This window comes from Phalacrocorax carbo, chromosome 7 (genome assembly GCF_963921805.1).
Source record: "Phalacrocorax carbo chromosome 7, bPhaCar2.1, whole genome shotgun sequence".
Taxonomy (NCBI): Eukaryota; Metazoa; Chordata; class Aves; order Suliformes; family Phalacrocoracidae; genus Phalacrocorax; species Phalacrocorax carbo.
In genome coordinates, this window is record NC_087519.1 from 24,770,259 (window position 1) to 25,045,821 (window position 275,563).

General features: G+C 50.4%; 15 protein-coding genes across 62 annotated transcripts in view; 9 read left to right on the forward strand and 6 right to left on the reverse strand.

The window, feature by feature from the left end:
• Positions 1-6,507: 6,507 nt before the first annotated feature.
• On the forward strand, positions 6,508-13,165 carry ESPNL (espin like). The gene is made up of 6 exons (XM_064455834.1): positions 6,508-6,737; positions 7,864-7,934; positions 8,411-8,438; positions 10,735-10,816; positions 11,369-11,569; positions 11,640-13,165. The coding sequence occupies exons 1-6, from the start codon at positions 6,508-6,510 to the stop codon at positions 12,861-12,863; spliced, it is 1,836 nt and encodes a 611-aa protein (XP_064311904.1). The 3' UTR covers positions 12,864-13,165.
• A 64-nt stretch (positions 13,166-13,229) lies between these two features.
• KLHL30 (kelch like family member 30) lies at positions 13,230-17,461 on the forward strand. 3 transcript variants are annotated; one of them, XM_064456979.1, is made up of 8 exons: positions 13,230-13,474; positions 13,737-14,577; positions 14,669-14,837; positions 15,047-15,133; positions 15,362-15,517; positions 15,612-15,800; positions 16,352-16,497; positions 17,020-17,461. In XM_064456979.1, exons 2-8 carry the CDS (start codon positions 13,804-13,806, stop codon positions 17,269-17,271), a joined length of 1,773 nt encoding a protein of 590 aa, XP_064313049.1. In that variant the 5' UTR covers positions 13,230-13,474; positions 13,737-13,803; the 3' UTR covers positions 17,272-17,461. The 3 variants fall into 3 exon arrangements, with proteins under 3 accessions (XP_064313049.1, XP_064313051.1, XP_064313050.1); XM_064456981.1 differs by lacking the exon at positions 15,612-15,800; XM_064456980.1 differs by lacking the exon at positions 15,047-15,133.
• An 877-nt stretch (positions 17,462-18,338) lies between these two features.
• Positions 18,339-20,302, forward strand: ERFE (erythroferrone). 2 transcript variants are annotated; one of them, XM_064455851.1, is made up of 6 exons: positions 18,339-18,710; positions 18,907-19,094; positions 19,206-19,314; positions 19,386-19,476; positions 19,598-19,676; positions 19,995-20,302. In XM_064455851.1, the coding sequence occupies exons 1-6, from the start codon at positions 18,350-18,352 to the stop codon at positions 20,091-20,093; spliced, it is 927 nt and encodes a 308-aa protein (XP_064311921.1). In that variant the 5' UTR covers positions 18,339-18,349; the 3' UTR covers positions 20,094-20,302. The 2 variants fall into 2 exon arrangements, with proteins under 2 accessions (XP_064311921.1, XP_064311920.1); XM_064455850.1 differs by having other exon boundaries at positions 19,598-20,302.
• A 1,339-nt stretch (positions 20,303-21,641) lies between these two features.
• Positions 21,642-36,041, reverse strand: ILKAP (ILK associated serine/threonine phosphatase). 3 transcript variants are annotated; one of them, XM_064456983.1, is made up of 13 exons: positions 35,919-36,041; positions 35,110-35,175; positions 34,662-34,718; positions 33,468-33,590; positions 32,456-32,582; positions 31,334-31,440; positions 30,759-30,852; positions 28,885-28,972; positions 27,450-27,571; positions 25,558-25,677; positions 24,111-24,192; positions 23,744-23,892; positions 21,642-21,824 (listed from the first exon to the last, which is right to left on the reverse strand). In XM_064456983.1, the coding sequence occupies exons 1-12, from the start codon at positions 35,962-35,964 to the stop codon at positions 23,752-23,754; spliced, it is 1,173 nt and encodes a 390-aa protein (XP_064313053.1). In that variant the 5' UTR covers positions 35,965-36,041; the 3' UTR covers positions 21,642-21,824; positions 23,744-23,751. The 3 variants fall into 3 exon arrangements, with proteins under 3 accessions (XP_064313053.1, XP_064313054.1, XP_064313052.1); XM_064456984.1 differs by lacking the exon at positions 21,642-21,824 and having other exon boundaries at positions 23,608-23,892; positions 33,474-33,590; XM_064456982.1 differs by lacking the exon at positions 21,642-21,824 and having other exon boundaries at positions 23,608-23,892.
• A 698-nt stretch (positions 36,042-36,739) lies between these two features.
• On the reverse strand, positions 36,740-79,113 carry KIF1A (kinesin family member 1A). Of its 20 annotated transcripts, none has more exons than XM_064456987.1 (50): positions 78,933-79,113; positions 73,205-73,356; positions 68,401-68,477; positions 68,117-68,296; positions 67,543-67,608; positions 67,180-67,358; positions 66,710-66,821; positions 66,250-66,327; positions 65,868-65,933; positions 65,595-65,612; positions 65,143-65,218; positions 64,950-65,028; positions 64,527-64,669; positions 64,076-64,102; positions 62,619-62,827; positions 62,052-62,131; positions 61,630-61,705; positions 59,305-59,384; positions 58,909-59,015; positions 58,201-58,284; positions 57,896-58,076; positions 57,741-57,813; positions 57,395-57,488; positions 57,111-57,259; positions 56,773-56,951; positions 56,546-56,683; positions 55,364-55,630; positions 51,776-51,894; positions 51,610-51,695; positions 51,155-51,293; positions 50,821-50,989; positions 50,384-50,474; positions 49,890-50,008; positions 49,649-49,704; positions 48,831-48,939; positions 48,643-48,709; positions 48,467-48,551; positions 47,992-48,097; positions 46,039-46,065; positions 43,011-43,125; positions 42,631-42,764; positions 42,422-42,483; positions 42,165-42,310; positions 41,685-41,897; positions 41,449-41,526; positions 41,028-41,152; positions 40,741-40,887; positions 40,433-40,625; positions 40,239-40,357; positions 36,740-39,682 (listed from the first exon to the last, which is right to left on the reverse strand). In XM_064456987.1, exons 2-50 carry the CDS (start codon positions 73,308-73,310, stop codon positions 39,640-39,642), a joined length of 5,472 nt encoding a protein of 1,823 aa, XP_064313057.1. In that variant the 5' UTR covers positions 73,311-73,356; positions 78,933-79,113; the 3' UTR covers positions 36,740-39,639. The 20 variants fall into 20 exon arrangements, with proteins under 20 accessions (XP_064313057.1, XP_064313058.1, XP_064313059.1 ...); XM_064456988.1 differs by lacking the exon at positions 78,933-79,113 and adding an exon at positions 75,903-76,038; XM_064456989.1 differs by lacking the exons at positions 46,039-46,065; positions 78,933-79,113 and adding exons at positions 44,534-44,557; positions 75,898-76,038.
• A 2,536-nt stretch (positions 79,114-81,649) lies between these two features.
• AGXT (alanine--glyoxylate aminotransferase) lies at positions 81,650-85,887 on the forward strand. 2 transcript variants are annotated; one of them, XM_064457008.1, is made up of 11 exons: positions 81,650-81,948; positions 82,075-82,267; positions 82,600-82,664; positions 82,743-82,843; positions 83,089-83,159; positions 83,488-83,572; positions 83,849-83,944; positions 84,177-84,246; positions 84,344-84,439; positions 84,637-84,765; positions 85,205-85,887. In XM_064457008.1, exons 1-11 carry the CDS (start codon positions 81,694-81,696, stop codon positions 85,310-85,312), a joined length of 1,269 nt encoding a protein of 422 aa, XP_064313078.1. In that variant the 5' UTR covers positions 81,650-81,693; the 3' UTR covers positions 85,313-85,887. The 2 variants fall into 2 exon arrangements, with proteins under 2 accessions (XP_064313078.1, XP_064313079.1); XM_064457009.1 differs by having other exon boundaries at positions 84,640-84,765.
• Positions 85,888-85,967: 80 nt separating this feature from the next.
• On the reverse strand, positions 85,968-90,538 carry MAB21L4 (mab-21 like 4). Its single transcript, XM_064457010.1, is given in 7 exon segments — positions 85,968-86,009; positions 86,011-86,061; positions 86,303-86,513; positions 86,515-86,657; positions 87,780-87,933; positions 88,768-88,990; positions 90,096-90,538. Coding segments are annotated over 7 exon segments (1,257 nt in total). The 5' UTR covers positions 90,529-90,538.
• Positions 90,539-99,874: 9,336 nt separating this feature from the next.
• On the forward strand, positions 99,875-121,665 carry SNED1 (sushi, nidogen and EGF like domains 1). 11 transcript variants are annotated; one of them, XM_064457011.1, is made up of 33 exons: positions 99,875-100,286; positions 103,291-103,578; positions 104,193-104,333; positions 105,057-105,219; positions 106,094-106,219; positions 106,361-106,474; positions 107,243-107,356; positions 107,606-107,719; positions 107,844-107,960; positions 108,272-108,397; positions 108,679-108,783; positions 109,233-109,346; positions 109,501-109,617; positions 110,062-110,178; positions 110,264-110,380; positions 110,618-110,731; positions 110,817-110,990; positions 111,183-111,296; positions 112,257-112,370; positions 112,795-112,908; positions 112,999-113,112; positions 113,744-114,040; positions 115,225-115,408; positions 115,498-115,610; positions 116,141-116,419; positions 116,838-116,982; positions 117,311-117,393; positions 118,167-118,253; positions 118,501-118,617; positions 119,094-119,184; positions 119,825-119,908; positions 120,139-120,176; positions 120,590-121,665. In XM_064457011.1, the coding sequence occupies exons 1-32, from the start codon at positions 100,038-100,040 to the stop codon at positions 120,173-120,175; spliced, it is 4,383 nt and encodes a 1,460-aa protein (XP_064313081.1). In that variant the 5' UTR covers positions 99,875-100,037; the 3' UTR covers position 120,176; positions 120,590-121,665. The 11 variants fall into 11 exon arrangements, with proteins under 11 accessions (XP_064313081.1, XP_064313083.1, XP_064313092.1 ...); XM_064457013.1 differs by having other exon boundaries at positions 119,097-119,184; XM_064457022.1 differs by having other exon boundaries at positions 113,978-114,040.
• On the reverse strand, positions 121,659-123,808 carry MTERF4 (mitochondrial transcription termination factor 4). Of its 2 annotated transcripts, XM_064457029.1 has the most exons (4): positions 123,420-123,808; positions 123,162-123,346; positions 122,712-123,090; positions 121,659-121,986 (listed from the first exon to the last, which is right to left on the reverse strand). In XM_064457029.1, exons 1-3 carry the CDS (start codon positions 123,766-123,768, stop codon positions 122,716-122,718), a joined length of 909 nt encoding a protein of 302 aa, XP_064313099.1. In that variant the 5' UTR covers positions 123,769-123,808; the 3' UTR covers positions 121,659-121,986; positions 122,712-122,715. The 2 variants fall into 2 exon arrangements, with proteins under 2 accessions (XP_064313099.1, XP_064313098.1); XM_064457028.1 differs by lacking the exon at positions 121,659-121,986 and having other exon boundaries at positions 122,462-123,090.
• A 983-nt stretch (positions 123,809-124,791) lies between these two features.
• On the reverse strand, positions 124,792-145,599 carry PASK (PAS domain containing serine/threonine kinase). Of its 4 annotated transcripts, none has more exons than XM_064457024.1 (17): positions 145,421-145,598; positions 144,520-144,733; positions 143,187-143,422; positions 142,008-142,178; positions 140,550-140,690; positions 139,846-139,980; positions 138,845-139,138; positions 138,335-138,497; positions 136,658-136,832; positions 134,153-135,036; positions 133,303-133,484; positions 131,267-131,434; positions 130,369-130,494; positions 129,595-129,729; positions 127,908-128,107; positions 126,288-126,421; positions 124,792-125,299 (listed from the first exon to the last, which is right to left on the reverse strand). In XM_064457024.1, exons 2-17 carry the CDS (start codon positions 144,689-144,691, stop codon positions 125,151-125,153), a joined length of 3,465 nt encoding a protein of 1,154 aa, XP_064313094.1. In that variant the 5' UTR covers positions 144,692-144,733; positions 145,421-145,598; the 3' UTR covers positions 124,792-125,150. The 4 variants fall into 4 exon arrangements, with proteins under 4 accessions (XP_064313094.1, XP_064313095.1, XP_064313093.1 ...); XM_064457025.1 differs by having other exon boundaries at positions 145,131-145,598; XM_064457023.1 differs by having other exon boundaries at positions 145,115-145,598.
• Positions 145,518-163,318, forward strand: PPP1R7 (protein phosphatase 1 regulatory subunit 7). Of its 5 annotated transcripts, none has more exons than XM_064457031.1 (11): positions 145,518-145,638; positions 146,548-146,625; positions 146,780-146,902; positions 151,246-151,301; positions 152,264-152,329; positions 152,991-153,121; positions 154,020-154,182; positions 157,599-157,715; positions 158,697-158,801; positions 160,321-160,407; positions 162,934-163,318. In XM_064457031.1, the coding sequence occupies exons 2-11, from the start codon at positions 146,583-146,585 to the stop codon at positions 163,108-163,110; spliced, it is 1,068 nt and encodes a 355-aa protein (XP_064313101.1). In that variant the 5' UTR covers positions 145,518-145,638; positions 146,548-146,582; the 3' UTR covers positions 163,111-163,318. The 5 variants fall into 5 exon arrangements, with proteins under 5 accessions (XP_064313101.1, XP_064313100.1, XP_064313103.1 ...); XM_064457030.1 differs by lacking the exon at positions 145,518-145,638 and adding an exon at positions 145,698-145,855; XM_064457033.1 differs by lacking the exon at positions 145,518-145,638 and adding an exon at positions 145,698-145,855 and having other exon boundaries at positions 146,780-146,887.
• A 5,398-nt stretch (positions 163,319-168,716) lies between these two features.
• Positions 168,717-176,981, forward strand: ANO7 (anoctamin 7). The gene is made up of 23 exons (XM_064455835.1): positions 168,717-168,806; positions 168,890-168,956; positions 169,437-169,594; positions 169,886-169,993; positions 170,353-170,489; positions 170,615-170,672; positions 170,984-171,094; positions 171,185-171,350; positions 171,670-171,760; positions 171,985-172,081; positions 172,384-172,527; positions 172,615-172,752; positions 173,029-173,127; positions 173,219-173,321; positions 173,886-173,997; positions 174,401-174,455; positions 174,592-174,689; positions 174,828-174,979; positions 175,228-175,433; positions 175,841-175,983; positions 176,456-176,546; positions 176,650-176,769; positions 176,886-176,981. Exons 1-23 carry the CDS (start codon positions 168,717-168,719, stop codon positions 176,979-176,981), a joined length of 2,640 nt encoding a protein of 879 aa, XP_064311905.1.
• Positions 176,982-177,951: 970 nt separating this feature from the next.
• Positions 177,952-217,564, reverse strand: HDLBP (high density lipoprotein binding protein). Of its 2 annotated transcripts, none has more exons than XM_064457035.1 (28): positions 217,424-217,564; positions 200,478-200,545; positions 199,828-199,940; positions 198,758-198,912; positions 198,010-198,225; positions 196,160-196,366; positions 195,478-195,693; positions 194,435-194,641; positions 194,116-194,223; positions 193,469-193,573; positions 192,946-193,024; positions 192,373-192,512; positions 191,973-192,077; positions 191,599-191,712; positions 191,185-191,271; positions 190,892-191,023; positions 190,359-190,577; positions 189,287-189,508; positions 188,838-189,056; positions 187,977-188,115; positions 187,056-187,210; positions 186,311-186,415; positions 185,448-185,582; positions 184,755-184,898; positions 184,382-184,567; positions 181,753-181,869; positions 181,154-181,282; positions 177,952-180,416 (listed from the first exon to the last, which is right to left on the reverse strand). In XM_064457035.1, exons 3-28 carry the CDS (start codon positions 199,901-199,903, stop codon positions 180,330-180,332), a joined length of 3,804 nt encoding a protein of 1,267 aa, XP_064313105.1. In that variant the 5' UTR covers positions 199,904-199,940; positions 200,478-200,545; positions 217,424-217,564; the 3' UTR covers positions 177,952-180,329. The 2 variants fall into 2 exon arrangements, with proteins under 2 accessions (XP_064313105.1, XP_064313106.1); XM_064457036.1 differs by lacking the exon at positions 217,424-217,564 and adding an exon at positions 203,957-204,080.
• Positions 217,565-217,627: 63 nt separating this feature from the next.
• On the forward strand, positions 217,628-239,322 carry SEPTIN2 (septin 2). 2 transcript variants are annotated; one of them, XM_064457038.1, is made up of 13 exons: positions 217,628-217,741; positions 220,303-220,335; positions 221,458-221,578; positions 224,807-224,893; positions 225,748-225,871; positions 228,580-228,714; positions 228,988-229,105; positions 230,256-230,357; positions 230,667-230,812; positions 231,461-231,544; positions 233,934-233,991; positions 235,860-235,972; positions 236,329-239,322. In XM_064457038.1, exons 2-12 carry the CDS (start codon positions 220,327-220,329, stop codon positions 235,962-235,964), a joined length of 1,089 nt encoding a protein of 362 aa, XP_064313108.1. In that variant the 5' UTR covers positions 217,628-217,741; positions 220,303-220,326; the 3' UTR covers positions 235,965-235,972; positions 236,329-239,322. The 2 variants fall into 2 exon arrangements, with proteins under 2 accessions (XP_064313108.1, XP_064313109.1); XM_064457039.1 differs by lacking the exon at positions 217,628-217,741 and adding an exon at positions 218,250-218,402.
• An 11,844-nt stretch (positions 239,323-251,166) lies between these two features.
• FARP2 (FERM, ARH/RhoGEF and pleckstrin domain protein 2) overlaps positions 251,167-275,563 on the forward strand; it is an 84,929-nt gene continuing 60,532 nt past the window's right edge. For 2 of the 3 annotated variants that reach the window (XM_064457040.1, XM_064457042.1), the window contains exons 1-4: positions 251,167-251,293; positions 255,611-255,834; positions 273,006-273,110; positions 274,484-274,526. In XM_064457040.1, coding sequence (XP_064313110.1) covers positions 255,631-255,834; positions 273,006-273,110; positions 274,484-274,526 — 352 coding nt within the window. In that variant the 5' untranslated portion in view covers positions 251,167-251,293; positions 255,611-255,630. Of the gene's footprint in view, positions 251,294-253,972; positions 254,018-255,610; positions 255,835-273,005; positions 273,111-274,483; positions 274,527-275,563 lie in introns of those variants that run through there. The other variant, XM_064457041.1, reaches the window with a different exon arrangement.

Consider the following 275,563-nt stretch of genomic DNA (forward strand, 5'->3'; position numbering starts at 1 on the left):
AGTTTGAATGAGGGTTTTCAACAGCAGAAGAAGCTGAAATAATTAAGTATAATCTTTGTGTAGTGTCGTAGCTCCCTCATATTTCATGTTCTATACACAACTGTGCCTGTTTAACATTTTAGGAGAAAACTGTGGATGTTAGAGGGTGATTCTGTCATGGCAAGTCAGTGACAACATTAGTGCCAAAACTTTTTTTAGGAAACGAGTGTGGTGAGTGCAGGAATTGAAACAAAATAATAGGGTCCAGAAAATGGTGCCTGTTGCTCTCAGACAGAGGAAGGACTGCTGTCCTGGTTTCGGTGGGGATAGAGTTAATTTTCTTCCTAGTAGCTGATACAGTGCTGTGTTTTAGATTTGGGTTGGGAGACTTGCTCCCTCCCTTCTCTCAAGAAGTGATACCTTCGGGAAACTACTCCCTTCCTTACTGAGACAGGGGTAAATGCAGAAATGCAAAGCAGGATTACAAACCCTGGCTGTATAGAAGAACAGTAAGGAAGAGATGAAGAAAGGTATGGGACAGGTCTGAAGGAAAACTCTTCCACCTTCCTGGTTCCACCACAAGTGTTCTCGTCTCTCTCCAGCCAGCATTCAGTGTCTCTCATGTTTGCGAAGCCTTTATAAATGAGATGGTTATTTTGCTTTGCTGTCACAAGGTTTCCAGCATCCCTTGCCCCACAGCAGATACAGTACCTCCATCAGAAGAGTTTTCCTGACCTGCTGTGAAATTTTGCTCTATTCTGGTGAATGGAACAGGACACTTCTCTGAGTATTTTAAGTTCCATTTATAAACAGAGAAGTCAAATCAATACTCAGCTAGGCAAACATGCTGTGGAGGCTGTCTTTCCTAATGCCAGATATTAAAATAGTGACAGCTTGTGGTGCTACAACCTTTCTGATCACACTATATTAACACCATTGAATCTTACATTTCATGATTGCCAGGTTGTCACAGCACCCCCATCCTGTGAGGTTGTTTTACTATATACTGACAGCATCTTACCCACCTCAATAACTGTGATAAAATTTCTTCTTGAACTCTTTTTGAAGTAAGCTACTCTTATTTTACCAATAGGAAAACTAAGGAAAGAGGTTAAATTACTTGCTCAAGGCAAAAAAATGTAACTGAGTTGCTGAATTCTAATGCCTTTGCTGTTGATTCTGTACTCAGAATTAAAAGTAAGCTCCTTTTTTTTTTTTAGTTATATTAAATTATTGGTTGTTTCAAGGCCAGTGGGAATATTTTCTGGATATGTGCTTTTCTATAAGTATGTTGATCTGAAGAAAAGCACTTAAAAATCTTTGTTGATATTATGTTTTTAATGGTACTTGCATCTTTAGGAATATGTCCAAAGCCGAAACAGTAACATTCACAGAACCGATATATTTGATTTATATTTAAGATTCATGAGGTATTAAAATAGCCAAATTCTGTACAGCTTTCCTAACAATCCAAACAAAGCTAGAGTCTGTCTGGCATCCCAGAATTGAACATTTACATTGGACATTTAAAATTAGGTGATATCTTTTTACCTTAATCTGGACATTTCTCAGATCCTTTCCATAGGTAATATCCCCTGTCATCTTAGCTGTGTGTGTGAAGCTGTATTTTGTTCATGTAGAAAAATGCTTCACAACCTGAAAATAAGGAATGACAGTGAATTTGGAAAAGACATTTTTATTTTTCTGCTCAAAATGGGAGTAACGTTCAGCAACTAAGGTCTTTCACCGTACATTGAACAATAAAGATTAAAACTATTAGAGAGGTACTTCTTCCATAGGCATTGTCCATTCTGTCTACTAGACAGAATGGGTCCCTATGGTAAAAAGTACACATGCAATAATGTAATTCAAGTTTGTATCCTTCATAGCAAAAAGGGCCCAATTTAGATGACACAAGCAAACTTTATTTTGGGTATTTTCTAAGTTTCAAATGTTTGATTTTGTAAACATTGGGTTCTTTTTTTCCCTAAATGAAGTTTTTAATGGGAAAATTCCTGGATTTATGAAACAGCAAAGTGCCTCTTTGCCCTCTTCCTTCTCAGATCCCATCATCTGAGTATTGCTGTCATCAACAAGCACCATCAGTTTATCAATTGAGCTAGTCCTTTATGGCAGCTGTAGAATAGCATTCCCAAGGTAGCCAGACAGTAAAGGAGGGAAAGAGTCTTTGTCTTACCTTCAGTAATTTTTGCTTTCAAAAAAGAAATTACTTTATGGACCAATGGGGAGGGGGATTTGTGATGCTTGAGAATGTCTTGTCTTTCCCTAACTCCTTTCCTCAAGCTCAAATATTATGGGAGCAAGCCCAGCTTTGGCTAGTCAGAGGACAGTGTGGATCACTTAAAAGCTCAGCTGAAAGGGAGGTATCTGTCTCACTTGAGGAAGAGATACCATGTGCCTATGATGTCAGAAGGGTAAGGGCTGCAAGACGTGCTCTGAGGCACCTTTGGTTTTCTCTGCCTCAAATGGTATTTAGCTACAGGGGGAAATGGATAGATGTTTTTCCCTTCCCATGGCCTGCTTTAAGAAGGAAGCCAAGTTCCAAAGTAGCCCTTACACATCACTGAAAATAACTAACTTCTGGGGTGGGGGAGGAAGGGTTGTTCTGCCTGGGGTTTTTTTAACCTGTTTTTCTTCTCCCCTTAAGAAAGTTACCGAATATTGATATAGAAGGGCATGCTGGTAGTGGTTGGGAAGGCAAAGGAACCAGGCCAGGTAACCAAAAATGTCCAGAATTTCTGGGCAGCAGAAGGCCTGGAAACAGGCGATGATCAAGGTCATTTCTTTTTCACATAGGACACACTGCTGCTTTGTCAAAAGGTCTTTCCTTAAAGTGAAATGAGCCTCCTGGAATCCCTCCGTAAACTCTTGGTTGCACTGGCTGGGAGGCTGTGTGTTTCTCAAGTCCCACCTTATCTTAGGGACTGATTTACTGAGTTCTTGCAGGGTTTGGTGGTGTGTTACCATCTCAGGATGGCTTGGTTTAGGGCTGACTTCAGACCTGCACTCGTGCCAAAAGCTTCTTGATTTTAGCAATCCGGTTTCATTCTAGTATCTCAACACATTTGACATTGTTCCAATGAGCTTGGTGGACCCCACAGAGCTGGTGCAACAGCCACAGGATGTCACTGAAAATCCATACCAAAAATTGGAGAAGGCGGCTCAGGAAACCAAAGCACCCCTGTGTGCAGAGGTACCACTGCCTTCTGCCCTATGTGCGCACTCTGGTTTCACTCTCTGTGTTCAGGGAGCTTATAGTGGTGTTTCGCTCTAACCTTGGACTATTTCTCTCCAAACCACTTCAGTGGTCTCTGCAAATGATTTGCATCAATCAAACTGTGCTATTCAAGTGCTACTTTATTTGATGTTGCATCAAATGATGTTGCATTTCCACTGTATCCCTTAATGCTGATGAAAGAGGCACTGTTTTTTCTTTAATGACTTTGATTACAATCTTAATTTGCTTCGAGTGCTGTGTCCAGTGCTAGGATCACCATGACAAGGGAGACAGGATCAGACTGGACAGGGTCTGGTGAAGGGCCACCAAGATGAAGAAGGGACTGCAACATCTCTCCCGTGAGGAGGGGCTGAGAGAGCTGGGACTGTTCAGCCTGGAGCACAGAAGGCTCGGGGCATCTTCTCCACAGACATGAAGAGCTGAAAGGGGGCTGCAAAGAAGATGGAGCCTGGCTCTTCTCAGTGGTGTCCAGGGTCCATCCAGCTCAGGATAGCCTTCCTTCAGCAGGGGCTTGGACCAGATGACCTCTGGAGGGGTCTGCCAAGCCCAACCGCCCACTCTGGGAGCGTGCAATGCTGGCACAACAACCAACAACAACAGGGACTGCCTGAAAGGGCCCGAGCAAACACGGAGGTGCGAAGCATGCTGCCACTTTGCATCACAGGGTCTGTCTCGGAGGCTGCGGGAGCTCCCGGGTGTGCCCCTGCCTGCGCCCCCCTGGTCCCCCCGACAGCTCTGTGATGTCACCAGAGGGTCACAGTCACTCCATGACGTCCCTTGCGATGGGCAGCTATAAATGCCAGCGTCACGTACTGCCAGCGGCACATGAGACGTCGAGTCCTTTGGGCAGCACCCGAGCCATTGAGTCCTGCCAACAGCACACCAGACGTTGTGACCCTCCAGCAGCCGAGGAGCCACTGAGTCCCCCCAGAGGAACGGAGCCTTCGAGGCCCACCAGTGACACCCATCAGAAGTCCTGCCAGCAGCAGGCGAAACAGCAAGTCCCGCCAGCAGCTGACAGGACACCGAGTGCCAGCAGCAGCCCTGGAGGCGTCCAGGCAAGACCCAGCGGTGCCGGCAGTGCCGGCAGCCGCCAGGAGGCCCCAGCGGGGGGACACCTGCCCCATCTGTTTGGGTCCCCTTGAAGGCCCTGCTGGCGTGGACCCGTGCTGGCATGCATTCTGCCATGCCTGCATCCAGCGCTGGGCTGCCACCGCCGTCGCTGCCACCTGCCCGCTCTGCCGGCGGCCCATCGAGGGCATCCACCTCCTGCAGGTGGAGGATGACCAAGCTGGGGTGGCCCGCCATCGCCACGGACGCTTCCATCCCTACGCGGGGCCGGGGCGGCAGGGGCAGCAGCGGCAGCAGTGGGGCCGCAGAGGTCGCCGGCACCGGAGATTCTCCGCTGAGCCTGGGGAGCGCAGACCCTCTGTTCCCCACCAGCGTGTCCGGAGACTGTCCTGGCAGTGGGACAGCGACGGGCACAGGCGGCTCCGCTCCCCTTCGCCGGAGATCAGCGAAGATCCATCGTGGCTGCGGAGGATCCAGGAGGAAGAGCCAGGCTCTGGGGACCACGCGCGTCGCCTCCCTTGGCTGCGCTTCTGAGAGGGTGGCTGGGCTCCCCCGGGGGACCCTGTGAAATAAAAACACTGGGAGTGCTAGGAGGGGCCATGCCTGGTTTCTTCCACACCAGTTTGCTGATTGCTGCAGAACTGGGGGACAGGAGGTGATATGGCTGTGGGAACTTGGGGAGGGGGTGGGGTATGGATCAAGAACTGGTAGAGAGGGAGGGAGGAATGTCATTGTTGGAACTGGAGGACAGGGGCCATTACTGGTTTCTTCCCATGCTGCTTTGTTCATCCCTTTAAGGATGCACCCCCAGAAGGGGAATAGAAAGGGGGAGGAGAAAGGGAAATGGAAAGGGGGAGGAGAAAGGGAAAGGGGGATGGGAGGAGAAAGGGGAAGGGGAAGGGGAAGGGGAAGGGGAAGGGAAAGGGAAAGGGAAAGGGAAAGGGAAAGGGAAAGGGAAAGGGAAAGGGAAAGGGAAAGGAAAGGGAAAGGGAAAGGGAAAGGGAAAGGGAAAGGGAAAGGGAAAGGGAAAGGGAAAGGGAAAGGGAAAGGGAAAGGGAAAGGGAAAGGGAAAGGGAAAGGGAAAGGGAAAGGGAAAGGGAAAGGGAAAGGGAAAGGGAAAGGGAAAGGGAAAGGGAGAACCCCCTGGGACTCTTCCAAGTAGATCCCCGAAGCACCAGTGTCTGTTCTCCTGAAGGCCAGGGCAAGGAAAGAGGCTGAGATGGAGGTTTGAGGAGACCCTCCTCTCCTCTCCTGGTCCCGCATGGCCCCGTGCTGCAGAGGGCTGTGACCCTGCAGGGAGGAGAAGTGGCCTCAGCTGGGATGTGCATCATATTTAGGCATTCTCTTCTTCAGAGAAACCCAGAGGCCTTCTCCACTAGTCTCCATCTGGGGAGCACTCCAGGGCGTCCCCAAGAGCTGTGTGGTAGCAGCATTCCCCAAAGGGTGCACGGCCCTCGCTGCTGCCCTGCTCCATCCCCTACCATGGAGCAGGTAGCTGGGAAGGTCCCAGCATTGGGGCTGAGCTGCTGCCCACACTTGCCTGCTGCCTTGGTAGACCTTTCTTCCCAGTGAGGGGACCCAAACATTGGTGTTGAGAGGTTTGGGGGCCATAACTGCCCCAGCAAGGGCAACTGAGCATGGGGTGAGGCTGCTCAGGACAACCATGGCCTCTCAGTGCCTTCTGGGCCCTGGAGACGGATGCAAAGATGAAAATTTAGATTGGAAAATACTGGCAAGCAGGTGGTGGCTCTTTGGTACTTCCCAAAGGCTCCTCCTGAGCAGCACCCTCTTGTCAGAGGTCCCAGGCCATGTGGGCATCAAGGTGGCTCCCCTCTACCTCCAGGGGAGAAGGAGGCAGGGCATTTGTGAGCAGCTTTGTGGTACCTAGAGGAAGATCCAACCCTTGCAGGGCTTTCAGCAAAATCCCCTCAGGCTCAATAGCTAGCAAAGCTCTGGCCCTCCCCTGCCATGCCACGAGACAGAAGTGGGCTAGCTCAAGAGCTAGCAGGGTTGATTGACAGAGCTCTAAACTAGATTGGAAGGGGGAAAGGGGCAATACCAGGCTAGTCAGCAACAGGCAATGGGAAGACACACCAAAGGTCAAGGCGCTGCATGCTAGTGAGACTCTTCAGACTCCTACACGTGGAGATGGGCACAATGAGCCTCACTTGAAGTGTTTTTCCACAAACGCATGCAGCATGATGAACAAGCAAGAGAAGCTGGAAGCCTTGGCCCAGTCCCAGAGATATGACATCATTGCTATAAGTGAAACCTGGTGGGGTGAGTCCTGCGACTGGTGTGTCATGATGGATGGTTACAGGCTCTTCAGGAGTGATAAGCAGGGCAAGCGAGGCAGGGAGGAGGCATTGTATGTAGTGGAGGAGCTGGAGTGCATGGAGCTTGTGATGGTACAGTTGAGAGCCTCTGGGTAAGGATTAAGGGACAGACAGCGTGGATGCTGTTGCTGTCGTGGGTGTCTACTACATGCCACCCAGACAGGATGATGACACCGATGAGTTATTCTTTACGGAACTAAGGAATGACTCTAAGTCATCTGCCCTTGTCCTTATGGGGGACTTCAACTTGCCAGATGTCAACTGAGAATACCACATAGCTGGTACAAACAGATCCAGAAGGTTCCTACACCATTTGGACAATAACTTCTTGGTACAGGTACCAAGGGAACCAACCAAGAAAGGTGCCTTCCTCTAGTTGATGCTTATTAAACAGAGAGGGTCTCGTGGGTGAAGTGGCGATTAGTGGCTGCCTTTGCCACAGTGACCACAAAGCAGTCAAGTTTAAAATTTACAGTAACAGGTGGAAAACTGCCAGCGAGATCTCAACTCTGGATATAAGGAGAGCAGAATTCAGGTTGCTCAGGGAACTACATAGCAAGGTCCCCTGGGGAAAAGCTTTTGAAGGTGCTGGGGTCCATCAGTGCTGGTCACTTTTTAAGTAGCACCTTGTAAGAGCACAGGAGCAGGCAGTTCCAAAATGTAGGAAGTCAAGGAGGCAAGGCAGAAGGCTGGCTTGGCTGAGCAGGGATCTTCTTCTAGAAACAGGGTGAAAAAAGAAAGCATATGGCCAGTGGAAGCAAGATCAGGTGATATGGGAGGGCTACAGAGATGCTGTTTGCCACTGTAGGGAAGAAATTCACATGGCCAAAGCTCAATTAGAGTTGAAGCTGAGCATTACTGTGAGGGACAATCAAATTTTTTAAAATATGTTAATGGCAAAAGGCAGGCCATAAATGACATTGGCCCATTACTTGATGAGCATGGTCACCTCACAGTCAGGGACATAGACAAAGCAGAGATGTTTTGCTTTCTTCACCTCGGTCTTCAACACCACGCCCAGAGCCCTGGGCTAGAGAACCATGACTGTGGGAATGATAAACTCCCAATCAACACCGAACTCATGCAGGACTTGCTGCTCCAGCTAGATCCCTATAAGTCAACGGGGCCTGATGAGATTTATCCGACAGTACTTAAAGAGCTGGCTGATGTCATAGTGAGGCCTCTCTCAATTATTTTTCAATCCTCTTGGGAACCTAGAGGGTTCCCAATTGACTGGAAGCTGGCAAACATTGTCCCAATCTTCAAGAAGGCCAAGAGGGATGACCCCGGTAACTACAGCCCTGTCAGTCTCATTTCTGTCCCTGGTCAAATTATGGAGAAGATTATTCTGGGAGTTCTTAAAAAACACCTGAAAGACAATGCAGTCATTGGTCCCAGCCAGCATGGGTTCACAAGGGGAAAGTCCTGCTTAACAGACTTAATTTCCTTCTATGACAAGGTGTTGTGATTTAGCCCCAATCAACAACCAAGCACCACACAGCCACTCGCTCACTCCCCCCCTGGTGGGATGGGGGAGAGAATCGGAAGAGTGAGACAACTCATGGTTTGAGATAAAGACAGTTTAATAGGTAAAGCAAAAGCTGCGCACGGAAGCAAAGCAAAACAAGGCATTCATTCACCACTTCCCATGGGCAGGCAAGTGCTCAGCCTTCTCCAGGAAAGCAGGGCTCCATCACACGTAGCAGTTACTTGGGAAGACAACTGCCATCACTCCCGATGTCCCCCCTTCCTTCTTCTTCCCCAGCTTTAGATACTGAGCATGACGTCATATGGTATGGAATATCCCTTTGGTCAGTTCGGGTCAGCTGTCCCGCTGTGTCCCCTCCCAGCTTCTTGTGCGCCCGGCAGAGCATGGGGACCTGAAAAAGTCCTTGACCAGTGTAAGTGCTACTTAGCAACAACTAAAACAAAAACATCTCCACATTATCACTGCTGTTTCCAGCAAAAATCCAAAACATAGTCCCATACTGGCTACTACGAAGAAATTTAACTCTATCCCAGCTGAAACCATGACACAAGGTTAGCCCCCTAGTTGACCAAGGGAAGCCAGTTGATGTAATCTTTTTGGATTTCAGTAAAGCTTTCGATGCTGTCTCTCACAGTATCCTCCTGGACAAAATTTCCAGCGTACAGCTGCATAAACACGTAATGCAATGGGTGAGCAACTGGCTGACGGGTCGGGCTCAAAGAGTCATAGTAAATGGGGTTACATCAGTCTGGCGGCCAGTCACTAAGGGGGGTTCCACAGGATCCATCTTAGGGCCGGTACTCTTTAATGTCTTCATAAATTACTTGGATGCAGGACTGGAAGGAATACTAATTAAGTTTGCTGGTGACACAAAATTGGGAGGAGCTGCTGACACTCTCAAGGGCAGAGAGGCCCTGCAGAGATCTAGACAAATTAGAGAGCTGGGCAATCACCAGCCGTGTGAAGTGGTACAAGGGCAAGTGCCAGATTTTGCACCTGGGGCATGGCAACCCTGGATATACATACACACTGGGGAACAAGAGGTTGGAGAGCAGCTCCGCAGAGAGGATCTGGGAGTGCTGGTCGGCGGCAAGTAGCACATGAGCCAGCAGTGTGCCTTGGCAGCCAAGAGGGCCAACCGTGTCCTGGGGTGCATCAAGCACTGCATTGCAGCTGGTCAAGGAAGGTGATTGGCCTGCTCTGCACTGGTGTGCCCTCACCTTGAGTACTGTGTGCAGTTTTGGACACCACAGTACATTAAGGATATAAAGCTACTAGAAAGTGTCCAGAAGAGGGCCACGAAGTTGGTGAAGGTTTTAGAGGGGAAGCCACAGAAGGAGTGGCTAAAGTCACTTGGTTTGTTCAGCCTGAAGGAGACTGAGAGGAGACCTCATTGTGGTCCACAGCTTCCTCACAAAGGGAGGAGGAGAGGCAGGCACTGATCTCTTCTCTCTGGTGACCAATTATAGGACCCAAGGGAATGGCAGGAAGATGTGCCATGGGAGGTTTAGGTTGGATATTAGGGAAAGGTTCTTCACCCAGAGGGTGGTGGAGCACTGGAACAGGCTCCCCAGGGAGGCAGTCACGGCGCCAAGCCTGGCAATATTCAAGAATCGCTTGGACAAGTCCCTCAGAGATATTGTGTGAATTTTGGGTTGTCCTGTGCAGGGACAGGGGTTGAACTTGATGATTCTTGTGGGTCCTTTCCAGCTCAGGAAGTTTTATGATTGTATGATTCCGTGATTGTTGTGGCTGGTGTTATGGCTTGCACCATCTGTCTGCTTAACCAGAGACATGTGACACCTCTAGCACCAAGCCATGTTCCGTGTTTCATACTACAACCCCATCAATATTACATTGTGCTGTGCTGCTGCCAGCACAGCGTAACCCACTCTGGCACTGCAATTGTATTGCAGGGTGGTGTTGGCTCATCCCCTCACAACAGCTACTGTCTGCCAGGCTTCAGCCCGCACCAGGACCAGGGAGGGGTTAAGAGGTTGCATCTGTAATGGCTCCTCACCAGGCTTTGATCTGCTGCTTCTTGATTGTATTCCAGCCCCTCGATGGAATTTCTCACATGAAACTGAGCTCCACTAATGCATCCTGGCCATATATAATGAATGGTGATGGAGTGAAGGAACGTGGCTGCATAGTGGTAACAGAAGTCCAGGCAGTGGTGTGGCAGGTCCCTCTGCCAAAGATCCCCTGCTGACAGTGCCTGCCCTCTCTGCCATCTAGTGCAAAACCCTTCCTCTGTCCCCAAAACCTGGCCTGGCCATGTGCGGGGCCAGGCACTGTGACGAGTTTCAGCCATTCTCCACTGGCCCAAGGAGCGGGACGAGGCTTGGCGCCAAGTCACAGAGCCACTATTTCCAGAACTGGCACCGGTGCCACCCACTGAGCCCCAGCACTGCCACTCGATGCCTCCATCAAATATTAATGTGATGCTCACTGCGCTCTCTGCCCTGCCCCATCACTGCAGCAGTGGACCCTGCCTGCTCCAGGGCTGCCCACCCCCTCCTCTTCCCCTCCCACATTGCTCCCTGCACGGCGACTTTGTGGGGTGCGGCTGCACCCACCTTTGGGTGCTGCCTGGGCAGGGCAGGACCTGACCACCTGCACTTGGCGGGGGCCTCCCGGGTGCCTCCTGTCCCCGGCGGCTGGCTCAGCCCCTTGCGGCAGGTAAGGTCCTGCTGGGGCTATGAGTGCCCCCATCTTCTGAGAAAGCCAGGCCGGCGCCCCCCGGGGGATGGGGGGGATGGTGGCAACCTCGGTTCTCGGCTGCGGGCCCATCGCGGTGTCCCTCGGCAGGGGGAGAGGGGCCAGTAGTGATTCTGGAGCCCCGTCCAGTCTTCTGAAGGGAAAGCCGGCCCGTGGGGCAGGCTGGCTCCCTGCAAAGACAAGGGGTGATGTGCCGGGCACCCTCACGGGGTACCCATCGCCCGGTCGCGTGTGGGAGGCCCTAGGGGTGTTGGGGACCCGTCTTCCCTTCGCCTGCCCTCCTCCAGAAGGAGGCCTGCCCCTCTCCCCCACCGCAGCCCCCCGGCCCGGCGGGGGATGGAGCCCGGCAGGTCGGTGCCGGCAGAGCCGAAGGTCCACAAGCCCTCGCAGAGGGCCAGGATCCCGGCGCCCCTACTCGCCCACCCGGTAGGTCGCTGGTTCCACTCGCGGCCCCCGGCTCGTCCCCTCGGTTCGGGTACCCCCCCCGGGCCCCCCGTGACTCTGCCCGCGCAGAGTGGGGCGGCCGAGCCGGCTGACCCCCCCAGGACGGACCCTGCGGAGGCAGATGTGGACTCCCTGGTGCCCACGCACGACGAGCGGGGCCGCCCCATCCCCGAGTGGAAGCGGCAGGTGATGGTGCGGCGGCTGCGGGCCCGGCTGGCGGACGAGGAGGCGGCGGGCGGCCAGGTACGGGCCGGGCCGCCCCGGGGATGGGTGCGGGGGGGGGACGACGTTGCCGGCCCGGGGAAGGGGACACACACACGCTGACGGCCCCTCTCCGCAGGACGGGGCGTCCTGGCGCTTCTCGCCCTCCCGCCAGGCAGTGCTGGGCCCCTTCGGGGAGCTGCTGACCGAGGCAGACCTGCAGCAGCTGGAGCGGGCGGTGGAGAGCTTGCGGCTGCGGCGGCGGGGCGAGGCGTACCAGGGCGAGCTGCGGCGCCTGGCGCGGGAGCTGCGCGCCCTCCTGCCCGCCCCGCTGCTCAGCATCACCGTCCGCAGCCCTCCGCCCGCCCCCGGGCAGCCCCTCCCCCTCTGGTGTGGCCGCTTGGCCGGCGCTGTCAGCAGCCTGGCCGCGCTGCTGGCCCACGCCGAGGGGGCGCGGGTCGCCTCCGCCGCCGCCGGCCCCGCCGACGCCGGCGGGCAGCTCCGGGAGACGGCGGGCAGTCTGGCGCAGCGGGAGATCCGGCAGTGCGGGGTCTGCGTCCGCAGCCTCCGCGGCGCCTTCGAGCCCACCTTGGGGGTGGCGGGGGGCAAGGCGGCCGCGGGGAGCGGTGCTGAGGCCGCCAGCGACTCGGGCATCAGCTGCGAGGAGGCGTTTTCCGAGGGCGGTGGCTCGCCGGGGCCGGGGCCGGAGCGGGGCAGCCTGAGGAAGGAGCGGATCGTGATGCTTTTCCTGAGACACTGGAGACGGTCCGCCTACGGCGCCCCCCGGCCGGCAGCCGGAGACCACCGGGAGGCGGCGGGGACCGGGGAGGGGGGGGCGGCCCGCCTGGCGCGGCAGAGAGCCGCCATCCAGCGGCTTCTGGGCGGCTGGCGGGACTCTGCCTCCCGCCGCCCCCCGGCACAGCCGCCTCCCGCAGCCGGCCGCGCCCCGCTCTCCCCGGAGCAATTCGTGGCGACGGCCGGGGGGGAACCGGCCGACTACGAGAGCCTGTCGCTGGAGCTCTTCATGCTGGGTTATTTCCGCATCCTGGAGCAGGAGCTGCCCCCCGAGGAGCGCCGCGGCCGCCACCTCCTCTGCTTCGAGGTGTTCGAGCAGCTGGGCCGGCACGGCTGGCGGGCCGTGCGCGCCTTCCACCGCGCCGTCACCGACGAGATCGCCGCCGGCCGGCGGGGCTGGCGGGACGGCTTCGACGACATCAAGGCCAGGTATTTCGGATCCCCCCAGAGCTCGATACGGCGGCCGGGGGAGGCCGGGGAAGACGAAGAGGAGATCTGCCGCTACATGGACCGCAGCTTCGCCTTCTGGAAGGAGAAGGAAGCCGAGATGTTCAGTCCGGAGGAGTGATGCCCGCCGGCAGGGTGGGCGGGTCCTGCCTGAAGTCGCGGCCTGCAATAAACACTTTTTCGATTCTGTCGGAGCTGAGCGAGGCTTCCCGGGGCGATGGAGAAAGCTTTTGGGTGGCGGGGGACGGCCCCGGCACCCCGACCCCACCACCACCACCCCCGGGATGGTGTCTTGGCCCCCGGCCCCCCGCGGCGAGGCGGCTGCCGCCGTTTATTTGTGGCCGCCGAGTAGCTGAGATAACATCCTATATTTAACACTCGGCATTGGCAGCCGCAGCCGGGGGTAGGAGGGACATCGCGGGGATCCCGGCGACCGATGGGGGGCGGGGGGCGGGGGGGAGAGAATGCTGGTGGGAGCCTTTTCCCCCCGGCTTGCGGGGCCCGGAGGCATGCTTTCCAAAAAGCCTCAAAGCCGCGGGACGATGGAGGTGGGCAGATCTCCCCGTGCGGTGCCTTTAAGAGCAGGGAGCGGTGCCCCGGCACCGCCTAAAAATAGTGTGTGTGTGTCCCCCGTCCCGCTGGATCCGTCGTCGCGCTGGGGTGTCCCTCCCCAGCGCCGGGACCGCGGCCGCTTCCCTCCCGGCGAGCCGGCCGAGGAGCTGCAAAGCCCAGGTGAGAGCGGGAGGGAGGGAGCCGCAGCGGGGCTCAGCCCAGCCCCAAAAGCACTCTCCCCCAGCCCCGAAAAATCGGTGGCAGCCCCGACAGGGCAGCTCGGAGCTCGGGGAGGAGAAATCACGGCCGCCCGTGGAAGGGCCGGGGGGGGGGGGGGGGGGCGGTTCCAGGGAGTGCTTCTGCCCCTGTACATCAGGCACTGGGAAGGCACGGTTGTGCCGAGGTGGGGAAAGAGGGGGATATCATCGCCTTTTCCTGGCAGGGACGTCTTCCCCACGCTCCGCTCAGCCTCTGTCTGCCAGCAAGGCCCCACTGCCATACCCAGCACCATGGTGAGGAACGTGGACGACTTTGACTTCTGCCTACCGTCACACGCCCAGGCCGTGCTGGAGGGGCTGCAGCGACTGCGCGCCAACCCCAAACTGGCAGATGTGACACTGGTGGCCGGTGGGCAGGAGTTCCCCTGCCACCGTGGTGTCCTGGCCCTCTGCAGCCACTACTTCCATGCCATGTTCTCTGGCGACTTCGCCGAGAGCATCGCAGCACGGGTGGAGCTGAAGGAGGTGGATCCCGGCATGCTGGAGTTGCTGCTTGACTTCGCCTACACAGGGAAGGTCACCATCAATCAGGCAAATGTGGAGGGGCTGATGCGGACCTCCAGCCAGCTCCACTTCCCCACTATCCAGAAGGTCTGCAGCCGCTACCTCCGGCAGCAGATGGACGTCACCAACTGCCTAGGTATCTGCGAGTTCGGCGAGAGCTACGGATGCCCTGAGGTCTCCTCAAAGGCCTGGTCTTTCTTGCAGGAGAACTTTGAAGCTGTCTCTCAGCAGGAGGAGTTCCTCCAGCTCTCCAAGGAGAGGTTGGCTGTCTACCTCTCCAATGACCAGCTGCAGGTGCAGGAGGAGCAGAGCCTGGCTGAGGCCGTGCTGCGCTGGGTACGGCACGACCCAGGCCCCCGAGCCCAGTTCCTGCCTGAGCTGCTGGAGCTGGCTCACCTCGTCTTGCTGCCTGACCAGTACCTGCAGAACCTTCTTGCCACCGAGCCCCTTGTCCGTGACTCGGATGCCAGCAAGGCCCTCGTCACCCAATCCCGTGCCATGGTGGGTACACCCTGCCCCAAATCCCACTCCCTGAGCCAGAGGAGAGGCTCAGCTCAGAGCCTGATGGTCCTGCCCTTGGCCTCTCTGTCAGGGCCAGGGCAATGCCGATACCCAGAAGAACACCCTAACCCCACCACAGAAGCTGGAGGAAGTGCTGGTGGTGGTTGGTGGCCGCATGCTAGAGGACAGCGAGGATGAGGATGGGGGGCTGGAAATGCCAGCTGCCCCCAGGAACTTCGCCTTCTACAACCCCAAAAGCAGTAAGTGCCCATGGCAGTGATGGGGCAAGCGCTCCACCCTCCACATGTTAATTAATCCTTCATCTACCCCAAAGCCACCTCTTGCCAAATGGTCTGGTGTCAGGAGAGGCACTGGCAGGGGGGGAGGGGTGGGAAGAGTGAAACAGGGCTAGCTTAAAACCATCATTGCTGGCTCAGGTGGGTCATTGCTTGGCTCCACTGGGTTTCAGGGCGATGGATGGCTCTGCCTGATTTCCCCGATTACAACAAATGGGGCTTTTCCCTGGTGACTCTGAACAACGATGTGTATGTCACAGGTAGGTACCAGGGCTGTCAGTGCAGGGTGGGGGTAACCAGGGAGTGGGGATGGAGGATGGGGGACAAAGATGTGAACACAGGGTGCTGGCGTGGGGCCAGGAGCTACCTTCCTCTCCAAGGAAAGTCCTCTCCTTGCTCCCCGCATGGGTGGATCCAGCTGCTGGAGAGGGTTGCCCAGGGATGGCTGCTCTCAGAGGAGGTGGCACGCCTGACCTATCTCTCCACAGGCGGCTCTCGGGGGTCCCAGAACGACACATGGTCAACAACCCAGGTGTGGCGCTTCTGCCCCAGAGACGGCACCTGGAAGCCCATCACTTCCATGTTGAGAGCCCGGACAAACCACACCAGCGCCGTCCTCAATGGCGAGATCTATGTCATTGGGGGTAAGGCCGCAAAGACCCTGTGGGTGTTGCTGGGGTGGGGGTCCATGGGTGCCCTGGAGCAGCAGGGTGGCTGCAGCATCCCACTGCCCTGCAGGGACAACGGTGGACATGGTAGAGGTGGAGCGCTACGACCCCTACAACAAGAGCTGGTGTGCCATCAGCCCAGCCCTCAAGTATGTGAGCAATTTCGCAGCTGCCAGCTGCTTGGGCAAGCTCTACCTGGTGGGCTCCTGCGCTGTCAAGTACAACGCACTCACCTTGCAGTGCTACAACCCTGTCCAAGGTGAGAGCTGGCCCCACTGTCGCGCCCCATCAATGTCTCTCCAGGGAGCAGGGCTGAGGGGGAACCCCAGGCAGGCAATATCCTGTGCCGCCAGGGACAGTCCTGCAGGATGCAGCTAGGTGCTAATGGGGTCTGGCAACAGCTGAGGCATGGGGCCAGCCAGCAGCATGAGTTGCAGACCTCCAGCACATCCTGGACCCGAGCTTCAGTGGAGTGGGATCCCAGAAGCAGAGGGATGGGGGCGGCTGCCCACCTTAGGGAGAAAATAAACCCCTGTGACAACACCACCTCCTCGGGCAGCCTCTGCGCAGCCCACAGTGGTCTCCCCATCCCACACCACCGCTGCAAACAATATCCCACCCCACTTCTTTTTTTATGTGAACGCCTTGCCTGGGGTGGGGACTGCAGGTGTCACCCTGCCTGGCATCTCTCTTCTGCCCCTTTCAAACTCTACCTTAAATAGCCACAGGCTCGGCAATGCTTTTTTCGGTCACTGGCAGCTGCACCAAGAGCCAAGGGTGGGACATGCTGCTGATGGCTACTCCTTGCAGATTTGTGGAGTGTGATCACATCCCCCTTCATCCCCAAATACCTCTCAGCCCCGCGCTGTGCCACACTGCACGGGCTCATCTATCTCATTGGGGACAACACCAAGAAGGTCCACGTGTACAACCCGGAGGCCAACATCTGGCAGAAGGTAACGGGATGCAGGGTCAGGTGCAATCAACCTCCTGGGGAGGTGGGGCAGCAGTTCCCACCAGCACCCCACAACCATACCCTCACACCCCCTCTCCCTCCTCCCTGCTCATCCCTTGGCTCTATTAACCTCTGCAGAGCTGAAGATGCCCCAATCCTTCCTCCCCTAGTGCATCACACCTGCACGAGGAGCATGGCTTTTGCACTGAGTTATTGATTCTAAACAGCATTCACACAGCAGAAGCCCACATGTCCCCCCTTATCCAGCACCACCCTGCTGCAGGATGTGCAGGACTCATCCTGCCTGTCCCCTCCACCCTCCACCCCCCACATCACCCCAGCCTTGCTCCTGTACAAGCACAACATGGGGATGCTGCTAAAGGCAAGGCATGGTCCCAGGAGCCACCAAACCTCACAGAGAGGACAGGGCGAGAGGATGTGCCGGGTGGGTTGACATCCCCTGTGGTGGGAGTGAAAGGTCCCCAGGGGGGTCCCCACACCTCTTGCCCTACCCCTCACACAGGTGCAGCTCCTGCACACGCTCCATGAGAATGGTGGGATGGTGCCGCTGGGCGACCGGCTCTTTGTCACTGGTGGCCACTGGAAGGGCATGGATGGGGACTACCGGGTGGAGATGGAGGTGTATGACTGTGTCAAGGACCTCTGGACACGGGAGGGCTCCCTGCCCTGCCTCTGGCTCTTCCACAGTTCCTCCTCCATCTTCATGGACACTTCCAAGTGGACAGAGGCTTTCCAGGGTGACCACAGGCGGTAGGAGAGCCCACAGCATTGCCTGTCACCCCGCACAGCCGCTCCCCTACTCTCGCCTCTCTCCCTGCTGCTGGTTCAGCTCTGCACAGGGTGGAGGTGCAAACCCCTCTGTAAGGCTGGCTGGGGCATTGGGAGCATGTTCCCGCCCCGCCACCACAGGGAAAAGGCTTATAAACACGCTTTGGCTAACACGCTCTTTTAGTTTGGGTTTTGTTTGTTTGGTTGGGTTTTTTTTAAGATCTGCCTTTTTCCCCCTCCAAAACCCCAAAGCTTTTAGGGTATTTTGAGGCCTCCCAAAACGTGGCCCATCCTATCAGAGACTGGCATTGTTGCCTGGTGGCCATGGCCCCTTTTCCCCCAGTCATGTTGACGTCGAGCAAGGGGAAACATGAGGGGGACCAGGGGAATCTCTCTTTCCTGACACCCAAAGCTTTCCAGCACCTTGCTGGCTCACACTGACGTGTAAGACCCATTCCAGCACCCGCGGAGCAGCATGACAGGAGATAAAACAGCTTTGGGCTGCTTTGTGTCCTCTGGCGGTACAGCAGCCTGCAGCAGGGCGTTTAATCATGGTTTCTGCCCTGGGAAGTGACCAGAGGGTCATGATGAAGCAGTTGGCACTTGGGTGGCTCCTGGTGCCAGGACTGAGCTGGGTGGTGCCTCCTGCCCTATCCCTATCTCTGCTAGTACCTCTGCTGGTGGAGAGGGTCCCGAGGCTTCCCTGATGGCCAGACCCACCACGGCACTGGGATGTCGTAGCTCTGCCAGCATTGTTTGATGGTTTCTCTGTTCTGTGTTAGGTTTTTTATTATTTTTGAAGCATTGACCATGCACACCGAGGAGTTCTGCGGCTGGTGGGGGGAGCCTCCCGGGTTTTGAGGGGAGCGTCCCCCGCCACGGGCGCTCCGCGGGGTTTTACACGCAGGGTTTCCCGCGTCCCGCAGCGGGGAGCGGGGGCTCCCCCGCGGCAGCAGCGCCGGCCCCGGCGGAGCCGCCCGAGCCTCGGCAGCGGGGCGGGCCCTGCGGCGCCCTCGCAAGCCCCGAGGCGGGGCCGGGGCCTCCCTCCCGGTAACGGCGGCGGCATGCGGCTGCCGGGGCTGTGCCTGGCGCTCCTCTGCGCCGCCGGGGCCGGCTCCCCGCGGGCGGAGCGGGAGCAGCCGCCGGGGCCGGGAGCGCCCGCGGGACGCGTGGATCCCCGCCAGGCGTGGATGCTGCTGGCCGGGAGCCCCGGGCGGGCGAGCGGCAGCCGGGCGCGGGGAAGGACGGGCGCGGTACGGGATGGGACGAGGGCTGGCACGGCACCGGTACCGACCCGTGGCGAATCTCCAGGATCATCGCCCCAGGCTGCCATGCAAGTCGGTGTGCCAGGCGCTATCCCTGCTCTGCCCGGGGCCCCCGCCGTGCTGGAAGAGCTGCTGAGGGAGCTGCAGCTCCTGCTGAAAGGTACCGCCGGCCCCGGGCAGTGCTGCGGGAAGGGGAGGGCGGGGGGGGCCGAGAGGGACCCCGGGGTAGGAACAGGGGACAGCAGGGACAAGACACAGCAGGGCTGGGCAGCAGAGCCGGGCACTGTCTCATCTTGGGGCCAGGAAAAGCCGAGGCTCCTTCCTAAAGCCAAGACCTGGACGGGTTTTTGGGTCAGGTATGGTGAAGGATCAGGCGAAGACACATGGAAAGGCCTGGGAAGGGCGTGAGGACGAGGAGGAAAACAGCAAAGGCAACTCACAGGCTGGCTCCCATCATCGCGTGGAAGCAGCGTTCCGCTGCTGGACACGTGAAAATATCTCAGTCGAGCAGAGAGTGCAGCAGGAGCTGCGGCTCTACTACATCGTGAGTGCCCGGCCTGCTCCCCCTACCTGCCTGCAGCATCTTCCTGTCCGCAGGGCCCCTTGCCCAAATGCAGGGGCTCATTCTCTAACGCAAGCCTTTCTACATGCCCAGCCGGAGAAGGAGGGGATGTTTCACCGTGGCACAGGGCTGAACCTGACCAGCGGGCAGTACACGGCCCCAGTTGCAGGGTACTACACCTTCACCGCCACACTGCACATCGGTGAGCCCTCAGTAACCCCCCAGCCCTGCCGGGAAGGCCCGGGACAGCTCTCACCCTTCCCTCTGTCCCAGTGCGCAGAGAGCAGCGGAGGAAGGGGCAGTCGTGCAGGGGAAATCGGCTGCGGGTGCTGATCTGTGTGCAGTCCTGCTGTCAGCACAACAGGTAGGGGAGGACAACACCAGGAGGGGAGAGGGACCCTGGGCCAGGGCAGGAGGAAGGAGGCCAGTGTCCCTAGGAGAAGGAAAGACACACTCTCCCCAGCACCATCCTCTCTCTTCTGCAGCAATTTGGAGACCATGTCCCGGCTGGAGGGTGGTGGTGACCTTTTCACCATCTCTGTCACTGGAGTCCTTTACCTGCAGGTTAGTGGCACCAGCTCTGCTCAGGACTGTGCTGGGCAGGAAGATGCCTTCCACGGCCCCAGCTCCAGGGGAGAGCATCAAGTCTCTCAGCCCAGCCCTAAGCGCAAAGCACTGAGGTCTCTGGGACACCATAGCACAAACTATGCTGCCCTATCAGCCTCTGTGTCACCATTCTGCAAGAAGGAAGTGGCAGGGGGAAGCAGCCCCTCCAGCCCTCGGCTGCTGCACGCAAGGGAGAGCTGTCTCCTTTGCTCTGCCAGGCTGTGCCTAGCACCTGGAAGAGGCATCCCAGCCCTGTTAAGCCCTCTCTCCCTCCAGGCTGGACAGTATGCCTCTGTTTTCGTGGACAACACTGCAGGCTCTCCCCTCACTGTTCAAAGTGGCTCCGATTTCAGCGCCATTCTGCTGGGGGTGTGAAAAGGCACTGGGCACCACACGGGGAGCTGAACCTGTGCCAGGAACAGCCAGACCCTTCCTTCTGCCAGCCGCCATCACACCTTTGCTGCTCTGCACCAAGCCCAGGGAAGAGCTTTTGCTGGTGCAGCAGCTGCAGGCTGGTCCGATACTCCTCGTGCTGCAGAGCCATCTGAAGCTGGACAAAAGACTGGGGAGGAAAGGATGATGATAAATAAATAAATAAAAAGAAGCCTGACAAGGGGCTAAAGGAGTTCACTCTTCTCTAAAAGCTAGGGCTGGAAGTTTAGCTTGGAAAACGCTGCTGACAACAGTGGCAGCCAGCTGCTTCCTCTGTGGGGCTCAGCTCCCACTGTGCTGAGCTCTGGTGCCTGGGATGAAGACCCACACCCGTGTTTTTGCTCTCAGCAGATTTCTCTGCCCAGCTTCTCAGGAGCCCAAAAAAGATTATTTGTATCATTTTAGCTTCCCTGCAATGTGTTGGCAGTCAATGTTTGCTGGCAGAAGCCAACAGACCTTTGCAACTAATCTTCAAAGCAATGTCTGATAATGCCGCACACTGGAGTAAAGCAAATTCTTGTCCTGTGGCTTTCCCCACCAGGCGTTTCCTGCCCGTGGCACAGGGCCCAGGCTGTGGGCAGCACAGATACGCTCTTTGCTTCAGCTCTGATAGCCATGTGAGGTGAGGATGGGCGCACAGCTACGTGCCTGAGCAAGGGCTGCAGGAGAGGTACCCAGGCAGGCTGGGCGTGGAACAAGGGAGCTGCACATTTTATTTCTTAGTAGCACGTAGCACCAGGCAAGCTGTGCCAGTAACACAGTGAGATAGCCCAAACTGTACCTAGCCCCACCTTCGCCAAGGGATCCACATATGTAGGCCAGGGGAGGCAGCCTCCTTGCACTGGACCTCACTCATGAGGGGTTTCCTGGTCCTGCTTGGCCGCCTCCACAGGCTGCATTTCATCAAAGAGCCTGGTGAAGTAGCTGTTGCTGCAGCAATTCATGAGTGGGGGTGTTTGGATCTGGGGGGGCGGGGCTCTGGCCATTCAGGTTAATGTTGACTTCTTCCCCAACCTAAAGCAAACTTGTTACCAAAAGGAATGACCTGCTCTTCCCCCTGCTGAACGGCTGGGCAGCATCATCCTGGCAGAGACGAGGCCTCTGCAGCTCCTGCCCAGCTGAGGAGCTCAGCCCAGACAGCACCTCCTGGTTACCCTGCATGACCACGAGCCAAGGCCATCTCACTTAGATCAGCCACCTTCCCCTCCTACCAAATGCACCTGTGAAAATACAAAAGGATTTACTGGTGGAGAGCGAGGCTTGCTGAGCTGGTAAGCTGTCCTGGGTGAGCAAGATAAAAAGAGCCTAGTGCACCTGAACACAAAATTGAAAAAGTTGCTTAAGTGGGAGATGCTGAGGGGCTGATTGAGGCGTTGGGGAGGGGGCGAGAAGCTCAGTCAGCCCCAAGGGAGGGGAGCTGCATGTACAGCACTTCTACGTGAGCCACCCCAGGGTGGTGGTCCCAGAGCTCCCCACAGTAACAGATACTGCTGAGCAATGAGGCAGGTAGAGTTTATTTTCAGGAAACCTCTTGCAGACCCCACCCTACCAGGAAATACAAGCAAACATTTTTTTGACTTCCACTAGAGCTGGGGTTGAACTTCCTTTCTAACTGCGTGGCTATTCACAAGCATGGTGAAACCTGCTCCACAGTGCTTCCTTTTCTCCTTTGCCCTGAAAAATGGACAATATGATCCATTTTATGGAACTTGTAAATAACTGTATCATAGCAATGTATTATGTTTGTAAATGGAGTTGTACTCTCAGTACTCTTTAGAAAGAAAGGGAAGGAAAGAACTGCAAGAGGAGGGTGAGGGAGAGAAGACAGTCAAAGGAGGACAAGCTGATACTTCTCTCACCAGCTCTTGTGCTGGAATTAAGAGTGGCCTCCTGGAGGGAACACCAGAGAGACAGGTGCTGGGCTCAGCTCTTGCAGCACAGCATGCAACTCTCCCCCCTGCCCAGCACCAGAGCTGTGGAAAGCAGGGAGGCAAGACAGGAGGGCAAGCTGCCCTGAGATCTGCTGTCAGGGTTTCTTTTGCCACAGACTGAATAAACTCCGTGCTACTCTGTCTTGGCTCGCCAAACTTGGCTTTCAACAGCAGAAGCAGCAGAGCGTGTCACTAACATGCACAATTTTGTCTCAGCTCATCCTGCAGTGCAACGTTACATCAGAGTATGCAGGAATGGCTGGGAACAGAACAAGCTGGCAGAGGCAACCGCTACCCAATGTGCTGGAGGCCCGCTTCCTTCCTCAGTGCTCTGCAGGACATGCAGAGAGTTAGCATGAGCTAGGCCAAGTTAGCCTGTTAGCATAAGCCCATGAACTTTGACTTCTGCTGTAGCAGAAACAGATGAAAGATGGTCAAGCCACCTGTCCCAAACAACAGGATAGCTCTGGGTGCTCAAGAAAACAGCCCAGGATCCAGGACCCTCTCCCAAAGCTGCAGGGAACACAGGAAGCAGAAAAGAGCCTGGGAAGCCTCACAACCCTGCGCAGGACTATGCACAAAACAGTAGGCACTATCAGACCAACCTGCCCAACCTCTCTCTGGGACTGCACCGTTTCTCATGCAGAGCAAGGAGGCTGCGCCAGAAACCACTGCACAGACCCACTGGCTCATCTCCCTCACTGCACTGTTTCACCTACAGGACAGGAACGTTGTGTAATCTGAAATGAAGGTGCATTGGTAGACCAGTCCATTTAGCTTTCACACTGTCATCTGGTCTTAAGCCAGATTTTCTCTGGAAAAACAGCAGACTGATTCTCTGCAGCAACAGCTGGTAGAGGAATGGGGACAGGATGAGATACCAGACACTTAATAGCAACAAGTACCTAGAACTTGAGATGCCTGCTCCTCAGATAGCACAGAGACAAGCACAGAGCCTACCCATATATTGCTGCCTGGCCAGTGCAAATGACAAAAACACTTTCCCAATAAGCATCAGGAGCAAAATGCAGCCACTTTTGCTGTATCGACAACTAGGAAAAAAAACCCAATATTTTCTGCAAGCAAAGGAAAGGTACACTGCTGCTCTGCAAGCAGTGTTTGTATCACTCAGCTGCACGCAACCTCACAACCCAGTTTCAGAACCAAAATATTTCCTTCCCAGCACTAAAGAGGACAGCCCACACCGCATTCCAAGCCGGTGGCCTGGGGTACTGCACAGTCCATCCAATACAGCCTAACCAGGAGCCCCCACCAAGTCCTACAAGCTGAGGACTCTCTCAGGCCTCACACAAAGCTCAAAGAAACCACTAGCAGAACTGCACTGTTTGGAACAGCTGGCAGAGTTCATGCCCACAGATGCCTGCTCTTGCTAGCACCTCTGTCAAACTGATTTATTTGGTTTGCCAAGACGTTGATGGGAGGTTGACAGGGCAAGGAGATTTCCGCATAGGCTGATCCACTATGGCAGCCACTTAGAAAACACTGCTAGCCAAGTGAGCTAAAACTATTAGAAAAAAAACAAACAATTTTATTTACACTGAAGAGCATCCAGCAGGACCATCCCTCCCCTGTCCACATGTGCACGCACAGGCTTCTCCCTTCCCTTATATCCACCACAAGCTGAAGATCCTGCTGCCGCACCTCATCTCTCAGTGCTCTATCCGGACCACCATGACCGTGACGTTGTCCGCCGACCCTCGCTGTACTGCCTTGTTGGCCAGTCTGTTACATGCAGCTTCATATCTAGCATCTCCTTCTAGCTTCCCTTCTCTCATCTGGATGTTCTTATCCTGTTGGGACAAGGAAAGACAACGCTGATTGCTCACAGTAAAGTGCATAGGTGCAAGCACATGGTATCTTCCAAGAACGGGTAATCAAAACGTTAGTAAGGACAACCTCAGGTATAAGGGAGGATACCCTGGCAGAAGTACATTTCTGCAAGTCAAAGTCATTCCATTTCGTGCCTCCTGCACTGAGAAACCCAGACCTCACACTGCCTTCTCCTCACCTCCAGGCAGGACACAATGAAGTTCACAGCTTCTTCTGGTGTAAAGACTTTAAAGAGGCCATCACATGCTATCAGAATGAACCTAGAAATCAAGCAGAGACAGGTTCCAAGGCTGAATCTTTGGCTCCCAGCTACAGGAAAATCCCTCCAAGCTATTATATGAGTAGCCATGCTCCAATCCAAAGGGAAGGTGCCATAAAGCTCATCTGAAAATCCCTCAGAAGCACCAGAAGTCCCCTGGTGCTCTAGAACCTACCATCCACAGAGCTGAGGCAATTCAAAGTACAGGCCAAAGAGCCAGGCAACAATATAAGACCCAGAGCAGTACATCCTGGCAGTCCTACTAACACTGCACTGGCAGGCAAGACCATATACTATGGCCTGCTGGAAAGCTCCATTATTTTTCTAGGAACTGCTTCTTTCCTTTGAGTCCTTTTCATTCACATATTTTCCCTGTGAAGTAGCTAATACAAGGAAACAGAAACACAGCCAGCTTAATATCTTACGTGCATCCCTTTAAATCCTTTACAATCCCATGCTCCTGAGGTATGCAATAACTTAATTTGAATAGAAATATTCGAAAGAAAAGCAGCAGCTTAACCCAGAAACAGAGGCACAACTGTGATCAGAAAACTGCCACAAGGTATTACTACAGGCTGCAGAAGGTTGAGGGGAGCTTAAAGTAAGGAAAGCTGCATCCTAGTGCCCCACCAGAGGATGGGGGAGACAGCCCGCTGTGCACTTCCTGCCTACACAGGGGATTGTGTTAATGAGAAGCCGTAACTGGACTCTCCAGACAAGGATACAACCATCCTGCAGAGATGGCCAGCCTGCCAGAGCAGCACATGTCTCTGAAGACATCATTTCAGAGCCTGATACTCAGAATATCCTTAGAAATATTTTAGTGGATCACTTGATATGGAACTCTAATTCCAGAAAAAGCAGCGTACTGGGTTACATTCTCACCTCAGATGGCCTGCAGGGCCATACTGACATGAAAGCTCACAGCAATTTGTCATTGCCAATCATATGTGAGAAAGTATCTCAAATCTTCAAATATCAGAGCCAAATCCAATGGTATTTGTGGGCACCACAGCTGCTAGAAACAACCCTTGGACAAGATAAGGATCCAAGAATTCAAGCCTTAACCAACTGCTTGAACACTGGTGTGTGGGCTTATTCAGAGCACGAAGGGAGTCTAAGGCTCATGTATGTTATCACTGCTGTGAGGCTGGTTTCTCCAACCATGTCATGGCAGTGAGGCAGCAGCATTATCCCACTATACTGATAAGGAACAGGAGTGGACACACATCAGTAGTAAGAGCATCCTCTAGTTCTGGGTGATCAGTCTGAAGTGCCTCAGCCCTAAGAGCAGAGCATACGGGGTAGTACAGTTTGTGCTACTTCTGCTGAGCAACAACCCCCCTTGTGCATGGGCATGCTTTACCTGTCGTTGTGTGTCAGTTGGCAGCGTTTGATATCTGGCACAGAGATAACACCACAGCGTTTGTACTGGCCATCCCCAATGGAGCGAGAAACCTCTAGCACTCCTAGGACTCTTCCGTCCCTGCAAAAGGAAAGAAAACATCAAGAGCCCTCCCCACACATGCACATTTCACTGCACTGCCTCATGGGAACACTCTTCGTAGTAAGTTCAGCTGCCTCGTACAAATCCTGACCCACTTCCCCAGCAAGTTCAAACCTCCCCTTCAAAGTCTCCTTCCCTTTCTGCATGTTTGTGTGAAGCTTTGGGAAACAAGTGGAGAGGGGGCAGAAGAAATGAAGTCAGGAGAATTCAAGGCTGTTTTCCATCTCCCTGCCCTAACTCAAGTCCTATTTAGCCTAGCAAGCCAGGGAAGTAAGAGATATATGCTGAGCTGAACTCCTGGTGGTAGAGGTTTGAATTCACAGATTATTTTTTAGCAAGGTATCTAGGAAACTGCATTTCAATAGAAGCAGAGTGGCAGCAGGCAAGACCAGGTCTGAGCCAGCAGCCCCTCCTGTGCTCTGCCTATCAGAACACCAACCCCTATAGACTGGCTCAAATGGGGGCAGTTCCAAGGAGTGAGAACCACTGCACTTTCTCCTGAGCACTTGGTCTTTACTAACCACTGACTGCAGCAACCAGTTCTGTGAAACCCAAGTTACAATCCTCCTTAGGAAGCAGTTTTTGTTTGCTAAACTTTTCTAATTAACTGAGTGCTGCCCCAAGAGAAGCAGCTTCCCACACTCCACCCTTCCAACAACGGAGCATCTTCTCTCTCAGAAGGCTCTTCTGCACTCTGGGAAGATACAAGCTCATTCATCTCATAGTCCAACCAGTCCTATTTGAGATAAAAGCAAGAAGTGGGGCATGTCACAGAGAAGAGATCTGATGCTCAAACACTTTGCGACTTACTTCTGGCATCCAAAATACTGAAATACAAGCATTGGGAGAGGCTCCCAGGCAGTCTGGGAGATGTTCCCCCAGTTCTGAAAAGAGCTAACAGACACTGGCCCATCTCCTTCCTGTGCACAAGGATAGATCAGTGCTAAGCATAAGCAGCAGTACGTGCTCTCCAGAGATAAGGGGAACAAGGCCCTCCACACATGGCAGCGTGACAGAACTGAGCTCACTCCTCCCCACCACAGGGGGTATTCTGCCTCCACAGGCACTAAAATACTTCACCTGCACTGAGTCCTCTCTTGTGAGCATGCCATTAAATCAAGAAACAGCTTTCAAAGAAGGGAGACAACCTAGCTACAGAAATCAGATACAGCTGCCCAAACAGCTATGCACACTTACATGCACAGGAATATGATAATCCCATTCTGGCTCCATAAACCTCCCTCCTACTGCAGACCACCTCAGTGCATCAGCTAACCCCCAGGGGAGCAACACTGACTGACATCGAGGGCTTCTCATGCCCGCTCAAACCATCCCTCCCTCTTACAGGACAAGGAGGGAGAATGGATGCTGCAAGCAAGAAGTGAGTTCTGTCCAATGCCACAATGCGCAGCAAGCGATAACTTCTTAAAGAGCCAAGTCCAGTTATGTAGGTCCAACTCTATAGGTAAAGCTTAAGGACATCCATACTTGCATCAGGCTGCCAGGCGTTCACATGGGTTCCTGCCCTTGCAGCACAGCACCCTGATGCCATTGTAAGCCCCTGGGAAACCAGCCCCCATCAACCAATTCAGTGGCTTTACTGAATCCTTAGACAACTCAGGCACCAACAGATTCTCTCCAGACTCTCACTAGCACGAGCGCTGGGCTCAGGAAAATCCAGAAACTCAGTGCTCAGGCCCAAAGTTGGTCCAGAGTTTAGATTTATTCACTTACACCGTTTAGGCACCTACCTGACATTTCCCCCAGCTTTCTGTATCCGCATGCGCTCCTCATACTGGGTGGGGTTGTGCTCCTTACTGAGGCTTAAGGCTGCATGTTTCTGACTCTCTTCATTATAACGACACAGAATCGCCTGTGCTGACAAGAGACCCTCATGAGTAAACAACAAAACTGCAGCAACAAGAACTTCTTGAGAGCACCACAAGCTGTAGTGAATGGGGCTACATCTGTCTGGTGATAGGTCTCCAGCGGTGTTCTTCAGGGCTCAGTCCTAGGGCCAGTGCTATTCAATATTTTTATCAGTGATCAGGGTGCAGGAGTTGAATGCACCATTAGCAAGTTTGCTCCCATACCAAACTGGGAGGTGCTGTTCACTCTCCAGAGGGACAAGAGGCCTTGCAGAATGATCTAGATAGATTGGAGCATCGGGCAATCATCAATGGCATGAAATTTAACAAGTCCAAGTGCTGGATTTTGGACCTGGGACAGAGTAATGCCAGGCACAAGTATAAATCGGGAGAGGAGTGGCTGGAGAGCAGCCCTGCAGAAAGGGATCCACAGGTGCTGGTCAGCAGCAGGCTCAGCAGGAGCCAGCAGTGTGTCCTGGCAGCCAAGAGGGCAAACTGCATCCCGGGGTGCATCAGACACAGCAGAACCAGCCATCCACGAGTGGGGATTGTCCCACTGTATTCAGCGTTGGTGTGTCCTCACCTGGAGTATTGTGTGCAGCTTTGGGCCCCACCATTTAAGAAGAATGTTAGGGTACTCAAATGCATCCAGAGGAGGACAACCAAGCTGGTGATGGGGCTGGAAGGCATGTCCTGTGAGGAGCAGCTGAGGAGTCTGAGTTTGTCTAGTTTGGAGAAAAGGAGGCTGAGGGGCAACCTCACTGCTCTGTGCAGCTTCCTGAGGGGATGTGGAGAGGGAGGTGCTGATCTCTTCTCCCTGGTATCCAGTGATAAGACGTCTGGGAATGGTTCAAAGCTGCACCAGGGGAGGTTTGGACTGGACATGAGGAAGCATTTCTTGGTCAAACACTACAACAGGCTCCCAGGAGAGGTGATTGATGCCCCAAGCCTGTCAATGTTTAAGAGGCATGTGGGCAATATCCTTAATAACAGGCTTTAACTTTTGGTCAGCCCCAAATTGGTCAGGCAGTTGGGCTAGATGATGACTGTAGGTCCCTTCCAACTGAATTATTCTCTTCTATTCTAGATACTGTGAGATATTTAGCACCACCAAGAGCAAGCTACCACACACAGTTATTTTACACTATGGGAGACAACACAAAAGTACCCTGCAGCTACCCAAAACAAGATGCTTTGTAGGAACAGTTGGGGAGCTCACAGCAACTGGGACATCCCACACAAACACCCTGCCCTTCAGGGCAAATGAAGCTCTGGGAGGAACTCAGACACCAGCAGTGGGCTTTTCCATCCTGCTTACCCGGCTGTCCCCAAGATTGGCTATGTAGAGGATATTGTCAACAGCTAGAACACAAGTAGCTGTGGAGCCATCCTTCCATGCTGGCTTCCTGAAGGGAACAAAAATGAGATTACTAAGGGGGGAAAACAATGTTTAAAAAGTTAGTCAGAGTGCTCCTGGGGACTCAAGGAAGTGTCATGTGCCAACACACAGCAGCCACCTGGAAGCAGCTAGGGAAACTGTTGGTGGTAAATAGTGAGCTGGACAAGGATAGAGGAGCTGCACAGAGTACCACCTCCTAAAGCACAGCCAATGCCCAGCTGGTTGAAATACTGCCAGCCATGCCCCCCACACCAACCCCTCCTCACACTCAGCTCCCAGAAAAGCTCATCTGTGGCTGGAACAGGCTCAGCCCTGACAACTGCCCAGAAGCTATAGCATCATGAGCAAACAAGGACCCCATACTCTTCCTCAGGAGGATCCTCCTTTGCAGCAAAGGGAAGGCACAGCCAGGACTGCAGCAGAGCTGCCTTCCTTTTTGCTTTAATTTCCCTTCCTTTTTTCACAGTACCCTTGCCTGACTTAATCCTCACCACCCCATCTCCACAGCAACACTACTTCTTCAGTCACTCTCCTGATATTTCACTTGCTGTAGTTAATCTTGTGTCTCTAGAGCTCTAGGTAAAATGAGAAGTGTTTCTTAAATTACACATGCCAGACTAGACCTCCCTATAGTGAAGCCCAGCTATGATGCCACTCTTCACTAAAACTAGCTTTGAGAGACTGATTTCTAGACACACCTCATCCAGTTTTTTCCTAACTTTGAAGATGTGGCTGAATAAAGATCATTCATTTCATCATCAATACACCTATCGCTACCAATCCTTTGTAGCACCTAGTCATATTTCTAACCAAATGGAGACGAGTTTGGGAATGACACCGTTGTGACAGACTCAAGGAAGCTTCTTCCTTTGCCTGGCCAAACTTGTTGATCTGATTAGGCTTAAGAGACTAAGCCAGCTCACAATTCACTTAAAAGTGGGGTGGAACAAAAAAATCACCCAACCCCAAATATGTAGAGGACTGGTAACAAAGTGACTGCATTTTAAATGCAATCTATGTCTTCCCTAGTCTACACAGTTGGGGTGTTAGTTCAGTAGAGACTGAGAGAAGGTAAGGGTGCTTGCGCTCAAAACCCAGCTGGGAGGCAGGCTGGCATTTATCCCACAGAATGTAGCTGCTGTGCTTTTCAGCTTTGTTTTGAAAGAATCTATTACAAACAAGCTTATGAAGAATGTCTCTCATCTTCAACATCTCTGTTTTCAAAAAGAGGTGAAGAAAGCAAGATTTAAACTTACATTGTGAGAGTTAAGTCTTTCATTAAAAACCACTTCAGAGATGTGGTCCAACCTCCAGCCTGGCAAGCACATACTAACAGGAATGCAGCTCTAAAGAAAGCTGCTCAAAGTACCTTGCAAAGTGCTGCTCTACAGATACCGTCCTGCCACACTTCGATGCTGTCAACAGAGATCCCATCTCAGGCAATATGGGATAAGTCACTTCAGCAACATGGCAAGTCTTTAAAAAGAAGACCAACAAGATGCCCTGCTAAATACAGAGGTGCGTTCCTGGTCACGTTTTGGTTCCTTCCTTTACCATAAATGTGTATTTAAGTTGAAGGGCTCCTACAGAGTGCTTACCACAGAGTAAGATCAGAATATGCCATAATCTAGCTCTAGCAGGCACTCAGCAGAGTTAAAGCCTGGCACAGCGAAGCTGTACGGGGTTTCAACGAAGCATATGTGCAACTCAAGGTTTTCTCTGCGCTGCTCAGAATGAAGGCCTGTGAGGTGCAAGCTGAGAAATACAAATGCATGGGAAGCATTTACACTTACTGGCTAGAAGCCTGCTTTAGAAACTCTTCATCTGTGTGTTTGAAGGTGTCCAAAAGGCATCTCTTCACAGTTTTCTCCACGCTGACTACCTCACCTGTGAGACAGGGAAAACAGTAACTAAGCTCCAACTAAAACATATTTGACCTATCCCAGTCCCTCCCTTCACTCATCCAACATGCCATCAGGCAGTTCATCTCTCAGACTCCGTGCAGGGCAGCTAGGGCACATCCTGGGCTCACACTACCAAAAGTCTGCGTGGTAGCCTGTACGGAGAATTTATAACATACCTCTCTTCCCCAGGGACATATTTTAACACTTGAAGTGGCACTGCCAAAACTGGCAACAGCATGAATCACTGAGCAAGTGTGAGATTCAACTGGCTACTTGTACCCTTCTGCCAAAAAGGCTTTTAGCCCTCTTCTGCCAGGGGAAAGCACAGTCTCACAAGCCTACTGGTAATAAGGGATGGGAACTGTAGAACTGTGCCCAGACAAATCCATCTCCCTAATCACTACCACGATGTCAAGGCAGAATAGGCGATGGTTGTCCTACAGTCCTTATTTCACTCCTCTCACCTTTAGGAAATTTCTTAATCAGGTTTTGATGCAGATTCTGTGCTGCAAATTTTGAGGCTCGAACTCCCCCGTGGCCATCAAAAACAGCGAAGTACGAGACACGCGTGCTGTGAGGGAACAAAAAGTAGCAGAAAAGGGCTAAGAAAGGCCGTTAGCCAGAGGGTGGGATCGAGTACATTCATCTCCATAACTGTGTCAGCCAGACTGAATAAATACTGCACTCCAAGGCACAAAGGTAGCAAGTCCCTAAGCTCACACATTCAAGTATTTACAAAGTTTATGTGTGCAAACACTGAGCTGAGAACTTTCTTGTAATTTTCCACCCCTCAAGAAAATGAAGGGTGGAAGAGAGTTTATGGACCACAACTTGGCATAAAAGCAGCTAAACATTTCACCTCAAGGGCACTGCAACTCCCCAGCACTACACAGACATCAGTCTAACCAATCCCACAATTCTTTACATGCCTAAACTTGTTGAAAATATGCTACAGACAAGAAACTCAGATCCCTCGGCATACAAAGCTCTCAGGACAATATTAGTTCAGAAGTTAAATCCAGTATCAATGTGATGCTTGAGAGCGTATCTTTAAATATACACACTCCCCCTACATACACTTACATGTCTTAATTTGCTAAGAGATTTCAACTCTTCAAATGAAAAAGTTACGACATCTGTTTTCTCTTCTTCGAGCATTCTCCATTGCCACAGTTAGGGTTTTACACACTAAAATCCCCCAAGGCAAGGCCTGATTACTTATAATTAAACTGAGGGTCCCTAAATAGCCACACTTACATTTGGGTAACAGAGGCTCAATATCCAGAATTATCGGGCCCTCACAATCCTTGTGAAGTCAGCGACCAAATCCACTGGGCACCACTCAAAGGAAAGTATTTGTATATTAAATAGTCCTGTGATTTGCCCAGGAACACAGCTAATGATTCAACCTAAGCCTTCCAATAACAAACCCAAATCACACACCACAATGCAGATGTAGTCAAGACCACCAGCTGCTCAAGCCAAAAAGGATCATATCACAGGCGTAGCTGAAGCAAGCTGGCTCTCCTTCACCCCTGAGATGGCTGACATCCACAGCTTTATTCTGGCAGTTGGGGCCCACTTACATTTGGGAGGGCAGAGGCTGGCATTCCTCGGTAATATCGTTTAAGATGACATGTGCATCCTGCATGTCTTCTCTTTCACCTTTCCTCTCTGCCACATAACCCTTCAATCCAAGAATGCCCACTGACCCTAAAGGGGAACAGAAGAGACACACGCACGAAAATCAAACTTCTCCATCTCCTCAGCTCAGGCTAAAAACCAGTAAGTCAGCAACCACTTTTCAGCTTTCAGAACCCTATCCTGGCATGGCATCAAAGTATGGCCCTCATCCTGCAACAAAACATCTGGCACCTTCTGCTGAACAGGATATATTTGGTTCGTAATATGGGGTTTTTAAGTGCCCCCAAGGTCAGCAGCTATAAAAGCTGCTTGTCCCCATTTTGGCAGGCAGCTGTAGCCAAGCAGGAGTGCTGGGTATTGGACAGGGCTCTTACCAAAAAGGGGTGGGGGAGCATGTGACACTGAACCTCCAGATTAAACAAAGCACAGCTTCAAAGAGGGTGCTAAGGCAGGAAATCAGGGCCTGCCGTTTCCAGCGCACATCCTTTGTACCCCTGAACACATCTTATTCCCAAAGCTGCAACATAACACATGGGCATCTGCACTGAAGTCAAATGCCCTATATGTAACAGCAAGACTCTCTCTCTCTCTCTCTGGCTTTCTTAGCACCACCTAGTGTGGATGTGGCGAAAGAAACTGGTGTGGCTCTAGCCTTCCAGAGGTTTCACAACCAATCCCCCTCTTGGCAGCACAGGAATCTATCCTGCAAACGCCGAGGGGCTTGCTGCTCAGCTTCTGGCACTTCAGCAGGGCCGGTAAGAAGGCCCACATGATAGAGGCAGAGCTGCCAGGGAGCTCGGGGGGCTTCCACAATGTGCTGCAGCAGTCTGTTCCCTACAAGAGGCTGAAAATGCAAGCAGACTGAAGAACCAAAGCTTAGCTTTGATCTGGACTTACTCAGCCCAACGTCAAAAGTACAAATCGAGTACATTTGTTTTCAAATTGTCTGAAAACCTTTACAAACTTTCTTTTCCACAAGTTCTTCCCTGCCATTCTTCTCTTCCTCCTCCAAGGACTTTCTCTTCTCCCCTTTCCCATGGCTCCCTGCTGATGAGACTGGCTCAGTAGCACTGGAGGCTGAAATAAAGCAAAAATGCAGGCAGCTGAAGTCTTCCAGCTCTGTTTTACTTGCATAAACCCAGCAGCAGGTCCTTTTATACCAAAGCACTCTCAGGAGCACAGGCTTGCACACTCACACAGTATTAAGTGACCACAGCTATTACTGAACAAGACATACTAACTGACCAAACACATGCACACACAACTTCATTCAGCATGTATGACCCATGGAACATGTCGCTGTCCAACCCAGCAAGTGCCGATTTGATCACTTTAAGTTGTGAGACCATACCTCAGGCACGGTACAGTTGTGCATGACTGGCAGGCTGTTGATTCTCCCCACCAACCCATAGTTTGTTTCTTAGCTACCAGCCTTTTTTGCAGTTAATTGCTCAGGAAGTTAACATTTCAAGGTTAGAACGCTTCTAATTTTTTTTATTGTTATTATTATTTGTGCCTACAAATTGTGCCCACAATGATGCAAAGAACTGTACTTTATTACTCTGAATGCACATATTTGTTAGGGGTTTCAGAAGACAGGTTACAAATTAAAGCTAGCAAGAAAAATTATACCCATGACATCAGAACCCTAGCCTTTTCCTTCTGGAGATTTATTCTCATACGGTATACTGAACTATCTCACCTCCTCCCAGGTGCTAGCAAACACTTGGCTGCATGCAGAAAGTTTTGCCAGACCAGCAGTCTGGTTTTGAAGACGTTTACACCTAGGAACAAGAAGGCAGTCTGTACCCACAGCAGAAAAGCAACAGAAGCCAGGTCAGCACTGCCTTCACTATTCACAAGCACAGGCATACTTTCACTCTCGAAACAGGGAGCTTTCAGACACAGACAATGGGGCTCCCCAAAAGACATCTGAGGGATGTACTTCTGGGAACAGACCTAGGTTTACTTTTAAAGCGCGAGAATTGCAATTTAAACAATCAGGGTGCAAACAGATTGCCATGACCAGTGTTGGCCAACCCGGACACCAGGTTAACTTGCTGTACATCCAAAGCAACAGGCTACATCAATGGGTTTTCCTAGAAGGGCAGGTCAGCAGAGGCTTGGCAAGCTAACACAGCTCCTTACCTGTGTCACCGCTGCTGGCTGGCGGAAGATCATCAAAGAGTAAAGAGCCTCCTTTCCCTGGAGCACAAGAAAAAGACAAGAAGTAAATACCTTTGTCTCTTTGAGGGAATAATGCTCTGGGTATGCCCCTCCTGAGGTGCAGAAATTATAAAATGCCAGTTTACCAAAGCAAGCCAAATTTCAACCTCTGTTACAGTATGGTGGGGGCAAACTCAGGCCTTACATTTGTTTCAGGAAATATTTATATGGAACACCTATAACATTCTAGTTATTAAAAAAAAAAACCACACGAGAAGAGGAAAGCAGCTGCTCTGCATATCAGTGCTGATAATCCAACTGTCTTTATCCTGCCTAACAAAGAAATGGGCTTACACAAGTTTCACCTCAAGATATGCTGATGCAGAAAACAGATGAAGCCAAACTAATGGCAGGAACAGAGCACCCATACCTGAGTCAGCACTGGTGGCTGGTGGGAGATCATCGAAGAGCAGAGGCCCTTCCTGAGCTTCCTTCCCTGTAACACACCAGGGCAAAGTCAGGACCTGTTACAGGCACTCAGGGGTTGGTTTCTGGAAGGGCTGTCCCCAACGTGAACACAGGTCAGGTAACAGAGGAGACCCTTGGCTACCTTTCTTCCATCTCTAATTTAGGCACCTCCTACATGAGCAAAACAACCACCTGCCTGGGGATGATGTCAACTTTTATCTTGATGGTGAACTTGTATCTTGAAAACAGCATATTTTTTTTCTCTAGGAATCCACTCAAGTTGCGTTAACATCTCTCAGCAGCCCGATCAAGAGGTTACAGGATAGGACGGGCCCAGAAAGCACCGAATTATTTCAGGTAACACTGTTACAGCTCTCCACAACCCACCACCCGCAGCAGCACAGACAGAAGAAAGGCTCCGGCACGGCCTAAACCGCACGGACAACGCTCTGCATCTGAACGGCTCCCAGGAAAAAAGAAAACCACAAAATAACCCCAAACCGTGCTGTTTCCCCGGGGATTATTCAGCAGCCGCCTCTCGCGGCCGCACCCCCTCCCTTCCCCGCCCCGCTCCCCAGGCGCTAGGAGCCCGCAGCCGCCGCCGCCGCCGCCGCCCCGGGCCTGTCAGAGCGCTGAGGCGGGCCCAGCGCCCCGTGCCACCGGCCCTGCGGCCTGCCGGGCCCCGCAGGTGAGGGCCCCTGCCTCACGGGGTGAGGCACGGCAGGGCGGGGCGGAGGAGCGGCAGCCCCGGGGCGGGGCGGTGCCCCTCACCCGCCGCCGAGGAGCCGGGCTCCGGGAGGTCCCCGAACAGATCCATCCCGCGGCAGCGCCGCCGCCGCCGCCGCCGCCGCCGCCGCCGCCTCCTCCTCCTCCTGCCCAGCGCCGCGCCGCGCCGCGCCGCCCCGCCCCCTGGCCTGCCAATCTTACCGCCAGGCCAATCAGCGGCCACGGACGGACCGGAAGTAGGCACGCGGCCCGGAAGGAGCGGAAGGCAGCCGCTAGCCACGCCCACATGAAGCCTGTCAATCCCCCCGGCGGGTAGGCGGGGCGGCCCAGCAAATACCCTCCGCCAATCAGAAAGCGGGGTCTCGCTGCCAATCAGAACCGTTGCCTCGCTTCTTGCTCGGCCAGACTGACCAATCCGACGGCTGGGAGGGATTGTACCTAACCAATCGCTGGCGGAGCGGGAAGGGCGCTATGCGCCCCCTGGCGGCGCCCGGAAGGTGGTGCTGCTGCTCGCTGTTTGGTGGCCGCCGCTCGGTGCGGACCGCACGCTGTCCGCTCCCCGGGGGTGGGTTCCCGCTGCCTGTTGCTCCGCGCCCAGGGCCTGCTGCCCACTGCACGCTGCCTGCTACCCGCTGCAGCCTGGTGGCCTGCTGCAGCGCAGCCCATCTGTGCATCCCGTGGCTGGGCCACAGTGCCTGTACTCTGTGCTGGTACCCGGTGCAACCCACCCAGCGGGCCCCACAGCAGCACAACCCTCTCGAAAGCAGCCCCGGAACACTGTGGGCCTCCCTGCTGCCGACGTTGCCAGCCTGGAGGTAACTTCCCTGCCCACATGCCCCAGGAAGGAGAGCTCAGCAGCGCAGGGGTGATTGCGTTAAATGCCACATTTATTTCAGAACTGAACAAGCCTCACGTTCGCATGGATGGCAGGAACCCAAGGTGCCAACCTCCAGGCACAGGGCAGGGAGGGCCCAGGGGCGCTGTCATTGCTGGCAGGAACCAGAAGGCATGAAGGGCAGCCTCCTTCTGTAGGCCCTTGGCCCAACCGCTGGTGCTCGCCTGCCCTCCACGCCACCATGCCCGTGTGAAATTTCTCTTCTGATGGGGCTCACAGTCATGCCTAAACCTTGGGTTTGCACTCCTCATCCCAGGGGGCTGTGGTGGTAGAGGGGATGGGTGGACAGGGGCCTGACCAGGGGAGCACATGCTGCTGGTGAGAGTGGAGCCGGTTAAACGGCAAGAGTAGCCTGCGAGCTGGGGATGTCCCACAGGGATGCTGCAGGCATCTGGTGGGCAGCTGTGTCTCCCTTGGCCCTGAGCATGGTGGCCTCCAGCCGAGCTGTCTGGTCTGCAGGTTTGCTGGCCTCAGGCAGCTTCAGCTCCAGCTGGAAGACGCCTATCCTACGGCCACCCCTCACCTGCAGCATGGGCAGCACTGCCCAGCCATGGCTGGTGAACCCGTGTCTGGTCCCTGGCAGATGCGGGTTCCATCTCCACCAGAAGCTGCCTCTGCCCTGGAGGAGCCTCCCCTCTTCCCTGGGGTACTCAGTGTTTCCACCCCTCGCCCCTTATGTTGAAATTTGGGATGGTACTAACTTGTCCTTGCACAGGGCATGGGAGCTGGGATGTCACAGCCTGGGCCCGGCGTTGCCCCACCTGCAGCTCTGCCTCCATGCCTCCAGGCACGTACCCCTCCCTCCATGAAGGGCACAAGTTGGCCTCCAGGTCTTGAAAATGGATCACAGCGGGGAAAAAAACCAGTTTGATGAGGAGCTTGTTCTGGGCAGGCAAGCTGCCACCTACTCAGGGCATGGTGCTGGGAGGAACAGCCCTACCAGGGCTTCAGGCCAGAGTGATGGGGTGAAACACCCAAGGAGCTGCGTTGAGGCTGGGCAGCCCTTTCTGTATCCCGAAACCCAAGCTGAACAGCAGCTGATGTGCATCGAGGGAGTCCCTCCAAGCCTCTGCCCACCTGCCATGTCCCTACCCATTTGTGTCCCCCACAACACGAGCATAACAAGAAGACAGCACCACATCTGACACACACACACCCACACACACGTGCGCGCACACGCGCACCCACCACAGACAGCGCGGGGGGTGCGGCAGAGCCAAGGCGCAGCCGTGCTGTGCAAGGGAAGGTCAGTCGCGAAGGCATGACAGCGAAGCTGGGGGGGTGCCCGGTAGATGTGCAGAGGAAGATGCTTGCCTTCCCGCCTGAAGCTGTGCCAGATGCCACTGGCTTCTCAGGAAGCCCCAAAAGAAAGCATCCCCCCACGGGTGAGAGGGGAGGAGAACGAGAGCTGCTGCTGCTGGGGGAGGTGGGTAGCAGTGATGGTTGGAGGAGGTTTTTTCAGTGAAGCCACCTCTGCCACGGGAAGCCCCCTAGATTAACGTGCCAATGGAGGCAGGGTGGGAAGGAGGTGGGTGCTCACTTCTGCAGTGGGGGAAGAGGAATGAGAAAATGCCAGCTACAACAGTAAAAAGAATCCCTGCCCACACCCCACACCAGCCTCTCCCCTGCCCCTGACCTGCTTCAAGCCTGTCGTCCTGCTGGGAGGAGAAGGGATGTGACAGCCCTTTTGGGAAAGGGTAACAAGGATACTGTGGATTGGGATAGTTGTTCCTAGTCCCAGCTCCTAGAGAACTTTCCCATCTGGCTTTAGAAGGGGCCACCTGAACCTCCACAATCCCAGCAGGGATGGGACCCTCAGCATGCTGCCCTAAGAAGGAGGGAACCCCATTGGACAAGCACCCCAGGGCTCCCAGGCTGGCATAGCGGAGGTGGCCTGCATGCTTTCGGTTAGGAAAGACAGCCCCACACGAGGTGACAGGCAGAGCTGCCCCCAGAGCCCTCCTTTTCCCTCCAGCAGGACCAAGCTCTGAAGCGAGGTGACCCATCCATGTAGACACGGGTGCCCCAGCCAGCCGAGACAGCAGGCTCCCCCCTTCCAGAGGTAGATGGGGCAGGTAGGAATTGCCTCCTTTGGGAAGACATGGTGGGCTGTCCAGCCACTGCTCAGGGGAGAAGTAATTTAAGCTGCAAGTGGGGCAAAGCAGAGGGTTGGGGAAGGGCGAGAAGTGAGAGCAAGAGCTCCACTGTTGCTGGGCACATGTCAAGGATGTCCCGGGGAAGGCATCTCCAGAACCCCGGCCCACCACCAAGGCTCTCCCTTGCCCTGGGGAGGCGTTGTCTGGGGGCCAGGACCCAGCTTATGGGATTTTTGTGACATAAATAGAAATAAACACTTTATAAATATCATCTTACACTACTGACATCTGATCTTACCCTGCCATCTCTTGCAGAAACATCAATTAACTAGGAAATCCCCATACCTAAACTACCACTTTCCCTTCGCATGGAAGCAATTCCTCCTGCTTTCCCACCTCCGAGCTTTACTGCACTCCCACCTCTGTAGATCAAAGACCAGCTTTTAGACAAAACCAACCTCCTCGCTCCCTCCCCTCTGACAGGGACCTTTCTGGAGTGTTACAGATGGTGTGACATTAAGGTCACCCATGGGGGGATGGGCAGAAGATGGCACGTGCATGAGAAATCCTGCCCAGGCGGGTCCAGGCTTTTGCAGCTATGAACAGAAGTGAGTTTCCCCTGTGAAGGTGTGAATCGAGACAGATCCTTCCATGGAGCAGACAGCTGGGGCAGCAGATGGTGTGAGAGATCAGAAGTTAACACGGGGAGTCTTGAGATAGAATCAGCTATCTTGATCCTGTTGGCAGACGGATGAGGTGGAGGGTGTTTTTCAGGTTAGATTCTCATCTGGGCTGTTCTCCTTCTGGACAGCTTGGATCTGATTTGGAAAACGAGGCAAAAGGTGTCAGAGATGTGGGCAAGGAGAGGGTTGGTCCCCCAGGTTCGGTGTCCTGCCTCCAGGCTGGTGCTTGAATCCAGCCAGAGCTGGAGGTACATGGGATTAATGGCCCTCTAGCCAGAGCACACAAATTTCTGTGCATTTACTCCTATTCCCCTGTTACTCCTATTCGCCACTTCAGATGGTCTCAAGAACTTTGTGAGATACTCTCAAGAACAGTGAAGGGCCAGCGTCCCTACTGCCTGGCATGGATGTTGCTTTGAACTCAGCACAACGCCTCTGTACCAGCTCGGATCTGGCCCTAGACTGAAGCATTTAAGTGGGGAGGAGCTGAAATCAAGATTAATACAGTCCAAGTTTTGCTGGCTGAGGGCCAGCCCAGACACAGGTCTGCACAGGAGGTGCTCCCCACACCTGCCTGGGGAGGCTTCAGTAGGGAGAGCACTGGGAGTAGGGCAGGGAGCATGCCTGGCTGCCTGCGGACCCCCCACTGACAGCTTCCCTGCACCCTCCTTCCCCCAGCTGCCCCCAGTACCTTATGGACCCAGCCAGGAGGGGGTTGAAGGCATAGAGCCAGTCGTGCATGTCCTTGTCACTGCTCGCCTGCAGCAGGATGCCCCGGTGCTCCGTGCACACCGCAAACGTGTTTGGGGTCTGCCAAGGGAGAGCCGGGGTTGAGTCCCTTGCCCAAGGGGGTGCATGGAGTTGGGCTGGTTCCTGGTGCCCTACCTTGAGCATGGCCTGCTGGTCCTCACTGTACTCCACCTGGGCCTTGGAGAGGTTGAGTATGGCCCTCTCGACTGAGTCCTTGTCTGAGTTGTAAATGTAGACATATGGGCGCCGGACCACCACGAAGCGCTTCACCCATCCATTGGTGTGGGGCTCCATGAACTGCAAGTAGCCCTTTTTGGAGACGATGGGGCTGCAGAAGGGACGAAAGTCAGGATGGGACACAGGACACAAAGAGGTGGCAATGGTAGGGCACAGTCCCCCAGCCCCAAGGCACTCCCCTTGCTGGCTGCCCGAGCTGCTCCTACCTGACCCTAATCTCCTGGATGTCAGGCACCAGCAAACGCTGGGGTTCCTTCTCTTCCTCAGGCCGGCTGGATGGGGACTTCTTCTGCTCTCCTTCTACTGCAGGCTCCAGGTCAGGGCTTTCCGCCCTGGAGGAGACCTGGGGGGGTCTGGGTAAGGAAGAGAGGCCAGAGTGTAAGAAGAGTGACAGCTGGGGAAGTCGCATTGACCAGGACCACATCCCAGTTGTATAGCTGCCCTGCCCAGGGGATGCCAAGGCATCACCCAAACCTCCCAGCCACCTTCTTACCTGACCTCTGTGGTGTTGTAGCGTCCTTCCACCAGTGATGGGCAGGTCGAAGAGGGGGTGAGAGTGGTAACCCCAAGAGCTGGCATGGATGGGTCTCTCATCAGGGTCATGGACATTTCAGACAGCTGTGGAGGAGGAGAGGTGTGGACTCGAGATTCTGCCTGAAGCCAGGCCCAGGCAAAGGACCGGCCACCTGCTCATACAGGGAGAGGCAAGATCTCCGGCTGGCAGGGTCCTGTCCAGGCACAGTCCTGAGAGCCACCAGCTCCAGGAACATCAGGGCAAGGGGAGGGAGCAGGGACCCCGGAGCAGGGACTGCTCACACCATGCTGCCCATCTGGCCCCGACCCAGCCAGTCCCCCCAGCCACGCGTCCCTCCTGGCCCCCGCTAGCTCAGCAAAGCCCGGGGCAGCAGCAGTACCTTGCTCTCGCTGGCGCTAATGCAGACGTGGCTGTGGCTGTACTCCCTATTGAAGGTGTGCGTGAGCAGGCGCAAGCACTGCAGAGAGAGAAGGAGGACAGTGGGGCAGGACGCACCTTCCTTCACCCTCCTCCTCCCGCTCCTCTTGGGCTTTCTCCTGCCACAGCCCACTGCCACCCTGTGGGAGCCCCTTTCCGCCTTAATCCCTGTGAGATGGGGATGCTGCAGGATGGTACCTTCACGGCCAGCTCCTTCTGCCTCTCACTGGGGGTCTCAGCAGGAGAGGTGCGGCCCTCAGGGGCCCCATCGACAGAAAGCGGGGAGGAGACGCAGGAGGTGCTTCGGGACTCAGAGTCCTCACTGGAGCAGGAGGACAGTGTCTCCAGGCCCAGGCGCTGGGTCATCTCCAGCTTCTCACGCAGGAGTAGGTAGTGTCTTGTCTTCTCCACCTGGGTATGGGCAGCCAGGGTCAGGGGTGGCCCCTTCCCCTCGCAGGCATCCTTTCGGGGATCACTGCTCATTAGGTTTGGATCTGCTGGGACCTGGCTACCAGCAATGCACATGAGAGCACTAGTGGCACAGCCCCAATCCTGCCTCCTCCCACAACTGGGAGGGCTGAGACACCCGGGGGGTGGGGAATCCCACCAGCACCAGCTGGGCCAGGGACTGAGCTGTGAATTGCACCATCTCAGCCCATTTCTAGCCCAAACTCTTACTTCTTGCAGGAGGCTGAGTTTCTCCAGCTCCCACTGATGGTCCAGGATGAGGCTGTCGCTGCGGGGTCGCCAGCCAGCCAGGTTCTCCTCTCCCCGCACATAGGCTACGGAGGTGTCCAGCACGCGCCGTCGCCGTCTCTGCATGCCTGCAGGGACAGATGCACAGCTTGGGGAACAGATGCACAGCCCCAACCTCAACTGCCATGCTGTTCCTCCCAGCCTCCTGCTGAACAACCGGGAAAAGATGCAGCACCCACCTGGGCTGCCGGCATCAGCCATGCGGCAGAGGCTGAGCTCGTAGACTCCCGTTACACGGTTGCTGTGAGCAAAGGGAGACGAGGCGTTACTGGTTCTGCCCCATCACCCTGCCCTGGTTATTTTGCCCAGGCTGCTAGGGTGCCCCAGAAGGTTTCCAGTCCCCAAGTGATGGCTTTCCTCCCCCAGAAAGGCAGGGGCATCCCGGTACCTCTCAGAAGCCCGCAGGCTGCCACTGCCAAAAAGGTTGCGGATGGAGCGGGAGGCAGGAAGCTTGGCATCCCGGGAGTAGAAAACCATGCAGAAGTCTTTGGTGATGACAGCAGGCTGAGTGCAGTTCTCCATCTGCAGCAGGGCAGGGGGGGAGGCATCAGGGGGGCTGCAGCTTGGCAGCCCAGCAGGTCTCTTACACCCCTGGTGCCCAGTGGTTTCTACTCCCAGGGTCCCACAGGGCGCCCAAGCACCAGCTTGAATCCTGCACCCCATTAGCATCGGTGCTGGCTAAGGAGGGGTTCACACTGGCTGCACCCCAATGGTGGGGAAAATACCAGACTTTGTTTGCATTATAATGGTCCCAACTAAGGTCCTTGCCTCGATGTAGGCGGAAAGGGTGATATAGATTTTCTCCCGGTACGGGGTGACACGGTTGAGGAGTAGCGAGTTGTGCATGGAGCTATCCCACGCCGTCTCAAATTGGTAGAAAGTCCTGCCGAAAAAAATAGCAGAGCCGGTAAAACAACCTCCCCAGAACTCCAGGTGAGTGAGCAAGGAGATGCCATCGTCCCCACCCTACAGCGCTGTGGCAGGCCTACAAGGAGACACGGACATGCAAACGCAGCGGGGACAGATGGGGACAGCCACTCCAGAGGACACAGGCTCAAGGCAAAGGGAGATAAGGTGTGGCGGGAGGGGGATGCAGCACCCTCAAAACAAGCTGACGGACAGGGTTTTGGGGAGGAGGGACTGCGGGAGGAGTGGGGCGTCAGCTGGGGTGCAGGCAAGGCAGGGCAGGCTGGGAAGGCAAAGGAGGGTGCATGCCCCATGCCCGTGCTTGGAATTGGGGGCTGCCTCCCCCAGCGTGCCCAGGCCAGGTCCCCAACATCCAGTCCAGGGCACACAGCACCTCCCGGCCCCTGCCAGGAGCGGCTGTTGCCGTTTGGGTGACAATGGCCAGAAGGGAAAGGAGGGAGGATGCTCAGAACTGGGGGGTTGCTGCCAGCCCACCCCTGGGAGAGCAGTCCCCCTGCCAGCCAGGTCCCCTTCCCCAGGGCTGCCCCTGTCTGCCAGTCCTGAGCCCCAGCAGGACCCAGGGACCACTACTCGGTGGCTGGCCCCTGTTGGGCTGTCTCTCCTGGATCTTGCTCTGCACTGATAGCCAGCCCCATCCATCCTCATTCCCACCAGGCTGCATCACTCCCCTTGCTGTGTTTTCCATGTCTCCCAGGCTGGAAGAAGGAGCAGGGGACATCTGGCCCCACTCACCCAGTGCCTATGGGGTCCCATAAAGGACAGCACAGCCACCCAGAGCAAGAGCAGCAACCACCCTCTTTGGGTCAAGCAATCGAGGGTGGGGGAAGCAGGAGCCGGTTCTGCTTAGAGAGCATGGGGGATCCCCCTTTCACCCACTGCCCTGCTTCTGGGCTCCCTCCTGGGCCAGCCTTGGAGTTACAGGACACCTACTCCGAAAAGCCATCAAGAGCTGCCGCAGTCCTGTCTCCCGCCTGAGCAGCCTCAGAAAGCCGTGACTCAGCGATATCTTACTGAGGATGCTTCAGCACCTCCCTGAAGCAGCATCCAGGTGCTGAGGGACTCTTTCAATGAGAGCTGGAGCAGCCAGGAGCAGGGAGAGGCTCTCAGCTGTGATTGCCCCCACATTGGAAGAAGAGGGAGAGCGACGCTTTCGGAAGGTGTATAAAATACAAAACCCCCGTGTGAGACAGAGCTAAGGCACCTTTACAGACACAGGTTGCTTGAGAAAAGATTAGCTCCCCAGGGAGGAGGAGGAGAAGAGAAGCCTCAGGGGAGGGGGGAAAGAGCAAAAAGCAAAGGGAGGAGGCAAAGGAGAAAGAGAGAAAAGCAGGAGGGACCAGACCGAGCGGGTGCGCGTGAAATACCTAGTGTCATTTCCAAACGAAATGCTATAAGTGGAAGGTGACCCAAGGACAAACACACACACGTACACACACAGAAAAACGAAAGATCAGAAAGCATTGTCCATATGGGGCTGGCATGGGAGCAGGGCCATGAGGACGGCAAGCCCCTCGCAGGGGCCTAGCTGGACCACAAATCAGAGCCTAGAAGGAGCTCGGCAATGGCAGACAGAGGCTTACCCGCTTGGGTGAAAACCCACTGCCTTCCACCTTCCTTGCAGTCCGACCGCTGGGAAGCGAACACATGCGTGCTCCCCTTCCCCTTAATTCTGCCCTCACTGCCATCCTAGGGCAAGGAGCTCCTGCCAAGCGCAGCCCCCTAGGAAGGTGCCCATCGGGGGGGACCAGCCATCCCACTGCCACCCACACGATGGGAGATAAATTTCTTGGCCCATCCCTTGCTCCACAAAGAGGGCATCACTGTGCTGAGAGCCCATGGGCAATGCCAGCGTGAGCCCATGTGCTCCTGCAGCGAGGTGCTGGATCCATGCTAGATCCATCCCCCAGCACCCCAGGGGGGACAGGGTGATGCTGGAAGGACAGCTTTGCCCTCAGGCATCTCTGAACAGGACCAGCTTCTAGCTGGTAGGGAGGACAACCTCCTGGGCACAAAGCTACAGAGCCTACTAGGACTCAAGAGACCCCATCCCCTGTTGCCCAGATGCAACCCCCTCTTCTTCCGCCCTGGGGCATGGTAGCAGGATACCCCCTCCTCTGGGGCCTCGGCAATGATGCCATCCAGAGGCTGGTAACAGCATCCAGGTCAGGTGACTCTCACCCATGTGCCACGTATCAGGCTCACCCTGCAGTCCCTGCTGAACAGCACCCATCCCCAAGCAGCTGCTCCCCGTTACACAGGGGTATAATAGTCTGTGTCACGTATGGGTGTGTGCACCCACCATCGTGCCTGTGTAGACGCACACTGCCCGTATACCGCACCTACGCCTGCAGGACTGTGCACAGGGTGGGCAGCTGCTGCATGTGCAGCCGCACCAGCTGGCGGTGCTGCCATTGTCACTGGGTGCCCAGGCAAGGACTGGAGGCACCCCAAAGTCCCCGCTGTGGTCCACACCAGCCCTATGGCTATTCCATGTGGTGCTGGGGGCCAAGCTGGGGCCGGGGTGGGAAGTGACAGGGAGGGGTGGCACGCTTGGCGCCGGATGCCAGAGAGATGGGAGAGCAGTGAAATCAAAAAGCACGAAGAAAACCCAAATCAGGCAATGGGAACGCAGGCGTGCGAGGGGGAGTGGCAGCCAGCAAGAGCTCAGCCCAAACGAACAGCAAAAGTGGCTGAGTGAGCGAGAGGTGCCAGGGCAGGAAGGAGGAGGGATGGGGTGTGTGGAGAGATGGGGGGCTGGATGTCCAAGTGCTGCCTCCGGCGGGAGTGAACACATGGAGGCAAGGGGGAGAAAGAAAGAAGGGAGAGAGGAAGGGGGGTGGAAAAAAAAACCAATGGAAACAAATAATACCTAGGCATATCCGAATCAAGAAACTGCCTGCGAAAACACAAAACAATCACATGGTTAGTGTGGGCTCAGATGGGCAGCAGCAGCAGAGAGAAGCGAAGGGGGATCCTGGCCACTGCCCCCGCACCTCCTCCCTGGGCACTCAATGCAGGGATGGATGGGTGGCAGGGAGGGAGCCATACCACTCCCCCGGACTCCTCCCGAGTGGCTCCGGGGGACTGGGGAGGCTGGAGAGGGGCTGCTCTGGGCAATGGAGGCTGCGTAGCATAAGGCAGTGAAGCAGGGAGCACAAGCAGCCAGGGAGGAGAGTGAAACAGGCAAAGTGGGACCTGGTCCTGCCCGCTGCCATCCCTCTGCCCATCCTTGCAGGCTGCTGGGCCTGAAGCATTCATGCCTGCACATGGGATGGAAGCAGAGTGGGAGGTGCAGCAAGCACCCCTCAGCATCCTGCGGGAAGCCAGCCACCTCCTCCTCTCCTTGCCCAGCCCTGGGCAGGCTCAACAGGATGGATACAGGACAGATACAGCCAGCCTGCGGCCCCAGTTTGGGGTGGACCCTGAGGCACAGACCCTCTGAGCGTGCAAGTGAGGTGGGCTCTTGCACAACCTGAGCCTCCTGCTGCCCCACTTCTCTCCGCACCCTGAGCATCCCAGCCCTGCAGGACCTGTGAGGGTAAGGCAGGAGCAGGAGGTATGTCCCCTCTGACAAGCTATGCTACAGATGCTGATGATCCTACCTGGCTGCACCCAGGACCAACCGGCCAGATCAGGAGCTGACATAAACCAGCACAGCCCCAGGAGCCCATGGATGCCACAACCACCCAGCTCCCAGCAGCCCATCAAAAACCACTGCAGCTCTGCCAGGCTGAACCCTCCTTGCCCAGCTATCCCCACCTGGCTTTGCTCTGTTGTCCCCATGGCTGTGCCGAAGTCTCCTCGTCCAATGCTCGCACACATACCCAACCCCATGATTTGGCTCTGCTGCCCAGGTACCACTTGGCTGCCACTCCACCGTGCCCAGGAGCTGCCCTGGGAGCTCTGCAGGGCAGCACCTCCCATCCAGACCCCCATCATCTCCCCGGAAAACACCCTGTCTTGGGACAGACCACCTTGGGCAGCAGTCACCCCAAAGAAAACAAGGTGAAAAGTGGTCCCCTCTCCCTGCCGGGATGCCTCTACCCTGGCAACAGCCATGCACACAGCCCAGGACCAGTCCCGCTGCTCCCAGTGCTGCCAATAACCATCCCAGTCTTGTCACGGCTGCTCACACACACACATTCTGGCCAGGGACTCCCGGCCAGTCCCCTGAGTTTCACCAGCAGCACTGGTGCAGAGGCAAGCTCTGCCCTCTGCACCCACTGATCCCCCCTGCCACCACAGGACCCAGCCAGATCTTGGAGATAAAATACTTGCAGCCCCGCTACTCTCACACCCCTCCTAAACCCATGGGGAGGACACAGCCCCCTGGGACAGGCGTGAAGGGGCAGGCATCCTCAAAGTCACCTGACAGCAATGGAGGCTGGCTTTCCTGCATCACCCCCACGGACAGGGACCAGCCAAGTGCATCAAGTGACCTTTCCAGTGAGTTTGCTAGGACACTGGACAAAAAGTCCTTTGCGGCAGGTCCCCTGCAGCCATGGGGACCGTACATCCAACCAGCACCAACACTGATGGCTCTCTGCGCCACGCGGTCACCAGAGAGCGATACCCCCACCCAAATTCTCTGTAGTGCCAAAGCCCAGCACAGAAAGGCCTCGGGGAGGAGGGGGAAGGGGGCTGGCAGCCTTGAACCCTGAGACCCTCTGCAGCTCCAGAAAAGCCCCACCCTGAGGCAGCAACGGGTTGGCAGGATGCTCTGGAGGGACTGACAGCCCTGCCAGGGAAAAGAGGGGTCTGCCATGTCCCCAGCCAGCCCTTACCACAGCGGGGGAAGAGCAAGAGAAGAAGTGGCACGCACCGGTCATCCTGGGAAGGCTTGATGTACCCGGAGGAGAGGATGTTCAGGGACAGAATGTTGGGGTCGATGAGAGACTCATCTGCTTCTGGGGTGTTCCGGATCCGACCTGCAAGCGCAGCACGGGGATGCTGCTCAGGTGGCAGGTGGTGGCCCTGTGAAGGTCCCCGTGAGGGGCAGCCCGCCTGCCTGCATCCCCCAGCAGTGCCCCCATCACAGGCAGCAGCCACCTAGTGCTTGGCCACTCAGCACTGGAGGTCCTGGTCCAGCTCCTGGGTTCAGTGGCTGGGACCAAGGCGTCCTGCCCACATGGCATCCTGGTGTCACCTGCCAGGCAGCCATAGCTTTGCAGGGTGGGAGGGGAGGTGAGGCATAAAGCCCTGCATAGGAACGTGGCCAAGAAACAGCCCGAGAGGATGCTTGAGAGTTCAGTGTGCTGGGGGGTCACTTACAACCTACCCAGCCTGGCTCAGCTTACCCACAACCAGCTCCCGCACTTCCTTCCAGCGGATGAGGCTGCCTGTTTCATGCACCAAGGTGACAGTGATTCTCCTCTGGATGCCCTGAGACCCACAAGGCCAGAGAGAGGGGACAGTGGTTAACACAGCTTCTGACAGGAGCCAGAACTGGGATGGCATCTCAGGGAGGGAATACCTGGTGGAGGAGGAAGGTCCCATGGCATGGCATGCCTCCACGGTGGTCCACAACAGCAGGGATATAGCTGGAAGAGAGAACTGCGTCACGACACAGAGCCCTGTCAGACTGCCTGGAGATGCCAAGCACCAGGCAAATCACCACACTGCCTCCCTCTCCTTCCCCCTCTCCTTTCTGGCAGGACTTACTCGCCATTGGCCTCCAGCTCACAGATCTCGAAGAAGACCATCAGGTCGTACTTGCACTGGCATGGGCCAGCACTGGGACGAGTCATGGTGTTCAGCTTTGTTGCAGGCACTGCAGTGGGTCAGAAAGACAAAGGGTGAGCCTGCCGCTGACATTTGGAGTGAGGCATGTGACAGCAGGCAGAGTAAGAGCAGAGCACGCAGGGGCCGTGGGGAGACACATAGAGATGGCAGCAAGGCAGGAGAGCATGGATAGATGGGGACAGCCCCATCCTGGGGACCTCACTGACCACCACTGTGCCTTCTCCTATGCCCAAGGAGGAGCAGCGAGAGTGTTAGGATGCAGTCAGCCTCACCCGTCTCCAAGATGCAGACCCTGAGCCAGCAGCCCCAGCATGGACACATTCCAAAGCATGTAGCTCCACTCCAGGGACCACATGTGGACAGCCCAAAGGAGGCTCCCCTGATGCGGGTGTGGGGACCACCCAGCAAATCACAGTGCTCAGCCAAACCCCAGCAACTCGGGTCTCGGCAGCTAGAACACAGGAGGGACTCTGCAGCCCCTGCAGGATGGCAGGGCTAGGTAGCCATCTGAGCCATCCAGGGCAGGTAGCCTCCTCCCTGCCACTCCACAGTGGGTGAGAAGGGGGCTTTGTATCAGCTGAGATCTGCGGGAATGTGCCAAGGGCTTTCGGGTGCCCTGGCCTGCAGTACATTTTGTGGTGCTCCTGGGGTCCTAACAGGTCTCCCTGGGGAAGGGGACCCCACACCTAGCATGGGGACCATGGGTGGGCAGAAGAGCAGGAGGCCAGATCCCCTACCTGGTTTGGAGAGCGGCATCACACGGGGGAAGTGGCGCCGGGATGGCCTCAGCGGGCTGCAGAGAGGATTGGCTTGGTTAAAGCATCCACAGGGATCCCTGAACCCAGCCAGCCCCACCTATGCCCCAGGGCCACCCCTTCCCACCTCCTGCTCCTCGCTTTCTCTGGATCCCCAGAAAGCTGGCTGCACCAGATGACCCCATGGCACCCAGGGGCTGGAGGTGGCCCAGGGTGCACCCACCTGAGGACGTCCTTGCAGAGGGGAGGGAAAGGGTGCTGCTGGTAGTGCCCAAACACTTCAAATACAATTGGCTGGCTCTTGATGTATTCAATGAAGGACTTGGTCACCTCCACGGCAATCTGAAAGAAAAAGAGCCATTGATGGCACAGTTTAGCTCGGAAAAGGATGCAGTTGGCAACAGCACTGGGGAGGTGAGAGGGTGCAAACCTGTCTGATACCCTGCATTGCTCACCCATCCCCTTCCCTGTGGCCCAGGGATGCTCTCCCCACCAAGACCACTGCTACGAAATCCCAGACTTTTTGGGTGGAGCACAGTGGCTTTGGTCTTTCCTCACACATCCACCTTGTCTAAGATTGACTTAGCTGGGCAGCTGTGACGGGCTGGGAAACCCAAGAGGAAGATGCTCCCCTGGGGAGAAGATCCAGCCAATGGCCCCACAGAGACCCCAGCAGTTGAGGAGGTGAGGAGTTGTGGGCAGGGGAGAGGTACGCACATTTTGGACATGATAGAAGCCCAGTGGTGGTCCCCGTCCCGTGTTCTTCAAGGGCTCTGTCGAAAAGGCCTCATCGTGGCGATGGATGAAGCTGTGGAGGGAAGGAAGGTGGCTCAGGGGCTGTGGGACAAGGACGTGCTGGAGCAGGGAGGGGAGAGAGGGCAGGGACCACGAGAAGAGCTCACTCCCACCAGGGCTGCTGCCCACACCCTGGGCTGGCACAGGACCTCCCTGAAGCCTCTCCCTGCCTTTTGCCAGCAACCAAACAAGGTACCAGACAAGTGCATGGGCTCATCCTGCAGCCCTTGGTTTTGCTTCCCCATCCATGAAGAGCTCAGAGGTGAGGGGGCTGGGGCTCCCTGACATTCACCGCCAGCCCCGAGGCGATAGCCAGAGCATGGTAGGAGACACGGGGCCAGGGGACACTGGGTGCTCACTTGAACTGGCAGAAGATGTCTGCATATTCCGCAGAGATGCTGGAGGCTTGCAAGACTGTCACGCGGAAAGTGAAGATGCTGCCCAGCTTCAGGTGGTCCAGAGCCGCCTCCAGTGGCCCATCTGGTGCAGGCTTCTCTGGGCTGTCCAGGAGAAGGTCCTCTGGGGTCACTGTGGGGAGAGGAAGGTCCTCAGCAATGCGGTGGGGTGACCCCCCTCGGTGTCTGCCAGCAGCCCCACAATGGGGCAGCAGGCTTTTGATGCTTGGGTGGGCCCAAGGAGGCTGGGTGCTGGGGCAGGGGGCCACTCCCCAACCATTTGTTAGCACCCACTCACCTGCACAAGTGTTGTTGTTGACTTCATCAGCGGAGGGACCCACGTCGCTGACCTGCCCCTGGCCTTCGACAATGCGCAGCTCCTCCTGGGAGGTCCCCGAGCGAGACATCCCCATGGCCGGGCACGACTCCGACTGGAACTGCACCAAGAGTGGGGCTCAGGGATGCTGGTGGTCCCTGAGGCAGTCCTGCTTGCACCGCTGCCACTGCCTGAAGCACTGGGGCACCTCCACATCTCCCTTCCCACCCCACAGCAGCCCCCACTAGAACATGGGCGAAAGCAGGGTACACCGGTGGGTGTCGCAGGGCTGGGGACTGCCGAGTGGACTGGGAGCATAGTCCCTTCAGCGTGATGCCTGCACCTCTGGGAGCCCAGTGGTCCCCATGGGGACCATCACCATGGCAGACAGGGGCTGCGGTCCCTGGGCACCCACCATGAGTTGGCTGCCACCATACCTTCTCAAAGTGCTGGTCATCAAAGGATATCTTGGCTGTCCCTGACTGCCGCACGCCAGAGCCGTAGTCGGGGGCTTCCTCATCCGCTGGAGGAGGGATGGGGGTGAGCCAGTATGGCGGGCAGAGGGGATGTGAGGGGCACATTTTGGGGGGGTCCCCCTCCTACCTGAGATGGCCTGGACGGCCACACGCAGGAAGCCCTTCACCTCGCCCTTCTCGCTGACAATGGCCACACGGTGGACCAGGGGCACAGGGTAGAGGAGGTTGCTCAGGTAGACGAAGGCCCTGCCGGAGAGGGGGGGGACACACAACACGGGGGGGAGCGGTCACTGCTCCCACCCGCATGTCCCCAGGCACGGGTGGCGTGGCCGGCGGCGGCCAGGATCCCAGGTCGCCGCTCACGGCGCGACCGCAGCGCTGCAAAGCAAAACTAAAGAGAAGGCAGCCAGGGCCAGCCGAGAGGGGTGGGGAGCGGGCAGCGGGTGGGCAGCGTGCTGCAGGCAGGCGGGCGGGCAGCGCACCGCAGACAGCACCATGAAGCAGACAGGGCTCGCGTACCTCTCCGGCTGTCACCTCCGTGGCGGGCGGGGAGGGGGGCTGCGCTGGTGCCACCCTGAAGCTGGGAGGGAAGAGGACCTTCTCTGCAGTGGAGAGCCGGAGGACTAGGGCAGGAGGTGCTGCAACAGGACTCGGGGTGGCTGCGGAGTCACCGTGGGGGGGACAGGGGCAAGACAGGGGGGGAAGGGAGGATGACAAGGGAGGTAGAGGCCAGCAGGAGCAAAGGAGGGGAGAGGAGGAGGTCCTGGCCAGAAGCCTCCAGAGATGAACCTGCCAGGTGGGGGGTCCTGGCCCCAGCTCTGCCCACAGTGCCGTAGGACCACTGGTGGCTGCAGGCGGCCTTTGCCCAGCTGGGGGGGAGGCTGCATAGTGTGGCTGATGTCATCAATGGCATTTGTCCCCCTGCCCCATCCCTTTGCACGCGTGCCTTTGAGGTCCCAGGGTGCCCGCCAGCCTGTCACGGGGATGGCACCGCTGGCTTCTCCCTGTGGGTGAGGAAGGAGCTGCCCAATCCCCGTGAGGCAGGTTTGAGCCTCCCTGCCGTCCTCCATGGTGTCCAGGTCACTGACACTACCACAGCAAGGTGCCATGCCAGGGTTCAATGTGATGGCTGCACCACGTCTCTGCCAGCACCTCCTGCCAGGCCACAGCTCCCTGTTTCTCAAGAGCTTTGCTTCCTCTTGCCACCTTCCTCAAACTTGCTGCCAGCCAGCTCGCCGTTTGGTGGTCCTCCTGGTGCTCTGACAATGGCAGCACGTCGTGCTCTCAGCAGTGACAAGCCACCTCCACAGCCTTTGGTGCTGAGTTCCCTGCCAAGCGGTGCAAACCACCCTTGCCAGTGGGACGGCACCGCTCCCAGCAAGAGGGGCTGTGGGTTGCGTGGCACCCCTCCCCATGGTGCCCACCAATGTCTTGAAACACAGCGTATTTGGGTGTCATGAGGCAGGATGGTGCTGAGGCCAGCAAGGACACTTCTGCTTTGAGAGGGTCCCAGGAGTGTTGCATCTCCAGGTAGATGGCAGTGCTGCTCGTGACATCCCAACCTCACAGGTGTCTTTGCAGAAATCCAACAGCACCTGGAAGTGCCATGGGGGCTCTTGCAGGAGGCCCTAGCCCCGCACTTGCAGCTCAGGCTCCCAAGTCTGGAGGTTCCCCTGCTCTGGTGACTCCCATTAACCTCCAACCACTGCTTGAAGCTTTTTCCACCCAAAGCATCTCCAAGGACTTAAGTTGTGGAAGCAAAGATGATGCCCCACCACGACCCTGCTGCCGGGGCCGTCTCACCCCATCTCTTCTCGGAGGCCACCAAGGACAAGTGGCTAGACCATGCCAGGTCTTCCCAGAAGGACCACATGGCCAGGGCAGAGCCCTGTGACCACAGGGAGGTCTCAAAAGCACAGGGATCTGGGTGTGCCCAGCCGCCTGAAATCACAGGGCAGCTGGTGATGAAGCCAGGTGGGTGGAGAGGGGAGGAAAGAGGGGGAAGGGGTGGGCGGGGGTGGGCGGGGAGGAGAGGGACAAGTGTGTCACTAGAGGAAGGAGGGCAGGGACGCTAACCACAAGATTGGTGAGGTGCAAAGATGGCATGCTTAGACCAAAGAAAAGCCTTTCCAAAGGAAGACGAAAGTGAAATAACCCCAATTTTCGCTAAAGCTTTGGAGATATAGAGCCAGCAGCTAAAAAACCGGCCCCCCCCCAAAAAAAGAAAAAACCTAAAAGGAAAAAAAAAGAAAGAAAATAAAAAAATCAAAGACAAGGATCCAATCATAAACCAATCCAAGCACACTTCACAAGAAATGTGGCCGGCAGAGCTGCTGCGCGGGGAGCCAAACCCAGGGCAGACTCAAAAGAAGTCAGAAGGTGCCGAGCTCTGGGGAACATGCCCCCAGCACAGAGCGGGGCTGCTGCCGCAGGGCCTTGTTTGGTTTTTTGAGGTACCCCCGAGAGTTTTGGGGAGGGTTTGATGTTTGGTCTTTTTTTTTAAATAAGAAAAAAAAAAGAAAAAAGGAAAAAAAAAGGGGGAAGAACCCAGCTCTTTCGGTCTGAGGCTGCAGGACTCTTACCCCACCTCCACCCTCTCTGCCTGTACTGGTCCCCCTCCTCCCCACCTCACTTCCCGCATCTGCCTGGCAGCAATAAGCCTGGCTTTAGCACAAAGAGGAAGAGGAGCTCCAGCTCCACCCATCGGGGCAGCCCCAGCAGAGAGAGCTTCACCATCATGAGCCACTCTGGCTCCTGCCTGGGACAGACCTCCAAGACCAGCTCTGGGTGTACATCCCCTTGGGAAAACCCCGGAGCAGAGCTGGCAGCACTGCTTCCCATTTTGGGGATGGCCAGATTATAACCGGGTTTGGCAGCACAGACAGTTTTGCGGCAGCTGGTGGGTTTCTCCAGGCCAAGATCAATGGAGCCCAGGGGGGGTCTCCTGGCCAACAGGTATGAGAAATCAAAGCTCTTGTCCTTGGCCAGAGTCAAGGAGGAGTTGGAGCCTGCACCTGGGTCCCCGTGACCTCCCTAAACACCTCCTGGGCCAAGCCAGCAGGGAAGGCCCCAAGCCAAGCACCAGGCACGGGCAGCAAGAGAATATGCCACTTTTTGCAGCGCCCTCTTCTGTCTCCTGCACCAGGCTCTCCCCTCACTCCCTTCAGATTCATCCCCCTTACTGCCTGGGGACATCCAAGCTTCCACGTCCAGGGGGGCTCACGCTGACCAATGCAGCCAGGACAGCCGAGCCAGTGGCAGAGGCACATGTGGCTGCAAAATGGCTACAGTGTTCCCAGACAGTGGCACTGTGGGGTCATCCCGAGCCAGGTGGGAGGTGGCCCTCCCTGGGACAGAAATGGCCAGGACTGAGGCCTCTGTGTGGCTCCCCCACCTCCTTCAGTGCCAGAGACACAGCAGATCTCCCCTTCTCAGGGGGCTGCCCCAAAGAGGGACCTGCCTAAAGGGTCTCCAGTAGAGCTGGCACCATCCACCTTCCCTTGCTATCCCCTACCACCGCTGTGCTCGCCACAGCCCTACCTCGGTGGACACCTCATCACCCTGCCGGGCACCCTGGGTTCAGTGGCAATCCCGGCTGGCCGGCCACTCCCTGTGCCTCCGGGATGCCCTGGAGGTGGGAGTCATGTCCGAAAGCAGTTCCCTCATGCGAAAGAGCTAGTTCCTTCCCGGCATGCTCTCCTAAAACCTCACCAACCTTCCTACTAAACTGAACAGGGGGGAGCGGTCGTAAAACGGATCCCGGCCATCACACAGCGGGCACTCCGGAAAGATGTCTTCCTCCAGGTCCTCCGCCTCCTCCTCCTCCTCCTCCTCCTCCTCCTGCCCCTGGTGCTGCTCGTCAGCAGGCTCGGTGATGTCGGAGTCGGGGTTCGAGAAGGTAGGGGAGGGGGTGAGATCAGCCATGCGCTCGCTCATGCATGTGTTGAAAAGAGGAGAGCTGTTGCAGCCAGAGATATCTGAACTAAGGTTAGTACAACAAGATAGAAGACAGGTTAACACCAGCTGTTCCAAACAGAGAGAGAAAGAATAGGAATTTTGATTTTTTTGGGGTTGGTTTTCTTTCTTGGGTGGGTTTTGTTCTGCTTATACCAAGGTATGTTGGGAAATAAAGACCTGCCCATCCAGTGCGTCTCTAAAGGAAGCCACCAATGGCCGTTGGCTATAAAGGGCAGAGAAAAGAGTGACCCAAAGAACTGGTACAAACGGTGGGGATTCCCTTTGCTGCCTTTGCGGGCAACGCGAGGATGGAGCAGGTGGCACGACATTCACCGCCAGCCCTGCTGCCAAAGGGAATCTCTCCACGTGCCATGGCACAGGGGGGATGCCTCCGCAGCAGGTGTGGTTGGTTGGGCCATGTGGCTCAGCCCCCTGCTCCCCCTGCCCACCAGGGTAGACTCCTTCTCCGAGGTGGCCCATCCTCATCGCTGGCACTACACCCTTCCAACCGGCGCGCAGGAAGTGCACGGAGACACACAGCACATACCATACAGATGGATGCTCAGACACCAACGCGTGCACAGGGACGCGTGCCCACCAGGGCGGAGGTCATGATGGCACAGGCTCTTGGCCGGCTGGACAGCCATGGCCCCCTGCCTCCCACCAGCGGCAAGCCAAGAGCCTGCACCTCACAACACTGTTACAGCAGGCAGCAGGAGCGTTGCCAGTGGCTTATGGGTCCCTCGGGGTCCCGGCAGCCAATGTGGAGGAGAGCCATCACAGGCAAGATGGGCCCTGACCAGCACCGTGGAGGCAACACATCCTTCCATGATGCAGCCCCAGGGAAACGATGCCCTGTGCATGGCAGAGCTGGCGGCGCTTCCTCCCGCAGGGCTGCCTGCAGGTCCCAGATGTGCTTAGAAGGAGCCGAAGCACTCACCTGCCAACCAGCCTGAACCAGGGAAAGCGGTCGTAGAAAGGATCTCCACCAGTCACCACATTGTCGCAGTCCTCGATGACACTAGAAGGCACTTCTGCTGCACGGTCATACATTTCACGCATCAGGTCCAGGCGTTGCCTGCAGGCAGAGGTGAACGCGGTGAGCAGCAGTGAGAAACCAGGCTGAGTCCGGCCGAGCTCTTTTCAACAGGAGCATCGTTTGCCCACCTCAGCTTCTCCAGGGTCCAGTAATGTGTTGCCCCATTCTTCTGGTCCTGCACCTCTACAGCCACAATGGTCCGGGGGAATGGTCGCTTCTCACGGTCCTTGGCAGCATCGGGAGGCAGCAGGTCAGGAGGGAGAGGTGAGTACAGCGTGTCTGTGAGAAGCACAAACTGGAACTGGACCTGGAGAGGGGCAGAGGGGGATGGTGAGCCACCTGGGAGGACAGTGGGTTCCGCACAGTGCCTTTGGCAACCCCCTCCTCAGCATATCCCCAGCTGCCCATGCTTGTGGCCTCTGCCATGGGTGCCACAGCAAGCTAGAGAGGACCCCTGGGCACTCACCTTCTTCTTCAGCTCCACGCTGATGGCATTGGCCTCCTTGAGGAAGATGGCATTGCCCCAGAGCAGGTCACGGAGGGAGGTGAACTGGTACCACTTCCACTTCCTAAAGGCCCAGAGGGCCAGCTCGAACTCCCGTTCTGTCCACTGCACTGTGAGGACACAGAGGGACAATCACTCCACCGCCGGGAGGGACAACATCGGCACAGAGGTGCCCAGGAGACCCACAGTCCTCTTCTTGCTCCCACAGAGGGCATCAAAACCCTGTGGTGGCACCTAGCCCTCACCTTCATCCTCAGGTTCTTCCTCTTCCTCGTTTGCCTCAGGGTAATACCTAGAGTCCATCTGCTTCTGCAAAGCCTCCAATTTGCTCTCATAGTCCTGGGGGAAGGAGGGAGAGGAATGATGCAAACCACAAGGTGTGACCTTTCTCCATGTTGCCACACAGCACTTCTCCCTTACCACAGGAACCCGGCCTCCTCCCTCCTCCAGATCCGTGTTTATGGAGACAACCCCAGGAACAACGGGTTTGCCCTTGTTTTTAGGACACAACAGAGCCACCCCATGCAAACATCTGCCAGGACTCGGTCATGCCTGGGCAGCCTGAGAAGAAGCCAAGTCCTGGCCACCTACCAGCCTCTGCTGCTCAAGAAGGTAATTTGCCTCCTCCCGCTCCTTCCGGTACTGGTCCTCCAGTTCCTGGAGCCTGAGAGGAATGGGGAAGGAGACAATGACCAGCCTGGAGGTGGATGCCCAACTCCCCATCATGCCAGCCCCCATGCCCTTACCGCTGCTCCATCTCCTGCTTCATGTCAATGCCCTGCTTCTCCAGCAGCTCTCTTTGGGCGAAAGCCCAGTCCACAGGCTCAGCGGGGGTCTCAGCGCATGGGGTCCGCTCCCGCTCCTGCCGAGCCTGCTCAGGGTGGTTGAAGCGGAATACATGGCTCTTCCCCATGATGATGCGGTTTCCTGCAGGGATGCATGTAGGGCAGGGGGAAAGGGCATGGGTTTAATGTGGGACAACCTGCAGGGCCCCATGGGATGGAGGGAGGCAGGTTAGAGCTGCACTGGTGTGCCGGCTCCAGTGACCCACCTGAACGCAGGATGCTGGGCTCCGTCACCTTTTTACCGTTCACATAGGTGTCAGCACCTTCACAGGGCTCCAGGGTCACTATTACTGCAGAGACAGCAGGAGGGAGAGAGAGGGAGCAAAGGTAAGATGGAAGCAGAGGGATAAATCCTGCATCTCCCGTTCTGCTGCTTCTGCAGATCTGCCCCAGCTGGCACCCCAGGCACAGAGTTGGGCAACACTGGGGTACCCACTGGCAGCACCCACACCCTGCGCAACCAACAGGGCTTGGCCAACCTTATGTTAATCAGAGCAGTGGCAAGGACTAAAAGCAGCTGGAGGCTGGCCGTGAGAGGATATCAGAGCCTCCAGCACCCATCTCCAGCCTCCACAGGCTCGTCTCCCAAAGCCCTTTCCCCCCCAGGATCCCACTGATTTGCGGGATGGGCTCTGCTCCTCATCTTGGGCAGGGGAATCATCTACTGTCTGCTCTTCCCTCACCCTGATTTCCCTGGCCTGCCTCACCGTGGCAGCCTCTACATGCCTTGCACGACCTTCCCTCTCAGCTAGGTGAGGGCCATAGCTCACTCTGGAAGCATGGAGAGGCCACAGCCATGCAGGAGAGCCCTACTAGTCTGAGGAGGGCAGGGCACCAGGCTGGGTGCAGGTGCTGGGGCCACACAGAAGAACTGGGGTTCCCAGGAAGGTGGAGCCCCTCCAGACAAGGAATACCTTCACCACCGGTTTTGGTGTCGCTGCGGAAAAGGCAGTGCTCTTCCTTAATGAAGTGCCCGCTGAGAACGATGTCCTGCCTCTTCTCTGCATCTTCCCGGCCAACCCTGCCGGGGGGAAACCCAGCTCAATCCTTCCTCAAAGCATCCCCTCCCTGGGCCTCCCCCAAAACCATCCTTGGGACTGACAGGAGCAGCCCTTCATGCACAGCAGGATCAATGACCCTAACGAGATTGCCAGGCAAATACATTTCTCCCACGTGGCTATTACACTCTGGGGACTCCCCCAGGAATGGTGCCCAACCTGGGGACAGTTGTCACCCCACTGCCCACTCAGGCAAGTCAGGCACTGAGATACAGGCTAGGCTCCCACCGCTCTGCGAGACCTGGCCCTCACCTTGTTATCCCATCCTTGATGTAGTAGAGAAGACACTCAGACATGAGCGGGTCCTCATTCAGGTTGACCAAGTGGGGTGTCTGGGAGAGACAAACAAGGAGTCACCCTGGTGCACCCCATCTACCCAGGTGCTAAGGGATGCTCCCGAGGGTGGTGGGAACTCAGCAGCGCCTCAGGCTGCCCCCTGCACTGACTTTCCTGCCCTCCATAGCTCCAGGACAACAAGCCCAGGCAGGTACTTTTCAAGGGGAGAACCAAGCAGCCAGGATGAGGATGACCTGCCTCCACATGCCTCCTTGCTTTCCTCCTCAAAGGGCTGAGCCCTGTGCACCCTTCCCCTGCCTGCCTTTGAAAATTCCTGTTGCAAACAGGCCCAACACAGCCGAATGCTTCCCATGGCGAGTCAACAATATGGCTTAGTGTCTCCTGGTGTGGGACCTCTGCTCACCTGTGCCACGCGTCCACGGGTCCTTGCCTCACTGTAGCCCCTAGCTCCACTGCGGGCAGTGTAGCTGAGGCAGAGGCATGTCCCATGCAGTGGCTGGTTTAGGATAAAAGGAACTAAAAGTGCACATTTTCCTCCACTGACAGCACAAAGACAGATTAAGCACCTAAAAGAGCAGGTCCCAGACCAGAGGTTCAACCAAAACTAGTGAAGCTGTATCCTCAGGCTGAATTTCACTCCTAGTCTCCTTCCTAACAGTTCCCTCCCATCACTTTCTTCCCCTGGGTCACAAACCACTTTGTTCTTGACAAGAGGCAAGTTTCTCCCACCGACCACAGACTTCCCTGACTGCAGCTAGCTTATCTCACCCCATCACAAGCTGCTATGATTGCACCTTCAGGCAACAGGCAATGTCCCAGGAGTATCAGTAGGTGAAGTTCTGAGTTTCCCAAAAATAAGACTAGACTGTTAGAAACATCTTATCAGCCTGCTGACACCTGGCATGCAGAGGTTTCTCCGTCACGACAGTGCTATGAGCCCTGGCTGAAGGAGAGACTTACTGCAAATAGGGCAGGAGAGCTGGAGGTCAAGGAAAATGCAGGCTCTTCTCCATGGTGGCTGGCAGGAATAAGCAGGCTGTAACATTTAACCTCAGGCCCCTCTAGCCAAACACATAGCTCAGGGGTCCTAGACTCCTTCAGCTTGCAGCTCTTCTCCAGATTTGCAAAGCTGACTAGTAGAACACAAATACTCTACCTTCCACTGAGCTCCTTGGAGATGTTACTACCCCAGTGATGGCATACACCAGCACAACAAAGTCCTGGCTGCTTTGCGCTTAACAAAATGGGGTTCTGCATGCTACTGATGCTAACTTTCCTCATCAGCCACTAAGTCAGAGGAGTTTCCACCTGCCAGACAGCCAAAGAGCAAGAGGGCACCAAGACCACCACAGCAATGCCCCACCTCCAAGACCAATGTGCTTCAGGGAATAAACCCCGCCTCACTTTCTACACAAAGGTCTGGGGTCCTAACAGGCAGCATGTGAGACAAGAGTGAGGAACAAAGGTGGTGGTATAGAACGTGTAGAAGGACAAATTTCTATTTGTCCTAAGAGCCATGCCAAGGCATGCAAGGGGAAGGTCCTGAAGCCTTCATTACCAAATGTCACCACCTCAGCTGAGGACACACACATCTACTAAGATGTTTGGCCAAGCCAACCAGCATCAGCTGCCAGGGCAGCCCTCAGCGTCCTTTGGTGCAGCGGGAGAGCTGAGCAAGCCTGCCTCAGTCCTACCTGCACGTGCCTGCACCTCATCAGCCCATGCTGCTCTGCAGGCTTCACAGGGTTGGGGCTGTAAACTGGATATCTCTACTATGATGGTTATACAGACAAGCAAGGGGCAATGATGCACTGTAACTGGTGCTTGGCAGGGTTTGCTGGCACACAAACTCTTCAGGGCACAGCCAGTATTTTCTTAGAAAATACTTTCCAGGATGCTACAAGCAATAAAGAGTATAGAATGTTTCTGCACTCGCATTCCTCAGCCAGGACCTGCCAGTTTCAGGGGCAGCAATTTCAAATACCCAAATATGGATTTTTATAAGCTGACACTGAAGTTCAACACGGTGATCATCAGCAAAGCCCCACATGAATGGGGACAACACCCAGGCAATGGGGGCTGGACGTTTAGCCATGTGTTTCTACTGATGTTTGTACCCAGCAGGGTCAACACTGGGATTTCCCACATAGGTTTCAGAGCCAAGGAAAGACTAGTGAAATATTTGGGGCTGGCCAGCAGCAACAGGGCAGGTCTGAAGGGAGCTGCAGAGGTAGAAACCAGCCCTTGTTTGCCAGGAAGAAGACAATAAGATGATCCTACCTTTTTAGGAGAGAAAACGCCCAAGGTGCCTCCATCCTCCCTCATGGCCACCCCCATTTCAGCTAGCAATGCTTCCCTGAAGGAGCAAAGGAAAGAAGAAACTGTCAAAGCCCCACAAGCCCCTGGAGCCAGCACTAGACAAGCCCAGGATGGGACCCGAGCCCATGGGTTTGCCCCACAAATCACAGCTGTAGGGCTTCCTTCAGCCCTCTCTGTGCTCTGAGGGTTTCTCAGGGCAGACCACATCTGTGCAGACTAATGTGGTGGGCACTGGGGTACCTGCAGGGCAGCCAGGGTATGACTGGACGGTCACATGGCCCAGCTGCCCCAAGGAACTGAACCGCTGTAGGCAAAGTACAGAGGAGGGGAGATGCCTGGGGAACCCCACCCCGTCCCATCTCATCCCACCCCAACCCACCCACCTCTCCATCCGGATTGCTTCTGTCCTCCGCAGCTTCTCCTCCCACGTCTCGTTCAGCTCTGCAATGATCTTCTCTGTTTCCTAACGAGCATAGGATTAGCAGGGTGTTAGCATGTCCTACAAGCAGCAGACCTGCCCGCTCTGCCAGGCTCTGCCCAGCATGCTGCAGTAGAACGGGCTGTGGCAGGATTTCCCCCACGTCTTTCCATTGTCCCCATCTTTAAAGAGTGAGGCACGAAGACCAGCCTCTTCATCCCCTTGCTGCCAGCCTGCTCCTGTGCCATGATGAGCTGAGAGTGCCCATCCCCAGCCAGGAGCACCCGTCCCGCAAGGCAAAGGCAGCAGTCACCCCACGGGGAGGACGGCAGCACTGGGTAGACCCTACCACACTGAACCCTCTCCCGTCTGGCAGCTGTGGATCGGTCCACTCCGCAAGAGTGTGCCCAAGCGTCGCTTCCCATTAGCATCACCCATAATGAGTTTCCAGAAAATACCGAGCCCCCCCTGCAAGGCTCAGTGCAAGGGTGTTGAGCTGAGCCCTCTGTCCTACCATGCGCCAGCCTCTTACCTTGAGCCTTTCGATCGCCTCTTCACTGCCCGGAGCAAACATGATGCGTTCGTGGAGGCTGGCAACGGAGGCGGCACGGCTGGACAAGGCTGACAGGGAGGAAGAGGGGCTGATCCCAGCGATGGCATTGGTCACTGTGGAGAGATTGTCATGGCGGTGACTCAGCTCTGCCCCTCTAGCATCATTATTGTTCACAAAGTCGGACACATCTACGGGCAGGAAAGGAAGGATGGGCCAGGGAAAGACACACGGACAGGAAAAGAGAGAGAAAGAGAAAGATAGAGACAAGAAAAGCCGTTGGGAAAAAAAAAGAATGGCTGGGTACATCAAGAAGAAAGCCAGGAATTACAAGGAAAAGCCACAGGCGACAGCACAGCAGTGCAGGCAGCAGCAGGGCAAGGGCATGCGCATACCTCCCCCAGCCCCGGCAGCCCCCCCAGGCGCACGGGCTGTTTTGGGAAGCAGCTGTGGGAATAGCCCTGGAGCCTTTCCAGGCTCCCAGGGGTGCTTTATTCCAACACCAGATCCTGCAGCCATCAGGTCTGGGATCAACTGCCCTCCCCAAGAGGAGAGGAGAGGTGGCAGCCCTCTGCCCTACAAAGGGGTTGGGGGGACGGAGCAGGAGGAGCCATGGGATCTCCTTGCTGCCAGAGCTCAAGTCCCTGGCCCACTGGAGCAGTGCCTTGGCAAGGCAGCCAGAGAGAAGGCAAAGTGAGGGCAGAGTAGCAACATGTCTGTAACAGGCAGCGGCACTTGCCTGCCACCACCCCAAGTATCAGTTGCCACCAGACCCCACAGCAAAGGGACCCAGGTGCCAGAGATGCTCCTCCAGCTCCAAGAAGTCACAGGGGCTTGGTGTGCTGTGCTGGAGGCAGGCAGGGCACAGGTTAGCAGGTGTACTGCTAGTCACCTGTCTCCATCAGCCCACATTTGGGGGAGCCAAGCCAGGTCCCAATCTCCTCAGTGGGCTCACCACAGCCTGGCTGCACTGCCTGGCCCGGGTGGGGATGGGGTGATAGCTCTTACTCACAAGCAAAAACCTCCTGGCCGTCACCACACCCCCTTCCATCAGGAGAGCACCATGCCAGCCCACCCAAGTGCTGTGCCAGGCTCCAGCCCCAACAAGCCCCAGCACCAGCAGAACAAGCAGCAGTGACAGGAAACATCATGACAGCATGAAGGAAGGAGTCCCTTTGGGGATTGGGCCCTCAGCACAGCAGAAGAGGAGGACACTGGTCCCTCCGAGTGCTATCCCGAGCCCAGGCGCTAACTGCAACTCTGCTACCATCCCCTTTGTCAGCTCTCTGGGGACAGCCAGCCTGAGGGCAAGCACCTCTCCATCAGCTGGAGCCAGCTACAGGAGCCCTTCCCCATGCTGCACAGGTGCACCTGGGCGCAGCCTACACCTCCCAAAAGCAATGAAGCAACAGAGAGTACCAGTGATAGGGAATACACACATTTGGATCCTCCTGCAGCAGGATGGGCTAAGAGAGAGAGAGAGGGCAGGGAGCGGGGGTAAGACAGAGAGAACAGAACAAGAGTGGGTTCATCTCAGTAGGATTTCCAACAAGCACACAGAGGAGAGGCCACAGGCAGGTGCAGCCCCAGGAACATCTTCCTGGCACCTCTGCCAGGTGCGGGATGCTGAAGATGGGAGGGGAAGGGGGAGAGGGGAGGTCTGCTGGGTGTAAGCAGCTCCTCCTGTTTACGGGAGTGGGCTGGCAGTTGTGAAGTCATGTGCAGGGGCTTGCCAGAGGCGTCCCGACCACGCTTTGGCAGCCTGGTGCTGCTGTGTGGCCGGCAGAACAGGATGCAGGGCAGTTGTGGGGATGCCAGCCCCAGAGGCAGGGGGCACTCCAGCCTGCCTCTGCCTGGAGCCACTGCCAGAGAGCACTGGGCGGTACCTACTGTCAATGATGTCCCCAAGGCCCTGGGCATAGAGAAGGTCACGCAGGCGTGCCACCTCGTCCTTCAGCTCCCGGATGAGCTTGTTGTTGGGGTCCTCATTGATGACAGCATTGCAGCGGATCTGCTTGGCACGGTCGGCGTACCTAAGGAGAGGCACAGCCCTGCCTGAGCAGCGGTGGGGGCACAAACCCCCAGCTGCTGGGCAAGTGGGAGTGCCACTGAGCCCCTCCAGCAAGTGGTCCTTTGGAGGATCCCAGTGCCAGGACCATCCTTTGGACTCTTGTCTGAGGTTGCAGGGTCCCCCCACAGCTCCCCCCAGCCAAGGTTGCCACGGAGATGAGGAGAGCATGCGGCAGTGCTTGGATATCAGAGAGACACCCCTGCCCTCACCTGCTGTGGGGGGACAGGGGTACTTCCTCCTACCTGAGGGTGCTGAGGGTCTCATCATAGTTGATGTCAGCAGGACTGAGAGCAGCGACCATGGCCGTTCTGGAGTTGCCCCCTGCCCAGATTGATAGACTTGCATCAGGGAGACGCTGGTCCCTGTGCCAGTCGTCACCTTCCACTCAGCGGCCATGCTTGCTGCCAAGCTTGTACCTCCCACTTGTGTCCTCACCCAGGTTCTCCCGCAGCAGCCAGGTCAGCACCGAGTCCCGGTAGGGGATGAAATCCGTCTTCTTCTTCTTTTTGTTCTGGGGGATGCAGAGCACAGGGAAGTGCTGTCAGGCTGCCTGCTTGCTTCAAAGGGTAGGTGGCAGCCAGTCCCCAGCCATGGGGACTTGGAGGAGGATCACTCCGCCCAGCCACCACAAGCTCAGGCAGCTCTGCTCAGCTCCACAGGTCCTGCCTGTGAAATGCCCTGCCTGGGCTGGGCCAGGTGTTTAACGCCAGATACCAAAAGCCATAGGGTGAGGAGGGTGATGAGGATGCTGAGGGCTCTGCCAGCCCCCAGGAGAAGCATGGCTTGGGTACAGGCAGAGCCTCAACCCCAAACCATCCTGTTACCCACTCCCACCCACATGTGCTAAAAACCAGCCCCTCTTCCCCCACCCCAGCCAGGGCACCTACCTTGTTCGGCCCCGAATCCTGCAAAGAAAGTGGAGAGACAGTTTAAGTGAGATGCTCCCCTCCTCAGCACCTACCACAGCTCCCTGTCCCACAAGCAGAGAGCAGCAGGCGCAGGTCCCCAGAGAGACAGCAGCCTCACCAGCCCAGCTTGTCCCAGCCCCGGGGACAGATTGGAATGTATCTGCCTGTCCCCTGGAGCCAGGATATTCCATCCCTTGGAGCTGAGCTCATTCCCCTGCAGTGCCACCACTCATCTGTGCTCTGGCTACCTACCATTTCAGCCAGGGCAGAGATGACTTTCCCCAGCGTGGTCAAGGACTTGTTGATGTTTGCTCCTTCCTAGTGGAGAGAGGAAAAGCCCAGATGCTCAGGCCCCATTTCAGAGCAGCGCTAAATCCCAGTGCACCAGGAGGATGGGGAAGTCCCAGTACAGGTTGGGCAAAGAGCAGCTGGTCTTACTCAGTAACCAGCATCCCCCAGCTGGGACTGTCCCAGTGGAACTGGCACTGGGCAGCTTTCAAACAAAATCCCATCAAGGATTTTGGCACCGTAGTGGGCAAGAAACCAGGCAAGGAAAGGAGATGTCACAGGTGGGGACAAGGTGGCAGGACGCGGCATTCCCACTGGCGGAAGGGGACCTCATGCCAGCTCTCACCTTTAGTCTTGTGCCCTTCGCACCAGTGGAGTCAGCTCGCTCACTCCCTGCCAGGTCCACCAAGCTGATTTTGCTGACCTGCAGGGAGAGACAAGGCTGTCAGCCCCAGCAGGCACAGCAAACTGGGCCCTGGCACAGAGCCGAGGAGGGAGCAAAGACCTCTTGTATAGTAACACTGCTCTGAAGGCAGAGTTGGGCTCTGTGGGGTCATCATTGCCGGGATTTGGCCAGTGGCAGGGCTAACATCCTTGGAGGCAGGGCTGGAGGGCACCAGCTGCCAAATACGCTGGCCAGGGGCCAGTCCCTTGAGGGACCATGAGCCCAGGATGTGTCTGGGACTTATCACCATCCTGTTTAAACCATCAGGCCACACCATCTCATCCCAAGTGCTGTCCATAACACACAAAGCCCTTCCTGGGTCCATGCGCGTTCCTCTGAGTCGCTCAGGATCTGCACTCACCTTCTCAGTGGTGATGTCTGTCTCAGCATCGTGCCGCTTCTGTGTGAAGATGATGTTGAACACAGCATGGGAGCGGCTGCTGGTCTCATTCATGTTGGTAGCAGCCACTGTGCTGTGGGGAAAGGAGGACAGGGAAGTATGACACTCTGCAGGGGACACTGGAGCGGCTGGTGCTTGGGCCAGGGCTCTTTTCAGGATAGGGTACATGATGGGAAGGCAAGTTTGGAGGACAGGAGAGGACTCTGGGAGAGGATGTGCAAAAGTCTAGGCTTTCTCCTGCTGGCTCCAGTGCATTTTCAGAGCAGGAAGGAGGTAAGGTGAAAATAAGTGGTGGGTACCCAATGCTCAGACAGGAGGGGACTGCCACGTCCAGAGCAGCCAGACCAGCAAAGCAAGGAAGTTAAGCAGGATCTTCTGGAGGGATGTGCAAGCTCTCCAAATCATGGCCATCTCCCGCTCCCCCAACTCACCGAGCCTTGTTCCCAGAGTCCATGAGGTCCTGGATGTCATTGTAGGAGGTCACAGCCAGCTTGGAAAGGTCCTCAACATACGGGCCCATAAGGGGATGCTCCCTCACCCGCAGGTTCCCCTTGTTCTTGGGGTTCAGGAGGTCCCTCACGCGCTCGCAGTATATCTCCATGTAGCTCACCTACAGAAGAGGGCACAGGCAGGACTAGTGGCTGGCAGGATGTGGACACTCAGCAGAATCAGGCCCTGCCCACCCATCCCACACCCACAGACAGGAACCTCCAGAGAGGCGTCTGCACACCAGCATGGTTTGCAGAGCCGGGTAGGAGGCTGGATCCGGACTAAGCAGGCAATGGGGTGCCTACCTCCACAGAGTAGGACATGTTGTCATTCGTTGTGTCGTTGATGCGGGAGAAGAGGTCCTCGCACAGCTGTGGAGAGGAGAGCCGGCTGCTTAGCCCCCCACCAGAAGAATGCTCCTGCCCAGGGTGCCCAGGCCACAGGGATTTCTACCTCTCATCCCAAAAACCAGAGCTCCTGAGTGCTGGGGTGGCTCCTGGGGAGCTGGCAGAACCCCCACTGCTGATATGGGGGGTTCAGCATCCCTAGAGCCCCCTCGGTGCGCTGCTGGGCCAGCACATGGCAGCTCTCAGCAAGTACAGCCAGCTGGGACTCAGTGCTTGGACTACTGCTGCTCACAAACACCACACACAAGTGGCCAGACCAGAATTCATTCAGTCTCGGAGGAGTTCAGCGTGACCCTCATCCCCCTGCTTTCCAGCGAAGACATGCTGGATCGCTGCCACAGCAAGTCTGAAGCAGATCTTTGTAAAGCCTGACCCTACTCCCACCTTGCTCCCCTTTTCCCTGCTCGCTCCACTTTTCCTTTGGGCATCCTACTGGGACCAGGGAAACAGGCAGCTTTTCACCAGGTGGTACCTGTGGAATGATGCCTTGCTGGTCCTTTTCTTGCTTCCCCATCATGGTGTAGGATTTTCCAGCACCTGTCTGCCCGTAGGCGAAGATGCAGACGTTATAGCCTTCAAAGGCATGTTGCAACATCTCCTCACCAATGTCCCGGTACACTTGCTTCTGAGATGCATAGTTGATGTCTGCGGGCTGCAGAGAGGAGGGGAACAAGGAGAAATTTGGCCAGGAGGTCCTCCTGCCTCTTCCCAGTCCAGCCCAGTGCTCCAGGTGGGCTCAGGCCTCCTGCTGCTTACCGTGGTGTGGGACCAGTAGGAATAGTCAAAGCTGAAGCTTTTTGGTGTCTCTTTGGGCTGCTTCGGGTTCAGGATAGCTAGGGGCAAAGAGATGGGAACATGAGGCTATCCGGCCACCCATGGTACCCCCACTATCCACATCCTGCTTGTGGGGGGAGAAGGGTGATGGGGTTCAGTCCGAATTTGTCCTGGAAAGCAGGACCAGGACCCTCTAGCTCCGCAGATGGGTCCAGAGCCCCACAGGAGGTGGGTGTCATGGCCACCAGCACCTGCACCAGCCCAGGGAGCAGGGCAGAGCCTTGCCCAAACACCTTGCTGGGCACTGTGTGGGGGAAATGGCTCCTTCCCTTGGGCTCCTTCCTGCTTCAGCACCTGCCTGTGGGAGCCCGGCACTGGCACAGGAGGATCACAGCCTTCCAGCCACGCCCAAAGCCACACGTGTTGGCACTGAAGGGTGCGAGCAGCCACGGCCCCATCTGGGGTCCCCCAGGCCCCCTCTGGCTCCTGCCCCTCCTCCCCTGCACTTTCTTTTGGGTACCCAGCCCCAGCAGGGTGATTAATGCCTTGTGTTACACCGCCAGCAGAAACAAGAGCCTGCTTTTTCCCATCTCGCTAGTGAAAAGGACGTTGCCATGGAAATTGGAGACTGCATCACTTCTCATCCTCCGTCGACACTTCCCCCCCACCCACCCTGTAGAGCATTTACGACGGGTTTTTTTATTGAAACAACAGATGCATCAGAAGAAACCCAAACCAGCTGGGTAATCACGAGATCCAGCCATCAGCCATGTTAGGTGTCATTGAAATGACCTTGCGGGCCAGCACAGCACAGCTCCCATGTCCCCAGCTGCTCCCTGCCACCACTGGATGAGGAGGCTGTACAGCACCAAGGCCAACAGAGCTCCCTCCATCACAACCCGAACCTGCCCTGGGGCCAGCACTTGGCCAGGGCTTGTGTCTGCTCAGGACTCAAGCTGGGACCTTCCCAAGCAGCCCCAGGCATGGTGCAACCTGCTCCCCATGGGGTCAATGCGTGGTATTTTGGATACAGATGCTTTCTGCTCCAAAGTCCTCCACTGCCACAACAGATTCTCTCCCAGGACGGATCTGCCACTTCTGGCTGGAGACCCATCCATCCCTGCCAGCAAAGGCAGCAGGGCAAGCAGGTGGAGGGTGGGAAGCAGGGTCAGGATCCAGCCACACACACGAAACCACAGCACGGTGCTACTCAGATACCCCTTGCTTTGGGCAGGAGCCCAGCTACAGCACCAAAGAGGGGCCAAGCACTGGCTCCCTGCCTGCCCACTGGAGGCAGCATGACTCAGATGCTCCAGATGTCTCCTGCATCTCATGGAGACTAATTACCAGAGTCAGAGCTGCTCTCTCAGGAGAAAGGGCTGGGCAGTAACATCCCCATAGCTACTGCCCATCACAGAATCACAGGATGGTAGGGGTTGGAATGGACCTCTGGAGATCATCTTGTCCAAACCCTCTGCTTAAGCAGGTACCCCTAGAGCAGGGGGCACAGGGCTGCGTCCAGGCAACTTTTGAATATCTCCAGGGAAGGACACCCCACAACCTCCCTGGGCAGCCTGTTCCACTGCTATGTCACCCTCACAGTAAGGAAGTTTTTTCTCATATTTGACTGGAACTTCCTGTGTTCCAGCTTGTGCCCATTGCCCCTTGTCCTGTCATTGGGCACTGTTGAAAAGAGTCTAGTCCCGTTGTCCTGACACCCACCCTTTAAATATTTATATGTATTGATGAGATCCCCCCTCAGTCTTCTCTTCTCCAGGCTGAACAAACCCAGGTCTCTCAGCCTTTCCTCATAAGGGAGATGCTCCAGTCCCCTGGTCATCTTGGTAGCTCTCTGCTGGACTTGCTCAAGCAGTTCCCTGTCTTTTAAACTGGGGGACCCAAAACTGGACACAGCACTCCAGATGAGGTCTCACTAGGGCTGAATAGCTGCATCCCACAGCTGCAAACAGATACTTGAATCTCCCTGATGGGATCCAGGCCAAAATGGCACCAGGCCCCTCTGGGCAGTGTGCAGAGCCACAGGGGCTGCCCATCCCTGCTGGTGCTGGTTGGTGTGTAGAGGGCATGTGAGTGGCCATTGCAAAGAAAAGCAGGTGTGGAGGCCATGCAAGAAGTCAGGTGGAATATCTCTGATGGCTCCTGGGTTTCACCTGGCAGCTTTGCCATGCCACCTGGCCCCCCAGTTCTCAGCTTGGGTCTGTCTCTGCCCTGTGGAGGTGACCCTTGCTGGAATGAACAGGAACATCACCAGAATGAGTCCAAAGGGGGCAAAAGAAGGAGCGGGTAGGATGGGGCCGCACAAGGTGGCTGTTCTGCATCCCAGTGCCAGCCCACGCTGGTCACGGAGCAGAGGAACAGCTGGGGATGGCGCTGAGTGGCTCTGGGCATCCCAGCTGCAGCTGCCCAGCTGGCCTGGCAGGCCAGAGACCAGGACACAGGGGAGAAGGCAGGAGACCGAGAGCAGCAGATCTCCCATCCCTGAGCTATTCAGCTCTCCCATGACCCTTTCGTTCCCATTTATTTGCCTCTGTATGGCTGTCTGCTGCTGGTGGGCTTTTCCTCTCCTGTGACGAGGCATCCCAGGGCTTTTGCAAAGCTGCTGCAAAAAGATTTGTGCTCTGGCCAAAGGGGATTAAAAAAGGAGGGGGGCAGGGAAGGCAGACATACAGACAAGAGGGGGAGGATGAAAACATTTGGAGATGGCCCTCATCTTCACCCTGAAGAGCCAGCGGCCTGGCAGAGTGTAGCAAGTGGGCAGGCCCTGAGCAGACTAAAACCTAAGACCCACAGGAGAGAATATAATTGCTGTATTTTAAAGCCCACAGAGGCATGGCTCCGGATGGAGAATATTAATGGCCTTGAAGGATGAAAGCTGGGTTCCCTTCCTTGCCATCCTGGTGGGAGCTGCCAGGAGAGGGGCCGGGAGTGGCGGTGCCCAGGCCAGTCCCCACGGCTGTGCAAAGAGGGGGATGCCATGGGAACAAAGCAGCAGTATTGGCGTGCAAGCGGGTGGCCGCAGTACAGCAAGCCAACAGGGCAGCAACTCTAAGTTTGGGGGGAAAAGGACAGCACAGAAGAGCTGACCCCTTCCCACCCCGGCCCCTGCTGCCCCCCACAGAGCTTAATGAATTAGGCAGAAGAACAACCTCCCCCACCCCAGTACACGCAGGGGTCTCTGCAAATAATCCTGGGAAGGAAAAAACTTGCTCTTACCACCCCTAACATTAATTTTTGGCTTCTCTGCAAGGAACTGGGGGGCCAAGACAGTCCTGCTCTGTGGCAGGGGGCAGTCAGCACTACCAGCATCCTCCTGCCTCTCCCAGGCAGCAGGAGAAGCAGGAACCAGAGCCCCTCCCCAGCGCCTGCCCCCCAGTCCTCAGGCTGAGGGGATTAGCCAACAGTTTGTCCATTCATGGAAAAAAATGTCGCTGTCAGCAAAGGGCTGGCCCAGGCGTTGCCCGCAGCCCTGCCAGCCTCCCCTGGTGCGGGCAGGGGGACAAGGGGCCTGGGGTATGGCCTGTGGGGGTTGCAGACAGCAGGGCTGGAGACAGCAGGATAGGCACAGGCAGATCACTCTGAGCAAACACAGCCGTGGCAGAGGCATGGGATGCCTGATGCTTTTGACCAGGCCTGGGGTACAGCAGGTTTCCCCCACCCATCAGGGCCAGACAGGAGTCTCCCCTGCCTACACCTAGGCCCAGGCACACATGCAGCTCCTGCTGGGCTGGAAAGACTTCCTCGCCATGAGGGGAGCAGCTCCACACCCTGGGCAGACAGAGCATCCCTGCACAACCTGGCAGGGAGAGCCCCCTGGAACACCAGAGACTAGCAGGTGCTGCCCTATGGACCCCACCCATTCCTGCTCCCCAGGGCTAGGGTGAGTGGGGGACCTGGCAGGGTTACAGAGCCACCCTGCACCCCTGGGTGCCCTCCTCTCCCTCCCACCAGGGTTGTAGTGGCAGCCTGGCAGCACAAGCAGCAGGGGTGGCTGGCATTGGTGTTTCACCCACCACCACTGGTGACACAGGAAGCCCCAGGCAGGCAGGCAATGAGAGAGAGAGTTATTTTAGATGCCATCCCATCTGGAGCCTTCCAGAGCCAAAGAGTAGTGATTCAGCCACCTTTCCCACCCTGCACCTCCAGCAGCAGTTATTTAAAGAGGGGTGCATGGTGGACAGGCTCCTGATGAGACAGTTGGCCCCAAGCCCCCATGCTACATCCCCCCTCCCCAAGCACACCGTTTCCTTGGCAAACTCCGCTCCTGCCCCTCCATCCTGCTGGTGTTGCAGCTCCAAGCCCCATGGAAGCAGGGATGGGTCCCAGCACACTGCAGTGTGTGGTACCCAGCCAGGCAGTGCTGTCAGGAGCCACTTGCTGGCCAGTGCACAGCTTCCATGCTTTGACAGGCAACCACAGACTGGGCACCCTCAGCCCCATATCTGTGCACTGGCATTTCCAGGCTCTTGTGATTCTTCCTCCCCCTTCGCCTGCCAGGGGATGCTGCCCCATTAAGTACCACCAAAACCCAAGGGCAGGGTGCCACATAGATCCTGCCGCTGATATTTCAACAGTAGGACTGCATTTCCCTGTGGGAAAGGTGACATCCTCTCACAATTCCTTCCTCCAAATGACACCAGGTGCTACAGGCATCACACCAGAGATCCAGCCGCCCAGTGCTCGCCACTGTGGCCGGACCATGCACGCTTCTCCCCGGGCAGCAACCAAAGCCTTCCCAAGACCCTCTGCCCCCAACACTGGCACTCACTGGTGGTGCTTCCTGACATCTGGATAATGCATTTAGATTCCCGGCTCATCTCCCGGGAGTTGAAGGGCCGGACGCGCACCGCCACCTTCACGGATGCTCCCGCCATCGTGCTGGCCAGAGGTGGGTCCTGCTAGTGGGGAGCAGCAGCTGTCCTGCAAGGAGGGAAGAAAAGGGGGTTAGGCAAGCTTGCATCCTAATCCCCATCTCACAGCCATGCCAGAAAAATGAACAGAAAGCCTGTGCAACAAAACCTCCTGGGAATGCTGGTTTGCCTTTGTCCTAAAGATGGCATTTTGTTTCATCCCTCAATCTGCCTGCATTTTGCCTCTCCCACCCCCCCTCTTATATCTTAGGTTAGGACCCCCTCTCAGTCCTGGGGGACACCCCTGCCCTTCCCCAGGACAGCACCCAGAGCCTCCATCACCCTGTGGCATCACCTAGTGGGTGTCCACAGCAGGGGGCGGGGCCATGTAGGCATCACCATGACCCATGAGCAGCAGTTTTTCCATCCCAGGGTGCCAGTGGCACTGAGCAGGTAGCTCCCCACTTGCAAGCAAGTCCACAACCCCTTGCCCATTATCTGAGTCTCCTGCCTCCGCTCCAGCCCTAGCAGAGCAAGGACTGGGCAGCAGGACCTGGTGGAGGCAGGGAGAAAAACGATGGCATTCGTGTCAAGAAAAGAGGTGGCTGTTGAACACAGCCGCTGGTATTTGCCTCTCATTCAGCTCCCAGCACAAGCAAAAGCATGGTGTCAGCAGGAGCAGCACCAGCCAGCAAGCCAGTGGTGACTGCACTGAGCTGAAGCTCCCAGCTCACAATCATTTTTCCACTCCTTTTGCTAATAAGATATTAATCATAAATCTCACAAGACGAAACCAACAGCTCTCTCACATCTCCCAGAGCAGATGCTCATCCCAGCACTGGTGTCCGGGCTCTCTGCAACGAGTCCCACCTTCCCTGAGCCCCAGTCAAGCCTCACTAGCATTGGTCAGAAAAGGATGATGGGGTCCTTCCCTTGACCTCCTTTGGGATCAGCTCTGAAAAAAATCCATTCCTGCCTTCTAACACTCATCCCCTCTCCTGCCTGTCTCCTGCTTCCTGAATCCCCATGCTGAGCCTGCCAGCAAAAAAGGAGCTCCAGCACCCCACAGCACAGGCAGGCACCGGCTCCTCCAGCATCCCTGCCCATGGGACTCCTGACTGTGGGACTCCTGTAAGGATGTTTGCAAATGCTCTGGGGCTTTCTGAGCCTGGTATTTGCCAGTGGGATGCTTGCTCTGGGATGAAGGAGATCAGGAGTAAGCAATGGCACAGCTCTGGTTACGCAGACTGTGACCTGAAGGAAGTGGAGCAGTAAGGATGGGTCCTCAACACAAGGTGGGTTTTCCCATGGTGGAAATGAAAAAAAAAATGCAGCTGAATTTGTGAAAAAGGAAGGGGGGGGAGAAGGGGGTAAGAAGGAAAAAATAAATCCACAGAATAGAAAGTGTCTCAAGAGAAGGGGATAGCTTTAAAACTAACTGAGGTTTCATTTCCAAAGGGGGTTGGAGGAAAAACAACATATGCTTTGCCCAAAGGCAGGTATATTCACAGTGCTGTGGAAAAATCTGCAGCCAGAAAGTATTATAAACTTGGCGCTGTCTTTCAAAAACGCTTTGCCTGTTTTAAAAGCAAGCCTGCATCCCTAACAGCCGGCGGAGGACAAATCTTCTCTGGTTAGAGTTCCCAAACCCTCCTCTCACCGCCCCCGCTGGGATGGCTCCGGAGCTCCCACTGTGCTTAGCCAGCAATCACACTCTTAAAACCCACCAGCTCCAGAGTTCAAGCATTTGGTCTCAGGCTTTCTTGAGCGTGGATTATTTTAAGCAGGCATTTAACACCACCAAGTCCCTGAAACAGCAAGTGGGCTGCTGCATACCAACCAGCCTCTGCCTTCCCCACTCCACTGCTTTCTCAGAGAGGGGAGAAAGGAAAAATTAAACAGGACTCCTTGACAAAGTTGATTTTCCCATGAAATTATAGGATATATTTCTGGATGGAAGGGATGCATCCTCACAAAGCCTTTGGCTTGAGCTGCTCCACCCCGTTGCACCATTGGCATTCAGGGACAATGGATCTGTTGCTGGGCTAAACCCCATGTAGCACCCGTCAACTGCCTGTGTCAGATGCTTCCCTCTCCTCCTCTACAGCCAGGACAGCTTTCTTCCCCGCAGTTTTCAGTCTTTCCAGCTCCCAGGGCTTCGAAGAGGTGGGTCAGGTCCCCAGGCTCCCACCTTCCGGCACAGCGCTCAGCAAGAGCCACTGGCACCATAACAGCACACCCACCAGTAGTTCCACCAGCCCCAGGACCAACCACTGCCTGACATGGGCACCTTCAGACCCTGCCCTCATTCCCTCCTGCCCCTGTGCCGTTCCCTTCACAGTCCCCTCCAGCCCTATCACTTCCCATGAAGAAGCTCTGGTTTCTCTTTTGTCCCACTTTTCCAAGCACCTCCTCTTGCTGCGTGCAAATCACCACTGGTGACTGCTCACCCTCCTGTGCCAGGAGTGCCCACTCAACCCCACAGCAGTACCCCTCCAGCCCACCTTTGTTGGCCGTGAGAAGCCTCCTCCTCACCAGCAGAACCCTTCCTCTCTCCCTGCCATCCCAATGCCCACATCCCAGCATATTCCCAGTAAGCCATCTGCCTCACCTCACCCAGCAGCACAGGCTCCTTTCCCTGCCGGTATTCCCTGCTGCAGAGCCACCCGCTCAGCTCCATTTTCTTCATTTCCTTCAGCTTCCGCAGTCAGCAATGTGCCGCTTCCCTCCTGCTTCTCTGCAGTTCTCTAGTCCCATCTCTGCCACAGCAGTGCAAGGACCCCAGGTGGTGCCATGCCCCCTTGGGGAGCACCGACAACCCCCTGCCCACCTCTTTCCCAAGCCTCCTCTCCCTCCCCCAACTCTTATTTTCCCAGCTTGGGCACAGGGAAGAATTCAGCCTGCAGCCCACCTAACAGCAGCCTGCAGCACCACCAGCCACGGCCAGCACCAGCATCACTGGCCACAGGTGCTCAGCATCCCACAGAGGGGACACACTGCAGCAGGCAGGCTGGGGCAGGCAGCCTCCCCCAGGGCAGGCAGGCAGCTTGAGCCTGTCCAGCTCTCTCTGCCTGGGGACAGTCAGCCACCGATTGCTTAACCTGCCATCAAGAGAAATTCAATAGCCACTATCAGCCTTTCACTGGGAGCAGGCCAACACCACAGCCTCACTCCCCACTCCCCTCTCACTCCCCACCTCCTCCCAGGGCCACCCCACACACCAGGGAGATGGCAGAGAAGGACAGCAGAGTTCCTGAGGCCATGGTGTGAGGGGCATATCTGGACCTGACCCCCAACTCTGCAGGGCATCTCTTCCCCAACATCCTGTGCAGCCTGCTGCGCTCTGCCAATCCTCACCGATACACCTGCCAGCCCTCGGTGATGAGCAAAAGGCCTAGAGAGCAATGATTAACTGGATCAGCTAAGATTAATTGGGCAGAGATTAGCTAACAAGAGCTCTCTTAAATCCGAGGGCTATCAACTAGCAGCCCTCCTGCCACTGCTGAGAGGGGACCAGTGGGACAGGGAGCATTATCCCCAAGTACCACCTGCAGCAAGCTCTTCCCTTAAGGATGCTGCAAGGACGTGCTGTGCTGCCTGTCCCCTGGGTGCTGCAGGTCATTGGTGTTTCAGTGATGCTAATGGTGGTTGGCACAGCTTTGGCAAATGAAGAGCCGCCTGCGCCAAGGGAAATCAAGATGAGTTTCTCCTTTTGTCTGCGTGCATCCCCACGTCACCTCGGTGGCAAGGGTGGACGCCCTGTCTGGCTGTGCCTCCTGAGCAACGGTGCTCTCAGCCACTGATGGGCTTTGTTTTAATGAGCCCTTCCCCTGTATCCCTCATTGGGGCCCCCCAGCTCTATCTGGGATTGTGGGACCCTGCCCTCCCTCTGGGGACAACAAGGGCAGTGGGGGACCCTGGGGGCAACTGGTCCAGACAACACAGCACCATCAGCGCTTGCCAGCTGAGCCTGCTGGCTGCTCCCCACTCACCTCCCACCCCAAGCAGGGCAAGGAGCCGTGACAGTGCAGTTTTCCCCAGAGCAGCACCTGCAGGCAGGGAAGTAGCTCAGAGGACAGCCCAGGGCAGGTGCCCCCCCCCGGCTGAAATACAGCCTCCTGCTTCCCAGGCGCCATCATGGGCACCCTGCCCTGTGCATCTTTACCTCCAGCCCACCCTAATGGGGGACACGGCTTTGGGCAGTGTTTGCAGCTCCCTGAGAATTTCAATGCGGATTAAATTTGCAGGCAGTTAATTTAAGGTTGCAGATGACGGGGTTTGCTCACTGCTGGCCAACTCCCTATTCCTGCTGCAGAGTCACCTCACAGTCCATCACCCATTCTCTCCATCCTTTCTTCCACACAATAAAACCCACAGTGGAGAAAAGCTGCCTGGAAAAGGCAATGAGCTCTGGCAAGTTACCAGCATGGCTGGACACAGAGAGGGGTGGACAGCTGGGGTGGGGGTGGAAACACCAGGTCTGGACACCCTCCCGGGGTTTGGGGGCTGCAGCTCTGGCCACACGCAGGGAGGAAGGAGGGGAGGGTGGCAGCATCTGTGCCAGCACCAGTTGCCACCTCCCAGTCAAAATGGGAGGTCAGCGGCAGCATGTGGGGATGGCAGAGCCCACCACACCCCTGGCTGTACCCCATGCCACTGAGGCCACCTGCCAAAGGGCTGCTCCAGGCACTGGGGCGTGGAAGGATGGCTGTGGGTTGTCAAGGGAGATGCTCAACTGGTTCCTTGTTCTCCCCGAGTCCTGCAGTCGAGATGTGGGATCTCAGCAGCCAGAAGACCACAGCACACAGGGGAACTGCAGGGCCAAGGGGAGGGAACGCTGCCCCATGGGGCAAGAGGAGGAAGAGGCAGATGAGGAAGACAATGTGGCAGGTGCAGGGCTGTTCCCTGGGAGCCCAGGTGGCCAAGCACAGGGCTCTGCACCAGCCCCTCCACCAGGGACCACCCCCTGCTCAAGCCAGAAGCCATCAGCGCTGGCCCGCAGTGACATGGCGGCCCTTGCCCAGCTCCCCCCAAGCACAAAGTCAGCAGCAGCAGCTCGTCCTTGTGGGGCAAGCAGGAGACTCATCTTTACATGGACTTTGCCAGCCTCCTGCCCCAGGCAAAAGCCCCAGCCTGGGCACCTACTGCTCCCTCCAGCGCTGCCGTTGACTCTGAAGCATAATGATGATGGTGCAAGATGGCTCAGCTTCATGGCCGCAGCCACCTGCCCCGGAGGGGAGAACAGGGGCTGCTCGAGGGGTGAAAAGGGGTCCGTGTCCCCCCTCCCACGGACTGCGGGTATGGCAGCCTCCCCTCCCCACCCCAGGCTGGTGCCGGGGCCGCAGAGGCGTCGCTCCATCCCTGGTAAGGCCGCCCCTGGAGGGATCCTTCTGGAAGCCAGGGCGGCGCCCACCGCCCACCGCACCGGGGACCCGCAGGCATCCGTGGAGCTCCAGCCCCCCTCCCCCGCGCCTCGGGGGCCCCGCAAAATGGCCGACGGCCACAGCCCCCCGATCCCGCCGGGCCCCCAGGAGGGCGCCTCCCGCTCGCCCCGCCACGCCTCGTCCCCGCCGGGACCGAGAGGGGCGTCACCGCCACCGGGCGCGGCGGGGCTGCTGCATCCCGCACGGTGCCGCCCGCCCCTACCTGTGCCTGTGTCTGTGCCCGTGCCCGTGCCCGTGCCCGTGCCCCTTTCGGTGGGGCGCAGCGCTCAGCCGCGGGCGGGGGGCGCCGGCATGAGGCCGATCGCGCGGTGCGATGCGGCGCCGGTGGCGGCAGCCCGCCCCTGCGGTCCCCGCCCGCCCCGCCCCGCGCCGGCCCGCGCGCTGGTTGGCCGCCGCCGCGCGGGATGAACGGCGGGGAAGAGAAAGGGGGGAACAGGGAGGGCGCGAGCTGGGGATGGATCGGTGACGTCAGCGCATCCCCCCCACCCCCGCCCCGCGCTGCGGAACCGCCGCAAAGGCGCGGGGAGGGGCGGGGCCCCCTGCGTCACCCGGCAACCGTCGCCCGGCAACTGTCCCCCGCATCCCCATCGCTGGTTCCCCGGGCGCGGTAACGCCGGGAGAGCCGCCTCCTCCGCTGCTTCCCGCCGGCCCCGGCACCCTCCCCGGCCCCGGTTGCCAGTATCCACCTCCGGTGACGAGCCTCTTCATCCCCGCGGCCTGCTGACCCCCTGTCCCGCAGCCCCCAGGCCGGCTCCCTGTCCATCTGCGCTGGGGAATTTAGACCCAGCGCAGAAAGATTAGGCCTTTGCCGCCAGCTGTTTCCAGCGGCTCATCCTCCCTCGACCCTCTGCACCCACTGCGATGCGGTGCGTCCCCTCCCTACCCCGCCGCCTAGCCTCCCTCTCCCGCGCCTCGGGGGACCCCTCCCTACCCCAGCCTTTCTCCAAGACTCCCTGGAGGACAGGCAGCAGTGAGGTCTTCATCCACCAACCTGCTACAGCAGGGTGGGTCTCCGGAGGGTCTCTCCTACAAGTGTTTTAGGGAGTGACCATTCCGGTGATGCTGCGAGCATCTGGCAGCCATCTCAGTGGCAGGGAGTCTCCTCAGCCAGAGGAGGACATGGCTGGGGCACAGGATGAAGGGCTGGCTCGGGACCTGCCAGGACACCAGAGCTTCTGGTCGACACTCCAGTAGATGCATGCAATGCTACAGGCTTGGGGAAGAGTGGCTGGAAAGCTGCCTGGCAGAGAAGGACACGGGGGTGCTGGTTGACAGCCGGCTGAACATGAGCCAGCGGTGTGCCCAGGTGGCCAAGGCGACCAACAGCATCCTGGCTTGTATCAGGAATAGTGTGGCCAGCAGGAGCAGGGAGGTGATCATGCCCCTGCACTTGGCACTGGTGAGGCCGCACCTTGAATATTGTGTGCAGTTTTGGGCCCCGCACTACAAGAAGAACATCAAGTTGCTGGAGCGTGTCCAGAGAAGGGCAACAAAGCTGGTGAAGGGTCTGGAGAACAAGTCTTATGAGGAGAGTTTGAGGGAGCTGGGACACACCCAGCTAAGGCTAAACACCTTAGCCTGGAGAAGAGGAGGCCGAGGGGAAACCTTATCACTCTGCAACTACCTGAAAGGAGGTGGTAGCAAGGTGGGTGTTGGTCTCTTCTCCCTAGTTACTAATGATAGGACGAGAGGAAATGGCCTCAAGTTGTATCAGGGGAGGTTTAGATTGGATATTAGGAAAAATATCTTTATTGAAAGAGTGGTCAGGCATTGGAACAGGCTGCCCAGAGAGGTGGTGGAGTCACCATCCCTGGGTATATTGAAAAACCGTGTAGACGTGGCACTTCGGGACATGGTTTAGGAGGCATAGTGTTAGGTTGATGGTTGGACTTGATGATCTTAGAGGTCTTTTCCAACCTTAATGATTCTATGAGCGCTGGACAGCAGTCTCCAGGCCAACTGTGCTTTCTGACATCCATGCAGCTTCAGCACACTGGCTCCCAGCTCCTCTTGGAGATGAGCATCCAGCTGCCCAGGCAGAGGGGCTTTCACCTGGCACCATGCCAGGCCCATGCACCTGCCCCAAATGTCTTTGGCACCAGCTACCAGTGCCAGGTCTGCTAGGGTGGGACTTTTCACCCCATATCAGTCACCCCTAGCCCAAAGCTTTGCTCACTGAGTGGCTCCTCTGGACAGGGACCTGCTCCTGGATCAGCCAGGAGCCAGCAACAGGCAGCCCACTTGTGTTCCAGCGTATGGATGGCAGAGAATGTGTCAGAGGATAGGCTTGATACAATGGACTGTGGGCACATATAGCAGGTGACTGGCACAGCATATTGAACAGGCATACGTGGCCTGTGACACCATCACAACACACTGTGATGCCCATGAGCGACGCTGACTCACAGAGCACAGCTCGCTGAGGCAGGGACTGTGACCGTGTCCCACCCCATAGCTCTGCCTTTGTGCAGACCATTCCAATGGCCACCTTCCTCCAGGGCAGCTGTCACTTGGCCAGGCGTCCTTCTGCAAGGCAGGTCCTTGGTCAAGGAGACCTGGCCAAGAGACCTGAGTGGTGCTGGAGGAGTCATGACTATGGCGCTGTGCCGTGCCAAGTCCCAGTGCAACGATCCTATGGCACAGGTCCTACTTGCCCAGGAGCAGGGATCTCACCTGCCAGGATAGTGTTGGGAACCATCAGCTATGGTGTCCTGGGAGACATGGGAACAGGGTCTGCATGGGTGCTTGCCAGTCTCAAAGGCTGGCATGCCTGAGGAGCAACCCTCCACCCCAGCACTAGCAAAGGGGGACCCCCCAAAATGAGGAGTGTGAGGCCACGGTGACTCTGCTGGTGGCACATTAACCGGACAAGAAGGAGGCCAGGGGCAGAGTCCAGGCTGGTGGGAGGAGCACCAAACCCCAGGGTCAGGGTCCACAGGGACACCAGACACTGCTGGCACGGGATGTACTGCACTGTGGTGCTGGGTGCTGCACAGGCAGCCTCCACTGCTCCTCTCCTCCGAGCGCGGCTCCTGGGGATGGCAAGGCGCACCATGGCCACTAGCCTGCTCCGCATCCCCCCACCCCAGGGGCTGCTACGGCCGCTGGCCGTGCCAGAGAGGCTGCTGCTTGGGCCGGGGCCCAGCAATGTGCCCCGCCGTATCCTGGCTGCAGGCAGCCAGCAGCTCCTGGGCCACATGCACCCCGAGGTGCTGCAGGTGAGCTGCTCCAGCCCAGCCTTCCTCCCCTCCCCACTTCTCCTTCATCCCTCACACGGGGGCTAGGACAGCTCTGCCAGGGTGAGGGGAGCAATGGAGGTACCAGTTGGTCCCCTGTCACCACAGGTGATGGATGAGATCAAGGCAGGCATCCAGTACGCATTCCAGACGCAGAACCGGCTGACCCTGGCCATAAGTGGCACCGGCCACTGTGCCATGGAGGCTGCCCTCCTCAACCTCCTGGAGCATGGTGACACCGCACTGGTGGCTGTCAACGGCATCTGGGGACAACGCGCTGCTGACATTGCCAGGAGGTTGGGTACGCTGGGGAGAGCCGGACAGCACCGGCAGGGCTCAGGGTACTGGGCTTGTGGGTGGGATGCCGGAAGGTGACCCCTGGCTTGCTGTCCCCACCCTGGTGGCAGTGGCCAGTGACACGGCTTCCACAGCTGGAGAGTGCTTCAGGTTTTTTCCAGGGTGATGTCCCTCCGCTTACAGTGGCTTTTCCACTGGGCAAATCCACATGAGGCCAGACCCCGGTGGGCAGCTGCGCTCCTGGTTCATGCATGACCGATTCCGTCAAGGAGCAAGTGGCTGCCCAGTGGGATTCATGCCCAAACCTCACTCTCCCTCTGCCCAAATCCCTCCCAGGAGCCAATGTCCATGAGCTGCTGAAGCCCCCGGGCGAGTACTTTGCTCTGTGGGACATCGAGGAGGTGAGTGCCAGCGACGGTGTGGGGTGGCGGGTGTGAGTCAGCCTCGGAGGCAGCCACTTTCCCCTCTGTTTCATGCAGGGCCTGGGAAAGCACAAGCCCTCGGTCCTTTTCATCACCCATGGCGAGTCCTCCACGGGGGTGCTGCAGCCACTGGAGGGGCTGGGCGAGCTGTGCCACCGGTCAGTGCACGAAGGGCACCCATGGGGGCTGGTGGCACCCCAAAGTCACCATCAGGGATTGGGGCATGGGGATTTACATGCCCAAGCTCTCCTCTGGCTCTGTTGTGCTGGAAGTGGTTGGTGCCAGTGAGACGCATGGTCTTGGGGGGACCAGGATGTCAGGGCTGCAGCAGGCAGAGGGGTGGCAAGAAGAGGTGGCAGGAGGAGGTGGCAGGGACACCGGGCTGAACTCTGTCCTCCCACAGGCATGGCTGCCTGCTGCTCGTGGATGCAGTGGCATCGCTCGGGGGAGCCCCCATCTTCATGGACCAACAGGGTAAGAGCCACAGTGCCATCACGAGCACCCAGGGGACAAGGGGATTCACATCTGGGCCAGGGAGGGAAGGCAGTGGGATCAGCCCCACCGCTCACATTTCAGGCTAGCAGCACTAGAAACTAGTCCTGCTGCAGCCACAGAACCTGTTCCCCTCGGGGGATCATCGGAAGTGCCAGGGTGTCCCTGAAGGCAAGACAAACACAAGCAGGACCTGCAGTGCATGCCACCCTGTGCTTCCCACCCACCACTTGCAACCAGGTTGGGATGGCTCAGCATGTTCCTGCTGGGAGCCCCCAGACCCTAATGTGCTGCCTCCCCTCTCGGGCAGAGATCGACGTCCTATACTCAGGGTCTCAGAAAGTCCTCAACGCTCCCCCTGGCAGCGCCCCCATCTCATTCAGTGAGCGAGCCAGGTAAGGGCAAGCCTGTCACACAGAGGGGAAAGGCAGTGGGGCTCGGGGGAGGCTGTCACCCCCACGCTTTGCCAGCCATCCGCTCCAGCCCCGCTCTGGAGAGCATGCCCAGCAGCAGCTCTGAGGGGTCAGAGCCTGGCCCATCTCTGGGCAGCAATGGGTGCTAGAGCCAACCTCTGTGCTCACTATGGGTGGGGGGGCCTCCCGCAGGACTGATCCCACCCCAGAGGCTGTGGGGTCAAGGTCCAGCTCCTCGCCAGCATTCTGCTTCACCAGGGAGAAGATGCTGAGGAGGAAGATGAAGCCCACATCCTTCTATCTGGACATGGGCTGGCTGGCAAACTACTGGGGCTGTGACGGGGAGCCACGAAGGTGAGGGCAGGCTGCCCCAGGACAGACAGCAGCAGCCTTCCCACCCACAGCCTTCATCCTGACTTGAGGGCTGCTGCCTGCCCTGCAGAACTCAGGCCCTGCCTCCCCATCACCCTGTCTGCTGGTTGCAAAGTGGCCCTGGGGTATTTGCATCCCCTCTGTACTGGATGCAGAGGAAGGAGGACGCCACATCCCAGTTCCCCCACACCTAGCTGCCCCTTTGGTTTTGCAGGTACCATCACACGGCACCGATCAACAGCTTCTTCAGCCTGCGGGAAGGCTTGGCCATGCTGGCAGAGCTGGTGAGCAGTGCTGGGCAGACAAGGGGGCAGCAGCAGTGCTGATGGGGTTTGGGGGAGTGGTGGGTGCCAGGGCCTTCTCCTTCCTCTCTGCCCACAGGGTCTGGAGAGCTCATGGGAGCGCCACCGAGCCAACTGCACCCAGCTGTGTCAGGGGCTGTGCAACCTGGGGCTTGAGCTCTTCGTGAAGGAGGAGGTGGGTGCAGGGCAAGCCCACCACCATGGTGCAGGGGCATTGTGAGAACATGGCCTGTGCAGCTGGAGGCCTGCCTGGGCAGCTTTTGATGCTGGAGAAGAAACTCCCCTGCAGTGATGCTCTCTCCTGGCAGGCTCATCAGGGGATAGGGCCATGGCCAGAAGCTGCAGATTTAACCCAGTTTCTCTTTTCCCCAGAAGGCAAGACTTCCCACCATTACCACTCTCAGGGTGCCTGAGGGCTATGACTGGAAGGAGATCACAGCCTTTCTCATGGACAAGCACGCCATTGAGATTGCTGGGGGCCTGGGCCCCTCGGTGGGCAAGGTGGGCAGCATCCTCCCCTCCCACTGCCCACAGCCAGGCACTGAACCTGGCTTCAGCCACATCCGTCAGTAGCATGTCTGATTAACTGGTGCTTTCTGGCTGCAAACAGCAAACATACAGCTGGATGCATCCTATCACCTATGCAGCAATGCTTAGCAGCTCCTAACCACACAAAATTTCTGTGCATAATTGAATAACTGTGCACATAAAATTAGCAGGGTGATACATCTTTCAAGGAAACACGTGTTATATAGGACGAAGCAGGGAGTTGTGCACATGCACTCATGCCTGGATGTGCACATGGCTGCTCTTCACGTACTCCCTGCTCTGCGTGGGAGCCTGCGCTCTGCCACCAGCTGCTCTGCTCACAGGGAGATGGCGCCAGGGCATGGCCACAAAGGTGGGTGCTGCAGGGCCATGCTCATGCTTCTCCTCCTAGGTCCTGCGAATCGGCCTCATGGGCTGCAACTCGACCAGTGGCAATGTGGACCGTGTACTGCATGCCCTGCAAGAGGCCCTTAGGCACTGCCGCCGCAGCAGACTGTGAACACCCCTGCAAAAAGGGGTCCAGACGGGGGGTGTGGCACTCACCCCCATGCCTGGCTGCAAGCAGCTGGCAGGCAGAGGGACTCTGCTGCGTCCCCAGGCAGGAAGCACTGCAACACCCAGCAACCCAGACCAGAGTGAGAAGAAGCTGGAAGAGCAGGGGACATGGAGGTGAGGGCTGCAGTTCAGCAAATATGGGACGTGGCTCAAAACCCCTTCTCCCAGTCCCCCTCACAGGGTCACTCCTCACCCTGATGGTCTGGCCCCCCAGCTCCTCCCCTTCCCCTGGCCCCAGGGCATGGCAGCCCACCACAACCTGACATGAGGGTTGGATGAAGGATCCAACCACAGGTCCCTTCCCCTCCCACCACTCTCACCCTCGGCCGTCCCTGCACCACAGCTCAGCAGCACAGGATACCATCTGGCCACCCCAGATTAGGTGCCCTGGGATGAAACACCTGCCCTGGCACCCAGCTTTACCAGGGGAGCTGAGAGGCTATGCATCCCCACCCAGCTGCAGCAGATGCGCGCTCACTCCCCAGTACCACCTTTCCTCAATAAAGCAACATGGCAGCATGCTGCTCCCTGGCCCTGTAGCTTGCCTTGCACCCCCCTGAGTTTCAAGACACCCAGATGGGGTAGAAGCAGGGTTCCACTCAGCTCTGCTGGGGGATTTCTTGCTGGATCTTGGAGAGGAGCTTGGGACATTGCTGAGTGGTGTGCACCATCCTAGATCTGGTACACCTGGAACTAAGCAGAGGCAGGTGGGGAGTGAGGGGAGAGGGCTCCCCGCTCTGCTTGAGCTCCGCACCCCAGCACTGACAGCCTCCCTCAGCCTCCACAGCAGGACTGGGCAGCACATCTCTGCCATCAGGCTGTCAGAGGCCGGAGGGCTCTGGGGGGCAAATTCCAGTGCATCCTAAGCTGCCCAGCCCAGGTGGTTTCTGAAGCTGCCTTGTGAGACCAGCCCAGGGTCTTGGGCCCCTGTTACCTGGCTGAGTAGGATGTCAAAGTAGGCTGTGTTCCAGTAGGACCTGTCCTCGGTGGGGAGCTGCAGGAGGGTTCAGGTGCCAGGGTCTGCCTGCCAGCTGTCAGTGCATGCAGAGAGGCCAAAACGGAAGTGGAGGAAGCATCAGGGGTCCCAGGCGAAGCTCTCCACCTTGGAGTAGAGGGAGGTGAGGGCTGAGGGCTCTCCTTGGAAGGTTCTCCTCTGGGTGCAGGAAGTGGGGCAGGTACTGGGTGGCCAGGCAGCGGAGAAGGATCACCAAGAGCCTGCAAACAGAGTCCTCCAGGTCCTGCCAGTCCTCTGGGGATGGGAAGATCTCTGTGCTCCACAGCAGCACCATCTGTAGGGAGGGAGAGAAGAGTGTGGGACTGACACTCCCCACAAAGGCTGTGCCTTCACACCCTGCAGGTCACTGTGCAACCACCTGTGGGGCTGAGCCCTCAACATGGACATCACATCTTCAGCAGCCTAGGGCTGCACAGGCTCTCAGAGCTGCTGCTTCAGCTGCTGCAGGTGCAGCTGATACCCCACCACCCCTTAGTTTTGAACCTTTGCTTCACTCCACTAAAAGCCCCTGTCTCAGTGACCCTTTGCTTCACTCCACTGAAACCCCTCATCTCAGCTCCAAGGCAAAGAGCGTGGCTCTGATGCCTTTTGGTGACATGGCGAAATGGGCAACACATGCAGTGGGATGGAGCAGAAAATGCTTTTCTGAAGTACAGATGCATACTGTGCTCTTTATTTAAAACAAACAAACAAACAAACAAAACTCAAAAAATTAATCATCAAAGAATGCAACATAAAGCAAAACCCACAGGGTTTGGGTTACTTGAAGCTGGAACCATTCTCTCAGCAGAAGATGACTTTGCCTCCTTCCCCACCCTGGCCTGGAGAGCTGCTACAAGGCAGGACACACCTGGATTGTGCCAACAGGTGCTGTCGCCAGCATGGCTCCTTTCCCGATCAGCTTCACCAGCTGGCATGGGTCCAGAGTGCCAAAACAGGTTGGGTGGGGAAAGAGGGTTTTGTCAGAGGAAACACCACCCTCAGCCCTGCATGGGCACCTCCCGGCATGCCAGGGCACAGGACAACCTCTGGCATGGCGGGCACAGCAACGCAATCCCCAGCAGCATGGCCCCTGCAGGCACAGGCAGCCTGTGCCAGGGGATGCCTGGCACATCACCACAGAGCTCAGGGTGTTTCAGGGTGGAGGTTGCTGGTTCAATCCAGCAAGTGCCTGCAATTTGCAAGGAAGAAGGATCAAAACCCTCTAACCATGGCCAGCAGTGTGCATCCTTTCTGGACACAGCCATGGGCTGGTACATCCCAAAGTGCTGCAGGCACTTGGGTTTGTTGCTTTGGTTCTTCCTCCATCAGCAACTCAGCCACAGTAGAGTGCAGGGGAGCAGCCTTGGCTCTGGCTGCCCAGAGAGCCATGGTCCTACCAGCAGAACCTAACTACCTTCAGGTGGTTGAAGGTGAGACCACCTTTCCCACCCTCCTCTCCCCAGTCCTGGCTGTGGATGTGGTCGAGAAGGCAAAGGCTGTCCAGACAGGTTCCATTCAGTGTGTCCACTGCCTGGAGCAGCTTCAGGATGGGGAGGTGAGTAGAGGAACTGGTGAGAGAAAATTGGGTCTGGTCAGAGCGACGATGGAGACCTGCATCCTCCCAGTTGAGGAGAGGATATCTGCAGTGATCCAGCACATGTAGGGATTCCACCCCCCCCCCCAGCCATCCACATCACCCCAGGCACATAGCATCCTGGACCCATCACCCACACCCACCTCTGGTGAAGAGGGACCAGGGAGATTTGTAGCATGACAGGGATGCTGCTGAGCAGCTCCTGCCTTCCCAGGAGGGACAAGGAGGCAAAGTGGGGTTGTGCTCCCCTACATGCAGCTGGGAGAGCTGCAGGCTGCCCCAGAGGGGTGGCTGGATTGGACCCCAAGGAGGGGCCAAGCATCCGGCTGGACCACATTGTGCCCAAAATAAACCTGGGCTGGTCCAGCCGGATGCTTGGCCCCTCCTTGGGGCTGGGTAGGTTTGCTGGCACGTAAGATGTGTCTCCCCAGCCTCCTCTCACCCTCAGCCTGCCCTGGGAGGTACCTCATCACCCTGCTGCTGCCAGATGCCCAGGCTCCCAAAGCCCAAGCAGGGATCTGAGAGATGCCACCCTCCATGAGGCCGGGGTTCAGCTCCTGCAAAAAATTTGGAGGGGGCTCCTTCAGTTGCATCCCCCCTGCTTTCCTTGAGTTGCCTTAAATTTGGCTGAGGTTTTTCCCCCAACGCAGGGCAGTAGATTTGGGCATCACAAGGGGGTGACTTCACTCCCTGTGGACATGTCCCTCCACCTTCCCATCCCCTTTTTGCCTACACCCAGCAGTGCTGCCAGCCAGGTGGGATCCCTGAGGCAGGGTCACCCCACTATGGACGCAGTCAAGCCACTCACCTCCAGCAGTGGGGAGAGGCAGGGATAAAGTGGGCCTCTTCTGTGGCCGTACAGAGGCTGCCTTTAGGGAAGCCCCTATCGCTCTGACCCCCCTTGAACTGGAGCAGATCCTGCTGCCTCCTCACCACAGGGATGATGTCAAAGCAGATGGTCTTCCAGCCACCACAGATCAGCAGGGAGATCTCCATAGCATCTTCCCGCAGATTTTCGGCACCAAGGTCACCTAGACGCGGAGGGTTTGGTTGCAGTTAGGAGGTTACTGCAGCCAGTCCCGCAAGCTGAACTGGGTATGTGCCGCAACACCCTTGGGCAAGTCCCACCCCACACGACTCATCCCTTTCCAATGCTGCGGTTTGGCTGAGGTTCGCTGGCGAAAGCCATTCTCCACATCCCACTGGGGTGGTTTTCGGGAATGAGCATTGCTCCAGCAGGGCTCAGGGCCAGGCCAGTGGGGGTGGGCACAGCAGGAAGCCCCAAACGGCTGAACGGGGCCATGCTGCTGGGTAGCTGAACAGTGCCAAGAAAAACAATGTGGTCCAAGAAAAATGGACCAGGAAAGGTCTCAGGTTGTGGGGGCAGAGGAAGATGAAAGGCTCAGGCTTGGCTGAGGAGGAAGGAGGGAATGGTGGGCTTGCTGGGGTTGGGCTAGGAGGCTTTCAGACCTGCTGGTCCTCTCACATCACCTTTACGTCAGGGCTGAGATTTACTTCAAGAAGCACCTTTGGAGAAGGAAATGCGTGAAGAAGCTGATGGAACCCCTCAGGGCATTCCCAGGGTCATTTCCTCACTCTGTCCTTCCCGTGGACGCTGCTCCCAGCTGGGGCCCATACGTGCACAGGGTCAGACCCATGCCCCAAGGTCCCAGTCCAGCCCTGATACACTTCCAGCTTACCCTCTAAAAAGCCTCCTCCAGGGAGCAAGGGGCACTCAGAGGCCAGGAGAGATGGGGGGAATGAGGCTAGAATGAGCCAAGCATACCAAGTCCCTCAGCAAACCTTCCCAGGGAACTAATGGCAGGGGTGGGTGAATCCTGTGTGAAGGTGCCACCTACCAAGGAGGGTGCCATCAGCCAAGGGTGGAAATGCCCAAGGATGACTCTGCTGCCATGGGATGGCAAGGAGTAGTTTGCATCTCCCCTTCCTTAGCTGAAGGCAAAGCCTGTCCCAGCACACAGCAAGGCACTCGCATGCTCATGCAGGCTTTGGGCGGGCCACACACCTGGGGACTTATGCCCCAGCCTGTTTGAGCAGGGACCACCGCTGAGCTGGGCTCCCTAGCTATGCTGGAGGCAGCTCCCAGCCTGGGAAGCACCACACCAGCGTACACACCTGGCTGAAGGAGGAAGCAGCGTTGGCAGTGCACGATGGCTGAAACAAGGAGCTTTTTCAGGTGCTGGAGGACTTTGCCTGGAACCAGGCACGCCGCACCACCTCCCCGCTCCATCACACCCATGGCGCTGGTCCAGTCCTCCATGTCAGTCCATGGAGAGGGCACTTCCAGACAGCAGGTGCCCAGCCCCAGACAGTGCCCAGCTGGGGTGTCCCCAGGCCAGCATGACAGCACCTGCAGGGCATCGCCATCAATCCGCAGGGGGACCTCCAGAGTGACAGCATCCTCAAAGGAGCGGGGCTCCCTGGTGTGGACATCTTCCAGCAGGGTCAGCAGAATGTCCTCAGCCTGCTGGAAATGCTCCAGCCACTGCCTCTCGCAGGACACAATCACCCCAAGGTAGCTGTGCCAGTGGGACATGCTGGCTGCCATGGCAGCTCTGCTGCCATCCCAAAACTGCTCTGAGCAGGAGTAAAAAATATGTGGGCAGGGAGGGTAGGGCTGGGAGCTGGCAGAGGGCAGGCAGAGGGAAGCCACGGCTGGGCATTGGCAAGAACCACTGCTGGGGTGAGCACCAGGGAATGCTGCTGGGCACACGGTGTCTACTTGGGCAGACCCAGGGCAGGGGACCGAGTCACACCGTAGGTCCCCCAGCACTCCAGCAGGAAGACAAGGGATGCTCAGCCAGCAGGTCACACCAGAATGATGCTGTGGTCTCCCACGCCTCTCCCAGCACTGGAGCTGCAGGCCAGCAGCATCTCCTCATAGCCAGTGCCAGATGAAGGCAAACCACCTCCCTCCCACCCTGGCCCAGCTCAGCTCTGCAGGCCTAGCTGCCTGGGGCTGGTGGGGCGGGTCTGCTCTGAACTTGTGTTGTGCTCATGGGAGCTGGGCGCAGGCTTATGCTGGAGCCGGGCTGTGCTGCAGTGGCTGTGGAAGGGCTGCGGGACCCCACACCCACCATGCAGGTGCTCAGTGCAGCCCTACAGGCCCAGCCCCAGGCCCAGCCTGCAGCTCCATCAGGCTCAAGCTTGCCAGATGCCGGCAGCCCCCAGCGCCCCTCGGTTGGGCAGAGCCCCCTGGACCCAGTCCTGTACCTGGCCCACAGCTCGCTCGGGCCCAGGCTCACCCACTATGGGAAACTCCCAAAGCCCCTTGGCTGAGCAGATTCCCTAGGCCAAGCTCCTGCCGAAGCCCGCACTACCCCACCGCCATGTGGGGGAGACCGCGGGCCCACCACGGCCCCACGCGTGAGCCCGCCCACCAGTTAGGCCCCGGCCCCACTCAGATAGGCCCCGCCCCTGACGTGGGCCCCCTCCGTTACCCCGGCAACGGCATCCGAGCCACGCCCGAAGCGCGCGGCGGTGCGGTCGCCATGGCGGCGGGGCTGGGCCTCATGGAGCGTCGCCACGGCGGGGACGGGCAAAGCGGCGCTTTCGGCCCCAAAACCGGCAGGCAGCAGGATGGGAGCAGGCTGTGGTGCCAGAGGTGGCAGTCCCCAGCTGGGCTCCACTCCGCCAGGAGCAGCAGGTGTTGCTGAGGCAAGGACTGTGTTTTGGGTCCGTGCTCTGACCCGAGCAGGTCTTGGTCGTCTTCTGCCTCCCAAGAGCTTCCTGGGACAGGCTTAGCCCCTGGGCTGCCCTGCGTTAGGACAGCCCCAGCCACAGCAGAGCAGAGACTGGCTGTGGTTTCCGCACAGCCTTTCTGTATAATGGCTATAATTAGCACCTGGCAGTGATGCTGGAGGAGGCCACGGGGTCACCCATGAACTGAACTGAACTGAACTGTGGTGCAGGAGTGGTACTATAGGAAGGTAAGGCTTATCAGGGTGGTGAGATGAGGCAGTCCCCCCAGACAGCTTGGTGCTGGTGGGGAAACCATGCCCTCCTTGGCACAGTGCTGTCTGACCCCACAGCGTGACCCTGGCATCCTGCTCCCATTGCTGCCAGAGCTCTGGTGCCAGGAGGACCGAGTGCGACATGACCCACCTCAGCTCCTCGCTGCCTTTGGCACTGGCACTTTGCAGACCTCCAGGTGCCACTGTTGAGAAGCGGGTGCGGCAAAACGCTGCCTTCTGCCCCTTCCCAGAGGCTGGGGCCTTCCCCTTTCCCCATCTTCCTTCTTCTTTTCCCCTTCCCCTTTCCTCATCCTCCTTCCTCTTTTCTTCTTCCTCCTTCCCCTTTCTCCCTTCCCTTTTCCTTTCTACTTCCCCTTCCCCTTCCACCTCCTCTCCCCTGCAGTCAAGGGGCTGGGAGCAGGCCCTGGAGGAGCAGCTACTGTGCCGCTGCCAGGCACGGGCAGCAGAGGCAGTGGCCCTGCTGCAGGCGCAGCAGGAAAAGGAAGGCCAGGGAGTGGTGATGGCTGATGGCACAGCTGGCGACACAGCTGGCCAGCCTGGACAAGTGGGAGCACCTGGAGGTGCTGCCAGATGCTGCCTAATGCCCTGGGCTGGGGGGCAGCTCAGCAGAAGGGTGCTGGGGTGCAGAGGGGGGAGTCCCCCTCAAAGCATGGGGACGACCACCAAGGCCAAGCAGGTAGCTCAGCATGGCAGGTCTGGCCTCTACCTGCACTTTGCCTGCTAGATGGAGGTTGCCCGGCACTGTGACCTGCACATGGGGGCTGTGTGAGGCCACCCCATGCCTGCTGGTGTCCCTCCCTGCTGCCCTGGGAGAGCCTGAGTGCCTGCACTGCAGGAGGCCAAGGCAGATGCCACCCAGCAGGAGGGAGAAGAGCCAGCCTGGGGAGGAGATGGTGCAGGTCAGAGTGGTGGGGCATCAGCAGAAGCTTCATCCCATGCCACGGAAGCAACAAAACACCGGAGGGCTGAGCCCTGCCTGGGACCGTGCTATGTATGGGGGCAAGCGGCATGGCCAGGCACAGTGCAGGGCTGGGTGTTCAAGGCAGCACCAGCAATAGACTCAAACGTAGCACATTGGAAGCAAGACATGGGGAAAAAATTCCTAGCAAGAAGGTGAATTAGGCTGTGGAAGACATGGCTGGAGCACACAGTGCTCAGTCTGGACGAGCCACCAGAAGGCTGGTGGGGAATGGCCTGGCACTGGCAGAGGGGCTGGGCTGAATGAGCTAATCACTGGTTTTCCATCTTTTCCATCTCGGCATTTTATGAATCTATGAATTTGCACTCTGTTAGAAATGGGAGAGAGAAAACAACCCAAAAATAAGAGCAAGGGCTAGTGACAGAGAGAAAAAAAACTGGTGGCATGGAAGCACTTAACATGGCAGGGATGGGCAAGGGGCTGCAACAAGCCCCCAGCATCCCTTAGCCAGCTCACCCCCCTGTGTGCAGCATCACTGCTGAGCCCTGGACCCTGCAAGATGCCATTGCCATCCAGCAGAAAGACATCAGGGGTTTGAGCTGGTGGGTGGAGGAGCTAGCAGGGGACAGGGAGACTGGGATGCAGGAGGTAGGTGATGCTCTGCCCCAGTGCCCCAGCTCTGCACTGGCCTCAGTGCCAGCACCCCCACACCCCACTAGCCTCCTGCAGGAGTCGGGAGTTCGCCCAGAGTGGCACGGCCCCCAGTAAAAAGGCTGGGATGGGGAGGGGAGATTCAGGCAGGGGAGGTAGAGAGGAAGGGAGAGTAATTTAACATGACAGGCTGTTTATTTTGGCAAAAAGGGTCTCTTTTCAACAGATTTTAGAGCCCAGCCCTGGGGCTGGGGAGGGGGGGACGACCACACAGAGGAGCAGGAGAGCAGGGATATGAGGCAGGGTTCAATGGGGCACCAGGACTGAGACATGGAGAGGAGCCCCCCTGTCTGCTTGTCCCTAGGGAACCACTGTGTTTTCACAGCCCCGGGTGTGCTCAAATGCTCCAGTGGAGTCACACCCCGCGCCGGGTGCCCCCACCGGCACCCGCACGCTCCCGCGTGCACGTGCTTGCCTACACACACCGCGCACATTTGCACGCTCCCCCGGCCCCTGCTCCTTCCTCCGGGCCAGGGCTCAGCTGGAGTCCTGGCTTCCCCCAGTGACATTTCAAAAGAGGCTGTTTATTAAAAAGAAAAAATTGCTAGGAAATAAATAATTATTATAATCACATTAAGAGATTTGGCTGTAAAAGCCCTGTAAGAGCGTGAGGAAGGAGCCGAGGCTGCAAACGGCAGGGAGCACAGGGGGTGGTTTTCCTGCCTTGTGCTCTTTTTTTTTTTTTTTTTACAGTCCCGTTCCAACACACCCCCTGCTTTTCCTCCCCTTTATCCTGGGAAATGAAAACAATTTATTTAATGATGGATCGTCCCTTTCTCTGGTCACTGACCTTCTGGGTGAAATTCTGCTGAGCTCGGCGGAAAACTGAGGCTGGGTTGTGGATCCCATCTGTGGGTGGGGGAGGGGGGGGGGAGCTCACCCTCATCATTCCCCAAAACCACAGCAACAGTCCTGGGAAGCGGGATGGGGCTGGCAGCGAGGGTCCCCACAACAGCGGGGGGCTTTTTTGCAGCTGCTGTCCCTGCAGCACCATTCCTGGGGCTTTGGACGCAGATGTGGGGGCTGCAGTGGCCTCTAGAGCCCCTCCCAGCCCATCCATTTCTCTCTCCAGAAGACCTGCAGGGGTTCCTGGCACCCACCACCTCCTCCCTGACCTGGCCTGGGGTGCAGGGGCTGGGCCAGGGTGCCGTGCTGGAGTGGGAGTGGGGGATGGAGGAGCTGTACCCAGGGTGGGAGAAGAAACAGAGGAGTGGTCTCCATCCCACCAGCAGCCACGTACGCCTTGCTGCCAGGTGGTGGGGCAGTGAAGGGGCTTTCTCAGCTCCGGGTGGCTGCGGGAGGCATTTTTCAGACCTGCCCAGGCAAGGGGGGCAGGCATGAGGCCGGAGATGAGGGGACATATGTGGGGCTGCACAGGGCTCCCAGCAGCGGCCGGCAATCTGCGTCCCGCAGGAGGCAGTTTGGTCCCCAGTCGGTCTGGTGTTTGGCTGGACTCTGCTCCCTGGGGAGAGGGAGGCCGGAGGAGTGAGGGGAAGGGGCGGGATCACACCAACCAGCCACCATTCATTTGGGCAGGCTGTCAGCACCCAGTGTGCATCACCCTGGGTCCCCAGGCATGGGTGCAGCCCTGCATCCCCCGCTGGTTGCTCTCAACCACCAGCTGACCTGCGAAGCAGGGATGGAGCAATCCAGCGTCCAGCCCCCTCCCCTCTGGCCCTTCCTCTGCTGTGGCCTTTTGCTCAAAGCATGGTTCTTGTAAAAATGCATAAATATTTATACAAGAATAATTTAAAAAACATCATCTGTCAAATAATCAAAGCAGCAAAACATCCAAGGAGCTTTCAGCTGGATTGGGAAATCTGGTGTTGCTTTCCGATGTCAGGCTGTGATGCTGGAGGTGCTCATGGCTGGCCCTGGCCCTGCAGGCTGCCGGACTTGCCAGCACAGGTTTGTGGCAGGTTTGAGGTCTTCATTAATGTGGTTTAGGTACCATGGCAGCAGGTGGCTTTCACTTGCATCAACTCGAGCCACCTGCTGCTGGGAACCCCAGCTGGGAATGGGATTTTGCCAGGCATCAATTTCAGCCTCGCATCCTGGTTTCGCCACTGTCCCCTGCACTGGGACCACGCCAGGAGCTGGAGAAATCCTTGGATGAAGCACTGCATCCCTGTCCTCCCCCGAGCTGTGTGGTGGGACCAGGGACTGGTGTGGGGAGTGGCAGGGTGGTCCCTGGTGCTGTGGGGTAGGAGGGGTACTCCCTCGTGACATCTCCATCCCTCCAGAGCCAGCAGCGTCCTCAGCATTTCAAAAGCTTGGCTTTGCAGGGATGGAGCGAGAGCCTTGGACCAGGGTTTCTCCCAGGGAATGAGATTTGTGTCCATCTCAAGGGTCCCACATCCCCATTTGCAGTGATGTCACTAGTCGTCAGCACAACCACAGTGCTCCTGCATCCTGGTGACACTGTGTGCCCCTGGCACCACTGAGAAGCCCTGAGCTCCCAGGGAGGCAGGGAAATGGCAGCACCTGGAGACCCCCATCCCCGTTTTTTTCTGCTCACGTAGGTCTCCCCTGGCTGGGCCAAGGTGATTGCCACCAAGTGATGACACTGCTGCCTTAGCACAGCTGACCTGCAGCCACCAGATGCCTCAGCCATGCAGTTTGGGGGGTCCCAAGGTGGTGAGGGAGGTGAAGAGGTGGGAGAGGGGAAGGGGTCCCCCCGTTCCCATGGCCCTGTAGAGCTGGAGGGCAGAGGCAGGCACTGCTGTGGGCTCAGGCAGTGCAGCGGGAGCAGGAGGCGTGTGTTGCAGTAACCTCCATCCTCCTGGCCAACTTCCAGCCCCTTCCCACCACCCGCATTTATGCGCGTGATTCGTGTTCTTGCATTCTTTGAACCCAGGCCAGATAACAAGTTCAAACCCCTTCATTAAAACCTCGGCTCCCCTCCAAACAGCCGCACACCTCCCTGAGTTACCTAGCTGCCTCACCCGCCCTGGGGAGGGGGCTCCTGGGGCCAGTTCCCCCCACCATGGGAGGTGATGCTTGTGCTGCGCACATGTTCGGCATCCATGGGGAACACTCTCTGCACTCGGCCTAATTAGCTGGAAGGGAGGGGGAGAGCCAAATCCAAACCATGTGCTGACCTGCAGGCCCCTCTGCCTGAAAGCATCCGTGCTGAACGCTTTCTGGATCGTTAATAGCTCCCCAGCTCCTTTCCGCAAGACACCCCCCCCAAACATGCGGGGCCTGGCTTGGGGGGGTAAAGGGCTTTGTGCTCTTTCCCAGTAGTTTTCCAGGCCTGCCTTTTGTGGGAGGCAGTGGGTGGCAGCGGGGAGAAACTGGGGGGGCAACTGTCCCCGGTTTGGGGATCTGGGGCAACCGCAGTGCTGTGATGCTAGGGAGAGATAGGCTTGGTGGCAGCTGAAGGACCTCTGACTCCATCCCTCTCTCCCAGCGGTGGCATCAGCCTCTCCATCCGGCATAGCTTTGCACTGGGCAAGCTTGTCCCGCAGTTCATCCGGTGCTCACCGGCCTCCTCAAGCTGCTCACCAGGTGCTTGCAGAGGCTGGGAGGGAGCACCAGGTCCAAATGCTGCTGGGACCTATGCCAAGGTGTTTCACTGAGGAGTATTGCCAGTCATGGGTGCCAGGAAGGGCAGGGGAAGCCTCAATGAGCATCTGGGATGCCCCTGGGACCTGCACAATTCCCACCCCAGCGTGAGAGTGCCACCGAACCTACGCACCCTGGGGTGGGTGAGGGGGTTCCTGGCCCTGTTTTGGTGGTCACCAAGAAGCCGGACACCCTGAACGCAACTGTGGGTGGGGGAAAGGGGCATTTACTCCTCAAGAGAGAGTTGGTGACAATGGCCAGAGCTTGGCCAGATGGTGCAGGGAAAGGGCTGCTTTCCTCCACGGTCCTCCCAGCCTTCCCAGCACAGAGCCCAGCTTTGCACCGGCTCTAGCTCCTGGCCCAGAGGAAATGGCTGCTGGCCGTGGCCCACAGCTGTTTTCCCTGCTCAGTTTGCTGCTTTCAATTTAACATCCTGGGGAGCTGGACTGGGACGACACAGGGGGAGCATCGTGGTGCTTTCCTGTGCGAAGCCTGCCTGGAAGAAAATCCTTCCCTCACGCTCAGGATGGCTGCTGGCAGGGCTGTTCCCTCTTGCCTGCCTTGCCTGTCTCTGGAGGGAAAACCCGCCACCAGAAACTTGGGATGGCCCCTGTGGGGATGCTCGCAGCAGCAGGGGCAGGTTGGTGCCACCATGTCCCCGTGTCCCTTGGCAGCTGAACTTGCAGTGGTGTCTGGCATGGCACGGCAGGGCTGGGAAACAGTACTTTTAGGAGCACGTGGCACAAGGTGGGCACAAGCCCCGCCATGGGAGCGTGGCGGGTTGCACCCACCTCCTGCTGTGAGGTGGTGGATGGCGACAGCCAGAAGACCTCCCTTGGCCGCTCCCCAAAAGAGACGAGCCTCAGCTGGCAGCCCAGGAACTGTGAATGGGCTGCGTGGAGAGGGTGGCAGTACCCCCGCTCTGTCCCTCCTGCATGGCTTCCCCTGGGCCAGGGAAGGGGCAAGCAGCCTAATGCCTTCCAGAAGATCAGCTGTAAATGGCCAGGGAGGGTAATTCATATCAAACTCATAAAGCCTTTATTAGTGTCTCGGGGGAGAAATCCGGATGTGGCCGTTTATTTATTTTGGATTTTGCCTTTTTTTTTTTTCTCTTTTCCTTTTAACATTTTCTTCCAGGAGATTTTTAAAGAGACAGGGACACCTCTCAGTGTTTGGCAGCAGGGCTCAGCAGGGGCCAGCTGCCCATGGGACGCTTGGTCCTGGAGCATTGGTGCTGGCCAAGTTGTCCTGGCATCTTAAAGAGCTGGGTGGATCTTGGGGTCCAGCTTCAGGGCCACTCCAATGGGGAGCGGGTTTTGGCGCTGCTGGGGGCCAGCAGTGCCGTGCTGCCCCAAGGGTGTTTCGGAGCCCTGCAGCTTTGGCCTGGGTCCTCCATCCCTGCTGCCCACAAGATCCCCCCCTGTGCCCAGCCCTGCTCTTGGCCCTCCACCCCACACCTCAGTTTCTCCCACTCTACAGAAAGGCAATGATCCCTGTGCCAGTACTGCTGCCTCTCGGGGAGGCCAGCAGGACGTGGGCGAGGATTTTGGGAGCACCCTCGCACCGATGGCAGAGCTGGGGCCCTGGTGAGGCAGACTTTCCATAGCGGTGTCCACAGCTGGTCCTAACCCAGTCCTGCTGTTGTTGCTCCTCCGCTTTGCTCTTTACATAATTTGTTCCTTGGCCCCTTTTCAAACATACCTCGCAATCGTTACAGCAGAGGATATTTGTACAGCGGGGGTGTGGAATAACATGGAAAACCTCTGGAGCCGGGGACCGGATTCCCGTACCATCCCAGAACTGGGGGCAGGCGAGAGCCCTTCCCGTTTTTGCCGGGACCCTGGATGGGGTGGTGTGGGGGTTCTGCCTCAGGTTCCCCCGGGCACCCCAGATGCTTTTGCCATGGGATAGGCTTGGCGCAGCTGTGGGGGTACAAGTAAGTGGAAGGTGTTGGGTGCACCAAGCCCCCTGGTCCGTCTGGATCCCTCACCCTAACACCTGCCCGGCAGCGGTGCGGGCAGCATCCATCATTAACTACCAACTAACTATCAAAACGCACTGGTGCTTTTTAGCAGGGACTCCTGGGGGACAGCCCGCCAGTTTTCTGGGGGACTCGGGCTTTCTTGATAAAACCATTTGCTGATGATAAATGTAGGGTGGGTGTGGGGCTTTTTTTTTTTTTTCTCCAGTGGAGACAAAGAGGCCCTTGAGCCTAAAGTGTAACTTAAAACATGGCATTCCTGAAAAGAATTTCCTGATAATATTTTTAGCACCTGAAAAAAAAAAAGGGGGGGGGGGGAAAGGAAAAAAAAGCAAATAACACCATTTTTTTTCTCTTCTACTCTTTTTTTCCCCTCCAGTCCTCTGATTTGAAGGAGCAGACGCGGGGGGGAGGAGCTGGGGGGGAACCGAGCGGCGGCTAGTCCTGGTGGGGGGCTCTGCACCTACGCGTGTCCTTAAATGGTGGCTACTTTTACCTTTTACCCCCGTGGGGCATGAAGGGTCGCTCCGCGGAGGCCGTGGGGGGAGAGACAACCCACCCCGTGGGGAGAAAGCCCGCCGCCCCCTCCTCCTGCCCCGCTCATCCCAACCCCACCCCCGCTAGATTTGCATGCCCCGCCCCTCCACCGCCGCCCTCCCGCCGCGCCGAGCGCCTATTGGCTGGCCTCGCCCGGGCTATGCAAATCACCCGCGGAGGAGGGCGGGGCCGGCGGGGTGGGGGCGCCCGGCGCGGCGGCGGCGGCGGCGTTCTGAGCCGCGGCGGGCGCTTGGAGTCGAGGCGGCAGCTCCGGGGTCCGTGTCCGCTTCCGAGCCCGGCTCCGAGCTCCGCCCGCCATCTCCGAGCTCCGCGCCCGTCGGCGCGCGTACTTCCCCCGCCATGCCGCGATGGTCGGTGCCGGCGTGAGAGGCGAGCGGCGGATCCCGGCGGCCATGCGGGGCCTGGCGGGCTGGGCCGTACTGGTGGCCCTGGGCGAGTGGCTGTGGGCGGGCGGCGTGGTGCCGCTGGCGGACTTCTACCCCTTCGGGCCCACGCAGGGCGACGCCGCCACGCGGAAGCAGGACGACGGCGGCTCCGAGCTGCGGCCCCTCTCCGTCCCCTTCCCCTTCTTTGGAGCGGGGCACACTGGCCTCTATGTGAGTACCAGGGGTCAGTGGGGATGGCCTCCCCTGGGCCCCCCCCCCCATTTTATTCCATTTTATTCCATTTTATTCCATTTTATTCCATTTTATTCCATTTTATTCCATTTTATTCCATTTTATTTTTAAATTAGTATGCCACCCAGTGCATCTGGGTTTCCAGGAGCTGTCGGGTGGTCCCCGTTTAACTCGGAACATCAAAGGAATAATGGTGTGCTGGGGGCAAGGGGGAGATCTGGTGGGGTCCCAGTGCTTGGCAGGACTTGGGCTGCCTCGGGTGGTGCAATGAGGGTCCTGGCTCTGGTGAGGGTCCTGGCCCTGCCATACTGGGGATGCCGGATGAAGCACTTTCCTGCACTGGGGAGCCTCAGACAGCCCTGGCTGGAGCCAGAAATACCCATGCCTTGTGGGACTGGCCCCCAGAGCGGTGCGTTGCAAGAGTCCCAGTGATGGGGAGCCGGGCATGGCTGGTGGGTGAGAGCTCAGAGCAGGCATGCTGTGGCCCCTGGATGGGGTCCCTCGCTGGGGGGGAGGCGGCGGCGGCGGCGGGGCTCTGGGTGTGATGCAGAATAGACATAGCTGCTGTTTGGCTTGTGTCGCAGCAGGCTTGGCTGGCCACTTGGCACATACCGCTTGCTCTCTTCTCCCTGTGCCCACTGGGGCTGCTGGGACCTCTGCTTGACATGCTCCCTTGCAGCCCCTGAGACACCTGGAGGGGACCGTGGCCAGAGAGCTTGAGTCATGCCTGGCCCGGCATGTCCCCCACAGCTGTGGCCATCAGGCAGAGCAGCAGCCCCAAGTGCCTGGATGTCCCCAGAGCCATTTGGGCGGCACTGGCTCCAAACGCTTGCTCTGCGCCCTGGGGTGGGGTCTGTGCTCCCCACACCAGCTCCCACCTGGTGCAGTGAGTCTGGCATCCTGGTCCCTTCTCTTCTGCCTGGTTTGTTCCAGGCTGACCAATAATCTGGACCTGGTGGAGGAGAGGTCTGAGCATTGCCTCGGTGCGGTATTGGAGCTAGGCTCATGAACTGTCCTGCTGCCTCAGCTAACAGCAGGAGGTCCTTGTTCTTCTTTGGTGTTTTTTTTTAATCCCTGATAAAAGCACCAGCCCTGCCATCATGTGGGAGGGACCTGCGCTTGGGGCTTGAGCCACAGTGGGAGTATGGAAGAGGCTGGGAGAAGCCAGGTGATGTGATGGCTGTTCCATACAGCATCTGCAGGACAGGTCTGGGTCTTGAAGGGGCTGCAGGGGTCAGAGGGCGGTGTGTCCCCTTCCCCTGAACCAAGTCACCTCCCACCAAGCTCTGCAGGGCCAGCTTGCCTGCCCCTGGTACAGGGGTCTGCATGGCAGGGCTGCTTCTCCTGGAGGAGCTGGTTTGGGTCTGGGCTCACCTGGAAACCTCAGTCCTTAAGGACTGCCTCCACCCACCCCCTCCTCCTTTCCAAAAACTAGCAACAACAACAACAACAACAAAAAAAAAAACCCTCCTCTTGGCTCTGGCTCTCTCCCATCTTGCTTTAATCAAGGGAAGAATGTTCCTCTGCTGATACCGTGGGGTTACAGAGGCTTTGGGAAACAGGAATCCTCTTCCCCTTAGACACAGCATGGACTGCCCCATGCTTGCATGGAGGGGCTGGGGACCCTCTTCTGGAACTGGGGACCTTCCCCAGGCACAGCATGAGGCTGTCACAGCCTGCTCCCCACCTTGCCTGGGCATGCAGGCAGTCAGGGTACAGGCATGCTGGTTTCAGCGTGGTTCCTGGCAGGATGCTAGCTCCCACCTCCTTGTCAGCATGAGAGCGCGACACTGCTGCCTGCCCCTGCCTGCTGGAGCTGCCGTCTCTGCTCGAGAGCCTCTTTTGTGTACCATGCCTCCCCCTTTCCCACCCTGCAGCCTAGGGACTTGCCTGGCTGGTGCTGCTGGAGCTGGGCAATGCATGCTGGGGAGCTCAACTGGGGGGCTGCCTGCTCCTGCCTGTCCTGTTGTTGCTATTGGGCAGGGGAACAGAGCAGCTGGGAACTGCCTGCCCCACTGGGGTTGCCAGTGTGACTGGGTGCTGACAGGGTCTCCTCCCAGGAATTTGGGGGCTGAGAGTGAGAGCATTTTTCTTTGCTCCCCGCCCCGTCACTGCCTGCAGAGGTTTTTCTCCCCTTCCTTGCTTCCACTGCATCCTCGAGCCAGGACAGAGCACTCCAGGCAGCAGTATCCACTATCTCCAGCTTCCCTCCCTGGGCTGAGGGCTGCCTTTGCTGGGTATCCCAGGACCCTAATTGCCCCAGTTAATTAGTGCTGGGGAAGGGCTCAGAGCTTGCAGTATCTCTCCCCAGGTGTCTGGCATCCTGTGCTTTAACGAGAGCCGCCTGCCAAGGGCCAGGCAGCACCAGGCGCTTTGCAGGGGATTGTGGCACTTGGTTACCTGGGGCCCATGAGCCTCTTAGCTTGACCGCTCATTAGCTCAGAGTGCCGTGCATGCCAGTGGATGGATTGCTGCCTGGCAAGGTTCCCCCTGTCCTGGCTCAGGCTTGACCCCCTGCCAGGAGAGTGGCAATGATGCCCAGCCCTAGACCCCAGCCCCATAGGCTGTGTGTCAGCTGTAAGAGAGCCGGGAGTGAGTGAAACAACCCCTCATCTCTGCCAAAAGCACCATCCTGAGCTGGCCAAGCACGCTGGGCACTGTTTGTTTAAAGTGCTGGGGCCACTGCAGTTTTCTCAGCTGTTCCCCCTTCCCCTGGCCTGGCTGTGGCAGAGAACAGGGCTGGGTTTGTTCGGGTGGCTGCCTCTCTGCAGCCGCGCTCCAGCAAGCAAGCAGCCGGGGTGCGGGGCTGCAGGCGCTGGGGCACGTCTCTGCTTCCAAGGGCAGGAAGGGGAAGTGCTCCAATATTTGTGGAAAGAGGTGGGGGGGAAAGAAAGGTGAAATAGAAAGTGCCCGTAAAACATGGATTCCTGCCGGCGGCAGGAATCAACTGTGACCACCTGTTTCTTTCCCTCCCTCTCTGCAGGTGAACAACAACGGGATCATCTCATTCCTGAAGGAGGTCTCCCAGTTCACACCAGTGGCCTTCCCCATCTCCAAGGACCGGCGTGTTGTGGCTGCTTTCTGGGCAGACGTGGACAACCGGCGGGCGGGTGATGTATATTACCGGGAGAGCACTGAGCAGCCCATATTGGAGAGAGCAAGCAGGGACATCGCACAGTATTTCCCTGAGTTCGCGGGGTTTTCCGCACAGTGGGTCTTCATTGCCACATGGTACCGAGTGACCTTCTTTGGGGGCAGTTCATTTTCACCGGTGAGTAGCTGGGGCAAAGCAGCTGTTAGTTTAGGGGTAGGTTTATGGTTTTGTTTTTAAAAGGAGCATCCCACTGGAGCTTTGTTGCTTCCATGGCAGTGGTGCTTCTGCTGTATGTGGCACAGAGCTGTCAGCAGGGCTAAGCCAGCCCTGGTAGCTCTGTCGTGATGCCTTGCCATGACAGAGTAGCACTGGGCTGGCAAAAGCAAACCCTCCTCTTTGTGCTGCATGGAGGCTGCAAATTGCCAGTGTCCACCTTCTTGGGCAGCAGCAGGGTGATATTTGCCTGCCTGCCTGCAGCTATGCTGAGGAGCCGGCCACGGACTGGGTTTGGTGCCTTTCTTCAAGAGGCCCAATAACTACATTTCTCCCTATTTTCCCATTTCCCTGAGAGAAGCAAGCTGTTCTGCTGGCTGGGGTGCTGGGCAGGGGGATCAAGATACCTAAGGGTTAAAAATATGAAACCGAACTGCCTTCTCTAGCAGAGGAGGACTGGGGCTCAAAGAAATGTCCCTTTGTGAAATGCTCTTTCCATTTTATTTTCTGGATGGTTTTTGGCTGGCTCACCTGCCCCCCTCATGCCCATTCACTGCTTTTTCCCCTCCCTGCTGCAGGTAAACACTTTCCAGATTGTCCTCATCACGGATGGCAAGCTCTCCTTCACCATCTTCAACTATGAGTCCATTACCTGGACCACGGGTATGCACGCCAGCAGTGGGGGGGACTTTGCTGGGCTCGGCGGCATTGCAGCACAGGTAAGCGGCGAACACAGTCCCTGGGGTGCCCAGGTAGCACATCTACCCTGTGAGCTCACATTTCCTGGTTTGGGTTTTTTGGAGGTGGAAGGCCTCACCCTGCTTCTTTTTTGTTAAATTTTATTTTTTTGTAGGTTCTTAAATACTTGTGTGTGCTCTGGCTTCCAAGGCCATACAGGGGGTTTTGTTATCCTAAAACCACAGGTCTTTGCCTTGGCTGCTGCCTCATAGTCCCTTTTCCTTCCTAACCTCAGCCTCTAAGAGCAGCTGCTGCAGCCAGTACAGCTTTCCCTTGTATTTTTATTTCATCCTTGCGTGTGTTGTGGTGTTTAAAGGAAAAAAAGCCAACACCCACACCCGCAAAAAACCCACTACCCATTTGGATGTGTGAATTTACCAGCAGTTGATCTGTGCTTGGCTCCCTGCCTGCCAGCCTGCAGCAGGCGGGATGCTGCAGGTGGAGAGGAAGCGGATGGCTTTTGAATCCTAGGGGAGGGACTGAGCGGGCAGGGCAGCTGCTTCGCCCTGTCTTGCTGGCTGTTGTCCCGCTGGTGCGTAGGCAGGGCTGAGCGCTGGCCAGTGGCATGTGGAAGGGGACAGTTGGTCCAAGCAGTGCTGCCAGTGGTGCTGAGAGGCAGGAGAGATGAGGCCTTGTGCTCCAGCCACCCTCCCTTCCCCTGTGCCCTAGTGATGTCTCTTTACTCTCTGCCCATGTACTCCCAGGCAGGTTTTAATGCTGGTGATGGAAAGCGCTACTTCAACATCCCCGGATCCCGCACCGATGACATCGCTGACGTGGAGATGACGACAAATGTGGGTATCCCCGGGCGCTGGGTGTTCAGAATCGATGATGCCCAGGTGCAAGTGGGGGGCTGCAGCAATACAAGTAAGAGGACAGCAGTTAGGTTTATTTAACTCCCAACCCAACCCCACACTGTTCTCCAGCCCCGTCTTCCCCTGCCTCAACCTCCACCTCCGTGGGGTGGAGGAGGTGGCTCAAAGGGCTTGGGGAGGGAGGGGAGGCAGCCATGGGGGGACCGCCCTCAGCACCTGCTGTGGCTGGGGACGGCACCCATGGGTGCCCCGGGCCTGGGAAGGGGCTGGGAGAGCAAATGGGAAGGGGAGGAAGACACTTGAGATGAAAAGAGCCTGTGGGAAGTCATGAGGGAGGCTGGGGAGGAGGTGACAGTGCACAGGCGGGACCCTACTGGCCTACTACCAGGCTGGGCATGAGGGGCTGGCACCCTCAGGGGATGGATATGGATGCACATGTCTTTAAGTCCCAGGAGGCCAGGGCAAGCCATGCGGAGGGCTGCTGGATGCCAGCCTCCCCCGTGGGGTCCTGACATGTCCCCCACGGAGCTGCTGGCCTCATCCCCGCTCCCCCCGAGCTGTGTTTTCCCACCCATGACTTGTGTGTGTCTCTTGTTACCCGTGGATTTGCTGTATGTGGGCTTTCCTGTCCCCCTTTCCCTCTGCCCTGGGTGATAAGTGAGGGCATGTCCCCCCAGCCAGCAGGGTTGACCCCGTGCAGCCTCTACCCCTTGCACAGGAGGAATAAAACTTCCCGCCTGCCCCAGGGGAGCCCTCAAGCAGTGGACCCTGCCCTGCCATGAGGCAGGCAGCCCCCGTGGGCTCCCTGAGCACCCCAGGGAGCCGGGCGGGTGTGGGGACAGACTCCAGCACTGGTGTGGCTGGAAGGTGGCGAGTGAGCCCTGCCAGGGTATGTGCTGACAGGAGGGCACCATCTGTCCCCACAGCCTCTGTCTGCCTGACACTGCGGCCCTGCCTGAACGGAGGGAAGTGTATTGAGGACTGCATCACAGGGAACCCCTCCTACACCTGCTCCTGCCTGGCCGGCTTTACTGGGAAGAGGTGCCATGTTGGTAAGTGCCGGCCCTGAGCTCCTTGCGCTTTGCGGCGGGGAGCAGGTCTCGCTCCCAGCCTCACCGCTGCATGCTGGCAGTCTCTGTCCCTGTGGCTGCCCCTGCCCTGAGCTCCTTCCCCCACTGGGGGCTCTCTTTCAGATGTGGACGAGTGTCTCTCCCACCCATGTCAGAACGGAGCCACCTGCCTCAATGGTGCTGGCAGCTTCAGCTGCAGGTGCCCGCCAGGCTTCAGAGGCACCAGCTGCGAGGCCGGTGAGCATGGGGCCACCAGCGTGGCGGGGCTGGTTCTTTGCCATGCTTGAAGAGCAGAGACCCCAGGCTTGGGGGGCACTTCCACTTTTGCTGGGCTTGAGCAGTTTGTGATGGGTGCTGAGTGCCGCTGGCTTGGATTTCAGCTTGCTGCAGGCAAAGGAAACTTTGCACTGGCCATGAGCCCTTCCTGCTGCTGGCTGCCCACTCTGCCGAGGGCTCCGCTCAGCGCTGCCACCGGCTCCTCTCCCCGCCACTAGTCCCTTAGTGAGAAAAGCTGGGGGTTAGTGATTGAACAGAAGTCTTGGAGGCCCTGCTTTCGCAGGTGATGCTCTAATCCTGAGCCTGTTGAAGCCAATGGGGAGTCTCCCAGTCCCTGGCAGGGGCTGTGGTGGCCGGTTTCCCCTGCCACTGGCCTCCTCATGCCAGTGGAAGTGCTGCCAAAGCATTTGGCTCCCAGTGAGCCTCTGCACCAGTGGAGCAGGTGAGCAGGGAGTTGACTTTTGGGGAAGGGAGGGAGAAACGCCCAGTGCAGCATGCTGGCATCCAAGAGGCACAGGGGGGTGAAAGGGCTGAGCTACCTGGGGAAGGGTTTTGGGGAGAACCATGGCTGGGGACACAGCCACCATCTCACGCTGGAGGGTGCATTGGTGTCTCTGAGCTGCGCTCTCTGCTTGACCCCAACATCACTGTGTGTACAGAGGATGGCACATGCTGCTCCTGCACCTGGGTTGATCCCCTCCCTCTTTTTATTTTGGTGTCCCACTGCAGAAGAGTCGCCATGTGAGAGTAGGGTGTGCCAGAACGGCGGGAGGTGCCAGGCAGTGAACAGGACTGCGGTGTGCTTGTGCCAGCCAGGGTACCTGGGGGCCAACTGCCAGACAGGTGGGTGGCCAGAGCAGGCATGGCAGGCAGATGGTGATGTTTCACACCTCGGCAAGGTGCCTTCCCACCCTGCTTCACCCCTGGCTGTAGTTTTGGGAGGGGAGTGCTCAGTGTTGCTGGCAGCACTGATTTCTGTCCCCCCCCATTTGTCACCTTCCCCCTCCCAAGCATTGTCCAGGTTGGGAGGCAGTGGGTGAACCAGCAGTGCCTGTGCACAGCCTGACTACCCCTCCTGGCCTCCCCTTGCAGAGGTGAACGAATGTGAGTCCAGCCCATGCCTGAATGGTGGGCACTGCGTCGACCTGGTTGATAACTACACCTGTGTGTGCCTGGAACCCTTCGTGGGACAGCGCTGCGAGACAGGTGCCTGCTCCTGCCTGTGTCCTGGGATGACACATGCTAGGGACTGTGTCCCCCATATTCCAACTGCCATCATGGCCCCTCTTATAGGGGCTGGGGTCTGCTCATCGCTTGCTTGTATCCCCAGACTCATCTTCCTGTGAGGACCGGAGCTGCCAGAATCGGCAGACGTGCAACTACATCCGCCCTGGCCGCTACATCTGTACCTGCTCTCCAGGTTATTATGGCAACAACTGTCAGTACGGTGAGTGGAGGCGTGCCTATGGGACACAGCACAGGAGGCGGTTTCAGGGGAGCCAGGCAAGAAGGGGCAAATGGCTAAAAACAGGCTGCCTCAGCTGTAGGCCCTGCTGAAAGCTGGTGGGCAGCATGTACAGAGGGGTTGTGCCGCTGCTGGGAGGGAGCCCCTTCCACTGGGGCTGCTTGGCCGTGGTGGTGTCTCCAGCATGAAGCTGGGCTGGACCAGCTCTATACCCAGCTTGCTTAGGGCAGAGGGTGTTCCACCCCCAGGCTGGGATGGCTCTGGCTTAGCCTCCCCCTTCCCCTTCCCTGCAGGTGGGCCCCGTGTGCCTGGTGCCTGCCTCTCCCACCCATGCCAGAATGCAGGCAGCTGCCTGGAGACGGAGCAGGGCTACATCTGCGAATGCCGGGAGGGCTACACTGGGCAGGACTGTCGAGACAGTGAGTACTGGGGGGGGGTGTCTCTGGTGGGTGTCACATCTCTAGGGGAGCCCTCATGCTCCTGAGAAGAAGCAGCAGCCACCCTGGAGAGCCTGTTCAGGGCTCTTGGACTGAACAGTGGGTCCATCCCACTGAAGGAGGCTGTTCCTGGCTGTTTGGGGGGGCTCGTGGCTGCCACCCACCTGAGCTCCCCCCATGGATGGCATCCGGCAAGGCTGTGTGGCTGTCCCAACTCCACAAGCAGGAGGGGTCCTGAGAAGCTCGCATCTCGTCTCTTGCAGAGCTCTCAGAGGGCTGCGAGTGTCGCAACGGGGGCAGTTGTCTGGAGGGGAATGTCACCATCTGCCAGTGCCCACCTGGGTTTTTTGGTCTACTCTGTGAATTTGGTAGGTGAAGGCTTCTTGCTCACTGTTTGCTCCCCCTCCGGGATGCTTGAGCTGGGCAGGCTGTGGGCAAGCAAGGAGACACTCTGCCCATGCCTGAGCCGTGGCACAGTACCAGGGGCACGCACTGAATTTGAGCCTGGAAATATTGTCCCCAGGTGAGGGGGCAGCACTTCAACGCTTCCTCTGAGCCATGCCTCTCTCAGCCCCTGGCCCCAGCCAGGCTTCCCTGGGTTGGGAGGGAGCTGCAGCCTTTGTGTGTTCCTGCTCTGAAGCTTGCTGGTCATCCAGTCTAGCCCTTGCTGATTGCACAGTCGGTGTCGTGGGGTACAGAGGGTCCCTCCTGTCTCATCAGACCCTGCAAAGTTAGGAGACCCCTATTTCTGGCCAGGCAGCCACCTGGGTGTTCTGCCACCAGCTGACAGAGGCCGGTGCTGGCCATGTGTTTGCAGAAGTCACCACCACGCCATGCAACATGAACACGCAGTGCCCAGACGGCGGGTACTGCATGGAGTATGGTGGGAGCTATCTCTGCGTCTGCCACACCGACTACGGCACCAACCACAGTAAGTCTTCTCCGTGGGAACATGGGACCTGCCCCAGGGAGGGACACGTGACAGTGGCCGGGGGGGTGAGCAAGGATACAGTCATCAGTTGGGGAGCAGCCCTCACACCCCTGGTTGTATGTCCTCAGTGACAGCCTGTGTTTTGGTTTTGCAGCAATGCCATCCCCCTGTGACTCGGAACCCTGCCTGAACGGGGGGTCCTGCGAGGTTCATGATGACTCATACACCTGCGAGTGTCCTCGAGGCTTCCTTGGCAAGCACTGTGAGAGAGGTACCCACAGGGAGCTCTCTGCTGGCTCCGGGACCTGGCAGGGGGTGGGAGAAGAGTTTGGACCCTGTGGGAGATGAGCAGCTGCTTGCTGAGCTGTATCTGGAAGTGGGGGCAGGTTATCCCATTCCATCCTGCAGGGTGGAGGGAGGATTTATGTGGCTCTCTGCACGGCTCCTAACAGTCACAGCAGCTGATCCGGTTGTTATGGTTCCTGCACAACACCATCAGTGTTAGATGTCTAAAAAAACCTCCGAGCTTCTGGCATGCGGAGCAGCCACCGGTCCCCTGGCATCATGTGCCCGTGGCCCCCTGAGGCCCCAGTATGCATCTGTGTGGACAGTGTTTCCCCTCAGTGAGGGATTTGGTAGGGTTCTGGTGGGAGGCGGTGGCTCTCAGGGTGCCAGCAGCAGCGGGTGACCCCCACTCTTGGCACTCTCTCTGCAGTTAAGCCACAGCTCTGCAGCACGGGGCCCTGTCGCAACGGGGGCACCTGCAGGGAGGCGGATGGCGAGTACCACTGCACCTGCCCCTACCGCTTCACTGGCAAGCACTGTGAGATCGGTATGGCCCCCCGGCCCCCACCCGGGGAGGAGAGGTGGCGGTCACCCTGCTCGCTGCTCAGCTCCTGCCCGCCCTCTGCCCCCAGGTAAGCCGGACCCCTGCGCCTCAGGGCCCTGCCAGAATGGGGGCACCTGCTTCCACTACATCGGCAAGTACAAGTGTGACTGTCCCCTGGGCTACACCGGCCGGCACTGCGAGATCGGTAGGTGTGAGCAGGGCTCACTGGTGCCAGGGGCTGCCTGGGGAAGTGTTAGGCCTGGCAGCAGAGCCAACAGCCATGGCAGAAGCAAGTGAGCCTCGCTGCTTGCTTTGAACCCCCTTCCCTGTAATTGGAAGTGCTTTGACTCTTCCTTGCACCCTGCTGGAGGGGGAAGGGGATGGCTCTGGTTTCTGGGCTCTGCAAGCTCTACAGTGGTTGCTCTTTGCTCCACTCTTCTAGTGCCCTCCCCATGCTTCCTCAGCCCCTGTGAGAATGGCGCTACCTGCGAGGACCTCAGCGGGGGCTACACTTGCACATGCCCCGTGGGCTACGTAGGGAAGCACTGCCAGTCTGGTAAAGGCCTTTTGCTGCCCCTACCAGCTAGGGGCTTCGGGTGCCTCTGTGGGCCCCACTTACCCCTGTCCCCATCTCTTCCCAGAGGTTGACTGCGGTGTCCCCAGCGAGGTGAAGCATGCCCAGGCCTCTTTCAACTCCACCAAGGTGGGCTCGCTGGCTGAATACCAGTGTGAGCTGGGCTATGTCCTCAGTCAGCACAATAACCCCCGCGTCTGCCGCATGCCAGGTGTCTGGAGTGACCCCCCCGAGTGCAATGGTGAGGAGCACTACAGAATAGCCAAGCCATGACGCATTGTCCCAGTTGGCTGTGGTCACAACTATGGATTGGTGACCCCAGGACATGTACTCCAGTCCTCCCCTGCCCATGTCTGTGGACAGAGCCCCTCGGGGACCCCTACCTGGTGCTCACATCTCTTGCCTTGTCTTTCCACTGCCCAAATACCTGCAGAGATCGATGAGTGCCAGTCCCAGCCCTGCCTGAATGGCGGCCAGTGCAAGGACCGCATTGCTGAGTTCCTGTGTCTGTGTGAGCCAGGTTACACTGGCCACCACTGTGAGTCAGGTAAGAGACTGTGCTAGGTACACTCCAGGGCTGCTGCGGGCAGCTATAGCAAACCCTTCTTCACTCCCCAGCCCCCAGGGAGCAACAGTGGGTGTGAACACTATGGCTAGGAGCTGGGCTGCCTGTGGTTGTGTGGGCTGGCTTCAGTCTCCTGCCTGTGTGCTCAGATCAGCCTGCAGCAAGGGCTTCTCTCCTGGAGTCCCCAGCCAGCTGTGGGATGTGCTGGGGGCGGGGAGACACTGCCTCCCGGTCAGGTGGAGGAGCAGGCAGTGCTGCAGGGACATGTGTGTTACTTGTGTCACCCTGCTAATGGATGCTGTGTGGGATTCTCCATCACTGACAGGCAATGACTTCTCCTGACACGTGTTAAGCCTATGCAGAGATGCCCCAGATCTCGGGATCTGAGGGGAAAGTGCCTTGCATGGCTCCAAAGCTATTGGCCAAAAGTGGGGCGGGGGAAAGCCAGCTTGAGGTAGCATATTTTTGGCCATGCTGTACTCCTGCTCCCGTGTATGCACATGGTCGTGGTTGTGTGCTGGTGCTGGCTAAAGGGGGTGACAGCGTGGGGACTGGTGAGACTCTGCATCAGGCAGCTCTAGCCTGGCTCCCCAGGGCCTGGCAGAGGACAGTGGTGGGGAGAAGGAGGGATGCCTTCAGGGGGTTAGAGGGTGCTGCAGGCATCCTGTGGAACCTCTTGGCCCTGCCAGCCATCCCTAGGTGTTCCTGCGGGCATGTCCCCATGCCCAGCTCCTGACACAGCCCCTGCGCGGGGTAGGTGTGGGGCAGTGTGCTCCTGGCAGCCTCAGGAGCAGGGGTGTTCCTGGGTGGTAGGCTTGGGGTAGAAAGCAATGTGGGGAGGGTTTGCATCCTGGGGGACAAGTGCTGCCTCTCCAAGCCCCCTGCCCCCTGCTGCTGGCCCCATGTCTGTGCTGAGCTGGTGCCTCTCCTGCTGCTCCCCAGAAGTTGATGAGTGCCAGTCAGAGCCCTGCAAGAACAGCGGGACCTGCCAGGACCTCCCTGGGTCCTTTGCTTGCTACTGTCCTGAGGGCTTTGTGGGGACCCAGTGCGAGACAGGTAGGGACTCACCCTTCCTGGGACAGTGGGAGGGTGGACTGTGGGCACTGGGACGTGGCCAGGACTGGCTCCAAGGCAAGTGGCTGGTCACCATCCTGGACACCTTGACCCTGAGCCATAGCCCCAGGCTTTTGCTGCCTGTCACACCTCCTTGCCTGTGGTTTCAGGGACAGAGCTGAAACTCCTTGGTGGGAAGGGAGCAAGGAACAAGGTGTCTGCTGGTGACAAATCTCCTTTTGAAGGCGTCCAACCCCTTCCAGGGGCTGGGGCTGCCACAGTGCTTGGGTGGGATTCTGGGTCCTGAATGGCTGTGCTGGGCCCCGGGCTGCACATCCATCCTGCATCCCCTTGGGGGCTGATTGCTGTCACTGGGTGCTGGCATACCAGGGTCCCCCACTCACCATTGGCCTCCTCCTGCCTCCAGAAGTGGATGCCTGTGAGTCAAGCCCTTGCCGAAATGGAGGGGAGTGCGAGAGCTACGAGGGCTCCTACCTCTGTGTGTGCCCAGAGGGTTTCTTTGGCTACCACTGCGAGACAGGTGAGGTGGGTAGGGTGGCTTGGTGCAGGGTGGCCACTTGGCCAGCTGGCACCGCTAACGCTGTTAACATGCCTGGTGCCTCTCCTGCAGCCAGTGACCCATGCTTCTCCAGCCCCTGTGGGAGCAGAGGCTACTGCCTACCTGGCAACGGCACCCACAGCTGCACCTGCAAAGTCAGCTACACAGGCAAGAGCTGCGAAAAAGGTAAAGGCCCTCAGCAGCAGCACCAGGATGTGGTGCAGGGCTCAACGCCGGCCCGGTGGTGGTCACCGCCCATGAGGGGCTCGACGCAGTCCGGGACCAGCAGCTCTCCTTGAGGCGGGCAGGGCTGGGGCCTCACCTCTGTGGGGGGCAGCCTGGGCCCCACAATGCCGTGGGCGGGCGCTGGCATGCTGATCTGCTGCTGCAGGCACTGGGTTTGGCACGAGGACACTGGGGACAGGTTTCCCTGGCCCCCTGCAGCAATGGCGATCCCTCGGATGCCCTCAGGAGGGGAGGCTGAGGCGTCTAAGGGAAGCCTCTCACCACTGGCACCAGTCTCCCTGGGGGCCCTTGCCCCATCTTGCCGGCGCCCTAGGCCCAGCAGGCAGCGGCAAGTGCTTGGCTGCCAGCGCTGCCAGGTTGCAGTGGCTGGGAGTGCTCCCGGCGCCCTGGCTCCTCCTGTGCCTGCTAGGCCAGCAGCAGCTGGCGCCCACAGGGCCCCTGCCAGGCATGCCAAGGGAGAGAGCAAGGGCCTTGTCCTCCATCACTGCTGCTCTACCTCTTGCTGCCTGGGTCTGTTCTCTAAAGATTCATGGCGTTACCTCTCCCCTTTGCTTTTGACCACACCTTGAAGAATTGCTGCCACCAACCTCATTAAAGGTGGAAAGGGTGGAGGACACTGGTGTGTTGATTTCTTGGCATCCACCTGAGGACGCAGCCGCCAGGCAACTCATTGACGGCTACGCCGTGACGTACGTATCCCTCGACGGCTCTTACCGCAGGACAGATTTTGTGGACCGAAGTCGTTCTGCCCACCAATTGCGGGCACTAGCCTCCGGCAGAGCCTACAATATTTCTGTCTTTTCAGTCAAACGCAACGTGAACAACAAGAATGATATCAGCAGGCCCGTCATGCTCACCACACGCACTAGTGAGTAGCGTCCCCGGGGGGATCGTGGTTGTGAGCATGCACGGCCCCCACAGGTGCCAGGGCTTGTGCTGCCTCCTCCGCACCGCCAGCTCCAGCCGCAGCTCGGGCCCATGCTGAACCCTGTCAGGTGTGGTGGTGCAGATCCTAAAATCTAGCCAGGGGCCTTTGGAAAGCACTCGGCACAGAGAATTGCTGTTCTCTTTGCTGTGAGTAAAAGGGGACTGAACCCTCTGTGGCTCACCAGGCCCCTGCCTGGGGGCTGGTAAGGAAGCTGGCAGCAGGGACTGCTCCTGCATCCTGTTCATCAGGGCCAGGCTGTGCCCTCTGCACCAGTTACTCCTTGTCACTGAGCCCAGGGAAGGGTGGGTCCCCAGTGCTGCTTGGCTGAGCTGGAGAAGACCCCGTGCCAGCTGGTCAGAGAGGCTGGGTGATATCTGCCGACAGTGAGTCCTGTGGGTGACTCATCCTGCCAGGCTTGGTGTGGGGATATGCCAGAGAGGGCGGAGGCTGGCAGGGACCTCCACTCTGGGTGGAGGGAAGGAGGCACAGTGATGTCTCTGAGGCCATGGACAGGTAGAGCAGCTGCAGTCCCACTTTTGAGGTCAGGTGGCTCTAGAAATTAAGTACAAACTGAGGATGGAGGGGATTAGACCTAGCAAACCTGCCTTCTGATGAGAGGGGGATGGTGGTGGGAAAGCCTGTGGGCTGCATTCCCCCCAGCAGGCTGAGTGAAGCCCAAGGGAAGAGAAGGCAGGTGTGGTGCTGGGCATAGCAGGGGTCGGTACCTCTGGCCACAGTATCTCAGGAGACCTCAAGCCAGGGCCAGATGCCAGGGGCAGCAAGAACTGGGCTCAGGACGTTCGCCTGGGGCATGCAGTGGCCTTAGGGCCAGGCCCAAGCACTGCAGTCCCTCCAGAGCTGGGGGGGTGGGACCAGAGGAGGACAGCCCCAGGGGTGCTGTGGATGGCATGAGGCCTTGTGGGCAGACAGAGAGATGTGCCTCCCACCTGCCCACTGATGGTGAGGACAGGATAGCATGAGTCCAGCAGGGCAGGCAGTGCTGAGCTGCTCCCCCTGGGGAAGCCAAACCAGAGGGGCAAGCAGGATCCCATGTGTGGGGAAGGGATGGGGTGACGGGTGATGACTAGCAGCTGACCGCAGCCCTCTCCACTTGCTCTGGTCAGGACCACGTCCGGTGGAAGGCTTTGAGATCATGAACGTGACGGCCAGTGCCATCACGGTGCAATGGGCTCTCCACCGGCTCAAGCACTCCACCGTCAGTAGGGTGCGCGTCTCCATCCGCCAGCCGGGGGACCTGGCAGACCGCACTGTAGAGCTGAACAGCACCGTGGCCAAGTACACCTTTCTGTGAGTGGCACTGCAGGCGGGCACTGGGCCAGCTGGCCTTCCCAGGCTACCCACCTTACCCCTTCCCACCCTGCCTTCCTCCTCCACAGGGACCTGCAGCCAGGAGAGAGGTACATTGTCCATGTCACGACGCTGAGCGGCCTGGGGACAGAAGACCACCCCTCGGAGAGTCTGGCCACAGCCCCCTTCCATGTGTGGACGAGTGAGTGGACTTGCCTTCACCACCCACTGCCTCTGCAGGGGCCCTGAGGCTTGGCAGGCATGGGGCAGCCACTGCTCATAGCCATCAGGAAAGCTGCAGGGAGGGGAAGGTGTGAAAGCTGTCAGCCTGTCTGGCCATCACAGTGGGTAGGAGGTGTGCAGGCAGCCCTCAGGAAGGGTATACAAGGCACTGGCACATTCTCCCCTGCCAGGTGTTATTTCCTGTTCAAGACCAGCACGAGCTCAGCCCCATGCGGAGCCTGCATGGGTCTGATTTATCCCCTGCTGTACAGCAGCCAGAGGGCGAGGGCCAGACCCAGGTGCCAGGGTGCAGTGAGGCTCTGCCCCCACCTTGCCAGGGACTTGGTGCTGAGCATCTCCTCTCAGCACATTGCAGAGCTGGAGCTGAGCTGAGGACTGGTCAGATCATGGCCAGGCCAGCTGGGGCCCTGGCGTGTGAGCAATTAGGGCAGCTGCCATTCAAAGACAACAGCACTGACCCCTTTTCTCCCCACCTCCTGGCTGTCCCAGGGCCTCTCCCCCCACAAAACCTCACTGCCTCCCGCGTCAGTGCCACCTCTGTGTCCATGGCATGGGAGCAGCCACCTGCTGGCTCCGTGGAGGGGTACATCATCAACGTCACCACCCTTCAGAGTGTGAAGAGCCGCTATGTGCCCAACGGAAAGCTCATGTCCTACACTGTGCGTGACCTGCTCCCTGGACAGCGGTACCGCCTGTCTGTGACGGCTGTGCAGAACACAGAGCAAGGCCAAGTGCACAGCGAGCCCATCCACGTCTATGTCACCACCTGTGAGTGCCTGGCTCACTGGGGTGCTGGTGATTTGCTGCAGCATGAGGGAGGAGATGGTCTAATGGGGAAGTGGGGCAGAGGGTAGGAAACCAGTTGACCAACAGAGTAACAAGCCTATGGGGACTTGCTGCCCCAGAACTAGGTGCCTGCAGTAGTCGGTGGGGACAGGATGCAAGTCACTCGCAAAGGGAGGTGGGGGTTGCAGGTGCTACCTCTCTTAACTGAGGGCAGATGCACAGTTAGAGCTTGGTGATGCTTCGCAGGGGCCAGCGCTTGCAGCCCAGGCATGTGGAGAGTGTACACGTGTCCCCAGATAGCCCTAAATGGCAGCCTGTGGATGACGGGACCGGCTGGGAGTTGGGTTGCTGTGCTGACACACAGCCTGCCTCCTACTAAGCCTAACCCTTTGGTCTGCAGTGCAGAGGGATGGGGCTCCAGAGAGACGGTGGAGCCAAGCTGCACACCCCCGGGTCCTGCGCAACAGGCTGCCCCCAGCTTTCCTGCCCGAACTCCGCTTGCTAGCGGATCATGACACGGCTGAGGAGCCCTCGCCAGCCCCCAGGTAGGCCCTGCCCTGGCACTGCTGGCCCTCCCACCAGTGCTTGGCCCAAGCATTAGGCTGAGCACAGCCCCTTTTCCCAGCTCCCATGTCTGGGTGTGCACAGGGTCAAGCCATGCTCCTGCTGGGTCGTGTCTCTTGCCCACCTGCTAGGGTCCCGAGCCAGGCAGGCCCTTGTCCTGTGAACAGGTCCCCCACATTGCCCCAGGGGGCTTGCACTGAGCCTGATGCCACCAGCAAGTGCTTTATCCAGCTGCCTCCCTGGCACATGAGGCAGTGGTGGCCTGGGGGACCCGCAGTGCCCTGTACCATCATGGCTGTCCTGTCCCAGGTTCACTGAACTGGTGGATGGCAGAGGGAGGATCAGTGCCAGGTTTGGCACTGCGCTGAGCAAATCCATCACTGTGAAGACACGTAAGTGCTCTGCTGCGTTTCTGTCACCCAGTGCTACCTCCTACACCTCCCCCGGGGACAGGGTGGCAGTTGGGCAGGCTGCTGTAGTGCTGCGGGAGCCGTAGAGGAGGTCAGGGCCCTCTCACATCTCGCTGGACAGACAAACATCTGCCCTGCTTACAAGATCCCTGCCCAGGAACAGGCGTGACACATGGCTGGTCGGGGAGGGTAAAAAGGGACCCTTGGTAATGGGAGGTGAAGCCAGCTGCAGCATGGGCTGTCCTACCCTGCCAGCAGTGGTGGGAGTCCAGGCAGTGACCCCGCAGCCCTCTAGTGCAGCCCCTGCCTGCCCAGTAGCCTGAGCCCCCAATGCCAAGCACAGCCTCACACTTGAGGCAGGTGCCTGGGCAAGAAGCCCCTCAGTAGCCCAGGACCAGACCACCATTTGCTATCCCTTGAACACCAGGGATACAAGTGCCAACCCAAGTTATCCTATCAGGCCCATGAAGTCCATACCATGGGGTGGGGAAGGGTCCTGGCACACCTGATGGCAGCCCTGGGCTCACTGCAGGTCTTGGCTCTGCCCCTCCCCACCCAGGGCTCTGCCCCTGACAGCCTGCCCGGAAAGGGGAGGTGGTCACCTTAACTCTAAGGGGTGCCAAGTGGGAAGAGCTGAGCTGCTGCTTCAGGCCTGACCAGCCCCTGGATGCCGCAGGCAGGTTGGATCCCACCAAAGGGGCTGACTTTGGGTCTGGCCCTAGCTGGAGGTGACACTTGACCCTCTTGTTGCCCAGAGTCGGAGGCTCCAGTGAAGCTGGAGAACATGGCGATGTCCAGCCAGGGCAGTCTGGCACTGCAGCTGCATGAGGCAAAAAGCAAGAGTAAGTCCTGGGGGAGGCATGTGAGCAGCAGGGTCCCAGCCTAGGCCTTGCAGGCAGGCAGGGCACTCAGCCCCAGCCTGGTCTCCTTGTTGCTGCCCAGCTGGGAGGCACACAAGGGGCATGGCATGGGCCCCTGCCATCTGCCCCATCCCTGCTTGAAGCTCTCCCTGGGAGCACCCTGGCATGCTGGGGGTTGGGCAGGGCTGCGTAGTAGCCCTAGGGTATGACGGCCATACGTGCTTTGCAGGTGAGGGACAGAACTGCTCAACAAACCCCTGCAGGAACGGAGGCACCTGTGCCAGAGTCGCTGAGTCCTACCACTGCAACTGCCGCCCAGGCTTCAAGGGCCGGCTCTGTGAGCTGGGTGAGTGCCATGCTGCTGTTGGAGGGCCGAGCTCCCTCCTGCAGGTAGACAGCATTACCCAGCCTGGCAGCTGTCTCAGCCACAGGGTCACTGAGCTCACACTGTCAGCACCTGGCTCCTCCTGGCCGAGGGGGCTCCCACCATGGGCCAGGCTGTGCTATAGAGGGCTGTGCTGTGCCAGCAGCGGTGAGAGGGACTGCTCTCACCAGTCTGGACAGATCTGGGAGCACAGGTCTGCTCCCTGCTCTGGCCAAGCCCTCTTCTAGGCAGCCTGGCAAGCTAGGCTCCTGCCCTGCACAGTTACCTGGGTGCTGCAGGGCTGGGGCCTCCGCTTCTGGCAGGCCAGCTTTATTGAGTCCAGCCCTCCAGGACAGCAGAGGGGAAGCCAGGGGGCCTCGCTGGCCCCCCACCACAGGGCGCAGGCAGGCAGGGCCAGAGATGGGCTTGTTGATAGCTCCCCTCTCCTGTTCCCCAAGCAGCCTGCAAGAAGGTGCCACACTCGTGCACGCGGCTGTACTCGGAAACCAAGTCATTCCCTGTGTGGGAAGGAGGCACCTGCCACTACCTGTGAGTACTGCCTGTGGGTTGTGCTCCCCACTGTGCTCAGAGCCGGGGATGTCTCCCCGCAGCTCAGCTCCAGGGAAGAGAGAGCGAGCATGAGGCCATCTCAGACCCCGGCTGGCAGCTGCCAGGTGGCTGCAGCTGCCCCCTCCCCAGCACAGGCTGAGCAGCCTCGTCTGCCCTCAAACCCCGGGGGCTACCCTGCCAGCTGCATTTCAGGGCAGGGTGTTGCTGAAATGACAGCCCCTGTAGCAGTGTTACCCACCTGCCTGGCAGTAGGGTTGGATTTGGTGTGCATGACCATCTCACCCAGGCAGCAGTGGTTCCCCTGCCCACTGCCTGGCAGCCCAGCTCCTGGCTGCCTCTCCATCTGCAAGAAGAGGGCTGGGGCCAGCTCTGCCGCAATGCCAGGGTATGGGGGGACCTCTCTCTGTACATGTCCCCCCCCACCTTCTTGCAATGGAGGCACAAGGGCTTGGCTGTGTGGGGTCAGCCCTCAGGCAGAGCAGGCTCAGCTCTGTTCCTACCAAGGCCGACTACCGCAGCCTGGAAGGAAATGGGAGATTCCCAGACTCCCCCTTCACACTCATAAAATCAGATCTGTCCCTGTTATTCCCTACAACTTGCCCCTCTGCTGTGTGTGCAGGTACCGGAGAGTCTACAAGGTACACCAGGACTTCTGCTACAAGGAGAGCTGCGAGAGCACCATTTCCAAGAAGACAACCAGCAGGTACAGCTAGCAGCAGCATGCCAAGTGTACTAGGCTTCCTCTGGCCCAGGACAGAAGGATGCAGCCAGCCAGTGTCATCCAGCACGTGCAGGGGTGCCCAGGCCAGGGGTGGGCTGGGAGAGAGGTGCAGGCACCCTGTGCAGAACGAAGTGTGAGGAGTGCACGACCGAGGCTCTGCGTGCCCTCCTGGCAAGGGGTTGTAGGGTTGACAGTGTTCTCCTCTCTTTCAGAAAACCAAGCAACAGTCACACACTGAAGAAGCCATAGAGTAAGTACCCACTCTGGGTCCCCCTCAGCCGCAGGCAGGGGCAGGGGGGAGAAGAGTGGAGGCCACAGGGCAGTCCAGGCTCACTCTGCCATGTCGGGGGGGGCTGCAAGGGCTCTCCAGCTGCTGTGCTGGTTGGGCTATGGACACACGGCTGAGGGCTCCCAGTTGTGGTTGGGGTGGAAAAGCAGAAGTGAATGCTCTGCTTCCCTGCAGCTCTGCCACCCTATGAAAAAGAGATTCCTGCACAAAAAGGGCATGGACACTGCCTGCCCATGCAAGGCAAAGGCTGAAGCCCTGGAGGAGGACAGCCTGCTTCTCCCAGCCCGAGATGGGCGCACAGGGTGGGAAGAAGCAGCTGCTGCACTTTTAGGGGACTCTGCGTGCCAGCTCATTCTTCTCCTGCTCCTTCACAGGGTTCAAAGCAGTAGAAGCCTCGTCTTTCCACATCTAAGGGCTTTTGAAACACCAGGAAAATCAGATCTACTTACTAGGTTGAACACAGCAGGGGCACCCTCCTGCCTGGCATCAGTCTCTCCTTCTCCTCCAGCCTGTTAGGGACACGCAGCTGGATCAGCGCACTCCCTTCCCTCTGCTGGACCAGCGCTGCCATTGCTCTGGCTTGCCTTACTCCAGCCACCTCTCTGCCCCCAAGGAGCTGAGTGCCAGCGTACTGTGGTAGCTGGCTGGCTGCCCCACGAGGGGCCCAGCCCTGCTCGGCGCCCCCAGCTGCTCTGCATGAGCCATGGGCTCCTGGCTCTGCTCAGCCATTGGCGGGGCTGAGCCCACCTCCCCGCCAACAGCATCTGCACCAACCTGTTTTCATAATCTAAGGTTATAAATTACCTGTAACCCCCAAATAAAACAGATGAATGCAGACCAAAAAGCCTTAGCTATCACCTGAAATGTGGCCCGCAAAAATGGGGTTGGAGGAGACCTTCCTTACATAGAAGAGTTAGAAACAGTGAGCAGCTCCCCTGAGCAGCGAGGCGAGCACTGGAGGCATGTCCCTGTCTTCTCTGCTCTAGTGGGGAAAACTGAGGCAGCTTCTACTGCCTGCCTTTTTTTTTTCTTTGCTTTGTAAACAATCCCTGGTTTTAACTAAATTTCCAGCTCAGAAAGCAATAGAGCACCTAGGAAGAATTTTAGATGTGATCTGTAGGGTGAAGTTTTTCAGCCAAGGTGTAATACCACGCTCATTCTGACGCTAATCGCCTCCAAGCGCAGAGCACAGTACGGGCTTGGTGATGAAGTGAGCTCTCCGTGCCATCCCCTGAGCTGCTCGCCGTGACGTTTGCTGAGGAGAGGACCAGCGCGCAAAGCCCTGCAGCAGCCACCTGACTGGTTGCAACGGGGCAGGCGAGGAAAAAGTGTAGCTTAGAAACATTCCTATTTTTTCTGAGTTTGTATGACAACACTAGTTAAACATAGATTTGTGTATTAATGTACACAGTGTATATTATAAATTAATACATACCAGAGAAATATCATAGTTATGGTAGAGTGTTATTTCTCAAGCAGTGTGGGGAGCCTCCCGGCAGGGCAGCCCTCCCCTCCTGTGAGCATCACAGGGTGCTTTGTTGTTCAGCCACACATCTCAAGCTGCAGCCTGAAAGACGCTCTCAGAGCAGAACAGGCCCAGGAGTTTCAGCGCTCCTGGTGCCACCCTCTCCCTCCTGGGAGCAATGTAAGAGTATGGGGCCTGGAGGAGCAGCTGCTGAGGCAGCCGGCAGCAGCCTGTGAGCGGCAGAGACCATGGGAAGTCACAACCGGCTGGCCAGCATGATGCTCCCCTTCTGCGCTGACTGTAGCTCTGCTCGCAAAGGAGAATGGGAGTCAGAGATGGACATGCCTCATTTTCCTCCAAGGCTGCCTGACTTTTCTCCAGCCTCCCTGCTGCAAGGTGAGCACAGATGGCCTGCCTCCCCGGGCCAAGAGAGGAAGTCAACCCTTGCCTGCAAGAGCAGGGCAAGGGGAAAGCTGGAACAGCCCCTGCTATCCGTGAGGGAGGGTAGGTTTTGGGGCTGTGGTTGGAAGAGGTGCAAATGCCGCCTTTGTCAGCCACAGGGCTGGTGCCGAGGTGGGCCGGGAAGGTGGCAGTGGCCCCACTACGGGACAGTCCCATCCATTTCAGCATAGCCCTGGGGCCCAGCCAGCGCTGCCACCCAGCCTGTCCCTGCAGGGAGGGGACGCGATGGGGCCCTGCTGTGAGCTGACAGAGCAGCCCACAGCCAGCACAATATGTAATGCAGCCAGAAAGTTTTAACCTAGCCTTGGAAATAAATTAGTTATTTTGGTTTGAAATTTTTTTTTTAATAAAAACGCTTTATGGAAACTGGGTATTTTTTAAAGTAGTTGGTTGAGGAGGAAAGAGGGTTATTGTTGTATTCTGATACATGGGCTTTATTACTGCCCTTCAGCAGGGGACCTGCAGCTGGAGCCCTGTGACCAGCATCGCTGGTGCCTGCGTGGGCCAGGGGTGCAGTGGGGCCAGGGGCTGCACCAGCATGGGAGCGCTCGGGCACATTGGAGCCTCACCTCATCACTCCCTGGCTCTGTTACTTCCTTCACCATCCAAGTCTTCATCTTCCTCTGTGTATAGTGCATCCCTCCCCTCCTCTTCTTCGTTCTCCTCCTCCTCTCCCTTCTCCTCCTCCTCTCGAGCCAGCAGCTTCTTGAAGACTTGGTACTCCTCTGGTGTGGAGTGGGCAAGGCTGGACAGGAAGTCTTTCTCTGGGAGCTGAAGGATGTCCTTCAGTTTTGGGTTACCGGTTTGGGTCTGGCCTTTGTGTGGGGTCTGGTAGAGCCCCCGGCGCTCCAGGAAGATGTGCCGGTTCCTGAGCTCGACAAAGGGCATTTGGAAAAGCCGGGCCTTCACCATCTCCTTCTGCTGGACGCCCATCCTGAAGTAGGCGTACTAGGGGCAGGACAGGGTGTTTCACGCACAGCCTGGGCCCCTCTCCCAGCCAAAACAGGGCAGTCCCTCACCTGGAAGTGGTGGTGGAGGTGGCACGGCTCCTCCAGCAGGACGGCGGGGCAGCTCCTCAGCACCTCTCGCAGCTGCTCCGCCGTGAAGAGGCACCTCTCCCGCAGCATCCTCACGGTCGCCGCCATCCTCCTCCGCGGCAGGGTGAAGAGCTGGGGGCAGCAGCTCACGGCCCGCTGCAGCTGACCTGCGGGCAGCGGAGTGAGCGGGCAGGGGGGGCGGGCCGGCGCCCCGGGCCCCCCACTTCCCCGCCGCCCTACCTCCGCAGAACCCCAGGCGCCGCAGCTCGGCGGATCGCTCCTGCAGCCGCTCGGCCGGCATCCGCAGCAGCTCCGGGCTCCGCTCCAGCAGGCCCAGGGCGGCCTCGGCGCTCAGCCCCAGCAGCAGCAGCTCCGCCGCCGCCGCCTCCCGGCGCTGCGGGCCAAGCCGCGGCTGCAGCCCCAGGAGCCGGCGGGCCTGCTCCTGTGTGAAGCCCATGGCCCGCAGCGCCGCCGCCTCCCCACAGCCACGGCGCGGCCCGGGGAAGGCGGGGAGCGCCGGCAGGGCGCAGAGCCCCGGGGCCCAGCCCGCCACGGCCCACCCGCGGCCCCGCAGCAGCCGCCCCGCCATGGCCCGGCTCCGGATGGGGGCCGCCGGGAGAAGGCGGAGCGGCCCCGCCGCGCTCCTCCCCCGCCGGCGGGGCCCAGGCGCTCCCCCTCCCGGTGCCGCTGCAGGCAGGGCCGGGGCGCCGCCGGCCGCACTCTCACAGCCCCGGGGAGGTACGGGAGGCAGCGGCCCTGACGCCCCCCCAGCGCGGAGGTCGAGTCCGCCCTGCCTCAGCCTTGCGAGTGGGTTGAAATGCCCTTTGCTGGAGCTGATTTTTCTTTCCAATGTCTTCGTCTCATCAAAATCAAGGACTCTTTCCCTGGATAGGGAGAGGACACCGACCAAAAGGAAAGGGCCCATGACACCGTGCAATTCACTTTGTGCCAAACAGGTCAAAACAGTCCCAAAAGGGACACAATTCCCAAATGCCAGGCAGCAGGCAGGCAACCCAGCCAAAGGTGTGTATTCATTCATAGAATCACAGAATGCTTTGGGTTGGAAGGGACCTTTAGAGGCCGTCTCTTCCAAACCCCCAGCAGTGAGCAGGGACATCCCCAATTAGATCAGGTTGTTCAGAGCTGCATCCAGCCTGAGCTTGATTGTCTCTAGGGATGGGGCCTCCACAGCCTCTCTGGGCAACCCCTTCCAGTGCTTCACCACCCTCATTGTAAAAAATTCTACCCTCCTTTAGTTCAAAACCGTTCCCCCTTGTCCTGTCACAACAGGCCTTGCTAAAAAGATTGACCCCATCTTTCCTCTAGTCCCCCTTCAAGTACTAAAAGGCTGTGATAAGGGATAAGGTCTCCCCCCAGCCTTCTCCAGGCTGAACAACCCCAACTCTCAGCCTGTCGTCATAGGAGAGGTGCTCCAGCCCTCGGATCATTTTTGTGACCCACAAAAATGATCACTTTTCAGAAAGAGTGAAACTATATGTAAGAGTGACAGTATGCATCCCACAGCAGGGGAGCTATCGTTCCGTGGGAAGGGGCTCATGCTGCACAGCAGGATGGCCGCAATGCCCCAGACCCTGGCCCTGGCACTCCACAGCCACTGCTTCTTGCCAGCGGGGATCTGCATGCTCATGGTTGGGAGTATTCAAGCATGGCTCGGTCTCCACATGAGGAGCTAGGAGCCTGTGTCCATGTGTGCACTCGCCAGAACCGTTCCTTTATTTGCTGCTTTTTAGGGAGAAAGACAAAGTGCAAGGGGTGAACCACAGGTCCTGCGGGAGGACATACATATCTTCAAACTGAGCGCATTTGTGCATCAGCAGATGACCTCCTAATGAGAAGTATCTTGCTATCCACAGCTTGGTCTTCTCTTACAAATCATTCCCGTGTGCTTGGTGGGCGCAGGTGGAGGAGAAAGCCTTCAGAGCAACATCTCACCTGCCTCAGACATGAGACTCATATCTCAGCAGAGGTGTATACCTCTTCCCAGGTATAGTCACCCAGGTTCACTGGCTGCTTCAGCCAGTGATGCTCTACTAACATTACCAGAGTCATGCGCTGCTCTGGAACAGGATGCAAAAGCCCAGCGATGAGATTCATGAGACCTGGGGTGAGAGAGCAGTAAGACGAATGGCTCAGCCTGTATTTCAGGCATGCTGGGAATGCAAGATATGGTTTATATTCAAAGAATGTAGATTTAAATTACAAATCCTCCCCATTAATTCCCTGTGCAGTACTGTTCTCCCACAGTCTTAGTCACATGTGCACATGCACACAGCTCTGGGAATGATCTGAGATTTTGAGGCTGTGAAAACAGAGCTAAGCGCAGAGTTATGACACCGAGGAGGACAGATGTAGAAGCAAATGCCACAGAGGCAACCCTGACTCGCTGTTTCCAAGCCCAGACTTGTCCTGCAGCCACGCGGTGTTTGATCTGCGACTAAAAGTGCACTCGGGATTCAGGGAAAGCTTCCAGAATTTACCAGGCAATTGCAGCACCCTGAAGCCTTATAATCACTGTGCTCCTAAGGACCCCACAGAAATTGTCAATAAAGATCTCTTTAGCAAAACAAGGCCAATGTGTTTTTCCTGTCAGGTCAAGCCACACAATTAATTCAGAAATTCTAAATTAACACATCATCGTCCCTCCCAAAAGTGACATGGCATGGATTGGCAATAGTTCATGTGAGATAAAACTTGGGTTAGAGTTACATGAGTGCCATTACTGATCTTAAAGTTTTCTGCTAGAGTGAACCTTCCCATCAGGCGTTATTTATTCTGGTTTTCTCAGGTATAAACCTCACTGAAGCTTGACAAGCTGATAGGTTGGGTCATTGGAATCAATGGGAGGCCTGGAATTTGAAACTAATCATATAGCAGAGAGCTGTATTCATCATAGGCATGAAGAGCTGCAGAACTTACCTGAAAAGGATACCTCGGATAACTGTGCTTCAGTGAGCAACTTTTAAAATCTTCACAGAACGAATTTGGAAGCATTTTTTCCAGTCTTCCCCTTTATTTCTGGGGAATAAGTGCTGCTCATACTTTCCCAAGAGATCTACTCCTTTAGAAAAGCAAACAGGAAAAATTCACCTTTTGACACAGGCCGTGGAGGATTCAGGATGGCTGCCATGGTCTCCTCCAGCTCACAGAAGGGATTCTCTCCAAAGACTAGGGTATAAAGGGTGACACCCAGTGACCACATCTCCAGCTCAGGGCCATGGTACCTATGCAGAGGTAAACTTGCATAAACTCAGGTTGCAAATATGTAATTGTGTGCTAAAGAAAGTAAAAAGAAAAAAGAGGTGTCGATAGCCCTTATTTCTAATTTTTAACGTAGGACATTCGTGAGAATTCTGATAAGGTTCTCGTGTCTCTTTGAGAAGTCTGTATTATCCTTCTCCATGAAAGAAGAACAACCAAAGAACAGCCAACCAATTTCAGTTGATGAGTATGTATGGTATGCACCTAGACTTCCACATGTGTAAGCTGGTGACAAGAGAACTCCTTCTTCACCAAAAGCCAAAACTATCAAGTAAATATTTAAACAGAAGATCAGACATCTCAGTGGAATCCCATTTGCACCCCCCCATCCCTTTCAAAATGAAAGTTATCTGGAAATAAATATTAAGTACCTAGATTTTATCTGAGGAAAAGGGACAGCTTCTTCACACAGTAACAGGCTGAATTCCCAAGGCAGTGCTGCTTCACCTTCCATCTAGTTCCCAGCAGAGATTTCCTCTCCTCCTGGCATAGCTTTTTACCCCCCACCCCATTAGGAGAAGCTGCCTGAAGGTCCCATGAAAACAGCCACAAAATGAGAGCAACACACTTGCATGTACAATTACTGTTTACCACCCTGTGATGGTAAGGCTTCCCTCCAGGAGCAGGTATGAGACTGCCAGCCTTTAGGTAAAGAGCATTCAGAGAAGGAGAGAACAGGGAAAAGACAGCTAAGATTTGGGCAGCACATCCAAGAGAGCAGTAAGCTGTGAGGGAAGAACTCTGGAGTCCGGAGGAGCACAAAAATCAATGGGGAGATGAACAATGATCAAACGGCAACAATTCATACAGGGAAGCAAGTAGGAAGGAAGGGAACAGAGAGGATGAGAGTGGGGGAATTACAAAACAGACATGGAAAGGGGCAGATGCTATACAGCAACACTTGCTTATACCACCTCTCTAAAAGAGCAGCTTTTAGTAGAGAGATGTCAGTGGGTTCATCTACAGGTATGAAGAGAAGGTTAGCAAGCTAATGTACACTTCATGAAAGATTAAGGAAAAAGGACACATTTGAGTCACAACACAACTCATCCAGACCAGCCTCACAACAGCCAGACCAGGCTGAAAATTAAAATCATAGGCTTGTTCTTGGACTCGACTCTGCAGTAGGACAGACATTAGTGCAAGGTTTTGCAAAACTTCTGACCAGAATAAGAAAGCCTGTCAACAGACTTCATCAGTAACAATTTCATATGTATTCCAACCTTTACAAATAACGTCTGTCTCTGCAGTGCCCTACTTTATATGCATTCAAACCTTTAGAAGCAATTTCTGTCATTGAAGTGCCCTCAATCTCGCTGCAGTTTTCTGGGGTTAGATACCCTAGCAGAGTACCAATAGCAAAGCAGCTTGGCTTCTCTATTCCAGCTCCACACACCCGTTTTTTTTGGTGTGATGGACAAAACAGTTACTTTTCAGAGGGTGACATACGGTTTGCCAGACAGCACTTCTGGTGAGCAGTATTCAATTGTCCCACAGAAGGTATAAAACAATTTGCTGGGTTCCAGGTAGGCAGCTGAACCAAAGTCCACTAATTTGATTGTGAAATCTTCAGCAATGACAACGTTTTCATCCTTGATATCTCTGTGAAGGATGTTTCTACAGTGGAGATATGCCACAGCTGACACAAGCTGAAAGAGGAGGAAAGAACTAGGTGTTAGTACACAGAGGCATCCTTCTGGGTAATCTACATGGCATCACAGAGTTCCGATAGCCACATTTTGGCTTGTTTTGATACTATATAAACAAGATATAGATCCTAATTTTGGTAACTGGAAATGGACTCAGAGTTGTCTGTCAGCATTCCTGCAGTGGGTGTTACAGTGCTCTTGGGAGACAGACTTAAAAAAATCCTTTGCTGCTTTCCCCTCACAAATGTGCAGGAAGATGGCATGCTATAGTCACAATGTGCTGGGGTGTTTTTTTTTGTTAGAAGCATCAGATCTTACTGTTAAAATCCTGCAGGTTACTCTATTTTTATCCCAGCTTCACTTGGAGGGTCCTTTGATTTCTCTAGAAGGATATTACTGTGTGACTCCAATACTGCAGGATGACAAAGCATTAAATGAAGTTTGGGATAAGTAATATAGTCACTCCTAAATTCCATTCTTCTTCCTGCACGATTCATGCTATAGTACCCTAATTAAGAACAGCATCAGAATTATATCACCTTGGAGACAATCGTGATCTCTACCACAATACATTTGAGCAAGAAAAGCAGATGGCTGAGGGAGAAGAGTTTCTATTTATAATACAAAGCTCCCTCTGCAGAGGAATACTGTACTGGCCTGAAGTAACAAAGAATCCCTATAAACTCAAGGTTGGTTTAGGAAAAGGGAGTCTCAAGGGACACTAGACTGCAATTTGTGAATGCACACTACACAGCAGACACAGCAAAGGTGCATCACTTTGGCTACCATCTCCCATCAGCACCCCAGGTGAGGGGAGTATGGACACAGCAGTGGGTTACCACATGCAGAGTAATTCCTGCATAGCTTAGAGCAAGGAATTTACTGAAAAACATGTGAGAGGGAATTACTTGGGGACTGCTGTTGTGGTTAACTCAATGAACAAAGGACAATTCAGCTCTCAGGCAAGCTCCTGACTCACAGTAAACTACTTTGAATTATTCTGCATTATGCCACATTAAAATCCAAGCTAATTTCTTTATTTTAAATTCCTTAAAAAGACGAGAGCCCTTTATCCCCATAACCAATCTAAAACAAGTGTTGATCTAAGTGAAAGTGTGACTTCTAGTGAGGCTTGGGGCAACTTCTGTGCACTTTCCTCCTCCCACAGAAGAAACATGACTGCTGCATGAATGGCCATCCTTGTGATGTCTCGTGTGCTGCTACAATTGCAGCTGAGAGGCAGTGGCTTTGTAGGAAATCCTCATATGAAGCAAGGTCCTGTAAAGATTTTTTGGTCACAGGTTTCTAAGTAAACCTTAAAAAGGTTTCTGCATTTCAGTTTGCTAGAAATCAGCCCTACAGAATAATGAGGAAAAGTTCTGCTGATATTGAGCATGACTCTCATTCAGCATGCCTGCTGAGTAGCCAGTAATTCTTTTGAGTCAAATCTTACCTACATGTAGCAACTGCACATTCCCAGCTCTCACCTGTCTGAATATATAGCTCGCTAATGGCTCATCCAAGTTGGGCTGATTATCAATGAATGTAAAGAGATCCAGACCAGGCCCATGCTTCTCCATCACCAGCTGGAAGAAGTATTCATTTTCAAATACATCCAGCACCTATAAATAACAGACTTTTTCAGTCACGTGCTTCATCCTCAAATTGCCTTTTTTTTTTTTTAAAAAAAAAAAACAAACACTGCTCTCTTCTTGGAGATTTAATCAATGTCTATCATAATCTTTGAAGTCTCATTTCACTGAGCACAAATGTTTCTTGAAAAGAGAGCATAGTTAAAACTGAGAGCAGAATTAAAACCAAGAGGAATTCTGTGTCTGGGGAAAAAAAAAAACACAAAAAACCCCAAACAAAACCAAAACCAACAACCCCAGCACAAAGAACAGGAATCAAGATAGGTATCCAGATCATTTACTGAACTAGTACACATTCAGATGTGACATTGCATTTCCTAGATATGCATCTTATCATCTTAAAATAATGGATAGGCTTTTTTTCTGTTAAGAGTCACACATTCAGATCTATGTTTACATCAATTGTTTGGGGTAAAGGTGTCAAAGCAAGCCACGGTCTGCTGTAACACACCCTCCAAAACAAAGCAGGATAGGTAGGTTCCTTTTTTCCTGAAAACGTAGATTTAATACAGGACACTTCCTCACTCCTGAAGAAGAACATGAGACACCAAGTATTCAAAGTAAGCATCTGATGCAATTCAAACCGCATTCGCTGCAAGTTCACTGTACCTTAATGATACTGGGGTGCTCCAGTTTCAAGAGGATTGCAATTTCTTGAGTAACTCTCCCCAGATCAGGATCATCTACCCAGCAGTCCTCAAGTACCCTCTCCTTCCAGATGAACTTTACGACAACCTACACAGACAACAACATTCAGCATCACCTGCAAAAGCATGGCTTTAAGTGTTTGTTAAGTTAATTTCCAGGAAAAATGTTAGTGAATCATATTACTAGAAGGACAGAGGTAACCCATTATGCATTGCTTGTAGTATCTTTAAACATATTTAAACTAATTTAGTCCTAGAAGCCAAACAATGCACAGAAATGGAATATATTTATTTTCTTTTTATCAATGCTCTGAATTGCAAATGCCAGCTCTCTTATCAACCCAGTTACAGCGGTGGTGACTTCTGGCATTGGGGTACAGCAGAGCGAAATAAGCACTTAACATCCATCAGAGAAGCCCCAGAACTTGCCTCTCATCACCCAAAATACTTCTGCTGGTAAAGGAGGGGATCCCATAATCTCAACATGTCTGCTCCACATTCTTGAGTCTTGGCACGATGAAGACTTGGGAGTGTCATTCTCTTTAGTAATGGAAGACTAAAACCTCTAGTCTGTTAAGCTTAATGTATACTGCATTCAAGAGGTTAAATTAGCTTCATGGTCAGTCTCATTCTGCACCTGTTGTCTTGGGTAACAGTTCATATACTACATCAATACAAACATTTTGCTGTCCTGTTTCCATGAGGTTAGTGATTTCAGATTTCTGTTTAAACAAAGGAAAACCTCAAACTACCAAATAGCAGCTTTTAATAGTGTAGTGTTGAGGGAATATGAATGCTCTAACCCTTCAGTTTTCATCTTAAAAAATTATTGCAATGTAGATCTAAAAGAAATATTTAACCTCCTGGTCATCTTTCTTGCCCCTGGCAGTCCAGACAAAGCCAAAAGATCCTTTGCCAATAAGACTGAGTGTGTTGTAATTTTTTGCATATTCTCCCTCACATGCCCTTAATCCTTCAAGCTCTTCGGCTCTTTGGGAATTCTCAAAAAGTGAAGTTGATCTGATGGCCTAGGTACAGATAAAAAAAAAAAAAAAGGCAAGGAAAAAATGAGCAATCCCCAGAATAATGTTTATAAAATGAAGTAAATACTGAAAAGAAATTATACACACGCAAGAATAGCTAGAAGGAGTGACCTTTGTTTCTGATAGCAAGAACTGTATGTTGATGTAACCATCACCATTCAAGGTAAGTTAAGTCAACAGTCAGCTCTCAGCAGCTAAAAATACAGCTTAATTCAGAGAAAGGTAAAAAAACCCAGAAGCACATGCACCTTAGGTGCTTGCACACAATTCTCTACGTGAGTAGGAAAATGAGTTTGGTCTATCACCAAATGACAATTTTATTTGATGAATAAAAAGTAGGTTACTTTAAACATTGTAATTTTTCCAGGTAAGTGTATTCTAGATGGAAAGAACTAAAAAGGTGCTGATTTCTATTTGTTAGTTATAAAAGATATTAAACTACCAGTGTTAACCAAACTTTCTGGTAAGATAGCATTTTAGTTCTGTAGGTTGGTCTCTTAGCAGACATGAAGAGCAAACAAGTTCAAGGCATGGCCCCGGAAATTTTAACACCCCAGTAAAAATCCCTGGTAGAAACATCACATGCATTCCTACCAAGGCCTGAAAGACTGCATGAGAAATTAAACACAACAGAGGTTTTTCTTTCTCTGAGGATAAGACCTGGGGTTGTTTGTCTCATGATTATTAGGTTTCTCTGCCAAAGATGGCATCTAAAATGCACTATAACAGAGCATCTTTGTGACATACACAGTATTCCATACTGAGAGGAAACACAACACATCTCACAGGGGCATTTGTTTTGAATAGTGAAATTTGGAGTTATACATTAAATGGTCAAAACTGCTTGTATTTCAACACACATGCATGTATGTGGAACATGATTTTCTAAAAGTAAAACAAGAGTCACCTTATTACTCAGCTCTCAAAGGTCTCATAAAAATATTCCAAATGACAAGTTTTGCTAATAGCTAAGCTTTCACTCGAGTATCTACTTTACCTCCCAGATCATTGATTAAAGGTGAGGTAGGGGAGGGAAACTACATGTCTAATCTGCAGTACATTTCAATAAAGAGCAGCTTAGTCTCCTGTGGTTTGGAACTGTCACTACTATACATGTTACATGTGATATCTAAATATGTATGTACTTCTCTGTTAAGGTCATCATAAAATCCAGCTATGTAAAGACCTAGGGGATGCATACATTTACTCAAGGGAAGATCACCATTATCTATTTCAGTTGATCAAAGATAGCATTTTCCTCTACAACCTTGGTCAAAGTACTGTCAGTTTTACATCCCACTACTAACCGAAAAGAAGGCCTGAGCAGTTCTGTGTTCAGGTTTTATGGCACTGACAGCTATGCAGTTAGTTTTCTATACACCATCCTGAATGCAGCATCTCAGAAAACTCCCATTTTCTTTTGCTGACACAAGTCAGTCACTGAAAGTTTTCAGCCTAGTTATTTCCTTTTTTCATAATGTTGTTTCATTGGTGCCAGTGTGATTACATTGATTTAAAATTAATCTCACTACACTGGTGCAAACCTCTGTTGTAGATGTATTTAAACCAGCCTGAGAACAACTTTAAAGTTAGGTGCTTTCATTGTTCAGACTGGAAAGGTAACTACACTAAGCCAAACACACACCACCAGAAATGTTGCAGAACAGCAATTGTCCTTTTTACAGCAAAGAAACATTTATTTTGACTTAAAAATAGGGAAACAAAGAAACAGCAATACCCACCCACCACCTCATGACATTGTTTTAAACTGAAAACCTTTCTGACTTTAGCTTCAGCTTAGTAGTCAAATAAGCAGAAAAATGCTCAATATTATCAATGCTAGAATTTCTTACTTCTCCGAGACTATGTGTAGAAAGATCTCCAATAGACTGGGCAGAGCTTACTAGACTGGAGAGGAAAAGCTGAGCCTTTGCTACAGCTTCCTTCTGGCTCTGTAGAAAGTCCTTCACCACCCAGACACAGAAAAGTATGGCAGGGTCCTGCAGTTCTACACGTTTCACTTCAAAGAGTATACCTGTAGAAATAGGTGAGGAAGTTAAAATGGTAGAATGAAACTTGAGTGTGAATGAGACCACAGAAATTTTAGGACAAAATTCTGAGCTCTTGAAGTGAATTCCTCCATTATTCATTTGGGGAACACCTACTTAGTAAGGAAGGAATCAGAGGGACTGACAAAAGCACAGCTATTCTAGACATACCTGGCAGCTACCTCCATAGTTCCCACCCCCGGCAGAAACTTTTGCCAGTGTCCAGTTGTGATTATTAATTTCACATTGTTATTCTAAATTACATAAAAATGGGGATTTTTTACAACAAACCACAGAATCCAGCTGAAAGAGTGAATGACACACATCCCATTACACAATTTAGATACAAGTTTTACAATGGAGTTTGTATGCTCTGTTCAGAAGTTATCAGGTTCAAATCTTTCAATTGTGTTTTAAGAATATTTCTGACTATTCAGTCTGGATTAATTTCTTAGTAACTTTGTATTTTATACCACCTGCTTTTCCAATACCCTCTGAGTAGACTTAAATACCACTTTTTTTCTAGATGCTACAGCTTCTTCCTTCCTCTCTGCTGTGAGGTTCCAACCAGAATTGTCTGCCTTCTGCAAAAATGTGGGTGAAAAAGAGCATCCCGATAAGAGTTTTGGGAAGGGGAGAAATAAGTTTAACTTACTTAACTGTGAACCATCTCTGTGACAGCAATTCCCAGTGTAGCTGCCTTCCAGGATCTCCAAGGTCAAAGGAGCTGCCGGATTCAGCCCTCCTCCTTGTTTCACTGGGGTCGATGTTACTTTTTTCTCCATATTTTGCTGCCCATGCAAAAGACAGTCTTCTTCAGGACTACCTTTGTTTTTCAGTGGGTTTCTGTTGATGTTGTCCCCACCAGCCTCTGCAAGAATATCAGGCTTCTCAAGAAATGCTTTGGAGGGTTCTTCAGAGTTTTCTAAGTGACTTTGGGAGGCCAGCCACACAGACCCATCCTCTATGGCAACACCGTTCAACTGCTGCTTTTCTTGCCCAGTTGAAAAGGCACTGTTCTTCTGTCTTAGCGTATTGTCTACAGCTGAGTCCACTGCATTAGAGGAGGATACTCCTACAAGGGCTGCAGTAATACCTAAACAATCATGTGAATCCCTCTTGACTCCAACATTCAGACCCAGTACCTCAAGACCAGAGCAAATACAGTTCAGCTCAGCGTCTGATTCTTTAACATCTTCAGAGGCTGTAGCAACTCCTGGCGCAGAAGCATGGCAACCCATTTTATTTCCTGAGCAAACATTATGGGTACTATTTCCTTCATTTGCAAAGAAGGATGAAGCATCATTTAGCAGGCAATTTTCAGTGACAATGTGCTCAAGACTGGAATGTTTTGCATTACACATCAAGTTTGTTTTTGACAACTGCCCTGTAACCATGTGGCTTTGAAAGTCTCGTCTGCTGTCCAGCGTTGTCCCAGACCATGGCTCATCTATTGTTGGTGTTCCACATGAGTCACAAGTAACATCAGAAGGCAGCTTAATTGGGTCATAGGATGCAGTATCTAGATTGTGTTCTAGCCTAGAAGAAACAGGCAACCAGGCAACATTTACTAAAGAAGCTTGTCCCCAGGCATCACTGGAGTGCTGATACTCCAGCATTTCATATGGTAACCTATAGATCTGCTGACAATTTCCTTCCTTAAGGTCTTGCTAATGAGCTTGTAATTGGTTAGGCAAGATACTAGTCTCACTGGCATTTTGAGTCTCAGATGCACCAGATACTGCACTATCACTGCTTCGTACTGGAATCTTCATGTTCTGAACTAAATCCAACTATTCTGAATCAGATGATGTGGGGAGAGAGCCTTAGAGAGAGCATCTTTTGAGAATTATTTGATCCTGCAGTTCCCACCCTTCTGCACTGTTCCACTCCTCTGACTCTGTCAAGTCAGGTTTCACGGCAAGGCTCTCTATGGTGGGCTGACAGCCCATCAGCTGCGTTCACTGCAAGGATTCAAAGTTATTAGTGATATCATGATGACAAAGGAATGAGAAAACCATCATACTGTATACACTCTTCCATTACTATGGGCACTATTTAAAACCTACACCAATTGTCTTATTTTTAAGTTTAAAGGAAAGAGGCAGAAAGCTGTTGACATGGGTGTCCAAAATCCTAACAAATTCCACCTTGACCAAAGAAGAGCAGGTATACTCAAATGGCACTCTTTCCCTATGGATTACTTCCCTTTCTAGCTTGATTTCTAAATATATATCATAGATCATTTACCACAACAAAAAGCCAATACACGTGGCAGGATACTTCCAGCCTTGAGAACAGAAGAACTCTTGTCTGTCCAACAGAAGATGGATGTCCCCACCCATCAGTTTAACCATGGTTCACTGAAGCCCATAGGACAAGGTATTTTACAAACATTTCTATTAGTAAAAACACAGAGCAGAAAACCAATCCATGCAGCACAGCACTTAAAATCCAAGTATGATGCGAGAGACATAAACCCAGGGGAGCACAAGGAAACAATGAAACTATCAGTCTCTTTAAAAAGCAGCAAGAACTGCACTGTAATAGTCCATATTAAAAAGGATAGTAAATATTTTCTGACGGTTGGAATTGTTAATGTGAAAGGCTTAAAATTTTACTTAAGATAAACCATATAGTTATTTGTGCAGAATTTCTAATCTTGTAACAGGAAAAAGACCTGGAAAGGTACAATAAAAATGGCTGAACTTCAGTAATGCAGTACCCCATTTTAATGGATGACCTGACAGTTACACTGAACACCGGAAGTAATAACATTTAGAATTCATTCCAGGTAACCTGACTTCAGTGCAACACCAGCTGGTGGATACCATGGAAGGAGATAAACATCCACTGTTTCTGTTTTAGCAAAGATAGAGCCTAATTACCTTCCCTCGCCTGGGTGAAGCATTTGGTCCCTTGTAGAGATGGAACTCCTGTAACTTTACAGTTGTAGGTTGTACAGATCTAAACAAAAATCTAAGGTAGACAAACTTCAACCTGTCTTGCAAATAGTGCTCAGATTCTGAGAGCAAAGTGCAGAAGGCTCTTGTTACACCTTCCTACAGACATCACAGAGGTGAAGAAACAATTTTTACTGGCGATTGCCATGACAGCTCTTCATTTTTCAAAGTGAATATGCAGTCCATGAAATGCCTACCTATTAGAGGGTGTGCATGCCACTTCAGGAGGTGAGGGAGTAGAAAATAAACCGGTCCCATTCCTTTGTTTAGTCTCATCATGTATTGATTTGTCATCTTTTTGTCTTCTTTCCAATTTCAGCTCTTCATCTCTTGAAAGAAGCCTTGCTAAAGATGCAGCCAAGAAGCTGCTGTCTGCACCAAACAAGAAACAAAACTGTACCACCTTAACCTTTTATGTTTAGGCTTTGGAGACTACAAGTGATTAAAAACAATCCTGGAACTGCCTTGGTCTGTCTTATCCCTAAGGAATTAAGTAATAAAGACTGGATTAAGGCAAAGTGGTCAAAATATGAGCACTTCGCTCTGCCTTGGCCTGAGAAGTCATCACATGCAGGAATCTAAATGTTTCAGGGCTGCGAAAAATTGCCTTCGTATCAAAGCTCTTGGACAGGTATTAGCCTCCTGGGTTAGCAACTTGTATTGAAAGTCAGAGACCTAATAAAAGGCCAATGACCATTGGACAATGACATGGACTGAAAATAAAGGGATCATACAAAGAGCAGCAGCAAAAATGAAAAGCCCAAAATACACATAGACTCCCCATTCCAAACACTTAAAATGAAAAGGTTTAGACTGCTTTTATATAACTCACTGACATTGCAAGACAAAAGAGTACACAGTTTAAACGTGTTTAAGAGAAAGAGTAAGACAAGAACTTCTTTCCTTCCCCAGTGACAACAGATCAAGAGAAAAACACGAGTAAAACACGAGTTTATAAAATGAAGTAAACCAATTACTGCTAACAAGTTAACAAATCTAGATTCAAATCTAGAATAATCCTTCCATTTAGTAAAGGCTGAGTACCAACAATGCTTCCTCACTGAAGAACTGAATTACTCCTAGATTAGAGGCATCACTGTGAAGAATTACTTAATAAATTGTACAATGTCTACTAACTCTTCTTTGTTCAGGTAGTGTGCGTTGGTTTCAATGCAGTTGTGCATTTCTAAGCAAAGAAAAGAAAAAAAGGAAACATGATGACTCCCACCCCCTCCCAAAAAAAAACCCAAACAAACCCAGCAAAAAAGATCTCTTGTGATATGGATGAAAGTATGCAGTTGCTTGTGTTCTCTGTCTTGGGCAGAGCTAGCTGGAAAGACAGATTTGGAGACATGAGGCTTCCCTGCTTCTGTTTATTCCTGTTGTGTTCAGAGGAACACAACTTTAATAAATTCTTTGTAAATGCAGTGAACTGCATCAGCGGAATATGTGATGCGATGCCTCCTAACCTGCCTGAACACCACAGCAACATAACATCAATTAGGCAGCAACATGAGCCAGTTCAGAATAATATTAGAATTATCTCTTAAAATATTAGTCCTAAGTATCTACAGCTCTGCTGCAATATTGTCACAAAAGCTGTATTTTACACATCTTAAAATACTCAGAGATCCTAACAGGAGGGGGGAAAGGGAAGTGCTCATTAAGCACAAAGCATTCTCTTTTAACAGTGTAATTTCCTACTTAGGTATTCAGTTTCATCTTCTTAGCAACAAAGGAAGAAGCAGGTGAACAATTCTGTTTACCTTAGGTTATAGTGGAAACCCAATTTTAAAAACTGCATGGAGGTAGATTGCTTTTACAAAGCACATTCCCATGTTCATAGGCAAATCTCTCATCTCTATTCATTTTACCTTTTTTCCAGCAGCTAGAGACAGTTGTATGGCAGGCAGTAACATCTTCAGAGATGCACTCACTCTCTGTCCCCATGGAGTCATTAAGCGGAGGTAATAGCAAAGAACAGTCACTGCTTCTCTCCATGTTGTTATAGAAACTGGGGATCAGGAACGTAATGTTCTAAAACACAGAACAAAACCTTATAAAGCCAAGCTGACTCTCACAGGTTGGAGGCAACTAACAATCCATGTTTGTGGATCTGATTCTCATGAATAGGCAGGCAAAAGTGATCCACATGACTGATGCAGAACTTATACTCAAAATCCATACTAGCTCCTCAGTACTGCAATACTTAGCAATTACAGCAAGGGAATTTGCATATCATCCTACAACTCACTTGCTGAACACATGGAACACAGAGGTTTTGTGACTGACGGAAATGAGTCTGTAAAAACGATTTTACAATTCCAGTGGATATGCTGCCAGACACAGCAGTCTTTTGGGAGGGATTGAGACTCCTATCTTACCTTTCCCAAGAGTTCTTTGTTCTCATAGCCAAAGAGCATTAAAGCAAAACTGTCCTTGATGCCACAGATGGTTCCATCTGATTGGACAGTAATAAGACCACTGATGGTGGAGAAAACCACAACTGTAGCAGAGTAATGATAGTCTGTGAAAGAGCCTTCTTTTTCTGTCTGCGGAACACCATCTTTCTGCACTGCTGCTTGGTCCTCCTCCAGAAAGCTTACTTGCAGCTTTAAACTCAGAGGAAACATGTTACCTTCTCTGGATCGGCCTACAGCTCGCTGGATCCTGAGGTTCTAAATTAAAGCAAAAACAAACAAAACCCCAACCAACCAAACAAAAAAACCCCAACCAAAAAACCCCAACCAAACAGAAAACCTCTAATTAACCAAATGTTTTGCTTTTCAGTATTCATATAAAATTATGCAGGAAAGTTCTCAGGAAAAAGGAGCAGAAGAAAAACAAGCCAATCCTGTGAACATCAAAATGAATGAAGTCTGGTTTCCTAAGGATCTGGAATCCAGTGTTGAACTCCTGTATGAATATCCTGATAATCAAGACCAGTAAAGTCCACGCTGCAACTTTTCAACAAATGAGGCATTCATAAGGCCTCTTTCAACTATCTAGCTGCCTGTTTTCATGGCATTTGCAAGATCTGGGTATTCTTTAGACTTTCACTCCTCAGACAGACATGACTGAAACCAGCTAAAGAATTCAAAGGAATTTTAGGGAGCTGATAGAGACAGCATGGTTTCTTAAAAAGCCTGGAATGGGGAAAAGTGTCTTTCACCAGATTCCACAATGAGAGCTTGGGGCTTGGTCTCGCCCCTTGTTAGGAAATATTCAGACACCAGCCCCATAAATAAGCAGCATACCATTTTCCAGGGAGCTTATGCTTCTCTCTGAAAAGGCTTTCTTCTGTTGCTTGAGGAGGGAAAAGAGTGTACACCTATGTTCCAAATGGGAAGGGTATGGAAGAATGTGGTTGGTGCTTATACTATACCTTTGGGATTTTTTTGCCTAGAGGAGGGATCTGCACAGAAGGAATCAGGTCCTTTATGTGGAGCCCAACTACTTCTTCCAATGTTGGGTAGCCATGGAGATGGGCAAAAAGAAGGTCACACGATATAATTTCTCCCTTGGGAAGAAAATTTACAGGACTATTTTAATTTTAGGATTTTAGTCACAGTCCACTCAATCCTTTAACAACAGTTTCTGCAAATATCTAAGCAAATTGCAGGAAGTTTCACTCTGCAGCCTCTTTGTGGCTACAACTACCTCAGTAAAAGCAGACACAGCATCATGCAATACTTCTCCAATGTTACCATATAGAGAGCTTGTCCTTTGCTGTAGGGGAGAAGCAGAGGAGTCAAACGCTCCTCACAGAACAATTCCTCAGCAAGCTGATCCCTTCACAAGGGCATCCCTGCCCTGAATAACCAAACCCTGCCAAACCTTCACTGTTCAAGGCTAAGATGTCCCCAGGGACAGACAGTGTATTTTAATGTGACTTGTTGAATACATCAAGGTGAGCCGCGTGGAAGACATATGCACAGGTCCTGCGTGTGCAATGCCAGTTTCAGGCACTGCTATGTACACACTTCATGTTCACAAATAGTAACAAGCCTACTGGGTTTTAGACACCTTCTCTTTGCACATAAGCTCTAACAAACCGCTGTCGCCTTTGATAATTAGGAAAACACTCACATCAACCCTGAAGGAAACAGAAGCTGAAAGTCCTTCCACTGGTTCCAGCACAACCACACAACGCTGGTTGTCCTTGCTTCTTATTCGCCTCAGCCAGACCGAGACAGGGATCTTCTCTTTCAGACAGCCTATAACATCCACCTTTCCATAGGATTCAGACATGTAGTCATCATTTACTAAGACTGAGGTTACTTTGCAAGAATTTCAAATAAGAATAAGATATTGAGCCAAGATATCTCCCCATCATTGTTAGAAAAATATTGTCTCCTGATTATTTACTACTTTTTTATTGGAAGAAATGCAGCTTTAATACAGAGATGAAAAGTTTACAAATAATTCCCTGATCATACACAAAATGTTGCGGTTGCTTTTATATCTTCCCTACCATCATTTCCTTCAGCATAATAAGCATGCAAATCTAATACCTTCCATTCAAGAGAAGTGCCTTCCAGAGATGCCTTATTTAAGAGATGTCCCATGCTGCTAATGAATACTCCACATTAGTAACATAGTTCTTACTTTAAGCTGCAAAAATAGCAGTTTAGTTTCTTATGGGAGATTCTTCTCAAATCAGAAAATGTTTATTTATCTTATAACCTGCAGTGTTCATATCAAGCCTTTTATATTTTTCATACAATCTTCACAGAATGGGTTCATGAATTACACAGTGACTCCTATAAAGTACTTGGAATGGCTGTAGCTTAGAATTAGCGCCTTTATCAGACATATAATTTTAATTCTGGATTCCACTGAATCAGACTTATGGGTTTTTTTCCCCCATATCCAACTGAGGATTCAGGAAGATCAAGCTCTGAGATGCTGACAATTTCAGTAGAAAAATAACACACCAGGAAGAATATGAGCTCATTTTCCAAGTATTTTTCTAGTAACAGCTCACAACAGCAGCAAAAGAAAATAATTTTGAGACATTTCTTATGCAGCTCTCTTATAAACAACCCACTAGAGGCAAAATTCCACTCTTTTGCACCAACTCGGGTGTTTTAGCACAGACATTTCACATTGTTTGACTGACTTGTAGCTTTATAATATGCACAATGCAATTTAAGGTCTTTTTTAAAATATTTTAAAAGACCAGGCAGTTGGGAACTTTTCCCGAATAGGTTTTTCCATGTTAAGCAATTTTTTTTATTTTTTTTTTTAAATCTAATGTCCTTTAAGTTCTGATTTGGTCAAGTAATCTTGACTATTACATGTTGGCAGCTGCAAGGCTGTCACGGGTGCCTCTCAAACCATCTTTTGCCCTTTGAATTCCCACATCTTCAAACTTCTAAAGCAAACAGTCCTACAAATGACATAATTGCCAAATGCCCACAGAATTAAATATATCAGGAAATTATACTGAAAATGTCAGCCTGCCCGCCCACCCTCACCCCCCAAACCAAAGCCAACAAAAACACTGTATATGTTGGGGAGTATTTGCTTGAACATTTCACGTACCACAGTTCCTGAAAACACCGATGAACAATCATCAATTTCTATGTACTCCTCACCCACAGCTTCCCACACCTCTTGACTGGATTTGGATATCAAGCAGGACAGCTTTTGACCAATGAGTTCCTGACTACTGCACCCAAGCAGCTTGCAGGCTTTGTCATTAGCCACTAGGATCTAGAAAAGTGGGGAGAAAAACCCAAAATACCAAAACAAAACAAAGAATAAAAGTTGTAAGTTTTGTTAGAAGATCATCACCTCTTCAGGTTGTTGCTTTAATGTCTTGCAATATCCTTTCCTCTTGGTGGAAATTGAGTGGTTCTTTTAAATTCTGAAATCTTCAAAAACAATTCACTAAATCTTCTTGTTCTAAGACAACCCTTGCCCACGCACGTTTTTGGTTAAGAAGGTTTGAGACATTGCTTTCCTTTTAGCTTTCCTGCTTTCTTTCAACTGCTTACCCACTCCAGCCTCTTGTGTTGTTTAAATCATTATATCCACAGAGGCAAAAGTACAAAGTTGTATCTGCTGGCAAAGCCTGGGCAGACCACAAAGTTTTATCCATACCTGAAGGCTGTGGTAATCACACCAGTCATTGACATACTTAAGCCTGTGTTACAGACCAGGTCAGGATTAAATGCCTTTAAGATGGGTAAGTCTGAACTGTCAGTTCAAGCTAAAAATGGCACAGCTCTTCAAAGTTTTCAGTACTCATTTTTATATCCATGTTTACTTTTGGGACAGAAACAGAGAAATTCTCTCCCTCCCAATGCAAAAGGCGTATTTACTGGGTCAGATAAAGAGACCTTGTGCCACCACAAACCCATCCCAGGGTTGGCACTTAACAGGCAGAAGGCTTGAAGCACATTCTGCTTTTCCTTTCTTCCCTTATGCCACATCACAGCTGCACTCTTCTTTATTCCCTCTTCCTGTTTGAAAAAAGACTCAAGATATCCATGCTTCTGATACTGTCTTTTATGTTTTGCTAACTACAACCTGCAATGGAAACAAACACATTGTCAGTCTTCAGAAGACTAATGAGATTGAGCAGACTATAAAATGCCTTCAAGACGCTCTGATTGCCTGCAGATACACATAAGCATCACAGGCATTTTAACCTGTGTGATGTCATACAACCTACACCAGACATGGTCTGCTTAGTTTAGCAGTTGCTACTGCAAATACCTCTGTTGTGTTGGCATCCACAGTGAAGATGGCTTTGTTCAGATTTCGTGCAGCAGTTGGAAGGTGCTGGCTGGATTCTTCCACAGTGAGGGCATGCAAAAAGGAGCAAGAAGCAGAACTTCCAACAGAAGTGGAGGGAAAGGCAGACTCCCACTGAACCCACAAGTTACCAGTTTTGCTGGTACAAATGTTACGAGCTGCCAGTGAAGACAAACAGTAAGAGCTCCATTTCTCCCCTGTGAGAAGATAAAGATCAGCTATGTAGCTGTAACAGTCTACTACAGGAGTATTAGAGGAATGAATAAAAAAATTAGCTGTCAGCTGAAGCAAATGTCAAGTAATCCCCAAATATATGTGTCTAGATTTTTTTAAAGAAATTACCAGAAAATAAAAATCAATGAAACTAAAGAAAACAGAAACAATCCTAATAAAAGTATCTTTTTTGATTCACAGCCACTGGAACAATTAAACTCAGACCATAGGCTATAAAAAAATTGCCAACATCCGTAAGATTCAATCAGACTAGTTAACTTTTATTTTTCACTTAACAGAGATTAAACAGTTTCGAAATCTCTCAAGTTAAAATTGAAACTGTTATTAAATATAATTACAATACGTGTTCAAGCCCTTATTAAATACTGCATTAGTCACAAGCCAGTTAATTAACTGTTCACAAGACGTGACACTGAAATACCTGTGCCCACACTGATGTTTTCTGTTACACAATGCCAAATGATTCTACTAAAATTTTCAAAAGTTCTGCCTGTAAAAAACATTTCCCTGGGAAGCGGTTATCAGCAGCCAAATGCCATCACTCCAATCCCAAAACAGTAAGCAGCTTTGACAGTTTAGCAGTACTGGAAGAAGTGTTATGAACAACTCATCACAAGGAGATCTCTGCATTTATGCACCACATAGAGTACAAATATGATCACCATGATAAAATATGGAGACCCGTATCTGGATGCACTGTAAACCGCAAAGTTCTTTGCCTCCTAACAGCATCCAGTATAACAACATCTTTCTCCCTATTTGGAAATTTTTCATGTTTTAGATAGTAACACAAAGTGGCAGGATGGTCTGATGGCAGCCAATAATGGTTGCCCAGGGACAATTACAAGTGCAGAGCATCTATCCAGCAACCCATCCCCTGTAAAATGTCCCAGCCTGCAGTAATCTATGGCTCAGGTGCTTATTGAACAGTGCTTTCTGGCAGCTAGTTATTGCTATTGCCTCTAGGTTTGGGGGAGGGGAGGAGGAAGTTCTGAAATCATGTGAAACACGTCACCTTCACAGACAACTAGTGAATTCAATCTCAAAATACTGCACTCACCAGGCAGAGATGCTCTAAGCCGGCAGAGTTCGGAGAGCTGACTTTTCCTGCTCTTGCTGGCCAAGGGGTAGGATCTACTTAGCTTATCAGAGTCATTCAGGTTAGAAAGGACTAAGCCTACTGTTGAAGGCATAAGACTCCCTTCAGAGGGATTATGAGCATTGGCTGTCATGATCACACTCTAGTTGCCACGCCACACCTAGGGAGCCACCATCTGTAACAGAAACACAAGAAACAGTCAGCCTTACAGTCAGACACTAACACTCAGGACGCTGGCAGGTAACAATGCCTTCTAACCCAAAGCACAGCCCTGTAAGTTACGGCGAGACTGCCACACATTCTTGCGTGTCCCGATTAACGTTTAGTCTGTGTTGTTAACTCAAAAGTGACTCTATTGACTATTACCCTCCCAGGCCGTATAGGATACCTTGAGATCGACAGACCCCTCCACCATATTTCTGTAAGAGCTACCAAGCGCCCAGCCAGCACTCTCTCCATTCCCGCTCATTTTAAAAGCAAAAGCTTTGGTAATTTGGGAAGTAATTCCCAGTTTTGAGTCAGCAAGTGTGACACAGCTTCCCTCCCTCCCACCCACCCGGGCTGCCGCCCACCGCCCCGGGGTTGCAGCACGACCGCGACCACGGCTCCTCAGGGCGGGCACCACAAAACCGACAGCCACGAGGAAGTTGGGAGCGGGACTCAACGGCGACGTCGCCCAATAAGTGAAGGCAGTGAGAGGAGCGGCACGGAGGAGAGCCAATGGGACGCCAGCGCGGGAGGAGGCAAAACTGATCCGGCCTCAGGGAATTTGCGGCTCCCTCCGGCTTTTCCTTCCCTCGCCGCCGCCAAACGCGATGTCCCGCTTCCAGCCGCTGGCCCCAGGCAGCCTCGGCCGACCGACCTCCGGCTTCCCGCTCCAGGGGTGAAAGGCTGCAGGTGGAAGGCCCTCTGCAGGATGACAGCCATACTCCGAAGAGTTTGTGAGTGGAACAACGAGGCCGGGAGCAGCTCGTAACACCTCAGCCCCGAGGCGCTGGTGGGGAGGGAGCAGGTCCGCAGCCGCCGCTTTCCGCCCTGCCTGCAGGGAACTACAACTCCCAGAAGGCCGCGGTGCGCAGGGTCAGTACGCATGCGCGCGGATGAGAGTTGGCCACAGCGCTACCCCGCCCCCTCAGCCTCCCCCCTTCCCCCCTCGAGGTGATTGCCTGCAGTTCGTCTCCAGCCGTGGGCTCTGATTGGCTACGAGGACGGTTGAGGCGGTTTCCGGAAGGGGGCGGTGGGAGGAGAAGCAATATGGCGGCGGAGAGCGGAGAGGGACCACAGGAGATGATGGAGGGTGAGAGCTCGCCGGGAGCCGTCAGTGCCGTGGGGGTCGGGACGGCCCGGCCCCGCCGCTCGGTCGCTGCTGCGCGGCCGGGCGGCTGCAAGCTGTGTGCCGTGGGGCTCGTGGGCCTGCCGCTGTTGGGCAGCCCCTGGGTGACCACCCCGAGGGAGGCCGGCGCCCTGGCGGGCCGCCGGGGCGGTGGGTGGGTGGTTGTGTTACCGGGGCCGGTGGGGGTGTGTTACCGGGGGCATGGCCTGGGGCCTTCTCCCGCCCCAGGGGCTCAACGCGCGAGAGGTGGAAGAAGGGGGTTTGTGGAGATGACCGTGATGTAAAAAACCCCAGAGATAATAAGAAAGAAATCCCCTGGCACGGCGTTGCTTTTCCTCAGTCGCCTCATGAAACGAGAGCAAATACTGAGGAGGGGACTGAGAAGGAGCTTCAGGTCCCCAGGGCCAGGGTGGCCAGCAGAGTTGTGGCTGGGTAAACGGTGAAGGGATCTTGCAGTTTTTGCTGGGGAGACCGCTGCTTTTATCTGCAGGGATTTTTTTTTTTGATGCCTTCACTTCTTTGTGTCATTGGTACTATTGTACGTGATACTGATTTTTTTTTTTCTAAAAGCTTTTAAAATGTAATAGTTATAATTCCATCTCCGTAATCTTTGGAATTGCACTTCATTGATCTAAGAAATTTCCTTTTTCCTCCAGTCTTCTTCCCAGATTGTTGGTTTTAGGAAGATGTGATGGGAGGAAAAAGTGCATCCAAAATCAAAGTAGAAACAAGGGGTAAGAGGCCTTTTATTTAAGACTAAACCTTTCATTTAGTTAACTTAGGATTTCTACTAACTGCATAGTGGTATATGTGAGTCCTGTTTGCTGCTTCTTCCCACCAACCCACTGCTGAAGATACACTAATTCTGTTGTTATGTATTTTACGCAGTTGATAAGCGGATTGAATCAGAGGAGTCAGGAGACGAAGAAGGGAAGAAGCAGGCAGTTCGCTTAGTGACTGACCTCAGTCAGCAGAGCCTGAGAGATGAGCAGAATGGTGAGAACTCTGCAGGTACCTTGCTGACCGAAATGATTGCCTTAGGAAGTGTCGTCTTACCAGTGTGTACAGTAGCGTACGTGTGTCAGTCCTGTGTGTTTTCTGTGGCTACGTGATGGTTGTATCAATGTTAGTTAACAATGTGAATCTGCCTTAGAGTGATCTTCTTTAAAAAATAAATAAACGATAGTGTTGTTATGGCTAAAGTAAAGCTGCCATCTCTTAATGGAACCACTGATATTAGACCTTTGGTTTTTTCTTATTTGTGCATCCACGTTTCTCTCTGAAGTCTTTAATATCAAAATGTAAAACACCTTTATTCATACTTTTTTTTTTGTGGAAGGGCGCTAGAAATGTTCATTAGAAATAAACATAAACAGCTTTTCATAATTCTGCTTTAGCATATGTAGTTTTTTACCTAAGGAGTTGCCAGATTCCTTTGGAAGGCAAAGACAACCATTTCTAGATAGATTGAAGAAAGCTGTCCGTTTTTTTTTTAATTTAAGAATTCTGAGACATCTCAAAAATACATCTGTTTAAATTCTCTTGACTTTAAACTTTTGCTGCTGTTTTTACTGTTTGTGTTAGAACATTGGGTAGAAATGTTGACAGACTTTTTAAGCCTGTGTGTGTTTGATGGAAGGGTTTGCTTTTCAGTAACTTGCATAGCATTTGTCAGAGCAGATTAATTTCTGAAGACCCTCTATGGCAATATTATCTGGGCTTTTGGTGCTTGCTAATGATCTGAGATGTAATAGCATCCTTTTGACAGAGACGTTTGTGATGATTATTATTGGTCTGAAATAGAAATGAAATAATACAGCATTTTCCGTAGCAAATTTTAATCCTTTTTGACTGTGCATCTAGTGCAGATCCCTCCTAATCTTAACCTTGCCTATTAGAATTTTCAAAAGTCTTTCCTAAACTAGAAAATGACTGTGAGAATTGTAAATCTCATCTCCTAACTATAAATGAACTCTAGGAATAATTAATTGTTGGTGGTAAAGAAAACCCTTATAAGTTTATAAAAAAATGCTGCGGTGATGTCTGTAAAAGTGTAAGAGCACATTTCACAAATTGTATGTCCCAACCACTATATGATTGATACCACCATGTAGATCAGACAGTCACCATTTTCCTCTGCGTGCATGTAACACTGATTACATCAGCTGATGTAATTTAGCTGTGCATTTCACATTATATGTTGTTCCCTGGGAGTTATAGTATTTGAGAAAATATTTCAAGTGATATACTTTTATTCCAATGAAAGCAAGAAAAATGCATTCAGATTTGGTGGCTGAATTACATTGGATACAGTTTAATGTAATGACTGTATTGTTACTTCTTATTCCAAACTCTTAAGGTTCAGAAAGCTTCCAATAGGGCAGGAATTGAGCAGAGGAATAGTTTTGGAACATTTGAATTAGTTTCCCTGGCCAGCTTTGAGTTTCTCAGCTGAAAGGAAAATGAAGTTTTCCACATTTTTGCACAGAAGATCATAAATAGAAAGAGCTCAAGCAGCTGAAATTTCAAATTTATCATTTAGCTAATTCTGTGAGGAATAGCGCCTCTGTTTAGAAAGCTTATAACTTAGCTATTTATAATATTTTTTCATGCATATGCAGCTTAAAAGTCTAGTTGGGCTTTTAGTTGCTTTAAATGCTTGCGATACTGTGAACTTATATAACTCAGTAACTACTGTTCCGTACTGCGGAATTTGGGTTTTCTGAATGTCGTGTTATTTTTCCTACATCTGCAAAGCTGTGTAGCTTGCAGGCATGAGTTACACAAAAATTCACGTAAGAAACTTTACTGCCAGAGCAATGTTTTGGTTTTTGGTTGGTTTGTTTTTGTTTTTTTTCTCCCCTGAGGAACCTCCTGCATTAAAAATTGTGGACTAAAGTGCTGTTTGTACACTTACTGCATGCAAGTGAAATTGCAGTTCTGTTTGTAGAGTGATTGTAGGAGGGTCAGTTTAGGGTGTTTTGCATCCACTTGGTTCATAAATAATATGTTGGTTGACCATTGGTAGGACTGTAAACTTGCTAGAACCATTTTTGTGTCTCTTCTTTGAAAGAAAATGTACTTTAACGTTCTCATACCAATACTGATTTATCAGTGTTACAAGTATATACATCTCACTCAGAATGCTGTATGGAAGGTGTTTTATACATGGTACATAAACTTTGAGAGATGGCCTTATTACATAAACCCTAGTGCCTCTCTCTTCAGTTTTAAATTGGTTTTACAATACACATATCCTGTGTGATTTGGTTTTGTGTCTTCGGGCTTGTGTGTTTTTTTTTTTCCCCACACTGGCTCTATCAGGATTGCTCACTCAAAGCCACATGGCAAAAATAAAAGGAGCTACCATTTGACAGATCCCAGAACAGAGTATTTAACACATTGCCAAAACGAAATGTGTATAAATGGTCTGTAATGGGTGCTGTGATGAAACGTGTAATTTTATAAAGGAGTCTGCTAGCCAAACAAGTTGAAGGATTTTCTTACTTCAGTGTTTTTTAAGCTGAAGAATATTTCTTTTTCCTGACTGCATGACTGGCTTTACTGTTGGACAACTTTAAAGTCTCAAAAGGAGAAGTTCCTTCACCAGGAGCACTAACTTACTGCTAGTACAACTTAATACAAGGGAAATAGTTTGGGTTTTTAATATCTCAAATATTAAGTTTATAATATTATATTAATAATTAATTATTAATAGTATTATATTAATATATTAATATTATAATATTAATTGGGTTTTGATATCTCAAATAACTGTTGTTCCAAACTTGGGCTGTGTTCCTGTTTGCTGTAAATTCAGCTAGGGTGCTTCTTTGGCTTAGAGCACTTTGTCCTGGTAGCCTTTGCACCCTAGAAAGAGATGTAGCCTTGGTAGCAGGAGGGTAGGGTATCCCACTCCCCTGCTGAAGTGCATAGCTCCTTGATCTGGAAGAAAAATAAGAAAATTCAAGTGTTGCCTACTGCTAAAATGCTGACAGGCATATGAATGCATGTCAGTTTTGGTGACATTTCTATACTGTCATTCAATGTCACCAAGCCCACCAGCTCATTTTGCATCCCCAAAATATAATTTATGGTCCCTGCTAATTCATGCTATAAAGAATATCAGAAGGTGACGGGCAGAGGATTGCTTTTCAGTCTTAAGTTCAGTGAGTCGGTTCAGTTAGTGCTCTTTCCTGTTTGAATACCCAGGCAAGAGCAGTAGCCCTTATACAGCAAGGTAAATGATGGTGTGTGGAGCTATGAAAACCTTGGAGTTTGATTCCAGTATTAAAAATTGTAATGCTTGTACTGTTCATCCTTAAAATGCTAACCATCAGTAGGGAAAACGTGTTAAGCATAAAGGACATTTGGCATTTACAAGAAAGTTGTAACTGTGCTGGGCTATAAAAATAGTCATTAATTCTGGCTTAATGGAATGAGTTTGCATACAGTAATGCAGGAGTTAATGCAAAGCCTTTGGGTTTTGACTGGAATTAAAGTTACTTGGGTTTTTTGGTAGTCCATACAGAAGCTACACACATGAAGTGGAAAGGGGTTGAGTGTTGTATGTCTGTTTTGCAAAGTTGAATTAGACTTTCTTTGGAAATTGATGCAACCAGCACACTATCTTCAACAAATGGGAATCAGGCATGAATTATTCAGCATTAATTTATCCAGCATAATTCACTCCCTTTTGAGCTGTGATAGAAGCACAGCAAATGTTGGGCTGTCTTTCAGAGCTATAAAGGCATTTCCCAAGAAAATGTATGTGGGTGGTAAACGATGTTTTCTAGCATATTAGTGAGTTCAGTCAAACAAAAGAAGGGAGATCCATGTAGAAGTGTGTACATCATTGACATAAACTGGCAGTATTTATGAAACAAAAGCTGAAGGGTGGGTTTGCTGAGATGCTTGGTCATTCCTGGCACTATCACTAGACAGTTTAGATTCCTTCTCGGCAATCTTGTATTAGATTGTTGGAGGAGCATAGACACTTTGGATGGTGTATCTTCAGAGGGATGATGGCCCTAAGTGTAAAGAAAAGAAATCCTGCCCAGATCAGTTTCAAGCCAGCATTATTAAGTAGCCACGCAGGCAGGCTGGGGAGGGTGCTGTTCTTTCTGTCTTTTGCATCTAGGCCTGAAATGCTGTTGTTAAGAAAGCTTTTTTTTTTTTGCAACTGGCTGTCACAATGAAAGCCAAATAGGTGAACTGTCTTTTTTTAATGCAGCAGAGTATCTGAACTGTGCATCTCGTGTTTCTTCTGAGGAGGGTTTGTTCCCTTTGTCTCTCCAGATGTTAGCCATTGTTATCATGCCTCTCAGTTTATAATGTATTTGCTTCTCCTGCAGGAGAAGCAGAGATACCAGTGGACATGGAGACAATTAGCCTGGACCCAGAAGCTGAGGTAAAGGCAGATTTTTGTCCTTATGAGCTTTATACAGCACAAAGAAAAGGTAGGCAAAGGCGAGTATTGAAACCTGGTGAAAAGATCTAATTCTTCTGAAGCTGGTGGCTATCATGATCTTCCCCAGAATCGATTCAGAGCCTTTAGACTATAAGCAGAGGTGTTTTATTCTTGATGAGTAGCTGAAACGTTTTGTTAATAATTTAAAATTCTAAATTACGCATGGAGGCACTGAAAGTGGGGCTTTGCTGCAGCATTATTGATGGGCTATGAGCTTTTGTAAAAATATCTTTAATAAAGTGATTGCTGCTGTCAGACCCATGATTTGTGATAGGCACAGCTACTTAATCAGCCTTGTGCCTTGGTATCAGCAGCCTCAGGAGATGGAGAGTTGGAGAGTTTTTGAGCTTGGGTGGTGAAGTGCTCTATTTCTCTTTGACTGACCTGCAAAACTGGAACACCTGAGGCTGGACAGCACAGATGTGAAGTGCATTAGCTGATTGCCAGTGCAGAGTTAATGTTCACGGAACCACCAGATTACTGAACTATTGGTGGCTCCTGTTCATCTGAGGGCTGGAACTGGAAATAGCAAGGTGTGTTCCTGTTCAACCCTTAGCAAAGTGGGTAAGAGGATTTTCTGCAACACTTCATTCATGCTAGACAACGGAATTTGTCTGTCTCAGTAAATTCAGATTTTCCTGAAAAAGATTTCTAGTTTTGGTGAAACAGTGCTCAGACTCAGGAAAGGGCTGTTGCCTGTTTGCAGTTGACAGCCTCAGGCCATGTGCTTCACCTGTGGTGGTAAAGTCATGTGCCAAACCCAATTCTAACAAGCTCTTTGAAGGGAAGTTTTAATGAGCTACACATTTTAGAAGACTATAATTTTCCTTAGAACAAAGTACCAGGTTGGTCTTTGAAGAGTGTTTTGAAACAACTGCTGAATCCCTCCATTTCTCTTTCAGGATGTTGATTTGAATCACTTCCGAATTGGGAAGATTGAAGGATTTGAGGTGCTCAAGAAAGTGAAGGTAACAGTCCTAAGGAACAGAGAATGCCTCTTGTAACTGGAGAGTTTGCATATCTAACCTATAAGAGGACAGATACAGGAATCTCTTTGGTTAGATTCTAATGAGTTCACTTCATGTTTAACTGAGGGAGGGTAGTGTTACCCTCTTGTCAAGTAGTAATAAAAATCCTAGGGTTTTGCAGGTTGGTTTTGGAAGTGGATGAGAGACAACACATAGGGCTCATCCTAAGAGATACATTCTGTACTTGCACAGCAGGCTTAACATAGAATAATGTAGATTAGAACGGACCTCTGAAGGTCTTTAGTAAAACCCTGCTCAAAGCAGATCCAGTTAGAGCGTCTTGCTTAAGGCCCTTTCCAGTCAAGCTCTTGAGTATTTCCAAGGGTGGAGATTACATAGCCTCTCTGGGCTGCTGTTCTAGTGTCTGATCATCTTCATGGTAAAAAAATTTCCTTCTGTAGAGGTGGAATAAATTAAGAAAAGATTCTGTTTAAAAAAAAAAAACAACACAACAAAACAACCCAAAAGCCACAAACAACCAACAAGACCCAACAAGCTTAATGGGGGGAAAAAAACCCCCAAAACTTACTGTCTGTATACCAAAAGGCTGTTATTGATATCCATTTTCTTGTTTGTTTTTAAACTTTTCCCCAACTATTAGACTCTATGTCTCCGTCAGAATTTGATTAAGCGCATTGAGAACCTGCAGCAATTGCAGACCTTGCGGGAGCTGGATCTCTATGACAATCAAATCCGGAAGATTGAGAACTTGGAGTCTCTAGTGGAACTTGAGTGAGTCCAGGGGAATCACCAGGATTAGGCTGAGGGTGGTTTGCCACTCACTGAGCTACTCCTGCTGTCCTTATTCCAATATTTATGACCCAGGCCTTTCTCATGAATCATTTGTGTGCTCTATGAAGGATAATGTCTATTCTCCATTGGTATTTAACCTGTGCAGTAAACTAGTTTCATAATCCTGAAGCTCACCAGGGACAGTCAGCTGGAAATGACGTGTGCTGGCAGCGAGAATGATAGATGGTTGCAGCTTCTATGCAGGTGCAGAAGTGCTCAGGCACCCCTTGCTCTTGGCAGCGAGAGCTCCATATAACAGGTTTTTATTCCTGCAGAAAAACGACGAGATTTCAGGTGAGATTAGGGCTTTTTTTGGGGGGGTGTTATGGAAGGAGTAGTGCTCTTCCCTGTTTCTGGCACTTTGTGATCACTCTGGAGATACATTACAAACCTGTTCCCACTGGGGCAAGGAGGACTGACCTACTTCCCACAGTCATAACTGCTTCATGCTTATGGGAGCCCTTGGCATTGTCCTGTCAGAGGCAGATCTTGTAGGCACGTACTTTTCCCAAAGAATATGCAGTATTGAAGGTGGGCTTCCTCCCACAGTGGCAGCTCCCTGGCTGAGCAAAGTAATGGCTATCTGCTGCATGCAACAGTTTTCTTGTTCCACCACCCCACACCCCCTCCGCCCCGCCCCCCCCCCCCCCCCCCAAATATTTTGAAAGTTACATTCATTGTCATTTCTGATTAAAAAGAAATGACACTTATGACTTTAAGGCCTATCAAGGTGCTTGATCTCTGCAGATAGTGAGGTTCCCCACCAATTTACAAGTGCCTCTTCTAGGATCATCTGTGCCTGATGGACTGAAGAGACCTTTGTTTTGTTTTACCTCAGGATCCTGGACATCTCCTTTAACGTTCTGCGACATATTGAAGGACTAGATCAGCTTACCCAACTTAAAAAACTCTTCCTTGTCAACAACAAAATCAGCAAAATTGAGAATTTGAGCAACTTGCAGATGCTACAGATGTTAGAGTTGGGATCCAATCGAATTCGGGTAGGCTTGCTCTACAAGATGTTAGCTGCAGAGTGTTGAGCTCTTTGGCTTGGTATTGGCCTTTTCTGAAAGTGCACTTCATTGACTTTTAGTAGCAGTTTTATTCTTTTTATTGTTCCAGTCATTTAATGTGTAATTCTTATCGCTGTGCATGCAGGATCCTTTATGTATGTATGTAGTGCCTGGCTACTAAATTACTGTTTTGAATTTCTCTCTTTAATGAACTCATGCGTTCCCTGTATGTTCCCTTTTGCAGATGATGGTTTTGTCCTGATAGAGAGCCAAGCCTATCAAAACTAGCAATTACTGTATTCTCTTACCTTCCCAGAGGCTGGTGCTCTGTTGATTAAACCTATTGAATGCAAATTTAATTCTGGTTTGATTCGTATGTGTAATTGATAACCTGCTACGTTAGTCAGCCTCACTCAGGAAAAAGATTTTCTTGAGGCTTTGCTCTGAAATGCCTCAAAAACTGATACTGTACTGCTCATTACTTTTTTTAAATGGTGCAGTTTGTGACCTTTTCAACTTAGGTGATTTAAAATCTGTGCCACTTAAAGGGAAACAGTTCTGGGTAGTCTCTTCTGTCCTTAAGGTGCGCTTTGTTGCATTTTGCTCAGTTTGTAAGAGAACTGGTGAAACAGATAACACAAAAGGCTTGCAATGTGCAAAGTAAACTATTAATTTCTTAGGAGCTGTTTCTGTTATATGCACTTCAGAAAGTACTTGTAACGGATGAGTTCTAATCTGAAAATTGTCTAACCTGGCACTCCCCATTTACAATCTCCGAAAAATTACTTGTTAAGCTGAAAGATCAAATTAGGAAAATAACTGTTCTCTGTATTTCAAGTCTTGTGGAAGCACACTTCTCTTTCTAGAGAAGAAGGAAACTTCAGCTGTTACAAACAGCCTTTTATGGCAGAAATGTGTGCTGCTTTTATGAACTGGAAAAACTTCATTTTGCTCCTCAAACTAAACTGGACTGAATTCTTTTGCATCCAAAGAAATTTCTACTTCTAAAATGAAATTACGTAGGGGAATAAATCTAGAGTGTGAGAACATCAGCCAGATGAGATGAGTGATTAGGAACCTTAAGGTTTGCATAGGTTGGGGGAACATGGATCAGAGAGATGCACTTTCCTTTATTAAAAAATATAAGAGGCTAAGCACACTGATCCTTACATTTTAAAAGCTGGATTAGGCAAAACTACTGGATTCCATATCTAAGCATCATTACCTTGTGCAAAAAAAAAAATCTAGCTAGATTTCTGAATTGATACTTAAGTGGTCACCAATGTTGTCAAGCCAAGGAATATCTTTTAAACAATGAGGTTAGATGTATTTTACATATGTTTTCTCAAGTGTTGAGTCTGAGCATATTAACAAAACCAAACAACCAAAAACCCTGAAGTTATCACTGTATGGGTAACACAAGCTTCTTAAATTACTTTATTTTTAGCATTCTTTCTGTTCATCTGTTAATTCTATTCTGGCTTCTTCTAATTGCTTTACTGGAGTTAGTAACCTGTGCCTAGGCCAGACATGAAGAAATACATCTCATGTTATTTGGGGGCAGCTAGAACTCTTTTAATAGTTTTCTGTTGGTAAGGTGGCCTGGATATGTGCTGTACAGGTCAGCATGTCCTTAACTCTTTAGGGTAAAAGCCTATCTACTGCCTGTTCAGGCAGCATTCTTGGCTCTGGGGTGCCTGATACACTCATCCCCTGTGCATTAAAGCTTCTGCAGTAATGCTGTCTTAGGCATTTTGCTGCACACTCTAACCTTTCAGAGTGCCCTTACCCTGGAGTCTGTCATGACTTAGTAAGCACTTGTAGTTCTGTCCCTTGTATGAATGGTGGGGAAGCAGAACTTTATGCTTGAGCTGACGCATTTTCATACTTTTTTTCTAAAGTTGGACTGAGGCAACTATAAGGCAAGCACTTCTTTATTTGTTCCTTAGGTTTTTTTCTCCTCATATCCATCCATTTCATACTCTCACTTAAGTATGGATTTTTTATACCCTTCAGTAGCTTTTTTTTTTTCCCCCTGACTGTTTCTTCTCAGTATCAGTCACAAGTATTTCTTCCTCAGGGCTGGGGGAACTACCAATGAGCAACAAATCTATCATTTTCTTGCAAGGTCAAAATGGGGTTAAGTCCACAGGCTAGAAGGAGAGTGAGTCCGTATCTGAGCTGATAAACACCTTATGTTGAGTCTGTTGGCAATTGTGGGGTAGAGGTTGAAAAGTTTCTTTCCTTTCCAGAGCATATTTATAGTTCATAGTGTGTTTGTGTCAGTCTTCCACTTCCTTCCTTTATACATGCACATGTAAACGTGCACACACTCTTACATACAGAGCAATCAACGTAGTGCTAGGACTTGGGGGCCTGTCTCACCAGCACTACTAGTTAACAAAACTCTGCCAGGCAAGAAGGATGTGGAAAAAGCTGAGTTGTCACAAGGTACTTGTGACAGATACACAGCTGTGTGTGTATCTATATGCATATTACTGTTCTTCTGTGAGCTGAAGTCTGTTTTTAAAATTCATGTCTCTTCTAACAGCACCTTTTTTTTGATTAAAAGGCTTTCCCCTGCAAAAAAAACCATTACGTTTTCTTTCCTTCTGTTTACAGGAGCCTTTTCTAAGCCCACCTTTTTCTTCCTTTTCTTGCCCTTTCTTCTCTCTTCTGTTCATGCTTTCTGGTGCCCCTTCCTTTAAGGAAAGAATGGTTCTTGATGTCTCACAGAGATCCTTTTCCACCTGAAAGCTGAGCTCAGGACTTGGTATAGTGTGTATGTTCTGCCAGCAGCGTGAATATATAGCCAGTAGTTAAATATATTAACACATACACTCATGAGACAGTTAAATGTGCTTACAACAGAGAAACTGTTGTGCAGAGAAGCTAAAGAGCTTGCATCTGACTGTACTATGCAGTCATTTATGGTTAGGACTGAATTTGCAAATTGTGTTTTCCCACATTCTTTTTCCATTCACTGGTGACAGATTTTTCTTGCTACACAAATTAGTATCTCTTGGATACACCTCATGGCCCAAGGAATGCTGTTTTCAGTGCTCCCTGAGCCTTTTCATTCTCTGCTCTTGCTGCCTGGACAGTGGAGACAATAGCCAGGACAAAGCAACATGAGCCTTGCTGAAAAATCACTGAACAGTAATGCCATAAGCCAGCTGTTACATGGGCTGAGGTTCACTGTTCCTGCACAAAGTCCTGCACTCACTCTGTGTTTGGGTCACAAGGGAGGCCCTACCTGGTGCAAGCTTTGTGTTGTGGAACTGGCAGGCTTGTGTTTCTCAGGAGTGCAACTCCACGGGTCACAGATATAAAAGGCCAGCCACATCTACAGGCTGGAGTTTTCCATCACAGCAATAACACTGTATCCTTTGGTCATTTTGCAGGCAATTGAAAACATCGACACCCTGGCTAATCTTGACAGTCTGTTCCTTGGAAAGAATAAAATCACTAAGCTCCAGAACTTGGATGCGCTGACAAACTTGACTGTGCTCAGTATACAGGTATTGATTCTACTTCGTACTCCTAGGTTTTGAATGGCCTTGGTGATGTGAAGCACCTTGTAATTTATTATAAACTCTTCTGAATCAGCAGGTCTTCAGTGTTTGAGTCCAACTCCTGTACTGGAAGAAAGTGTGATAATCTCTGTGCTGTCTTTTCTTATCCTTTCATACTAAATGAGATTGACAGACACTGAAAAAAATATAAAACGCATGTTTGATTTTTATGGAAGAGAGATCAGGAAATGAATGTTATCCCCTATTTCCTTCCTGAAATACTTTTTTCTAATATATTATGATAAAATCAAATGAGTTACGGCAGGGAAGTTGTTATAATGGCAGTGGGCTTGGTGTTGCTACCCTATTCCTGAAGAGGGGAAAAAACATGAACAAACCTGTACTAAATGAAATCGGTCCTTAATGAGCGTATGGAAAGTTTCTTCCTTTTTCAAAGGTGGAATAAAAGGTACTCATTTCTGTCATTGAGTCTCCTCCTCATCCATATGACAATGCGAGTGCATTCTAATATCTCTTACAGCTGTTGGTAAGAAAGCCATACTCGCTACATGTTGTAGTACCTCTGTGCATCATTCTATAGGATGTACAGAATTAGGGACAGCAGAGTGTGTTTGGATTCAGGTGTTGTAACTTCCCTTCTGACCATTCAATTTAAAAAAAAAACTACAAAATTAATTCTATTAATGCATAGGCCTGTTGTTTTCAAAGACACCAAGTGGATAACTTTGAGGCTGCAACTTTTGATGGGAAGGTTGGAGTCTGATTCTTCTAAATGTAAAGGATTTGGCTCCCGTGGAACTTCCATTGGTGATACAGAGATCAAATGAGCTGAGCTCATGAGATCAATGTGGACCTAAGCAGCATGTTTCCCCTTCCTATCCATGCTCCAGAAAAATTCTTTTTCTCCAATACTTTCTTGAGTTTTCGTTTGTTTAGAGTGGACTTAAACTGCTGTTACACTTTCAGAATAACCGTCTGACCAAGATTGAAGGGCTGCAGAGTTTGGTGAATTTGCGTGAGTTGTACCTCAGCCACAATGGCATCGAAGTCATCGAGGGACTGGAGAACAATGTGAGCGGGCTCTTGCTAAATGCGTGACAGAATTGTTGACCTAAGCTGCTCCTGTTAGTGGCTGTTCCTTTCTGGAACGTTTTGTTCCTCAGCTTCCCCGGTTACAAGTACGGTCCTGAGTCTCTTGAAGAGACCACAAAGATACAAGTATTTGTTATGTTAAATTATCTTGCATGGGTAAAGCTCCTCCAGATCCTCAGGAGTAGAATTGTCTTCATAACCTGGGGAGGGGAAAAATAACACATGGTTAATGTAGCAGCCCGGCTGATCTTCAGCAATGGAAAGAGTGATGGCCAGAGCTGGCTGCCTCCGCTGCAGCCGTTCAGACAGCAGTTTGTAGATAACTTGAGTTCTTTTCAGTAGGGCAACTGGAGCTGGGAGTTGAGAGGCAAGCTGTGGCATGTGGCCTGCCTTTGTGTCAGTGTACATTTCTGGATAGGACTGATTTTGCAGCCTGTAGCGTTTTCATTTTCGCCCAACAGTGGATGGCATTGTCAGAGAGCAGAGACAATCTGGAACTTAGTAGGCTGTATGCAAGGCAGGAGAAAAACCCTTTTTCTAAAACTGTTGAGCTTCCTGCTACAAAAAGTTTGTTCAACTGTGCTGCTTGAGAGGACACTTATGATCTGATTTTTAACGGATTCTTCTTAATGTAGCATGAGGAAAGCTCACATTTTAGAAGCCCTTGGCTGGCAACTGCCAGCCAACCAGTAACTGCTTTCATTTTTGTCACATGGCTCCTGGGAGGTCAGTAACCCAGTGTTGTGGTTTAACGCCAGCCAGCAACTGAGCACCACACAGCTGCTGGCTCACTGCCCCGGTGGGATGGGGGAGAGAATTGGAAGAGTAGAAGTGAGAATGCTTCTGGGTTGAGATAAAAACAGTTTAATAATTGAAATAAAATATAATAATAGTAGTAGTAGTAATAATAATAAATTGTAATGAAAAGGAAAATAAGAGAGAGAAAAATAACCCAAGAAAGACGAGTGATGCAAATGAAAAACAATTGCTTACCACCAACTGATTGATGCCCAGCCTGTCCATGAGCAGTGCCTGCACCCCAGCCAGCTTTCCTCTAGTTTATATACTGAGCATGATGTCATGGTATGGAATATCACTTTGACCAGTTTGGGTCAGTGGTTGTGGCTGTGCCCCCTCCCAGCTTCTCGTGCACCCAGCAGAGCATGGGAAAGTGAAAGGTCCTTGACTAGTGTAAGCACTACTTAGCAACAACTAAAACATTGGTGTGTTATCAACATTATTCTCATCCTAAATCCAAAACACGGCACTATACCAGCTACTACAAAGAAACTTGACTCTTTCAGCTGAAACCAGGACACCAGCTTAATTAAAAACATCTTCCTTGCTATATTTAGGCAGTGAGAGTTCTTGTGCTGTGTGTAAGCGGCTGGCAATGATGTGTCTTTGCTTCTGACAGTTTCCAGCTCTGAGCCTGAAAAAAGTGGGACAGAGAGATGAAAGGAAATCCAGTCTAATACTTTTGTGTTTGCTTGTCTAGAACAAACTCACAATGCTGGACATTGCATCCAACAGAATCAAGAAGATTGAAAATATCAGTCACCTAACAGAGCTGCAGGAATTCTGGGTAAGTGCAGGCTGGAGCTGTTCCCTGAAATATCTGTACAACGGTGAAAGAAACCCTTCTGATGGGGAGCTGTGGGAGGGTGGTGCATGTACATGTCTCAGAGTAAACTTCCAGTGGCCAGCTTTAAGATCTTGACAGTCTGCATGGGTGGAGTATGATGATTTCCCCTGAGGAAAGAGCTGAGCTTAAATTTTTTGCAGGGCTTTGCTTAGTGATAACAAGCCTGTCTCTACCTAGGAAATAGGCCTTGCCTTCATGCTTGTCATGGTTATGAAACAGCCTTAGTGTGCCCTGTTTTTGCAGACCTCATCTTTCTTAAGTGAGCATGACAGTGTAATAGAAGCAGCTGATACTGTTTCACCACCACACCAGAGCACAGCACCTGTTTAAAGCAGAGTCAATATGTTTATGTCGTTATAGATATGAAGAAAATGAAGCCATCTTCTGGTTTACTTCTGTTCCTAGAAGTAGGAGATAACTGTTTAGGGTTGCTTCTCTTTCTTTGTGGCACCCAAAATAGATAAGCCCTTTGTCATTTGTAAGTCTGGTCAGGAAATATGCGGATATGCCCCCTCCTGAAATATCAGTACCCTGCCACGTTGGAGGGAGCTGTGTACAAATTGGCTCATGTTTGGGGGAAGAAGCAGTGAATGTTCATGAGCTGGTACATGCTTTAGCTCTTGTAGAGTTTCTGCATGTCAAGGCTGAGAATGAGTTTTGCTGCTTCGTGTCTGTCATTCAGAGTTCAGTTATTTAAGCTCTTGGGCAGAGGCTGAGATAAAAGGAGTGGAAAGCAGCTGCAAATGAAACCAAGCTAGAGTCTGGAATCAAGGCTTCTTGGATGACTTTCCTCATCTTACAGTGTGGCTTAGCGGACACAGTGGTATTTTCTGGCATGCCTATTATATAAGGAACTCATTTAAATAACGGGAGCTGAGAAGCGTGCTTGACATGACATCTTTTGGATGGTAAAAATGAGACGGACCTGTCGTGATCCTTTGCAATTTCCTCCAGTTTTCCTCTTTGCTGTGGCTCTGCTTGTAGAAGGCGGCATTGCACAGCTGTTTCCACTTGTTTTACAGAAGGTAAAGGGAAGATCCTAACCTCATTGGACAGCCTTTGCAAAAACATTAGTGTATTTAGAGAGCTCTTTGTCAAAGCAGAGCATTGTCCAAGATCTGTTTAGCTAAACTCAGAAAATACCCTACTGGCTTTTTTCCACTTTAACACTTTTTTTAAAAAAAAAAGTTATGTGCTTTTCGCTAAAGAGCCGGGCAGAATTTTCTTTGATATGAACAAGTGTTGAATCTACTAATTTATATTTTTTCCACTGACTGTAGAGTTGAAGCCAAAGTCCTTTAACACCTTAAGGAAGCAGAATTTCAAATCCCGGTTACTGTGGGAATCTTCTAACAGTTTCCCAGTACCTCAGCCAAGGGACTGAGACATCTGAAGGTCAAGTGATGTGGCTGAATTAATGGTGTGATGAGCTGTAGCAGAATGAAGGAGCTAGCAGATTTCTTCAGTCTTAGTCCAGGGTCTTAACTACAAAGCCATCTTCAGTTGGAACACTGGTAGTTCCAATGATGATGCAGTTTTCTTTCACCGAACTAGCTGGAGGGAGGCAACTGGAGAAAATAGAGCTGCTTATCTGCCACGCAGCAAACAGGGTGCACAAAATTTCCAGTTTACCCTGGGTGCCCGATGCAATGAAGAACAGTTGCTGAGGGGGGCCAGAGCCAATCCCCTGATCTTTAATTTTTTTTTTAAAGGTGGTATTGCTTTAGTAACTGCCTCTATCCAAAACCAAAGGGTGGCTGACGTCTCTAGGTTGGACAGCACGTGGCCACCTTGTACTCTTTGCTTCCTTGCCAGGCAGTTGAAGCGTTCATCCTCTTGCATGGGAATTCCTTTGCAGTGCCAGCTGTGAGGCAGCTCCCATGCTGGCAGGAGGAGAGCCCCAGTCAGAGAGCTTGGTGCTGTATCCAGAGTGTGGAAGCAGTTTTGTGGGGAAGTGATGTAAAGGGGAGAGGAAAATGTTGCTTTTTACATCATTTTGGGACCTTTTTTTAATGTTTCCTGGGAAGTCACGGAATCAAAGATAGATGTCACAGTGGAAGAAAATATTGACATAAAGATTTCCAATCCTTCAATGAACAGTGTATGGGCTGGGATACTGTATAAAGAGACTGTCTCGGTGTCTTGCTGGGTTTTTCCCAGCATACTCATTGGGACTGGATGTGCTGACAGAAGGGTGGAGCATTTGACCAGCAACCCAGGACAGCGTGGGAAGCTGGAGACGGTTAGTAAGGCCTGGAGTGTGAGACAGGGAAGCACATCTCAGGGGTGCCAGGGAAGAAGGATCATGTAGGCGCAGGGTCTTCTATGCATGTGAAGACTGTACAGCATTATCGCTACTGGGTAACAGTAATCCTCCTGAGCAGTGTCGGTGTGGCCGGGTTCCTGCTAACCTGGCTTGGCTTGGGAGTATCTGTTTGTGTGAGTGTGCTTATATGTGCTCTGCAGATGAACGATAATCTCATTGAGAGCTGGAGTGACCTGGATGAACTGAAAGGAGCGAAGAACTTGGAAACTGTATATCTGGAGCGAAACCCCTTGCAGAAGGATCCCCAGTACCGGCGCAAAATCATGCTGGCCCTCCCAACTGTCCGGCAGATTGATGCCACATTTGTTCGATTCTGAACCTCCTGCTGCCCCCTCTCTCCTGTCCTCCTTGCAGAAATGTCCCAACAGGGTTTTTTTATCCACTTACCACTCCCCAGGTCTTCAGTACACAGACACTCACAGAGCAAATGGTCAATAAAAAGCACTGAATGCCAGATCTTGTGTACAATGCACTCATTGTTTTTGAAATGTTGTTATTATTATTATTAAATCTTAACACAAGAGACTTCCTTGTGCTTGCATCTGTTATTTATGTAAGAGGTTTTGGCAGAAAGTGTTTGCCACAGGCTGAAGCCGCTTTAAGCCGTTTCCTGACTTTTGTTGACTCTGTGACACACCTTCAGGCAGATAACGTCCTTGCAAACATTGCTTTTCCAGATCCAGGCTCAGTGGTGGTCTGCAATAAGCGTGAGAAGACAGTGATTAGCATGGGGAGAAATCTGATAAAGATGCTCATCCAGGTTATGGGGTGTGAGTCAGTGATAAATATCAGCTAAATACTAGCCTTTCCATAGCAATTCTTATATTTTTTTTAAACATAGTTACAAGCTCATTAGAGGATTGAGGAGAAATAGCATGATGTATGAAATCTGGGGGGGGATGTATGTGCCTGAATGAGCCACTTCATGGACCTACTTGTGCTAGGTCTGCCACATTTAAATGTAGTGCTGTAGACCAAGGTGGGAACTAGAAAAAGGGTCAAAATGAGATGAGAGGGGCTGTGGATTCCACTTAAGGAAGTGATTCCACATCCCTTCTTGAATAGGGGAGAGCTGGATGTGGCCTGCAGCTCCTTGATGTTTGTATTGAACGTGCCCAGTGCCTCAAGTGAAGCTGACTCGGTGGATGTTCTGGGTTCTATTGAAAATGAGTGGACCTGCTCTAGGATGGAGCCATTGATTCCGTATGACTTCAAATATGTCCATTTTACAAATGCCAATAAGGCCTCTTGGTAGAAACTCATAATAAAGCCCTGGAATGCCACATGCTTGGACTGGGGTTTGGCAGCACAAATCTGGTGAGGAGTAAGACAGCCCTCTACAAGGGGCTCAGGCACACTTTGTACTGATGTGGAAGGAGACAGCAAAATTACTGTGGTGTGAAAGCTGCCGCTTGTTTCACTGCTGTACATCCATCTGCTGTTAAGTTATTTGATCTCTGCTGAGTGACAGCTGTCATCCGTGCCTGCTGATGCAGCCTTTATTTGTGATAGGAGTCCCTAAGGGCTCTTGTAAATACAGCCTCTTGCAGTATTTAAGAATTGGTCAGGACTGTTCTGTGGCCAATGTATTTAGTACTGTCTCAGCATTATCATTTGCTTGTTATTAATACTAAATTAATACAACTGATAGTAATATATTAACTACATTAATGCTACTGGTCAGCAAAGTAAGGGTTTGGTGGCGCTTTGTAACAGATGGTGTTTGCACACAGGAAATGATATGCATCATGTTCTGCTTCTGCTAAATACGGTGGTTTGGCATTGATGTACCTCCACACCCATGTTTGATCTGGGCAATTGAACTTCATACCTCCAGTGGCTGGAGGAACCTCCCTGGAAGGATGTGCCATCTGCTGCTGTGTTTTTCTAACAGTTTTGTCACCAGTCCCAGGGAACAACCGCTGCCCGGGCTGGGCTGGGGGGCGTTTCAGTGTTTGCTGGCCAGGAGAAGGGTTGAGTGAGCAGGTCTGCAGCTGGCGCAGGGGGGATATCTGTGCCTTTAGGGACTTTCTGTTCAGCAAACCCATGAGGTAATGTGGGAGACATTTCCAACATGGTCCGTAGCACTTGCAGAGGAACATAGAAAGGAAAAGTGTATTTTAAATAGGAAAGCTGTTCAAAAATAACGTAAATTTTGGCTGGTTTTTATGGAAGTGGATCCCTTCCTTCTGTTAGGGGTGGGACCAGAGTCATTAGTGACAGGGTGTTGGTGTTAGCCGACGTGCTGGTCACTGCACATCAGCTTCAAAGGTTTCAGTGAGCTACCACCCATTAGAGCTGTGTTGCATCCTGCTGCCCTGTCATAGAGAACTATAACAAGAAAAAAATGAGAGGGGTGTTCAAAAATTTGCTCTTGGTGGTACTTTGATTCATTCTGATTTGATGTGGATTTGAGTCTTTGAAAGACTGGGGTGAATCCCTTCTTATTCAGCAGAAGACAGGTAATATTAAGCAGGACAATGTGGCCCTGTGGAAGATTTTGGAGGCTCCCTGCATGGGCTGCATTGCTTTTGCTCGTCCAGCGCAGCTCTGTCACGGAGTGTGATGCCACAGAAGCTGCAGGAGGCGGTGGGGTGATGCTGGGCTGGGCCGGGGGGAGCTGCACCCCACCATGCCACCGAACTGGGGTGATTCACCTCATCCTGCCACAAGTGTGTGCGTTCAGTGGGATGAGTTGCTTTGAGCCCCCAACAGCTCTGCGAGCTTGCCCTGGCAACTGTAAAAGCAGCATCTTGGCTGCCATAGGGCCATCACTGCTGTACACCTACGCTGTCGCCTGGGCTGCTGCCTGGTGGTGTGCCCCTTGGTTGCACCTGGGAGGCAAACCAGAGCTGGGTTTTTCCTCTTCCCTCCCCAAAGTTGCAAAAACCAGCAGCAACTTCTCTTGTGGGTGTGACGTGAGCACAGTGCTTAAAGTTTCCCTGGTGCTCCCAAATCCTCATGCCTTGGCCAGGCACTGGACCCTCCAGGGTGCAGTGGGGGACCAGCTGCCCCTCACTGCCTCTCCATTGCTTGTTGCACATGTAGCGCCAAGCTCCACTGAACCCTGTTTGTTCATGGCCATAGGTCCCCACCTCCAGCACAAACAAAGGCAGGGCCTGCTCCAGGCTGCTCCCAGGAAGGTGCTTGCAAGCCCATTTTCCCCTACTCCTCCTTCCCTGGAGCTGTATCGTCTTACGCAGGGAGCCTGGTGTTGCCCAAGACGGGAAGCAGCCGTCAACCGCTGAGTTAGAGCAACGGGGTAGCACTTCCTACTGTCTCCCCGCCTGAGGAGTAGCAGGTGAAGAGTGGTGGTAGGGCGGGAGAACTCCTTTGCCCTGTGCTGTGCCAGTGCTTGGATCCTGTGCTGTGGGAGGAACAAGCAGGCAGAGGCCCTGACAGCAGGTATGGTAGAAAAGCTGCATGTTTAGGCTCCTGCCAGGGCTGGGATCTCACTGGGAGCTGCTGGAGCGGGGTGGGATGTGGCAGTCCTCTGTGCTGCCTTCTGGCTTCTCAGTCAGTGCCAGTCCTTGCTGCTGCTTCCCCTCATGCTCTCACCCCCCAACTCCAAAGCAGGACTCGGAGGTACCTGTTCCTTGGGCTGTCGTGGGAATCAGCTGAAGTTTTTATCACCATCCGCTGGGAGCGAGGACCATATACTGCTCCCAAAGGAGCTGGAGAGCTAGGTCTGGAGCCACTTGTTCAGTGGAGATGCATGCCCATGTGTTCCAGATGTCAGAAGGACTTCTGGGTGTGACGGAAGATTTTTAGCTTGTAGATCAGCCCAGAGCGTTTCAGGACACAGGTGTGTTTCCTCAAGGAGAATTTGCACTTGGCACATCACCCTAGCCCTCCCAACTAGTCTGACAGGCGAAGGTCACAGGACCCAAACCAAGCAAAATTCAGTGCTGACTAGCAACGCCTTTGACTTGGTAGGAGTTGCAAAGGGTATAAATGAAGCCAGAATTTGGGCCAAGGTGTGGAAGTTGAGAGGGGTTTGGCTGAAGGCAGCTAGGGGACTGAGGTGCTAGAAGGGAATTGGGTGGAGGTTGGCACCTGCACCTCTGCCCAACTCAGCAGGGCTCTACCCCTATTCCCAGGCACCTTCCTGGTTTTCCAGGCCCCCAGCATGTCCTCCCAGCATGACTGATGACATTCGCTGTCATTCCAGGCAGATCTTCATCTCTTGCTGACTGCCTCGTGCTGTTCAGCAGGTACCTGGTGGGTTGTCACAGTGTGGGTGCAGGGCCACCTTCCCAGGAGGGGCTTGGCCTTTTTGAGGAGCCCAGATGGGGACATTTTGGGTCATGCAACATTCAGAAACTCGGGCTCTTCATGGCACCTTTACACTTCTTCATGGACTGAGAACATTTTATTTCCCCACTAACCAGTCCTTACTGTAGGAGCAAGAGGCCCAGGCTGTTCCCATGACTTGCTTTGAGGAATGGGTTTCTAGTGCTTTTAGGTGCATTTAGCAGGTGTCTTCCTCCTGCTTCACTGATGCCCAGAAGAAGCTCTTGTATCACAAGAGCTCTGCTGGTGCAGGTTGTCCCTGGCTTCTGCAAAGGGGTGTTTTGCCCGCCTTGCTTTTGGCCAGGGGCATGTGGTGATTTGAGAAACTGAGGCTGCCTGGCGTTTCCTCTTTTACACCACCTGTCTTGAAATTAACGATGAAGAGCCACATCAATGTTTCAGAGGAGCAACCTGACGCCATAAGAAAGGCCATCTTCATTTCATCACTGTTTAGCAGCAAACTTGGAGCCACGGTGTAAAAGGCCATGGCTGTGGGCACATCATGTGATGGTGGTAATGAACTGGGCCAGCCCCATCATAAAGATCTGGAGAAATGGGAACGCATTTACCCTGCTCTGTTACTGACAGAGCTGTTTTCCCTGGCTGATGCATAGTCCTCCCCATTGGCACTGCTGCTGGTGTCTTTTATCCGGTGCCTTTGGAGTGCAATCACCAGGTAAGCTAAAACACAAACGTCTGACTTGAGGAGGACAAAACTGAACAAGCAGCTCTTGCCCCTGATCAGTAACGGTCTTCACAATAACAAAATATGTTAATGAATGAAACACAGGGGTTCCTGGGCTCCTTTTTTAGGTGAAAAAAGCCCCGGAGGAGAAGAACTTCCTTTCGCTGCATGCGTGATGTCCTCCCTGCCTAGCTGCCACTCATGCAGCTGTGATGCCCTCCTGGTCCCCCCACCTCTGCAGAAGGCATCTTGCTGGATTATTATTCAACTCCCATGTGTCTGAGCTGGTGTTAGCCATTGCATGAGGTTCCTGCCTCCTACCTCGGCTTCTCGAGGTGTTTCCAGTTCCAAAACTGACAGAGGTGGGGGAGCTCCATTTGCCACAGCTTTTGGACATTGAGTGCTTGGGCATGGACTGGACCCTCTTTTTGGGGTGGAAAGGGCATCCCTGGCTTCTCCATCATGGGATCACACATGCTGATGGACATGACTTTGAGTTGGGTCACCCTGTGGGGAGGGTGGTGGAAAGTCCTTCCTCACAGTGACAGAGCTGACTGTTGAGGAAAGATGTGGGGTGTGTGTGGTGTGGGTATTCCCCACTGTGTCTTTGGCCGAGGTGGTGGAGGAGAGGGACACTTGGAGGGAGCTTAGGTGGTGGTGTGAAGGGACGACACTGCACAAGACCGCTGACAACTTGTGTTTCCTTGTTTTCCACCTGGAAGCATTCCTGATGGTAGGCAGAGCAGGGTCGTAGGCCTCACCACACACGGGCAGGAGCTGAGGGGTTGGCAAAGAAGGGAGCGAGGCCAGCCACATGGCCATTGCTGGGGCTCTGGTGCTGCTGGGAGAGGTGGTGGGGCTGCGGGGTGGATGCAGTTGTGTGGGGCTCCTTCTCAGTACCAGGAGGAAGGGGCATGAAGGTTTACCATGCAGCAGAGGAGGACCATGGACGATCCCACCTGCAGCCTGGTGAGGCAGGACGGCAGAGGTGCTCACTACGGCAGTCTGAGTGAGGAGGCCATTGAAATCCCCCAGGTGGGTGGCTGCAGTCTGTCCCCTGGGCAGTCAAGCTGCCTGGGGAGTCACTGCTCTCATCGCTCCTTATGCCTTACTTCCAGCCCAGCGACACAGCCCTGGACCAGAAAAGCACAGCCAACGTTTTCAGTGATGGCTGTACAAGGATAGGTGAGGGAGAAAGGCTAGTCTTTCGGGTCGGTTCCTTTCTACCCTGGTTACGAGGCTGGGGCTGGATGGGCCTGCTGCATTGAGGAGGGTGGGGAAAGCTCCCAGGCTCTGTGGCTGGAGCTGGCAGCAGCAGGTCCTGCTGACTGCAGCTGGTCTGTACAGGGGTACAGAGGGCATCAGACCTCCTGCAAGCCCTTTCCTGCTCAGCTGCTTGAGCCTTTCTCTTCTGCAAGATGGCCACAGTCCTCAATTAATGTTAAAAGGGCTTTCTGCCTCCCATGCTAGAAACACCCAAGCGAGGTGACTGGCAGCCTCTTCCAGACCAAGCATGTCCTCTCCTTGACTTCTTGTTTTACTCACAAGCTGACACCCAGCCCCACAAGAGCACTGAGTCCTGCAAGAGAGGGAGGGACTGAGGTTCTGGGATCTGCTGTGCTTCCTGGTCATGGGGTGGGCACGAGCTCCCTTTCCTTGCTGCAGACTTTGTCCTGGTGTGGGAAACAGAACCCTGGGAGCTGAGCGGGCAGCAGGACAGCTGCAAGAATGGGGACGTGCCAAAGAGACCTGCCACCATCCACAGGACCTGGCGGAAGAAGTTTCTGGACAAGCTTCATGCTGCTGGGATCCGCATGGAAAAGGTACCCAGGGATCTGACCTCAAATTCCTACCCCGTTGTGATAACCGCAGCCTTGTCCTGTGAATTGGGCAGAGCATGGGTGCTACGCTCTGGGGACCCTTGCAGAGGAGGGGAGCCCAGGCTTGCAGGCAGCCAAGCTGGAGCATGGGGTGGGATGTGCTTGTGCTCCTCTCCCCTGAGTCAGCTCTGCCAGGCTGATCCACACCAGCATGGAGTCACTCCGGTGCCTCCTGCAGGGAACTGTACTGGTGCCAGCAGCTTCATCTCTGCTGGGGTCCCCTTCTCCCAACAGCACATGACCCGTGTGGAGAAGAAGGTGGTGCATTACCTGCTGCTAAGTGCACCCTGGAGCGTGCTCTGCTACTACGCCGAGGAGCTCCAGCTCCGTGTGCCGCTGCAGGTGAGGGCCTGTGGTGCCTGAGCTCTCCAAGGACAAGGGACGGTGCCCCCAGAACTGAGTACCCTACTCTAGGTGACAGGCTGGGGAGCTGCTTGCTGCAGGTCTCTGATGGGGTTTGCAGCCTCCTTGATTTCCCATGGACCCAGCAGTTCCCATTCACCAGTCTTGTCCCATGCATAGTTATGGGATCACACCTCGTTCCCCTTCTGAGTTACTCCTGCAGTGCTGCATCCCCTCTTTCGCTGGCCCTCGAAGAACAGGCTCCTGTGTTCGGCACAGTCTGGGCACTATTTCCTCCCAGTTTGGCTGCCATCTTGCTCCCACTCCTTTCTCCTGAGACATTTCCGCTGCCCATGCAGGCGCTCCCCAGACAGACCTCCAACTGGTCGGCCAGCGTGCTGCAGCAGCTGGGCATCCCCAACCTGATGGCCCAGGAGGTTCCCAACCTGCCGCTGGACTACTACACCTGTCCCTTCAAGGCCAACAAGCTGCGCTGGTGAGTGCCGCAGGAGGGACCATGTCAGGAGGTGGTCCCCAGCTGGCAGGCGTGGCAGGGATGGGGTGCTGCATCCCCCCAGTGAGCACCGGGCTCTGCCGAGCTGCTCCTCTGTGCTCTTCTAGGTTCCTGGGGAGTGATGAGCAGGACACCTTCTTCTCCACCACCCAGCGGCACCAAATTGTGAGCACCAGGACTGCTGTGGCCCCTCTTTCCTGGTCCCGGGTGGGCTGCAGGGTCTGAGAGAGAAGTGTTGTGAGCGGGTGTGTTGTCATGTGTTGTCATGGTCTCAAAGGTCCCAGACTGGATTGCTGTGTCCTAATAACTCCAGAGGGGATTAAAAGGCTTGGGTGAAAACCCTCCTCCTGCCATTCAGCATTGGGGAATCAGGCTTGGAGCTGGTAGCTGAAAAGCTGACTGGTGGTGGGGACCCCACTCCCTGTCACAGGGGATGGCTGCATCCCCCCTCACCCATCCTGGCATTGTCCTGGCAGCTCTACGAGATCCTGGCCACGACACAGTATGGACACTCCAGGGAGCGGGAGGTGGGCGTGGATCAGCTGCTGAATGAGAATGTCTTCACCGCCGCCTTCCCGCTGCACGAGGCAAGACACTGCTGTCCCCCAGGGAGCCACCCCACTGCCAGCCCCACACCCCCAGCCAGCCCCTCACCCATCCCCTACCTCTCCTTGCAGGGTCCCTACAAGCTCAGGCCGGAGGAGCTGGCTGCTGGCAGCCTCAGCCAGCGCCAAATCCTCTTCCAGTACTGGGCCAGCTGGGGGAAGTGGAACAAGTACCAGCCACTGGATCACATCCGCAAATACTTTGGGGAGAAGGTTGCTTTCTACTTTGCCTGGCTGGGTGAGTCATGCCTGCCCCAGAGCTCTCCCGGGGTAAGCGGCCGCTGGCAGCAGGCAGCAGCTCCTGGCTGCCCCGGGATGCAGATCAGCTCTGCCCCAGCATGCTCTCCATTTCAAGGGTGGTGGCACCATGAGCTGTGCCCCATGTGTCCTAGAAGGACCAGCCAGAGCCTGGCAGGTACTTTGCAGCCTTGGGTCTGTGCTTGTGTTCTCCAAACCCTGCACAGTTTTAGGCTGGTGCTATGCTGGGCTTGGGCAGGTGCTGTCCTTGGTGGTTGGAGGCCTGCAGGACTCATGCTTCGTGTTGCCACTGTCTCCAGGCTTCTACACAGGATGGCTCCTGCCTGCAGCAGTGGTGGGGATGGTGGTGTTCACTGCAGGCATTTTCCTGATGTTCAATGATGTACCTTCGTAAGTGCCTTGACCTCCCTGCTGGCCCCTTCTCTGGGACTGTGCTTCCTTCGTGCCCGGGGTGACAGGGAGGAGGGCAGGGTGGTGCCTGCACCCTAGTGGGCTGGCACTGGCTGGCTGCTGGGGCTTGGCCACAGCACTCAGTGCAAAAGTGCCAGTGAATGGGGAACAGTGGGAAAAGCCAAGGCCCAGCAGGCTGCTGGCTGCTCCTTCCTCGCCTGTAGTCAGGAGATCTGCACGAGCAAAGAGCAGTACTGGATGTGTCCCCTCTGCAAGACCTGTCCCTACTGGCAGCTCTCCAAAATATGCAGCATGTTCATGGTGAGGTCCTGGAGGGCAACTCAGGGCTGGGGTGGAGATGCCCATCCCAACTTTAGCCCATGTCATTCCAGTCCACCTCCCCACCTTGGTCCCTGCTGCCCCAGTTCTTCTCTCCCACCCATCTTCCCACCTCTTCCTCCCCAGCGAAGGCTCCCAGACGGCCCCTTCCACCTTCCCTCCCGTCCTGCCCCGCAGCTCAGGGACACTGAGGGCCCAGCACTTGCCATGGCAGTTGTGCAGAGAGCAGCCCCTGCTGCCCTGCCTGGTCTACTTCCCACCCCTCAGCCCCACTCTGCCCACAGGCAGGACGGCTCTTTGACCATGGTGGGACTGTCTTCTTCAGCATCTTCATGTCCCTGTGGGCCGTGCTGTTCCTGGAATTCTGGAAGCGGACCAATGCATCCCTGGCTCACCACTGGGACTGCTCTGAATTTGAGGACATTGAGGTGGGGTATGGCCCTCTGCAGTGCCTCCCAAAACAGCACGGACCAAAGCCACTGGGCACCCCTGACACCTTTCCCCTGCTTTCTCAGGAGCGGCCACGGCCCCAGTTTACGGCCATGGCTCCCATGACGATAATAAACCCTATAACAGGGGTGGAGGAGCCATATTTCCCCAAGCGCAGCCGCCTCCACCGGATTTTGGCTGGTTCCATGGTCATTATAATGATGGTAAGATTGTGGGGACTGGAGCAGCATCTGCCCAGTGTCTGTCCCAGAGCAGCGGGACATGGTGGGACAAGATTAGTTTAGGTAAGAACATGTGTTAAGCTGGGGATGAACACGTACGTCCCTGGCCTGTGGTGGAACCTGTGGCTCTCCACCAGCTCAGCCCACATCCCACTGTGCCCAGGCTCAGCTGCCTGCCCCAGAGCTCCCCTGGGACCTGTAATGCCCTGGGCCAACAATGGAGTGCTCCTTCTCATGCCCCATGCGCTGTGTTTGTAGATTGCCGTGGTGGTGATGTTCGTGGTCTCCATTATCCTCTACCGGGCAGTGGTCGCCATCCTGCTCTCCAACTCGGGGTACTTCTGGTTTGTGGCTTCGGTAAGAGGTGGCCAGAGCCACTCCTGGACCTGCTTCACTTGCTGGCCTTGCTTGCCACCCTCCGTGCTCTGCCTATTGCTTGTCCCTGTAGGCATCCCGCATCGCCAGCATCACCGGCTCGGTGGTGAACCTTATCTTCATCCTCATCCTCTCCAAGATCTATATTTCCCTGGCTCATTTTCTCACCAAGTGGGGTAAGCTGGCGAGGGTCCTGCATGCCGGATGGTGATGGGAGGGAGTGGTCAGTAAGGTCAGAGCACCAAATCCAGAGAGCTTGCTGCTGGGCTGCAAGCTCTGTCCACAGCCCCAGAGGGAAGTCTGGCAGACACTCAGGAGGATGATGGCTTATGGAAGAGAGGATTGCTGGGAAAATAAGATCTTCAGTGAAAAGTGTTTTGGTAGCAGAAAAAAAAGAAGCGTAGTGCTTAACTTCTGCTTGAGCTTTTCTGGAGGTTTTTGATTAAAATATTCAAGCTGACTTTTGAAGTCTTGGGGAGAAAAGCACATAGGATGTTTTTGTTGTATTTAATGAGACACGAAGCCTGTTTTTACTGACTGAAGGAAGCTTGTTTTTTGGTGCAAAGCAAACAAGCGTCTCCAGGCTCTGGATGAGCAGTAATGTGCCTTCATGGGTACCACAGCAGGTTTGGGGATCCTGGGCTGCCAGGGGTTGGTTAGAGTTGAGCGATGTAATCCAATGATGTGGAAGAGCATCCTGGAGCAGAGTAGGGCCACGTCCCTGTGCTTCCCCCTGGCAGAGATGCACCGCACCCAGACCAAATACGAGGATGCCTTCACCTTCAAAGTGTTCGTCTTCCAGTTTGTCACCTTCTACTCATCTCCCATTTACATCGCCTTCTTCAAGGGCAAGTAAGGCCTTTGGGGGAGCAGGTGTTTTCCCCATCCCCTGCAGCCCCTGCGGCCTCTGGGCTTTGCGGCTGGGTAGTGCTGCTGCCATCATTGGCAAGGACTACTGCGGGGAGGGGGTGGGGTCCCACCAGAGAGCAGGAGCCCTCACAGGGCCATGGGATGCCTGGGAATGAGGTCAGTGCCAGCCTGCTGTGGGCTAACTGGTGCAGCTGGTCCCGGTCTGGGTCTGGAGGATCCTCTCCATCAGAGGCACCCACCACCAGCCATTTTGTCCCCCTTGGCAAGGGAGAAGAGGGCTCTGGGTGGACCAGAAAAAGCCCTTCCTTCCCTGGGGCCGCTCTGGACACATCCCTGGGCTCAGCACCTGGGGTCCCTGCTCATGGTTCTGCTATGGCTCCTGCAGGTTCGTTGGCTACCCTGGGCACTACCTGAGCTTTCTGGGGGTCCGCAACGAGGAGGTGAGTGCCGGGTGGGAGAGACACTGTGCATGCTGCCCCAGCCAGTGCATGCTGCAGGGATGCCTTCCCAAGCTTGGGGTCCTCCCCATCCCTGTGTGATGGACCTGGCAGACTGAGGGTCCCTCCCTCCTCACAGTGCAGCCCAGGTGGGTGCTTCATCGAGCTGGCTCAGGAGCTGCTGGTCATCATGGTGGGGAAGCAGATCATCAACAATGTGCAGGAGCTGGCTATCCCGTGAGTATGCCATGGCTCACCAGGGCCATCGTGGGACCCTAAGCCTGCGCAGTGAGGGGGCTTCAGGGCTCCGCCAAGGGGGCATTGAGCAGCGCTGGCTGGCTGCAGCGGGGGACATGGCCCCTCTCATCTCCCCAGAAAGCTGAAGTGCTGGTGGCACAAGCACAAGCTCCTCTCCACCAAGAAGGCAGGTGAGGAGGGGGAGTCGGTCCTGGTGGAGCAGGCGCCCTGGGTGATGGACCATCAGCTGCTGGTGTTCGAGGGGCTGTTCAACGAGTACCTGGAGATGGGTAGGGACTGGCCTTGGGGTGGGGAGGGATGAAGCACTAGGAGAGAGAAAACCAGTGGGGAGAGGCAGGAGCTGCAGGAGCTGCCTGGAGGAAGGGACCAGCTGCAGGAGGTTTTGCCCTGAGCATCCCACGGGTGCTGGAGGGAGGAGGGTTTCCCTGCTCCCTGTGGGATAGGGCTGGGTGATACTGCAGCTACCACTGCTGTCTCTCAGCCTGTCCCTCCCTGCTCCTCCACCTCTTCCTCCCAGTCCTGCAGTTTGGCTTCATCACCATCTTTGTGGCAGCCTGCCCCCTGGCACCCCTCTTTGCCCTGCTCAACAACTGGGTGGAGATACGCCTGGATGCTCACAAGTTCGTCTGTGACTACCGGCGGCCCGTGGCCGAGCGGGCGGAGGGCATCAGTATCTGGTTCTCCATCCTGGAGGCCATCAGTCACCTGGCCATCATCAGCAACGTACGCTGGGCAGGCAGGCGGGTAGTGAGGGGGCTGGAAGCAGCGTTGGGGAATTAGAGGGGAAAGTTTATTTGGCTGCTGCAGAATGGTGAGTGACAAGAGGAGCTGCTGTGTCTGGGTGGGTCCACCTTTGCAGAAGGCCCAGCTCCAGCCATGGGAGGTGGGAAGCTGTCACCCTCTGGGGCGTGCAGCCTTGCTTGGGTTTAACCGAGGACTGAAAGCAGGACACAGCACCATGAGCAGTGAGCTGCTAAGACTGAGCAGTGTTTGTGTCTGGTTTGTCAGGCTGAGGGCAAGGAGAGGCAGAAAGCCACCTCAGGAGCACAGGGTTTGGAGGAAGGCCTGCCAGCGGGGTTGGGGCATCCCCTGGCTGCGGGACCTCCTGCAGCACATCCCTCTGCTCCCAGGCCTTCCTCATCGCCTTCACCTCTGATTTCCTGCCCCGCATGTACTATGAGTACATCCATGACAGCAGCCTGCATGGCTATGTGAACTTCACCTTGGCGTACGCACCACGGAGCTTTGTCCTGCAGAGCAACACCACGTGCAGGTGAGAGCCCCCCTCCTGCCCCGTCTGGCTCCTTTCCTCATTTGCTTAGGCTTGGATTTGCTTTTCTCTGCCACCACCACAGCAAATGTTTGTTTAGCACAGCAGCCTTTACCCAGGTCCAGGTTGTCCTCAGGTCCCCAGATCCCCAGGGCCCTTGCTCATCCCAGGGCTGAGCATGTGCTGAATGTGCCTGTGTGGGGGGTTATGCAGGGGATTGTTTGTCTGGCCTGGCCTGACCTGGGACTGAAGCAAAAGCTCCCCAGTTGTGGAGGAAGGCACTTTTGAAAAGGAGAAGGTCCCCTGGGGCCAGACTACCTGCAGCTGCCTGGGTCCCAGCTGAGGCTGGCCAAGGGCTGGTTTTGCTGCCCTGTAGTGTGCTGGGAGCTGTGGTCAGAATGCTCCTGCAGCAATGCCCAATGGTGATGCCCGCCATGAAGCAGAGGCAGTAACAGCTGCACTTTGCTCCCCACAGATACAGAGCGTTTAGGGACCGGGACGGCAACTTGACCTTGACTTACTGGCAGCTGCTGGCCATACGCTTGGGCTTCATCATCATGTTCGAGGTACCAGGTGCCAAGCCCTGTGGGTTGGCCCAGAGCACAGTGCTGGGGCAGGGGGTGAGGACCTGCCATCTTGGCCAACCTGCGTGTCCCTGCTCACTTCCAGCACGTGGTTTTCTTTATCGGACGTGTGATTGCGTGGCTGGTACCTGACATTCCTGAGGCCGTGGAGGTCAAGGTGAAGCGTGAACGGTACCTGGCCAAGGAGGCCCTGGCTGAGAACAAGGTGGGCTGCAGCAGTTCTTCTGCCTCCTTCTTTAAAGCCTTTTTTGTTTTAAATGTAGCAGAGGCACAGGCAGCTCCTCCTAGTGCAAACACCGGCTCCCTTTTTCTGCGGTTCAGGTCCTTTTGGAGAGACGGGAGACAAGAAGCAAGGCCAGTGTCATGGATTCAGCTGCTGGCAGGGACTGGGAAACCGAGCAGTTTGTCAGCAGCTGAGCACCGCAGTGTGACTCGAGGCCCGTGGCCGAGAGTGAAGGGCTGCTTACTGGCTCCTCCTTGCACCAGCCTGGAGCCACAGGGCAGCCGGGGTGCCTTCCCTGCCCAGCTGGCACACTGGCATTTGGGGATGCTAAATGCGTGGCAGGACACAGCTGGCTCTGGGTGTTTGCCCAAGCTTGTTGTCATTACCACAAGGTAACACCACCACTGTATAAATGACCTGGCACAGGGTGAATTAAAGGAAGCTGGCCACACCACGTTCTTGGGCTGGGTTCAGCTAGTGCAGGGCAGTGCCTACCCACAGTAGCTGCACAGCTGGTCAGTGCAACTGCAGCTCCGGTTGCCGCTTGGGGTGAGTGAAGGCAGGGCTACAGCCTCCTGCACTGGCTCTCACTTCTGCCTCCACCCGTGCTGGATATAGCCACGGCTGGAGGGTTTGCCTGCCAGCACTAGCAGGTACAGTGAGAACAGCTGAGCTGCTGCTGGGATGGGGAAAGCTATGGAGACACTGGTGAACGTGAGGCACACTGCAACACTCTGACATGGCAGACCCTGAGCCAAGCTTCACCCGTTGGAGAGCAGCAGCTTGGTCCCAGCCAGTACATGCTGCGCAGCAGTGCCAGTTGCAGAAGGTAGACAAGAAGCCCTGGTTATGGAGGTGAGCAAGAAGGACCATTGCTGGTGCCTCCCTCTCCTCCCCTATACTGGCAGTGCCCCTGGCCCCACCTCCCTGGGTGCAAACAGACCGATGCCTCCCCATGAGGAGGGCGCAGCCTTCACTACTGCCCAGTGCTGCTCTTGCCTCCTCCCTCGACCCAGCTGCCTGCTGTGCGAGTCCCACCTCAGTGAGGGTATCACCGCAGCAGAGTCTCAGGCATGCAGCTCCTCAAACTGGGCTAAACCCAGCCAAGCAAGGGCTGCCTGGGATCTCAACCCACTAGTAGAAATAATCTCCATGACACTCCAAGCTGTTTCAGGTTTTATTTTAGAATTTATAAAATTCCAGTGTCATCCATACTCATGAGCCTTTTTACATGTTTGCATATAGTCTCCAAATTCCAAAGTTAAGGCCAAGGGATCATTGCTATGGAAACGTACAATATGGAAGACGTCAAAGAGAGGAAATGGACACATGCCACAGTCTGCTGCGGAAGGAGGGTGGTGGAGGGACAGTACTAGGTACAATCACTTCATGACCTTCTTTAGAGTGGAGGGTTGGGCTATGGGGCACAAGCCCAGATGGTGGTGCCCCAAATGTAACTCAAGCCTAGCTGTGCAAGTGGTGAGGGCACAGGGGGGCATAAAGAGGAAGAGGGGTGCAATAGGCTTGGTGACATAGGACAGACCTAAGCTACAGCGGTAATAATAATTTTCTGACAGACACAGATGCGAGGGTGTCACCCTAGTTCTGTCTGACCCACCCTGTCTCCTGTGCTAGAGGCAAGGCCACCCTGTCCTTCACGGGCAGACAGGTGCCCTGCAACAGGCCATGGTCAGCTTCAGTCATTTCTCAAACTTAAGGAGAGCACTGTGAGGTTTTGGTCAATTTCTGCATAGCAGCCTCTTCCAAGAAGAGCTGGCATGGGAAGAAGCGTTGACATGTCAGGCCTGCTGGACAGAGGGAAAGGCAAGAATGCTGGGCTCAGCTTGCCAGAGTTTTGGGCCTTTGCTCCGTAAGCAGCACTAGAGAGGAGAGGCTACGGACTCCTGCTTGTCCAAGAGCTGAAGCAGCTGGGACAGAGGAATGGCTCAGACTACCACCTCTGTAGGACTAAGGCAGGGGAAGGAGGGAACACAGAAACCCCATGCTTCCTGCCTCCCTCCACAAAGATGTGGTTTTCCTCTTATGGGCTGGAGGAGCTTGGACACAGCCCCCTTCAAGCAAGCCATGGCAGGGCCTAGGCACAAGTGGCCCAGAGTACAGAGCATGGATCACCCTCTACTGCCCATACGATGGAGGCCTCGGGGAGGGGTCAATGCACCATGCCATCCATCCCCCAGTGCCACCGAGAGCAAAAGCCTGGCTCACGACTTCTGCAGCCAAGGGCTGCAGCAAGGCTGCACCTACGGCCCTGGGGCCAAGCCCTGTTTCAGCTCAGCAAGCAGTCCTACAGTTCTCTCTGATTCACAGCCTGCCTCATCGTCACTGCACTCAGCTTCCCTCCAGAGGAGCTCCCAAAGCCACTCGGAGACAAAAGGCTCCTCTTGCTTCTCCTCCACACTTCTGCTCTGGGTGCCAGGGCAAGAGCTGTTTACCCCCTTAAACTGAGAGGCCACCATCATACTGACTTTTGAGGTAGAAAGAAGGCAATAGTAATAGGTGTCCCTACTGCTCGTGCCTAGATGCTGCAGTGCTAGCAGAGAACTACAGCTTCTCAAGGCTGTGCTTCCCACCAGCTTCTCCTGGGCCATGCCACTGCAGCAATCTTGGCTGACCCAAATCTGTCCCATCCAGTGATATTGTCATGTGCTGGCTCGCCTGCTCACACTGTCGGCTGTTGGGAAGGGTGCGTGAGGGAAGGTGGGGCACCAGGAGTGGGGTCTGTCGTCGTGCACTGGAAGACTCATCAAGCGTGCAGGCTGGGGCTGTGCTTGTTGTGGCGCAGGGGCACACTTGCTGCGAGCTGCACTCAGAGGTGTTTACCTGACCAGGGTAGCCGTACATTGTTCTGGTCCCTTCCATCTCTGCTGCCTCTACAGCCTATTGAAGGTTTTGTTCCTTTAAAAAGCAAGTTTCTGACCTTTTAGATTATTTTAAGCTCTCCCCACAGTCAGCTATCAGCATTAAATGGATTTTTGGCAGTTAAAAGGAAAAAAGTTGATTGCACTCTACAAAGGTAAGGTAAGGCCTGGGATAAACACAAAGGAAAGAGGGCAAACGTTTTGGCTTTAGAAAGTCAAGGAAATTTATTTCCTGAGGTCATGAGACAGGAAGTAGATTCCTAGCCACAGTAAAGGAGGTCTCCTAATGAAGGCGAGAATGCCTAGTAAGACATGCTCAAGAGAGCAAATTGCTCTGCTAGCGCTTGGGAAGCTGCAAATCTTAGCCACTTTGAGTCAATTATGAAGTTTCTAACAAAAACACACACATTTAGTGTTTGAATTCTGAGTGGAAGTCTTGTTCCAAAGGAGGAAAGAATATCCATCAAGAGATGAGGGTGGATCCTAGCCACGGTGACAGCTGAGGGGAGCAGGATGGGGTCTAGCACTCCAGACACCATTAGGAGACCTCTTGGGGCAATTGACTTATGCTCCAGCCGCTGGGTCAGATTTCAGAAAGGAAGTATTTGTGGCAGGTTAGTGTCAGGTCAGCGGGCTGGAGGAGATGTTTCTGCTTCCAGGTCGTTATCGTTTGGGTCCCCAGGGAAGAGTCTTGGGGGCCACTTGAGCCCCAAAGCTGGGGAAGTCTTCAGAACTGCTCATATCAGGGGCCTAGAGCAAACAAAAAGGGAACAAGTTAAGTTCCTGCCCTGCTATGAACCTGCGTGGTGTGCCCCTGAGCTAAGCAGCATCTCTGATGTCCCATGAGCAGATAGAATGGGTGGGGGCCGAAAAGGATTGCTATATCCTTAGGACTACCCAGGGTGGACAATTGAGCCATCTAGAGATGACATTTAGGAGGGTGCAGGTAGGAGCAAATGGCAGGTGGATCAAGGGCTCTGAGGGCCAATCTCAGTAACTTGGTCACTGGATGGGGTCAGCCCAGTCCTGCAGCAGCGCCAGGGCAGCTGAGGACAGAGCTGTCACATGTCCCAGCTCACTGCTCCCAGCCAAAACATAGCTGCAAACATTGAGCCGGTTCTGTGCTGCAGCAGCAGAGTCAGAAGTCCCGGGGCCCCATCCCTTACCCTAAGAACAACACAACCTGGCAGGGCACTTTCTAGTTAGGGTCCCCCGTTCCCCAACAGCAGGGGAGTCAGTGTGGGCAAGATGTTTGGAAGAAAGAGACAGCAGTGCTTTAGAAGCTGGTGAAGGAGAGCCCATGCTAGCCCTCAGCTTGCACAGGCTACAAAGAGCAGGAGGACCCTTCACTGCTTTCTCTGCCACCAAGGGAGGAAGAGTGCTCTGTTTCCCTAGCCGAGGCAGGAGGGCCAGACCTCAGAGTAGGTCCGTGGCAGAGTGTGCCAAGCTCCCTGTGTCCCCAGGCCCGTAGCAGAAGCAGCACTCACCTTTTCGTTGTTGACAGTGGCCCAAGGGGCATCTCTCACCACAAAGCCCTTGGATGGCGCCTTGGACTCTTCATGTGAAGAGGGTTTCATGTACACCTGCATTGCCTCGTTGTCCACCACATCTGCAAGCTGCAGTGACACAGCCCAGTTAGGGGGGGGGGAATATCTCGATAGTTCCTCAAACTGGTGTAACAGGCCTTCCCCCTCATCTCACCATGCTGCAACCCAAGGTCACCAGCCTGTTCTACAATGACCTAACATAGTGTTTCTGCACTAGTCTGAGGGCCAACAACTCCTAACTGATGCAAGCTGCGGCAAGGCAAGCATGTGCACATCCTGGTGATATCCCAGCATTCTCATTCACTGTCCCTTCCTGGACAGTGGGGCTAGTCCTTGCACCACGTTGCACAGTACAGCCTGGGGCTCTGTGCCCAGTTGGTCTGACAGACAATTGCAGGTGAGGGCTGGCTACCACCTGCACAGGGCTCGAGTTCTCCAATGCAGTGGTAGAAAATACCACATGGAGATACTTCAGACATCCAGCTCTGTGGTAGAGGAAATCCTTGCTAAGCCCCTGCACAGATTTGCTGAACACTTACATATTCCTCCTCCAAGTTCAGGATGTGATCGATAGCTTCTTCCACATTCTCAGGGAGTCCTGTCACAGTCACACAGTTGGGGTCAGGAGCTCCACTCTGGGGAAAGCGAATATCCACCTGCAATACAAGGAAGAGGACAGGACTTACACCTGCACATCTGAAAAGCCAGACTCCCCATGACCCTTGTCATTTGATTCATAGATGAAAAAAACCCCTTATCTGCTCACTGCCATCAAGTCTGTTTAGGACCTCCCTAGTTCAGATGCTGGGGGGTGCACTGGAATACGCCTGAACCTGAAGCCTCTGCGGTTCCCCCATGAAGGAAGGCAGAACAGAGTCTGCAGGAACGACCCATCTTCCAGCAGCCCTTGCTGTTCTCAGTGCCCAGAGGCCCACTGCTTTCTGTGAAGCATTTGCAGCAGAGGCAGAAGAGGGCTGCATTTCCAGACAGTGTCCTCACACTGCTGCGAGCATTTTCACCATCAAGCCAACAGCATGAAGCACAATAAGCTTTCTGTCTCCTCCACAGACAGAGTAATCCTGGCTGACAATCATTTTATGGAGCTGGCTTAGTGTACCCCACACACAGCCACTGAGCTCTCTGATAGCTTGCCTTGCAGATGGGTGCAGGGAAGCCACACAAGCAGGACCAAAACCAAAGGCTGCTCATTTGGGAACCAAATGGATTGTTTCACCAACTGAGCCCAGCCAAGATGCAAGTCTCCAAAGCCTCATCGCTCTGGATTCGCATTCACTACTGCCCCTGTAGTAAAGTATGCTGCTACTGCCACATGCTGTCAGGGGCAAACATCCCTGCCCTCCCCAGAGTCAGCTGACATTGCCAAATGTCATTGCCCTGAGAGTGTGTCAAGACTCCCAAAGTCAAAGGGATCAACAATGGCCTTGAGAGGCAAATAAATCTGCAGGATTTCCTTGAGTTAAGCTCAAGCTGAGGGGATGCCCCCCAGCAACAGGCCTGACTGTCCACTTCCAGTCATCACAGTATCCAACATAACCACCTCACAGAATCACAGAATAGCAGGGATTAGAAGGGACCCCTGGAGATCATCTCATCCAAACCCTCTGCTTGAGCAGGTACACCTAGAGCAAGGGGCACAGGACCACGTTCAGGCAGGTTTTGAATATCTCCAGGGAAGGAGACTCCACAGCCTCTCTGGGCAGCCTCTTCTACTGCTCTGTCACCCTCACAGTAATGAAGTTTTTTCTCATATTTGACTGGAACTTCCTGTGTTCCAGCTTGTGCCCATTGCCCCTTGTCCTGTCATTGGGCACCACTGAAAAGAGTCTGGCCCCATCCTCTTGACACCCACCCTTCAGATATTTGTAAGCACTAATAAGATCCCCCCTCAGTCTTCTCTTCTCCAGGCTGGACAAACCCAGGTCTCTCAGCCTTTCCTCATAAGAGAGATGCTCCAGTCCCCTGATCACCTTGGTAGCTCTCTGCTGGGCTTGCTCAAGCAGTTCCCTGTCTTTTAAACTGGGGGGCCCAAAACTGGACACAGCACTCCAAATGTGGCCTCACCAGGGCGGAGTAGAGGGGGAGGATAACCTCTCTCAACCTGTTGGCCACACTGCTTTTAACGCACCCCAGGATACCATTGGCCTTCTTGGCCACAAGGGCTTCTTGGCCACATTGCTGGCCCAGGGTCAGCTTGCTGTCCACCAGCACTCCCAGGTCCTTCTCAGTGGAGCTGCTTTCCAGTATGTCAGCCCCCAACATGTACTGGTGCATGGGGTTGTTCCTTCCCAGATGCAGGACCCTGCACTTGCTCTTGTTCAATTTCATCAGGTTCCCCTCAGCCCAGCTCTCCAGGTCTCACTGGATGGCAGCACAGCCTTCTGGTGTATCAGCCACTCCTCCCAGCTTGGTATCATCTGCGAATTTGCTGAGGGTACACTCTATCCCTTCATCCAGGTCATTGATGAATATATTGAATAGAACTGGACTCAGTACAGACCCCTGGGGAACACTGCTAGTTACAGGCCTCCAACCAGACTCTGCCCCAGTGATCAGGACCCTCTGAGCTCTGTTGTTCAGCCAGTTCTCAATCCACCTCACTGTCCTCTCCCTTTGAAGTGCACCTGGGACCCTGCCTGCAAGAAACAAACTAAAAGGGCTGCACAGAGGGACAGAGCTGAGTGCTGTTTGCAGGGCTAACCCAGTGCACCAAGGACACATTTCCAGGTTCCTCTTCTGGCTGTGTTCCAGCAAGACAGGAAGAGCTCAGCCTCATCCCTGCCGGGCTCCCAGAAGAAGGGTGACTCACAGCTGAGGTTGTGTGTGGATGCTTCAGCTGGTGTCTGGGCGTGGTGTCCAGACAGCCTAGCTGCCTGGGGTGTACCACAGTGCCCTCGCTGAGGGATTCTGCTCACATGCTTGTGGTGACAGAGCTGGAGGTGAGCAGGACAGCACTGGCTTTTCCTTTGTGGCTGTTCCTGCTGAAGGTCCTCAACAGGCACAAGACATGAGCACCACAAGATGTGAGCCTCATGCTCCTGAATTCAGCCCCTAGCACCAAGCTGCTATCAAGCTCTTGGCACAGAAGCAAGAGGCACCACTGGCCACCCAGGCCCAGCCCAGCCTCTGCTGTATTACCCCACCACTCACCTTGAACTCATCCATGATTTTGCGGATGGCTTTACCACGTGCACCAATGATTCGCGCATGAACACGGTGGTCCAGAGTTACATCCTCAGAGACCATCTGCTCCAGCTCACCAACGATCTTCATGATGGCATCCCGGGCAGCCTCAGCATTCTTCTCATAGCCAGTGATGGTGATCTGGTCTTGGGCCTGGGCAACAGGGAAACATGTGAGAGACCAGGCTCATAAGCAGCTGAGCAAGCCTTCTCCCTGCTAATCCCTTTTACCCTCCACCTTATCCAAAGGCAGCACAGGGTCAGAGCTCTAGCAAACATGCTGTGCTTCCTACGCTCGGAGACAACCAGCAGCCCTGTCTGCACACCCTCTGACCTCTTACCTGGCTTTCATCATCCTTGTCAGGGAACTGGATGTTGACCTCATGCTCTGTGCGTATCTGGGTGATCACTGCTCCCTTCCGCCCAATGATTTTAGGGTGATACTTGGGATCCACAGCGACTGTCAGCTTGAAGCTTCGCAAGGCCTGGAACAGGAAAAGCAGAGTGAGATACAACAGCCGGGAACATACCATGGCCAGGCCAGTGATGTCTATCTAAGTGCCAGAATTTCCTTCTGGTTTCTGAGATATGCAGAACAGATTCTGCAGGGTCATGCCTGAGTGTATATGGCTACAGAAGAGCATCCAAGACATCCGTTTGCTGGGGCCTTGTGCTTTCACCAGATTCAGCAGGAAAGTACAAGCAGCAAACAACCACACAACTCCTCCCTCACCTATTTAGAGCTGTGATAAGGACTCAGTGAGAGACTCCTAGCACAGTGAGGTTCCCATCCTGCAGTGTCTGGAAGGTACATGAAGGTGTAATAGAGCCCTGGGCAGTCCAAAGTTACCTAAAGTAGAATCCCCAAACTCTCCTGTCAGTTCACGTTAATGAGTGGAGTGCTTACAAGCAGAGCAGCTAAGGGTGCCCTTAAAAGGAGAGCGGTTCCAGGAGTCTGCGCAGCTTCTGGAAGGAACACCCAGAGGCTCAGTCTTTGTTTTGCTGGAAGGAGGAAGGACAGGCACAGGCCTTACCCGATCCTCTTGTTCAGCTTGCAGCTCCTTCACTCTTTCCAGCAGCCCAGCCTTGGCACGGTCCAGGTTGGTAGCCAGCCCAGTGATGGTGATGATATCTGACTGCAGCTCAGGAGCAGGGACCTGGATGTTCACCTGAGTAACAAACAGCCGTTACTGTTTTGTATCACTCCTCACTGCAGGTTGGCACCTCACTGATCTACACTGCTGCGAAGACCAGGTCCTACCCAGACAGTCTGAACCACAGAATCACAGAAGTGTTGGGCTTGGCAGGGACCTCTGGAGGTCACCTGGTCCAACTCCCCTCCTCAAGCAGGGCCACCTAGAGTCAGTTTCTTGGGACGGTGTTTAGATGGTTTTTGAACAGAACCCTGTTTCTTCAGCCATTATCTACATCAGATTGCTTTGCTGTGGGGCTTCAGCCCCCAGCAGCCCCTCTGCCAGCCTGGAGAGGCTAGGAAACAAATTCATGTTCAATAGTGCTGTCTGCAGCCAACCTGCATCAGCCTCAAGAGTCCCTGTGGGCTTCTGGTGAATTCTCCCAAACAGGCAGGCACAGCAGGGCTTTTTCCCATGGCCTAGGAGGAAGACAACTCACAGTGGTGAGGAATCCCTGTAGGCACCAAACAAGTCATGTAACGCTCATGGCATCAACACTGATCATACAGCTTCAGCACAAAACCTACCGAGCCCCAGAGCCAGGGACTAAATCACACAGGTCACATTTTCTTATTACAGAGCCTTTATTCTGTGGTCAAGCCACGAAGGTCCTGAGTATGTTGCGACTGATAGCCATCACCACAAGCACAGTCACTTACAGATTCTCCAGGACAGAGGAGATGGGAGGAAGGACAACAACTTACTTCAAACTCATCCATCATTTTGCGGATCCCACTTCCTTTCTGGCCAATGATGTAACGGTGAAGATCAAAGGGAACTTCCACCTCAATGGTGACAGGAACCAGAGCCTGCAGGGAAGGAAGCACAGTTTACCACTTGAAAGACTTCTGTCTTTCAGCTTGACATATACTTGCCCAAAAGAACGTGTTGCTCAACTGAGGTACATTCCCTTGCAGTCAGAATACAAACTCTACAGGAAGAGAGAACAGCTGTGAATACTAAGATGACCTGCTGGTTGTTAAGGCATTTCTTCCAAACAAGCAATGCTAAAACCTGCCTCTGGGGACAGGCTGTTTTAATACCCTTGGCTTCCATCTAGCAGAGGCTTGGACAACATCACTAAAGGAGCATGGCAAGGCCTGCTAAAGCTAGAATGATTCAGCCTGAATCAGACTCTTTCCCTTTCCAGCCATGCTCCATAAAACAAGCATGTCTTGCTTTTAGGGCAAGTAACTCAGGGCTGCCTACAAGCTCTAGCAATTGCGAGGTCAGGCACCACAATTTGATTCAAGTAGCCAGGCTAAATCATAGAGCAGTCAGAGGACTTCCCTTGACTGGTACAGACCATGTGCACAGTTGGCACCAGTAACCAGCTGGATTATGACCTTGACTGAGTAGTTTTTATTACCACCACTAAAGCTTGCAGTGAGCTTCTTGCATCAGGGCATCACTACATTACAGGGCTAAGGGGCTTAGAAAGACATGTACCTGCAGCGCCTCCTTTGCTGCCTCACACTTCTCCCTGCGGCCAGAGATGATGATGATATCGCACTTCTTCGGAGAGCTGGGATCTGCATCCTTGCCATCCTTGCCTTCTCCACCCTCCTCACCGTTCTCCTGCACAGCTGGCTCTGCAACAGGGGCTGGAAACATAGAAAGTCTTGTAGTAAATGCACAGAGGCCCCTCCTTGCTCAATATCTCCCCCTCCAGATCCTCAGGCTCAGCCTGGGCTTTGCCACAAGAGGTCAGTCACTATAGACTGCTATGGAGCAGGTTACTCCTAGCACAGGCAGCTTGCCATGGCTTAGCCTTGAATGAGCAGAACGAGAACATCCACTGAGACAGTCTCCTCCACACCTCTTTGCACAGCACTGTTATTGCCTTTGCCTGCACGGAAAGGGCCTGCAGCTGCACTATGGAAGCAGAGGCTGCACTCTGATGTCAGCAGAGGCAACAGGTAAGGCTGGCAGTTTCTTCCCCAACAGGGAAATTCACCAGCACAGCACTGGTTGTTGCAGCAGGATGGCTGGTGCTAGGCCAGAGTATCCAACAGGCTGCAGCTGTGCTGAATTAGTACACCCAGCAATAACAGCATGAGAGATCAGAGAGACCTTGCAAGCCTGTAGAGCCCTTTTTGCTGGGGTAGGTCTTCATACTCCCTGCGCTCTGCGGTGAGAACACATTCAGGACACCCAGGTCTGCAGTTTTATCTCCTGAAACTATCCCCTCTTCCCAAGAGGGCAAGGTTGATGCTAAGTCCAGATTCAAGGACACTGCAGGGAACACCTGAGGTCAGCTCTCCATTGATTTTAAGCAGAACATCTCCACTGATATGGTCGGTAGGCTATACTACACTACACTTATTTGGTCACCCCAACTACCATGTGAACGTGCATCCATGGGTATACCTGGGTTCTCCTCCCTGTCAGGGAATTTGATCTGGACACCATAGTCCCGGGTGATCTGCTGGATCCGGGATCCTTTGGGGCCCATAATGGAGCGGTGGAACTTTTGTGGGATGGTGCATTCGATTGTCACTTGAGCTTCCTGTGAGAAAGCAGAGTTGCTCTATTGCGATACAGCCTCTTTCACACTAGAAAACAGGATGCTTTTGTGCATGGCATGGTGAAATCCATAATGAACACAGCGAGGAGTTAGAAAAGGTAACAGCTGCTGACAGGGGAAGAACTGAAAGTTTCCTAGAATCTTTCCTCTATCAGAGAAGTTAGCAGATGATTTCTTAATGAAGGCTGCCTCCAACCCACGGATGTTAAAGGCTTCTGAGACTAGAGCTCAAGCTCTCTATTATCTTGAAGAGGAGGAAGCATTAGAAGAAAGGAAAAAAAGAAGGAAGGAAAGAAAGAGAACAGGTCTGACAGTTGGCCGCTTCCAAAAGAAAATACTAAGAGCACAGGAAACCCCACGGAGCAAACTCTGGCCAAGCCCAGGCATGGCGAGGCACAAGAAGGCTCCAATCTTTTAATGTCTAGAAGTAGACCGAGGAAGGGTGTCTCCTATTTCCACTCCTAAAAACCAAGAAGATGGTCAGAGGAGGCAATTCCTTCAATACAGCATTGCCATTTTGGAGCCAGCTGCCATTCCCCAGGCTGGGATCTAAAGTCTGCAGGCCCTGTATGCTGACAGCAAAGCTTCAAACCCCAGAACTACTGTGGGACTTGTTCACATAAAGCTTGGCTGTACAGCAGGTTCAAGGATGGCACTGCTGAAGCAACAAGGTATAGAAAATAAACAGCTTTCCTGCAACATACCAGGTCCTCGATGATCTCCTGGATGCGTTTCTTGGCTGCCTCCACGCAGTCTTTGGCTCCCTTGAGGGTGACTTTGTCGCTCTGGGTGCCAGAGCGTGGGAAGCTGACCATCACACCACCATACTCGTCTGCGATCTCACGCAGAACTTGCCCTCTCCGGATGACAAAGTGGCGGTGGTGCTTGGGGTCAACCACCATGGAGTCTTCAACCACGTTATCCTGCCAACAGATGACAGCCAGTCAACCCTGCCTGTCCAGACGATAAGCACAACTTTGCTGCACTCAACAGCAATCAGTTTACAACCTCACCCTAACAAGTGACAGCAAGGACGATCTTCCCAAGCTCCCATGAAGGGCAGCAGATGGTTTTAGGAAAAGAAGGTCCTCCACACTGACTTGTTACATCTTGCTACAGCGATAGGCAAGAAAGAAGAAAAAGCAGTTCATACCAGGTTCTTGATGAGGGCCTCCAACTCCTTCTGCGCCTCTTTGACAGCCTCCTCAGTTCCCATGATAGTAATCAGCTCCTGGTCTTTGTCCTCAGAGGTTGGGAAGATGATGCGGGCCCCAGTGTTGTCACGCACCTTACGGATGTTGCCACCACCCTTACCAATAAGGAATTTGTGGTACTCTGGCTTTGCACGGAGGTCCACAGTGTAACTCTTTGTTTGCTAAAAGGAGTCAGATACCCACAGAACATGTCAATATATATAAAATACACATCAGCATCAAGAGCGAGCGTGTAGGTATGTTATCTGCACCCACATACACAGTGTTGCAAGAGCAAGGTGATGCAGCATGCTGCCAAAGACAAAAAGGTATATGACGTCTTAAATTACAAACGCTACCCGAAAGATGTTCTCAGGGCTGAAAAGCTAACTACACTCAGCATGACTGGTGAGAATATGAGCAGAAAAGACTTCTCCAAGAGAAGGGTCTGACACTTACACAAGGCAGCATAACCATTTGCTAACTGACTGCTGCAAGCCAGGCAGCAGAGGTAACCAACCCCATCAGGAGAACATGTTCACATTCTGATATTAGAAAGGATTTTTCTTGCTATTAAAATGACCAGTCACTCAGTCACAACTCAGAGCAAGGTCTTGTAATCTGAGGTCCTCAGACCTGGATATATGTGATGAAATGGAAGAACTGGAGCTGGAATTCAGAAATTGAGAAAAAAGGAAAGGAGATATGCAGAGTAAGCTGTTTCAGAGAAGTGCGGATACCCAACAGCATTCAAGCCACAGGATTAGGGAGCCTTAACCCTTTGAGTATGTCCCCAGCCTGAGCAGAGAAGAATTACAGCCAGTTCTTCTACCCATGGGGGAAGAAATCCTTGCCTCAAGGATGGAAGCACAGTTTTCTTTTAGTCATCCAAATTGTACTCAAATCCCTCAAAAGAGGACTAGGCTGCCTGATGCCAGAGGCTTCCCAGCAGGCAGAGGGAATCACTTCAACCCCTGAAAAAAACCAGCTGGCCAGAGCAATCTGCTCCTTCCCCTATGAGACAAGGCTCACCTTCTCCTCTGCCAGGTGCAGCAGCTGTTTCTTGGCTTTCTCCACATCCTGGGCTGGGCCCCTGATGGTCACAGTGTCACTGCCAGAGCCCTCGGTGGGGAAGTGGATGTGGACTCCACCACACTCCTCCATGATGGAGCGGATGAAGCGGCCTTTGGCACCAATGAGGGAATTGTGCAGTTTTGAAGGAATAGAGACCTCCACCTCTGTGATGTTGGCCTAAGAGAGGACAGTACCAGGCTGTTAGTCAAGCTGCAGAAATGTGTTTGTGCCCACTCTGCTTACCTTCTAACTCCCACATTGCTAGGAGCTTTATAGAGCTGTGTGTAAGAAATGCCTTACCAGAGGGGTTTGAGACTGGCTACTCCTCATACATGAGCAGCCACGAACTTAGGCTTAGAAGTCAAGAACAGACTGACACTCATATTTGTCTCCTCCCTGCCCTCCCCCACCACAAGCATTTCTTCTATATTTGTGTCCTCTAGCAATATTTGCAAGTCCCTCATCTGCAACAGGCCAGTTGTTTCGCTTACCAGCTCCTTCTGGATGGCAAGAATTCTGTGGCGAGCAGCCTCACAGTTTGCTCTCTTGCCTGTGATAACAATTGTCTCCGAGTTGCTGTTCTCTGCCGGGAGATCAATTTTGGTGTTGCTTTCTTCACGGATCTGCCACAAAGGGAAAAAAATCATCTTAGAGGTGTCTCATGTCAGAAAAATAGCTCTTGGAGGTTATATCTGACATCACCAATGAGCAGAAGAGAGCAGCAAGTGGGATTTAGCTGCAGGCAGTGACCATATGAGCACTGGAGGTAGGAAAGATAACTCACCTTCTTGATGTTGGCACCTCCTTTCCCTATGATGTTCTTGTGGAATTGTTTGAAGATGGGGACAGAAATAGAAAAACTGTTTTCAACCTAAGGGAGAAAGGAAGGGAGAACTGAAGATTACACTGTCATGGCAAGTGAGGCCCTGTCCCAGGAACTTGGTAAACAAGCTTTTGACAATAGGCTTAGACCCAAGGAACTTCTCTATGAGGGACTTGCAAGAATAACCGAAGGCAAATACCTTCCCCATAGCCCTTAAATAATAGGTGTTGCCCCCCCGCCCCCATCCAGCCAGAACAGTGCCCACACCTCCCTCATCTTGAGGTGTTTCAGCCCTAGCCAAGCCAGTACAGCTCTGCTTTATTCCAGGGTTATCCAGGCACGCAGGAGAGAAGAGCAGACCGAAGACCCCCTTACCAGGTCTGCCACCATCTTTTGCATGTACTTGGTGCACTTCTCCACCTCATTTTTGGGACCTCTAAGTTGGACAATGTCACTCTTGTGCGCAGGGTCTGGAAAGTTGATGATAACCTGCAGGAGGTAGGCATTTATAGTCAACTCAAGGAAATGCAAGAACTGCTGTGTCAGACACAGGCAAAGGTTGGGGGGATCCTACTCATCCCCTTTCCCATTCAGAAGAGGGTAACCATGTTAGCAGCCTCTGGCCAAAAGAACTACCTCCTCATACATTTAGATATAGAGCCACTAAATTTATGACTTCAACACTGATGTGTCTAGTACCCAAGTAGAAAATATCCTCTCTGAGTTCCTCATCTCCTAGAAAGCCTTACCTCTGGGAATTTCTCCCGGATTTCCCGGATGCGCTCGCCCTTCTGCCCAATGATGGTCCGGTGGAATTTCTGCTCAATTATTAGGTCCTTAGTGCGTTCATTTTCCTGATGAGAACAGAGTTTACATTAAGTGTTCAGCAGGAGAGCCATATACTTTCATTTACCAGCTTGCTGCCTGGCAGTTTACTTGCCAGCATCGTCCCTCTTTTCTCCTCTAGACAAAACTCACTCTAGCTTGACAGAGAAGGGATATCCAAGGGAATAGAGGAACACACCTGTGAAGAGGAACTCGCAACCTGTCAAATGCTCGGCAGGCAAGGGGCACACACTTGCACCAGAAGGTTATGAAGGAACTAAGAGCCCAAACCCTGCAGCCTCTCCAGCATCACATGCTACTCACCATACGGGAAGCGAGTTCCAGCAGCTCTTTCTTGGCCTGTTGGACCCCCTGTGGGTCTCCCTCAATTCTGATCAGGTTGCTCTTCTCGTTGTCCGGAGGAATGCGCACAGACACCTTGTAGAGGTCCTTAATCCTGTTAACTTCAAGGCAAGGACTGTGGTGACACAGTCTGCTAGGCCAAGACTCGGAAACAAAGCACCTTGATTATCACTGCTTAGAGGCTGTTTAAGAACTAAACCAGCCTCTGAGAAGGGGCCAGTGGGGTGGGGTTGAAACAGGGGAAAGTGGCTATTCACCCTGGAGTTCAGCAAGAGCAGAACTATGCCACACAAGAACCTGTACAAGTAGATACTGTGGCATCTACAGAGCCAGCTGTTTGCTTGCCAGAGTGAGGCACCTGCTTCTTCCCCAAACAGCACCACTGCCATTTATCTCCTTGTGCCAACACCACTTCAGAAGAGCAGAGGAAATGTGATGGAGACAGCACACTGGATGAGCTACAGACTCCCTGATATGAGCTACTAAACATGTAGAGTCTGAGCATAGGAAGGATTAGAAAGGCACTCCACTTACTGTTAGCTCCATTCTTGCCAATAAGGTGTCGGTGGAATTTGTGGTCAACGTTGATTTCTGCATAATCCATCCGGTTGATCTATAAAGAATTGTACAGGGCTAGGTAGGGTAGGCCACCACTTCTTCTGTCTTGTGCCATAAGTAACTGCCTACTGCCAGTATTGGAAGTGACCCTACAGCAGACAGCTACAAGCACTCCTCCTGCTATTAAGCAGAGCAGAAGGACTCCTCCGGTTTGAGCTGAGAGCAACATGCTTGTGAAACATTTAAAGGGAAAACTGAAAGAGAATCCTCCCTTCTCTGCCTCAAAAGATTTAAGACCTGCTGCTCATTTTTTAATAATGCAATGGGCAAACTTTGTAACCAAGGGTTTAATCCATCTGCCACATAACTGCCTTCTGCAAGTTCTGCTAAGCATGTCAGGACATCATATGGATGTGATATACACCTCATCATCCCTGCTCTGTTGCCCCTTCGTCCCCCACTTCCTTCTTATGTACTGGAACTAGCAACACCAACTTACCAGATCCTTGACCATGACTTCAATCTGTTCCTGAGCCACATTCACATCTTCTGTAGGTCCTTCCAAAGTGATTTTATCCTCTCCTTCAGTGAATTCGATGTGAACCTTGAGACATGCAATGAATCCAGTAAGAATTTTCCAAGATACACGCTAGGTCAATGCTGTCAGTCAAGCCAACACCACTAAGAGACAGTTTCCTTCCCCCAAAGTACACACATCATTCCCATGGTTTCAGAAGCAGGTAACTTACAATTCAGACCATACTGCAGTCTCTAGAGCCCAAGGCTTTGGTGCTGTCCTGGAGCCTGCAGGGCTTTGGAGAAGTTACTTGCCTAGCCCTTCTCTAGATATTGTCTAACTCACCAGGGAAAAGCCTTGTCAAAGTCAGCATTTGCAGGTATCCTACTACATCACTTCCCAAAATAGTACCACATAAAGCTTCCTTTGAATGGCTCAACCCATGAGAATTACATAGGATGAGTAGTGTGTGCAGCAGTAAGAGAGAGGTTCCCCTTGATATTAAGATCTGTGTCATTTCCTCTCTGGTTTTGCCCATGCTAGAATACATTCCTCTCTTCTACAGAGAATGATCTGGGCTAAACAATATTCTACATCAGAGGGCGCTAAGCTAACCAGCTCATCCATACCTTTGGCATCTGCTGAGTTATTTTGGCCAGGTTTTGTCCTTTCTTTCCAATAATGAAACGATGAAGCCAAGAGGGGGCAGAGACCGAAGAGACGGTAAAACTGTTGGCCTGAGACAGAAAACCAGAGAAGCTGTTTGTTGGGCAGTCTGGAAGAGCTCTTCACAAAAATTCAGTTCCAATTCCCAGGTTGCACCCTCAGTATTGACTTCTAAGCTACATCTCTAAGAGCCCAACAGAGACCAGCCCCCTACACCTGCCAGTACTCACGGATGTATCTTTATGGGACTTTCAAAGAAGGCCTAGCCCATCTCGTCAGTACCTTTGCATAGACTTCAGTCAACGCTTGCCCAAGCTTTTCAGGTTCGCCTCGCAGTATCACCGTCTCTGAGCTACTGTCAGTGGGTGGGATCTCGACAGAGACTCCAGTTTTCTCCAAGATCTCCTGCAGGGAATTCCCCTTGGGGCCGATGACATACTTGTGCTGGGACTTCTTCACCTCCACTGCAATGGTAGTAGTCTTCTTTTTCTGTAGGGGCAGAGGCACTGGCGCATCAATCACAAAGAGGCAGGGAAGGACAAGAGTGAAAGGAAGAGGCACAAGATGCAGTGAAACTATGCACTCAGGAAAGAGCAAAGGAAAGGTGAGGACAATGGTTCTGCAGTGCCCTAGCACCCTTTGGGCCCCTGCCTACAGAAAGCCTTGTGCTCAGAAATTCACAGGTGAAGTACCAGACTAGTATTCTGCATCAAGCTCCCTGTGACACTACAGGGAAGAGACCACATACACACACAGAGTCTTGCACAACAGGGCTCAACACTCAGCTGTCCCCTGGGCAGTACTGTAATGGAACACCACGTAGGCTACTAGGCTATAAGCTGATTATCTCTGTTGAAATCCAGACTGGTACAAATCAGACCTAACCATGAAGAAAAACAGCCCAATAACGCAAAACAAGGACATTCACAGCAACGATGGCTGTGGAAAATGAACTGGAGTGAAATTCACTCTTCAGCAACTTCTACCTATATAGCAACTTTGATACTGTTAGCTGGCCACCACTGTAGACTTCACACTCCCTTCCTTAGTAACACCTGTGTGAACAAGAGCCAGGGGAGCTCTTTCTGGTTTGCTAATTCCCATGACACAGTAAAGTGGGAAATTTGTCACCTCCTTGGTAGTATCACCCAAGTCCCACTCTACTGAATGAGGAAATACGAGTGAGGGCCATATACTGCAAGGGCTGCTGAGCCAGAGCTGACACAAGGAGGATGCAACAGAGGGATGCACAAAAGTAGAACAAGAAAGGAGAAGGGACTATGAGCAGGTGAGGGAAAATGGGAAGCTCTATGGACCATCCATACCTTCTCCTCATAGATCTTCTTAACACGAGCCACAGCCTGCGCTAGCTGCTCCTTTTCTCCTGTGAAGACTATCTCTGTCTTGTTGACGCTGGGAGGAGGAATGTTGATGCGTGTCCCTGTGTCCTGCATGAGCTCACTCACCAGCTTGTTGTAAGGGCCAGCAATGAAGGGGTGGTACACTTTCTCCACATCCAGCCGCTCCACGGCACGCTTATCCTGGAAGAGCCCAGAAGAGACCTTGGTGGGAACTGCCCTCCATATTATAGTCTCTGCCAGAAACAACTAAGTTCCCAGTGCTGTCTTGCTCGACACTCTGGCCCAAGCACCCTTTTCAGTTTTCAGGCTTCTACATCTCCATCCCTTTCAATCTACAAATACTGCTGTTGCTGAGTGAGGATAATCACCTCTGTAATCTCCTGCCTTATCTCAGCTGGCACCTGATATGGTTCACTTCAAATGCAAAACACACTTCTTTGACTGAGATAGACAAAATGGAGAAGCAGAAGTTGCAGAACTTGGCAGCGGTGCTCATACACCAGTGGCACAGTGTATGCCTCCATTCAGACTAACATATTAGCCACTGACTGTGGCTATGGTGGCGACAAACATAATATAATATACCACGGAGGAGCAAAATGGCTGTCCAGCTAATGCCATGAGAAAGATCACAGTACTGAAGTACCTGCTCAGCAGAGATAAGCAGGATCTCGTGTCGGGCCTTCTCAATCCCTTCTTTAGTGCCGGTGATCTTGATCTGGTTGCTGGGGTCATCTGGGCGGGGGATCTGGATTTTTGTTGCAGTTTTGAGCTCCAGGTCCTGCAGCTTCTCACCATTCTTTCCGATCACAAAACGGTGGTGCTCTTTGGGGATGGCAACTGTCGCTGAAGCCTGCAACACAGGAACCAAGCATCTGTGAGAACCCTTGCCTGCACTGGCAGATCCACAGGAACAGAGCCAGGGAAAGCAAGCTAGATGCTGCTTAGCAGTACCACTGAGGAGCAAACACAGTGCCTTCCCAGCACATTCTGTCTGAGGACTGATACTGTACCAGAACACTTGATCTACAGTGCCTGTATACCAGGAGTATAAAACCCACCTTTCCCTCAAAACTCTTCTGTTTGCACAGGAGTAGAATCCTGAATTAGCAAAGGCCTTTAGGCATAGACAAGGAGGTGCCTATCCTCCAGTGTAAGACACTGGAGCAGTACCCTACAGCAGCAGAGACGATGGCTCATGGGTGGAGTTTATCTGAATCCTGATTTCTGCTGCCAAGGCTACAAAGAACAAGACACACAGTCCGACTCCTAGGAAATGGAAATTCCACACCAGAAACCTATTCCAGCAGGCAGACAGCTAGGAGATGCTTACCAATACTAAGTGCTAAGGTGTGTTCAATGTAGCACACACTGCTCCTGGGACTGCTTCTAGAAGGTCCCTCTTGGAAAAGGGATTCCAAGAGCTTCTCTCAAACTACCATTAAAGGGCTGGTTTATAACAGGGATTCCTGACTTCTTCCCTTCTTGCTGAGCCTCACTGGTAGCTTATGATGGCTACCATGCTCTCAATCCCTGTGAATATAACTACTAACCGTAATTAGACACTTAAAATTCAAGCTACAACAAATAAAAAAATAAAGATGACTTGGTGTGACGCTTCAACTCTGTGTCCCTGTACTGAAGCCAGCCAAGCCTAGGAGAAGTTGGAATGCAGACACAATTTTCAGACCTGGGGCCAGGGCAGCAGGAGGTATATTTGAGGACAGTGGGCCGTGGATTTGTGGCAGTATGACCTGAACTATTTTTCCAGATGCACATTACCTAGGGTTTGTCCCTTTCTCTTCCCTCTGGCAGGGTATGACACATGGGCTGAATAGCACTAAGCAGACATGGTATTAATGATTGCATTAACAACCTTTGACATTACACTTCAAAACACACTATGACACCTGGCTGTGATATATCCTAACAAAAACTACCATCATGATTATGAACTCAAGAATCTGAAGGCAAGAAATTAAAACCTAGAGGACTGAAAGGAGAAGCAACTGGAACAATGGGACTGTGGCTCCTCACTAGTGTAGCTTGAGTTAATCCAGAACCCTGACCTGAAGCCTTCAGCAGGACTTCCTCTTCTCTACTTTTCTTTCTCCCATCCCTCCATGATCTTCTCCAAAGGACTTCAGAGAAAGCAGTGTACCGTCCTCACACACTACTGGCTTTGTGCGAGGGGCCTGCAGCCCCTCCAGCACCAGCACCTCGGCACAAAACCACTGTTTGCAATTTGAGCATTTAGAGATTGCAGACTCCACCCTTCATGCAACACCATGGCCTGTAATTAGCTTTGAACCCTATTTTAAGCCTAATTTGCATTCCAAATTGCCAATTGTGTGCTTTGAAAATATATGGCAAAGCTGAATTAGTCATCTAATAGCACCTCTTCGGTTTATAAGCACACATGCCCAAGGGTCTCAAAGCATTTGCAAGTCTTGGGGAAGAGCAAAGATGAAGCGAGAAACAGTTAGATGCCCTCACCTGAGTCTGCAGCCGAGCGACAATCTCCTTCCGAGCCTTCATGACTGCTTCCAGCTTGCCAGAGACCATGATCGAGAGGCCCTGGTCCTTTGCGAGAGACAGCTCCAGGTGAGCTCCTGTCTTCTGCATGATGTCAAGGCAGATCTTGGCCTGCTCGCCTTCTCCGAACTGATTCATGTCCTTGTATTTCCTCTCCTCCAGTGGCACATGAAACACCTGCTCAGTCACAGGACAGATAAAAGAAGGGCACAGCAAGCAGTCAGTATGCTTTTGTTTGCCAGTGCCTCCCTCTCTTATTGCCACACATGACTTTATGGGCATACTAAGTTCCCAGGTTTGTGCAGCCCATCAGACTTTCCAGCGGACACCAGCTGTAACCAGGGAAAGTGTGAGAGTGCTGCACCAGGCAGTCTGTCCCACATTGGGTGTCTTCCTAAAGTACATCAGGCAGGCAAAAGTGCTAAGCTACGGGGAGAATACTTGAATTCCACAATCCTCCCTTCAGGCCTGCTCCAGCTATTTGCGGAACAGGGATGCAGAGCTTTTTTGGGACAGTTTTTGAACACATCCCTCTCCTCCAGAGTAGTCCTAGCTCTCAGCTGCAGTCCTCCTCATGCCCCAGGGGAAAGTATGGCAAAGAGGCTGTCAATCTGACACACTAAGGATTTCATACTCCAGGGGAAGCTTCACTTCGCCTACTTTTTGGACGGAGGAAAAGGAGGGAGATAAGACACCCACTCCCACCAACCTGAGTGATGACAGAAGCCTTTATTGGTCGGATTTTGCTCCAGGGCCCAGCAGGTTCCTGGGCAGCTTCCAAACATGGTGCTTTCTCAGGGAGCGGAGGGAAGGCTTCCTTGTAGGTTGGAGGATCATTCTCTTCTTCAGAATTTAAAGCTGTAACTGGGGTAAAGCAAAGAGGGTAAATGAGATGTTCTCCCCACAGAAATGCCCCTATTCACAGGTGGTGCAATTGTATTTATGCACCACTAACAAGGGAGAACAAATGACTTGTGCGCTACTATTAATCCTATTACAGTTATGCTTGTGGAGCTGCCAAGTCTGGAGTACAACTGACCTCAGTACAGCATAGACTGCAGTAGATGCCATGAACAACCAGCCTTGTCTGAGCACTACAGATGCAGGAAGCAAACATGCAAGTGAACGGTGGCAGAAAACAGCACATTACTGTCAACTTTGTCAAGAGGGGCTTAATTAGGGGAGAACAAGTGAAAGGAATAGAGCAAGGCTGCAGGTCAGAAGGGGATAAGGCAAACATACACCCAGGAGGAAGGCAGAGATAAGCGCTAGAGTTAGGGCAGAGTCCAGGGAAAGCCTGTACCTTATGTTCAACTCAGTTGTACACTGGGCCATGCCAAGTGGGCCAGCTCACAGCTGGAGGATGGGTGCTGAAACCCATGAGGGAATCAGTTAATACAGTCATACCGACTTTCCCCAGCACCTGGCTGAGCAAAGGAAGGAAATGACAGCCCTGCACACTGATCCCATGAGGCTCTCTCTTAGCACAATGCCCCACTCGTGCAAGTGCCCCATCCCACGGCTAGCAGCATCGCTAGCCAGAGCTCTATGGAGATCTGAGGGGTGCCTCCTCCTGGCCTGCACTGTGCAGCTTCACCACTGTGCTGCTCTTGGTGGAAAGCCAGTTTGGTGGGCCACCAGTCTAGAAATGGAGAATGCAGTGTCTGCACATTTGTGGGGAACCAGATGCATGGAGCAAGCTTGGGTAACAGCAAGGAACCTTGCCTGTGCAGTCTGTATTTAGAGGCCAATCACAAGAACTCAACTGTGTTTTCTCACCTTTCACCTGCTGCTGAGCCAGGCCGCTGCGGTGTTCAGCGAAGCTCTCCTGGGTCAAAACTGCCACGGAGCTCATTGTCGACTTCCCACCCACACACAATCCGGGTATGCCACTGCAAGAGACAGAGGTGGCAGCACTATTACCAACACCATTCAAGATGCACAAAAAACACTCCAGAAAGACAAAGCATGTGTTACTGAGCACTCTTCCAATCAGCCTCTTGAAAACCTACAGTGCCAGTCAGCTGACCAGTTCTCTTGCTGAACCAGACAGAAACTCAGGCGGGATACTCCCTCACAGCACAGTGGTCACCAAAACCAGAGCTCATCGTTAAGAAGGCAGAGCATGTGCAACCTAAGAAGGTCACTAGAAAGGGGGACACCAGAAGTTGTTAAAGCGTACTCTAATTAATCTATCGTTTATGAATGGTGTGCAATTTTTAAATGAGTATCCGAAGGTCTGGATTGTCAGCCCAAGGCTATTGTGTAACCCTGGAGAGAAAACAAGGGCCCAGGACGCTGAGTCTTTCTGAAAAAGACTTATTTAGGTGCCTGAACTCCTGCTTACTTAGGGATACACTCAGAAAGCCACTATGATAAACAAGCTCAGCAGCAGCAAGATCTTTGGCTCTTCCAAAATAAGAACTTACCAGCTAAATGGTCAGTAGCCAGAGAGTCCGTCCTGTAAGCTGCCCGTTTGTCAGCCTGCCAGCTTTTGCTTTATATAAAAATAAAAAAAGAGAAAGAAAAATGTTTATGCAACTGCTCCAAGACAACAGGAAAACATGACACCCCCAGTACTGTAACTTTCAAAAAGCACCGCCTGTACTATGTTTTGGACTTGCACCCTATCCAAAATGTTCTCATACTGAGTCACATCTTACCATACTTTACCTGTCACATTTTACCAGAGCTACAGGGAACACCACTACCTGCTTAAACCTCACAGCAGGAAGCCTGGGATAGCTACTCTTTCATCACACTGGCTACAAGAGCAGTCATCCAGGATCAGGCAAAAATACAGTCAATTAGTAACAGATGTGCAAGACAGACATGACATTTCAGGGTTACAAGCAAGAGCATCAACATCTAGTCAGAGGAGACTAACAACCTGAAAATCTGCCAACAACACTGCCATCAGTCAGAAGTTAGGAATGTAGTTTAGTGGAGCTTGGGTGAATCAACACAGACGTCCTCACAAACTAAGGCAAACACTCAGGGCTATCCACACACAACTGCTGGACAGTCCACCTCTTCATTTTTTATTGTAATAAGATCGTGCACCAGGCACCAAACTCTGTCTTCAGGATTATGTCTGCAAGTTGGAAGAACAAAACCCATGCTGTTTTACGTGGACCATTTTAAACGCGTACACAAGATGGAATCAGGAAAAAACACACACTGTTGGTGGAAGCTTTACATCTCCTGTATCTGGATCTGTAAATTTACTGAAAAGGTGTACAGGAATATAACTGAAAATATAAAAGCCAGTACAGTACACGTTATGCCAGACACACAACAGTTCCCCACACCTGGAGTCCCCCCCCCAGTGGTTATATGTGGTTATATGTGCTCTTTCAGGGCTTGCGCTCTCCTAAAACCCAGTGCCTCTCCCACGCAAACCCTGCAGTGTTCTGAACAACCCTTCTTCTGAACAGCAAAATTGAACACTTTTCGGTAAACTGACAGTTGCCATTTCTGATCTCCCAGGGTGCCAGAAAAGACTCCCAAAACCACAGCATTGCTGATCTCACTTACGTTGTGACACAGTAAGGGAATGCAACAGGGGCAGAAGGAAAGGAGGAAAGAACAAGAAGAGCAGAATGCAACCAGGCCATACAAGCCCGATCTGCACCTCAGTGAAGGCTATAGTATTTTCCCCTACTTCAACACACCTCTCTCTTATCAGGCACAAGGCAACACCACCTGCGCCATCAAAGCAATAGAGCTAATGTTGCAATTAATCCTGTAACGATCCGCTACTAGGAGGTGGCAGCTACCAGGACAGCCAGCCAGCCACGTCATCTGAAGCACAGCTGTTGGCAGCATGTGGGGGCTCTGCACAGCTGGTATACACAAAAGGGTAGCTGGAATACACAAAAGGGTGGCTGGTAACCTGATCTCAGAGTAATACCTGAGTTCTCTTGTCGCCCACGGTTATGCCATGGTGTAACATGTGGTTACACGTCCATGGTACACAACTGCGCAGCTTGAGCTGCTGCAGAACCAAGGAAAGCGTGTTAATGGCACGGCACCTGTCCCAGACTACTTTGGCAAGGCCTGCTGACTCAGCCATCAGCCCCTCCGGCCCATTGGGTCACTGTCGAGTGTGCCACCACCTCACAGCAAGCTGCAAACAGGAATGAGGGCAGGAGTGAGAAGCATCCTAGACATCACAAGCAGTTGCCAAGGTCTAGCTAGAGCCTTGCTTACGGCACGGATGCACTTTATCTCAGTTTTCAGGAAAGCACCACATGGCTCATCTTGCGTGTGCTCTGCTCCTTAGAGGAGGAGGGTAAGGAGGAGAAGTCAGCAAGTGACGCCCGATATAGTGCCTGCCTGAGAACCACAACCTCAAGGCACAGCTGCTGGTTTCTCTCTGTCCACACCAGCTGCAGAGATCTTCCTTGCAGCTTCCAGCCCAGAGCACAGCTAGACATTCAAAGAGAAATCTAAGGGCAACATTTATCCAAATGAATTTCTGCCTCGTCACCCATACAGCAAGTGAAGAACAAATGCTCTTCGTCTCTAGTAACCCCAAACATCTGGTATATCGCAGGCCTCAGGGATTCATCTCTGGCCAAAACTGGAGGTGGCCATTAGAATGGTATTTTAAATGTAACGTCAAAACCAGCAGCTCAGGCATCGCATTTGGAGCCTACAACCTCCTTGACTTCCCACCTCAGGTTTTGAAACTAAGGTTACAGCTACACCACACTAGTGCATGGCTGACTGGGTCAACAGGTTTTAAGCTGCCTAGTTTATACACCGTCTGTAGCGCTGGCTTTGTGCGCCAGAAGAAGTTTCAGAAGACTAGAGCGCACTTAAAGAGAATGAAATAAACCTAAAAATAACCTCCAGCAAGGGCCAGACCTAACCACACCGGAAACATTTGTATGAAGAGAAACAAAAGCAAAGTAATGAGTTGCACTGCCAATACAATCAGAACTTAGGGGCAGAAGTGGCAGAAGTGTCAGTTACGTGTTATTTAAAACTATAGTTAATAAAAATATTAGCATTTTGTTAATCAGGGTAACTAAAATCCGATGCAGCTAAGATTGCAGACAGCAACACAGCTGGGCTGGTTGTGGCAGCTACTGTCCTCTGTCAGATATCTGTGCAGGGCAAGGTGATTGCTTCGTAGATGAGTGGTTATACATGGAAATACTTGCTTTCTGAGAACCGACTGGCTCTCCCAGACATTGAAGACCCCTTGATTTTTGGAGGGGAGGCGCACACGGATAGCTGCGGTGTGGCAGGACAGAGCCTTTTGCTTCGCACTGATTCTTGAAGTAGTACATCCCAGAGTGCAATACAACCGGTGCTATAGCCACGGCCAGACATAACACCTATATATATATAAGATCAGACATAATACCCTCTACATTTACTCTTCCACTAACGCCGCGACCCGCCGCCTCCCTGCGGGACGACGGCACGGGCAGCGGGGGCGGCCCCTCCGCTTCTCCCCCGAGCCGTGCCCGGCCAGGCCGGGGCGGGCGGCGCCGCCAGCGCCACCTCAGCACTGCCGGCACCGGGGGCGGGGCGGCGGGGCGGGGCGGCGCCCTTAAAGGGCCCGACCAGGCCCCGCTGTCACCCGCGACCCCCGAGCGGGGCCGAGCAGGAGGGAGAGGCGGCAGCGGCGGCGGGGACACCGTCCCCCCCACCCTCCCCGGCCCTGCTCGGCGGTAGCACCTTCCCACCGCCCCGGCCCAGCGCTACTGGACAGCCGCCGCCGGACCCTCCCTCCCACCGCCCCCCGCCGGACTTTGCCCGGCCCGGTGTTTCCCAGCGGCGGCGCCACTACGTCGAGGTCCTGGCGCGAGGAAGCCCCGACCGTGCCGTGCCGCCCCCATCCCACCAGCCTCCACGTTGACGGGGCCGCCCCCCCGCGTCCTCCGTGACTCACTCCGGCCGGTGCCCGCTCGCTCGCCCAGCTGGAGAACCGGAGCGTTCCTGGGAGAGCGGCGCGGCGCCCGCCCCGCCGCCTATATAGTCCGGGCCGCTGCCAATCCCCGGCCCGCACGTCAGCGGGACATGCCCCTTCCTTCCCCTTCCCGGCGGGGCCGGCCCGCCACGCGTGTCCCGCACCGCGGGGGCGCGCGCCGCCCCCCTCCCCCCCCCCCGGCCTGTCCCGACCCACCCCGCGGTTCCTCACGGCGAGGGAGAAGAGCCGCGCTTCCACCCGCGCTGCACGCCCCGGGGGGAGGGCCGAGCCGCCGCCCGATTCCCGGTCCTGGCTGCCACCCGCGGGAGAGCCCCCGGACGCTTTCCTCAAACAACGGGTTCAGGTACGGGAAGAGCCTCCCGGCTCGTGGCCCGGCGGCTGCCGGAGGAACGCGGGGGGCAGGCAGAGGTGCCGCAGAACCGAGCCCGCACAGCTGGCTGGCTCCGGCGCCGGGCCGGGCCTCTCAGCGCTCCCGGGACTCAGCTCAGCTCCCCAGAGCTAAGAATTACCGACTTGGTTTGGCTGAGGCTGGTTTCGCGCAGGGTTACTGAGCTGGAGCAGTTTATGAGGGCTCCGATCAGTCTTAAAACCACGGCTGGGACTGGAGAGCAGCAAACCCCGGGGCTTTTGCCCTGTCCCACCAGTGGAGAGGGATGCTGAGGCTCCAGCCCCAGAAGGCTGGTTGTTCCTCCACATCTTAGGTCAAAGCAGCAGCAACCTGGTGCTCAGGTTGCAGACAGAAGGGGTAAGGTAAGAGCAAGATTAAAAAATAAATTTAAAAAATAATTGCCCCCCCCCCAAGAGAGCCCCTCTCCTTATTCCAATCTCTAATTTGAAAATGGGGAAGAGTGAAGGAGGGGAAAGGCAAGCCAGCAAGCACAATACCCTCCTTTCCTGCAGAGAGGATGTTTATTAAAGTTTGTGCAATATAGATGTTTTTAATTATTAGCCCTGCACCCTCAGGGAACCAAGGAAAAAAAAAAGTCACATCAGTGTAAAAATACATGGAATTTGAACTGATTTCTACATTAGCTCAGTCTCTGCCCATTTTCCTACACAGGATTCATTTTCCTCATCATTCATAACTTGCGTTCAGTGACTGGTTTTCTCATTCACACCCTGCTCTCTCCCAGACCCTGGCAAACCAAAACGCAAGAACCTGCTTTGTGGAGCTCTGACCGCAGAAATGTGAGGTCTTTGCAATAACTGCTTTTGATTACATGCAGTCATTTTTAGAGATATTCATGAGATGTATTTACAGCAACATGGATGGTATTTAGCCTTAAATTATGATTACTTATTAGTATTGAACAAGAGTAGGAGATTTCTCCAGTTTTCATCTTTCCATCCTGTGGCAGAGAATACATCATTAAAACACTTGAACTTTCACACAAACAATTTATCACTGTAAATAAAAATACACTCGTGGGTGAAGTCAGGAAGTATGTTAAAGGGAGGAGGAGAACAGTCGTCAAGAGTTGACACCCTGCCCAGGCACCAAGATCATCCATCTCCCCCCACCCCGGCCTCTCATCAAAAAGTCTGTCTGTCTCTGCAAGGGTGCAGGGATACTGCTCCAAGCACGGGGCTGCCACACAGAAAGGCAGCAACCACTGCTGCCACGTCATATATGCTCCAAGAGCTGGCTCAGGCTCCTCTGAAAAAAAAAAGTCTCAGCTGTAGATGCCAGCAGCACCCTGTAAGACACTCGTGAGCAGGCTGGCACCTACTGAGGCAAAGGTGGCTCGTGCAAAAGCAGAGCTTTGGGGACCCAGGCAAACCACAGCACCTCCAGACTTTGGAACCTTCTGCTTCCAGGCAGCAGCTGGGAGTGCAGGGGATAGAAATTTGGGACTTGGAGCCTAGCACTCTGAACCTTGCTCAAGGTGCACAATGCTTTTCTGGTGCTTTCGCTCCCTTGTGTTCACCTCCCCAGTGTAAAGCAAGCAGCCTCTTTCAAAGCTTTAACTTCGCTGCATCCAATTAACTCCGACATGGGCAAGTACTGCAATCCCCCGTGCTAGGGGAGCACAGGAGCATCACAACCCCTAGCCTACAGCATCATACTGAAACACCAACACCCCCCTCCCTCAACTCCATCTCATTGTCCAGTTCAGCAGGGGCCCTCGGTGGGGACGTGCCACCTCGTGCTTATGGGACAACTGTACGCCCCTCTCCTGCTCTGTCTAGGTAGTGTTGCTGCAGCCACTGGGGTTGCTAGGACATTATGGATTTCTGGCTTTTAGCACAGCTTCCTCTCCAGTACTGTTTAAGAGGGAATCTTCCCCACACATTTCTGTAGCTCTTCCTTTAATTTGCAACTGCAAGTAGTGAGAGGGAAGCCTGCCAGGCCCAGAAGTTACTGGAAGGCCTAGCACATCCACTGTGTGCCACCCTCAAATGATGATTTCTGCTGAAGGAAACCAGTCACAGGCTGTTCTCCTGGGGGAAGAGGGTAGTTGGGGGGAGAGCTCACCTGTCCTCCCACATTAAGTACAGAAGTTTCCTGCGCAAATTGGTAGTTCATCTCTCCAGTCTGAGGGACGACACAGAAATGGGACCAGCAAAAATCTGAAATGCACGCAGACATAAAACTAACACTGAACAGGTTTGGTGTTTTGGAACACATGTTCACCAGTGTGAAAGCAAAGGTTGAGGAGTTAAGAAGCTTTCCATAATCACACCACCCCAGAACTCTTGAGGAAGGGAGAGGAAACTTTCAGCTCCTTTATACCAGTGGAGCAAAGACCACAAAAAGGTTGGTCTTTCCTGGCACATCCACCCTCAGCTGAGCTAGGATTTTGCAAAGGATTTCTTCTAGCCTGTTCTTACAAGAGATCCCTATTTTTCCTGCCAGAAACTGCAAGCCTTATTTGGAAAGCAACCCAAGTATGCTCCAAAGAGTGTATGCTGTGACTATTTCCTGTTAAATATAACTCCAGATTTCTAAAACTGTACAAATAAGCACCCTTTTTGTACTTTGGGTGCTACCCCACAGGCTGAAGTCAGAGAATACCACAAAAGAACTGCCCCTGAAAGCATCCATTTGAGCACATCCCTTACTAGTGGCATGAGGAGAAAAGGGGTGCGTGAATACTTTGGATCATACTAGAAAAAAAAGTGGAAGAGGATTCAGGACACTGGGCACTTGTATGCCAGAGAGTACTTGGGTTCTCAGCCAAAGCAAGCAAGATACCCCTCTTGGCTCTAAAGCTATTGCTATGGCTTGCCATGGGATCTTCCAATATAATGTTTTTATTCCTACAAGTAAATTGAAATTAAGGGTCAAGTTATATAGACCCTTCTGCTAAGAGAATGAAAGAAGTTTCATCATAAAAAAAATGACTGAATGTGAGTCACGTTGCTTTTGTCTCCGTGACTTTGAGACCAGATTTTCTTTATTTGACATGAAGAAGGAAACTTCCAGGGACATGCAAGTCTGGCACCTCTCTTCCCCATTCACACATCAGTACTAGAAAGAAATTATTCTGTAGGCTAAATTCTGCCCCCTTGGCTGTACTTAATGCATGGCTGCCATCTTCAGAGGCCCACTGTAAATCCCCAAGTAGAGAACTGCTGGTAGAAAGAGAAGAGTTCTCCTGAGCCTATACACTAATCCCAACTCCAACCATTTAGTCACATTGTGAAGAAGAGAGGGAGACGGAATGAAAATGAGTGACTGCATGTGTTTGTCTCACACAAGACCTAGGTGGTATACATAAGGGGTCTCAGGGGAGTGCAACACCACTTGCCTTTTCCCTGGTAGATCTACGCTGTTTATCAAGGGCAATTTTCTTGCACAAGCAGAGGAACTGACCAGACATTGAAGGCAGGTGACTAACCTCAGCAGACCTCTCAGGCCAAATGGTTGTTTAAAAGACTTTTTATTTTCTGAGCACCCTGACAATAAAATTATGCAACTGTCAGCTGCAAACAATATATGCACTGCCCTTCCTAGTCTATCACAGGATGCTCTGTAAAGGGGAAAGCAAAGGAAGAACAGGAGCAACTTACTGGGGTGGACAGAGTTCTAACATGAACAAGTAGCTTCAAGCCTTCTGACTACAGAGAGGAAAAGCTGCTAGTTAAGGGGCAGATATGTATGGTTTACAGAGGGACACTGTGAGAAAACTAGATTTACTGGTTAATGTAGACAAACCAGTCAAGAGGCTTGAGCTCTACTCTTAGTTTTGCTACTGATCTGGTGAATTGACTGGTGAAATTCTCTCAGTTGCCCTGGCTGCACATAGAGAGCGATCTTCGTTTACTCTGAGGACTCATTATTTCATCTCAGGTTGTTCAGAACACTGTGATCCTCAGATGCCAGGTGCTATGACAAAACAAATGCAATTTCAGAAATGAGGAAGAAAGTCAATGGACAGTTTAATAAAATCAATGCAAAAGCAAAGCAAAAGGAAGTCACAGAGGACAGGTCAGAGTCCATCCTTCCACTTCCACTGGGAGAGAAATCTGATTATTTAACACAAACTTGGCTTTCAGGAGAAGTTAGGATTTCAAATAACCGAGATAAAATGGAATGAGATGAAAACAGAACTAATTCATTCAGACCAAGAATAACCCATCTGTATTTTGGAGATGATTGTAGGCAAATTTAGGAATTGAAAAGGCTGTCAAAGTAGAAGCAAATTTCATGTTCTTGGCCTTGGGGAGCCTTTGAAGAGGAATACTTTTTAAACATGAGGCTCAAAGTGAAATAAAGTATCTTCCTGTGTTGTTTCCCAATAAAGCAAAACACTAACTTGACTCAATAATGGGAAGAGATTAAGAAAACAGATTCCTGATATATTGCCTGGAAAGTGGCAATAGCACAGAGTAGCAGAAGTGAAAGAAATCACAGAAATATAGGATATCTGACAACAGGCTGGAGGTCCAAGTTTCTGGCATCTCTAGTCCAACCTCCTGCTCAAAGCAGGGTGAGACCAGGGCATTCAGAGCTTTCTTCAGTCACGTCTTGAAAACCTTCAAAGCCACACCAACTTTCTGGGCAACCTATTCCAATACCTTACTATCCTAACAGTGAAAAAGCTTTCCTGCTTGCAGTCAGAACCTTTAATGTCAATTTTGGCTCTTTATGCTAATCTGAACTTGCTTTTTAAATTACCACCATGCTGCATGCTCATCATACACTGGTGCTTTCAGAGTGGTGCTGCAGCACTGTTCAACCTGCACTGCAGAAGGAAAAAATCTTCCACAAATAATTAGCTGAGAGCAACTTCCCAAAGCCTGCTTGGATACTTGCAGTTAAATATCACAGTTACCCAAGAAGTGAGGATTGCAGAGATACTGCAGAACAAAGCACACACGATTCCCTTTCTGTTCCTCAAAAGGAAAATTTTACTTCACCCTCCTTTGGCTACTGGTTTGGAGTTCTTCTGTTTATCTTTACAGTGTCTCACTCCCTCTCCCTCTCAGCAATTGCAATGTGAAATGAACACATGGCAATTTTTTCTTCCCCCCCCAACAGATGCTGCCAGCAGCTCTCATGCACTACATATCACCTATCTTGGAAAGGCAAGGGACTTGCAAGCCCTAAACTTACCCTTTTTACCCTTTTTCACATTAACTGTCATACGTTTAGAAAACTCAAAGCTGACTATGTCCCTTAGCTTGAACATGTCACCATGCTCCCTAAGACCCTCCTACATATACTCTTAGGCGGATGCTCTGCAAGGCAGAACAGCCTGCTTATGGCAGTTCATAAAGACAACAAACACTTTTTTTCACAGAGACTTGATTAAGTAAATAGATACAGCAAATGAAAAAAAAAAAAAAAGAAAAGTGGTAAACTAAATGAGACTTCTCAAATTATATTTTCTGGGGGCAGGGGACAATTTGCAACTTGAACATGGAAACTGTAAATAGACATTTAGTTTTGTCTGTTTCGTTTGGGTTTTTGCCTTTTTTTTTTTTTTAAATCTTGCTTAGCTACTTCTTTGATTCTAGGTATTGTACAGAAACACCTAAGCAAGGCTGCTCAAGGCTCCTTGAAAGGTTTTAAAGATTCCTCAGTTACTAAAGTTTATTGGATAACAAAGACTTAAGAGAATGCTGGAGCTCCATTTTTATAAACTTTATACGTACTCTGGTATGTTTTTCTCTAAGTTCCCGTTCCCCAAGTCACATGGCTTCATGAGACACTATTTTGTAGATTTTTTCTTTATTTCTAACTTTCAGTTACAATAAGCAGTTTGAAAATATAACCCAGAAAAGTTAGCATTACTGTGACAAACAAAAACCTCAAAAGAATAAAATAATTAAACTTGCAGCGGAGCTAGTGATTTGTTTCAAGAAGGAAGGGACAATTAAAATTGGAAAAAAAAATTCAGTTTGGCAACAATTCCTCTAAAAAGGCATTAAAGTAAATATCTGATTCCAATGGCCACTTTTTAAAAGCAATGGTAGGATCTTTGCTATTTAAGCACAGCCCTCCCTTTGTCCTATTCATAGCACATGCAACAGGGGCTCAACATATCCACAGATGAGCACTAATTCCTAATCTCTACTAGGCCAAGCAAAAGGCTCTTCATGTGTTAGACAGAATTACATCACGGTGATCTAAACTGACAGTGAAAAAAACAGACGGTCTTCTCTTCCAAATCTGCAAGGCCACTCTAAGCCTGCTATGAAAGAAGAGGCAGAGAGAGATAGCGAGAACTCAGTAGAACTAGTTCCACTAATTGTAACAAATAATACTATTTTATGCTTAAAACCTCTTTTCATAACTGAATCATTTCCAGTCCCACCCCGCTCGTCTTTGGACCGAACTAGAAGGGTACATGTGCCATTTTAGGTACAAGTGTTTTGCTTTGATACCTCATGCTGTACAGTCTTCCAACCACACATTTTTATTGTCTTTTGGATTAACAGAATAGTGCCCTGAACAAGATGAGTTTTCAAATAAAATAGAGGGGCTAACATTTCCTAAATTTCCAAGAACTTCTAAACTGCCTAAATACTCACTGCTTGCTCTCATTTTTAGCCACAACCAACAGAGCCATCAATTCAGGATTTCAATTTCATGAAACTATTTATAAGAGAAGATGTAGAACTTTAAAGTTTTCTCAATGCTAGTTAAGCTCTACTTTTAAGCAAGTAACATATCTACAGCTTGCTAATCTCCAGAGATTTCAAGGGTCCTTGTAAGACCAGGTGCCTAAATCCCAGCAGGCTATACCAACTGCTGAAGTATTCATTTTGAAAACAAAAGCATATGCAATAACAGGCCAACCATAACATATTGCCATCCGTACTCTCACTCTGCCTGCTCTGTGAGTTGTTCTTCTCTGCTTTCCTTTCCACTGCTCCAACACAGGTTTACATTCAGCTTTATCACTTGAACAGAGATAATGGCAAGCTTGCTTTGTACTGTGCAATGGAAACAGTTGGGGCCTGGTTCGCAAAGAGCAGAGCGCTGCTCCCCTCTCTGGGAAGGGCAGGGGAGGTCAGACAGCCCACACAGACTCCAATGTCCACTGGAGAGACACAAACACCCCCAACTCCTCACCCAAGGTTGCTGGGGCAGGCAGCAACAAATCCATTTCGATGGCTCCTGGCCTCTTGCCCCACTGAGGCTTTCTCTGGCTTTGCCTCTGTGCATTCCAGTGGGGAAATTTTCCTTGCATCAACTCTGTCCTTTACTCTCTTCCTTTTTCCTAACTCAACCCATGTATCCATCCCACACCCAACATCCATGTTCCTGCCTCACAACCTGGCCTAGGCTTTGTTTGTCACTCATCTTTGGCAAATATCCAGCTTATTTTGTGAAATACCTAGTTTAATTCTCAGTGCCAGAAACACGGGGATAGACAAAAACACAGTACCAGAAACAACATGAAAAGAACCACCAGCAAGTGGTACTATTGCAGGTGGTACCGCCTCAGCTGAGCAATGGATGTCTAGGTGTTCAGTGTTCCTTTAACAGAAAAAAAATGTCTTTACCATTTTTTCAGACAACCCACAGCAAAACCTTTGAAATACAGTCAACCAAAACTAGCAGGGGCAGGGGAAAAGGGACAGGGGAGCAATGCCCCATGCTACGTGCCAATACTCTAAACCAAGCCTGACATTTGAATGATGCAAGAAAGTTATTCCAGTTATCCAGTCCCTGATGAAAAATACGTCAGAGGTTAGCTTTACGAAAGCTAGCCATACCTGCCTCGTGATATTTACTGTGAGATATGAGACCAGTAACCTTCCTTCAAAACCAGAGTGCTGATACGTATAGGCCAGGCAGCAGTTTTATGGGCTTCAACAGAGACCCCAACAAGCAATGATTAGCTTAATAACACAGGGGCAAGGCTGGGTCCTGCCACCTCCAAACTAAGTAGGAATAGTCAAAATACTACAAGTCTTTCTTCCTTAAAACCCAGTTAGTTAGTTGCTAGGATATCGGACTACTACAGCACACGAGTATCAACTGTCATGGTATCAGCAATCGCTTCCAGAAATTTTCAGTCACAGATATCTCCTGTGCAGGTAAAAGGTATGTGTACACACCAGTTATATGTGTGGATGCTTTTACCAGAATCACCCCGATTTGTGACATACACTTATATGCAAGCCACCTGTGGAATTTTGTTTGTTGGTTTTGGATTTCTCTGTTTGGGTGTTTGTTTTCTTTTCTTCCACTAATGCAAAACAAATCTATCTGTTCCATTCCCAAATGGTTCTTTCTCATCAGTGAAAAATCTATAGAAAAGACAACAAAACTCTTGCTGGAAAACAGTTCCGGACACTGTGCTGCCGAGTGTAAGAGAATCTGGTACTACTTCCATTTTACGTCAGCAAGTAAATCCACTTTACTTTATAATTAAATTAAACAGCATCGTTTAAGGGAGGTCGCATGAATATTACTGTGCTATTCAATCCTCTCAAAGGCAAAACTTCTCCTGTGAATCATAATTTCTTTGTGTCTTACAGCTACTGAACCAATCCCTTCCACTCTTCCAGTGCTGTTTTACCACTGAAGTTAAACTCATTATGATTTCCTCTAACCGAGCATTTTGTAGTCCATCTTTTCTCTCAGGTTTCTCCCTGTTTTTTTCTGCCAGCTGCTTTGCAAGCACCTCTTTTGTGACTCTAGCTGGACACAGCTCCTTGCCTCAACCCCTGCTCCTCATAAAAGAGTGACATGCTTCTGTTGCTGCCTCAGCAACACAGCCACCTCCAGCAGTACAGGCAGCTGTGGCCAAGGTCAGCCCTCCACACCCATATGGCCACTGGACCAAGACAGCCGTGCTCCACCCACCTGCCCCTTGCGCTCTGCTCAGGAGCCGAGCCCACCCCCACACCGGGGCTATGCAGCACTCCTGCCAGAGCTAGGGGTTTCTTCCCAAGTCCAACAATCACAAAGAACGTGATTAGAGAGACTGCACCGCAGTGAGAGAGCATTGCTAGGACCAGAAGGGTAATGTTGAGTTCTTCTCCCCCTTTCCCCCTCACTCACATACAGGTACATGTACTCAGTACAGGCAGGCACCACTACCATTTTGCTTTATTTAGAGCAATAAGCAGAAATCCAATTGCCTTTCTTATATATGAACACAAACTTAAATGCACACCCCCTGCCTTCTTTGCAGAAGCTACCTATTAGCCCTCCCCAAAACACAGGAACACACAGACACAAAACAAAGTTACAGTACACCGAGATTAAATCAAATGGGTTTTTTTGAATCAGCTGAAGTCAAGAAATTAGGACTGCGAGGCTTAAATGTACCTAAGTTACTTACATGCCAATATATCTGGTAGTAATTTGCAACATATTAGTAGGTATCTTCAAAGCTTGAAAGATCTACCAGATGCAAGATTCCACAAAATTGAACCAGTTGTGAGAGGCAAGTGACATCAACTAGCAAGTTCAAAGAAAAATATCTGTATTACATGGTAGCTGCTAGAAAGGATGCTCATATTTCTGTCAGACTCTTAGGAAAATACCAGAGCTTCTGTAAGCAGAAACACCATCACATCACCTAAATGATGGTAAAAAGAACAACTTTGGCTTTAACACACGTAAGTTTCTTGTGAAACAAAATACACCCAGAACACTCTCCACAGCCTGACTGCCTTTTCTTGTTAGAATTAAAACCGTAAACATGTAAATCTTCCAGCAACCTAAAGTCTTCTACACACATAACATTCTAAATAAAGAAGCCTTCCCCCCTGCTTTGGCTAGAACTTCTCCTGCTTGTGTTTATTGACACATTTTTCTTCAACCTGACTCCCTGATCCTCTTCCACTGAAGTCACACCATGAGAGCTGTGGGCAACAGGAGTTCATGGAAGGAAGATGGGGAAAAAGGTCACTAGAATTATTAGGCATGCAGGACTTTCCCATGTAAGATGGTAATGTAAATCATAACATTTTAACAGCACATTTTCAGACATAAACAGTCTTTCTTTTAAATCTAAAGGACCGCTAAATATAATGCCACATGCTGAATTCTCCCAGGTATAATTTCACACCCAGATAAACTTGTAATCCAAAATTGTTCTTCTAAAACTAGGAATTTCTAAAACGAAAAGAGCACTTGAAACAAGCCCTGAACTCGAGACGCTAGACTCTTGCCCTAATTACCAGCCCAGCATGAGCACCCGAGATCCAGAGACTAGCTCTAGGTGCCTCTTGAGCTCCCTGGCAATCCCTCCCCCAACAGGCCCCACTGACCAGGACCCTCCCTCCCACTCCAAATGCAGTCTCACAGCCCACAATAAATACCACAGCCTCCCGGTAACACAGACTCTGCTGGAATAGCTTCTAGGCCAAAGCCCCAGAAAAAAACAATAAGCAAAACAAAAAACCACCAGCAAACCCCACCACACTACACAGTACAACCCAATGCTCTCTTCTTTCAAGGTTAGGGTAATTAGGAAGAGGAACAGAGGCCTAATCCTGCAGTTGGGTTTTACTCTCCTACCTCTTTACCTGTTCTAATATTTTAATACAACTAACACCTACTTAATTCTTGCACAGGCCTACGTTGCAAAAGTTTTACAGGCTTTGGGCCCTCAGTGATGTGCTCTTGAACAAGTTAAACTCGTTACATCCTGGGCGAACATGCCTTTCTCAGCCCACTTTAAAAACCCCTGTTGCAACTTCTTCAGGGGTGCATGTCTTTGTCAAGCTTCTAACAGCATTTCCATAAGAGTAATCCTACACAGAGGAGGCTATTATTGGGCTTGATCTACCAGGTGCTAAAAGTCTTGTACTTTTGGTTACAGTGTCCTGCCAGGCTATGCTTGGGTGCCTACTCCTGCTAAGAATGAGACCAACTGATCTGTAGCTTCTCTCTTTCTGGAGGCAAGGAAAGTGTGAAGGCAGTTTCCAGACTTTCCAGCTTCAAAACACCCATAAGGACACTTGCCAGAGTGTTGCTGCTTTGCTTTAACATTCATTTTATAAGCTTTGCACAGTATAGGCCCAAGGATTTCCTTCTGTAGAATTCTTGAACACAAAACAAAGTTGAACCGTTGCTGAATGACTTTTTTTTAAAGGGGAAAAAACATTTTCACATAAATCTGGTATTCTACAGAAACACACAGCTCAAGTTGTCGGACACCCTCCCAGTCATGACGAATGAACTTTTTCAACCGCACACCCGCATTCAGTTTGAACCACTGCTGACTATTCAAACCATCTCACTGGTAGTGATCTGGGTGAATTACCTAAATTCTCACAGTAGCACAATCCTAAATGCATTTGTACCAGCTTAACGTGCTTCTATATGTGAAGGGAAGAGTATGTTTAGGGAAAGGTGGTATCAGCTGAAATACTGTAACTGATAAAACATCCCAATTCTCTTTGAAAAGGCATGAACTGCACAGGCTGGCTTCTCTGGGATGGTTCTCCACACTGATAACAGCTATGAAAACCAAGGTTACAGAGCTCTCTTCTAAGAGACAACAAGAAATCAGCTTAACTTGTAATGAAGGAAGAGACAGGAGTGTGTGTCACACTATCAGGAGTGAAACACTGGAACAACTAATAGAGGACAAACATGGAGCAATCTTTCTTAACGGCTTCTTAGAAGCCACTTAAAACTGCCTTTTGAGAATAATCTAGGCTTACTATATCTTGGACAGTGGCAAAGCTTAGACTAGATGACGACACCACCTCTTCCACTCTACATATACAGGCCTCCACATCTAGTGAGAGCTTTTCCTGTGCCTGTCATTCCGATCTGTGAAAAACTACACTACTGTAGACTTCTTTGGAAAGAAAAGGCTGATTTTTTTTTTGTGGCTTGAGTATGTGGGTGGCCCTGTCTACGACTTGGGCCACACTGCATGAAAATCCACATGCAAACAGGAAGACTTTTTCTTCTAACAGCTTAAATCTAAACAGGCAAAGGGTTGGAGATAAGAGAGCTTTAGCAGACACACAGCTACAAATTACATTACTGCTTCCTTTCCTGCCTATGAAATGATACCTGAAACACCACTTTTCAGTCTAGTTTGGGAGGGGGGAAAAAAAAGCCATTATACTATGTATTAAATTGTCTTCTAACTGAAAAGAATTGTGTAGCATTTGGATAGCAACAGTAGGAAAAATGGAGACTATATCATCGGGCAGCAGCTTCACTTGCCTTACTAAACAGAAAACATGCAATAAAGCAATACAGCACGTATCAGTCTGCAGAATTTTCTGTCATTACACAACAGTATAGGAGAAGAACTGACTCCTTCAAAGTCCTTGGGAGTGTGAACATCTCTGATTTTCACTTCCCAGCCACAGAGTTGTGAATTTGGATTCAAATCCTAAACTAGAGCTGTGAATTCAAGGACCTTGGCTCATCTCATCAGTTATAAGCGAGCTGCCCTTGCTATTACTAACATTCCCAGCACGACCCACTCTCTTGCATCTCGTCTTTCAGTGGAAGGAATTGCTCTTGCCAGTTGGGAATCCTTCCTGCCTTTTGGAGAAGGCCAGCATGGGAAGCGCAACTTATCATGTGTCAAACCACTTTAGCTACAGCTAAGCTGGGTCGAAGGATCACAAACTCCCCGCACTTAACCCTCTTCAGTTCCATTTGATTGCTGGATCACCCTGTTCTATAAATAACCTGCAGTAAAGCCGTGCTACAGGAGCAGAGGGCGGTTCAGTACAGAGGTAGAATCCCCCCGCTATCGCTCGGAGGCGGCCGGCTCGAACTGCGGAGCCCGAAGCGAGGCAGGAGCCCTTGCCGGAGCGGCCCACCGCCGGCGCCAACCGGGAAGGCCCAGACCATAGAGCCGAGCCGGACGCTCGCTAGACCTTCCGCCCGCGGAGCCCGTCTCTCTGCTGCCGCCATCTTGTTGGAGGCAGCGGAACCCGCCCGGCCGCAGAGCCGGACCCGCACCCTCCGCCCGCTTGCCTCTGGCGCTCCCCACCCCCTCGCGCGGCCAGCACCGCCGGCTGCGGGGCCGCTGTTACCTCTAGTGGGCCCGCAGCAAAGCCTAGGCTGGGTACGAAGCCGAGGGGCCGGCCGCCATCTTGGTAAGAAAGAGGGATGTGCGTGACCTACCAACATACAAGTGGTCCCTCCCCCACGTGCCCTCGGCCGGCGGGTTGCTATGGGAACAGGGGGGGCGCATGCGCGCAGGGGCCCTGCGCCGCACCTCCCGGCACCGCCCCGGGGGCGGGGGCATGAGGGCGGGGAGGGGCGCCGCGGCTCCTCCCGTTCCCCCTCAGGGTGCGCGCGCGCGGGAGTGGCGGTTGTGGTCGTTGGCTGCGTGAGGCGCGGGCCGGCAGGTGAGGGGCCCGGAGGGGAGGGGAGTGGGGGGCAGGGCAGGGGCGCTGAGGCAACATAAGGTAAGGGGCGCTGCCCTTCCCTTCTCTCCTCCCTCGGCGAGGCCGGGGGTCCGTCTGCGCGGCCCCTCTATGGAGGGGCGGTGAAGGATCAGCCCCTTCCCGGGCTCCTCCAGGGCTCTCCGGGAAGCTGCTCTGGGCGCTCACCGCGGGACGCACTTGGCGGGCTGGGGATGAGAGAGGGAGGGAGGGCGGCGGGGCGGCCAGGAGGGGTGCTGGGGCGGGGGATGCTGGTGAGGAGGAAGCGGGCGGATGGGAGCTGTGGGGCGGGGCGGTGGCGCCGGCTGTAGAGCCGCCAGCAGCCGGAGGGGGGGTCGGAGCGGTCAGACACGGCACTGCCTCCCCCCGAGGGTTTCGGGGGCGCGGTTCCCCCTTTCCATAGGGAGTGAAGGGGTCGTTCCAGTGCCCTTTGCACGCCACGCTTCAGAAGGCGCTCTTGTGGAAAACTCCAGCCAGGTTGTTGAAACCGGAGGGAAAGAAACGGGATCGCCCAGCTCCAGAGGAAAATCTGGACTGCTCCGAGGCTGCGTGCTCCTGAGCGCTCAGCTGCTGCCCCGAAGGGAATGCTATGGGAAAGATCTTTCGTGAAAGATTTCTGTGCTTGGTCCGTATACTAAAACGTCATATAACTGCAACAATCTGCATAAATAACTCTCCTTCATTTCTTGGTAGCTGTGAGAAACTTTGCTTCGGTCGTAGCCTGAGAAATAGTTGGGTGACAGACAAGCCTTGTGAATTAAAAGAATGTTCTTCTGTGTTCTAGCAGGATCCAGTTTTGTTTGGCACTGAAATTCTCTCACAGAGAATGGTTAAGCAGGGATCAATGACATCATTCGGCAGGAAACAGTCTTGGAGGAGTTGCTATCAGAGCAATCTTGATGATGATAAAAGTGTCTCAGATAACCTCCTCAGTAGTGGCCATAGACCAGCTTATTGACTGTAATACAGACATTGCAGATACTGGTTTTTATTTTTAGCATGAAATTCCACTTGAGAAGCATGTTATCCATTTTTTATTCCGTGTGTGTAATCAGGATGCCAGATTTATGTGAAACAACACCAGATTGGTTCAATGTTTAGCACCTTTAGTCTCATCCTTGCCATCAAAAAGCCTTCCTAAAACTGACCTCTTCTGTATTGGGGAGGGGGGAGAGGGAAGCAGCTTGGTAACTTCTAAGTAATCATGGTGAGCTAAGAAGTTGCACCTTAATAAACCTGAAAGAGGTTGTGCTTGTATATATGTACATATACAGTAGCTTTGAGAAGCAAATGCCAGAGCAGCCAGAAATCATCACAAATTTGAAAACAACTTTGCCTTTAACTTTGCACAAAAAAGGTTGGGCTCCTGTCTGGCTGGCTCTTGGCAGTTTGCTTTGACTTGGAGGTGTCTTTTTGATGGGAGGAATAGGCTGAAGGGTGCTGTAACCTGTAGCAATTTGGTGTCATTTCACATGAAGCTGAACTCACTGACAAAAATCTGCTTGGAAGATGGACAGAATCAGGCAGTGATCATTTCAAATCCATTAAGTCAAAGTGGGAGTGAGCTAGATAGGTGAAAGGTGGCTAAGATATGCGGGCTTTGTGAGTGGCAACAGACACCTGTTTGGTTAGAGGGCAACCCAGGGGAGGGACTAGAACCCTTGGAGCTCTCATCACTTGAAGATACAGCATATGTTGACGTTTTTATATTGCCATAGTAAATTATAGCCGTTTTTATATTGCCATAGTAAATTATAGCCGTTTTAATATTGCCATAGTAAATTTAGCCTTTCTTTTCTTGAACTAATGCAAGTTAGTGCAATAGAAGTTCAATTCTGTTGACAGGTCTTTGTTCATCAGGAGATTTTTTTGCATAGAGGTGTTAGATGAGATATTTTTTTTCCCCTTGTCTGTTTTGTATCTCAAAGTGATACAGCTGTGTGTGAAAATTTTACTTGGCGACAGAAGTTAAAATGACTGAGTTTGCAAGCATCCAGACGAAAGGGGAGGAGAAAATGTTTCATTTTGAAGCTGTCAGCTCTTTACATAACACTCAAGCATGAAAGGAAATGTCGAGGGGAAAGAGGCTTAAAAAGAAAAAAATACACAAGTTCTTTTTCTGAGCTTTGAAAAAACTGTTTCCTGTAAATAGTGAGATGTCTTTAAGCAGTGTATTTGGTTTGGTTAGTTTCCGGAAAGGATGTGAACTTTGCTTTTTCAGGCTTCAAAATGGTTTGTTGTACATCTAGTGCCTTTTAGTACCCCACATTCATGTTGCTTGAATTTATTGTCTGATGATGTTAATAGGAGTAATGGTTGCTGAAGATTCTGCCCCTCGTTAATACCGAAGAGTCAAATACTTGACCTCTGTGAAACAATCAACACTGTTTCAAAATTTGGACATCAAATCAAGAATGCTTCTTTTTAAATATAGTGTGCAACAGTGGGTATTATATTGTTTTGTGTTTTGGTTTTTTTTTCTTGTATGATTTTTAATAAGCTGAAAAACATTATTAATTTTCCAGATTTGTTCCTGACCTTCCATAAAAATGTCCAAGGTAAGAATAAAATTTCTGTCTTCCAATGTAACAATGTGAATCAGATAAATATTTAAAAATATTAAATATTTTAAAAGGGCAGAACGTGTAACTTGCATCATGTTTGATGGTGATGTGTATGCTAAATTTATGGGTCATAAATAAGAGAGAGTCCACATTTAGAAAATATAATATTGAAAGATTGACTGATGTAAAGCATATATTAAAGTAGTTTCTTACAAGTATAAACCTCTGCAGTTGACAAATACTCTTGGAAGGATTTAGTTTTGGTCATTGAGTTGCACACAAGCTCCCTGGTACATTTTCATTGAAGCTTCCATTCTGCTACTGTGTTTTGAGCCAGAATCATTTAAGAAAAGGATGTTCTTAGATTTAATTTATTCATTTACTAATAGAGCCAACTGATCTTCTGGAAAAATCCTTCATAAACCATGTGGTAATTTAGAATACCATTGACATGCTGGGATTCATCTAGTTCTTGGTCTCATGCCTATGGTATAATGGGTATAACATCCATGTTAGCTTATTGGAGTGAAATGAATGATAAAGGGTACTCAAGTGGTGTGCTTGAAGAGGGGAACTAAAGATTTCTCTGCAGCATTTGTAGCAGTGGGCATTTGAAACGCTGTTGTGTAAATCCCGTGCCCTTTAGAAGAGATCTCTGAAGAGGACTTCCAGCTGTCACTTCCTGAGTTGTTCAGTGTTTTCATTTGGATGTGCTAAAAACAGATTAGAAATCTCCACCTTTCTATTTAAGTCTGTAAGCATTGGACAAAAGCTTTTTCATTTTAAATGTGTGTGAAGACACTGTTTAAAAAGTGTGTGATTACTGAATGCGCTTCAAACTTCAATAAAGAAAAGTTTGGGGGTTTGTTTCTTTCTTCTTATGGTGATCTTGCTGGATAGCTGAATAAATGACTTTGGGTTTTTTTTAAACTCTAGGTGAAATGCAGTTGTTCTGTACTTCATGGTGAAGCTGTTGAGTAGTAGGAACACCTGTGTAGTTTACTCTCTGTATGTCATGTGGCTTCAAACCATTTGAAAAAGCTGAGGAAAGCAGTTACACAAACAAGTATGTCTTGAGTGGTTGCTTATTATTGTCTTATTTTATTTTATTTTTAGCAACAGCCTGCTCAGTTTACCAATCCAGAAACCCCTGGCTATGTTGGATTTGCAAACCTTCCCAATCAGGTTCACCGGAAGTCTGTGAAAAAGGGGTTTGAATTTACTCTTATGGTGGTTGGTAAGGAAACGTTTCATGGTCTTTCTCAAAATCAGTACTTGCTCACAGGCAATTTTGAATTAAAATTAATATTACTTCCACTATTGTAAGGCTTCAGCTTGCATCAGAACGCCCTTCTGTACTGTAGCAGTTAACTTTCTTTTATAGTTTATTAATTCATGCAGCAGTTGTTTTCCACGCCACAAACCATGTTTGAATACATTAATAAGTTTGTGGGTGAAGAAATTTTGTGGTGAAGTCCAGTCATTGTTACTTCCCTCCTTCTCTTCTGTCTTACAGGATTCAAGCATTGCATTTAAAATACAGTTTAAAACTGTTTTTGCATTTGAATAGTGTCTTTGGTGGCTTGTGTGTTTTGATTAAGAGAATAGTATTAAGGAGACTATTCTATTTAAAATGTTCTGTATATTTCTGTAGCTCAAAAGAATATGAACTCTGATCTTTCCACCCTTTTTAAATGCTCTTATAAGAGAAGAATGAGAATTGGATTAGCTGGTTTTGATGTGAGCTGTTACTTTTGAAATTTATCTTGATTTTCTGTTAGCAGTTATAATTTAAAGTTTAATTCTGTATGATATTTCATTGAGAATCTCCTTTGGTATCTGGAATGGAAATTAAAAATCCATTGTGTCTGCAGAAATACCTTGTTCCTCTGAGAAGTCGGTTGTATTTTTGCAAATTAAGTAGGCTCCCAAATCAGGCTTGGGCATCTTTTATATCTCTTCTGGTCACACTGCTTGGAAGCTGTAACTTCTGAGATTTTCGTGTTTGAACGCTGTAATTCTTGCTTTTAAAATAGGCTTTTGCAAAAAGTAACCCTAATAGAATTAGGTTCTTTATTACCTGGCGTCACAAGAAGTAAATCTCATTTGTATGTTAGATCTGTCTGAGAGAGATCACAGCGGAAATGAGCAGGAGAAGTGAGCTGGTGTATGACAGGAGGTGTTTTAAGTTCTTAATTGTTTTGAGTTCCAGTAGTTACAGAAAGAGTCTGTCCTCAAACCTTTCATTAATTTTGCCAAATGACAGCCCTAGCATTGCTTTTATCCTGTGTCTGTCATTTGTAGTTCGGTGTTGGACAGAGTTGGCCATTATTTTTGTCGTCTTAGAATTTTATCATAGATGTTTACTGTATCTTTCATTAGATTTGCTTAGGATAATATCATATTGGATATCTTATAAAATCTGAGGGTAAAGCCAAACTATAAGCAGATGGTCCAAATTATATCTCCTGTAACTATTCAGAATTTACTGTTCAGTGATCCTAAAAATCTGTTCTGAGAAATAAAAGATGTGCTTCCTCTGCTGCAGCTAAGCTTAAGTTCCAGATCTCTTTGATATTAATAGCAAATATTGCTGTTTGAAGCCGTTCTGGCATATAGACCAAACAGTTGTTTCTAGCTTCTTGTAAAATAAAAAACGGGGAAGATTACATGGTGTCAGAGTAACAGAAAGGCAATTAATCCCACCTATGTCTCAGAGTAAAATTTAACGTTACAGTCATTGTCTGCCAGTATTCTAAGGGATAAATGAAAACTACAGGAAGAGAACTTGGAGAGAAGTAATTGCGTTGAAAATATGGAGTGATTACTTTAAAGTAAACTTAGCAGAGGGAGGCAGTCAGTGTAAGATAAAATAAAGTGTGCTTTAAATTGTTGATTATTTCAACAGTTTGGAATGTGAATTCTTTCTCTTGAAATATGTATGGGGTTTAAGTATGTTCTCCTGTTGGTTATATCTCAGTGTCTGTATTGGACTATTATTCTTCATTAAGTTGCCATGCTGCTTAATTTCTGAGCAGGAGAATGTTTATTTAAAGGCTGTCTGCACTGAGTCAGCCCTAATCAATAGTTTTTGTTCTTCTCATTGTTTTTTCTGCTATTGTTTATTGTAGTATGTGAAAATACCAGCTTGAGTTTGTAACAATTTGGCTGCTTGGCTGTGTTGCTTCTAAAGAAATCCTAACCACTTGTATTTATTAACAGTTCCATGGTTGTTCCCATTATTAAGCCATGACTTAATAGTTATTTCACGTGAGAGTTGCTAAACTCTGACTACTGTGGCCAGTAGTTAGAATAGCTACTCTTTTCATTAATACTTGACAGTGGCTATGAAAACTGATTTGGTTTACATGTAATATTTACCCAGACTGAAAGTATGGAATGTGCCACTGGTTAAAATCATGCTTTTTTGGTTTTGCTGACATGATGCCATGTGACTGTTGACTTACTCTGCCTGCATGTCTCTTGCTGGTGAAGGCTGCACTCATAAAATCTGATCTTGGGAGATACATTCTATAAGGCATTAAAAATTGGCATCTCCTAGTCAAATATTTATTTAAAAAATAATTCCACCTCTTTTTTCTTTTGTTCAGATATTTTTGTCAGGCTCCTGTTGCAGAATAGTTTGTGTAACTTAGAGGAATCATGTGGCCCATCATTTTTAACTTCTAAATTTTTTAATTAATTCTACCAACACCTGAAACAAAACCAAAATTCTAGAAAAGGATTTGTTCAGTGAATTCAAGTACGGAGTGTTTTGAGTTGCTGGTCTTTTTTATGCCATGAACATTTGTTTTGATTAAGATCTTTAGCTAATTAGTTTGCTTTTGAACTTTCCTCATGGCTTGGTCAATAGCCCTAGAACAAAAGTATATTTATGGTACACTTTGGTAATCCCCAGTTCCATCAGTGAAAAAATTGCTCTGTGTGTATGCTCAGTAGCCATGTCATATTCCTCTTCCCTTGGGTTCCTGTTTGCCACATTAGCATAAAAACCAGAAATAAATCATACTTCATGATGGCTGGCTGTGCAGAAGTTCAGCAATGCCTTTTTCAATGTATCAATTGATATAGCTAGGCAGGATCTAGCTTCTCAACTGTGTATGAACTTTCACATTCTGGAGTGATAGCAGAAAAGCATGCCTTAAAAAATCGAGAGACCTGAAACGGGAATTTTTAATTATAAATTGATCAGAACTCCAATTGACTAGCAGATTTGATTACAAATCATCAGTGAAAGCTCTGAGAAAGTGTGTAATAAAGCTGAGATGTGAAAATTGTTCAGCCTAATGCAAACTTTTCTAATACAAAATTGTAAGCTGTGAATTTTTAAATTAAAAGATTTAAATTTAACATAAAAAAAGATGTATAGTCAGATGATACTGTCTGGATAGAGTTGAAATTAGTTATGTAAATATGTTGAATTTGTCTTTACATTGAATCACAGGTGAATCTGGGTTGGGAAAATCTACATTGATAAACAGCCTCTTCTTGACAGATCTCTACCCAGAACGGATAATCCCAGGAGCTGCTGGTAAACACACCTTTGTTCTAGTTTCTCTGTTCTCGATGATTTTTGGAGTCGAATGCTTTTACCTTTGGATTTTGGTAACAGCCAGCAGTGATTTCTAATTGTAGTAGTTTCTAATGTATTTCCTTATACTTGAACTGTTTTATAGAATTTGTTCCCTCTGTACCCAGGATGTATACAGAGTCTTTGTTTAGTCCTTGGGTGCATTCATACTAGCACCTAGAAAGTTGATCCCTTCTTTTGATGACATAAAAAAAGGTCATTGTGTCACAGCAAGATAAGCAATCAACTAAACCAATCAGAAACTTCCTTTAATTTTTAATATATTGCAGTTCTAAACATCTGCATTGTTTATGCCTGCTTGGACTTGCAACTTGCTTCTTTTGCTTTGGATTGATATTTAGTGAACGTGAACTTCACCTCCTTTTCTTCAGTGTCTTGTCCCTTTTTTATTCTGTTAACCAAGGTATACAATAATCCAACAGAAGAGAATATTTTAAGAAAATAGAGGAAGGTGCTGGTTTTTTCCCCTCTTTGCTAATTGTTGAATGACTTGCTTTAATAATTTGTAATGTTAGCTGAATAATTAGTTATCACTTTCAACCTTAGGAAAAAAAATCCATTATGTATAATTTAGTATTGTTCTCCAAATATCTGATTACCTACAGTTTTTTGTCAGTCTCTTCTAACAAAATCTGACGAACTTAAATACTGAGTCTTGCTGTTAAGTTATCAGGCCTTAGAAGGTGATCTGTGGAATAACATTTATATGGTTGCATCTGCCAATTAATCTTTTGAGCTTATCTCAAAATGTCTTATAAATACTATTCTGAAAGATCAAGTTTATTGACTTTTAGAGAAGATTGAACGCACTGTGCAGATCGAAGCCTCAACAGTTGAAATTGAAGAGAGAGGTGTGAAACTGCGTCTGACAGTTGTAGATACACCAGGATATGGGGATGCTATCAATTGTCGAGACTGGTATGTAAACAGAGTATAATATTGATCTGTGTATGAAGACTGACATCCCTTTCATATTGGTCCTGGGGGCGTGGGAATAAGTAACTGAAGTGGGGCTGCATTAATAATGATATGTATATCATTCAAAGTTCAAAGTAGGATGGCCCATGTGGCAACCCTAGCTATTAAACACTTCCATTCCACACGTGATTCAAGGTTAAGACTTGTTAAGATAATGACTTAACAGTCATTATCTTACTTTTTTTGGTGTGTTATGTGAAGTACTGAATTGCAGGTGTGATTTTTTGGAGAGACTGGCATGTGTTCTAATTCTGAGGAAGCTTAATTTAGGTGTTACGAGTTCATTCAGATACATGTAAAGAGTCATCAGTAACTTACACACAACTTGAAATAAATCTTGTGGCACAGATTTTTTTTTTTCTTAGTTAACTTAAGTTTGGAAGAGTTTTAAGTGAACAGTGACCTTGACTTTTTTAATAGTCAGGACGCAATGGAACCACTGGTGCACAAGAAGTTCAGCAATACTCTGAGAAAATAAGTCATCTGGTCTTTAGTGCAAGTAAAAATCCACCTTTAGATCTTGTCCACATTCATTTGAGCATTCTCAGATTCTGTGCTTCATTTTTAAGTGCATTTTCATCATCTTTGGGTTTGATGTTTTTGGTGGTTTTTTTTTTTTGAGAAACTTACATTATAATAAATACTAAACAATAATCTTGAGATCAATGGCGATCAGTTTTCAATGTTAATCCCTCTCCCCACATGTCTCAAGCCCTTAAAACTCAAGGCAGGGACTGGGGATATAAAGTCCCTCTCATCATAAGTTAAGATCAGGTTCGAGACCACCTGAGGAACTTGAACTTGATAAGGGATTTGGACTGCCCCTCCATGGGACCGGACAAGATGCATCCCATCTTGTTGGGTTATCTGTGGCAGATGTAGTTGCCAAGCCACTCTCCATTGTATTTCAAAAATCATGGCAGTCAGGCAAAGTCCCCAGTGACTGGAAAAAGGGAAATATCATGTCCATTTTCAAAAAGGAGGACCCTGGGAACTACTGACCAGTCAGCCTCCCCTCCATGTCCAGTAAGATCATGGACAGATCTTCCTGGAAGATATGTTGAAACATATGGAAGACAGGAAGGTGATTAGATACCACCAATATGGCTTCACTGAGGGCAAATCATGCCTGACTAATTGGTGGTGTTCCACAATGGAGTAGATAAAGGAAGAACTATTGATGTTATCTACTGATTCTGTTAGGCCTTTCATATGGTCCCCATAACATACTTGCCACTAAATTGGAGACATAAGGGTTTGATGATCAGGCTGTTGGATGGATAAAGAATTGGCTGGATGGCCATGTCCAAAAAGTTACAGTCAGTGGCTCAAAGTCTAAGTGGAAACCAGTAAAGAGTGGTGTCCCTCAGCAGTCCATAGTGGAACCAATACTATTTAATATCTTCATCAATGATATAGTGGAATTGCTGACACCAAGCTGAGTGGTACAGTTGATTCACTAGAGGTAAAGGGATGTCACCCAGAGAGACCTTGATGGGCTGGAGGAGTAGATGCATGCAAACCTTATGAAGTTCAACAAGGCCAAGTGCAGGGTCTTGCACATGGGTTGGGGAAGTCCTCAATGTAGACTGGGAGATGAATGGGTTGAGAGCAGCCCTGCAGAGAAGGATTTGGGGATACTGGTGGAGAAAAAATTGGACATGAGCTGGCAATGTGCACTTGCATCCCTGAAAGCCGTTTTTATCCTGGGCTGCATCAAAAGGAGCGTGGCCAGCAGGTCGAGGGAAGGGATTCTGCCTCTCTACACTGCTCTGGTAAGACCCCACCTTGGAGCACTGCATCCAGCTCTGGGCTCCCAGCACAAGACAGACATGGACCTGTTAGAGTGGGTCCAGATGAGGGCCATGAAAATGATCCAAGGGCTGGATCAGCAGTGAGAAAAGGCTGAGAAAGTTGGAGTTGTTCAGCCTAGAGAAGAGAAGGCTCCAGGAAGACCTTACTAAGGCCTTTCAATATATGAGGGGCTTATAGGAAAGATGGAGAGAGACTTATTACCAGGGTCTGTAGTGGCAGGGCAAGGGGCAATGGTTTTAAATGGAAAGAGGGTAGATATAGAGTGGACATAAGGAAGTTTTTCACAGTGATGGTGGTGAGATGCTGGAACAGGTTGCCCAGAGAAACTGTGGATGCCTCATCCCTGGAAGTGCTTATGGTCAGGTTGGACCGTGTTTTGAGCAACCTTTCCAGTGAAAGGTGTCCCTGCCCAGAGCAGGGGGGTTGGACTAGGTGATCTTAAAAGATCCCTTCCAACCCAAACCATTCTGTGATTTTTAAATCAATTTGGAACAAGAAGCTTAGATTATCCTGAGCATGTGTAATTAATACTAGTCAAAAGATGAATGCTAACCCAAGAGAAGCTTGCTGTACAAGTTAAAATGGTGTTATATGCGTGTATATTTTACTTTTAATATAAAATAAAAGATATGCATAGTAGTTCGTTATTCCAGAATTCAAGTAAAATTTTAATATATGTGCTCTTCTACTCTTACAGTCTTACAGCACCACTAAATTAATTTTTGTACATCAACAGGATGTTTTGGTGTTTTAATATTACCTTTGAAACATCACTAAAATTAATGACCATTTGGGAATGAACATGATTTCTTGAATCCATTTTTGTTTTACAGTTTTAAGACCATAATCTCTTACATTGATGAGCAGTTTGAGCGATATCTGCATGATGAGAGTGGTTTGAACAGAAGGCATATCATCGATAACCGGGTTCATTGCTGCTTCTATTTCATTTCACCATTTGGTCACGGGTAGGTGTTTCTCCCTAACTTTATTTTACTTCAGGGCGTTGGTTTGTGGTTGTTGACTTAAATTTTTAAAATCAGATTGCTATTACTTAAGTAGTAGGACAGCTGGAATTAATTGGCTGTGTTCTTTTTCTCTGCTTAAAGAGAGAGATCTGTATTGGTGTAAAATAAATTGGTAATTTAGATAAAAAATAAATTAAACTTTTTCTACATTTTAATCTTAGCCCTAAGCCTTTGGGTAATTTAGATTAAAATTTTTCCACATTTTAATTTTAGCCTTAAGCCTCTGGATGTTGAGTTTATGAAGGCCATACACAATAAAGTAAATATTGTACCAGTGATTGCAAAAGCTGATACGCTTTCTCTGAAAGAGCGAGAAAGACTAAAGAAAAGGGTAAGTATTTTTCTGGCTTGCTGAGAAATATTGTAACTTAGGTTATAGCAGCATGGTTACTGAAGAGAGGGGTGTTCTCATTCAATATCGTGCTGTCCTAGACAAGAAAAATATAATTTCATGCACAGTGTAACATTATTTAATGTGTAGTTTGGTAGCTTGTAAATTCTTCTATTATGTATTTAACCCAGAAATTGTCCTTAAAATGTTGTGTGTGAAATGTCAGATTGACTACAGTTACAATTACATTATGAGTGAATTTTGAAACTTTGGAAAAATATTTAAATGCATTTGCTAATGGTAACTGCTTTCTTACCTGTTTAATCAGCCCCAAAGCTGAGATAGTATCTCCATCTATAATGTGTATATATTTTTTTACCCACTCAGAATTCTGATGATTGAAAAGCAGGACTTCAGTATTTGCTAAAGGTGGGGGGGAAATGCAACAAACCATCATGAGTTAATAACAACTATGAAATTTAGAAAGAAGTGTAGAGTTAACTTGCCAGAGGCCACACTTGATCCAGTTGTAGCTGTTTTATTTAAAACCTTATCTGTGATTTTTTCACTTGCAATAAAAATAGAGAAGTATGCTTTACTTTGATATACATATTGTGCTAGAATTCTGCAGAAATAAAGATTTTTTTAAAAAAATTTATTTTAAAGAGCAAAATTTGGGTTTATGGCAAATGGCATCCAGCTGCAGATGCCATTCTTAGCAGTCATGAAGACAGAAAAAACTACTTGTTATGTCTGTAGTTCAGTTAGGCTTTTAAACACTCCTACCCCTACCACCGATATTAATTCAGAGGCAAGTGCAAGGAGTTTTAGACTGTTCAAAGCAATTAAGTCAATGCTAGATAATAAAAATAATATTACAAAGGTTTAAAAAAAGCTCAATTTCTTATGTGTAATCCACAGAGGACAGTGTTTATTTGAAACGCTATTGTTTGTCTGAAACCGTGTGGCAAGTAGTTGTTGAATATCACGAAGAAATATGGTGTTTAAAACAAATACTTGCCAAGTAATTTGGATCAGTAAGGCCCAAATTTCTCAAGAGATGGTGTATAACTGATTAATTTTACCTTAAGTTTTAAAAGTACTGGCCTTACATGGATATTATCTCAATTTCTTGTATTATAAATCTCAGATTCTGGATGAAATAGAAGAGCATGGCATCAAGATCTATCACCTGCCAGATGCTGAATCAGATGAGGATGAAGATTTTAAAGAACAGACCAGACTCCTGAAGGTATGACTGGCTTCATAGGTTACATACGTGGATAATATACTGTGTCTTTTCGGCCTGCTCAGAGGGCTTTAGAACAAGATACATACCGTGACCTGCAATGAGACCTTGAGTGAGTCGCTGTGTGTCTGTGCCCATCCTTCTCATTCTGAAAGGTGGTAGTAACAATGACTTATTTTTTTTTTTACAGCTTCAAATTAAAAGCATTACAAACTTATTTCCGTCATATGCAGTGCTGAGCAGAACAAGAGTTGTTCTTGGAGTTGTTTGTTCTGGTTCATTATTAGTAATTTTTGCCATTTTGGCTTTCAGGCCAGCATTCCATTTTGTGTAGTGGGATCCAATCAACTCATTGAAGCCAAAGGTAAAAAAGTTAGAGGTCGACTCTACCCATGGGGTGTAGTTGAAGTGGAGAATCCAGAACATAATGACTTCCTGAAGCTGAGGACCATGTTAATGTAAGTTAGAAAATATCAGTTAAATGGTAGTTTAAAAATCAATTACCAGGAAGATACTCAACTACTGTAATGGGGGTTTGGAGCAGTTGTGGAATCCTTTGAGACATTCAGAATTTGTCTGGAGAAGGCTAAGAGCAAGCGTGACCTAGCTGGGATAGGTCTAGGCAGGAACTGGACCACATAGGCTCCATAGCTTCTTTCCAACCTGAATTACTCAATGATTCTGTGAAAATAATCTTTGTCTAATTATTTTGTTGAACACAGTGTTGTCTTGCTATCCAGAATCCCCAAGAACATAAAACAGGTTGCTTCACACCTTGTGCTTATTTAAATATATCTATATCTAGATACATGTCTGCAAAGGAGTAGACTTCAAAAGTCCACTGGTTGATTTTTTTCAGGCTTTACTATGCTTCCCCTGCCCAGCACTGCTTTACCAAATGCTTCACCCAAGAGGATGGCTTATGTCAGGCCTCAGGGTCTGAGGTGGTGTCTCTGTGTGTCTTTTATTGCACTGATTTAACTTAAATTAGCTGGTTAAATGGGTGTACACGCTGAACATGTTGACCCAATACAGTGCTGAATGTGAGACTTGGTTAAGCGAGCTGATGTGACACAGGTATGTTTTAATTATTGTTCTTCCTCCAGCACCCATATGCAAGATCTTCAGGAGGTGACCCAGGATCTTCACTATGAGAACTTCCGCTCTGAGAGGCTCAAACGAGGTGGCAGGTTGTTATCTTATGGTTACATGCTGTTTCTTCCTTTTCTGAATTTACTTTTTGGTGTCTCTCTCTCTCGGTGTCTCTCCTACCATTTACTTGTGAGGACTTGGTAGATCACAGACAGCTCTACAGCTCCAGTCAACACCAAGTTCAGTCGATCAGCTTACACTGAACGTAAGAAAAAGTACTGCATAAATCTGAAGAGACAGTTGTGACATTAAAAGGGTGTAGATAGGTCTCTGCTTTGTTTTAAGACTTGAACACACTTGGATTGAAACATTTGAGGTAAATAAGTAGGGCAGAGGTCTATGATAAATGCTGTCTTCAAAAATCTGCATGTTATGTCAGTGCTGATACATTAAAGGGTTTTTTCCAGAATTAACTACTGGAATATTTGGACTGTGTCTTTAGAAAGAGAGGCTCAAGACCTCTGCAGTCCTTTATTAAACACGGTATAAAGAAATAATTTTCTTTGCATAGCAGTCACAGGATAATGTCTTTCAATCCTGTTTTGAGCTGTGGTGGGCAGGGCACAGCTTTCCTGGTAAGAGACAGGCAGGACACCTCATTTTTCATTAAAATAGCAGGGTTTGTGAAGTTGAGTTTGTCAGTTCTTGTTGAAAACTGGGTGTTTCCTGGTTTAGATTTTTCAGCTGCTGCTCTTATGTCAACCACTAGAGGGTTTCATAATAGCACACTTCAGTGGGTTTGATGTATTTTGCAAAGCTTTTTCCATCATGCTGCTGACATAGGTTTTGTCACATGTCTAGTCAGTTTTCAGGCAAAAGAGTTTGTCCCGATCTCTAGCATTGGCCTACAAGTCCAGTTTTCCCTTCAGAGAAGATGACATGCTCTTTTCCCCTGACTTTTAAATCTTACCTTCCGAAGTTGAAGCTAAAAAATGGTGTGTTTTGCCAAGTTCTGGTGCCTGTTTTCTAACAGGTATGTGCAGAGGTCTTAGAAGTAATATAACCTAAGGTCATGCAGAGTTAAAATAATGTTTACCAATTTTTTAGAGGATTTAAAATTTTCTCTGCCAATGACGTGACAGTAAGTCGCTGTTAAGTTGGGGTATATTTCTTTGTGAAGCTAAAACATGGTTTTGTATCTTAACTAGTTAAGTGGTCTATATGTCTTTGTTTTCACACTTCTGAAGTGCTGCTAGAATGTAGTTAAGTTTACTGTAAGTGCAGGTAGTTTGCATGTGAATTTATTTCAAACTTGCACCTACCCCACTGGCAGCATTTGGCTATATTCCGTAACATTCTTAGAGGCTTTTGGGCACAGAAGATTTTTTTTTTTACTGTTTCGTTCTCTGTTAACCTTATAACAAGCCGCAGGTTGTTTGCTTTGCGCTTTTGATGGCACTTGTGTGACTAGATCTGTTAGCAGGTCTTTCCCATTGCAGCATGGGATAGGAGAAATCTATTGCCAAAGTGGTAGGTAATCTTGAAAATATGGTTCATAAAAATATTCTTATGTTTGGTTTCTCAATGTAAAACTGCAATGTCCCAATTAAGCAAGAGTTTGCTGATATACTGATTGAAAGCATTTCCCTAATTTTGTCAGGAGTAATCAATGTTTGTACTATACTTCAATATCTTATACAAAAGAAATATTTTGGACTTAAAAAAAACAATCTAACTTCAAAGTCTTAAGTGGAGCAGAGGATAAAGGGTTCCTGCAGTTGGAAGGATCTTGGATATGTACAGTGGTTGTTTTACTTCTCTGGTTTTGGTTATGAGCCTTTTAGATGCTTGGTAGCAAATGTGGTTCCTGAAGTTAGAGCAGGGATAGAACTGCATTAAAGGAAGGTTCTGCCTGGAGGCTTCCAGATACAGAATTTCTTAGAGCACTGGTGATTTTATATGTTGCTTCATATTTTTGTTGACATCTTGTCTAGCATTAGATGTTCTATGATTCTGTGATACCTTGAACTTATATTTTGCTTTAGTTGTATTGATTTATTGCACCAATGAAAGAAGAATTGAGTATGTGTTTGCAGTATTTCTGAATTTACTATATCTGTGTGGTACTCACATTGCAATCAGTTAAGATAATATTATGCTCAGGTAAACTGCTATACTTGGATACCATTCAGAAATAGTTTTTACTGATACCTACATGCAAAGATCTGTGATGTTTTAAAGTCATAGCCGGACTGGTTTATACTTGTTCTGGGCATAACTTTATGAAGGAGTAATGGATAAACTGATGTCTTAAAAATAAAAACATGAATTGCAGCTACATGGAGAACATGTTTCAATGAAATTCGTTTGTATTAGAACACATATGTCAGTTTCATAAAAGCCTTGATTTTTGTCAACAAAGCATTGTCTGGAAGTTCAAAATATGGAATGTATGCACATTATTGAACAGCATTCATCTTATTTTAGGAAAATAGAAGATGAAGAAGTAAATAAAGACCAGATTCTGCTTGAAAAAGAAGCTGAAGTAAGATGACAGAACTCTATACTCTTGTGATGGGGGAATTTTTATTAATGTATCACTACTTTAGGTCAGATGATTTATATGATCTCAGTAATTTGTAAAGGAAAAGACAGAATTTGCTAATATAAAGTTATTCAAAGTGCAGTAACAAAACAGAATGAAGAGTAGGGGAGTCTCAGGATGCTGATTTGTTGGAACAGGTGGAATCTGGTAAAATGCCTGATTCAGCTGTACGAATCAGTGATGCACATTGTGTGGGGAGGGGAGAGTCATCCTCACATGAGTAAAGTTAGCAGTTGCAGACTGGCAGAAAGTCAGTTCAGCTCTGCAGCAAAGGAGGGAACAATGCTAGGAATTGTCAGGAATAAAGAACGAAACAGAAATTCTCATTCTGCCACTATGATAAATCCATAATGTATAGCTCTAACACTGTTTTCATTGTCCTAATCCAAAAAGGATACAGCTGAGACTAGAAAAAATAAGAGTGAATAGCAAAAAGTGGGAGGAAGGGCTGAAGTGGAAAGCTGAAGCAGGTCCTGTACAAGGGGGGATTAGGTTAATGTTCTTGTTGGGAAGTAGATGACAGAGGGGAAGGATATAGTAAGGGGCTTATGTAATCCTAGGTGGCAGGATGAATGGGAATCTACTATACGAGAAACAGGTCACGTTTAATGAGATTAATAAGTGGCTGATTTCAACTAAAAAGGATACTTTTAAGATAGTCTGTAAATTGTGGAACTCATTAGCGTGGAATTTTGTGCATAGCAAGAATGCAGATAAGCTCAAAAATGCTGAGAGACTGGAGAGTTTTACTTTCTCCATGAATGTGCTGGCTAAACACAAAGGTAGAATTTTTTGGTTTAGCAAGTTCAGAATTTAGATTATTCTAGAGTTTGAGAGTGTATGTCAGGAAATCCTGGTGTGTGTACCTGGCTGTGAGGCTTTTCCATACATTTGCTAATAGCCAGTATTGGAGAGAAGCCTGAATTAGATGGACTTTTTGGACTGCTCTAGCATAAGCAGGTGCTTAGTCTTTAACTAGTGGTCTTAGTGGCTACCCAAGTCCCAAAAGGTAACTTGAGTAAAAGTGAAAAGGGTCATTGTTTCAGGGTATATGAAAAATAATAGTGTAAACATTTCCCAGGTTTAACTTTTAATTGTGAAGCTTAACAGTTTAGTTCGACTTTAAAGTGTAGGTGCACAAAGGTGAGGACACCCAAACATATTTCAGTCATGAGGTTGACTTCCCACCTGTCAGAGTTGGGTACAATAAAAGAATTGAAATCTTGTACATACATCATGGCTGAATTAATCCTAGTAGCTGAGTTACATGATTACCCTGTGTTTAAATGTTGCAGTTCTCTAAAATTGAGCTTCAGCCATTTTTAATAATGCTTATGTCTCCTGGGATGATTTGCCTGTAATACTTGCTTGCACCTAGACATCACTAGTAAGGGAGTTGGGAAGTAATCCTGACAATTTTTTTTAGTGACAGATAGAGGTGTATTTTGGAGGGGACATAAGCTGCTTTTCTTTTGGTGATAAACTTCAGTAACTGTGTGTGTTCAGCACTTCAGTACCACCATTTTTATGCATTTAACTTCAGAGGCGACAAAGACTTCCATTTAGGGATGCTTAAAATCTAATTCCAAATTACAATAATAATGCCTGCTTATTTCAGCCAGTACATTTCCAACCTCTTAATGGATGAGGAAGAGCAGTAGAAGATGCTGTAACCCGAGACTGTTACCCATCAGATAAAGATAATGCAGATATATGTTCCCTCTTTAATATAAATAATTAATAGTGTGGTGGCAGTCATATTCTGAGGTAAGGTTAGGCTAAAGGATTCTTCTGTGCTACTTTTCCAGCTTCGTCGCATGCAGGAGATGATTGCAAGAATGCAGGCACAGATGCAGATGCAGATGCAAAGTGGAGAAGGAGATAGCAGTGCAGTTCACGGACACCATGTATAAAGTCTTTGGTAAGATGTTCAAATAGCCACTTAAAGGGATTTTCTTTTAACTCCTCATTATTGTAGTTGATATTAAGAAGTTCTGGAAAATGTTTACAAGATGGGTTTGCATAGGTTTCAATCTTAGTTTTAATTTTTAAGGTTTAACTACTGTTTGTGAAGTGAAATGGCTTGGAGCCAAACTAAATATTAGAGAGTGTGTGTGTGCGTGTAAGGTGTCTTTGAAATTATGTAAACAGGTGATTCTCAAACCCATGATGAAGTCATAGTTTCATTGTGACTTTTAAAATGTTTGCTGTTTTTTGGGTTTCTAACTGTAAGAAGATAGCTGATGTTAGACTGTATTTTTTCTGTCTTGTTTTTAGATTACTTTATACCCTGACTTAGAGGAGACATTCTGGAGTTGAATTACAGCAGTGTTAAACCAGAAAGGATGCCTTGTACTCAACATGTGACACGGCCTTTGCTTTAGAGTTTAACATGGAAATGCATGGTGGTAACTCTTGTTATAGGTATTTCATAACATGTAGTCAGTTGGTATTTTATATATTATACACCTTTGACTTTGTTTGGTAATCCATATATTGAGCTTATTTTCAATTTCCCATTGTATTAGGGATACAAAATAGACATTGGAACTTTTCTAGCCTGATAGGGTGTTAGATAATAATTTTTTTTTTAACACGGCTTAGTAGCTCCCTGCTTTTAACTTTTACATGTAGAAATAAACAGCTGTCAGTGTCAATGGCATGTAACAGTCACCTCACTAGGGATCTCTGCAAGGTTAATTTTATATTTTTTGCAGTGTTTACAGGTGTGTGTCTGACACCATCAGCGCTTTTTCTGTCTCTGCTCAGGGCAAATAATATCCTTGGCTTCTGCAAGCATCAAATTAAAATTCAAGCATGCCTTGTGTCTTAACAAAAGAAAGAAGAGGAAATGCCTTTTCAAGAGGCATACTGTATTTTATATGACAGTCATTATTTCCTTCTGATTTAATCTTGAGGGGTATATATTCTTTATTGTTTGCCTAAAACCTCTTACTCTATTGCAGATAACTTTTAAGAGTTTCTTGTAGGCTAGCACAAATCAGTCCTGCTATTTTCTGGCATTACTGTAACCAAATAAACTTGAATAATTCTGATACTGTTCAATGAGGTAGACCCCAAAGAGTAGTTTGCTATGCGTGGGTGTTCCCTATATCTAAATGTATAAGATATTCTATAATTCCTAATAAATATTTTTATACAATTTTTAGGGCATTGCAAACTGTTAATTGTAGTATAAAATATATACTAGCTCCCTTCTTTTTTTTAGTGATCTGTCCCTGACAGGATCAATGCAAACTGTATTTTAAGGTCTTGCTCCAAGATGGAGCTAGCAGTATTACTTTGGAAGTGACTCTGGTAAGTGACACCTTTTCTTGTTTGTTTTGTGGTGTTTTTTTTTTTTATATTAGGCCAAGGTCACTTTCCTTAACATTGATAGTAAAGGAGACTGGTTTTTAGCATGGCTGGACTTCTAGTACATGTCATGTTTGGTATTGTATTTGCAGTACATAACAGCTGTGTTATACAGCTACATAGATAATAGCTGATAGCATAAGCAGTAATACGCCATGGTTGTTTTTTCTACTACTTCTGATAGAGCCAGCAATCAGATTTCCTAATATGATCTGTTACAAAACATTATCTGAACAGCTAATAAATAGATAGAATTGCAACTTTTTTCTCTTCTTTGACCTCAGGTGCAGCTGTGACTTTTATAATTTTTTTTAATGTTTCTTTGAAACAATTAATAGGATTTCTACAGCTAGTGTATAACTCCAGTGGTGCTTCAAGTGGCTAGATTAAATATAAACCTGCTAAGCAACTGAAATTTTTACCTGTCTGAAACTACTGTTGATGAATTGTTTTATATTTGAATCTTTCTAAAAATGTGATGTAAAATCCTGCGTCGTAGCCTTTGCTAGGGAGCTCCAGTTTTCTTCTCAAAAGCAATTACTGTAAAAGTTTTGAACAATTCATTTGAGCTTCTCTAACCTTGACAAAGTGAAAATGAGAGTTTTTTTCTATGTTGAGATGCACAGAGATGTTAAGTCCCATTTTGTCAAGTATTTATCTATAAAACTTAAATGGCGCAAACATGCACTTCCAAGTTCTTGTCGTCTTTGTTTCTACACGTTCTTTCGAAAAAACTAATGTGGCATTATTGTCAGAAAACACTCCACAACACCTTATTTATTTCTAAATCTTTTGATATCTTTTTATGAATCAGTTGTCATAAATTTACCAAAAGAACTTACTATAACCTTAAGTCATTGAATACTTTGTGAAGTCCCATGCTGTTCTACAGTTGCCACAAGTCTGGGTGGTTGTTTTTTTTTTTCTGATAATGCAGCATTTGTCCACTTCTAAGCTATTTGTCTGGCATCTATTAAATGTTTTGAACACAGCATGCTTCAGACACTGTCCTCTTTGCCAAGGAGAGCAACTGTGGGACGTTCACGTTTTCATCTGTAAGCTTGGTGTGGTATGGTAAGCTGTAGTAGTATTATGAACCCGTACTTGAAGAAAAAATGTGAAATCTAAAATGTTATGCAAAGGGGGACTAGTTGTACATGTAACTCTGTGTATGTTGGTTTGGTAGTTTTTTCCTGTATTTTTTTAACATGGGGACAAAAGTAGATTGTCCATGCATTTAGTGCTATTTGGCCACTACCTGTGGAATTATGTTAGGCAATGTCTTACTCTCTGAAATATGTATCTATTAAAATATTTGATCAGGATAAAGTGTTCTGTTTGATTCTTAGGCAAATAATTTTTGATATGCAAATTCTAGCAGGAGAAGTATTTGTGGGTTGGTTTGAGTTGTTGTGTTGTTTGGTTGGTTGGTGGTTGTTTGTTTGTTTTTTTAATAGGAAAAAGCAAGTTTATGGGACTTGCCATTTTAACCCAAATACTTAAGACAGCCAATTGCTTCTTCTTCCCAAATCTCTTCTCCTTCACTCTTCTTGTGATGGTCTTGCAATTAGTGGTTTCATGGTAAGAAATGAAAAGTGAGACTACCTTTCTCAGATTCTGTTTCAGACAAACTCAACTACTGGTAGAAGAAAGACTTGGGTAGAAGAAAGATTTGGAGACAAAAGGTAGATGTTGATTCATGGCTTCCTGAACTGGCCACAGTTGTTTTTCTGTTACAGTATTGTAATGGTTTTTATTTTAGGAGTCAAAATACTTTTGAATTTGCAAAGCTTTATAGCAGGTAGCAAAAATGACTTGCTCTTTGTACAAAAATCTGTTCTATTTCGGTTTATGTACTGCCATTAGCCAAGACTATAATAAAAATACTGAAATACACTCTTTTTTTGTTATGATTCTTTATTATCATCAACCCTGGAAATACTAGGTTGTTTGTGGTGATATGTTTTAAATATAAATGAGAAATGCAGATGTGGCTGAAAGAGAACACATTGATGAACCTGCATAAAATACGGTCATTAAGTATTGGATGCTCCAAGTGTACTGGTACAGTGCATTTCCCTATGGGTGTTCCCAGAGCTGCCAAAGTCCTACCTATGAGATCTTGCTTTTTCTGCAGCACTTGCCAAACTTGCATGTCCTTTAGTTATTATGTTAGCATAGGATGAAGGTACTTGTTGTTAGGTGGTGCTTTAAGTGTTAAGGGTCATTGTTTTCTCCAGTAAATCACACTTCCTCTCTGGAGAGAACGAAAGGGTGTTTAATATCTGTTCTGGATATTCCAAAATAATTTAGGGCTCATCTTCCTGTGGAACGACTTCAACAACCCCTATGGCTATTATAGATTAAGAGCACCTGCCTGTCTCATTGTTTTTGGATTCCTGAGCTAACTGTTAATACCAGAAGATTTTTATAGCTGTCCTTTAAATTTGGAATGTGTTGCTTTTGCATGTGCCCTGCTCTGGACAGCTCACTTTAGATTGCGGTATTGGGTTGCTTTGCACTGCTGGCAGGGACATGTGATGCGGTCAGACCACTCCACACACCTGTGCATGTTGTCACCCTTCATATATGGTTTTAAAGCATGTTTGTTTCATTTATCTGAATTATTTAGTGTGGAACTGGTACATTTAGGCTGTAGCGAGAGAAGAGGCAAGGAAGCATCTTGATATGTCAGACCCAATTTTTGAAAGAAGACCTTTTTGTTTGTACTGATGGTGGTTTTTTTTCAGAACAGCATCCTTTCTGTCTGGTGTGGAAGACTACTCTTGTTGAATGCAAATCCAGTTCTGGAAAGGAGTGCTGGAAAAGAATTGCACTAAGAGTTGTACAATGAAATATTTACCGGAAAACTTCTTACAAAAAAATCTTCCAGATTTGTTAGTTCTGTGCATATACACAAAGAGAATGCTAATTGTGACGGGGATTGACATAGCATATCAAAACTGACTGTAAAACACCCACAAAACTGAGTAAACATATTCTAAGCTTTGTATTCAGAAATGTGTGGATTAGTGCCAGTGGTCTTCTCAAACCTTTTTATTATACATTCATGTGTAGGAAGAAAAAGGAAGACTAGGCTTGGAAAAAAAAAAAGATTACAGTAGTTTCATAAATAATATTTAAAATCATGTCGTGGTTCAGCCTCAGTCGGCAACTAGACACCACGCAGCCGCTCGCTCACTCCCCCCCACCCCTGTGGGATGGGGGAAGGGAATCAGAAGAGCAAAAGAACTTGTGGGTTGAGATAAGCATAGTTTAATAATTACAATAAAATAATAATTATAATGATTATGATAATAATGACAATGTTAATATAATAAAATGGAAAAGGAAGGGAAAGAAAAAAAAAGGAAAAAAACCACAGAAACACGAACGATACAACCACTTGCCACCCGCCGACTGACGCTGCCTGTCCCTGAGCCGTGATTGCTCCCTCCCTCCCCCGGCCAGCTCCTCCCCAGTAACACACTGGGCATGACGTTACATGATATGGACTATCCCTTTGGCCAGTTTGAATCTGCTCTCTTAGCTGTGCCCCCTCCCCTCCCAGCTTCTTGTGCACCGGGCAGAGCATGAGAGGCTAGAAAAGTCCTTGACTAGTACAAGCACTACCCGGCAACAACGGAAACTTCCGTGTGTTATCTCAACATTTTTTTCATAATAAGTCCAAAGCACAGTGCTATGCCAGCTGCAGTGAAGAAAATTAACTCTATCCCAGCTAAAACCATGACAAATCATTATAACCCTAACTACCCACATTGAAAATGTCCTTTGTACATTGTTTTGCCATTGACAGTGCTAGAAGGAATGTTACTCTAATGAGTATTTTAGGCAGCATGTTGACTTATGTGCTCACCTGCTGGAACAAGTTCTATTTCACTTTAAATCTGCTTAATAAACCCCAGCTATCACATTATTTTGGAGGAATTGCAGTGCATTGCTTCTATATGGCTATGCAGCTAAAAGTTTTTATATATGCAGATTTTCTATATAACTGTGTATGGGTAAATAAATAACTGTGTATGTGTATCTCTTTTAACCTTTTTCTCCGAATGGATGTCTCATCCAATTTTGCGTGCACTTACATGAATATTTCCTTTCCAGTCATTTTTGCCCACTCATACCATTCTTCATACATTTTCTTCTGATTGTCTCTGTGCTATTCAGTAGATTTTTCTCTTCTTTCGTTAGACTCCTGCCCTTTCTTTACTTCTTTCATTTGGTATCCTGCCAATTTCCAGCACTTTTCTTGTATTTAGTCCACACCTTTTGGGGTAACATTCTTATAGATTCCATTTGTCCTAGTTATAGTGACAGTGGATTGTCTACAGAAGCGTCTCCTTTTCTGAACAGAGTAGTTGGAACTTACTCCCTGGCTGTCTTGGCTCTTCAGCAAGGAATGAGGAAGGAGATCAGTTAGAACCTCTTACGTACCTGTTTCAGGTTGTTCTGAATATTAAAATTGCTGGGCTGGAGATCAAATTTACACCATTACCATTTGCTCCTAGGCATTCCACTTATTTGACATCTGTGGATGAATTAGTCATACCTCTCTCTTCATAAACACTCTAATGACCTCGGAGTAAGTGTCTGAGAGGAAGGCTGCCTTGTGATGCCAGAAGAAAAGAATGTTTGGCATTTTGTTAACCAATTCTACCCAAAAAGGACTATATTCAGCCTTTCTCTTAAAAAGACACTGTTGGTTTACTATCCTGGGCAACAATATCAAAAAGCCTAGTGCAAAAAGGAATGGAGTTTTGTAACGCTTTATCTTCCACAAAAGCTGGAAATTAGTAGGGTATCATCGCAAGGCCCTGAAATAAATTAAGTTCAGACTTGTGAATTGCAACTTTGATGCCAGTTGAGTCCTCTGTTGTTTCTATCCAAGCAGACTGTGTCAGTGCAGAGAAATGTCTTGTTTTCAGGTAATTATCCTGCACCACACCAAGTCCTGTTCATCAAGTGGTTGACCAGACTTGCATGGATCTTTCTGAGCATCTAGCGTGGATGTTTTTAGGCATACCTTGTGTGTCCATTTCATTGACTGCTCCGTGGCATTCTTCCTGGTTTATCTTGCTTCTGTGCCCTGAAGGAGGATTTCCACCAGGATTTTGTTAACTTGTTTCACAGATCTAGTGGCTAAAAAAAAAAAGGTGAATAAAATATCTGCTAACTCATGTTTCTTGACCTCTGTGTAAAGAGAACCAAAAACTGTCACTTCTTCTGCATTTTTGTGGACACTATGATCCTGAAATGCTTCACACTTTATGGAAGTATCTGAAATGGAGGGCAAACAAGGATGCAAATTACTGACGCTCTGGGGAATGTGCAAGACTATCATCTGTAAAGGCTTTGGGAAGAATTGAAACTGTTGCTCGGGAAGACATTGTACTGGAATTCAGTACAAAGAACTTGATGAAATGATATGATCTTCCATATTTGCTGTTTTCCTAACATTTCCTAACATTGTGTGTGGAATAGTGCACAAAGAGCTCCTGCTGACAGATGGTGAGAGAAAGCCAGAAAGGAACTCTTAAAGGATTCCTGCAGTGGAAAAGGTTTCATTTGTGTGATTAAAGCACTTTATAATTCAGCTTGCTGTAGAGCCAACAATTCCAGAATGCATTTCTCAGGAGAGTTAAAATGCACAGTTCTGCTAACAACTTGTCTTAGAGCCCTTAGGTTCCCACCGTGTCTGTCGCATCTTTCTGGAGGTGCTTGATTGTGGCTCAGGGCTGCAGTACATCCTACTCATTCGGACAGCCCAGAAGGCAGAAGGCTGGGAATGCAGCCCGACTTGCCAGCAAGGCAGGTGTTTTCCCGTGCTAGAGCAGCTGTTGGTGCAGTAGCTGTGTCCTACTGGACTACCTCTCTTCTGTGTGGTGCCCTCCTGCCAGAACATACAGGCAGATTGTTATGGAGCACAGCACCTATGCTTGTGCTGTGACTGGCTCATGTGTCCTGTTAGGTGAAGATTTGAATGATGCTGAAACTAGCCTGTTGTCCTGGTACCGAGTGAGATCATGTGCAGTGAAGTCAGGTTTGGTGTAATTCTGGGTCAAGTCCAGAAACTGGGAATGGAGGGAGTATGAGGAAGAAGAAAGTTTTGTCTGGGGAGTGGTTTGATTGCTGACTGCTTTGACAGTGCAGCCCAGACATGATAGGGTCTGGCTCACGGCCATGTATGGGTGTGTCGAAGTTTCAGGTGTGTTGGGGATTTTCTACGGTGTTTAGCAAGGGAAGATCTGATGTAGCTGTATGTTTGCAAGTTTAGTTTCGGTGCTTGAAATGCAGTAGACAAATGAAGCTCATTTCCATTCACAGGAATGAGAGCCAGTAAATCTAGTGAGACAGAGGAGGTGTCCAGCTATCTCAGACAGAGAACAACACGCTTTTTGGAAACTACCTCTGGCTAGAGCAGAGGCGGCCCTGCAGACAGCCTGTTAGGTTGTAAGGAACAGGACCCACAGAGCAAGAAGTGCCATGCTTTGATTGCTGTGGGGAAAAAACTGAGCTCCTTGACAAGAAATGAATGAGGAGAGATACCAACTCTGCCAAGTCTGGGCCTTACTCCTGCTCACTTTGTTTGAAACCCAGTTTAAATGCTTTTGTAGGACTGATGCAGCTAATTGTTTATGCTCAAGTCTCAGCCCTCCTTGGATCCTCAGCTTTGCACAGATCTTCTGTGGTGATGTAACCGGTGCTTGGCACATCAGATTTAGGGTACGGCTGCCTTCTGAGAGGGGTAAAAGTTGCCATATACAAGTTTCTGCTCAACTGCATAAGTCACATGAAGGAAGGTATGGCAAAGGTCAGAGATATTTGAGTTATAAGACATGCCAGCCATTACCAACCTCACTGTGTTGAGGTATTGTGCTTAAAGTGCCTCAGCTTGGCTGTCCTGTTTTTTTACTAAGGAAATAAATTGAGGCTGGTGGGGCAAAGAGAATGAATCGCCTCATTTTTATAAGCAAAGCCAAAAATTCATTGGAAAATTCCCATGTAGGAAACAGAGGATCTCCCAAGTTATGTGAAAATAACTCAGCATATTCTATAGAATAAGGAAATACACCCTGAGAGCTAACGCAAAATAGTCATTAAAAGATATATTGAGCTGCTTCAGCAGTGTATTTATTAAAAAAAGGGGGAAAGCACTGACAGTAAAATGCTTTGTCCAGAACATGCCTGTTCCTGTGCCTTATAACTTGCAATTCCCCTGTTTTTTAAATGGTTTTGACGCATTTTTACTTCTAAGATTTCCATGGAGGAGAGCCTAACATCTTGGTTAAGCTGTACCTGTAGTGGTACTTGCTCCAAGTTCAGAGCTTTCTCCCCTGAAGAGAACATGTGTTTTGGCTCTCCAGTGCTATTTCAGTGAAGCACTTAGCTGGCTGACTAGCACTCTCTTTGGGAAGTTTGTACCCAGAGCAAGAAAACTGGTTCTAATCTTTCATGCCTGGCAAATAGTCTCAGGCTGCCTACTTTACCTACTTTGAAATACAGAAAAACAGTGTTGCAGGAATGCCAGTATGTGTGGCCAGCAGGAGTAGGGAAGCGATCATGCCCCTGTACTCGGCACTGGTGAGGCCGCACCTCTGTGTGCAGTTTTGGGCCCCTCACTACAAGAAGGATATTGAGGTGCTGGAGCGTGTCCACAGAACGGCAACGAAGCTGGTGAAGGGTCTGGAGAACAAGTCTTATGAGGAGAGGTTGAGGGAACTGGGGTTGTTAGGCCTAGCGAAGCGGAGGCTGAGGGGAGACCTTATCGCTCTCTACAACTACCTGAAAGGAGGCTGTAGTGAGGGGGGGGTTGGTCTCTTCCCCCAAGTAACAAGCGATAGGATGAGAGGAAATGGCCTCGAGCTGGATCAGGGGAGGTTCAGACTGGATATTAGGAAAAATGTCTTCTGAAAGAGTGGTAAGGCACTGGAACGGGCTGCCCAGAGAGTCACCAACCATAGAGGTTGAAAAGTTGTGTAGACGTGGTGCGCATGGACATGGTTTAGTGGTAGACTTGGCAGTGCAAGGTGAACGGTCGGACTTGATGATCTTAGAAGTCTTTTCCAACCTAAACGATTCTATGATTCTGTAACAGCTGCAGGCAGTCCTGGGCTGCGTTCACTTTCTGCCTTTTGACGTTGGTGGGGAGCTACGTACTCTGTTTCCTGGCATGAACACTTGTTTGATTTTGGAGGCAGAGTAGTGAATCTAACAGTTCACTGTTTTGCTAGCAGCCTACTATTTGGTTGCCTCAATTTTTTGAAAGTATCTTAAGGTAGAACAGTTAGTCAGTGTTACTGAAAATCTCGAGTCAGGTTTATTTGGCGGTAAAATAATTGCCGCACTTATCTGTGATTAGTGTTTGTAGGTCCTAATTTTTGTTCTGAAGCATCCTGTCTATGCAACAGGACTCGGCCTTTTTCTCCTTTACATTTAAGATATATTTTTTTTAAACATACACCCTTATTAACTGGGCTTTTGTGTAGTTGAGTCAAGTAAAGTTTATTGGTATGTGAAAAAGAGGTGAACTTTTTTTTCTTTTAAGAATTTCAGATTTTAGGGGCGTGGTGGTTTCTGTTTGGTGGTGTTTTGTTTTTTTCCCCCCAAACACAGAAACTTTTGATGTAGATCTCTGAAGCACTGTACAAGTTGTGACTGGATTGAACCCTTGTGCAGCTCCTCTGAGGTAACAAATACTAGCCTGATTTTATGGGTAGGGAAATTAGATGAACCTTAATGAGATTTAAAAAAAAAGGGGGGGGGCGGAATAAGCTTTCTGACACTCTCAATTTTTTTTTTTTGCCTTTGCTGCTTCAGATGTGTTTGGTTAACCTTACTTTGCAGGTTCTAAGTAAAAAAGAGGAATAAATTGCATAGTTGTAGAAGAAACCGTTTCATATCTGCTTAATGTTTAGGCTGTTACAGCTAAAGAACTAACATCTATCTAAAAACCTTAGGATTCGGTTTAAAGCAAGTTTAGGAGAATTCTGGGGATATTTACGCTCTTCTGCAATAGGACGGGTTTACCACATGGGGGCAATATGCGATTGGACTGTTTCTGTTCTTTTACGTCTACCGGTAGATCAAGGAAATAGGAGGCACAGTTGGCAGTTTTTGCTTGGACTTTTGTTTCAGTGTATCTGGCTCAGCAGCTGTATTTCTTCGCAGATTGTAGCTTGTGTATGCTTTTGATTTTTGTGCTGTTGATTCAGAACTGCTGCTGGCCGTAGACAACCTTCTGGGTAGGAAGAACATGTTTAGACAAGTACTCTAAGCAGACTGAAAGAAGTTGCAGAGCAAGTGCCTCTGTGTGTGCACACACACAGGTATGAACGTATGCTGTGCTTAACTTGTTTGTTGTAATTGCCACTTTCACATGAGAGTTAAAAGTACAGATACAATCATGAAAGTCAAAGTAGGTGATTGCTGAAAATGATGGCATCCACTATTTTTTTCTCTTATCAGACTAGCAAAATTTTTTCCTGTAATAAGTGCCCACACCTGTTCTAATGAATCGGTTAATGTTGAAGGTTTAATTCTAGGTCATAGTTTGAGGCTAGTGGACTTTTCACTTTATAAAGGGCAATATAATTGCTAGGTAGAGTGTGTAGAAGGGTTCCTGAAAAATGCCCCAAAGGGGAACAACCTGAAAAGCCCAAAGGATTACCCCCATGGGAAGTGCTATAGCATGACTTGGGGGGGAGGAGGAGGCAGAAGTATTTAAGATTGGAAGTGGAAATCCCCCCACAAAGAGTCAACAAATTTCTGTAGCGTGGAAATTAGCTGCTCTAGTTGGTTTAGTGAGATGCTGCTAATGGTGAGTACCTTTGACATTATATCTCTGCCAGTAGAACAAGGAGCATTTTTCCAGTTTTTGAAGTATTCTCATTCATTACTGTTGAAGAACAGTATTTCTCCTGTGCCTCCAGGTCACCTTTAACAGCAAGTGAACATGGTGTAAGAGAGTAATTCCACAAACTGATAAGTACAGGTATGTCTGTGTTATTCATTCTTTGTGGTGATCATGTGGATCAAATCTCCAGTTATCCAGGAATTCCTGTTCACCTTGGCTTGAGTCTTTTGCCCTTTCTGTATGACAGTCAGTGTATTGATCAAATTCTATGATTTCACTCTCTTTTTCATGTTTTCCTACCACCTGGGGTACAAGTTGGCTGTGATTACAGAACACCACCTGGCTGTAGTCGCTGAAATTGGCTTGGTTTTCCTATTTGAGAAGTGGTCTGATGCGATTCTGAGCTGTTAGGTAGAGATTTTGTTTACCACTGAAGAGACAGGTTTAGTAATGATTCAGCAATCCCTGTAGCCCAGTCTCTGTGGAGATGTCTGAGTCAGGGTGGAAGGCACGCCAGAGATTGGGTCAGTGAGACAAGGCCACTAGTCTGGTTCTGCTGCACAGACCATTACAAACTGCAGAGTACTTGACTGAGCTCTTCTGGGATGAAACGCTTTCAGATGAGGAATATGACCAGGGTAGTCACTAACTGTTGTGACAGTCAACCTAAGATATGAACACATTTGTGGAAATGAGAATTTTTCCTTTGGTGGAGCTGTGAGGTGCTCTGCAGCTGGTACCATGACACCAAGTCCTCAAAGGTGATGGGGAAAGAAGAGTGTGATCATTCTGTGAAGAAAGCTATCATCCCTTGCAGTTAGTCCTAACTGCCACTATGCTTAGGCTTAGCTTAACAATGTGTACAGCAAATTGTTGAATATCTCCAGGTAGTAGTTGATGGAAGAATAGTACAAGGCACTGCACTAGCTTGAACCAAAGTAGGACAAGAGCAGTGAACTGTAGCATTCAAACGTCTATGAAGGTTTTAGCATCTAGGCAGCAATAGCTGCCAGGTACCATCAGCATGGACAGTATTGTCTGCCCTGAAGAATTGGGAATGCAGGTGTGAAAAGGAGAGAATTCTTAAGGTTCAGGTTCATGGCAAGTAAACTGGTCTCGGAGGAATACTTGTGCATCCTGCTAAACTCCTGATGCTATGATGAAAAATAATTTTTTTAGCCTGTCGTGGGTGGAAGGGCTAGAAATGAACTGCATGTAGAAACAGAGGTACTGGTTACGTGGAAACACACAGAACCTTCAGTGCCTTTTCATTACTGGATTGTTTCAGCACAGTGAATTACATGTGTTTTGTGTGAGCAATAAAAGTTAGCAATATACAGCAAAGCACAAACAGCAGGGTGTTGACACTTCTAAAGACTTTATACTAGATCTGTAATTATTGCTTTCTCTTTCTGATGTCATATGTTGCTTTTAAAGTGATCACATCAGATTTGTTCTCCAACTTAGCAACAGCTGCTTTTTTGCACAAGAAAATGTTTGTGTTCTTTTTAGATGTTAGTGATTGAAATGAAGATTACTCTGAAGTGTCTGCACTTTAAAGGATGTGAAACTCTGTATGAGTGCTTAAGTTGCAAATAAAATGGACTTACTCCATTTTCATTGCCTATGGAAGTGCAATGCAAATGCTAGGCAAAGCAGGATCCATTTCAGTAATGAAAACACTTCAGTTTATTGGAATCACAAATGTTTTTATGAATGGAGTTATCTGAAATGCTGCATGTACTTTTGCAACTTGCCTAGTTTTTTACATGTATGAGATTCTTCAGCTCCATTTCACTTCTTAAGAAGGAGACATAATGGGACATATTTTTCATAGAATCATAGGATCATTAAGGTTGCAAAAGACCTCTAGGATCATCATGTCTAACTGCCAACCCAACACTACCATGTCTCCTAAACCATGCCCTGAAGTGCCACGTCTACATGTCTTTTAAATACCTCCAGGGGCGGCGACTCTACCACCTCTCTGGGCAGCCTTTTAAAACCTTGTGTCTTTCTTCTTTTTAAGAGATGAGAATGTTGCTAGTCAGGAATTACTCATTAAATTTGTGAGTTAATTCTTTCTGTGGGTGAGAGTGGTGAAGCTGCTCCAGGTTGAAAAGGCTGTTCTGCATGATTTATGTGTTTTATTAATATAAAAGTCATATGCTATGCTAATATTTTGCTTTTCAAACTGTGAAAAGGTCAAGTTCTCAGAAACGAGGTGGCTCTTTGCATTTCTTGTACTATTGGCCATCAAGCCTTTCCTAGAGAAATCTAAGTATTTCTCTCAGTTCTGTTGCTTCTAGTCTTGAAGAGCAGACAGCAGACTCTAGTGAGATGTGGTCTCTCAGGGCAGCCAGAGGGGCTTGTCAAAAGCTGTCCTTTTCAGGAAGCACTGTTTCGCTGGCTGTTTTCCTGGCCACCCTGTTATCCGTCAGCCTTGGCATCTGCTTCTGAGCAGGGTCAGAACGGGGATGGTGCAAAGGTCTGTTCAGGCAGAGCTCTGTTCATTCTGTGCTGAATTTCCTACAGCATTTGGCTCTTGTTTGTGTTGCTGAGGGAGTGGCTTGCTGGTTGGGGAGTGAGGAGGAGGAGGAGGTTGTTATGATAGTCCCTTCAGCCATGGGCAGTGCCAGATGCTGCTGTGCTGAGTGTGAGTGCAGCACCCTTTTGTTTCCCACTCTGTAGTGCTGTGGCTCTTTCTATCCCTATTTAAAAATTGTCTGTTTGTGAAAAGTTAACTAAATGAAGACATGCAATGTTCACTATTCAGAGCAAAATGTGTGCTATTTGTTGCCTGAATCTTAGTGAGTGGTTAATGGAAGGGTACCTTCCCTAGAGCAACATTCCCATGTGCAAATGGGACCTGTTGGTGTTTTGCACCCCTAGACCATGTTTCAGGAAAAAAGAGGCTGTACCAGCCCTGCCTGACAGAGCAGGAATATGAGATGCTTGGAAGATGAGATCAGGCTCACTGTTAGGTATCTCCATCTCTTTTGATGCTCTGTCTGCAGGGGCCTGGATTCCCCTGGGATTCCTGCACCCATGCATTGGTTTCTTTGGAAAAGACCTCTGAGATCATCAAGTCCAACTGTCAACCCAACACCACCATGCCTCCTAAACCATGTCCCCAAGTGCCACATCTACACCTTTTCTGAACATCTCCAGGGACGGTGACTCCACCACCTCCCCGGGCAGCTCGTTCCAGTGCCTCACCACTCTTTCAGAAGACTTTTTTCCTAATATCCAGTCTGAACCTCCCCTGATCCAGCTCGAGGCCATTTCCTCTCATCCTATCGCTTGTTACTTGGGAGAAGAGACCAACCCCCCCCTCACTACAGCCTCCTTTCAGGTAGTTGTAGAGAGCGATAAGGTCTCCCCTCAGCCTCCTCTTCGCTAGGCCTAACAACCCCAGTTCCCTCAACCTCTCCTCATAAGACTTGTTCTCCAGACCCTTCACCAGCTTCGTTGCCGTTCTGTGGACACGCTCCAGCACCTCAATATCCTTCTTGTAGTGAGGGGCCCAAAACTGCACACAGAGGTGCAGCCTCACCAGTGCTGAGTACAGGGGCACGATCACCTCCCTGCTCCTGCTGGCCACACTGTTCCTGATACAAGCCAGGATGCTGTTGGTCGCCTTGGCCACCTGGGCACACTGCTGGCTCATGTTCAGCCGGCTGTCAACCAGCATCCCCAGGTCCTTACCGTGCTGGTTGGCGCGATTCCCCCCCGCTGAAGGAAGGGGCCTTCCCCGATGACGACGCTCCCCGGGGTGCTCGGGTAAGAGCACAGATGCCCCGTAGCCCCGCCTCCAGCCACGATTGCCCAATAGTGATGTGCGATGGGCGGGGCGGGGCCGGCACTGGGCCAGTGTGCGCGGGCTGCGCGAGGCTGGCGCTCCTACGGCGGCGCGCGGCAGGAGAGCGTCTGGCCCGGCCCGGCCCGGCCCGGCCCGGCCCGGCCCTGGGCGCTGAGCCGAGGCAAGGCGAGGTGAGGCGAGGCGAGGCGCGGCGGGGCCGGGCCGCGGGGAACTTGAGGGGTCCCAGCCCCCGGGCGGGCCCTGAAGCGGGGTGCCGACGAGCGGCGCCCCAGGCCGGCGGCTCGGTTTGGCCCGCCCCGCCTGCGCGTCGTACGCTGCGGCCCCGGGTGGAGGCCTTCGTGTGGGAGCCCGGCTGGCAAGGGTGCCCGGCCTGGCCCTGCCTGCGCCGGCGAGGGTCTGCAGTCCTTCCTTCCCCAGCCCCGAGGACGAGGGTCTCCGGAGCGCTTACGCCGGCGTGCTGCCGGACTCGGCTCGGCCGGGGCGGCTTGTCCGCTCCCTGCTCAGGCTGGGGCTGTCTGAGCCCCGACCGCTCCCCTCTGTATCCGCCTCCCCCCTCCCCGAGGGACCCCCGCCGAGCCCGGAGCTGCGAGGCAGATCTGCGCCGCCCTGCCAATTCCCACTCCTCTGGCTCGGACCAGCTGCCGTCCTTCTCCACCCTCCCTGCGCATCGAGCTACCTTCGGGCAGGCGCGCGGTCTGCGGCACACGGTGCTGAGGGCCGCATCAGTGCTGTGCTGCAGGAGGTGCAGGCCATGAGACCCCCTTTGTGGTCATGAGGAGGAACGGTGTTGTAACGCGAGCGAGGGGTCCGTGTGTCAGGGAGAGGTGTCTCTCCTGGTGCAGCTGAGCGCTTCTAGTCTTTATTCCTCTTCGTTGCAGTTGGATTCCTTGATGCATCAGTTGGTGCCAGCTTGGCATGGCGATTGTTGCTATTGCCTATTAAAAAACGTAAAAAGAGGAATGTTTGCTTCTGGGGGACTGATTCGAGAGCTCCTGCTGCTCCATGTGGGCTCCAACTGTGCGCAGGCGGTGGGGATCCCTTCCTACGGGAGGCACAGATCCCCCTGCTAGCACCACGGAGCTGGGAAACTGGCATTACTTCAGACCAGCCATCAGCGTAGGTGAGGGATAGAACATTGTAGTGACTCCATCGCTGACCAAAAGACACCATACTCGGAGGCGTGCCTGTGAAAGCCCTTGGTATCTTGCACGGGCATATCCTCAGGGGTAAGCTGCCTTTCCTGATTTGCTGCTAGCTGAAAAATGCTGTCCTGCTTCTGAAAAATAAGTTTATTCCATCCAAGTAGAAGATAAAATTCATTGCAACTTTGAAGTTATTTCAGAAAGGCAGCAAAAAGTACACAGCAACCTACATTTCATAAGTTTTGTTCCCAGCTGCTCCTTCAGACTCACTTGAGGCTGAGTGACAGTCATTCATTCTGTCACTGCTTCAGGGAGCTGATTTAGCTATGACGCCTGGTCCCTGTTTATGGGAAATTATCAGGGTAAGCACTCGGTGCAAAGAAGTTCAGGGCGGGTGAACACAGGGAAATTTTTTTTCTTAGAACCGCTAATATTGCAGCAACACTGCATTTCAGTTTTGCATTGGTAAGGAGGTAGATGAGACCTTGTTTTGACTTGCCAGGAGAGGCTCTCAGTGCTGTTGGACGCTTTCTCTGCTCTGCCCAAAGAGCTTCTTCCCTATGCTTGCAGCCTGTCTCATGCTTCACTCTTTTCCTCTGCATTTCAGTTAGACAGCCCCTTTAGCTGAAATGCTTCCTAAATCATGGCGCAATGTTTTTTGTTAAGAAATGTCATACGTAGTCAGCTTATGTAAAACATACGTAACTATAATTGGTGATGAAATGAGAAATAGTGCTTGGCTGGGTTAATATTCCTCGCACTTCTGTTTTTTAAGGTAGTTGGAACGGGCCAGGCTATTTGGGGATTTTTAATAATTTTAACGGCATCGATAGCATGCCCTGGGAGGGCACTGGATGTGGTGTGGGGAGATGCTCACAGCTGCCACACAGTGGGCAGGGCACTGCTTTTCTAGGGAAAGGTGCCTTGCTTCTGTGAATTGTGTTTTCTGCATATGTGCTCATTAGACCTTAAAAATCTGAGTATATGCTGGCTGGGGACTAGTCTAGTGTTAAATATTTTCAGGAATGTATCATCAGCAAGATGTGAGGCCAAACCCCATTGAGCTCAATTTTCTGGTTCACACCTGTGAGGAAGAACTTTGACATCTGCAGTTTCTGTTTGACATGACTTTGGTCTCGCCTGGCGGGTCACCAAAGCTGGTAAAAGTACCCAGGAGCTCCTTGTTAGTCCCGAGTTGGGCGGCCTGCCTGCCTTGCCTTTGGGAACCGGCTGGCTTTAGCTGGAGGGGAGGCTGCCGAAGCCTCTCTGCCATAGGGCTGCTCTGTACACTGCCTCAGCTATCACTGCTAACATCTTTTTCCTTTGAGTAACTGCTGTGTGTGTCCCTTCTGGTAGCCGTTCATTCAGAACAGGATGAATGTGTTCATGGAGTGCTAATTTTAGGAGTCGTCTAATAAATAGCCTCGTGCCGAGTACAACTGATTCTGGGCAACTTCAGTTGCTTGTAAGCTTCTGAACAGCCATAACAAAAACTTACTGTTCGGTTAAGTTGTAAGGGACACAGCATCAAGGGGACATAGATGACACTGAACTATAGTTTCTCTTCAGAAGTTAGAGGTGTCATCTGGGCAACTGTCTCTGCTGATTTCTGCCGTTGTGGTGGTTTAAAATTTGTGACCTAGAAGTTTCTCTCCTTGGCTGTGTACCTGCACAAACTGGGAAGTTTGGTGAAAGGATATGCACAAAATGGTCTGAGAAAGGCGACAAATCATCAGAAAGCTTCTGAAACTGGTAGGTCGGGCACTGGGCAGTGTACCCAGCATGTTTTTAAGGTTGACATGATCCTTCTCATGCTTTCTCATCACACGTGTCATCAGCTGGGAGGCTGGAGGCATCTCTCTGGTGGTCTCAAGCTGTGCTGCTTGGGCAGGGCTCTGGAGCGCTCACAAGGGCTCTGAGAGACTAAGCCAAACAAGCCTTACAGTAGGTGTAATTAGATAAAAGGCCTCTGTCCCCTCTCCTGTTCATCTGTACAGGGGTCTGCAAGTATAAAAAGAAAAAACCCAAAATGTTGAAACCCACTGGTCTGCCAACCGGGAAGGTGTTTGACCTACCTCTGTGTGTGCAAGGTTTAAAACTTAAAACCTCCCACTAATTTTTGACAACATGTAAGGCTGGCTCCGTTTAACTCCACAGAGCGGGCTGCCTCTCTACTCAAAGCATAGAGGGACAAAGGAATGTTTTCATGATATGCCTCTCTTCTTAGACAAAACACGTTTATTATGAAACAATAATCTAACACTCCACTGAATTTTTTGTAGTGTGGTGGCTGTGCGAAGGCTGCCCCAGCGTCAGTATCCACATACTTTCAATTGTTCAGATGTAGCGTGGTATTTGGGAAATGCAATCAAAGGCACTGAGGAGCCTGTTGGTTCCCGTGTGCGCTTCTGCTGAGTGCTTTGCCCGTTGTTGCCAAATACTTTGTGCCAGCAGTGAACATGGGGCAGCGGCTTTCTTGGGAGCGTTGCATCCTGAGCACACGCCTCACATTCATGTAGACCCCATTGCAATCCCCCTGCAGATATTGCCACTGCTCCCATGAAGGGGGGAGAGTTGTGCAGGTTTTTTTCCCCCCATGTCAAACTAAACATTTACTCTGCAACAACTGCCACCAAACCGTGAAAGTAAGGATCATGATGTAGGACTCAGCCTGCTTGAACTAGCATAGATTTCTGTAATTGAGATTTTTGCCTGGTGACTTAATCTGGGGACAGCGCGGGTTTGCTAATCAGGTGCAGAACTGTTATCTGCAGCAGAGATTTGTTTTATGAAGGCTCTGAGTTGCCAGCATTAGTGGGAGTAGTTACGCTTTTGCATGAGTCATCATTTTGGGGGATGAAGGAAGTTAATTGTTCCTCTTATCATGGGGTGTGGTCTATGTTGTAGCAAAGTCAACGGACAGCTAGATACCAGGGAAAGGCAGAGTCCTGCCTTACCCTCCACTGCCTGCTCCAGGTGGCTTTTCTTGTGCTGTCAGCAGTGCTCATGGTGCTTGTGGTGACCTGGTTTAGGAGGTTAAATTGGCAGAAAAATTAAGCGGAAGTTAAAATAGCAGTGTGAAAGGAGGGTGGGGGTATAGATTCAAGTATCCTATTTCCTAACCATGTTTTGGAGTAGTTATTTTTTTGCCACTTGTTTTTCTTCCCAGCAGCTGGATTTTTGATAAGAGTTTCACCAGCTTTATTATTGGTTTTGATAGCGGGATGAAGAGCATTAAATAAGGACTTTGTGAATGATTGTGCTTCAGTGGGTAGTATTTTCACATGGGGTATCAGTAGAAAACTATCAGGCTGTAATCCTCTGTTTTCTTCCATGTTTCTTTAGGCTCTGCTGACTGTTGAAAGATGGGAGAGATAGAAGGAACGTACAGAGTCCTGCAGACTCCTGGCTCTCGTTTGGGTGTCCAGAAGACGATGGGAGTGAGTACCTTGGAGCCGGGACAAAACCTCTCCACTGCAATGGCATCATCACCTGCCAAAACGCATGAGCGAGACCTACCGATCAAAATAAAGATGTTGGACAACACGGTGGAAGTACTTGATATTGAGGTAGGAGAGGTTTAAACCTGATTTCAAGAACTCTTAGCCTCCAATTATGTAAAACTTGCAGGATGTGCCACTACACAGAGCTGGGAGGTTTTGAGAAAATAAAGATTCCTGTAGGGATTTTACCTACTTACAAGTAGTTAAATGAGTAGCACATCTTGGTTTTTAAAATCTTTTAAGTATAACAGATGTTTTGTGTTTTTAACAGACTAAATACAAGCACGTAGTATAACAAGAAGCTTTAACTGTTTTTTGCTTTAGGGAAACATCAACTAGCTTTGCTGGACTGTTCTTGCTTCCTGAGCCACATGCAGCTTTGTTGATTTGGCAGCTGGGAGAGCCCCCTTTTTTTCTTTTAGTTACTACTTTTTAATTCTTTTAATGGTTTGTATCCTCTTCAAGTAAACATACTCCTATTTGAAAGTTTTTACTTGTTGCCACACTTTGGGAGGGAGGCAGCAGAGGGGTAGCAGTGTTGCTGAAAACTTGTATTTAAAACTATGCTTGATTAGCGGTTGGGGAAATCTGCCGTAAGAAATACAAACAGCACTCAAATTGGGGTGGTTCTGTTTTTAAACAATAAAAAATTTTTGTTCTTCATATTCTTGTTTCATTCTCAGCATTAACCTCAGACTTCAATTTTAGCTCACCTAAAGATCTAGTGTTAGAAAACAGCTCTGTTCTAGTGAAGATACTCATCTACCACATGTTCTACATTAGTGTCAAATTGACTTTATAATTAGCACTTGTAGCCTTAGTTTCCTACATAGACCTAAACAGGTTTTTCCAAATGGCATGAAACAGGTGTCTGTGGAGCTCTAAAAAAATAGTGGCTTTTGGGGATATCTTCTACAGATTGCTGTCCAGCTTTTCAACTCTAAAACATAAAATCTTTTTTTTTTTTCCCCCCCCCCCGGTTAAGTTTGAGGCTGCACCTGTATCCTCCTGTTCATCCCTCATGTACTGTAAAGAACACAAAAACCTCTTTTTAAAAAAAAATTATGTTAGAATATTTAAAAAATAAAACATCTGCTGACTGGTTCTTTTGAAGTATGTTTTTTTTTTTCCAAGTTGCTGTAGATGTTGGTGCTTTTCTTTTTTAGAATTAAAACACAAAAAAGAAGGAAAAAAAAAAAGTAACCCCCCAACCCTGTAATTCTGTAAGTCTACCATAAGTTGTTAAGGAAGAATTTGTAACTCCTAGTTCCTGCTTTATGACCTGAAGTCAATGACTAGAAATCTCCTGTATATTAGCATAGATGCTTTCCTTTTCCATCATATTTGTACCAACTCTGTCTGTTCTTCTCATGCAAATTGTCCACTTTCCTCAGTACCCTCACCTTCTTCATCTTACTTCGTAACTCATATTTGGCTCTTTCTGACACATTCAAAGCCTGCTTTATTGTCTTTGATCTACTGCTGAAGGGAAGTCCTTTGACTATGGTCTCCTCTGACAACCTCAGAATCCTTTTTCACTTTCAGGCTTGCTGATGCTCGGGTGGCCCTGCGGGCCTGTCCTGGAGCTCTGCACTAGCTTCTCTCTGTTCTCTGACCTCTGAGCACCCTCCCTTCATTCCCCTTCGTTCTTGTCTGTACTTGGTACGTTCATTACTTTCACAATACCTTGTTTTTTGAAACTGCCTTGACCTGGTTCTCCTTTGCCTGCTGGAACAGTCTTGACTGTATATCCTTCCAGTTATTTTCATTTCTCTCTGGCAGGTCCATTTTAGCTTTGTCCTCAACCCCTCGTTTTATCCTACAGCACTTTGTTGGTAGTCTTTCCACCATACACAGATTCAGCTGTGGTTCAGTTCTTTACGATGTCTCAACTCATGACTGTCTCGGCTGTACATAAAATCAGCCTTTGTCTGATGAAACTTGGTTTTGATAGTTATGTGTCAACATCAAGCTTCACGTGTACAAAACATAAATTTATTTCTCACGCTATTTATTTTTGACTGCTGTGAGTTATACTCCAGTCTCATCTGTCTCACCAATAATGTAGTTTCTGTTCGCCCCCGATTTCTTAATTTCCTTTAGTGGGCCATCTCCTGCAGGAGTGCTAAAGCTCATCCTAATCAGGGCTACCTCATTTCACACCTTCATTGTTGTGATCACCTGCTTGTTGGCTTTAGCCTCTCCAGTCTTGCTGCACAGGTACCCATTTTGCGGGTTGCAGTAAGAGTCAACCTGCTCAGTTATTGTTCCTAGCAGCTGCTACTGCCTGACTGTTTTTTGCATTGCTCCACTGGCTCCCTCTTTGTAGCTTCAAACATGGGTTGCTTATCTCTGCTTTCAGTTTCTTTCAGGGCCCTACCTGTGGTCTCCTTTAGAAGGTACTTGTCCCTGTCCCCTAACTGGGCCACAGAGCACTACCTTTGTTGTTATTGTTTTTTCCCATCACAATGAGAGGCTTCCCATAATTAGGAGCTATATTAGCTTTCTCTTTTCACCTGGAAAGCTCCCCTGGTTATGATCTCTGCAGAAGCACCCAAATTTGGACAGCTAGTGTGCTGAGGCCATAGTTCATTACTATGGGCCTGTTCTTCTTTACAAGCTTAGTTGGCACTGAGCAACTTAGAAACTTTGGCCTGCTGTTGTAAGTGCTGAGGAGAAGGGGCCATCCTTTGCTCATCTGTAGAGTATTAAGCACAAAAAGGTCCATAGTCAGCAACTGTAGCGTTAGTGTCTTATTAATACATTGCCTACCTCTCCTGTTGTTTTTGTCTAAATGAGGTAGCAAATGATAGCAAACTGGGATGGGGAATTAAACTGTAACCGTCTGCTTCCTAATTTGTTGGGTGGACTGATGGGATAGCAGTAACTGCTGACTGCTGTTTGTGAGGGAAAATTGAAGTTTTCACTTGGGGATTGAAGGCAAGAATTAGGAAGAGTCAGCTATATTTGCCGAATAGGTGGTGTGGGCTGGCACAGGTTTTTTTTTGTTTTGGGTTTGTTTTTTTTTAAACAATGAGAGAAATTAATGATTAAGTAGCTGTCCTAGGGGGATTGAGGCTCTGATTGCAGTGCTGCTTGCCCACTCCTCTTTGCTTTTGCAATTTTTTTTACTGGGTGTGGAAATGAGAGGGGGTGTTGTCTTCATTATGTCCTTCATGGGGTTTGTGTTTATTGATTCAGGTCAGCAATAACTCTTCAGTGTAGTGGGATGCTGAGGCCTTTCTTGTAGGTGCTATTGGTACTGCCTTCTAATGGAGATGTAGCTTATGGCAAAAGGCCTTTTTTTTTCTCTTCATTTTCCCATCTGCCTTTAAGATGGCAAATATTTTTTTATGGAGAAGAGTGGAAGAGACTGGCTAGGCACAGTGGCCCGCTTCTGAGAGGGGCCTTCTCTTGCAGCACAGTAGGGAGGCTGATGCAGGATTTAAACTTGGAGGTCTCTGAATGGCATAAAAATACGGCAGGCTCTTAAAATGAAGGGCTTAGGCTGGGTCTAATTCACCAAAATGACCACTTGTTGAAATTATATTTGTCTGGTGCTGGTTATGGAAGACAATAAAATGTGCTGCAACCAAGGACAACTTACGTTATAGGAATTTAGGATATGGGAAGTTGTGATTTATACTTGCTGAAAGCTTTGCGTTGGTTCGTGGTAGAGTTGGAAGAGGAGTATATTACAGCAATAGGCCTGTGGGCTGTCGAAGACAGAGTACAGAGTGTGCGCCTGGGTTAGAGGAAAGAAGGGGTCTTTTTGCATGGCATAGTTGGAAGAAGAGTGGTACTGATGGCAGGTGAGAGCTTAGTGCTGTCTTAAAATCCCTGTAAGTGAAATAGCAGGTTTAGTCAACAAGAAAGAGGTCATACTTGCCACATCTTCCAGCTGCTTTCTCCAATACAGACATACTATGTATGCCTCTCCGGCCCAGTTTTCTCTTTGCACTAGCTCATAAGACATTTAATGGCATTGCTTCCATAATCTGATGTTTAATATTTGGTCTGTATGTTACTCCTTATGTAGGAAATATGAGTGCTTGCTTTCTTGTGTGAATTATGCTCTGTGCTATGTGGAAGTGCCTTGGAGAAAGAAGTTTAGATTATTATGCTTCAAGTTTACTAAACTCTTTTGGAGGGGAACTTGGCACCTCTTCAATTATGTGTACTTCCTCTTCTGCTTGAATGCAAAATAAAGTTGGGAGTGAGAAATACTTATGTGCTATGTTATAGCTGAATTTTTATGTATTTTCACCTGGTGGAGAATAAATTCTGTAGAACTGTAATAGCCATCATAAAATCCTAGCAGTTCTTAGCATGCAGCAAAGCCAGGTGGATCTGCCTTCCTGTTTTACTCAATGGGAAAACATAAACTAGAATTTTTGTCTTTCATGTTACTCTTCATTGGGTTGCTTTGAGCACCCAAGTCTGTTCTTTTTTTTTTAAATATAATGAAATAACTTGTTTCTCAATAAAACATAAGTCTTGATGTTATGCATGTTAACAATATGAGTTAGCTTTATGTTGGTTTGAATTTGCCTTAGATTTCAACTAACTTTTGTTGGGATTTTGGTTTTGTCCTGCAGTCTCGTCATGCTCTGAAGTATTGTTTAATGCTTTCTCTGTGGGTCAGGCTAGTGCAAGTGCGCTTGTGCCTCAGAGTGTGAAGCTGGGCCTTAGGAAAATGCTTTTTCATTTTGTCAGGTTTTTTCCTATTTTCTATATTTCTAGCAGGCCAGGCCTGTTGTTTCCTTGTATGTGACTCAGTTTCTTGAAGGTAGTTGTATCTTCTCTCATCTTCTTACCAAGTACGTGAAAGGCAGAGCGTGTTCCACATCCCTGTGGCGCTGTGCAGTGTGTCCCTCCTTCTGACACTGGTGGGCTGCCTGGGAGGGAAACGCTCAACTCCACTGCCATTCACGAGAACAGGCTAGTCAAATAAGCTTGCACTTCTTCCCCCTGTGTTTTCTTATTAGGTACTGTCCTCACACTGCTCATGTCTGTTCTGGAGTTTACTGATGTACCCTGTGAAAGTTACTGTTATATTGCTACAAAATTTAAGTGGTTTACTCTATACTCAGTTGAAAACAGCTACTTGATATCTGACAGTGATTCTGACTTTGCTGGCCACCTATATAACTAGTCCTTGACTTATTTAAATGTACAAATTGCTTTAATAAAAGTGCAAAATTACTTTCCATCCCTAACTTCAGAGTAGAATAGAATAACTATATTCAGTCAATTTGGCTTCTGTGTGGTTTGCAGGCATCTGTAATTGAAAAGTGTAATGAAAATGGCACCTCTTCAGATGCCTGTTGTTTCTGACTAGCTGTTGGAGTCCATAGCTGTGACTTGCTGCAGTCAAGGACCCTGAAATTAGGGGCTGGGCTGGGACCGCAGGAGGTTTTTGGGGCAGCGGAGGAAGCAATCTGACAGCTTATACATGTCTCCTGACTTCCCGCTGTTTGGAGAGAGTGTTTTCAGCTTGTGCACACTGAAAAATGCTGCTTATCAGTAACTTCTTACGGTAGTGTTAGTACCCCTAAGAACTTCATTGGGGCTGAAGCAGAAATTATGCAGCTTAAAAATGCTGTTATTGAGCAGTTATAAGTAAAAAATATGCATCTGTTAAAAATGGATAGCGTACTGTGGGCACTGAAAAATATATACTTGGGAATGATTTTTCAGAGACGCCGTCCTTACTGCAGGCCGTGGCGAACCCTGAGCCCACGTGTCAGCATTGTGGCTTCTCTGGCAGGACAGGGCAGCGTGCTGCCAGCTCTCCAGCAGAGCCAGTTTCCCTCCTGCCTCTCCCTTGGTCTTCCTTCACCTGCTTAGACCTTCCTTTCATAAAGGCGTTTTTCCTTCTGTGTTGAAAAAGTATTAACAGCTTAAATATGTGGGAAGCGGGAGGACAGGCTGCTTCTGAATCCTATTAAGCGCTATGCTGAAGGAATCAAGATGCTTTGTTAGTCAGCTCAGTGTTTTTCTTCCGTGGCCAGGAACAAATATTCAAAATTCCAGAAAGAATCATAGCCAGATGTTTGTCATTGCTCCGGTTTGACTCTCCTAAATATGGCAAATAAGCTGCCTTAGGACTTATTTTTGTCTGACCTCAGAAGAGAAAGTTAGTAATTCACTATTTAAAATTTGAAGTTATTATAGGGTTTAAGAAGAAAGTATTTGAAGCTTTGCAATTTGTGTACTGTTAGATTCTACTATATATTTTTTAAGCCTGTTATTTTGTGTTTGGGGGCTTGACTTTTTTGATGCTATATAGGAATGTGGTATTGGGTGGGGAAAGGTAAAACCACAGCCATTTTATTGACAGACATTTGGGGGGTGTGTGTGGGTTTGGTTTGGTTGGGTTTTTTTTAAGGGAAGATGTGAACTTAAATTGTATTATAAAATTTACTAATTTACATTTCTCTGGACATTAGGTGTCCCATTATGTTTCTCCTTTGCTGCGATGTAACTCAGTTTTCTTTTCACAATCTGAATATCCCTGTACAAAATGTGTTATATGCATATATTGTAACTTAAAACACAGAAACCATTTAGTAAAATGGTGATCAAGTGGTATCACAGTCCTTGAAATATGAATGTAGTAGATGGAGTTCATAACTGTATGTCTGTGATACACTATAGTGAGTATGCTTCACCATGTGATGTGCGTAGAAGAAAAATTTCTCTTGTATGGGTTCAGAAGATTGAATTGAGGAACAGTACAAGAGCCACATTCACTTAGCTTAACATTGAGTTGGTGTAAAGCTGAACTCTTTTTAAGCTCTGGTTAATTTATCGTAAGCATACTGAGAACCTTCTGCCTGTAACTATTCTGTCTGGATGAGATCTGATAAAGTAAACCAGTGCATAACTTAAGGATCTTGGCACACATGCAGTGGTACAATTTTTGTACTTAATTCTTTTCAGGGGCCTTCCTAAGTGACTGGTATACAAACTTGTAAAGAAAAGGCTGTTACCTTTTAGCTTCCTTACTAATTCCAATAATGTGTCATCGTTACTAAAAAAGGAAATACTGTTAGTTTCTTAAACATTTCTGCAGAATGCAGGTGTTAATTTCTTTTTTTTATAATCTAGTGATGAAGGATAGTGAAGTCAGCTGAAATTAGTCTTACGCCATTCCATCAAATTAACAGTAAGGTGTGCTGTATTCAAAAAAAAAAAAAAGCCTCTTGAATGAGCCTGGAGCCTTGTCTGGGTGTGGGTGACATTGAGTTGGTTCCACAGATGGATAATTCTGTAGAATATAAAGACAGCTACAGAATGCAGTGTGCTAAGAGGCAGCTCAGAGAAGTTTTAGGTTAGTTCCTACTGAAAAAAGGGACTTAATATTGAGCAAGGATGGTGTCACGTGGTTCCCGTCTGTGTTGAGAGTAGCAAAGCCCTGTGAACATGCACTTAAATAAACAGGGTTGCAAAAGCATACCTGTGTGTCATCTGTTTCTCCTTGCAAGGAGACATATTTCTGGCAAGGGCAACGTTGCCTACTTGTGTAAGAGGGAGACCATATAAATTGAATATTTAAAAAATGGTGCTGTGGTGTAAAAGATTTACTTTTTAAAACTAATGTTGGATGTGGAGGCGGGAAGACCTGTCTGTCTGACAGAGCAGTTATTCATGAATAAAATGAAAAGTTTAATAGAAAAAAAAAAAAGGGGGTGGGGGTAAGAAGAGTATTGAGCTACCAAGCAGTTGATATTGTCAGTTCAGAGACACTGCTGGAAGTCTTTGAAGAGCTTCTGCATGCACTGCCGCCCTGAGTTGAGCTGCATGGTCAAAACCCACAGGTACAAAATGCAAAGGGGAAACAAAAATCAGGCTCTCTGTCCTTGAGTTCTGCACACATGCGTGTGTTTCGGAGCACTCTCATGATGGTGAGAGCAGATTTGAAAACATCACTTAAGAAGTTGTTTCTTCCTAGCCTCATGGCAGTGGAATGGCAAGTGAAGTATTTTAACTATTAATGCCTCCTCACTGCTCAGGCAAGTGAAATGATGGGAGCTCAGCTGCAGACATGCTTTCCCAGCAGTGAGATCTGGGCTGACGTGTTTGACATCTCTACTACCAGAGCTGCTGATCTCCCCTCTGGCTGCCCATGGCAGAAGGCTTGGGCACAGCACTTGGTGGAGCCTGAGCACAAAATGGGAGTGGTAGAATACCCAGCTTATGAAAAGGAAAGAGGACTTTGTAGAGACTGTGTTAGACCTGTCTGACATGTACTTCAACTGAAATCATGAAGGACAAGCACTACTGTGCATTTCAGCACACTTCTCAGGGAGCTAGCCTGAAGCCAGAGGTGTAGGAGAAGCTTCTGCTGGAAAGGGGGAAGTTAACAAAGCTTTGACCTTTCTAGTCTGGCCTGTAGGTATTTATTAACCCATTGCCATGGTATCAAAGCTCTGCTTGACGTACAGCGGGGAGTGATGTTAGGACAGGCGGTACGATTTCAGTTTTGCACAAAGCAAAAGATAGTTTTGGCCGTGCCTGTAGAAAGACCTAATTTGTGTAAAGAATCTTCCATGATAGTCGTATTTCCTTAATGTTTTAAACAGTTTCCTTCAGGCAGACATCCTCAAGTGGTATGCCAACCTGGAGTACTGTAACACCTTGTAGGGAAAGCCCAGATCAAATCTGGTGGATTTGATCATGGATGACGGTTTTGAGGCACAAGTGTAATTAACAGAGACTAAGACTAGAATTTTAGTAATCTTTGCTTCCCTTCGTTCATAAGAAAAGTAACGTCTGTGTTTAAAGTTACTTAAAAACATAGGGTTTTATTTATATACATATACGTGCATATGAAATGATGCTGTGCAAGTTCCTAGAATACCTACAGTCTAAATGTGTGAAGAAGCATGGTGGAAGGAGTGGGTGTAGGAAGATGCCATGCTTTGCACAAGTGTCTAGGGTCTTGTAGCAAAGTTTGGGGGGTGGGAATTGAGATCGTCAGTCTCCTAACTTCTACTTCTTAGCCTTATTATACTTGGATAAACAAAGTAGGTGCTTAGATGTTCTGTTATGAACCTTAATTTCTTGAAGTGGAAAACAGGCATTTTTTTGAGAATGGCTATTAATGGCACACTGCCCATTTTGACAGCAGGCTGCTTTTATAACTAGGCACTTGTACCCTGTCCTTGGTTATTTCAGCCACCAAACTGTTCAAAGGCTTGAAATGGTGCAGATATTTAAGGTAGCATGCTGATGAGGTTGAGCTCTTCCACATGTGCGCTTGATGTTTGAGGAAGGCCATTGGTGGAGGGTTGCTCTGGCCTTTTGCAGAAAAAAGAAAAAACAAAAAAAACCCCCTCACCGTTAACGCAGTTTTCTGGCATTTCTGCTGCCATAATCTTCACTGCCACGTGGGATCAGCCACCCCAAAGTGGCTGCTTTCCATGATACTGTTGCTGCTGTTGCCTGAATGTTTATTAGCAAGCATCAACTCTGGTGCCAAATAGTCAAGCAGTAGTGTTCTGCGAAACTCTTTCTAATGATGTGCTCTGGGGTTTTAACTGGGGTGACCTACCTGTTCCCCAGGTAGCCTGGAGCTTCATAGCAGAGGTATTGGGGAGTGCACCCTTTGCTTTTTTCTCTCCAGGTAATGAAAGCAACTGTAGAGTTTCTGCTCGGCACCCAGTATTTTTTATGTGGCTCTCCTGTGTGCTGTTTGTTTATAGCACTTGAAGAACATGTGTTTGTTTAGTGCTTAACCATGGTGCCGTTTTATTTTTTCTCTGAGCACAATGTGTTTTACTTTGAGTGCGCCAGGTATTTCAGCATGAGAGCACTTTTGGAACTTGGGACCATATGTTGTCTACCCAAGTATACAGTCTCGTTCACATAATTCCCTCCCTCTTGGAGATCTTTTCCCATGTCAACAAATTATTGTTTTCCTTATTTCAGGCATCCAGCAAGTCTAGCGGCTCTGGAAAAGCATGTTTGTTGGGTAGAGCTGGCTCATTTGGCAGTGAAGTGCTTCAATGCTACTTGAACCTTTAAATGATCACAGGTTTTAAAGCTAGCCTTAATGAAATGAGCTAGACGCTTACATTTCTAGAATAATTTGTATGGCTGTGGATTCTGTTTTGTTTTTGGTTTTTTTTAAACAAAACAAAACCCACCCACAGATCCCAAACCCACCAAAAACCAACACACAAAAAAAAAAAAACCCCAAACCCCTCCAAACCACAACAAAAATAACCACTGAAAACTTAAGACAAAAAATCATGGGGGAGTCTTAGAATTTTTTTTAAACAAAAATTTTTGCCCAATATGCAGTGTGATAATATAAACTGAAATAGCTGAGAAATTTGTATCTAGTTTTGCAGCTTTCATATTTGTGTAAATTGGATTTCAATGCTATGTAGCAATAACATGACGTGCAATATTTTAAAAAGTAAAAAAACTCTGTGTGAATTTGTGAAGAAGTTATGAAATCATTTTCAGGGTGGCAGTGTATTCCCAAAGTTCAGTCTGCGACAGTGAAATAAGAAGTGCTGTGCAGCTGCGGCTCGGGGCTGATGTGGATGTTCGTGTTTCTCCGATGGTGGTGCTTTCCAGTGTCCGGGGGCTGCTGTGCTGGTGCAGTGCCAGCTGCAGACGTGGGAAATGAGGTCTGGGGATGGGTTCGGCTTCCTTGGGGTGAGCTGTGAAGTGCCAGGGTTCTCCCAGCGCCATGCAGGACAGCAGCTGCTGCAAATGGGCGACCTCTAACACATTAGCAGCTGGTCTGTGCTCCCTCAGGTGGAAAAATAATAATAATAATAAAAAATACCAGTGACTAGGGTGGAAAATTGGAAGAAGTTTCACAAACCTTACGTGCATGCTGGGTTGCCTCCTGTAGCTCTTAACCTAATTCTGGAGGAAGTCAGGATTGTTGTCTTCAGTAAGTGGCAGGTAGAGACTGCGATGGCGTGAAGCAGCGGTGAGGACCCTGTATTAGAGAGTCAAATCCCCTGACATTGCAGGCTGTGCATCCGATGCTCTGTAGGTTGTTAAATGCTCTGCAAAGCCTTTTTGGTGTCATCTTAGTAAAATAACCTGTAGATGGGACATGTCAATATGTAAGAGTGAGTAAAAAACACATGTATTTAAAATACAGTTTTCTTCACAAAGTATTAAAAGAAAAAATGAAATAATTGAAGCTGAAAGTTATTGTTAAATGTTCAGATAATCAAAATTAAGTAGTATTTAAGTAGTATTTGGCTGAGCACGTTAAACCAGAGTTTGATACTTCTGTTGTTACCAGGTATGCATTTTTGTGGGGAGGCAGGGAAACTAATAAAATACTGAAAAAGACGGCAGTGACTTTTTTTACTTTTCCAGTGTGCGGATTAAAAACTAAATATGGAACTGTAAGGTTGTCTTACCCATGAAAACAAAAAGTTCATGAATTATATTCCTTGCCCCACCTTATGTTACTTCCTTCTTTCTAATACATGTGGTTTAAACATACACCCTGCATTCATAAATACAGTTTTTGTTTGTACATGGCGTTAATGGTAGTTCTTAATAGGGAGTTTTGAATGCGTTTTTGTATCATGCTGCATTTGGACAGAGATCTAAAAGGGCTGTAGGTAAACAGAGCTATAAACTCACTGAAATGTTTGTGTATTTCTGGTTAAGAAAGGAAATAACAAGTCTAGTGTAACTGCTATGTTTAGTTGCTGATTATCCTTTTTTTTTTTAATTTGCCAAAAGATGAGAAATCACTTTTTCATTAGGAAAACCCCTAAAGTGCACCAAAAGAAGATAAAAGAATCCATGAATGGGAAGGGGTCCTTATTTAAGTGAGTTCAGTTTACTTTTCATGCCTGTGCTTCTCTTTGGCAGCTCATGGGGTGCTCTGTCTTGGCCACTTGTCAGTGATGACGTCAAGTATAAACTTCTTCCTCTCATGCAGATACACTGTTTACTGGAGGATTTGGTCTCCCAACAGTTGCAGATTTCTGTAACACAAAATCCAAGGACAGCTGGTGTGTGCTGAAGTTGGTGGCCAGTGGCTCCTCCAGCTCTGGGTGCACAAGAGTTTCCATTCTATACCTCTCCTTTATAACTCTTAATTTTTTCCAGACTCTCGGCTTTTGGACTGATTTTTTTTTTTTTCTCCTCCAGCCTAACTGCCACTAAAAGTGGATTTCATTTTTGGAAAGTTTGAGCAAAGGCAGTTTGTCCTTTTTGGAATACGAGAATACTACTAATTATGAAAATACTGGGTTTTTTTGTTAAAGTTAAAATGCATGGAAGTAGAAAGTTAAGATGTTCAGGAAGACATGTTTGGGAGTTACTGAGGAAGAATTGGTTTCAATAATACTGAACTATGGTCTACTGAAAATCATAGGCTATGTATTCCTAGTTTATTTTTTTGTCTTCCTAAGCTAAAATGTTATGGCAGAGGGAGGATCTGCCATGTAGGTAGTGATATTTGAGAAAATAGGAAATTACAGTTGGGATGATAAAACAAAAATAACTTGTTCTGACCTTTTTTAAAAATTTATTTACATTTTACTCCTCTGTCCTAAAAAAAAAAAAAATACAGATACCTCCTTCAGTCAAGAAACTTCAGCTTAAAATGTTTGTTCCTACTAATTTTGATCCCTGCCTGGCGCTGGCTTAATGCTGAGCCTGATCTGAAGGTGTTACTCCTCCTGTGTGCAGGCAGGAGATTGCCACAGAGGTGTTTTTGCCAGGGCAGGGACCTCCATGGCATTGTTGCCTGTCAGGATACCCTGCTTGCACAGCTCTGCGGGATCTTTTCAAACTTAATCAAATATACAAATCTGCTTGAAAAAAATCTGTTGTACTGACCAGTCTTCTGATGATGACTTGTTATAGTAGAGTACAGTTAGACTGGGTCACTAGGGGAAGCTTTTGTTAGCTGCCTATTTAATTATTTTTACCCTGGGTTGTTTGTGGTTTTTTTTTTTTCCTTTCTTTTATATGTGGAGTAATTCAGTGATATCAGTAGTCGTTGTCTTGGCAGCATATAAAGAGTAACTGAGATGTCTGGAATGGAAAGTATGCTGTGTTGTGAATTTGTACTGAAAATGGGACCTTTCTGAAAAGTATTCATGCAGCTTCTTGCCCTGACATCAGAATTACAGTAATTACTTAATTACTTGAAAGTTTTTGCTTTGTACTGGTTTTATGCAGATTAACCAATGACATGGTGCTACCCACTATATAACTTTCATTTTTGCCAACTTCAAAATGTTTAAGGAGCTTTTTGGAATGGATGGTTATAAACGTAACAAACAATTTGAGGAACTAAATAGCTCTAACAAGAGTTTTCCCACAGCATTTGAGACACAGTAATAAAAGATTGTGTTCTGTCTCAGGCTTTTGTAACGCATTTTTATATAAAAATAAAATTAATACCGTTCTTTTTAAATGTGGCATTGTTATTGTTGCTTTATACTTTGAAGGAAGTGCTATGAAATGATGTTCAGCTTAGAACAAGGATTTTCTTAACTTGTTATTATAAATGACACCCAAAATTACAGTTGATAGCCCAGTCAAAATAATTTTACACTTCTAATGTTTGGATGGCACTTGTATAATTTGATCAGTTGTCAAGTGCTCCCAGCTCTGACCATCTTAATTTCTTCATCTCCAGCTTCTCTTGAAGGGTACGCGGGCTTGTCAGGGGAAGGAGAGAGGTGCCAGGGGTATGTACGCAGTATGGACTTTCTTTTTGGGAGAAACGAAGGCAGCTGGACTGTCACCGGGCACAGAGCTTGATGGAGCCACAGAGATGTAACTCAGTTTAAATGCTGTGGACGGGAGAGACCTGCATATGACGATCTGATGGGCATAATTTTAACAGCTGTATATAACTAGCAATGGACAGGGCACAGTTTCCTTAATCAGCACAGCACACAGTGTGACTGTAAAATTTGTCTAAACTGTTGCCAGATATCTTTCACAAGTTAATCCAAGTTTAATTCTAACAGAAGGTGGTTGGGACCAGAATTACTGCTATTTCACAAATGAGAAATCTGACACTTGGGGTCACAGGGCATCTCTCTATTAAACTCTAGAGGTTAATAGATCCATCCATGAAAAGGCAGGCTGGTGTGGCCTGTCTTCTATAGATGGAAGTTTGAGGTCGGTCAGGATATCGCTGCATCCCCACAAATATCACTGGCTAAAACGCATTCCTTTCTCAAATCTGTGGTGCCTGTGAAGAGTAGGCATACAATAAGAATAAATATGTGTGTATCTACCTTAAAAAAAAATAAAGGGGGTGTGTGTCCTACTATATTTAAGGATATTTTCTTCTGTTACTATTTTAAGATTTATTCGCAACTGCAAAGCAAGAAATGTATTTAATTTGAAAGTTAAAAATTTAATTTTCAAAATGCATTTCTCCAGGAATGTGTGGGTCCTGTGGCAAGCAGCCTGTAACATGCCTGAGAAACATGCCTGTAGACAGAAGAGCAAGAAAGTTTAGTGTGGTTTACCATTACCTGTATCATTCCTTATTTCATTATCATAATTTAAAAACCAAAACCCATACCCACAGTGTCTTCTGCAAGCACAGAATTTGGCAAAAAAATTCAATGTGTTCTTACAAAGAAAATGCCATTTCAGACATCACAAAACTTGTCCAGAAAAAGAGGAGAGCACTCCTTCTTGCCATATTGTGTCATCTCCCAAACAGGCACCTCTGTATCCACTGAAGTGGCAAAGGGGATCATTTCTCCTCACCTCTAGTTTTATTTGGTGTTCTGGCATCAGTGGCCTGATCCAGCATGATATGTTTAGTAGATGTTCTGCAGTCAGGCTGTGAAATATCAACCAGAACAGTTACCCAAATGTTGCTGCTCAATAAATGTTACCTGTTTCTCAGCAGAGGTGATAGCTGCTCATGGCACTGCTCGAGTCCTATGTGGCGAATGAGTGACCTCGAGCCCTAGTGAAAGCATCCTGCTTCCTTTGGGCTGAAGCTGCTGCACTCCCTTGCTAGTTTTTTCAGCATGAGCAGCCAGTGTTGGCTTACAGGGCTTGCACTGGTTGCATGTGAGTTTTATTCCCATGTCCTCTGGGTTTATGTGCTAATGAAGCACAGCACCAAGATCTTTGAAGGCTGTGTGCTATGTGCCTGGATCAGCTCTCTCATTCTGGGTTTGAGGACAGGATTGTCCTTCCCTACCCCGCCCCTTGTCTCCCCTGGGCTCCTGACTGACTTGATTTTCTCTCTTGCCAGTAAACTTTCTGAATCAGTGGTGTTTATTCCAGGTGCATTTACCTGACCTACGCGTCACACCTGTGGTTGCCCTTATATGTATAGGTGACTTGTGAAAGCATGGATGAGAAGGACGAGCTGATCTCGTATCACTCCCTGTTCTTCTGTTTCTGTACTTTCCTCCTTGGCAATAGCACTGAATTCAGTCAGCTCTTCACAGCAGTGTGATTACCAAAGCTATTTCAGGTTTGCAGTACTGCGGAGCTGTCATACTTTTTCTCACTGAAGAAACTGTACTACTATTTTGTGGTACAGAGTTATTTAGCTAAATTTCACATTTCTAAAAACATCAAAAGTTACTCTCTTCTTCCTGTAAGAAGCAATTACTCTTGAATTTGTATGTATCTCAGTAATGTGAAACAATTTCCCCAACTTTCACCATCTGTTTTTACATTTTAAAACCCTCTTTATTTTAACCTAAAGTGGTCCATTCATTGTTAGGTAGTTTCATTTGCATATTTCATTAAATTATTATATTACTATTTTATTATAATACCTAATACTTTTAAAAGAGACACCATCCTGAGTTTAAAGAGCCAATTACAGAACCGTGTGCCAGTTTTGATAGGAAGGTTTAAGAGTCTTCCGGCACTTTGACTCTTCCAAATAAAAGAGACCTCAGTGGCACGAATGCCTGAGGTGTGTTCTGCTGGATAACCTGTCCGACCAGAGTGATGCCAGACCTTGTTGCAGTTGCAGATTACTTCTGTGGGCCAAGGCAAAGCATGGATGTTAGTAGCCATGCCACCTCCTTCTGCAGCCTATGCTAGCCATCCTGCTGGCGTTTGTGCATTGCTGGAACAGGTGCCAAGGGCTGCGAAAGCCCTCTGGATTCTTTTCTGTGTGATCCTGATGGACTGGTATGTGGGTTCATAAATGTTATTTTTCTTGTGGGGGCTGCTGCAGTCAAACTATAATGGGTGCCAAGAGCAAGCTCGTATGCAGACCCAAGTGTAGCTGTTTTCGTGTGCTGTGAAGGTTTCCTGTTTTTTCCCATGTTACCATAGCTGCTTTCTGCCAGTGTTTGTTTTGTGACTTTACACCCAACTTGACTGTGAAAAGGGCTAACGAGTGGGTTTCTTGAGGGAGGGATTAATTGCCAATGACTTCACACAGAAGACACGGTGCAAGAGGAGAGTGTTTGGGTTCCCACTATAACCTTCCTGTTTATTTCTTAATTAACAGAATAAATTTTTCTTGAATGCCATTGGAAGAAAAAAGTTAGAGATTTTCAGAGATGTGCCTTTGTAGAAGATGAGTTCTAGTTCTATCAGTAAAGGCATTGCATGTGCTGCAGTGAGCAGCCTCCGCTCAGTCAGTGTGATTTCCCTGGCAGTAGTCAGCCTAGCCCTGTGAAGTCCTGCTCGCGCAGCTCCTGCTTCCCTGTGGGGCCAGACAGGGCTTTCTGGGTTGGGAGTAAATTCTGGTTGGGTGCAAACCACCCTGGGCCAGCCTTCCTCGGCTGTCTAGGACTCACTTAAAACATCTGCGTACATTTTCAAGTCTTGCTGGTGTGAAAGTTGCCTGTGGCCGGGTGGTCTCTGGTGTCGGTACAAGTGAGGGGGTGTGTATGCGAGCAGGATTTTGGCAGCCCCTGCCTCAGTCCACTGCAGCTGGGGGAGAGCCATGCCATCCAGCTAGACAAACAAATGGTGCTGGTTTATTGAAGGAGCTGCAAATAGTTTGCAACTGGTCTAGTTTGGTCTCATAGCTTTGAGCAGGAGGTTGGACATAGGTGACCTCCAGTGGTCCCTTCCAGCTTGAGTTCCTCTGGTCCTGTAAAACATGTTTGTATGGAGCTGTGCCTGTATATTGTATGTTTGCATGTTACAGTGACAAAAATAATGTGAAAAATCTTTGAGATATTCTAAAGCTGCTGTAATTTTTTTCTCATTTGTGGTAAATTTACTTATTTTCATCTCACTGTGTTTTTTATCTTTTTTTTTTACTTCCTTAGTCAAAATACTATGGCCAGACGTTATTGACAGAAGTTTACAAACATCTGAATTTGATTGAATCAGATTACTTTGGGATCGAGTTCCAGAACATCCAGTCACATTGGGTATGTACAGTTCCCTGATGAATTCAGTATAATAAGAAGGTTGGAGAAATGCAGTTGCTTGAGTGTCAAAAGTCTCAAAGTCTTCTGTAGAATTCTCTCTTTGATTCTTGTAAATCTGCTTTGCTTACTGGAACAATAACTAATAAAGCAGAGGGGAGGAATTGCATTCTACTTCTTGTTAAATCTCAAAAAAAACTGTATAAAGCAGTTAAATAGTTGATGTTCCCACTTTCAGGGATTTAAATAAAATCCTCCCTTCCTCAGAAAGGGGGAACTCAAAGTGTAGTCTGTGGAGTGCTTAGAAAATCATATTGCAGTGTGTAATTTGGTAGTGTTCGTATTTATCTTCAGATAATTTAGTCTTCAATTAATTTGCCTGAAGAGTCAATGTGAACCTTTTTCTAATAAATATGAACCTCAGCAGACATATAGACCTGCAAGCTTTTTAAATGATTGATACAGAGAAATGCTGACACTCTGTAAGCCTCCTAGTCACTTATCCCATGCCTTGCAAGGAGGACAACATGGCTTCTGAACTAGAAAATATTCCTCAAATTGTGTCTTCATTATTTTTTCTATTACGTTTTCTAGTTTTAGACTCACATGCATAAAATATGCCTGAGAACACGGAGAGTGTTAATTGCACTAATACAGGCTGCTCTCGAGCCAAGGAGAGAGTCAAGCTTGTTTGCTTTCCGTTTCCTCTGCAAAAGATCCAAAATGTTTCTGTATCTAAGAAGGTTCTTAAAATCCTCAGCGCTGTCTCTCAGACATAGAACAAACTAGTAAGAGCCAAACATAATTGTCTTGATACAGATTTTTGTTGGGGGTGCGGGGGAAATTGAACATCCAGAATACTTTGTATTAGTTTTATGGACGCTCCTTTTACAAGAACAATAGCCATTCTTTAAAAATGTACTTGTCAAAAGAGACAAGTTTGTGGGAAATTAATATCAAGTGAAAATACTGAAGTAGGTAGGTAAGGGAGAATGACAAAGCATGGAAGTGAAAAAACATTTGGACCTTGTCATGTTCTCCAGACCTTCTGTTATTCTATAGCCTGGTCCTGTCTACAGTCATGTGTTTTGGCACGATTTCTGTCTTGGCAGTGGTGGTGTGCTTTTGCTGACTTGGCTTTTCTTCTGTCCAGATGAGCTTTAAGCAGGGATCAGTGGTTTTTCGGTTGATGCATAATAAATATCAATTCAAATAGATAAGTACATTTCTTTAAAGCAAAGAAATTGCTACATTACTGTAGTGAGGAAGAAATGCATACTCATAAATTGCTGCTGTATTTGAATTTACCTTTGATGTTTTCATATTGTATTCAAATAAGAATGTCGGTTTGTAATATTTTTTTTCTTTAATTTCAGATTTGGCTGGAACCTATGAAACCTGTTATTAAACAAGTACGGAGTAAGTAGTTTAAAAAAGCAAATTTTCCTTAATTTGCATCTGCTTTATGTGGGTTGCTTTCACAATTACTACTTGATTTACTGGTTATGCTTCCCTGAAAATTGTACTTGGTAGGGGTGATAGTGGTTCCTGTTCAGGCATGCAAACCTGATGCTTTGAATATGTAGTATATAATGGGTGGAATGGAAATTTACTGAAGGTATGATTCTTCCTGATAAATATCTAGATAGATTGGGTCAGCTGGTGTTATGTATAAGCAAAACATGACGCTTGATGTTTGTGAGCTTTTTTGTAAGTTGTGTTGTCTTATGGTGGAAAGAAAAAGGAGTATTCTGGCTTATTGCACATGTTGCATGAGAGGAGGTAGCATCTGCAGGCATGAGATCTGCCTGAGAGCTGATACACATTTCAGAAAGGCTGCAAAAAGCTGCACTCAGAGCTTGCTGACATGCAGGGAATTTCATCGGGGTGGGTATTCCCATCTCACTCACAAAAAAATCTCTCAATGTACTCGGGAAGAGCAGAGGTAGGGATCTCCCACACAGTGGGTGCTGCAGCTTCAGAGTCCTCTTTGCTTCAGTTGTGAAATTTGTTTCTGCTCTTTGGCCAGGAGGATATTGCAATAGTGGTGCTATCTTTGCTTTACGATACTCTAAAAAGTAATGTGAGATGCATGCTGAAGGCTAAAAATAATTGAAGAATACAGTATACTTATTATTCTGATGCTGAAAGATTAGATAAAACTTTTTTCCTTTAGAACGGGGTTAAGCTGTTTGCTTGTTTTCGGTTTCTGATTGTAGAGGCTTTGTAGAAGAACAAGATCAGGAGGGTGTGGAAGAGTCCTACTGCTTTCAAAATCTTAATTGAAAAATGTTGAAAATTAGTACTGGGAGGTAGCTTGTAGTTATTCTTCTGCCTAAAACTGGCAGAAAACAAGAAATCACCAATTCTAGACTGATCTTTAAAATTTTACCAACATTGTTTTTTAAGTAGAAGAGCCAAGCCAGCTATAAAAGAAGGCTTCCTTAGGAGGGTAT

Bases quoted from the DNA above. Each gene is read 5' to 3' on its own strand.
- ESPNL (XM_064455834.1), top strand. From the start codon at position 6,508: ATGATGAACAAGCAAGAGAAGCTGGAAGCCTTGGCCCAGTCCCAGAGA. The intron at 8,439-10,734 runs GTATGGAATATC...CTGCCTGGGCAG, and splicing joins ACTGAGCATGACGTCATATG to GGCAGGACCTGACCACCTGC. The intron at 11,570-11,639 runs GTGCGGGGGGGG...CCCTCTCCGCAG, and splicing joins CCGGGCCGCCCCGGGGATGG to GACGGGGCGTCCTGGCGCTT.
- KLHL30 (XM_064456979.1), top strand. From the start codon at position 13,804: ATGGTGAGGAACGTGGACGACTTTGACTTCTGCCTACCGTCACACGCC. The intron at 14,838-15,046 runs GTAAGTGCCCAT...ACTGGGTTTCAG, and splicing joins CTTCTACAACCCCAAAAGCA to GGCGATGGATGGCTCTGCCT. The intron at 15,134-15,361 runs GTAGGTACCAGG...ATCTCTCCACAG, and splicing joins CAACGATGTGTATGTCACAG to GCGGCTCTCGGGGGTCCCAG.
- SNED1 (XM_064457011.1), top strand. From the start codon at position 100,038: ATGGTCGGTGCCGGCGTGAGAGGCGAGCGGCGGATCCCGGCGGCCATG. The intron at 103,579-104,192 runs GTGAGTAGCTGG...TCCCTGCTGCAG, and splicing joins GGGGCAGTTCATTTTCACCG to GTAAACACTTTCCAGATTGT. The intron at 105,220-106,093 runs GTAAGAGGACAG...CTGTCCCCACAG, and splicing joins GGGGGGCTGCAGCAATACAA to CCTCTGTCTGCCTGACACTG.
- KIF1A (XM_064456987.1), bottom strand. From the start codon at position 73,310: ATGGCGGGAGCATCCGTGAAGGTGGCGGTGCGCGTCCGGCCCTTCAAC. The intron at 68,478-73,204 runs GTGAGTGCCAGT...CTTTGCCCCTAG, and splicing joins GATGTCAGGAAGCACCACCA to CTATCCTGAACCCGAAGCAG. The intron at 51,895-55,363 runs GTTGGTGAGGTT...CCTCTCCGGCAG, and splicing joins CTGTTCAGTTTAGTAGGAAG to GGCCTTCGTCTACCTGAGCA.
- ILKAP (XM_064456983.1), bottom strand. From the start codon at position 35,964: ATGGATCTGTTCGGGGACCTCCCGGAGCCCGGCTCCTCGGCGGCGG. The intron at 28,973-30,758 runs GTAAGTGTAAAT...TGTTCCCTTCAG, and splicing joins CTAAAGCAGGCTTCTAGCCA to GAAGCCAGCATGGAAGGATG. The intron at 25,678-27,449 runs GTAGGTGCCTAA...TTCCTTTTGCAG, and splicing joins AAAGCTGGGGGAAATGTCAG to GGACGGAAGAGTCCTAGGAG.
- PPP1R7 (XM_064457031.1), top strand. From the start codon at position 146,583: ATGGGAGGAAAAAGTGCATCCAAAATCAAAGTAGAAACAAGGG. The intron at 151,302-152,263 runs GTAAAGGCAGAT...TTTCTCTTTCAG, and splicing joins GCCTGGACCCAGAAGCTGAG to GATGTTGATTTGAATCACTT. The intron at 153,122-154,019 runs GTGAGTCCAGGG...GTTTTACCTCAG, and splicing joins GAGTCTCTAGTGGAACTTGA to GATCCTGGACATCTCCTTTA.
- ERFE (XM_064455850.1), top strand. From the start codon at position 18,350: ATGCGGCTGCCGGGGCTGTGCCTGGCGCTCCTCTGCGCCGCCGGGGCC. The intron at 18,711-18,906 runs GTACCGCCGGCC...TTTTTGGGTCAG, and splicing joins GCTGCAGCTCCTGCTGAAAG to GTATGGTGAAGGATCAGGCG. The intron at 19,095-19,205 runs GTGAGTGCCCGG...CTACATGCCCAG, and splicing joins AGCTGCGGCTCTACTACATC to CCGGAGAAGGAGGGGATGTT.
- HDLBP (XM_064457035.1), bottom strand. From the start codon at position 199,903: ATGAGCTCCGTGGCAGTTTTGACCCAGGAGAGCTTCGCTGAACACCGC. The intron at 198,913-199,827 runs GTGAGAAAACAC...GCTTTACCCCAG, and splicing joins GGCTCAGCAGCAGGTGAAAG to TTACAGCTTTAAATTCTGAA. The intron at 188,116-188,837 runs GTATGTTGCAGG...GCTTTCTCACAG, and splicing joins AGGAGATCATCGAGGACCTG to GAAGCTCAAGTGACAATCGA.
- PASK (XM_064457024.1), bottom strand. From the start codon at position 144,691: ATGACAGCCAATGCTCATAATCCCTCTGAAGGGAGTCTTATGCCTTCA. The intron at 139,981-140,549 runs GTGAGTGTTTTC...TTTCTTCCCAAG, and splicing joins CTGTTTCCTTCAGGGTTGAT to GGAGAAATTATATCGTGTGA. The intron at 135,037-136,657 runs GTAGGCATTTCA...TGTTTCTTCTAG, and splicing joins GCATGCACACCCTCTAATAG to GCTAGAACACAATCTAGATA.
- AGXT (XM_064457008.1), top strand. From the start codon at position 81,694: ATGTACTGCACTGTGGTGCTGGGTGCTGCACAGGCAGCCTCCACTGCT. The intron at 81,949-82,074 runs GTGAGCTGCTCC...CTGTCACCACAG, and splicing joins TGCACCCCGAGGTGCTGCAG to GTGATGGATGAGATCAAGGC. The intron at 84,440-84,636 runs GTGGGTGCAGGG...TCTTTTCCCCAG, and splicing joins AGCTCTTCGTGAAGGAGGAG to AAGGCAAGACTTCCCACCAT.
- ANO7 (XM_064455835.1), top strand. From the start codon at position 168,717: ATGGACGATCCCACCTGCAGCCTGGTGAGGCAGGACGGCAGAGGTGCT. The intron at 168,807-168,889 runs GTGGGTGGCTGC...CCTTACTTCCAG, and splicing joins AGGCCATTGAAATCCCCCAG to CCCAGCGACACAGCCCTGGA. The intron at 176,547-176,649 runs GTACCAGGTGCC...GCTCACTTCCAG, and splicing joins GCTTCATCATCATGTTCGAG to CACGTGGTTTTCTTTATCGG.
- SEPTIN2 (XM_064457038.1), top strand. The intron at 225,872-228,579 runs GTATGTAAACAG...TTTGTTTTACAG, and splicing joins GCTATCAATTGTCGAGACTG to TTTTAAGACCATAATCTCTT. The intron at 230,358-230,666 runs GTATGACTGGCT...TTTGGCTTTCAG, and splicing joins AACAGACCAGACTCCTGAAG to GCCAGCATTCCATTTTGTGT.
- MTERF4 (XM_064457029.1), bottom strand. From the start codon at position 123,768: ATGGCGGGGCGGCTGCTGCGGGGCCGCGGGTGGGCCGTGGCGGGCTGG. The intron at 123,347-123,419 runs GTAGGGCGGCGG...CGCTGCCCGCAG, and splicing joins GCGCCTGGGGTTCTGCGGAG to GTCAGCTGCAGCGGGCCGTG. The intron at 123,091-123,161 runs GTGAGGGACTGC...TCCTGCCCCTAG, and splicing joins ACCTCCACCACCACTTCCAG to TACGCCTACTTCAGGATGGG.